General features: G+C 52.7%; 16 protein-coding genes and 1 long non-coding RNA gene across 45 annotated transcripts; 5 read left to right on the plus strand and 12 right to left on the minus strand.

Moving 5' to 3' along the window:
• Positions 1–15,847: 15,847 nt before the first annotated feature.
• LOC310693034 (uncharacterized protein) lies at positions 15,848–28,459 on the minus strand. The gene is made up of 7 exons (XM_083474634.1): positions 28,306–28,459; positions 22,088–22,111; positions 21,726–21,760; positions 21,302–21,487; positions 21,069–21,197; positions 19,565–19,804; positions 15,848–16,276 (listed from the first exon to the last, which is right to left on the minus strand). The coding sequence occupies exons 1-7, from the start codon at positions 28,335–28,337 to the stop codon at positions 16,107–16,109; spliced, it is 816 nt and encodes a 271-aa protein (XP_083330760.1). The 5' UTR covers positions 28,338–28,459; the 3' UTR covers positions 15,848–16,106.
• A 10,588-nt stretch (positions 28,460–39,047) lies between these two features.
• Positions 39,048–102,612, plus strand: CREBBP (CREB binding lysine acetyltransferase). Of its 4 annotated transcripts, none has more exons than XM_083474614.1 (31): positions 39,048–39,275; positions 42,186–42,901; positions 51,877–52,056; positions 57,089–57,338; positions 61,714–61,827; positions 62,624–62,866; positions 63,576–63,672; positions 63,967–64,089; positions 64,490–64,607; positions 65,172–65,364; positions 66,894–66,947; positions 68,636–68,760; positions 69,982–70,170; positions 72,417–72,845; positions 77,008–77,187; positions 77,611–77,785; positions 78,326–78,444; positions 79,371–79,610; positions 81,178–81,266; positions 84,129–84,209; positions 85,825–85,881; positions 87,221–87,298; positions 88,278–88,345; positions 89,528–89,678; positions 91,157–91,303; positions 94,094–94,207; positions 95,316–95,481; positions 96,099–96,266; positions 96,806–96,967; positions 97,133–97,414; positions 98,419–102,612. In XM_083474614.1, the coding sequence occupies exons 1-31, from the start codon at positions 39,191–39,193 to the stop codon at positions 100,642–100,644; spliced, it is 7,419 nt and encodes a 2,472-aa protein (XP_083330740.1). In that variant the 5' UTR covers positions 39,048–39,190; the 3' UTR covers positions 100,645–102,612. The 4 variants fall into 4 exon arrangements, with proteins under 4 accessions (XP_083330740.1, XP_083330742.1, XP_083330741.1 ...); XM_083474615.1 differs by having other exon boundaries at positions 39,049–39,275; positions 68,666–68,760; XM_083474616.1 differs by lacking the exon at positions 51,877–52,056.
• Positions 102,613–103,963: 1,351 nt separating this feature from the next.
• Positions 103,964–116,526, minus strand: SLX4 (SLX4 structure-specific endonuclease subunit; the record flags this gene model as incomplete). Of its 3 annotated transcripts, none has more annotated exons than XM_083474620.1 (14): positions 103,964–104,707; positions 105,687–106,142; positions 106,241–106,346; positions 106,522–108,044; positions 108,184–108,353; positions 108,893–109,039; positions 109,318–109,406; positions 109,565–109,781; positions 111,962–112,260; positions 112,866–113,071; positions 114,528–114,749; positions 115,369–115,510; positions 115,873–116,079; positions 116,262–116,526. In XM_083474620.1, the coding sequence occupies 14 exons, from the start codon at positions 116,524–116,526 to the stop codon at positions 104,386–104,388; spliced, it is 4,371 nt and encodes a 1,456-aa protein (XP_083330746.1). In that variant the 3' UTR covers positions 103,964–104,385. The 3 variants fall into 3 exon arrangements, with proteins under 3 accessions (XP_083330746.1, XP_083330744.1, XP_083330745.1); XM_083474618.1 differs by having other exon boundaries at positions 108,893–109,108; positions 116,262–116,493; XM_083474619.1 differs by having other exon boundaries at positions 108,893–109,108; positions 109,565–109,777; positions 111,958–112,260; positions 116,262–116,493.
• Positions 116,527–118,100: 1,574 nt separating this feature from the next.
• TRAP1 (TNF receptor associated protein 1) lies at positions 118,101–129,628 on the minus strand. Of its 4 annotated transcripts, none has more exons than XR_014518968.1 (19): positions 129,465–129,623; positions 127,945–128,100; positions 127,740–127,822; positions 126,437–126,577; positions 125,938–126,009; positions 125,567–125,727; positions 125,095–125,204; positions 124,504–124,577; positions 123,659–123,814; positions 123,341–123,461; positions 123,155–123,224; positions 121,070–121,217; positions 120,676–120,861; positions 120,367–120,505; positions 120,022–120,104; positions 119,297–119,442; positions 118,967–119,039; positions 118,198–118,482; positions 118,101–118,147 (listed from the first exon to the last, which is right to left on the minus strand). XR_014518968.1 is itself a non-coding variant. In XM_083474628.1 (18 exons), exons 1-18 carry the CDS (start codon positions 129,547–129,549, stop codon positions 118,381–118,383), a joined length of 2,106 nt encoding a protein of 701 aa, XP_083330754.1. In that variant the 5' UTR covers positions 129,550–129,628; the 3' UTR covers positions 118,101–118,380. The 4 variants fall into 4 exon arrangements, 2 of the variants coding, with proteins under 2 accessions (XP_083330754.1, XP_083330753.1); XR_014518969.1 differs by having other exon boundaries at positions 120,022–120,107; positions 129,465–129,608; XM_083474628.1 differs by having other exon boundaries at positions 118,101–118,482; positions 129,465–129,628.
• On the plus strand, positions 129,608–141,223 carry FAM234A (family with sequence similarity 234 member A). Its single transcript, XM_083474629.1, has 12 exons — positions 129,608–129,749; positions 130,833–131,121; positions 131,216–131,335; positions 131,436–131,615; positions 134,408–134,538; positions 134,699–134,831; positions 134,976–135,117; positions 136,757–136,897; positions 137,608–137,683; positions 138,882–139,040; positions 139,517–139,622; positions 140,139–141,223. Exons 2-12 carry the CDS (start codon positions 130,866–130,868, stop codon positions 140,348–140,350), a joined length of 1,656 nt encoding a protein of 551 aa, XP_083330755.1. The 5' UTR covers positions 129,608–129,749; positions 130,833–130,865; the 3' UTR covers positions 140,351–141,223.
• Positions 141,224–144,355: 3,132 nt separating this feature from the next.
• Positions 144,356–155,719, minus strand: RGS11 (regulator of G protein signaling 11). Of its 2 annotated transcripts, none has more exons than XM_083474902.1 (17): positions 155,633–155,719; positions 155,391–155,487; positions 155,094–155,144; positions 154,854–154,960; positions 154,252–154,303; positions 154,063–154,121; positions 153,882–153,958; positions 153,697–153,778; positions 152,189–152,257; positions 150,089–150,112; positions 149,188–149,249; positions 147,760–147,873; positions 147,463–147,578; positions 146,792–146,879; positions 145,483–145,621; positions 145,310–145,392; positions 144,356–145,190 (listed from the first exon to the last, which is right to left on the minus strand). In XM_083474902.1, exons 1-17 carry the CDS (start codon positions 155,693–155,695, stop codon positions 145,037–145,039), a joined length of 1,437 nt encoding a protein of 478 aa, XP_083331028.1. In that variant the 5' UTR covers positions 155,696–155,719; the 3' UTR covers positions 144,356–145,036. The 2 variants fall into 2 exon arrangements, with proteins under 2 accessions (XP_083331028.1, XP_083331027.1); XM_083474901.1 differs by having other exon boundaries at positions 150,089–150,118.
• A 515-nt stretch (positions 155,720–156,234) lies between these two features.
• LOC310693164 (histone-lysine N-methyltransferase EHMT2-like) lies at positions 156,235–165,632 on the minus strand. 4 transcript variants are annotated; one of them, XR_014519027.1, is made up of 13 exons: positions 165,257–165,632; positions 164,076–164,119; positions 163,625–163,744; positions 163,322–163,426; positions 161,537–161,691; positions 159,673–159,822; positions 159,430–159,577; positions 158,765–158,842; positions 158,549–158,670; positions 157,453–157,539; positions 157,279–157,357; positions 156,891–157,181; positions 156,235–156,545 (listed from the first exon to the last, which is right to left on the minus strand). XR_014519027.1 is itself a non-coding variant. In XM_083474880.1 (13 exons), the coding sequence occupies exons 1-13, from the start codon at positions 165,558–165,560 to the stop codon at positions 156,290–156,292; spliced, it is 1,815 nt and encodes a 604-aa protein (XP_083331006.1). In that variant the 5' UTR covers positions 165,561–165,572; the 3' UTR covers positions 156,235–156,289. The 4 variants fall into 4 exon arrangements, 3 of the variants coding, with proteins under 3 accessions (XP_083331006.1, XP_083331008.1, XP_083331007.1); XM_083474880.1 differs by having other exon boundaries at positions 157,015–157,181; positions 165,257–165,572; XM_083474882.1 differs by lacking the exon at positions 165,257–165,632 and adding an exon at positions 164,502–164,578 and having other exon boundaries at positions 157,015–157,181.
• PDIA2 (protein disulfide isomerase family A member 2) lies at positions 164,641–177,152 on the plus strand. Of its 8 annotated transcripts, none has more exons than XM_083474869.1 (12): positions 164,641–164,754; positions 166,060–166,255; positions 167,698–167,904; positions 168,856–168,989; positions 169,351–169,491; positions 170,206–170,322; positions 172,224–172,349; positions 172,540–172,737; positions 175,000–175,120; positions 176,164–176,345; positions 176,509–176,598; positions 176,686–177,152. In XM_083474869.1, exons 1-12 carry the CDS (start codon positions 164,668–164,670, stop codon positions 176,761–176,763), a joined length of 1,677 nt encoding a protein of 558 aa, XP_083330995.1. In that variant the 5' UTR covers positions 164,641–164,667; the 3' UTR covers positions 176,764–177,152. The 8 variants fall into 8 exon arrangements, with proteins under 8 accessions (XP_083330995.1, XP_083330997.1, XP_083330996.1 ...); XM_083474870.1 differs by lacking the exon at positions 164,641–164,754 and adding an exon at positions 165,710–165,792; XM_083474871.1 differs by lacking the exon at positions 166,060–166,255 and having other exon boundaries at positions 164,653–164,692.
• Positions 177,153–178,068: 916 nt separating this feature from the next.
• On the minus strand, positions 178,069–199,855 carry AXIN1 (axin 1). 4 transcript variants are annotated; one of them, XM_083474621.1, is made up of 11 exons: positions 199,567–199,855; positions 197,599–198,579; positions 191,140–191,280; positions 188,242–188,338; positions 187,869–188,006; positions 186,819–187,354; positions 186,390–186,566; positions 185,186–185,431; positions 183,791–183,901; positions 180,270–180,437; positions 178,069–179,271 (listed from the first exon to the last, which is right to left on the minus strand). In XM_083474621.1, the coding sequence occupies exons 2-11, from the start codon at positions 198,477–198,479 to the stop codon at positions 179,145–179,147; spliced, it is 2,622 nt and encodes an 873-aa protein (XP_083330747.1). In that variant the 5' UTR covers positions 198,480–198,579; positions 199,567–199,855; the 3' UTR covers positions 178,069–179,144. The 4 variants fall into 4 exon arrangements, with proteins under 4 accessions (XP_083330747.1, XP_083330748.1, XP_083330749.1 ...); XM_083474622.1 differs by having other exon boundaries at positions 186,819–187,351; positions 199,567–199,854; XM_083474623.1 differs by lacking the exon at positions 183,791–183,901 and having other exon boundaries at positions 199,567–199,854.
• An 11,473-nt stretch (positions 199,856–211,328) lies between these two features.
• Positions 211,329–214,569, minus strand: MRPL28 (mitochondrial ribosomal protein L28). The gene is made up of 5 exons (XM_083474635.1): positions 214,120–214,569; positions 213,723–213,875; positions 213,299–213,433; positions 212,405–212,491; positions 211,329–211,894 (listed from the first exon to the last, which is right to left on the minus strand). Exons 1-5 carry the CDS (start codon positions 214,411–214,413, stop codon positions 211,799–211,801), a joined length of 765 nt encoding a protein of 254 aa, XP_083330761.1. The 5' UTR covers positions 214,414–214,569; the 3' UTR covers positions 211,329–211,798.
• A 1,868-nt stretch (positions 214,570–216,437) lies between these two features.
• PGAP6 (post-GPI attachment to proteins 6) lies at positions 216,438–224,637 on the minus strand. The gene is made up of 13 exons (XM_083474625.1): positions 224,355–224,637; positions 222,633–222,810; positions 222,308–222,515; positions 221,938–222,071; positions 221,558–221,817; positions 221,057–221,382; positions 220,864–220,957; positions 220,618–220,741; positions 220,259–220,392; positions 219,696–219,874; positions 219,197–219,343; positions 218,459–218,575; positions 216,438–218,131 (listed from the first exon to the last, which is right to left on the minus strand). Exons 1-13 carry the CDS (start codon positions 224,467–224,469, stop codon positions 217,835–217,837), a joined length of 2,313 nt encoding a protein of 770 aa, XP_083330751.1. The 5' UTR covers positions 224,470–224,637; the 3' UTR covers positions 216,438–217,834.
• A 385-nt stretch (positions 224,638–225,022) lies between these two features.
• On the plus strand, positions 225,023–233,918 carry LOC310693036 (cytoglobin-1-like). The gene is made up of 4 exons (XM_083474636.1): positions 225,023–225,189; positions 229,617–229,733; positions 231,629–231,851; positions 233,670–233,918. The coding sequence occupies exons 1-4, from the start codon at positions 225,032–225,034 to the stop codon at positions 233,811–233,813; spliced, it is 642 nt and encodes a 213-aa protein (XP_083330762.1). The 5' UTR covers positions 225,023–225,031; the 3' UTR covers positions 233,814–233,918.
• Positions 233,919–236,060: 2,142 nt separating this feature from the next.
• NPRL3 (NPR3 like, GATOR1 complex subunit) lies at positions 236,061–266,343 on the plus strand. 5 transcript variants are annotated; one of them, XM_083474915.1, is made up of 14 exons: positions 236,061–236,250; positions 251,322–251,391; positions 253,704–253,742; positions 256,888–257,017; positions 257,913–257,987; positions 259,749–259,902; positions 260,218–260,299; positions 261,846–261,983; positions 262,197–262,353; positions 263,138–263,244; positions 263,395–263,524; positions 263,609–263,798; positions 264,623–264,815; positions 265,398–265,875. In XM_083474915.1, exons 4-14 carry the CDS (start codon positions 256,934–256,936, stop codon positions 265,561–265,563), a joined length of 1,476 nt encoding a protein of 491 aa, XP_083331041.1. In that variant the 5' UTR covers positions 236,061–236,250; positions 251,322–251,391; positions 253,704–253,742; positions 256,888–256,933; the 3' UTR covers positions 265,564–265,875. The 5 variants fall into 5 exon arrangements, with proteins under 5 accessions (XP_083331041.1, XP_083331042.1, XP_083331045.1 ...); XM_083474918.1 differs by lacking the exon at positions 236,061–236,250 and adding an exon at positions 249,712–249,861; XM_083474916.1 differs by lacking the exon at positions 253,704–253,742.
• Positions 236,351–237,608, minus strand: LOC310693780 (hemoglobin subunit alpha-A-like). The gene is made up of 3 exons (XM_083476158.1): positions 237,145–237,608; positions 236,670–236,874; positions 236,351–236,567 (listed from the first exon to the last, which is right to left on the minus strand). The coding sequence occupies exons 1-3, from the start codon at positions 237,237–237,239 to the stop codon at positions 236,439–236,441; spliced, it is 429 nt and encodes a 142-aa protein (XP_083332284.1). The 5' UTR covers positions 237,240–237,608; the 3' UTR covers positions 236,351–236,438.
• Positions 238,368–241,250, minus strand: LOC310693781. The gene is made up of 2 exons (XR_014519382.1): positions 238,953–241,250; positions 238,368–238,862 (listed from the first exon to the last, which is right to left on the minus strand). It is a non-coding gene; the product is annotated as an uncharacterized lncRNA (long non-coding RNA).
• On the minus strand, positions 241,354–242,530 carry LOC310693779 (hemoglobin subunit alpha-D-like). Its single transcript, XM_083476157.1, has 3 exons — positions 241,986–242,530; positions 241,690–241,894; positions 241,354–241,584 (listed from the first exon to the last, which is right to left on the minus strand). The coding sequence occupies exons 1-3, from the start codon at positions 242,078–242,080 to the stop codon at positions 241,456–241,458; spliced, it is 429 nt and encodes a 142-aa protein (XP_083332283.1). The 5' UTR covers positions 242,081–242,530; the 3' UTR covers positions 241,354–241,455.
• On the minus strand, positions 266,289–270,178 carry MPG (N-methylpurine DNA glycosylase). 3 transcript variants are annotated; one of them, XM_083474920.1, is made up of 4 exons: positions 269,876–270,070; positions 268,257–268,461; positions 266,955–267,035; positions 266,289–266,805 (listed from the first exon to the last, which is right to left on the minus strand). In XM_083474920.1, the coding sequence occupies exons 1-4, from the start codon at positions 270,023–270,025 to the stop codon at positions 266,408–266,410; spliced, it is 834 nt and encodes a 277-aa protein (XP_083331046.1). In that variant the 5' UTR covers positions 270,026–270,070; the 3' UTR covers positions 266,289–266,407. The 3 variants fall into 3 exon arrangements, with proteins under 3 accessions (XP_083331046.1, XP_083331047.1, XP_083331048.1); XM_083474921.1 differs by lacking the exon at positions 266,955–267,035; XM_083474922.1 differs by lacking the exons at positions 266,289–266,805; positions 266,955–267,035 and adding an exon at positions 267,559–267,834 and having other exon boundaries at positions 269,876–270,178.
• Positions 270,179–271,502: the final 1,324 nt, after the last annotated feature.

Raw genomic sequence — 271,502 nt, forward strand, 5'->3', positions numbered from 1 at the left:
AGTCCGGAGCGCCGGTGGAAGTTGCATGCATGCATGCAGGGCGCCGCGTTTCCATTGCATTGCACTGCACTCCATGCAACGCCTGCACGCATGCATTGCCTTGCACGCCCGCCAAGGGGTCTCCCCGCGGTCCGATGCGTCCCCTCCGGCGCGGATGCAGCATTGCAAAAATAACCCACACCCCCCCGACGCAGCCCTACCTGGGGGGCAGCCTCCGCCTCCGCCGCTCCGCCTCCGCGGGGATCCCCGGGCTCCATCCTGCCGCCCAATCTCCGCGGGGGCGCAGGCAGGCTGCGCGGGGTCTGCGCGGAAGAGCCCCTGCCCGCCCGGCCGCCACCGCTGCGCTCATTCCATGGCCGGGAGAAGAGCGCTTCAAACAAAACGCCCAGCCCGCCAGGCCACGCTGGGAAACGTAGTTTGCGCACCCCGCGCGGGCGCGGAGCCCAAGGGCGAGGGGACTACGGATCCCGGCAGCCCCCGCGCCGGGGACGGAGGGGGAGAGGCCGGGTGCAGGGATGGAGGGACGGGTGGGCGAGCGAGTGAGTGGCAGCCGCCAAGCCTTGGCCGAGAGCCAGGAAGGGCCTCCCCGGAGGAGGAGGAGGAGGGAGGCGCAGAGCAGGAGGGAGGGAGGGAACCCCAGGGGTCATCTAGTGACGGCGCCCCAATCGAAAATTTGACTTAAAAAAAAAAAATCTTTCGAATTTTTTCATTTTTCCCACGGCACACCAGGCAACATCTCGCGGCACACTAGTGTGCCGCGGAACAGTGGTTGGGAAACACTGAACTAGAGCCACAACTTTAACCTTGACAAAGTAGACCTGTGGAAATTGGCATGTTCTCTGCCTGCTCCCCACCTGTCACAGCTTGTGTAGTCAGGGCAGACTTGCCTAACCCTCCATCCCCATAGTTTTAGGGGTGAGAGCCAGAAACACAAAATCAAATTCTGCTGCTCCAAGATATCATAGCGGGCTTCTCACTTTTCAGAAGAGACTACAGTTTGTTCTTTCAATGGCACCATATTAACAGTCTATATTAATATGACTATATTAACAGTCGTCAGTATGTTGCATCTGAGATTCCTGGTGATTTGATTGATACCACCTATATGGTTTATGAAGAAAAACTACCCGTTGCATTTTACTGGTTTTCACTTATCTCTAATTCTTGTTTCCAAATAATTAATGGCTTAGAATTGTGTGTTAGGAGCAGAAGCAATATTTCTTTCAAAGGAAAATTGAAAGGCCTTTGGAGATGGAGGAATCCATTTCATTACAAAGAATGAAACATGTCAGGAGAAAAAGGTTGCCTTGTTTGTTGGAATTCATATATCATTCATTTGATTTTTTTTAGATGCGGATTATTGTTTCAAATGCCAAGAAGGTCAATTTCCAAACCACAACAGAGATCACTGCATTCCCAAGAGCCAACATTTCCTTTCCTACGCCGAGCCTTTGGGATTCACATTAGCTGCCTTAGCTCTGCTCTTTGCTCTGGTCACAGCCTTGGTCCTTGGCGTCTTCTCTAAGAACGGGGACACTCCCATTGTCAAAGCCAACAACCGGGACCTCACCTACACTCTGCTCCTTGCCCTCTTGCTCTGCTTCCTCTGCTCCTTGCTCTTCATTGGCCAGCCTCACCCAGTGAGCTGCTCTTTACGACAAACGGCCTTTGGCATCATCTTCTCCATTGCGGTGTCTTGTGTCTTGGCCAAAACCATCACGGTGGTTCTGGCCTTCATGGCCACCAAACCAGGATCCAGGGTGAGGAAATGGGTGGGGAAATCTCTGGCCAACTCTGTTCTTCTGGGTTGCTGCTCCCTTCAAGCCAGTATTTGTGCTGTTTGGCTCTGTACGGCTCCTCCCTTCCCAGATGTGGACATGAACTCTCTGGCAGAGGAAATCATCCTGGAATGCAACGAAGGCTCTGCCCCCATGTTTTATTGTGTCCTGGGGTACCTGGGATTCCTGGCCCTTGTCAGCTTCACCATGGCTTTCCTGGCCAGGAAGTTGCCAGACAGTTTCAACGAAGCCAAGTTCATCACTTTCAGCATGCTGGTATTCTGCAGCGTTTGGCTGTCCTTTGTTCCCTCTTATCTGAGCACCAAAGGAAAGCAGATGGTGGCTGTGGAGATCTTCTGCATCTTGGCCTCCAGTGCAGGCCTGCTTGCTTGCATCTTCTTCCCCAAACTGTACATAATCCTTCTGAGGCCCGACTTGAACAGCAAAGACCACTTGATTCTGAGGAGCAAATAAGAGTCAACCTTCGTTGATGCCTTTGATTGTTGTATTATTAGAACAAGCAGACATTTGTTGGAATAAAACCAGCCAAGGAAATCCCTTGTGTGTCCCAATTCTTATCTTTTCCATACTTTGTAGATGTTTTGATTAGTCCGTGACGTGCTAATTGATTTATTATCCGCAATTAGCTCTTTATGGCAGCTTCGGCAGGTCCGGCACACTTCCTCTGCGCGATCTGCTCCTTCTTCTCCGTCACGCCCAGCAGAGTAAAACACAGCAGCAAACTGTCACTTAGTTTTCCACAAACACACAGAGCACAGTAATGTCCATTTACAGCTCTTTATTTCATCATTTTCTCAGAAATTTCCAGGACTCCTCGCAGCCATTATGAACTGCGTCTCTCTCTCTCAACGACCGGAGAGGAACAGACAGACTCCTCCCAAATCTCCTCCCAGCTTCCAAAGCTGACGTCAGAATGCTGAGGCATCATGGGAACAACTTAACCTCTTAAGTTCCAACTCCCATATACTTATCATACATACATTATTTCCATTCTTATCTTTTTCACCCCCTCTCGTCATTGTCTATTTATATACAGCATTTTTCACAATCTCTGTTGAAAGTGGTTGACACAAGATCTAAGACTAAACACAGTAATACATAAGAACATTGGGAGAACTTGCTGGATCCGGCACAACAAGATCAACTAGATGCAGCAATGGAAAACCCACAAGCCCTCTCCCCTCCTGTGGGTGCAAAGCAACTGGTGTTTTCAGGCATTGCTGCCCTCCAACACAGCAGAGACATCATTTTTTCAAATATTTATATTTTATTAAGGTGATTTCAGTTAAATGAAATAAAGTGATACAGAAAAAAAGAAGGAAAAGTGAGAGGGAGAGGAACAACAACAAAGATACGTATAAAAGCAAGAATTTGCAAAATAAAAATTAAAAATACGATATTCCCATATGTTCTTCTATAAATCGGTATAGTGTTATTATCCTAGTGCTTATGCCATTGTTAATTTAGAATCATAGAATCATAGAAGCATAGAGTTGGAAGAGACCACAATGGCCATCGAGTCCAACCCCCTGCCAAGCAGGAAACACCATCAGAGCACTCCTGACATATGGTTGTCAAGCCTCTGCTTAAAGACCTCCAAAGGAGGAGACTCCACCACACTCCTTGGCAGCAAATTCCACTGTCGAACAGCTCTTACTGTCAGGAAGTTCTTCCTAATGTTTAGGTGGAATCTTCTTTCTTGTAGTTTGGATCCATTGCTCCGTGTCCGCTTCTCTGGAGCAGCAGAAAACAACCTTTCTCCCTCCTCTATATGACATCCTTTTATATATTTGAACATGGCTATCATATCACCCCTTAACCTCCTCTTCTCCAGGCTAAACATGCCCAGCTCCCTTAGCCGTTCCTCATAAGTCATCGTTTCCAGGCCTTTGACCATTCTGGTTGCCCTCCTCTGGACACGTTCCAGTTTGTCAGTGTCCTTCTTGAACTGTGGTGCCCAGAACTGGACACAGTACTCCAGGTGAGGTCTGACCAGAGCAGAATACAGTGGCACTATTACTTCCCTTGATCTAGATGCTATACTCCTATTGATGCAGCCCAGAATTGCACTGGCTTTTTTAGCTGCCACGTCACACTTTTGGCTCATGTCAAGTTTGTGGTCAACCAAGACTCCTAGATCCTTTTCACATGTACTGCTCTCAAGCCAGGTGTCACCCATCTTGTATTTGTGCCTCTCTCTTTTTTCTTTTTTTTTTTTTGGAAATTTTTTTTTTATTAATTTTACAAAATTTTAAGAACAAACAAACACTTAAAAAGACATACAAACACGTATAGTTTCATAATGTTTTTCATAAGCCTCTTTTCTGAGACTCCCCCATACCCCCCCCTTTCTGCATCCCAATGTCCATAGTTTTATAGCAACTCCCAATTGTTACTTTCCAACCTCTGTCATCTTAATTATCTCTATGATCTAACCTTATGTCACTGTATCCCTTTGTTCCTGGAAACCATAACACTCTAACATTCATCAAGTTTATAATAGTCCTTAAGATAACTTTTAAATTTTCTCCATTCTTCTTCCACCGTCTCTTTTCCTTGGTCGCGGATTCTGCCTGTCATCTCAGCCAGTGTCATATAGTCCATCACTTTCATCTGCCATTCTTCCAGAGTGGGTAGATCTTGTGTCTTCCAATACTTTGCGATGAGTATTCTTGCTGCTGTTGTAGCATACATAAAAAAAGTTCTATCCCTCTTTGGCACCAATTGGCCGACAATGCCCAAGAGAAAGGCCTCTGGTTTTTTAAGAAAAGTACTCTTAAGTACCTTTTTCATTTCATTATAGATCATTTCCCAGAAAGCCTTAATCTTCGGGCATGTCCACCAAAGGTGATAGAAGGTACCTTCAGTCTCTTTACATTTCCAACATTTGTTATCGGGCAGATGATAAATTTTTGCCAGCTTGACTGGGGTCATGTACCACCTATAAACCATTTTCATAATGTTTTCCTTTAAGGCATTACATGCCGTGAATTTAATACCGGTGTTCCATAACCATTCCCAGTCAGCTGACATAATGTTATGGCCCACATCCTGTGCCCACTTAATCATAGCCGATTTGACTGTTTCATCCTGTGTATTCCATTTCAGCAACAAGTTATACATTCTTGATAAATTCTTAGTATTGGGTTCTAACAGTTCAGTCTCTAGTTTTGATTTTTCCACCTGAAAGCCAATTTTCCTGTCCTGTTTGAAAAACTCCATTATTTGATGATATTGAAACCAATTTTGTACTTTATGTTTCAGTTTCTCATGACTTTGTAATTTCAACTTATCTCCATCCTGTTCCAAAATTTCCCAATACTTCGGCCATCCGACCTCCATATTGAGTTTCTTCACTGCTTTAGCCTCCACTGGTGACACCCATCTAGGGGTTTTGTTTTCCAACAGATCTTTATATCTTATCCAAACATTAAACAATGCTTTTCTAACAATGTGATTTTTAAAGGCACTATGCAGCTTGATTTTGTCATACCATAGATATGCATGCCAGCCGAAAGCATTGTTAAAACCTTCCAGATCCAAAATGTCTGTGTTCTCGAGGAGCATCCATTCTTTCAGCCAGCAGAAAGCTGCTGCCTCATAATACAATTTTAAGTCCGGCAGGGCAAAACCCCCTCTTTCTTTAGTGTCTGTCAATATTTTAAATTTGATTCTGGGCTTTTTGCCCTGCCAGACAAATTTCGAAATATCTTTCTGCCACCTCTTAAAACATTCCATCTTGTCAAGAATCTGCAAGGTCTGAAACAAAAATAACATTCTAGGCAATACATTCATTTTAATCACTGCAATTCGGCCTAACATTGACAATTTCAAATTTGACCATATTTCTAGATCTTTTTTAATCTCTGACCAACATTTTTCATAATTATCCTTATACAAATTCGCATTTTTAGATGTCAAATAAACCCCTAGGTATTTCACCTTCTTGACCACCGTCAACCCTGTCTCCTCTTGGAATTTCTCCTTTTCCATATCTGTTAAATTTTTCCCTAAAACTTTGTTTTTTTGTTTATTCAACTTAAATCCAGCTACCTGGCCAAACTGTTGGATTATTTCTAGAACCTTTTTCGTACTAGTGTTTGGCTCTTGCAAAGTCAATACTAGGTCATCTGCAAATGCTCTTAGCTTATAATGTTTAGCTCCGACCTGCACTCCTTTAACCTGCTGGTCATTCCTAATCATATTCAGCAACACCTCCAGAACTGAAATGAAGAGTAATGGGGAAATTGGGCACCCCTGTCGTGTTCCTTTTTCTATCTTAAGTTCCTCAGTTATCACATTATTTACAATCAATTTAGCTTTTTGTTCAGAATATATTGCAGCCATACCATTCTCAAAACCTTGTCCTACCCCCATCCCATGAAGATTCTTTGTCATAAAGCTCCAAGAAATATTGTCAAAGGCTTTCTCCGCGTCCACAAAAATCAGTACTGCTTTAATATTTATATTCACCTCTAGCTTTTCCAAAATATCTATTATAGTCCTTACATTGTCTGCTAGGTGTCTTTTTGGGAGAAAGCCTGCTTGGTTCTTGTGAATCTTTTCCATCAGCACTTTTTTAAATCTTTTTGCCAAAATGTCTGCAAAAATTTTGTAATCCACATTAAGTAGTGATATTGGGCGGTAGTTCTTCAGTTGAGTCTTTTCAGTCTCTGTCTTTGGTATGAGTGAAATATATGCTTCTTTCCACGATTCAGGTGCCTTTTTTCCCTCAAGAATCTCATTACAGACTTCTTTTAGTGGTTGAGTCAACCATTCCTTCAACGATTTGTAGTATCTAGAAGTCAGTCCATCTGGTCCTGGAGATTTGCCCAATTGCATATTCTGAATGGCAGCCTCTATCTCTTGTTCTGTTATTCTCTGGTTCAAATCCATCTTACTATATCTTCTTCATTTTGCGGGCCTTGAGTATAAAGTTTTTTAAAATAACTCAAGAAGCAATTTCTAATTTCATTAGGTTTAGATATATTCTTTCCATCCACTTCTAGACTTGTAACTGTATTTAATTTCTGCCTTTTCTTCAATTGCCATGCCAGAAGTTTGCCACATTTATTTGCTGATTCAAATGTCTTTTGTTTCATTTGCTTTATCTTCCATTCAATCTCTTGGTTCATCAATTCCATATATTGTGTTTGATATAACTTAATCTCTCTTAAGATCTCCTGGGACTTTGGTTTTACTCTTAATTTTTTCTCTCCTTCCTTTATCTTTTCCAAAATCTTTTCTTTTTTCTCATTTTGTTTTTTCCTCTTTATTGAGTTTTGTTGAATCAAGAAACCTCGCATCACCGCTTTGCTTGCGTCCCAGATCACTCTTTTCTCCACATCAGCCCTCAAATTTATTTCAAAATAGTCTTTTAAAGTTTTTTGGGCCTTCATAAGAATCTCCTTATCTCGAAAGAGGGTGTCATTCATTCTCCATCTAAATTGACCAGTTGTTGTAAGTTTCATTTCCATCTTCACAGCGTTATGGTCGGAGCAAGTTTTTGGGCAGATTTCTACCTTCTTAATCTTTGGAGCCATGCCACTAGTAATCCAAATTTGATCAATTCTGGTCCAGGTCATCATTGCTTGGGAGAAAAAGGTTCCCTCTCTCTCCAGAGGGTTCCTTGTTCTCCATATATCTATCAAGTCCATGTTTTCCGTCATTTCAAAAAAGGTCTTAGGGAGTCTCCCTTCCTTGGTAACTGTTAGTCTTTGTGCCTTGTCCATGTTAGTGGAGACCACCCCGTTCATGTCTCCCATAATTATCATATTGTAATCCAAGTAGTCCGTCAGAGTTTCATGAAGTCTCTTGAAGAAGTCAGATTTACCTTCATTTGGTGCATAGATTCCAACAACCAAAAATTTTTCTCCTTGTACTTGTATCTCCACTGCCAAATATCTCCCTTGTTCATCTTTAAATATCATTTTTGGGGCCCATTTCTCTTTTGCATATATCACAACTCCTCTTTTTTTTACTTTGTCTGATGAGATAAATTCTTGTCCTAGTCTTTTGTTTGTAAGTAATCTCCTGTGAGCTCTAGTTATGTGGGTTTCTTGTAGACATATCAAGTCCAATTGTTCTCTGTTCAAGATGTGAAAAACTTGTCTTCTCTTCAAAGGCCCATTGAGCCCATTACAATTCCAACTAAGGAATTGCAGAGCCATTTTGTTATTTCTCTGACACTCCTCCAACAGCTCCAAGTTGTTGCTCTTCCTCTGATGGTGGTGGTTTGTGTCCAAGCGAGAGATTCAGAATGTCTAGTGCTCTCCTCTGTTCTGCAATTGGGTCCACAGTCCCCTTCTGTAGGTCCTCTTGATTTCTTCCCAAAAATTTATCTTTATCTTGAATAGTCTTTATTTTCACCTTCTTTCCCTTGTAATCAAAAGACAGTCCCTGTGGGAATTCCCACCTGAAGCGGATGGAGTTTTTCTTTAACAAAAGAGCCAAGTCCTTATAAAAGTTCCTCAAATCCAAGATATATTTTGGAATGTCTTTAAAGATCTGTGCAGCTGAGTTCCCAATTTGCAGGGCCTTTTCAAAGTGTAGTCCTAATATTTTGTCTCTTTCTTCCTTAGATCTGAGTGTAATCAGGCAGTCTCTCGGGGTCTTTCTGTCCTGCTTTTTGCCCAGTCTAAAGGCTGTTGTAATTTTAAATTCGTCTTCCTCCAGATCCCAGCAATCAGCAAACTCCTGTGTTAAAAACTCCGCAAGGTTGTCACTTTCATTCTCTGGAATCAGTCTCAATTTCAAATTTCTCTCTTTTCTCTGTAATTCCCACAGAGCCAAAGTTGCATCGTGCTCATGGACCTTCTTAGCAATCGGTTCTAAATTCTCTTGTGTCTCTCCAGCGATAGCTCTCGCTTCTTCAGCAATTTTACGTGTAGTAGAATTTTCTTCAACCAATTTGTTTATAGATTCTGTATTCTGGTCAAGTCTTGCTGATATTTCTGTTAATTTTTGTGTATTTTCTGAAGTCTGTTTTGTCAGAGACTCCAGAGATTGATTTATCTTGAGCAGGGCTTCTGTCACGGCTTCCATAGAGACAGCTGTCACTTTTTCTTGTCCTGTTGTTCCTGCAAGTCCGGCAGTTACGCCTGTGATTGAGCCTCTTTTCTTTAGTTGTTGTTGTTGCTGCAGCAGCTGGTGCTGTTGTTGTTGTTTGGTCTTGGCTCTTGTGACTATCTCTTCTTGTGAGCCACTCATGTCAAGGTCGTTTCCCACAGGAGCTGTCCCCCACTGGAAAATTCCACTGTCTTAGGCAGTGCCAACCTTTACCTTACCCTCTAGGGGGAGCAAATCAAAATGGCCAAATATAAAATGTCCAAATACAAAGGCAAAGAGAATATCCAAGTACGTAGGAAAGGGAGAAAGAGAGAAAATAAAGCGAGTGTAGCTGGAGGCTTGTAGCTGCAAATTGCCACAATTTCCCAGTAGATACTGTCTCAGCTTGCTCTGATGTACTGTATCCAAGCAATGCAGAAACTTTGTATCACAGTGTAACTTTCACAGGGAAAAGTCAGTTCAGTGTCCTATTGTCCTAAAAGACAGACCGTTTCATGCTCTTAAACAGCTGAGGCAGCAGAGGATTTTTCTTTTAAATAAATTATGCAGTTGCCAAAGTCTCTCTTGCCTCCCCTCTGCCCTGCTAGCTAGAGGGGAGATCTAAAGTCCAAATGTCAGGTTTGATTGAATACAAGCAAAGTCTTTAACGGATGCAGCTTTACAGTTCCGTTGCTTTCACTTTCATGCAGTCGGGGGGCGGCAGACTTCCTTAATTTTGACCTCCCCGCTTTCAACCAAATCTCCAAATTTTAGTTCCAAATAAAAGTTCCGTTTTACTCATGGGTTTTTTCTGTCCGTAATTTACAGGAAGGAATCGGCGCTCTCCACTAATAGCGACGCGGCTTCACCCTGCGGGCTGGGTAGCGATTCTCAGCACCGCGCTCCCCCGATGTCGTTCCAGAGCCTTTAAAAAGGCTCTTTCTGCGGTAAAGGGGGGGCGCTTTTGGTGCCCACCGAATCTCCTCGTTCACAGGCTTCCGCGCCTGTGATTTTAGGGGTCCCCGCTTGCCGTAGCGGGACAGACCCGAACTCGCAGGGCAGTCCTTCTCCGGAGCTCGGAAAAAGGACCGCCATTAGCGCTGGCGCCGACCGGAAGTTTTTTTTCCCAAGCGCAATACTTTACATTTCTCCCTGTTGAAGTTCATCTTGTTTGTTCTTGCTTTCAGGCGGGCGTTTGTCCACAGACAGCTTTCCGGGGTCATGTGGCCAGCATGACTAAACCGCTACTGGCACACAGTGACGAGTGCCAGAGTGCATGGAAACACTGTTTACCTTCCCGCCACTGCCGTACCTACCGTATTTTTCGCCCCATAGGACGCACCGCCCTATAGGACGCACCTAGTTTTTGGGGGGGAAATAAAGGGGGGGAAATTATTTTTCCCCCAGGCACAGGGCTGGCGCGGGTGAAGCCTGAGCTTCCCCCGACCCCAGCCCCCAGAACAGCCTGCTATCCGCAAGCCTAGGGAGCCGCGCCGGTCTCCCCAGGCTGGCGGACAGCTGCGCGAAGCCCGGGCACGCTGAAGAGGCTTTGTAATGCAGGCAGCTCTGCGTGACCCTCCGGAGCCCGGCGCAGCTTGGCGCCGGGCTCCGGAGGGTTGCGCAGAGTTTCCTGAAGCCTGGAGAGCGAGAGGGGTCGGTGCGCACTGACCCCTCTCGCTCTCCAGGTTTCAGTGAAAGCCTGTATTCGCCCCATAGGACGCACACACGTCCTCTTCATTTTTGGAGGGGGAAAAGTGTGTCCTATAGGGCGAAAAATACGGTATTTATCTACTTGCACTGGTGTGCTTTCGAACTGCTTGGTTGGCAGAAGCTGGGACAGAGCAATGGGAGTTCACCCCCAGGTTCAAACCACCGACCTTCTGATTGGCAAGCCCAAGAGGCTCAGTGGTTTAGACCACAGCAATAAAAAAGCTTTAAAAACCTAGAGTTAAACATTGGCTCCACGCCCCAAATAGATTTTGGAGCAGATCTGGGTCCAGTGTTCGCCGGAACAAATCCGTAGGCCTGCCACCCGTAGGCATTTCCTCCATAACACGCACAGACATTTCCCCTTACTTTTTAGGAGGAAAAAAGTGAGTGTTATGGTGCAAAAAATACAGTATTTATCTACTTGCACTTTGCCGTGCTTTTGAACCGCTAGGTGGGCAGGAGCAGGGACCGAACAACCAAGAGCCTCAGTGGTTTAGACCACAGCGCCACCTGTGTCCTGCCAACCAGAGAATATTGAGAAGCAAAGCTGCTAGTAAGCCTGATCTTTATTAAACTGTTGCAACAGGGTCCTCACTCACCCCACACAGGAGGGAGGGGAGGAACCCAGAACATTGGTGCACAAGCTCCTACATAGACCTTTGAAATTGCCCCCCCCCCCCGTAGCCCAAGACCACCCCCCAAAACATCATACATACATCGCAGAAGGGGGCATCTGCAGCAGAAATCCTGTTGGCCAGGATAAGTGATAACAGCCACTTTTAGAAGACATCTGAAGGCAGCCCTGTTTAGGGAAGTTTAAAATGTTTGATAGTTTATTGTGCTCATGTAAAAACATGTAAAAACATGCTGATTCCTGGACTCCTGGATTTAGAAGGCAATTGGGCTGTATCCAGCCCTCGGACCTTAGGTTGCCTACCCATGCATATGTATTTCTGAAATAGCACAGGAGAGCAATCCTGAACCCTTTTGACTCTTTCAGTCTTTCAGTGACCTCAAATATTTCTGTGCAGTAAGGGAGGCAAATGGGGAAAACCTCCCCATTGTCTCTTTGCACACAACTCCGAGTAGGGAAGCTTTTAATGTTTAATAGATTACTGTATTTTCATATTCTGTTGGAAGCCACCCAGAGTGGCCGGGGAAACCCAGTTAGATGGGCGGGGTATAAATAAATAATTATTATTATTATTATTATTATTATTATTATTATTATTATTATTACTACTACTACTACTACTACTACTACTACTATTACTATTTCGTGACAGCGGCCACGAAATTAAAAGACGCCTGCTTCTTGGGAGAAAAGCAATGACAGCATCTTAAAAAGTAGAGACATCACCTTGCCAACAAAGGTCCATATAGTAAAAGCCATGGTTTTCCCAGTAGTGATGTATGGAAGTGAGAGCTGGACCATAAAGAAGGCTGATCGCCGAAGAACTGATTGATGCTTTTGAATTATGGTGCTGGAGGAGACTCTTGAGAGTCCCATGGACTGCAAGAAGATCAAGCCTCTCCATTCTGAAGGAAATCAGCCCTGAGTGCTCACTGGAAGGACAGATCCTGAAGCTGAGGCTCCAAGACTTTGGCCACCTCATGAGAAGAGAAGACTCCCTGGAAAAGACCCTGATGTTGGGAAAGATGGAGGGCACAAGGAGAAGGGGAGGACTGAGGATGAGATGGTTGGACAGTGTTCTCGAAGCTACGAACATGAGTTTGACCAAACTGCGGGAGGCAGAGGAAAACAGATGTGCCTGGCGTGCTCTGGTCCAGGGGGTCACGAAGAGGCGGACACAACTAAACGACTAAACTACAACAACAACATTACTATAACACTTCCATCGGGAGGAGCTCCACATAAGAACCTCAGGCGAGCCCAGCAGGATCAGGCCACAGGGGGGCCCCCACTGAATACAGTCTCCTCTTCTCATGGGGGTGGGGGCCACCAGGCGACTCTTCTGTATGTAGGTTTTATTTTATTTGTGTTATATATATATATATATATATATGCTTTCGTAGATTTTCACGGGTACAGGAATGCAGGTTTTGGTGTCTTCGGGTGTCTTCCCGTGTAAGAGTTGGGGTGTCTAGGCGACGTTTCGACGAGGTCTCACTCGTCATCTTCAGGCTTAATGACCCACCTAAGTGGTACTCAGAATATCACTCAAGAAATCACTCAAGATATCCCTCAAGTAATTAAGGAACAAAAGAAGAAAAGGCACACTAACCTGGGAACTTCCTCTCTGCCCAGAACGTTGGAGGCTATACACCACACCCCCTCAACAGTATTTATAAGAACTCAAACACTGAGATCCTGCTCTGTTCCAGTAACAAGAAGCCGAAAGCACCAGCCTGAAGATGACGAGTGAGACCTCGTCGAAACGTCGCCTAGACACCCCAACTCTTACACGGGAAGACACCCGAAGACACCAAAACCTGCATATATATATATATATATATATATATATATATGAGTATATATATATGTTTTCGTAGATTTTCACGGGTACAGGAATGCAGGTTTTGGTGTCCTCGGGTGTCTTCCCGTGTAAAAGTTGGGGTGTCTAGGCGACGTTTCGACGAGGTCTCACTCGTCATCTTCAGGCTGGTGCTTTCGGCTTCTTGTTACTGGAACAGAGCGGGATCTCAGTGTTTGAGTTCCTATAAATACTGTAGAGGGGTGTGGTGTATTGCCTCAAAAGTTCTGGGCAGAGGGGAAGTTCCCAGGCTAGTGTTCTTTTCTTCTTTTGTTCCTTAATTACTTGAGGGATATCTTGAGTGATTACTTGAGTGATATTCTGAGTACCACTTAGGTGGGTCATTGGGTGTGGATTAGTTGCTAAAGCCTTCGTGTCTTGACCTCTTGAATTTGTGAAGAGTTTTTCTGGGAAGATGGCTGTACTGCACTTAGTTGTGCTTTGGCTTGGCTTCGTGTATAGGGGCGAGCTGTGGTTTTGTGCCCTGTGCCAGCCAGATCTGTGTAGGGATTGCAGGGGGGTGCAGCATCCGGAGGTGCCACTATGGTTTGGTTACTGGATGGTGTCTGTAATTTATCTGTGGAGAGGGTCTGGGTTTGGGTCTGGTGTGGTTGATTGGTGGTGGCGTTCTGTGTGCCTCTGGATCTGGTGTCGGTTTTTGTGGGGAGGGCTAATTTTGTGGGGAGGGCTAATTTCCAGATGTCTGGCAGGCGGGACGTGTCGTCACGCTTGTTCATGTTGTGAGGGTGTTTCTCTATCTCGATGGCTTCCATGATTATTCTCTTGTGGTGATGTTCCATGTTAAAGAGCAATTTGGAATCTGCAAAATTAATATATATTCTTTTCAAAAATGGGGGGGCCAAGAGAGAGGGGGACTAAGCTATAGCCTGTTTAGCTTATACGTAAATCCAGCACTGCATTATTGCCTTGGTCAGGCTTTGGTTTTGTGTATACAGTATTTTCTAGCAAAAGGACTTATTCATCAATCTGAAGCGGGTTTCTTTGCGTGCCCCTTTCCCCTCCCCATAAGGCAGGCCTAGGCAAACTCAGCCCTCCAGATGCTTTTTGGGACTACAACTCCCATGATCCCTAGCTAACAGGACCAGGCGTCAGGGATGATGGGAATTGTAGTCCGAAAACTACAACTCGGAGGGCCGAGTTGGCAGCTGGAGCCGTGAGCTGCAGCTCGCCTGCAGAGAAAAAGGGGTGGGAGACCCTCTGGGGTCTGATTTGGGGGTCCGCCATGCAGGAACCGAGCAGCCCCCCCTGCAGCCCTTCTCCCCTCTGGTACCCGGATCCCGGGACCTAGCTGTCAACGTTTCCCTTTTGTAAAGGGAAATTCCCTTATTCCGAATAGGATTCCTCGCAGGAAAAGGGAGAATTTGACAGCTGTGTCCCGGGAGGCGCCGCCCAGGCAGCACTTGCAGAGGAGAGAGAGCAAGGCCGCCCCGCCCTGGCAGAAAGGGGCGGGGAGGAGGGCGGGGCTTTGGCTCTGGAGGACCCGCCCCTCCCCGCCTTTCTTCCCCGTCCCCTCTAGGAGTCCAGCCCGGCTCATGTTAACCCTTGACAAGCCAGGCGCGCCCAGTTCACCCCCTCGGAGGCTCCCAAGCAGCCAGAGTCACGTGTCTCGCGCCCCCCAGAGAAGGTTGGGGGACGACCCTCCCTTGCCCAAAAACAGGAGTGGCAAAGGCAGCCCCGTCCTAGAATCCCAGCAGATGAGAGAGGGAAGGGTCCCCCCCGGGGCCATCTAGTCCAGCCCCCTCCTGGAAAGCATCGTAGGCAACCTTCCTCTGAGCATACGTAGAGCGTGCCTCGAGCCTCCTGGGCCGGAGGATGGCCGGCAGGCAGCCCGGCAGCCCTTCTCCCGCCCGGCCCCGCAGCCAGTCCCCCGCCCCAAGAGCGCGCTAGCGCGACTCCTCCGCTCGCCGAGATGCGCGTGCGCGGCGGGGATCGGCGCGCTCCCGACTCCGCCGCGGGCACAGCAGGAGCGCCCCTCGCCGCAGGCGGGGGAAGAGACGGTCGTTCCCACGCACGCCCCCGCCCCATGGGAATGGCGCCCCTTCGCCCCCAGGACGTGCCCGAGAGCCGGATTAGAACTCAGCGCCCGATCAGAACTCCGAAGGCATCCCGATGGCCCCTCGCCGGCTACTGCCTTCGCCTCGGCCAGGAATTGGTCTGCTGGGTCTGGCCAGCGGGGGCCCCTCGAGTCCAGCATGCTGGTCCCACAGGGGTCAGCAGCACACACACCTGCCTCACTAGTGGGGGGGAGCTGAAAAGAAGGCCCCTCTGTTTCACATCTGGCAACCCATGTGCCCCTTTGGCTTCACAAATGTTCACGGTCCTCTAGCGCAGGCGTGTCCAAAGTCCAAAAAAAGTGTCCAAAAAAAGCTGAACAATTTTTGGTCGGCCCCCATGGCCCTTCACTTCATCAAATCTGGCCCTCTTTGGACACCACTGCTCTAGCAGCTCTGGTGGCTCATTGACCACAAGGAATGTATTTAGCGATAACCCTGGAAGTGTGGACTCCATTCTGGCCACAGCCTCCTGGTGCATATTGTGCTCACAAGGGAGCCTGTTTCGGGCAGGAGCCAAAGAAAGTGCCTGGAGAAGCTGGGTCAGTGTGCACGGCTTGCGCTGGAGGCTCTACTGGGCGGGGGCGGCCTCTGGTTGTGGGAACAATCATAGAATGGTGGCGTTGGAAGGAACCCAAAGGCCATCTAGTCCGACCCCCTTGCAAGCCAGGAAGCTCAACTCAAGCATCCATGGCCATGTCTATGAATAAGTACACACATAATATTCTGATGTTTCCTTTATTGCGTGCTTATTTGAAAATTTAATTTAAAACATCCTTAAATAGTGCCTAAGAAAGCATTCAACAAAGGCCGTCCCACATTCAGTCATTAATCCTTGGTCTAAAATGTTGTCTGAAAAGATTAGTTACTTGTAATGGGTGCAAAAAGACAATAAACAGCAGATCCCTTGCCCAACATCTTCAGAGGGAGGGAGGGAATTTGGATGTTCTGAATTTGGATGTTTGGGGGCGCCTGCGAGGGGCTCATTCTTCCTCCTCCTCCTCTTGCTCTCCCACCTCCAGCTCCCTGGGGGGCACCTGGATGCCCAAGATGGCCTCCACCCGCCAGAGTCTGCTCCGCACTTTCTGCAGCTGCGCCCTCAGCTCCCGGAGGGACCTCAGGCACTCCTGGCATGTCCGAACGTCCCTTTTCCCTGCAGGGGGAAATGAAAAAAATTAAGGTCTTAGATATATAAGAAATGTTCATAAATGTACCAAGCAAACATGTACGTAAATATATAAACCACATGTCTGAAGCAGCACAGGAAAACAGCCCTGAAACCATTCTGACTCCCAAACTGACCAAGTGTTTTCTCTGCGAGGAGGGAGGGGGTCAGGGTGGCTTCCCATTGTCTCAGGAATTGGGAAAACACCATCTCAAAGGAATGGCCAGACTACCAGGAAAGGCAATCAGATAAGGCATTATCAGATAACCTGGCAGACAGGAAAAACAACAACGTTCAAATTTCTGTTGTAGACCACCATTTTCTGTGATGTAGGTATGATGTTTGGGGGGGGTCTTGGGTTACACCCCTTCTGTGATGTATGTATGATAGATGGAGGGGTGGTCTTGAGCTCCAGGGCAGGGAATTTAAAATGTCCATATAAGGGCAGGCACACCTTTGTTCTGGATCCTCCTCCTTTTCTGCCTGAGAGGGGGCCACCCTGTTGCAACAGAGCAATAAAGATCAGGCTTACCAGCTGCTTTGCTTCTCAATATTCTCTGGTTGGCCTCCGACCGATGGAGAACCTACAAAGGACTCTATAAGGGCTCTTGTGTCCCCCATAAGGGAATAAGGGCAGATTTTTCTTTATTACAAGGGGAAGAGAGAAGGTGATGGGCTGGTGGATGAGGGCCCCTCCTTGTCCCAGGTGCTCCTGGCCCCTTCCCAGGTTGGGTGGCCAGTTGCTGTGCCTTTGCAATTGCTGTGGGTCGCTGTGATTTCAGTGGGTTTTAGGGAATCCGTGGGCATTGAACTTTGAATAACGGAATGTCTGGGACGAGATGGATTTCTGGGGTCTGCACCTCTGGCTGAAGGGGTGTCTGCATGCTCGAGGGAGGAAATCAGGCAGTTTGGGGACTGGCTCTGGAAAAGACACAGAGGCTGGACTTGCTCTTTGTGCAAATCCAAAACGAATCGTTTTGGTGATGCACCTGGAACCCTAAAGGGAGGAAGGGGAATCTGTTGGAGCATGGGTAGGCAAACTAAGGCCCAGGGGCCAGATGAAGCCCAATCGCCTTCTCAATCCAGCCCGCGGACAAGTCCGGGAATCAGCGTGTTTTTACATGAGTAGAATGTGTCCTTTTATTTAAAATGCATCTCTGGGTTATTTGTGGGGCATAGGAATTCGTTCTTTTTTCCCAAACTATAGTCCGGCCCCCCACAAGATCTGAGGGACAGTGGAGCGGCCCCCTGCGGAAAAAGTTTGCTGACCCCTGCGGAGTGTTAATGCTGGGAGCCCCACCATCTTCTTCTCAGCCTGAATATACATGCAAAATAAGCCTTAGACCACAGAACACACTGCCAGTTTCTAGTAGAACTTCATCCCAAGCAGGGCAGGATTTAGGTTTGATGAGGCCCTAAGCTACAGAAGGTAATGTGGCCCTTTATATGTCCAACTGTCCTTGGTCAACAACAAATTGTCACTGTTTTTGTGTGTTGAATATATGCTATATGCTATATGGTAGTTTATGGTCCCATCACCTCCTGCCAAATAGAAGGGGAAGAAATGGAGGCAGTGAGAGATTTTGCTTTCCTAGGCTCCATGATCACTGCAGATGGTGACAGCAGTCACAAAATTAAAAGACGCCTGCTCCTTGGGAGAAAGGCGATGGCAAAGCTAGACAGCATCTTAAAAAGCAGAGACATCACCTTGCCAACAAAGGTCCGTATAGTTAAAGCCGTGGTTTTCCCAGTAGTGATGTATGGAAGTGAGAGCTGGACCATCAAGAAGGCTGATTGCCAAAGAATTGATGCTTTTAAATTATGGTGCTGGAGGAGACTCTTGAGAGTCTCGTGGACTGCAAGAAGATCAAACGTATCCATTCTTAAGGAGATCAGCCCTGAGTGCTCACTGGAAGGACAGATCGTGAAGCTGAGGCTCCAGTACTTTGGCCACCTCATGAGAAGAGAAGACTCCCTGGAAAAGACCCTGATGTTGGGAAAGATGGAGGGCACAAGGAGAAGGGGACGACAGAGGACGAGATGGTTGGACGGTGTTCTCAAAGCTACAAGCATGAGTCTGACCAAACTGTGGGAGGCAGTGGAAGACAGGAAGGCCTGGCGTGCTCTGGTCCAGGGGGTCACGAAGAGTCGGACACGACTAAACGACTGAACAATTTATGGACCTCATAGGTATCTAAAACCATTTGCACATAACAAAATATGTATATCATAGGAGCCTACACAACACAAAACACTGTTGTTGTATGTAGGTTTTATTTTATTTCTTTTTTTATCTTATATTTTGGAAATGTACAGTCAGGTTTTTTTCCTTTAAATGTTTTTAGGGCCCCCAGGAGAGTGGGGCCCTAAGCTATAGCTTGTTTATCTTATACATAAATCTGGCACTGATCCCAAGGAAGCCCAAGAAACGCCCTGCTCAGAGACTGGGGTATTGGCAGTGACAGGTTAGAAAAACGAGCTATGACAAAGCTATTAATGATAAATTAACATGTGCCATTAAGGTAAGGCGTGGAATATGCAGGAGAAATGATTTTCAGGCAATATGTAGGGTGTTTGTAGAATTTGTACTGTCAAAATGGAAAGGGGTCAAACCATCGCAAGAGGTGTTGAAATTTTGGGAGGTTGGATAGTTACAACGGAATGGTCTTGGCAGTGCGGTGCACATTTTTATTCTTATTTATGTATGATCATTACTTTGTCAAAGTAAAGAAAAAAGAAAAATGTGCTATAGGGACTATGAGTCTAGTGAGATAGCTTGCCAAGGAAGGTGTCAATGATCTGAAAGACCATCTCCATTACTAGAACCTCCTCGGGAGCAAAGTTCTGCAGAGGTGAGGCCGTCTTCCATGGTAGTTCCACTGGCCCTCAGAAGTATGGGGGACTGTGGCCCAGAGGGCAAGAGAGAGTGGGGAGGCAGGGCCTTCTCTGTGGCAGCCCCCACATTGTGGAGCTCCCTCCCTATGGAGATGCACCTGGCACCTTCGTTGTGGGAGGTTTAATCTCTTTCGCCTTGGCCTTTGCCATTTCTGTGGGACTCCTTTGGCTGAAATGTATGCTCTTCTCCACTGGGAACAGTTTTATCTGCATGGCAGGAGTTGGACTGGATGAGCCTCTGGGTTCCTTTCTGACTCTATACCTGTTTTTTTATAACTTTATATTATAGGACTGTCACCGACCCTGGGGCTTATTTATAAGGAATCTTCTACACAGGACCAAAAGGAAGAGCCACGGGGGGAGCTTCTGCCTGGTACTTACGCTCCTGCAGCTGGTGGGCCTCAATTTCGAGCAAGGTCTCCAACGCTTCTTGCAGGACCCTGAGATCTGGCTGGAGGAGGGGCGGGGAGGGGGGAGGCGGGGAAAGCGGGTGGGGCGGGAGGGAGAAGCTGGAGGTAGTGGGGGTGATGGAGACCACCTCCCCAGAGCTGGAGGTGGAAGTCGACTCCAGAGTGGGCTTCGAAGAAGACAGGCTTGGGCCTGGGGAGCTTTGGCAGACACCTGCAAGAAACGGGAGGGTGGGGGGTGGAAAGTATAAATTTGGCAGGCATGGAAGGCCAGCAGCCCCCAGCATCCACCCGCTTGACCCCCCCTCCCCTTTTTACCATTTTAAGCTGATTTCATACCACAAGAGGAACTTGGAGGCCAGCAAGACAGAAAGGAATGGGGGCATTTTGTCAGAGCCTGGCAACGGATGTGTTAAGTATTATTTAATTGTACACTGAAATGGAAAATGGCTCTGTATGTGTATTGCTAAAGGTTTAACATTGGAAAATTCCATTCGAGGTCAACTAGAGCTCTCAGAATGCGTAACAGGTTAATGGTTAGCTACTGATGTATCTCTGCTGCTCTGACATGAGGTGTTTAACATAGATCACCTGAGAAAGGTATTCAGTTACAAATCTCCATTTCAGGTGTGTGAGTTAGTCTTTGTTCTCAGGCCACCGGAGAAAAAGTGTGTGCTTCATTTCTCTCCAGGAACACAGCCTCCTGCTAAGGTAGTCCTTGTGTTGGAAACACAGCGTCGTTTTCAGTTCCAGGTGATTTCCTATTTCTAAGATGTTGTTCCTATGCTTGGACAAGCACATGATATTATGCAACTATCTGATGTAACATTATTTGCTTTTTTGTCTGTTTTGAACAAGTTCTGCTAGTAAAGCTTTGGAACCATATTTTTGGGACTGGACAGTTTTTATTTCAATGTCTGTTTTGTTCATCCTATTTATTTGAGGGACGCGGGTGGTGCTGTGGGTAAAACCTCAGCGCCTAGGACTTGCCGATCGCATGGTCGGCAGTTCGAATCCCCGCGGTGGGGTGCGCTTCCGTCGTTCAGTCCCAGCACCTGCCAACCTAGCAGTTCGAAAGCACCCCCGGGTGCAAGTAGATAAATAGGGACCGCTTACCAGCGGGAAGGTAAACAGCGTTTCGTGTGCTGCGCTGGCTCGCCGGATGCAGCTTGTCACGCTGGCCACGTGACCCGGAAGTGTCTGCGGACAGCACTGGCTCCCGGCCTATAGAGTGAGATGAGCGCACAACCCTAGAGTCTGACAAGACTGGCCTGTACAGGCAGGGGTACCTTTACCTTTACCTATTTATTTGAGTGTCGAAATGTGTGCACCACTTGGATTGTAATAAACCTTGTAAGTGATTTGCAAAAAAAAACAAAACCCAAAAATCAAGTTACAATGTTAACATTATAAATCAAGATGGTTAGAATCCATTTGGCAGAAAATTGAAACCCGGAGCAACTTCCGAAGAGGCGCACCAGGGCTGCTGGCTTGACGCTGCAGGCGGACCTCCGTGCGAATGAGCCTCCGCCGGGTGCGGCAGATCTGGAGGCTGGCGGCCCGCAGGGAGCGCGGGAACTGGTGGCAAGCGCTGCGGATCTTCACTTCTGAAATTGGGAAGCGGGAAGGAGAGGAAAGGGATCAGACCCCTGGCAAGAGGGTTCCCCGGCTGGAGGCTGGAGGCCAGGAGGTGCCCCTCTCCAAGACTTACCTGCCTGAAGGTACTGGCTCTGCATCTCCTTGAGGACCTGCAGATGCTTCTGCAGAAGCAACATGGAACCCCTGGTGGGGTCCAGGAGGGTCTCCGCAGGGGGGCTGGCCAGGAGCGGCTTGACCTCCTGCTCTTGGGGCTCTGGATCTGGGGCAGGAGGAGTCGCAGGAGCAGCAGGGAGGGTTTCTGCAGGAGGCAAGAAAGGTGACTGGCAAGAAAGAGCAGGTGACAGCTGGCCCAGTTGGCTCAGGCCCTGACCTGCAGCAGGGGTCAGGCTGGTGAGGGACAGGGAGCAGGTTTCCTTGGCAGCCCCCCGTGGGGCAAACATCCCCAAGCAGAGTCCAGCATGCTGTTGGTGGGGTGGGGTATGAATTTGGGTAGTGATCTGGGTTGCTGGACTAGACACCCCCAGATCCCCACTCACCCCCTTCCTGTGGCTCCTCTTTCGTCTTAGGCAGCCTGGAAAGAGAGAGACGCAAGGAATGCTCTTTGCAGCAGGAGGGCACTGGAAATGCCCCCCAGGATGCCAGGGGGAACGAGGCACCCCCTTCCCAATTCCTTGTGGCTGTGGGACACACACAGCACCCTCCCCAAACGACCCCGGCGGCCCTGGCTAGCTGAGGGTGCCTGTCAGTCTGCCCTTGACCTTCCAAGCGTGGGCAAGATGAGCAGGATCTCTCTGCTGAAGAAACATCCGCCGCTTCCGTCCGGGGTCAAACCCTCCTAAATTGGAAGCTGATCCTTTCTTATCAAAGGGACATTCAAGGGCACGAAAGAGCCACTCACTTTGTATTGTTTTCAGATCTGCTCCTGTGGAAGGAGAAAGAGGAGGAAAACATGGAGGAGAATTTCTTGGAAGTAACCGGAGGAAATTTAATGCCGGCAGGCTAGCCAAAATAGCCAAACTAACAGCAAAAATTCGACATCAGGGTGATGAAACATATCAAAAGGAATGGGGAAATTTTATGTTATATATACAGAAGACGGTGTGAAATAGGGAAACCAGTAGAACTAAAATAAATCTCATAACGAGAAAACACAAAAAAAAATTGGATAATAATATCAAAATGAATTAAAAATGTATATTAGGACTATTGTTGAACAATATTTGTAAATGAATATAGACAGACAATAAGAATTGTATATATAGAAAGATTTGTTTACAGACATTTTATGGGAAAAAATTGAAGAACAATTATATATAAAATGGACAAAGACAATGCAAAAAGTTAAAGAACAAATGTGAAATATAATGTATGTGTATGTATAGTATGTATAGTATGTAACTAAAAATTCAATAAAGATCATCTAAAAAAACAACAATGGAAATTTAGTGCAGACAAATGCACCTGTGCATTGGCGTCAGGGCCGGATTGAGGTTTGATGAGGCCCTCAGGTACCAAAGGTAAAGAGGCACTTTATATGTCCAGCTGTCCTTTGTCAGCAACAAATTGTCACTATTTTTTGTGTTGAATATATGCTTAATAATAATAATAATTTATTATTTATACCCTGCCGATCTGGCTGGCTATTCCCAGCCACTCTGGGTGGCTTCCAACAAAAGATTAAAAATACATCAAATCATCAATCATTAAAAACTTCCCTAAACAGGGCTGCCTTCAGATGTCTTCTAAACGTCAGATAGTTCATCTCTTTGACATCTGGTGGTAGGGTGTTCCACAGGGCAGACGCCACTATATATAGAAATGAGCAAACCAGGGATATTTTAGGGAGCAGGCTAGCAGGCGGGGCCAATGACTTACATCATGGGTAGGCAAACTAAGGCCCGGGGGCAGTATCCGGCCCAATCGCCTTCTCAATCCAGCCCACGGATGGTCCGGGAATCAGCATGTTTTTACATGAGTAGAATGTGTCCTTTTATTTAAAATGCATCTCTGGGTTATTTGTGGGGCATAGGAATTCGTTCATTATTTTTTTCAAAATATAGTCCGCCCGTCCGCCCCCACAAGGTCTGAGGGACAGTGGACCGGCCCACGGCTGAAAAAAAATGCTGTCCCCTGACTTACATCAAAGGAGCCTAGACAACACAAAACACTGTTGCTGTAAGTAGGTTTTATTTTATTTGCTTTTTATCTTGCATTTTGCAAATGCACATCCAGTTGTTGTTTTTCCTTTAATTTTGGGGGGCGCCCCAAGAGAGCGGGGCCCGAAGCTATAGCTAGTTTAGCTTATAGGTAAATCCAGCACGGGAGAACAACCGGAGTCTTTAAATCCTCGAGAAAGCTGCCGGGCTCCGCGTGGTCGTGATCCCGCATCTCTCCAGCAGGAGGAGGAAAAGGGTCTGTTTGCCTTTTCCAAGCAGTGCCATTTGTCTCTCGCTGAGCTCTGGAACCGAAGGGATGTCTGGCGGCTGCGGACGCACGCAAAGGACCTGCTAACACCTGTATTTGTTGCTCTAAGTCGATCTCCTGTGCCTCTGCCTAGATCCATACTGCACCGAAGGGCGCAAGTTCCCTGTAAGTAAACCTTTCCATTCTTACTCGAAAGGCTGGTCTGATTGTTGGGGAGCAAATCCCAAGCGCCCGGAGAAGATTCCCCAAAGAGGCTTCGCCGCCTGGTCCCTGCTGGATCGCTGGGCAAACGAGGAAACTCCGCGGCGAGAGGCTTTCAGGCGAGAGCCAAGTCTCGTGGATTTGAACGCAAGTCCCAGGGGTTGTTGCAAATGCACGTGGGAGCAGCCGAGGTAGATTTAGGGGAGTGTGAGGGGCTCGGTCCTACGGGGCGCGGAGCCGGGGAGGGGGCGCTGCTGGGCGCGCCCCAACTCTGCCTTAGAGAAGAAGGCAGCGCGAGAGGCGAAGGTGCTGAAATTGGAGACCCTGAGACCCGCCGCTGGTAGCAGGGATCACTAGGAAAGCTCTGTAACGTCGGTCCATTTGCCACGTTGAGGAAGGTCTGCCAGGCAGTGGGGAGAGCGTCTGCTTTGCGTGCAGAAGGTCCCAGGATCAGGCCCCCCGGGAAAGATGCCTCCTGGCCTGAGCCCCTGGACAGCGCCTGCCAGGCTGGCTTGAAAGGGCTGAGGAGCCCGGGTCAAATTTATCCTAGATCTTTCAACATTTTTATTAAGTGCAGTGGACACTCGGGTTGCGAACGTGAACCGTGCAGGAAGCGCAGGTTGCGATTTGGCGCTTCTGCGCATGCGCAAAGCGTGATGTAGTGTTTCTGCACATGCATGAGCGCCGAAACCCAAAAGTAACCCGTTCCGGTGCTTCTGGGTTTCGGTGCGTTCGTAACCCGAAAACGCGCAACCTGAAGCGTCTGTAACCCGAGGTATGACTGTACATTGTAATATTTATTTATATCTTGGAATACGTAGTTGAGGATCAATTTATTCTTGTTCTTTGTAAATTTTGAAAATGAAAGAAAGTAGAAGAAAGAAAGAAAGAAAGAAAGAAAGAAAGAAAGAAAGAAAGAAAGAAAGAAAGAAAGAAAGAGGAGGCTGAGCTAGAGTAGCCTGACTACCCCAGTAGGCACTGTCCTGTTTTCATCAGCCAGTACTCAGAACCATGGAGGGGGGGGAAGGAGGGAGGCCCCAACGAAAGAAGAATGGTAACTGAAGTTGACAGAATACCGTATGCACAGTTTGCAGACTTAACATATAGAATAAGAAAACAAGAAGAAGATATGTTGGGAAACGTTTCTGGAATATATGGGGAATAATTGTGTACAGCTGGAAACACTGGCTGCATTAAGGTAAATTCAACGGCGTAAATAAGCTTTGATGGATGCAATAATGGAATACGGAATGGTATAGTTTTTGTAAAATAAACTGGGACTTAGGAAAATGAACCATGGAAAGAGAAGCAGGGAGGGGAGGGCCTTCTCGGTGGTGGCGCCCGCCCTGTGCAATGCCCTCCCATCAGATGTCAAAGAAATAAACAACTATCTGACATTTAGAAGACATCTGAAGGCAGCCCTGTTTAGGAAAGTTTTTAATGACTGATGTTTTATTGTATTTATAAGCATTTGTTGGAAGCTGCCCAGAGTGGCTGGGGAAACCCAGCCAGATGGGCAGGGTGGAAAAATTATTGGTATTGGTATTGGTATCTTAAGGTTGTATAAATGAGCATTTCAAATTGTAAAACAGAAAATTTAATTTCAGAAGTTATATATAGAACCAGGGAGGGGGAGGGGGAGCAGAAAATAATTCCAACGCATTTCATGTCTGGCAACCAATGCGCCCCTTTGGTTTCGGATAGTACATGGGTAGACGAGGTGAAAAAGCCCAGGGCACAGATTTTCTGGGGGCTCATTTACCCAAAGTATTTAGCATGAACCCTGGAAGTGTCTACTCGACTCTGACAATATGCACCAGGATGCTTAGCTTGGCCAGAATCAAGTAGACATTTCCAGGGTTCGTGCCAAATCCGTTCCTTCTGGCCAGGGGCGTGGTGCTATTTGCCAGCGCCTGGGAAGGCTGCATGCCCACACGTACCAGGCAGGGGCAGAGCGTACTTGCCCAGCCCTCGCCACCCACATCTCCAGGTGGGTGCTCATGCGCCAGCGGCAGCGAGGACTGGGGGATGTGGAGGCAGTGAGGGCTGGCCAAACGCAGAGGGTGAAGATAATGTCCGCACTCACCCAGCCCTCACCACTGGAGCCTGGCAGGGTGGGCACAACAGCAATCTCTGAAGGGGGTGCCTGGTTCACGTCCCGATTGTGCGCCCAGGGACCCCCACGCTAGCCACTGCTTCTGGCAAATAAGCCACCCTACCCACAAGAGAGCTGTGAAAATTTGTGTCCTGGGCTTTTGAAGACTCATCTACGGTAGACAAGTGACAGATTTACGTATCAGCTAAACAAGGTATAGCTTAGGGCCCCACTCTCTTGGGGGCCCAAAAAAATTAGAGGGCAAAAAAACTGGATGTACATTTCCAAAATAGAAAACAAATAAAATAAAACCGACCTACAGCAACAGTGTTTTGTGTTGTGTAGGCTATGATGTACCTGTCGCCTGCTCCCTAAAATATCCCTGGTTTGCTCCTTTCTGTATATAGGGTGCCTACATTCTGCATGGACTGGTTGAAGGGCAACATGGGCAAATGGCTTGAGATACCTATTAGGTCCATAAATTACCGTATAGCATATATTCTCTTCCCATCTTGGATCAAATCTATGCTTCCAGGTGTCATAAGAAAGCTGCAGAGATAGTACAGTATAGTTACCTCCCCCCTCCCCGGAAATGATCTCTTTCAGCTTCTGCCTTCTGGAAGAAGGTACAGGGTTATAAGGACTAGGACTAGCCGCCTGAGAAACAGCTTTTATCCAAATGCGATTTTGGTTTTAAACGCAGTGTGGGGAGTCTCTGGGAGTATCTTGTATTTAATTATGGGGTATCAGAGTTTTTAGGGGGTTAACCGGCTTGTTGGTTTTTGAATGTGTGATGTAGATTTTTTTCAATTTCGTTGTTCTGTATGGGACAATGCAGTGGCGTAGCGTGGGTTGTCAGCACCCGGGGCAAGGCAAGTGATTTGCGCCCCCTAACCGTGGATTTGCGCCCCATAACCCGTGGATTTGCGCCCGCTAACCCTAACCCCCAGATGTTGCGCCCGGTGCTGCCGGCCCCCCCTGCACCCCCTACGCTACGCCACTGGGACAATGACAATAAAGATTATCGTATCGTATCATATATTCAACACAAAAACCAGCAACAATTTGTTGTTGACAAAGGACAGCTGGACATATAAAGGGCCCCATTACCTTCAGTAGCTGAGGGCCTCATAAAACCTAAATGCGGCCCTGTGTCTACCCATGTGCTATCTGAAAGCAAAGGGGGGCATTGGTTCACAGATGTGAATTCCCCCCCCCCCACCTCTCCACCCCACTACTGAGGTCAGGAATCTTTCTTTTGAGGGAAGGACCATGGCTCGGTTCAGAATGCCCCAGGCTGCGCCCAAGGCATTGATTGCCAGGTCGACTTGAGAAGGTCCTTCGCCTGACACTCCTGCCGCTCAGAATAATTGACAATACTGAACTTGACGGATCTGAAAGGCTTGACTCCCCATCAGGCAACTTCCAGGGAACCAGTCAGGAGGGGGTGAGCCAGAGAGCAGGCGGATGTCAAGAGCCAAAACCCAAACTGCCTGAGCCCCTGAGCCCAGAAAGAGGGGGCGTGGGCGGGGCTGACCCAGGTGCCATCTTGGAGGGAGGTGACAAATTATCAAGGAACAATTACTGCCCTACCAGGGCAGTTCATAAAAAAACTTTTTTTAAAAAAAATGCCTGCTCCAAAGGTCTTATCTTACAACACTAGGGATTATATAGCTACATATGAAATTTCACGCATATCAGTTAATATATTGACCCTCCTCCACGAAAATAGCTGTTTACTTGGCCGTTTTCCTATGTCGCGAAGGCTGAAATTTCAACAAAGCATGTGCCTTTGCTAGACTCTTTTCAGGCACCTGCTAGAAGCATTCTTCTTTAGGCAAGCATACCTAGATGCTTAGGAAATTGAAGTAATTTTAATCTTAATATTTTAGCATTTGTATGTTTTAAAGTAGGATTGTTAATTTTTCTTGACTTTACTGCTATGGTGTTTTTTGTTTTGTTTTTTTGTTGTTGTTTTGGTAAACCACTTTGCAGGTTTTTAAAATAAATTTTATTAAATAAATAAGCAGTCAATATAAATAAAATAACATAAACCAAAACACAATCCATCCTGTAGATTTAAGTATCTGTCCATAGTCGCCTACTTGTTATCAGAGGCTCAGAATCCATGTTCCTTTGTAAGAAAACCATTACGTAAAAGCATTTTTGCAGGCAAAAAAAAAAATCAATGTGGGGGGGGGGACAAGAAATTTTCTGCACCGGGTACTACCTGACCTTCCTACGCCTCTGCCAGGGGGTGGCAGGTTCAAGCCATCGATTTGGCATATTATTATTATTATTATTATTATTATTATTACCAAAGATTGTCTTTAAAATCTGGCCATGGGGGGGGGGGCAAGGCTTCAGGAAGTCTCCCCTCTCCCCCCTGACTTTACCTTCTGTGGCAGCAGGTGAAACAGCCGGCCATGGTGCCACCACAGGGGCACAGGGGAGGCAGAAACCCGTTCCCTCGGCTTTCAGTGGATCCAAAGAAGGCAGTTCTCCAAAGGAGACAGGTGTCTGCGATGTCAGCTGATCTAAGGCTCCTTTCAAGGAACCCTCCTGGTCTCCTGGGAAACAGGGTTCCACAGCCTATTGTAAGGTCAGAGCCTGGCCAGGGATTGGCCCCAAGGGACACTGGGCTCCTGGCCCAGGTCACCACTTGGTACCTTCAGGCCGGTGGACCTGGGCTCCCCTTTTAGCCACCCCCCCCAAACGCCCCCAGCCTTGTGTCCCTCTGGGGCATCAAAGGAAATAAATCAGACCTCAGCTGTTATCTACTTCCCAGCACCTCCTTCAAACTCACCTGTTCACCCAGGAGTTGCCCGACTCATCATTCTACCCAGACATTGAGGTCCAGCTCCGAGGGCCTTTCTGGTGGTTCCCTCCCTGTGAGGTTGCAGGGAGCCAGGCAGAGGGCCATCTCAGTAGTGGCGCCATCCCTGTGGAACACCCTCCCTTCAGATGTGAAGGAAATAAACAACTATCTGACTTTTAGAAGACATCTGAAGGCAGACCTGTTTGGGGAAGCTTTTAATGTTTGATGCATTACTGTATATTAATATTTTGTTGGAAGCCGCCCAGAGTGGTTGGGGAAACCCAGCCAGATGGGCAGGGTATAAATAACAAATTATTATTATTATTATTATTATTATTATTATTATTATTATTATTATTAGTGTGTCAAAAACATGCCTCCCTTCACTGAGGGCATTGCACAAAAGGAGCTGCTGCTGAAAATCCTTCCTGTTCCAGTGGCAGAGAGTGGGCTGACTAGTCTTATGGAGCCATCTTCTCTCTCCACCTGCAGTCACCACCTCACGGGAAAGCTTGTTTTTGCTGGACAGGTTGAGTCCCCAGGTGTTTTCTTTTTCTTTTTCCCCTGCCTGCAAATGGTTAATGTACGGCAGCCTCTGATTGGCCGAGGTTCCAGGAGGGGGACTTGAAAAGGAGAGGATTTGGAGAGACAGAGTTAGTTGAAGCAGTAGGGAGGGATTGAGGTTGGGAGGATAGGGTAGGCCAGGGGTCAGCAAACCTTTTCAGCAGGGGGCCGGTCCACTGTCCCTCCAACCTTGTGGGGGGCGGGACTGTATTTTGGAAACAAAAATAAATGAACAAATTCCTATGCCCCACAAATAACCCAGAGATGCATTTCCAATAAAAGCACACATTCTGCTCATGTAAAAACACACTGATTCCCAGACCATCCGCGGGCCGGAGTGAGAAGGCGATTGGGCCGGATCCGGCCCCCGGGCCTTAGTTTGCCTATCCATGAGCTACAGAAAGGAGTCTCTGAGCTTAATGTAAAGTGTGTGGTGTCCTGTGAGAGTAATCGGCCAGGAATTAACTGGGAGGCTGAGGCTGAGCCAGGAGAAGTAGAAGTTGTGAGAATAGAGTCTATTTAGGTCTCATTCCAGTCAGGAGGGGAGAGATTCTTCTACAAAAAGAGGAGACTCCCCAAACCAGTGATTCCTTGGGTCTGTTACTTGGAGTACCTCAGGAGCAGGGTTGTCTAAGGGGGTATAACTGACAGGAAGTACCATCTTGTTTAAGAACCAAAGTATTAAGTTAAGAACCAAAGTATTAAGCGGCAACAACTGTGCAACATCTGAGAAAGCACTGAAGTGAAATAACATTATAATCTGAAGTATCCTGTGTTTTACACTTAATATGCCAGCAAATTTGGAAAACTCAGCAGTGGCCAGAGGACTGGAGAAGAGCAGTCTACATCCCAATCCCAAAGAAGGGAAGTGCCAAAGAATGCCCCAACTACCGCACAATTGCACTCATTTCACACACTAGCAAGGTTATGCTTAAAATTCTACAAGGCAGGCTTAAGCAGTATGTGGACCGAGAACTCCCAGAAATGCAAGCTGGATTTAGAAGAGGCAGAGGAACCAGAGACCAAATTGCAAACATGCGCTGGATTATGGAGAAAGCTAGAGAGTTCCAGAAAGACATCTACTTCTGCTTCATTGACTATGCAAAAACCTTTGACTGTGTCAACCACAGCAAACTATGGCAAGTTCTTAAAGAAATGGGAGTGCCTGATCACCTCATCTGTCTCCTGAGAAATCTCTATGTGGGACAAGAAGCTACAGTTAGAACTGGATATGGAACAACTGATTGGTTCCAAATTGGGAAAGGAGTACGGCAAGGCTGTATATTGTCTCCCTGCTTATTTAACTTATATGCAGAATTCATCATGCGAAAGGCTGGGCTGGAATTAAGACTGCCGGAAGAAATAACAACAACCTCAGATATGCAGATGACACAACCTTGATGGCAGAAAGTGAAGAGGAATTAAAGAACCTTTTAATGAGGGTGAAAGAGGAGAGCGCAAAATATGGTCTGAAGCTCAACATCAAGAAAACAAAGATCATGGCCACTGGTCCCATCAACTCCTGGCAAATAGAAGGGGAAGAAATGAAGGCAGTGAGAGATTTTACTTTCTTGGGCTCCATGATCACTGCAGATGGTGACAGCAGTCACGAAATTAAAAGACGCCTGCTCCTTGGGAGAGAAGCAATGACAAACCTAGACAGCATCTTAAAAAGCAGAGACATCACCTTGCCAACAAAGGTCCGTATAGTTAAAGCCATGGTCTTCCCAGTAGTGATGTATGGAAGTGAGAGCTGGACCATCAAGAAGGCTGATCGCCGAAGAATTGAGTTATGGTGCTGGAGGAGACTCTTGAGAGTCCCATGGACTGCAAGAAGATCAAAACGTATCCATTCTTAAGGAAATCAGCCCTGAGTGCTCACTAGAAGGACAGATCGTGAATCTGAGGCTCCAATACTTTGGCCACCTCATGAGAAGAGAAGACTCCCTGGAAAAGACCCTGATGCTGGGAAAGATGGAGGGCACAAGGAGAAGGGGACGACAGAGGACGAGATGGTTGGACAGTGTTCTCGAAGTTACAAACATGAGTCTGACCAAACTGCGGGAGGCAATGGAAGACAGGAGTGCCTGGCGTGTTCTGGTCCAGGGGGTCACGAAGAGTTGGACACGACTAAACAACTAAAAAACAACAACGAATGTTGCACTAAGGCTCAAAGGAAAAGGAGTGTGTGTGTTTTTTAAACTGAAATTTGTTATTACATGTTATAAGCCGCATGATGGTAAGAGAGCTTCTAAACAGTTTACAAAAATATACAACAGAGCATTAAAAAGCAGGTATCTAAGGTGACAGTTAAAAGCAGGTATCTAAGGTGATTAAAGTCAGCAGTGGTTAAAAGGAAGTAAATCGCACGCAGCTTCTACCTGTTCAGATGGGCTGCCCTAATGAAAATGTTTTGAGCAGATGCCAGAAAGAGTACAATGAGAGCACCTGCCTGGGAGCTCCAAAGTGGGGGGTGCTAGAAGGCTGGGGGGTGGAAAAATTTGGGGGGCAGGATTTCCCCCCCTTTTTTTCCAAAGCCATTTTTATCAGGAAAATTGGGAGAGGGGAGTGTGTGGAATATTCAAACTATATCAAACTATTTTTTTCAATTTTTCTGGGGAAAAACGACTGTGGGGGAAAACCTGGTCCCCCCGCCCAATTTTTCCAGGTTTTCTCCAGGCCTTCCCATCTCTATTTGGGGGGTAAACTCCCATCCCTTGCGGGGGCTCAATTAGTGCCAGCACCTTCTGTCAAGAGTCTGGGTGTAACCCTTGACGCCTCCCTCTCTATGGAGGCGCAGGTTACAGCTACAGCAAAGGCGGCATTTTTCCATCTCCACCCTGTTAAGCAGTTGGTTCCTTATCTTTCTTGCCCTGATTTCGCCACTGTGATCCATGCAATCGTCACCTCCAGGCTCAATTTTTGTAATTTGCTCTATGCGGGGCTGCCCTTGAAGCTGACCCAGAAACTCCAGTGGGTGCAGAACGTTGCGGCAAGACTCCTTATGGGGTCATCGCTGCGGGATCACATTCATCCAATGCTATATGAGCTGCACTGGCTCCTGGTGAAGTACAGGGTCAGGTTTAAGGTGCTGGTTCTAACCTTTAAAGCCCTATACCAAGGGTAGGCAAACTAAGGCCCAAGGGCTGGATCCGACCCAATCACCTTCTCAATCCGGCCCGTGGACGGTCTGGGAATCAGCGTGTTTTTACATGAGGAGAATGTGTGCTTTTATTGGAAATGAATCTCTGGGTTATTTGTGGGGCATAGGAATTCATTCATTTCCCTCCTAAAATATAGTCTGGCCCCCCACAAGGTTTGAGGGACAGTGGACTGGCCCCCTGCTGAAAAAGTTTGCTGACCCCTGTCCTATACGACCTGGGACCCTCGTACCTACGGGACCACCTCTCCTGGTATGCCCTGCGGAGGACCTTATGGTCCGCAAACAATAACATATTGGAGGTCTGGGGCCTGAAGGTGGTTAAACTGGACGTGACCAGTGCCAGGGCCTTTTCGGCAGTGGCCCCAGCCTGGTGGAACGCTCTGTCGAAAGAGACTGGACTTGGCATCTTTCTGCAGGGCCTGCAAGACGGAGCTATTCCACCAGGTCTTTGGCCAAGGCAGAGTCTGACCCCTCTCCTGTTACAAGACCCTGCATATAAGGGGCCTCTCTAACTCTTCTCACCAGCTCATACAAATAGCTGAGCCTGGTGAGTACTTAAGCTTCCCAACATGGGTCTGTAACCTAAGGCCCATGGGCCCGAAGCAGCCCACTGAGGTTGTTTGACCGGCCCCCAAGCCGCCCCAAACTGAGACGCCCGCTCGCTCACTCGCTGCGCTAAACCGCCACAGCGCAGCGTGGTGGCTAGCTTCCGCGGTGCCGAAAATCACGGGCGTGTGTGCACGATCCGGCCAATGGAGGTGTTATGTACTGAAGTTCTCACCCTGGGCCAGCAGGGGGATACTGTAGATAGTTATGCAAATGAAGGATCGAAAAGTGACGTTCAGTGATTGGATAGTTTTAGAAAATGGCAACAGTTACATTGTTCTGGAGCTCTATATAAGCAGGCTGACTGAGCCCCTCAGTTTAGTTCTGTTCTGGCATCTGAATAAAGTAGAGCTGTTTGAAGAATCGCTGTGTCGTCTGATATGTTTGCCCACAACTTAACAGGAGGGATCTCCGCGGGACCAATCCGGCCCAGGCAACATAAACCTTGCTGACCCCTGCCCTATAGTTATAGTTATAATTTGCAGGTAGCCATCTGATCTTGTTTTGATTTAATCTGATTTTAAGCTGTATTTCAGTTGATTGCAGAATTTTATATTTTGATGTTAGCCACCCTGAGCCCGGTTCTGGCTGGAGAGGGCAGGATATAAATAAATTATTATTATTATTATTATTATTATTATTATTATTATTATTATTATTAAACCTCAAGGGTTTGGGGATCTTGGGGAGAGGCCATTCTCTCAGTCCTGCCACCCTTAAAGGCACACTGGGTGGGGAGGCAGGAGAAGGCCTTCTCGGTGGTGGCTCCTCCCAGACAACTTTGGAACTCCCTGCCTAGGAAAGCCAGACTGGCTCCCTCCTTGCTGTCCTTGCGATGGCAAAGACCTTCTTGTTCCAACAGGCTTTGGGGGACTGACTGCTTTTAATGGTCTCTTGGTCTCTTGATCCCTGGTCTCTTGAGACAGAGCGTTCCACCAGCCTGGGGCCACAGCCAAAAAGGCCCTGGCTTTGGTCGAGGCCAGCCTAACCTTTTAATGCTGCTTTTATTGTAATGATTGGTATGGGTTTAATAGATTTTAGATGTGTATATAGTTTTAATTCTATCAACGTTTAATTGCTTTATGTCAGTGCTGGCAGGGCTGCCACACACCCGGTACTTATCTCCACATGTGGTGGGAATGTACAAAAATCCAGCCTTTCTGGAATTCGATATTCCAATAAATTAATAAAATGAGAAAACTACCATTGGAAGTCAAACCAAATTTAGCTTTATGAAGTATATTTCAAGACAACAATCTGGATTTATATAATAAAGCATTAATAAGCTATTCATTGCAAGCAGCGAGAAATAACATAACTAGACTCTGGAAAGACGTTTCAGGGACAATGATAGACAATTGGTACAAAACAACTTGGGAAACAGCCCTTCTTGAGAGATTAGCAAATAGCCTATGATTGACACAAGGACAGATAAAGAAATATGGCTTTATTTTATTATTAAATTTCACAACATGCCAATATTCCAGAAAATGAACAATCCCCCTTCAGCCTTTGGTCAATCTAGTGAATCTAAATTTAAATGTCAACATAAATTATTATCTTCCCTTTGAACCCTGCTCCCACATTTATCAATATGCCTTCATATTGATTCATTGGTAGCTTAAGAGGAAAAATGACTATTACTCACACTTAATCTAAGCACAACCGCAAGGGTTCCTGACTAGGCATTTAGCTATGCAATGCTGCATGTTATCTGCTATTTCTGTTCTATCCTGTTTCCCCTTTGGTTTTGTTTAAACCAATTCACAAACCAAGAACTCACACATTGACCGCTAAAAATGAGCCCTGTGTTGCAGATGTTGCTGCAAATTTATCGCGCTGTTTTTGTGATACACAAACGACACAAGAAGACTTGGTCTATTAATTTGTGTCCTTTCTTATTCCTATGATCCTTGTTTATAAAACCCGACAAAAAGTTATTCAAAAAGGGGGGGGGGAACAAGAGGTCCTCAGAGCGACCCTTTTCCGTGTGGAATTCTCCATGTACCAGTTTGATTTTTTAATTCCCTGCTTCTCTTGAGGATGATGAGATTTGCTCCTTGGTTGTTCATTTCGCTGGAAATATTGCTCTGCAGAGCTTGGAGGGGCTGGGGGCAGAAAGAGATTGCTGAATGCCCCCCGAAATGTTGCGGTGAAGTGCGGCTCTTTCCGATGCCCTGTTTTGGAGAGGGGTTTGCAAAGAGAATGTTCGGCTCTTGGAATGTAGTTTATTTCTTATTTGCCGTATTTTTCGCTCCGTATGACGCACTTTTTCTCCTCCTAAAAAGTAAGGGGAAATGCCTGTGCATCTTATGGAGCGAATGCATGGTCCCTGGAGCTGAATTGCCCAGGGGCAAAAAACAGATCATGCTTTTCTTTCTTTGTTCCTTTTTAGAAAGAGGGAAGGGGGTGTTGAAAAAAAGCCGCTGAGCAGCTGATCGGCAAGCGATCGGGAGGGAGATAAGGGACACTAGCGATAAAGGAGGCTGCCTGGGAGGGGGGAGGTAAAGGCAGCGAACTTGCAAGGAGAGGAGACAGGAATACTAAAGCAAGCAACGAGGAGAGAAACTCACCGTCAAATCACATATCATATCTGTGGCAACAGCATGAACCACAAAAATCATACATCCACTGTTTTGTTCAGAATATTTTTTTTCTTATTTTTCTCCTCTAAAAACTAGGTGCGTCTTATGTTCAGGTGCGTCTTATGGGGTGGGAAATACAGGATATCCTTTTGTGTTGAAATAATAAGCAGAAGAGCCTGCCGGACAGTGGAGCAGCTTGCAGGACAGCCGGGGTACTGTGACCAAGAGTGGGGTAGAACTAGTAAGCATAAATGGCAGAGCAGTCATGGAGTGTGAGGTTAGGAGGTCAAGATCAAGGACCCCTGGACAGTTAAGTCCAGTCAAAGGTGACTATTTATCTACTTGCACTGGCGTGCTTTCGAACTGCTAGGTCGGCAGGTGCTGGGACAGCAACAGGAGCTCACCCCGTCGCAGGGATTCAAACAGACCTTTGGATTGGCTGTTATTGGAGGGGGGGCTTAGGGGTTTGGGCTCTACAAATGCACAAACTTTATCCCACCCTTCACCAATGGTCGGGTGAAAATAGCTGGAAGACATACAAAAGACAGTCCATAGCTGAACTAAGTGCCTAAACTATGACAGTCACACACTCCCATAAGAGCCACCAATTTGGATGGTTTCAGAAAAAGATTTGTCACATTCGTGGAGGATGAGGAAGCTGTCAGGGCTACCAGCCAGAGCCACGTTCTGCTTGGAGGCAGCAATGATTCTGAGTCCCAGTTGTCAGAAACCGAAGGAGGGGGAAATTTGGGTCTCAGGTAGGAACAAAATTGACCAGGGGCTTCTGCAGAACAGCGAGAGCTTCAAAGTGCAAATTCAGGTCACTGGCCTGATTCTCCTGCAAGTCCTTGAGCCATTTTTACACAGGGCCGTCTTTAGCATATGCATCACCAGGGTGCAAAGATCCGCCCAGAGCCCCCAAATTTGGGGGGGGGGGTTAACTCAAAGTTGTTGAGCTATTTTGGGGGGAGGAAAATTGCTCACCTCTAACAACGATGCAGCGGGAAAAAACTGCTTTTGTTTCCTGACTTGTTGGGAATATTTGACGCTACAGAGTAACGTAGGAGTGGGGACTTCTGCTCCATTGCTTTTCACTGCCGTCGATCGAGAGGGTATACAGTAGGTATACATTTTATGCCCCCCAGAATTCAGCGCCTGGGTGCCCTTGAACCCCTGGGTAAAGACGGCCCTGTTTGCACAAGGCTCAAGCCCACTGCTTCCCTTAAAAAAGCAAACACCTGCATTTTCTTCCGCCTACAGCTCACCCCCTTGTCTGCTGACCTTCGGCAGCCCACTGCATCAAAGCGCATCCAAGTGGTCCCTGCCGGCCACCTTGCCCAACAAAGTCACGGGGGGAGGGGGCCTTGCTGGCTACTTTCTGCTTCCCCTGGGAATCTGCTCAGCCACCAGGAGCTCAAGAGGCCTGGCCACATGGCAGACTCCCCTGTTGTTCTTAACCTCCATGCCTCTGGCCGCCCCACAGCTTCCACCCAATAACCACAACCATCATCTCTCTTTCCTCCTTCGAGGCCCCAGCCTTTGCCTGTTGCCTGGGTGGGCCTTGCGATGGATGGACTGACTCTCTCAAGGCAAATCTGAAAAAAATGTAGCATAAACACTGACAACTGGGAAACACTGGCCTGCGAGCGCTCCAGCTGGAGAACAGCCTTGACCAAAGGTGCCATGGACTTTGAAGATGCTCAAACTCAGGACGAAAGGGAAGGACGTGTGGATCCATAATTGGCCTCCTGTCACTTACGGTCTCACTGTTAAAACCGTGTTCATGGAAGACCATCTCACTCAGCTACAAGGGATCGCCAAAGAGAATTGATAATGGGGTGGAGGCAATGGGGGTCCTTTATATGTCCAGCTGTCCTTTGCCAACAACAAATTGTCACTGTTTTTTGTGTTGAATATATGCTATCCGGTAATTTATGGACCTAATAGGTATCTCAAGCCATTTGCCCATGTTGCCCTGCAACCAGTCCATGCAGAATGTAGGCACCCTATATATATATAGAAATGAGCAAACCAGGGATATTTGAGGGAGCAGGCTAGCAGGCAGGGCCCATGACTTACATCACAGGAGCCTACACAACACAACACAACACAACACAACACACTCCTGCCGTATGTAGGTTTTATTTTACATTGGTACCTTGGTTTACAACCATAATCTGTTCCAGAGGTCCAGTTGTAAACCAAAACAGGTTGTAACCGAAGGAGCGCTTTTGCCAATGGGGTCTCCCCCCCAAAATGGGTTGTAATCCAAAAAAAGTGACACACACTTTCAGGTTTGACATGGTTGTAATCCAAAGCGGTATTTGTTTTTTATTTTGCAAATGCACATCCAGGTTCCCCCCCCCCTTTAATGTTTTTTGGGGTCCCCCAAGAGCTAGAGCTTGTTTAGCTTATACGTAAATCCGGCCCTGGCTGCCCCTCCAGTGGCAGAGAGTTCCGCCAGACTGGGCCGCTGTCTCTTGTTGGCCAAGGAGCCTCGCCAACCATAGCTGTCAACTTTCCCCTTTTTTTAAGGGAAATTCCCTTATTCCGAATAGGATTCCTCGCAAGAAAAGGGAAAAGTTGACAGCTATGTCGCCGGCGGTGTGGCGATGGGGCCGGGCTCGATGTGCCAGGAGCGGGACCCGGCCAGCCGGGCAAGCAGCAGCGGCTGCTCCCCCGCGGGCTCTGCTTCTTCGTCTTCTTGCCCGTCTCCCTGCCGCCGCCGCTGCGCCTCCGCTCGCGCCTTTACGGCGGTCGGCGGGGCTGGGGGCGTGTCCTGGCGCGTTGACGCCACCGCGCACGCCCCGCCCCTCCGTCTCTGGAAAAGAGAAGAGAAAAAACTTTTCTCTTTTTTTTTTTAATTGAGGAATCAACAGCCGCCATCTTGTCGCGGAGCCGGAGCGCGTCGCGGGCGGGAGCCGGGCCGGGGCGCGAGCGAGCCAGCCAGCCAGGCGGGCCGACGGGCGCGGGCACGTCGACGCGGGAGACGCCGCCGCCGCCGCCGGACCCCGAGGCCGGCTCTCGCCGAGACCCCGCCGGGCCGGACGCCGCCGCGCCGGGAAGGCGGGCAGAGACGCCGCTGAGGAGACGCCGCCCGCCCGCTCGCCTGTCAGGGGCCTGGTGGGCCGCGCCGCCCGCCCGCCCGGCGCCCTCCGCCTGTGGGCCCGAGCCGAGGCCGCGCCGCTGGGAGGGGCGAGCGAGCGAGCGAGCGGGGGGGTCCGGCGTGCCGGGCGGAGGGAGCGCCCCGAGAGAGCGGGCGGCGGGTAGGGCGGGCGCCATCCGGGCACCTCCTGGGCCAGGGGGAGGGGCGCCGGGCCTGCCTGCCTGCCTGCCTGCCTCCTCCCCTCCGCCCGCCGGCCATGGGGGGGCAGCCGCGGTGGCGGCGGCGGGAGGCCCCTCCGCCCCCCGCGCCCGTCCAGCGCTGACCGCCGCCGCCGCCAAGAAGAGGAGGAGGACGACGACGACCAGGAGCCGCTGCCTCCGGGCAGCAGCAGCGCCAGCGCTACGGGGACGCCGAGGAGGAGCCGCCGCTGCTGCAGGCCATGGCGGAGAACTTGCTGGACGGGCCGCCCAACGCCAAGCGGGCCAAGCTCAACTCGCCCGGCTTCTCCGCCGCCGACACCGCAGGTGAGCCCGGCCCCGGCCCCTTACTCTCGGCTCCGCTGCTGCCGGTTCGCCCCTTCGTCTCCCGCCAGCTGCAGGCTTTCCTCGGCTTGGTCCGGGCGCAGAGCGGGGCCCCCCGGTCCCTCCGGAACGCGGGGCCGCCGCTGAGAAGCCTCCGCCGCCCGAGAGAAGCGGGCGGAAAGCCGGGTCCGGGTTGGGGTTGGGCCAGGAAGACCCGCTAGAGGCGAAGGGGGTGGGAGACACACTCCGCACCTCCCTGGCCCCCCACGGCCCGGCCCCCCAACAGCAGGTCCCACGCTGCAGTAGTAGCTCCGCGGAATCGGAGACGGATGCTGCCCGGCCTCTCCCCTCGGGGATCCTGCGCAGGTGCGCCTGGTAGCCGCGCACATGGACTCCTCGGGTTCAGGGATGAAAGGGAGGCGGAGTTTCAACGGGGGTCAGGAATGGATCGCCCTCGCTCCCCCGGGAAGGGCGGGCCGACAGCTCATTTTGTGGGGTTGCAGGTTCAGAGTGCCCCAGGGCCAATCCATAGTGGGGCTTTGGGATACTGGGGCACTTGGCCTCTTTTCCAGCATGTTGAGTCTTCCGCTGCCCATTGATGGGAAGTAACATTGTGGCCATGGGAAGATGCTGAACAACGCTGTATCCTTTTGCCACAGCCTGATCCCTCGTCCCTTGGAAGTTTTCTGTCTGCACAATGTTGCGCTAATGTCAATTCTGCTGTACAACTTCAAGGGTTGAGCGTTAAGCATTAGGTCTTACGGCCTGGGACAAAAGGTGGCTTGGTGTTGGAATACATTTTGTGCTTTCAGGCATTTGGATGAAATGTTGGATTGCCTCAGGCTCTCCAAATGTGTCCACAGGGTTATGGTAGAAGGAGCTTCAGTAGATGGTTTCTCTGATGATATGCAAGGTGCTACAGGTACTAAAACTGCCTGTTCTTGCAGTATTTAGCTTTCAAATTATTCAATGTTTCCACAATTTGGACTATATTCCAATAGCTTTTTAATTCAGTGGAACTCCTCCATCAGAAATGAACTTTGTCTCAATGAAGGAGAGAGCTTGCTTGGCAATGTGGAACCCCAGCTATGGAATGCCCTCCCTAGAGAGGTACACCTGATGCCAACTTGGTTGTCTTTTAAGTGCTGGACAAAATATTTTCTATTTATCCAGACGTTTAAAAGCATTTTCACTGTTGTGACTATTTTAAACTGTCTCATCAGGTGGTGGCTTTGTATCTTTATTTTTGGTTTACTTGTTTATTGCTTTTAAACTGTTTGAAATATCGGATAAAATGTTCCATATTAATATTTTAAATGGATAATTTGGGCTTGAAATTATGTAAAAATAAATATTTACCCAGTTAACGCCATATTGAAATAATGTGACATTTCTGAGACCGTAATACTAAAACTATATGCATGCATTGTATACCCCAAACTCAGTTAAGGAGTTGGTTCATATGTAGTGCTGCACCATGGTTTGGCCTGTACTCATGTAACAGTAAACTAAACTGTGGCTTATTGGGACTATGCAAAGGTGTTCGCTCCCTGAGTGGAGCTTGGACCCTTTTATAGTCCTGTGCAGCATTGGCAGCAAAGCCAAAGTATGCCTTAGCACGTTGTTTGAAAACAGGATCATAATTAAGCTTTCTCTTCCTTAAACACCTTCTGCAGCAAAGAAAAAACCTCAGCTATAAATCATGGTTAGGGAAGAGAGAGTTTAACTACGGTGCTGGGTCCAGACAACATGCTAAACCCTACCTTGGCTTGGTTGCCACTGCCATGCTGGGCTGAGCTGAAAGGACCAGGGAGGAGCAAAGTGACTGGGATCTCCTCTTTGGGAGCCTTGTGTTTGTGCTAAGCCATGGTCTGCCTTAGTGTTACATGTGAACTTGGCCACTTTTTTCAAACTGAGTTTGTGCAAGCCTTGGAACCTAGGCTTTGAAGTGGATCTTCAAACCAAAAGTGGTGCTGAGTATGGCTTGGTGAGATACTACTAATAGGCTTCTACATGGAAAGGGTGTTGCAGTATCTGTTTCTGACATACTTTCCCATTGGCGATGTACAGTATTGACATAAACATCAGTTTAGTTTTTCCTAAATTTGTGTGTGCTGCTTCATTCTTGATTGCTCTTTGTTTTGTTATGATGTGGAAGGTACATTAGTTCATTCCATGTTTAACTCACCCTTCCTTCTAGACACCAAGGTAGGCATCCCCAAACTTGGCCCTCCAGATGTTTTGGGACTACAATTCCCATCATCCCTGACCACTGTTCCTGTGAGCTAGGGATGGTGAGAGTTGTAGTTCCAAAATATCTGGAGGGCTGAGTTTGGGGATGCCTGCACTAAGGTGTTGACAGGTCCCCACTCTCCCTCTCTTTCAAGGCTAACATAAAATATTTGATTTAGATCTGAATACTATCTTGAAGCAGTTCTGCTGTGGAAAAAAAGTTCATAAACCTCATGGAAACTAGATTTAAAAAGAGAGGAAAAGGTTTGACAGATTGTTATTTGCTTAAAGTCTTTGCTTCCCAGTCATACTTGAGTAGAGATAGTTGAGAGGGCAACATTACATTTCAGCCCTTGTTCCGGCATGCACCTAATTTACTGGTATTTTGCTTCTTGCGTACAAGGTACTTTTGCGTTATGCTAAAGTTAAGCCATATGGTGCCTTATACAACAATTTAAAACATGTTGGGCTGCTCAGCAAAGTATCAGAATACAGAAGGGCTTCGCTTTTCTTTAGCAACTGCCTCTCAGTTATTTGAACGGGGAAGCTGTAACATGTAGGCATAGTTGCACACAGCAGAACTTGTCTTGAGCAGGGTTGCTGAGCAGCTGCATCAAGAAGCGAATCAACTGGGTGTGAATGTTCTGTCTCTTACATCAACCTCTTCTGTTCACCTTGCAGATTTTGAGCCCCTGTTTGACTTGGAAAATGATCTTCCGGATGAGCTGATCCCTAATGGAGAGTTGAGTCTCTTAAGCAGCAGTGGGAACCTTATTCAAGATGCAGCTTCCAAACACAAGCAACTTTCTGAACTCCTGAGGGGAGGCAGCGGCTCTTCTCTTAACCCGGGAATTGGGGCCGTGAACTCCAGCAGTGCCGCCACGCCAGGAGTGAATAACCAAGTCCAGGGGCAGCCGAGCGGCGTCACCATTAGCAGCCTGGGCGTCCTGGGCAAGAACCCCTTAAGCCAGGCAGACGCTGCTGCATCGAGTCTAGCCAAGCAGGCCGCCAGCACTTCTGGGCCTAGCACCCCAGCTGCTCCGGCCTTGAACTCCCAAGCCCAGAAACAAGTGGGGATGGTGGCCAGCAGCCCAGCAGCCTCCCAGGCAGGAGCTGCGATGTGCATGAACACTGGCTTCAACCAGGCTCACCCGGGTCTTCACAATAGTAACTCTGGCGGCCACACGTTAATGAACCAGGCCCAGCAAGGGCAAGGGCAGGTAATGAATGGATCCCTTGGAGCAGCTGGAAGAGGACGAGGTGCCGGGATGCAGTATTCTACCCCCGCCATGCAGGGAAATGCAAGCAGCGTGCTGGCAGAGACCTTGACACAGGTGTCTCCTCAAATGACGGGTCATACGGGCCTGAACACAGCCCAGGCAGGAGCCATGGCAAAAGTACGTGGCACTCACTTCAGTTGTTTTTGTTATAGTGTCTCTTGAACTGATCTTACGGATGCTAAAGTTGAAGGTGTTTGCTTCTGGCTTGGGTCTAACTGGTCTCTGTGTGCAGCTATCAGAATTCTTGTAGGAATAAATACGACAGAATTGTCATAGGCAGTCAAGGAATTAGCTGGGCCGGTTAAAGTATTGATTCTTTGTGTTTAGTGAGGAGGATAATGTTAAATCTTTCAAGTGTTCCTCTATAACCTTACTTTTAAATATGTGCCCTTGTGTTACTGTTTCTCAAACACTGTTTTTCACAAGCAACAATTGTTGACAACTGCCAGATAAGTCAGGTGCCGCTTTTGTGGTACAGTCAAACCTTGGTTGTCAAACATAATCCGTTCCAAGAGCCTGTTTGGCTTCCGAAATGTTCAACAAGCGAAGCACGGCTTCAGTTGGCTGCAGGAGCATCCTGCACTCAAGTGGAAGCTACGTCGGACGTTCGACTTCCAAAAAACGTTCCAATACCAGAACACTTCCGGGTTTTCGGCGTTCAGGAGCCGAAACGTACAGTAATGGAGGTGTTTGGGAGCCGAGGATTGGCTGTACCTGGTAAACTTCATTTTTCTTGGAACTGCACACTTAGGGTTGTATCCAACTAAGCTCTACTCAGCATAGACCTTTAAAAATTCATGGATCCAAGTTAATCATGTCCATTGTTTTAATGGGTCTTTCTTCTCTGAGTAGGACTAGCCTTGGATACAGCTCTTAATACTTTCAGGTATTACAGTGTTGTAAATATTCAGTGTTAAGGAGCCCTTTATTCTATTGCTGTTCAGGAAAGGATTTTTTTTTTTTGGACTTGAGCATCTCTACTAAATGCTGCCACCAGTTGCAGGGAAGAAGACAATTGAACAGAAAGCAAACTTGTATACCTGGGTGGAATAAAGGGGATTTTGTCAGGTACTCTAGACAAGCAAGAGCACCCCATTCCCAGAAATGTTCTGAAGGTCATATCATTACCTCAGCTTACTTTAAATTAACATTCAATGTTAAGGTCTCCTAATGTGGGATTGGGAAGCATCTGTGCGTATTCGTTGTCGTCATCATCTGGCTGTAGAGCAGGGATGGGGGAATCTTGTTCAACCTGAGGGCTGCAGTCCCCTGTAGAAGATCTGCTGTGGGGGTACATGCCAGTGGTAGATGAGGCCAGAGGCAAAAAAGTTGGCAGAGCAATGGCTATGCAGTCTTTTCACAGTAGAGTATATTTCACCCTCACAAAGAGGGTTTTATACACACACAGCAAAAGCACTTGAGGTAGATGTGGCCCAGCGCAGGAGAGGGATGGCCTGGGGAGATCCAGGGGCCAGGCAGAGAAGCCTGAAGGTCCCTGCTTCTGTTATGGATCACAGGTATTTTACTGTGTTGGATACTTTCTCTTCAGGGGAATTGAAAGATAGTTACATGTACATCTGCAACACTGATTTGTACTTAAAACCAGGAAGCCAAAATGAATCTCTTCTCTGCCTCAAAACTTCTGAGGGTCAAGTACTGAAAATGTAATAGGTATAAGTTTCTGTATTCTAATTCCAGGTGATCACAGCTCCTCCTTAGAGGGATTAGAATTGGAGGGTCTGCGGTGAATCACTGAAGTCTCACCTACCTTGAGGAGTTGCATGCTCTTCCGTCTGACCATGGCAAAGCAGACTTCACTGCCTTTTGCTTTTCATGCAAAATGTGAAGTTTTGACTTCAGGAGATAAAATTAGTATGGCAAAAGTGTGTGTGTGTGTAGATGTGATCTTTTCTCCCTTTGGACATGGAAGCTTGTAATAGCTATTGCCCAGTTGTGAAAACCTTCTTTTTGGATGAGGAGCTGTAGAAGGTGGCGGAGATTCACTCCAAGTGCCTTTGGACATAGTGGATGATCTGGGTCCATTTTCATCCAGGTTCAGTGCTAGGTTTGATCCTGAGACAGTCTTGCCATGATGAATGACCATTGTTGGGGGAGAAATGGGAGAAGTGTGACCCTGTTTATTCTCTCAGTGGCTTTGACCATGTTATCCTGCTGTGTCATCTCTGAGATGGGAGTCGGTGACATTTTTCCCCCACTGGTTTGCTTCTTTTAACAAATATGTATTCTGGGGGTGCTTCTGCATCCAACATTGTTACTTACAGATTCAGGTGGCCTTTTTCCATTTTGAGGTCGTTCATTGGCCAGGACTGTCCTAGGCAAGGATAGTCTGGGGTCACAGTGATCTGTGCTCTAGTATCCTCCTGACTGCATTGCTGTGATGTACTGCAGGGGTCAGCAAACTATGGGCCTCGGGCCAGATCAGGGCCCACCTGGGTCCGGCCCACACCACAAAGCTGGAACCCGCCACAAAGCCGAGGCTCCCGGCGATGGTGACAGGAGGAAGAGGCCGAGTGGCGGTGGCTCTGCCAATCAAACGCTGCACCTGGTTTACCTCAGTGGCGCTTGATTGGCAGAGACGTCCCTATGCCGCACTGAGGTAAACCAGACACGGCATTTGATTGGCAGAGCTGCCGCTGCTCGGCCTCTTCCTACCACCGATGCCCTGGTGCTCCTGTTTGTCAGGTTCTTGGGATCATCAAAAGAGGCTCCTCTCTGTATTCCACTGTTTGCAGAAGCTTGCTATGTGGTGATTTGGGATAAACCCTTCTCCTTGTTGGTGCCTTGCCTGGAATGACTGGACCAAACTTTGTTATAACTTAAGTGGCATGTTAAGACTGACACATTTCCCCAGGCATTTTAAGTTGGTGAACTTAAAATGTTTTTAAGTTACATACATTTGTTTCAATGGTTGCATTTTGTGTGTGTGCTGTATGTTACATTATTTGCTTTTTTATGTTCTGGTGTCTGTGTAGATGAAGAGTTGGTTATACAGTAAATAGTTTAAATTTAAAGAAGTAGCATTCATCAGCAGCTAGTTTTGCTGGCAGGCCACTGAAATTGCATGTGATAAAGGACAACAGACTTCCATAGGTATTGGAGAGAACTCCCATGGACTCCAGACTGTGTACTTGAGTCTCACGGACATTATCTATGTGGCAGAAAGCCAAGATATCAGTTGTCCTTTTTACTTGGGTTAAGGTTTTGCAGCTGTTGCCCCACCCAGAAAGGATTTTAGGTAATTTAGCTTGGTGTTCTTGTGAATGGAAGTCATATTGGCTCCAAATCCCTACCCGCAGTTAATGCAGGCTTCCTCAGCCTTGGCCCTCCAGATGTTTTGAAACTACAGTTCTCATCATCCCTGACCACTGGTCCTTCTAGCTAAGGATCATAGGAGTTGTTGGCCAAAAAACATCTGGGGGGCCAAGGTTGAGGAGTTAATGTCTCGGTGAAATCTTTCAATCACTAGTTTGTGGAGCTTGCCCCTTGGTGGCTGTATGTTTCCCTTGTTGCTGAAGAGGTACATCTAGCTTCTTCAGGGCCATAGAATTTTAAGTTGGAAGGGATACTGATGGTTCTTCTCTAGTCCACCTCCTGTAATGCAGGAATTTCAGCTAGGTCATAAATGACAAATGGCCACCCATCCTCTTCTCAAAAACCTCCAAGAAAGGAGAGTCCACAACCTTCCAAGGGAGACTGTTCCACTGTCGAACAGCTCTTACCCTCAGAAAGGTCTTCCTGATGTTGATTTGGAATCTCCTTTTTTGTCACTTGAAGCCATTTTATGACATTTTATTATGTTTTATATTTTGCTGGAAGCTGCCCAGAGTAGCTCCTCTTTTCCAGGCTAAACATACCCAGCTCCTTCAACCTTTCCAGGCACTTTATCATCTTGGTCTCTCTCCTCTGCACACATTTCAGCTTGTCAATATCCTCCTTAAATTGTGGTGCGCAGAACTGGACACAGTACTCCAGGTGTGGTTTGACCAAGGCACAATGGAGTGGTACTATTGCTTTCCTTGATCTGGACACTAGACTTCTGTTGATGCAGCCTAGAATAGCATGAGCTTTTTTGCTGCTGCATCACACTGTGGACTCATGTTCAGCTTGTGGTCTGCCTGGATCTTTTTCACATGTGCTACTGGCAAGCCAGGTGTCCCCCATCTTCGATTTGTGCAGCTGGTTATTCCTGTCTGTGTAGAATCTTACATTTGTCTCTGCTGAAATTAATTTTCTTAGGTTGGGCCCTAAGATTTTCCAATCTGTTACGGTCATATTGCATCCCAATTCTCTTTTCTGCTGCATGAGCTACCTTTCCGAGTTTGGTGTCAGTTGCAAATTGGATGAGCATCCCCTCAGTATCTTCACCCAGGTTTATAAAGACATTGAACAACAACAGGCCCAGGCCAGAGCCGTGCAGTCCCCCACTTGTCCATTTTCTCCAGGATGACAAGGAAGCGTTAGTGAACCCAACTCTTTGGGTTGGGTCAGTCAACCAATTACAAATCCACCTAACAGTTAATCGCATCCAGGCCACATTTTACCGTCTTGTCCGTAAGTATATCATGGGGGAATTTATCATAGGCCTTATTGAAATCAAGATACACTGCATCCACAGCATTCCCCTGATCCACCAAGCTTGTAACTCTATAAAAAATGAATTGGGCCTTAGTAACCACAGCTGCAAGGTCAGCTGCACTGGTTTTCCAACCTATGTTGTGGTCTTTATAGTCCTGCACTGTTTCCACCTCTTTCTTTGATTCACCTAGAATCCCAGTTATCCTACAACTTTGTTTTGGTCAAACTCATTTAGAAGCTCTTCCTTCACTTTAGGCTGACTTAAGTTTCCGCAAGCAGGTTTAACGTCGATACCTGTTTTCTATCATCCACATTCTGTATTTTTGCAACAGTTTTGTTGTCAGTGTTCTAGTTACAGCCGTCTTGCACCTTTAACTTTCCAAATCTTCAGCCTTCCCCCTTTTCCTTTCTGACCCTACTTTGCAGTCTGTCTTTTTCTATTATTTTCACCTTCTGTATTTCAATGCCAGTAATATGCAATAGCCATGGTTTTCTTAACATGGATGGCGCTTCTTGGAAGCATGATACAGATTTCTGTTATTAACTGACAAACTTTGCTTACAAAAAAACTGGACTCTCCTTCTACAAACATGGAATGGAAAATTCCAGGTTTCTTCCCCCCACTTTTCATTACATTCAGTGGGAATTACATTAAAGGATGTAATTTTAGACCTTTCCCAGTGTTGCTCCCAAACCGTTACCCACGTAGTTTCAGCACAAGGCCTTGTTACAAGCTGATCTGGCATTTAATGGCACCACCATGGCACTAGAGGGCTCAGCAGATAAGCTACCAGGAACTTCCAGAGAAGTGTGGGTTGAAACTGGGGATGGGGACCAAACGTCTGGGCCTCTGCCTGAGATGGTAGTCAGCCGCTCTGCTCAGACTGTACCTTCCGCTGTCCACCACCACTGAAATTGGGGTCATATCATTGTAAGCCCCTATGACACACACATCTGGGCAAATCATAACACCAGCACCGCTAAGCGCAGCACAGAGACGAGGGCCACAGATGATAAGCTAGCAACTAGCAGTAAGCACACCTTACATTGCCATTTGGAAGACTGAAATGCCTTCTCCACACTTCTTCCCTTACCTCCTGCTCCTCAGGAGGAACCCATAAAATGAAATCCTAACTGTCCTGTAAATCCCCCAAATGGCAATATCCTTTGGTGTCAGCCCCTTTGGGGATGACCTGACCACAGTCCAGCCCACTGCTGGTAAGAGAGTTCTTACTACTCTTGCTTTGTTCACTCAGCCAGCAGTGAAATCTGCCACACTTTGCAGTCGGCCAGAAGACGCCTCTAACCTGCAGGCAAATACTAAGTGGGACAAGGCAGCCAAGCAACTGATGCCGACAAATACACTCACTATTTCCCCGCCCTCCTCTTTCTCTGGCCGGGAGAGCAGGCAGGGGCCAGGATAGTGCCAACCAGCCCCTTCTCCTTCATCTTCCTGTGGGTCTGCTTCCAAGGAGAAGGGATGGGAAAGTCTCTTCTTATAGCCAAGGCCAGGTTCTGGAACATGCCCATACTCCAGCTAGTTTCATTCAGCCAGTGATCAAACAGTGCCACAGATAGCATCCTTGCAAGTATAAAAACAAGGAAAGCCATTCTAAATGGAGCAGAATGGTACAAATTCAGCAAAGCCACTCTTGAGGGCCAGGGCAAAGAGGTGTGTCTTCAGCATGCTATGGAAGCTGTACAGTGAAGGTGTTAGGAGCACCTCTGGGGGGAGGGAGTTCCACAGTTTAGAGGCTGCCACAAGGAAAGCCCCCCCCCCCCGGAGTGCCATTCCCCACACTTTTGAGCTTGGTGGAACTACCAAGAGACACAAACTGACCCACTCACTCAGAAAGAGATCTAAACACCCATGAAGGTCAGTAGGGATGGAGGTGGTCAGATATTTGGGGCACAAGTCATGTATTTTGTGTTTTTATCTTTTATCTTCATGTTATGAACCGCCCTGAGATTTTCAGATAAAGCATGCTATACAAATTGAAGAAATAAACAATTGAATAGATAAAATTTAGGGCTTTAAGCACTAATGTGAGTACCTTGAATTAGACAGTATAGGGTGTAGGGGACCACTGGCTCTCCAGATGTTGCTGAACTACAACTCCCATCACTGGCATTGGCTCATGTGTCCTAGGGCTGATGGGAGTTGTAGTTTGAAATTGTGGCTTTCCTCAGGGTGTTGAGGGTGGGGTTAGATGGAGGTACCTCTCTGCTCATAATGCATGATTGACTTTGAGAACTCTTTGCAACAAGTAGCTTAGATGGACTATAAGAAAACGATTGGACAAATTTGTGAGTGCTTCAGTTGCAGTGCTCCTCTGGTCAGTGCCCGGAACAAACAGCAGGCCTGGGAGTTAGCCTTGTGCCCTCCTTGTGAGCTGCTCAGAGGTGTCTGGTCAGCCCCAGAATGGGAAACAAGGCTGGTGTTAATGGCCTTTGATTAGATGAGATGCTGAGGTAGCTTTTGATGTGGCCCGATCCTCAACACTTACAGGAGGGTGCAGTAAGTCTGATGATGTAAGGGCATTGCAAATAAAATGACAAAAAGGAAGAGAGAACCTCAGATAGGTATGTCCCTTCCCACACCATATGGGGGTGCGCATTCCATGTTGCAGGCACGTGCTGCAACACACACACACCCCTTTCAGTAGATTGTAGCAGACAGTGCAATGAGGGCAAGGGCAGAGGCCAGCTTGGCTTTGTGGAACTGTGACCAGCATTTAAAGGCTTGTCTTAACCTACACTGAAGCAACCGGAAGCATGTTTTTAATAATTGCTATTTAATTCATGGCAAAAGTGCTGGGCTTTACATTGACCGAGTTAGAGGTTTGTCTAAGCTTTGCCCTTTGAATGTTGTCTTAAGGCAACTTTGTTCGAGAATTACACAGGGAAGGACTGCCACTCACTGGCAGAACATGCTCTTTGCATACAGAAGGTATCACAGGCTCAGTTCCTGGCAGCATTTCCAGTTTAAAAAGCAGGTGATGGGAAAGACCCTGGAGGGCTGCTGCTTGCCAGAGTAGACAGCATTGGTATTAGGTATAAGGCAGCTTCTCATGTAAATCATTCAGCAACATAAGAATATTGGAGCAGCCTTGCTTGTCCACACTTGAAGCTCTGCGTGAAGACCAAGAGTCCCGTTCCACTCCTGTCTCCAGCAGCTGCTTTCCAGAAGCATGCAGCCCCCTAATCCTGAAGGTGTGAGGTGTTGGGAGTGGAAAGTGAATATATAAACTCTAATGCAAGCACACCAGCAGGGCCTGAATACTGAAAAGGGGTAGAAAACTGACCACCTACATTTTCAGATGCACTGACAATTTGTTTCAGGGAACAGGGCTAAAAAGAATTGAAGCTCCAGAGTTGTTCTTTGGCACTGTCACTTTCCACAGTAGGATGCCTGGTAATGCCTAACACTTTGTAGTTCTGCATAGCATTGTGCTCCCTCAGGACACAACTGAATCATGGCTTTCCTTTGCTACCGTTTGCTCCACTGGTGTCACAAATGGCAGAGAGCCTCAACTGGAGGAAAAATATGCTGGTGTTAAAAATGTACATCCCATCTGATAATGAAAAAAATTGGTAGCTTGATTAGAGAGAGCCATAAATCAGGAAATACAAGTTTAAAATACTCCTAAATAGCATCACCTTTAGAGGAGAGAGGCAGCCACTGCAGCCTCCTGAAGCCTGGTTGGCTGGTCAACTCAAGGGTGCTACTGGAAGGGTTTTTTTTATTTTGACTATGGCAGACCAACACGGCTACCTATCTGTAATTGATTAGTAATTGAGGAACAATGTAACTTTCAAGGTTGTTAGTAGAGCATAAAGATGAAATAAGTCACTATGGTAGAAAAAGTTCATATCACTTAAAATGATGAAACTTACAAAGAGCAGTGGTCACTTGAAGCTCTGCTTGCGCGCAAAGTGCTTAGAAACTATGGAGGCCACAAAAGTGAGGCTTGAGGGGCAGGAGCTGGCCTGCTTAGTCGCAGGGGCTGGGGCTTGCCAGCTCAAGCATCAGAACTGCAAACTCTTAAGCATTGCCTGTCAGAGTAGACAGAGAAGCTGCCGTTTGCTCTTCTGCTTCCCACTTCCAGTATGTGATTGCAGCCCAAACTATTTGGGCAGAGCTTTTCGCTATCCTTGGGCCGTCACAAAGGATGCAGCCCTTACAATTAAGTGTTCTACGCAGGAATAAAAAGGTAACGGGCAAACAACTTCCTCTTTGTGGGTTGTGTGCTTAACACCATGTTGAGTAGTAAATCTCATTTCTTCAAAAGAAATATTTGCAGTTTGTGGCTGGGGTAAAGCAAAACCATACCTGTGGTTAGATCACTAACTCATAAGATAGGGGCAGGTTATTCATTCAGCCAGCTGTACTTTTGTACCTGAGACTCAGGAAAATAGATGGCTTTCCTTACTGTCTATACCCACATTTGGTTGAATTCAAGGCACTAATGGTAATCATGTTGCTTTCATTCCAGATGGGAATGGCCAGTAACCCAAATCCCTTCGGGCAGCCATTTAGTCAAGCTGGAGGGCAGCAGATGGGAGGAGCAGCAGGAGTCAACTCTCCATTACCAAATAAGCCAGGCATGGCAAATAGCTTGTCTCCTTTTCCTTCAGACATCAAGAGTGTTTCAGTTACCAGTGTGCCAAATATGGTGAGTTTTCTGCAGCTCACAATTTTTCTCCATAGTTCTTGTATGCCTTCCATTGACACAAACTTTCTAAGCTTGTAAAAATTGCCCTGAAAAAGGCAACTTCTTATATTCAGTAGAAATTGTGTTGGATCTGTCATATGACATGGGGAAATAGAGGCACCCTGAATAGCTTGGAGTCACAGCAGTCAGTGTGATATTTTGGACCGTTTTACCAGACTACCTGCTAAGATGCACGTGCACAGATACTGTTTCTTAGCTGGATATTTGGCATCCTTGTGCAGCATTCATTTCAGCAGTTTTCAGGAACAGCTCTGATGGGTCGTGCTGCTGGAATTTCATCTGTTAGCAACTTTTGTGAAAGTAAGGAAGCTAATGAGAAACATTAATTGTTATGCAACTTTTCTGCTTCAAAAAAAGTACAGTGGGAAACGTATCTATAAATGAAAGGGCTGTTTTTCAAACATATAGTGCATATAATCTCTTCAGTCTCTATATCAAGGAAGGAATATACTTCTGTAAATGAGTTAGAGGGTTTTATTTGCTCATGTTTGGCAACTCAAAACACTTTTTGCTTCTGAAAAAATTGAGGTAGGTGGCAGTGCAAGACCATTCAGGATTTGGAAACCTCAGATTTTTAACCATAAATATGAGTTGGAGTAAACTCTTGAAACAGTTTGCTATGATCTCTTCCTCTTCTAGCTGTTTCTTCTAATCTTTACTCCTGTCTGCCTTGCTTGATGAATTGACTATCCTGCTGTCCTCCTCTAAACTCTCCAGATGTGCCCACCTCATCCTGTCCTGTTTTCTGGGTTGCCATCTGTCCTTCCATTATTCTCCTTCACACAATCAGACCCTTTGCTCCTTTTCCCAGCCCGCCCCCCAGTCCCATTTTGAATGTGTCAGTACCTCCTCAAGAAACCATCTCTTTCTTGGTCCACCTTCCTCGTTTGGAGCATGCTCCACCTGCCATGACTTTTCCTCCTCCAGCTTCACTCTCAACCTCTAAATCTGGTGTCTGCCCCCACCCTCAACATTCCCCTGCCTTCACAAAGACCACTGGCCCCCCACGCTGCAAAATCTAAAACCTCCTTGATACTTCAAACACCTTTGATACTTGTTCACTCTTCCCTACTTGATTCCTTTTACGTGTTAGATTTCCACGATTCTCCTCTTACTTAAGCAATTCTTTCAGCTTTTTTGGTAAGCATAAGCTCTTCCACTGCTTTTCTCCTCTTTCTCTTGGGATCTCTGCACACACTGTCCCTGGGTGACCTTAGTAAACCCCATGGCCTTTACAAAAAAATAATAATTAAAAAATTGTCCAGTAGCACCTTAGAGACCAACTAAGTTTGTTCTTGGTATTAGTTTTCATGTGCATACACACTTCTTCAGGTGTATTTGGGCGCAGTTAGAGACCACAAAACAAACACTGATAATGCAGCCCTATAAAATTATTAATTAATTAATTAATTAATTAATTAATTAAATTTGTATACCGTCTTATACCTGCCAGTCTCAGGGCTGTTCACAACATTAGTGAGGAAATGGCTGAGTGGGCTGGGTGGGTCCCTGCATTAGTTTTATTGAAAAATAATTGGATTTAATGACTGCAGGGCTAAATTACATGCTGCCATTAAGAATTTAAGCAACATGGAAAATGAAGAATCAGCTGTGTTCATTTTTAGATTGATATCTGAATATTTCATCCAGGGATCAATTTTCACATGTATGTATGTGTGTGTTATTGAATGTGAGCGAGTGGGTAAAAGACTTACTGATAGTTTTTTTAAATTTCAAAAAATTTATATTTCTGTCAGAAGAAAAACGTGGTGGGGAAGGTACCTTATATTTTTCATTGGTCTTCCATTATCTAACCTTGGTCTCTTTGTGTCTGTTCAGCACTCTGCTGCCAAAATTATTCCTCGCCTCTCTGATCACCTGACACCCGTCCTAAAATCCCATTCCCAGATGCTGCTCCTCACGCTCCTTGTCTTGCCTTCAGAACCTTGCATGGACTTTCTCCAGCTCTGATCTTTGCTCGCCCTTCTCCCTTGCGGCCGCCGGTGCTTGGATTTCCTCACGTGTTGCCACCTCTCATCATTTAAACGCTTCTTCAAGACACATTTTCACCCCCTAGTTCCCATGCGCTGTGTGTAATCTTAAGCATGTGCAGCTGGAAGAACCACACATTGCTTCCCTCTTTTCTCGTGCCTCCCCTTCCCCTTCCCCTTCCCCTTCCTCTGCCTCTTTTTCTCAAATTTTAGAGGGTTTGCTCCTGAACACGGAATGGCCTGTCCTCCTGTACTCTCTGAAGCAGAGGTTCTCAACCTTTTTGAGTCAGTGTATCCCTTGACCAACTACCGTACATTCTTTTTGCAGCACCCCTGTGGGGCTTACGATAGGGTTGCCATATTTCAAAAAGTGGAAATCTGGACACAAAAGTTGTTGAGCACTTTTTTGGCAAAGTTGTTGAGCTTTTTTCTCCTTTTTTAGTTTTTGAGCTGCTGTTTTAAAGGAGTTTCGCCAAAATCTACACTTTCAACATGGGTTACCATACGTCCAGATTTTTCCCAGACATTTCAGCGATTTCCACCCTGACACTGTTTCTGACGGCAGTTTCCCGGCTATGTCTGGGAAATCCCAGGTGAATGGCAACCCTAGCTTGGGAGCCCAGTTATGTCACCCCAGAGCTGGCAGCCTCTTCTCCTCTCCCCTCTCCTTTGGAGTCCTCGAGTCATCTGCTGCTGCCCATGGTCTCTGAGCTGCCCCCCCCCCAAAAAAAGAGAGGGGCCTGGGAAGAGGATGCCCCCAGCCTTACTGGTCCAGAGGAGAACATGAGGCCCTCACCTTATCTGGGGAGGCAGCAGTGGGCGTTGCCAGGCCTACATGGCGGAAATGCTCCCCTTCAGCATTGGGCACTCAGCTCCCAGGCAGACTGGCCTTGCACACAGCAAACACAAGAAAGGCCAGCGCACTGCCTGCTTGCCTGCCTGACCTCCCACTAGTCTGTCCATTCCCAGCCCCAGGGGCTGGTGGACTGGCTGGGCTCCCTGGCCTGCTTGCTTGCTTGCTCGCTCTGAGGCTGCCTCAGCTCCTGGCGACCAGCACCCCCTAGCCAGCCCCAGAGGCAGCACTCGCCTGCAGAGCTTGTCGCTGGGGCTGCTGCAATAAACAACTGTACAAGCCTCTGGGAAGCAGAGATACAAGAGGGCATCAGAGGAAGGAGGGAAGGAAAGGGGGACAGCGGCCAGGGTTGCCCGTGGCACCCTTGACCATCATTCAAGGCACCCCAGGGTGCCACGACACACTAATTGAAAACCACTGCTCTGAAGCATTAGGCACACTGATGGTGCTATATATGAACATAAATGATATTTGATGTTAAATCCAGTGCTGCCATCCATGTCACAGAGCAGCTTTTGATTCAGCAGAAGGGCCTACTGTCGTAAGAGGAGGCAGTGTTCTTCATTTTCCCCTTCCTGATCCAGCCCCGTTTGCTTTCTCCTGCTGTTCTGCAGTGGCTCCCCATCTGTGGAATACTCCCCCCAGGGAGGTTCTCCTGGCGCCTTCATCGTACACCTTCAGGCACCAGGTGAAAAGGTTCCTCTTTAACCAGGCCTTGGGCTGATTGATGCCCAGTGCCCTTCCAAAATGTGTTGGAAAGGGCACAGGTTATTGGGTTGTGTTTGTTTTTATTATGTATCTTGTGCTTTTATATTGTGTTTTTACATTGTAACTGCCCTGAGATCTGCAGGCAAAGGGCGCGATACAAATTTAATAAATGATTTAGCAAGTAATAATAATAAAATAAAGGCCAAGGCCTGAGGTTTTCTGAGGCCTTATAAACGGTCCAAATTCTGGTTGCTTGCAGGAGCCACCAATCCTTAAAGCTTTTGAAGTTACTGGTGAGCATTTTCCAAACCAAGGAGGAACCAGGTGCTGCTTTTGTAGCGTGAAGGAGAAATGTTGGGGTTCCCTGCCTTGCTGTTCTTCCACTTGCTGAGAAGACAGGAGCTGGAGGCCTCTAGCAGAGAAGAGCAATCTGTCTCTCTGCACACTAGAGCCCCAGCATTGGTGGGGCTGCTGGGCTTGGCAGCTTCCCTGTTGGGTCATCCCCACCTTGGTCACGGGTTTTGGATGTGTCTTCAGAAGTGAAACGGATGCGCTCCTTTCAGAAACTGCCTTGTGCAAAAGAAGGCGACGTTGGGCCAGTCAGTACCTGCTGACCGGAGAGTGTACTGTTCTCTTTACCAGCAGAACATACTTAGCAAAGTTTGAGGAACAGTGCCTGCTTCTGTTAGGACACTTCTATGCCAGCTATTGTTGGCCCAGGAAAAGCACTGCAGTTTTTGTTTTATATCTCTAATTCTTTGGGATGGCAACTTTTTCTTTGCTGAATAAGTATGAATGGTTTGCCAAACTAAAAGTGAAAGCTTTTTAAAATACTGGTTTTAAACTGACAAATGTAATCTGGAGAAGTGTGAATTGACCTCCAAGTATTGTCTGAGAATTGTCTGAGGTGGTCCACATTGAACTGCTTGGAGTGCTAGTTATGATTTGGTGATGATTTAGAAAGAGAAGATACTGCCTGCTGAAATATTATTTAAAAGGAAAGCAACAAATGTGGAAGTAGACAACAACAGGTGCTTTTAGATGGAGGCAAAGTAGCTTAAACTGTCAGTCATTCTCATCTAATCTCATGTGGATGGCAACTGCATTGCAAGGAGCGAGACTTGCAAGCAACATGTTTAGAATCATGCATGCATCTGGTTCACAGCACACCTCAGGAGTTCCCATTGAATTTACTGGCACTTCTGAGTATTTATGTCCAGGGTAGAGTGCAAAGCTATAAGTTCTCCCACAAAGTAAATGCTAAAAATTGCATGGTGGAATCTTAGTGGCTGTTAGTTGTGGCAAATTAGTTTGAGATGGTGATCAAATGGATACTCTTTAATAAGATTGCATTGCAAGTTGTTCTGTCCTAAGTGAAGCTTCGTAAGGTGATACAAAAATGTTTTGTCTTTCTTTTTAGTCTCAAATGCAAACCCAGGTACAGCAGGTGGGAATTGTACCAACGCAGGCAATGGCAGCCGGGCCAACAGCTGACCCTGAGAAACGCAAACTTATTCAGCAACAGTTGGTTCTGCTACTTCATGCTCACAAGTGTCAGAGACGAGAGCAAGCCAACGGAGAGGTGCGGCCATGTGCCCTTCCCCACTGCCGAACCATGAAAAATGTCCTCAATCATATGACACATTGTCAAGCTGGAAAGGCCTGTCAAGGTAAGAGCAAGGGTTTAAAACCATGTCAGGAGGTCTGTGGTATATGGTTCTCCAGTTGTTTGTCTTCTGCACGATTGTGTCCCTCTTTCTGGTCAGTGAAACTGGGCCTCCTTAAGTTTGAGCGTCATGGCCAAGTTGACTTTATTGCAACAGGAGGCACTTCTCCAATTCCAGACCAGACCATATACGGAGTAGGTAGCTCTCCAGGGCTTCTGGCATTGGGGGTTAATTCCCTCCCTGTATTGTTTTTGTAACTCTCACCATGCCTCGGTTCACTTGGAAGCAGATGGGATAATAAGTATTGATTTGCAGATTGCCTCTAGAAGTGCACCTGTTGGCCTCATCAGAAGGTTCCAGGCTACTGCTGCTTTTCTCTGCAGTCCTCAAGGTCTTGCAACAAACCTGCAGCAGGAGACAGGCAGGACGCTCGGATCCTTTCAGAAGTACTTTGGCAGGCTGAGCAAGGCCCACCCTGACCATGTAGGCATCTAGCTTGACCCCCTGCTAACGTTGGAGATCCAGAGCTAGAGTACTCCCCTCCCTACACACGACAAAGAGATGACTGCCCACCCTCTGCTGGAGGCCCCCTTCCCAGAAAACTGCTTCCATTGCCAAGCTGTTCTTACTCTTCTAAAGTTAAGCTGAAATCTACCCCATTGATCTTGTGTATCTGAAGAAGTGTGCATGCACACGTAAGCTCATACCAAGAACTAACTTAGTTGGTCTTTAAGGTGCTACTGGAAGGAATTTTTTTATTTTGACTATGGCAGACCAACACGGCTACCTATCTGTAACTGGACCCATTGATCTTAATACTGTTAAACCTCTGTGTTCCCTCTTTGCTCTCTTTGGGACAACTCTTCATGGGTTGGAAGAGGGCTGCTATGCCTCCCCTCAGTCTTCAAACTTTCCTCATAAGACTTGTTTCTCATACTACCAACCAACTTCATTCCCCTTTTGAACCTATCCCAGTTTGCCTGCGTTCTTGGAAGTGTGCCACCCAGAGCTAGACTCAGGACTCCAGATGCAGAATAAAGTGGGCCTGTTAATTCTCACCACTTAGAAACACTGGTTGGCATCTGTTTGTCTCGGGAGACAGTGGGAAGAGTGTGCCTACAGGGGTGAAGTCAAACCATTGGAGAGTTACAGCACCTGCTGTGGTTGTAGAGGACGATATGGGGGGGGGTATGTTTTGTTGCAGCTGGGGCAAATGAAGGCATCTGGTTGTGCTGGTACATGTGTACCATGATGTTTCTTCTTAGAAACAGTGCTTCTGCTGAAGCAGCCTAAACTTGTATTAGCCTATTTTTGTAGCTGCAGCAAACTACTCATACTGGGAGTAGATTGCAGTCTCTTGGAAGGTGGACAGACCTGATCTAAGTCATTGATAAAAATGTAACAAGGCTGCTCCCAGGACAGCCTCCAGCACCTCCTTGGAACTTCCCCCCAACTTGATGCAGAGCGTTGATGGGCATGCATCCCTCTGGAGCACTCTTTTTACCAGCTGTGAACCCACCTGGTGGTTTTTATCATCTACCCTGCCTTTAATTAACCCAAATGTCATGGAGATTTTTGTCTAATGCTTTGCTGAAACCAAGGTGAATTTCACTGAGAGCGTTCTCACAATCCTTCAAAGGATACGAGAGCAAAAGGGGGAGAAGGCTGCTTTTCTGTTCCAGGAATGTGACTCTTGACTTCAAAAAGTTTGCCTACCAATAAGATGGTAGTCCGGTGTGAGGCCAGGGTCACCGTCCAAGGGGTGGGCAGGGCAGGCATTTCCCCCGTAGCTGACTAGTAACGAAAGTTTTGTAAGGCCCTCCTACAGTGGGGTGCTGCCCCAGCAGACCAGACCTACCACTGTCCTCCCTCATAGGTTCGTGGCAGCTAGAATTAGACCTCCCTCTGAATTCTGCTTTGGCACAGGTACCTGTTTGGTTGCCCATTAAGGTTATCCATTGTTAGTTAAGCCTAGTGACTTCAGTGTAATGAGTATAAATAAAAGAGCTCTGCAGGATCAGGCCAAAGACCCATGTAGTCCACCCCCCCCCCCCGCTGTAATAGTTGCCAACCAGATGCCTGTGGGAAGCCTGCAAGCAGGACATGAGTGCGAGAGCAACTCTCCCCCCTCCTGTGGTTTCCAGTGACTGGTATTCAGAGGCACATTGCCTCTCCCAGTGGAGGTCAAACAAAGTCATTGTGGCTGGTAGCTCTTGACAGCCCTCTCCTCCATGAATCTGCCTAATCCTCTTTTGAAGGCCTCCACTAGATTTCCTCACTGCCTCTTGTGGGAACAAATTCCATAGTCTTCCGTGTGCTGTGGGCAGAAGTCATTTCCTTTGTGGATCCTGAATCTTCCAACATTCAGCTTCATTAGTTGTCACTGAGCTCTAGTATTATGGGAGAGGAAGAAAAACGTCTCTATTCATTTTCTCCACACCGCAAAGTCCCCTCTCGCTGGCCTTTTCTCTTAACGAAAAGGTCCGTTCCTTGCAGGGGATCTGCTCCATTTCCTTCTTTGAACTGTTTCCAGTTCTACTGTCTCCTCCTTGAGATGAGGCAACCAAAACAGCACACAGTTCCAAGTTCCAATGAGAGCAGTAGGATACTGATAGTTTTATCCTTGGTTCCTTTCTTAATAGTGATCCCTTGTATGAAATTCACCTTTTTCACAGCTGCTGCTGTGGGTCTTCATTGAATGATCCACTTCTGGCCACAAAATCTCATTCCTGATCAGTTGCTGCCAGCTGAGATCCTATAAACATATATGCAGAGCTTGTGCATTACTTTGCATTTGCTTCCATCGAATCAACATTGAAATGGCAACTGCAATCCACACAGTTGGGAGAGATCCTTTTGGTGCTACTCACTGTCTCTTTGTTTTAACCACACTAAACAATTTTGGTATCATCAGCAAACTTGGCTACCTCACTGCTCACCCCTAACTCTAGATCATCCATGACAGGTTAAAAAGCACATCCCAGTACCAATCATTGGGGAACCCCATTTCTTACATCCCTCCATTGGGAGAGCTGTCTATTTATTCATATTCCATGCTTTCCGTTCCTTAACTAGTTACTGATCAATAAGAACAACTTTCCCTCTTATTCCTTGACTGCTGAGCTTATTCAGGAGTTTTTGGTGAGGTACTATATCAAAACGGTTTTGATTATGACTGCTGCATTGATTATGACAGTTGATAGGGCAATTGCAGGCTCCGCTCCATTTTGCAAGATAAGAAAGATGTGTTCTCTATGTGCAGTGTGCGTGTTGGAGCTGCACCCATTTTCTGAGACACTACACTCCCCCCAGAAGGAGAAGTCTGTCTGAAGAATTCCTCAGGTTCTTCTCAAAATGGAGAACGGTCTCTCCAAAAAAGTTGATGCTCCAACTTCTATACAGAAAGCCATTGTGGTACGCTTCAATTTTTCTGGAACCAGAGGAAGCTAAGCACCAGGCAGAAGGTGATAAGAAACGAGTACTAAGCAAGATGTCATTAGCAGCAGCATATCTTGCAAATGTCAATCTGTCATGGACTGGCTGGACACAGAGGAATGGTGGGAAGCAGCAACTGGGGAAACCCCAAGGGAGGAAGGCTCAGAGTCCGGGGATTGGTGGTGGGACAGCAGTGAGTGGTCAGAAGGAGAAGAGGGAGCAGAGACAAGCACATAAGCGTAGCCTCCGGTGGCTTGAGAAGGATCTGGGGGTGGGGAAAGCCCTATTGAGTGGATTTAAGCTCAGTTGGCATTCTCTTGCTAAGAATTCTGAGGTTTACTTTTTGTATTTCTGGTGGTGAAGCATCAGTGCTGAGTCCATATCTTTGGGATATCAGCTGTGCAGTGTGTACGAATTGCATTTCTTGTCCTTTCCCTCCATTATAATTGGGTGGCATGTTGAGGGTTATGTTATTACGGTCATGGAAGGTGGATTTAATGTTTAATAATCTTATTTAAGTTCGCCATTTATGCACATTTAGATATATCCTTTTACCTGCCAAAAACCTCTAAATAGCTTTAAATAGATGAAGCATCTTTCAAATATTTCATTTTTATAAGTTACTGTTGCTTACCTTTGGTAGGAGACCATTTAGTCATGACAGCCTTTTTAAAACGATAAAATAGAATAAGGAAATTATTTGTGTCCCCTTATCTTCATTAGTCTAGTAGGTGACACTGTCAGTGTTCAGTTTCTACACCAATGTAGAATGTTCTCCTGCCGCATTGTCTGCTGTGCTTTTTCCAGTAATGCTCCTTGTTCATAGATGTGAACTTTCAAATGCTCCTGCAGCATTTACTGGAGAAAACAGGTGACCTCAGAGTGGAACTGAGGTCCTTCAAACCTATAAAGATGTTGCATATGGTTTCTCTTCTTGTCCTAGTTGCCCACTGTGCATCGTCACGTCAGATCATATCCCACTGGAAGAATTGCACGCGGCACGATTGTCCTGTGTGTCTCCCGTTGAAAAATGCCAGTGACAAGAGAAACCAGCAACGTACGTATTCACCAGTGTTCAGAAAAGTCTGGTTTGGAATACATACTTAGGAGATTCTGCCCTGAAGAAGTCCAGTGTGAATGTAATGCCAGCCTAATTCCCCTTCTGATTATTTTTGTGATTTGCTAGTTCGCAAACTTGCGCTAGCAAGTTGAGATAATCATCCATAAAACTGTAAGGGTGCCTCTCATGCCGTCTCTACATGAGAAGGTGTGATGGGATCTCTCCCCCTGCCTTCAACACCCCCAGAACCCCTTTACAATCTGCTGTGGAGGGTTGAGGGACCCCACCCCCCAGAGATGGTTTTGGCATGCTTGTAAGACTGCAGGAGGGAGGGGAAAGGTGGGATCTCGTTGCACAAGTCCACTTCCACAATGTTGGATTCCACTCACAGCATCTGGAAGAATCCCTAGAAAGATCTCTCTTTGTTGCCAGGTGTCTTGGATGACAATTGTAGCAATCGAAACACAAACTGAGCAAGGGTCAGTTAATGCGGCTGCTCCTCAGTCGTATGTGGCAGTGGGGTGTGGTTCTTATCATTGGCCCAGGTCTCTCCAGTCTGTAAAAAGGCAGAGTTATTCCAAGAACCTTGCCATCTCATCCTAACCTACATCCCAGGGTTGTTGTGAGGATAAGGGGGGGTGGAGAACCATGTACACTGCCACAAGCTTCTTACAGGAAAGGCAGGGCATGAAGGCCATTCAGTCAAGGCTTTAAAAATCCAACAACATCTTGGCCAGGTTCCTCTGCTCTGTCCAACAGCATTTCATGCTTCTTTTGTCCTCCTCTTTTGCAGCACTCCTGGGATCCCCAGTTGGCGGCATCCAGAATTCTATTGCCTCTGGGACGGGACAGGCAACGACTCCTTCTTTGAGCAACCCGAACCCCATTGACCCCAGTTCCATGCAACGAGCCTACGCAGCTCTTGGCCTGCCCTATGGCAACCAGTCCCAGCAGGCGCCACTGCCGCCCCAAGTGCAAGGCCAGCCAGCTGCCCAGCCCCAGGCTCATCCGCAAATGAGAACCATGAATGCACTGGGTAGGTGGGGGTGCATGCAGGAGGGGGTGGGGTGGGTTTCAAACAAACGTTAACTGCTTTGGGGGGCATGGAGGGGAAGGGGGTACAAATCTGACTTGAAATACAACAGCAAATGTAACTACAGCCTCATTCACAAACTGCAAAAAAGTGGAGGCCCCCCCCCCCTTTTGTGTTTGGTCTCCCCCCCCCTTGTCCTCCTTGACACCCACGCTTGTGCCACAGATTCGTCCTTCCTGGTGTAGAATTTTTTTTTGGGGGGGGGGAATAGTGAATCTGTTAACCACAGTTAACAACAACAAGGTAAATATATGAGATGAAATGGTGTGGAAGAAAAGGATATGCAGCAGAATACTGTTTGAGTAGAATGCCAAGGAGTGATGGACTTGGGAAATCCTGAGAGAGGTGACTTGTAAGGGAAAAGGTGTAATGTATACACTAAAACTTTGGAAATGACCAAACTGCAGGAGGCAGTGGAAGACAGGAGTGCCTGGCGTTTCTGGTCCATGTGGTCATGAAGAGTCAGAAATGACTAAACGACTAAACAACAACAAAATATATTTAAAATAGTGAATGTGGTAGGACCGCTATTTATACAGTTAAAGATCTTGCTTGATTTATCCTACAGTACATATAAAAATGTTAGTGATTTAATTGTGTGAATTGACTGGTATTTCCTCTGAACTAAATGAGGGATAATCTTATTCCAAAGGAACTAATCAAATGAATCTGACTGCTGGAGGAATAACAGACCAGCAACCTAGCATGATCCCAGAAACTGCGCTTCCGACTTCACTTGGGGCAGCAAAGTAAGAAATGTTTTTAAAGGGTTGTTGAGTGTTTACACATGATTTCTATTTTCAGTTGTAGAAATAACTAGTCCTTAGTCACACTTTTTCTCACAGTTGTTTCATAGTCCCCTTTTCCAAGTAACTCCTCAGTTCTTTGTTTTCTATTTTCCCTTCAAAAGCAAAATTGCACTTGAATTTCATTACCTGCTCTGTTGTAGTCAGTTACTGGATAATTTCTTAGCCTTAAAAACAAGACTTTTCTGGAATGCAACAGAGAGCTTCAAGAGTTTCCCTCACTGCCTTTTCTTTTAGCTCCTTAATGAATGATGGCACAAATTCGATGCCCACAGCTGCACCACCTTCAAGCACCGGGGTGAGGAAAGCCTGGCACGAGCATGTCACTCAAGACCTGCGCAATCACTTAGTGCACAAACTGTAAGTGTGTCGCGTGGGTGGACCCGACTTGCTGCGGGACAGGACAAGAGTCTTGCCAGAGCTGCAGCCCTGCTCCTTGGCATTTGGGGGGTTTCATGGGTCTGAAGGCTTCAGGAGGGGTTGGAGGGTTACAGTCAGAACTGGTTTAAGAAGATTCTCCATTCTTTCCACTTACGTTTTTATTTTCAACAACCCAACCCTAGAGCCACATTTTCCCCCAGGGTGTAACTATCAGCAATTTCAGTTATGCCATCCTAGGGGAAGACTGAATCTCTCCCAATTACCTGAAAACTGGGCTTTTGAAATTGTTTTGCATGGTGTAGGCAGATAGGGGAATGTAAGGTTTACCCAGGTCTTCCAGCAGCATTCGTGATGGACTTTATGTCTCTTCTTTCTGCAGCGTGCAAGCCATCTTCCCAACTCCTGACCCAGCAGCACTGAAAGATCGCCGGATGGAGAATCTGGTGGCTTACGCTAGGAAAGTAGAAGGGGATATGTATGAATCAGCTAACAGTAGGGTAGGTTCTGTGCCAGACAAGAGCTTGGTCTTGTGAAGTCCTGTGTGGCTGAAAGTGGCTCCTTTTGACTGTGTTCCTCCACTGCAAGGCATGCCAATGCTTCCATTGCAGGTTGTGTTGCTTTCTAGCAAGCAGCTCTGAAACAGCCTGGGATTATTCTGTAATTCCTGAAATCTTGAGTGCTGCGCCTCCTTTGTTCAACAAACCAATGAGTGCCTAGAAGTCTTCCTGTCCATAGGCAGGAAGATCAACTGGTTAAGAAAATACTGTAATCTTACTAGGGATAGCCTTCATAAATTGACAGAAGCGGGACTGGCTCTGGCCTTGTTATTGCCAACTTAGCCATTGTTCCTTTTGTCGAAGAGTCTACTTTTTGGTCAAGTTCCAGGAAGTGTCTTGGTCTTCACAGCATAGCGCTCAGATTCCTAAAGCTCAAGTTATGAAGGAGAACTCTTCAGATCACTTTTCATGCAAAATAAAATTTAAGCCAGTGTTAATCAGTCATCCTTGCTGCTTTTTTCTAATATATTCTAAAACCTAATCCTAACATTTTCCCCCTTCTAGGATGAATATTACCATTTATTGGCAGAGAAAATATATAAAATACAAAAGGAGCTAGAAGAGAAGCGGAGGTCTCGTTTACATAAGCAAGGGATCTTGGGTAATCCGCCAGCCTTACAGGCTCCCGGGACTCAGCCTCCTGGCATTCCACAGGTGGCGGCAGCTGTGGGACAAGCCCAGCCTGTGAGACCTCCCAGTAAGTACTCCCAAAAGGAATGGACAAGTGGAGCAAGGAAGTCTGGGTCAGCTTCTATATCTGTGGTGCACCATTCAGCCTTTCACGAGGCACAGAAAGTGGGTTACCATAAGAACACACAAAGAAAAAGCAGTATTGAATAAAATCACCCCAGAAAGGAAAATACTATGTTTACAAAGCCACGTTGAGCAGCATCGTGCTTGCATCCCCTAGAGCCCAAAGGCCCTCTCAGGCAAAAGTACTTTCCTGCCTTCTAACAGTCTGAAAAGAAGGTGCCACAAATGAAAAGGCCCTGCTCCTTGCAGAGGTCCTTCTGTGAAGGATGATATCTGGAGAAGGTGCTCTTTGAGAGGACCTAAATTTAGGGTGGTTTGTTGTCAAGATCAAAAGCAGCATGTTGAATTGACCAAGATGCAAACTGTTAGCCGGTGAACTTCTTGCAGGACTGGCATTGTCTTCCATACTTGTAGATTCTCGCAATATGTTGGTTTTTTGCCATTCTGAGCTGTCATCAGCTACACTCCCCCCCCCCCCCCGGTGCATTACAGCAGTTCAGCTGAGACGCTGTGGAAGGTGTGGCAGTGACAGGTTCCCGTCCGCCAAGGAGAGAATGCCGTTGGTGCACCAGCCAAAAGCGTGAGAATTATATCTAGGTCTCCGGGGGGCAGCAGCCCCAGAGAGAGCATGGCCAAAATGAAGATGTCTCCCTTCAGAGGGCAGTGTGAGCAGAAGCAGCTCACTAGCTCAAACCCTGACCATCCCCTCTTACATGGATGGACCTGGTTTAGCATAAACCCCATTACTGTCTTCAGACATCATTCGGGAAACCCATCACTGAGGAAAAGGAGAATTAAATAGGTGCCATCAACATCCAGAAACTTCCCCCAGCAGTTTCATGTAGGTGTTCAGCAGTGCAGGAGACAGGACTGAACTCTGCAGCACCCCAGAGGTTACTTTCCTTGGAGGGGAGCAACTGTCTTCTCTCACATCCTTCAGGAACCACACACACAGACACACACCCCAGCTAGTAAGCCCAGGGCTGCTGTAAAACAGCGGCCCCACTCCACACCAGGCAGGTAAGGAGGACACCCTGGTTGGTGGCCTCGGAAGACAGTTACAACCCCAAAGCTCACTTGGAGTCCCGTTGTAGGGCTGTTTGTTGATTAAAGACCCCTGAGTTGATTGCCCAGTGAGATTTAATCATTTCAATTGGCATATGTGTCTGTTGCACCATCTTGGAAGAGGCATTAGAATAAAAGGGGAAGGCCTGTTCTCAGATTGGACCTGTCAGCTGTAGTTTTGATAGGCTCTGATATTAAAAATAGTGTTTGTTTTTTTAAAAAAAAAAACTTTATGCCTAATTAACCAGGGTGGCTTTCTATTTAATTGAGGTTTTAATCTACACATTATTTGAAGTTTGCAGCCCTGTCAGTTTGATTTCTAGCATTTTGATTTGTCTGCTAAGTGAAGATTGTGCTGAATGAAGCCGCGAAGGAAGAACTGACCGCGCTGCTTTTGTCCTCTTTCAGATGGGCCTCTGTCCATGCCGAATGTGCCTCTGAGCCGAATGCAGGGGTCTCAAGGTATTCAACTTGCACTAACCTGCTCCATTCCTTAGCCTCACTCTTGCGAGTCTCCTATTGGGGGTGGGGTGGGGGGTTGTATCCTGCCTCCTCTGTGCCACACTTTCACCTGAGCCTTTGTTCCAAGGGAATAGACTGAGAGCATGCCACGGGGGGGGGGGGCATAGCCGTTGAGGCGGATACGAAAAGCTTGGCTTTCTTGAGCTCTACTTCCCCCAACCCAGAGCGAACCAGGGGGTCCCTGAGTGCAACTTGGTAGCAGTCCCGGGGAGAATGCACCTATTCCCGGATGCCCCTCACTAATCTGTTGTGTGCGTTACCCTCGCCACTCAAAGCCCATAGTAAAGCCAGCCAGCTTTCCTGACATAGCCACAGGGTGCTCCAGACGCCACGTAGAGAGGGGGTAAGGTACCTTTTCAGTGACTTTGGCTCCCTCTCAGCTCCACTTCCTTTTATCCAAAGGGAATGGTGCAGGTACCGTATTTTTCGCTCCATAAGACGCACTTTTCCCCTCCTAAAAAGTAAGGGGAAATGTGTGCTCGTCTTATGGAGCGAATGCAGGCGGGAGGCTCCTCCCAGCGCTCCCTTTAAAGAGCTGCATGGAGCGTGTGTCTCTTGAGGACTTTTCCGCGAGGTGGGGAAAGGGACTGACGGGCTGCCCTCTGTCCCTTCCCACACATCCTGGAAAAGCCAGCAAGAGCCGCTGCCAGGCTCTGCTCTGCGCTCCCTTGTAAGGGCTCCCTTTCGTCCCTCATCCCGCTTTGCTGGGAAGCCAGCAGAAGAGGCACTGTGCAGCTATCGCTCTTGCTCTGCTGGCTCCAGTGAGAGCTGCGCAGCTTGTTCTGCCGGCTTCTCAGCGAAGCGGGAGGAGGGACGGATGGGTTTAAAGCAAGGAAAGCGAGAACTGCTTACATGCTCTGCACAGAATATTTTTTTTCTTGCTTTCCGCCTCAAAAACTAGGTGCATCTTATGGAGCGAAAGATTTTTTTTTATTTATTTATTTGTATTGTATTTTTCACAACCCTTAGCTTTCCATTTTCCTTTCCCCAAACTTCAACATGGTTCCATTCAGTTGCATTTTTTCAACACAGATCCTGTCTCCGCATTGCACTTCTGGATAACCCAGCTGCTGGGAGTGGTAGAAGGGGTGGAGGAACAGGAAGCCCCTGGTGCCAGCTGTTAGTGGGGGGGGGGATGGCTTGTGCTCTGAGGGCTGGGAATGTCTGTGGCTAGACTTGCGCAGGACAGATCCCATGTGGGGAAGACCACTAAGACTTGCGTGGAGAACAGTGTCTGCTGACAGTAGCAGCTCCTTCCCTCAGTGCCCAGGCATCGCTCAATAACAAGACAATGGGACGGCAAATGTCCCTGTGCTGCCCTTTAAACAGAATCAGAAAAGGTGTGCTGGAGAATTAGGGGGCTGTTGGAAAGAGAGCTCTCCACATTTAGAGCTCTCTGTCTTTAGTCCCTCTGCTAAGTGTCTTCTGGCTGCGTCTTGACTTCTGTGGGTTTCCTTCACTGTCACTGCCAAGAGGGGTTAGGTCTCCTCTGCCCAGCTGCCCTGCAGGCCAGGCTTGCCTGTTCCTCAGGCTGGAATGGTGGCAGGAACATGGTGGGCTGAGCTGTGTGTCGATCCGCGCTTGGGGGACTCGCTCCTAATGGGCTCTTCTGGGGGTGCATTTTGCAGGAGTGAATCAGTTTAACCCCATGTCCATAGGGAATGTCCAAATGTCCCAGGCATCGATAGGACCCCGCACCACCCCTCCAATGAACCATCCTGTCCAGATGAACAACATGGGATCCATTTCCACGGTTTGTAGCTCTCTCTTTCTTCCTTTTCTTCCTGGCTATTTAAAGCTTGGGATACGTTAAGAGAAATAAACTCATATGCTGGTTACCTCAGGTCCTTTCCGGTATTGCATCATTCAGTTTTGGATTAATTCAGTCACTTTATTTTATTTCATAAAATGTATGCACAGCAGGCCTGCAACTTACATGGGGGTTGTGTTCCAGGGATCTGCACGCAAATTCAGGAAGGCCCCCCCGGAACCAGCTCTCCATGTGACCCCTCCTTTACTGAGCTTTCAGAAGGCTTTGTGAGGCCTCTGGAAGGCTGTGGGTGGATCCTGCAATATCTTTTGGGCGCCCTTCCAACTCCCCCCCCCCCCCAATTCTCCATTTACTTACTTATTTCCCCACCACCTCTGCAAATCTGTAAGTTGTGGGTCTACTGTACCACTTGATTGTTTTTTTAAAAAACAACAACCCTCAAAGCAATTCACAAAAAGAATAAAACAATGGTGTGGCGTTTTTAAGGTAAAAACAACTATTTAGAACGTTTAAAAAATAATTGGGACGCGGGTGGCACTGTGGTTAAACCACAGAGCCTAGGATTTGCCAATCAGAAGGTCAGTGGTTTGAATGCCCACAACGGGGTGAGCTCCCGTTGCTCGGCCCCTGCTCCTGCCAACCTAGCAGTTCGAAAGCACGTCAAAGTGCAAGTAGATAAATAGGTACCGCTCCAGCGGGAAGGTAAACAGCATTTCCATGCGCTGTTCTGCTTCGCCAGAAGCGGTTTAGTCATGCTGGCCACATGACCCGGAAGCTGTACACCAGCTCCCTCGGCCAATAAAGCAAGATGAGCGTCGCAACCCCAGAGTCGGTCACTACTGGACCTAATGTTCAGGAGTCCCTTTACCTTTACCTTAAAAAATAATTAAAATCAATGATAAGCTGAAAACCAGGTTAAAATACATGTCAGCCTTCTAAATTAGACATTAGGGCAATTTTCTGTTTCAGTTAGAAATAGAAATCAAATAAATACATTGGATGATTCAGTGTAGTGAAGATGTTAGAGGGCAGCCTGGCGGGAGGGAAGAAGAGACTGCAACTGGCAAGCACATTCAGCTCAGAGAGACGGGGGGGGGGGAGCTGCCTGGTGCCTGTTTTCCCTCTCTTCTGAAACGGATTCAGTGAGCACCTAACTCTCTTGTGGGCCAGACCCTTAATGCTCAGGGCCTGCTTTGTTTGCAGATGGCGCTGTCTCCCTCCCGGATGCCTCAGTCCCAGAACCTGATAGCAGCTCATTCCAACAGTCTGATGGGTCAGGCTTCCACCCCAAGCCCCTTCCTGCCACAGAACCAGTTTTCTGCTTCCAGTGGAGCTTTGAATGTCAACAGCGTTGCTTTGGGGCCAGCAGCGGCACAGGCAGGAGTGGCACAGGTACGGCTCATGGCTTGCTTCATTTTACTCGCCTTGGCATAATGTGGAATTCCAGGTTTTCATCAAAACGGTGCGGACCATTCTCTCGCTTCAGATATTTGTGTCTGCACCTTGGTATTTCTGTGGCTTCCACCATTTCCCTAGATGTCAGAGTCAAGGCACTGTGTCGCTGTGGGCCTGCTGTGAACATTTGTATGCAAGAGAACCTCAGCAATGCCATCTTGTGACAGTGGCGTAGGAGCTCAGCTCTCAAGCCCAGCCATGACTCTGACATGGATCACAAGCCACTTGCTTCCCAGACCTCATGATTAAATTCTAACCTAGGTCATCTCAGGAGTTGTCTACTGAGCTTACCTAATGCACACCTCTTCCCTCAGCCTGTTCTCCTGGCAGATATAGTGAGCCAGCCCCTGTGCACCATGTCATATCCTGTTCACCCAGCCACTGGCGGAGGAAGGGGGTGCAGTGGGTGCAGTCCCTCCTGGGTGTCATCCCTGAGGGGGGTGACATCACTGCGCCACCCCCCAGGACGCTTGCTGCAGGCGGCGCATCCCCCCCCCCCGGACGCTTGCCCTGCCCCTGCAGGCAGCTAACCCCACCCCCAGCTAGCTCCGCCTCTGCACCCAGCCAGCTGGAAACTCCTGGCTAATCTGCATATCCACTTGCTCTGTGCCTTTGCAGACCTCTCCTTTCCTCCTCAGTCCTGCTTGTGCTGAGGTGTAGCAGTATCTTTCTTGCTCTCTTCTTTGGTTCTTTCCTTGCCTTGTCTTTGTTGTCCTCCCATCTCCTGGGGGCACACACCACTTTTGCATCTCCCCCCCCCCCACCTTTCCTCCTCTCCCCCAAACTCACCATGGCTCCAAGGCGGAAAAGCAAGGCAGCAGAATCAAAAGCAGCCTCTTTCATGGCCCCCATGCAGAAGGGGCAGTGGCCGCCACTCAGGCAGCTTCTCATGCAAAGCACACAGGCAACATGGCTCAGACTTCAGCTGCAGCATGCAGGGAGCAGCACGCCTTGCCTCCCTCCCTGGCCCAGCTGGGAAGGGTCCTCAGATTCGATGGCCAGCTCCATGACTTGGGCAGCGATGCCTCCAGCCACATCTGGGTGGGGGGAAGAACTCCCGAGCAAGGAGAGGATGAAAATGTACCAGAAATGGCCTCAGCACACATCCACAAATTAGACAGCTCCTGAGAGGAGCCGCTCTCCTCAGTCTGCCAACCATCCACAGATTCGCAGCAATGGAAGATGCAGTCCTTAAAGCACTAGCACAGACTCCCTTGAACCTCTTAGATCTGTTTCTTTATACTCCAAGGCTGTGCTTCCTTCTGGTCATCACAGCCAGGCGAGTTTTACAGTTTCCGTGAGAAAGGAACTATGTTTCTTCCGCAAGCCCAGCATGACATTTGCATAGAGACCCTTCCGAAAGGGAAGAGGGAATCCTGCCGTTCCCACCCTTCCCAGCCTATAGAGAGGACTAGGGAATCCCCTAGACGTTAGAAGGGCCCTTAGGAGTTCCATAAAGAGCACTGAAACAAACAGTGGCAGAAGGTGTCTATTTCTTCAGCCAATGGGCCCCAGCACCTGGACACATCACAAGAGTGGCAGCTGCCGCCTCTGCTTCAGCCACCACCATGGGAGATTTCTAGAGCCACTACCTGGACCTCCACTTCTGGCTTCACCTGCCACTATTAATGGGACCTTCTTGCCTTGGCAGGGGCAGCACTGGGCAGGAGCGTCTTAGCAGGTGTGTTATCTCCACAGGAGCAGCCTCTTGTCGCACCTCCACAGCACAAAGAGGCTTGGGGAGGTGCCACAGTGTCTGGCTCACTCTCTTACCACAAAGGGGCATTCTCTGGTAGGCAAGGGACCTGGCCACCACCCAGCCCTGCACAGCAGCTGCTCACCACAAGTCTAGCCAGGCCTCAGGATCCGTCCTTCTGCCACAGCTCTCTGTGTCCATCCACTGTGTCCATCCATCTGTCAGCTCAGGAACTGGTCTGACCAAGCTTAGTCACAGGTGGAAACTTGAAGGAGAGGCAGGAGGAGGAATTCGGTGCAAAACATATGATGTAACTCACAGTGGCTGGCTCACCTGCCTACCCAAAAAGCGTACTTTGTGCCCCATGTGATATTGGGGAAACGGTGTGGGAGAGGGACGCAGCCAGACTGGCGCTTGGTCTGCTTGTGATGCCCACTTTTACACAGGGGTTTTTGAATGCAGCACTAACAGTGTCTCCCTCTGGCAGGGGCAAGTTCCTGGAGCTGCTCTTCCCAACTCCGTGGATATGCTGGGACCACAAAGCAGCCAGCAGCTCTCGTGTCCTCCCGTGACCCAGCCACCCCTTCACCAGCCTGCGGCTCCTCTCTTGTCCAGCGTGGCAGCTGGCATGCCGCCGGTCCAGCACCAGACCCCACCAGGGATGACGCCTCCACAGCCTGCAGTGCCTGCCCAGCCGTCCACACCAGTCTCCACGGCGGGACAGGCACCCACTCCAGCAGCCGGCTCCGTCCCCAATGCTACGCAGGTGCAGAGCACGCCTTCGGGGCAAGCCGCAGCCCAGTCGCAGATCCCACCGCAGCCTCAGACCCCAGTGCAGCCCCCACCCGTGCCAACCCCGCAGCTTCCGCAGCAGCAGCAGCAGCAGCCAATGTCTGCCCAGGCCCCTGGCACTCCGGTGAGTATGCCCAGCATTTGCAGCAGGGAGCAAGTACTCTGTCATGAATGACAGTGGTGCTCTCGCAGCCACTGTGCAGCACCCCAGAGTACAGGGCACAACGTTTCCTCACCTTCGTTGCATGTCGTCCAGCAGGAGCAGCATAGGAGGTTGCCTTACCCCAAGACAGGCACCTGGTCCACCTCACTCAGTACTGCAACAAGCAGAATCTCTCAGTCAGGGGCGGAACCGGGAGTCTATTGTCTCTCCCACTGAACTAGGATTTCTCTAGAAGCTCTGCCTTCTCTAGAAGCATTGTGCATAGTTTCAGAAGCAAAACAAAAAACCCGAAGGAGATCAGGGCTCCTGTTCCCAAGTTGCTTGCAATCCAGATTCCATCTAAGAGGATCAGGAGAAGAGCAAAAAGAAGAGAAGATCCTAGGATGGGCTGGAGAACCTGTGGCCCTACAGATGTGCAGGCCAAATGGTCAGGGAGAACAGGGGTTGTAGCCTAACAACATCTGGAGAGATGCAGGTTCTCACCAGGTGCTGGTTCGCAGCCCAGATGTTTCAATAGCACATGGTCTGGCAGCCAGCCAGCCAAGCTGCTCCTAATGCTTAGAGTGACGGTTGAAGAGCAGAAGTGTCTCTCCCACCTGGGAAGGTAAGCCTGCCTGCCTGCTCAGGAGACTGCTCAAGTCTTTTAAGCCTTCCGACGTTGAAGATGGGCGGAAGAGCATGTCTTGTTCACATGTTCCGCTCAGGCTGCTCTTCCTTTGACGCTGGCAGAGTGCAGCTCTTACTGTGACACAACCATTTCCCAGCCTTTCACCAGTTGGTGTGCTCTCAGCAAAGGGCAGCCCCGTATTTTTGTACCTTCAGGAGATGTTGATGTTGGTGTTGATGTAATAATTGTGTTTGTATAAGGGGAAAGGCCACAGCACCTCAGCAGGCAGCACTGGGTGAAGAGGTAAAGCAAGCTCTGAGGAGGAGGCCAAGACTAGTTGTGTTCATGTAGGTCAGCAGTGAGGAACCTCAGGCCTGAGGGCCTCAGGAGGCCCCACAAGGCCATTGTGGCCAAGAAGACATGAGCCCACCCGCCTACAAGGGGGGACAGGTAAAGCTGTGGCTGACTAGAGAGCGGGGTGGGAGGGGGCATTGTAGGCAAAGTATCAGCTGAGCAGGGGCAGCTGCAGAGCCCCGTATTGAGCGCTTTGCAAGTTCCATCTCGCCTGATGGGCTTCCCCAGCCAGCCTTAATCTTGGGCCAAAATGGGTCACCCGCCGTCATTGTGACATCAGGAGGCCCTTAGGAAACTGAGCCAGCCTGACTAGGGGGAGGCCGGAAGGGACTTCAGAATGAGCCCAAAGATAGCGGAGACAACTCCTGGGAGGAAAAGACTCCGCTTAGGAGGAACTGGATGTGTGCGCTTAGAGAGCACAATGTTAGGGCTGGCTGGGGAAGCTGCCTGCGCCAGTAGAGTCTGGCGGAGGGGAGCTGAGAATTGCAAGAAGCAGCCTTGGGACATGGGGGGACCACTTCTGTTGGGCATTTTCAAGGAAGGGTTGCTTGGGTGAGCTTGAAGAAGGGATGGTGTTCTGTTAGGGCAGGAGCGTTGGCATGGAGGCAGCCGCAGAACATGCAGCGTTCCGCTATTGCTTCCGTGCTTGTAACTCTGGGAAGCACTTGCCAGAAGGCAAAGATGGCCGAGATTGGAAGGCAAGCCAAATTCTAGTGCTGAAATAGAAATTGCCCGCAAGTTTTGAGTTTATTCATTAAGGACTCAATCAAGCCCAAGGTGCTTTTTCCCACTCCAGGTGTTACATTAGCCCAGGCATCCCCAAACTCGGCCCTCCAGACTACAACTCCCATTATCCCTGACCACTGGTTCTGTTAGCTAGGGATGATGGGAGTTGGGGATGCCTGCATTAGCCTATCAAAGCTAGGAGGAGGAGGGTATGGAAAGGGTTGCAGCACTTGAGGAGGGTCCCTGCTGCTCTTGTGTGCAGAGCAGAGGAATGTCAGAATCCCACCTCTGGCCCTGAGCTTCCCTTTCCTGACCAGTAAGCGCATAGATCTGCCAGCTGAGGATGCTCTTCATGCCTCTGACCAAGTGGGCTCCAGGCAGTGAAAGCTTTTGCCACAATAAATGTTAATATTTAAGAAGTTAATATTTAATACCAGTATCCTGTCCTCTGAAAACCTTTCCCAGGGCAGCTCACAGACTGCTGGGTGTGTTGAGAAGTTGTTTGTTTGCTGTGCATTTGGATCCCTCTTAAGATATCGCAGCCAAACTTTGAGGGGCGGTTGCTGAGGTCAAGGAGCAGGTTTTTGATTGTTTGGACGCAGTTGGGTGCCATTCCAAATTAAAACAGCAGACTCAGCCCTTTAAAATCACTGGCTTTCTTTGTTTGTTTCTTAAAATTCCCGAGCAAAGCTAGGCTTGAGATGGCTATTGGAATATAAAGCAAAGTGGTGAGGGGGGGAAGGAACAATCCAAAATACAACTAAAAATCACCACCGATTATAATATCAGATAGCAAACAAAGAGCAAATGGAAAACCATACACTAGAGCAGCTTCCTCAAACTCAGCCCTCCAGATGTTTTTGGCCTACAACTCCCATGATCCATAGCTAGTAGGACCAGTGGTCAGGGATGATGGGGATTGTAGTCTCAAAGCATCTCGAGGGCCGAGTTTGAGGAAGCCTGGACTAGAGCATGAAAAATAAAAGCCAGGCACCAGAATGATGTTAATGTCAGGGAAGCTATCTTTGTGAGAAGTATTTCATATTTAGAACACCACCTTTTAAAATATCATTTTCCTGCTTGCTACTGACTATCTCTGACGAATGGAGTCCCCAGAGAGTAGCCTCTCCACCTGACTTTTAAGTCGCAGGAACGCTCAGGTGGGAAAAGGCAACCAACAGGCATCCTGATCCTAAGCTGTGCAGGGTTGATCCAGCAAAATCATTGTGCTCCCAAAATTATCTGCACAGCAGAGGTCCCAACCCCTGCACCCCACTGAATCTGCTCCAGAGGGCTTGGGGTACCTCCAGAGCAGATATGGGGGTGGCAGGGGCAGAGAGAGAGGAAGTTGTGTTCCCTGAGCACAGCAAATGCACAACCCTTTTTGAACTGAGCTTGGAAATGGATCAGGAGCCAGACATTTTGGCAAATGTTCCCAGCTCTTGGTCTCTGCGCTCTCACAGCTTGTTCTATCCGCAGAATTGTTTTCCAGGGCAGCCTCAGGTATAATGCATTGCAATACTCCAGCATGGAGGCTTCCAGAACATGCATAATTGATCCTAGAATATTTTTCAAGGCTTTCTCTGGTTAAGAACTTAATTCGTTCTGGAGGTCCGTTCTTAACCTGAAACTGTTCTTAATCTGAGGTACCACTTTAGCTAATGGGGCCTCCCGCTGCCGTCACACGATTTCTATTCACACCATGAAGCAAAGTTCTTAACCCAAGGTACTATTTCTGGGTTAGCAGAGTCTGTAACCTGAAGCGTCTGTAACCCGAGGTACCACTGTATTTGCAAACATGCTGTGGGAGACGATTCTTGAGTATTCCCCATTTTAGACTATTAACAGTTATTTACTGTTTAGATTTCTACACCACCCCTCAAATAAATTATCAGGGCAGCTTACAATAAGAAGCTTAGGAGGTGGATGATTCCCTGACGGTTATGCTGTAACATCCTGTTAGGCCTCTTGTTATCAGATGTGAATTCTAGGCAGGGGTAAACTAAATGGGTTACTCATAGAATTATAGACGGGACCCCTGGGGTCATCTAGTCCAACCCCCTGTGATGCAGGAATCTCAACTTCAGCCTCCATGATTGATGGCCATCCAACCTTTGCTTAAGAACCTCCAAGGAAGGTGATCCCACTGTCTCTTCCACTGTCAAATGGCTCTTCCTGTCAGAAAGGTCTTCCTGGTGTTTAGTCACAATCTCCTTCCTTGTAATTTGAATCAGTCTGTTCGGATCTTGCCCTCTGGAGCAGCAGAAAACAAGCTGGATCCATCTTCCATGAAAGGATAGCCTTTCAGGTGACATGCTGGGTGCCGTTGGTGATGTCCCTGTCATCTGACCTGACCTCTTTTTTTGGAGTTCTGCACCGGGGCACAAGGCTGGTTTCCGTGTGTTCAGTGTCTTTTCCCCCTCCTCCCCACCCCAGCTATCCCAAGCAGCAGCAAGCATCGACAACAGGGTGCCCACGCCAGGCTCTGCCGCCAGTACCGACGTGAATGCTCAGCAGCTGGGGCCGGAGACCCAAACGCAAGAGATTAAGCAAGAAGGGAAGGTGGAAAAAGCAGAGTCAGAATGTGGTGAAGCTCAACTAGATCCAAAATTGGAGGTAAGCAATGGGCCAAGGGGTAGTCGTGGTCAGTCTGTGCTGTTCAGGGACACAGGGAGGAGGAGTTTGGTGCCCACCAGATATTGTTGGGCTTCTTAACTCCAGTATAACCTGTAGTTTATGAGAATTCTAGCCCAGAAACATCTGGTGGTTCCCCATTCCGGGATTAGACAGCAATTTCTAGCTTTCAGGAGGGAGCCGTAGGGAAATAAAGCCTGCCCTTTGTGGGGTAGAGCAGAGAACACCCACTGCCTGGTAAACTAGAAGGAGAATTCACAGGGAAGGGAAATCATCCAGAATATTGGATGGGTGGATGGATGGATATTAACATGTTAAATATTCCATTCTCTCTTGCTTTGCTGGGGAAGCTGACCTGCGTGGCTGTGGAGGTTGTGACTCTTCACTGTGCCATGTGCTTTTCAGGTGGAGGAGGACGTTCCAGGCCCCACGCAAACCAAAGAAGAAACAAATGGGGTGGAGATCAAGCAGGAGCCCATGGAGATAGAAGGGAAGAAGCCTGAGATAAAAGAGGAGGATGACGGGGGCAGTAACGGTGCCGCCTCCCAGTCCACGTCACCATCTCAGCCACGGAAAAAGAGTAAGTCTACATCTGTGTAGCCCTCAAGTACGTCTGTCTGCCACTAGCTGGTGCTCCATGTTAATGTTGTCCCCGTCTTCTTAAATTAAAGCAGGAAGATAAGAAGCATCTTGCTCAGTTGGGCTTCCCCAGGTTGTCTCCTGCAGTGGCCAGGCAGCTTCACAAGCAGGGGGTGATGGGTAGCGACGGCGACTTGCTGTCCCTCAGCCTCTCCTGAACAAAGGCATTCTGTCTCTGAACAGGGAGAGCCTTCTTTTTTACCTGTCACAGTTAAAGCCACTTCTTTTTCCCCTGTGAAGTGGCCCAAGTCTTCTAGTTGTTCTTTAAATTTGTATACCTCCCTTCGTCCATCGATCCCAGAGCGACTCCCTGCATAAAAACACAGCGTCCTGAGCAGCCGTTGCCACATCTTATAGACTGAATTCCACCAGCTATTTACGATTTGATGACGAAATACTGCTTATTTCATGAATGAGATGACTGTAGATAGAATTGACCTGTGGTTTTATTTACGTTACCTCATTTGGATATTTTCCACAGTCTTTAAGCCTGAAGAGCTGCGCCAGGCCCTCATGCCCACCCTGGAAGCTTTGTATCGCCAGGACCCAGAGTCCTTGCCCTTCCGGCAGCCCGTGGACCCTCAACTCCTGGGGATTCCGGTAAGTGAGAAGGTGGGCCGGGTGTCCCTGGGCCTTCCCAGGAACCAGCGGGTCAGTCTTGGCACCGTAGCTAAGAAACAATCTCAGGCAGATTGGATTGAAGCCAGTTGAGCAGCAGAGTGTTTTGCAAGCAAGTCACAGCTGTCTCTCGCAGGGTGTGGGCTTGTCAGGTAGGCAGTTGTGGGTAATTTTCACCGTTGGGCAGTCCTTTGACTGGTGGCAATTCTTTTGGATTTAGGTTCTAAAGTAGTCCCTGTGGCCTTGCTGCCCAGGAACTCCTGTAGCTCCCAGAGCCAAGCGCATAGTTTATTAGTCTGCCATACAGCCAAAGTCTTCTTCCAGGTCTGTCTCTGAGTAGACAAATATAGGAAATTTGAAGGCAAGACAAGATTTTCCACCGTTAAGCATTTCTTTCAAGTGAGGACTGTTTTCAAGGTTCACTGTACCTTTCTGTCTAAGTCATTATTTTGTGTAGCACTGCTCAGAGATTGGGACAGTTGGCTTCAGTATGTGCGACGTCTTGAGCTGCTTAATGGCTGCTGTTGCTAACGGAGCTTTGGGCATCCGTTTATTCAGAGCTGTAGGAATCCAGAGGGTGGTGTTGTCATCCCACCCAGATGGCAGTTCAGCCCAATTCTCTCTAAACCCTGACAATGTGTGATTTTTGCAAGCAACATCCACCTGTGACAGCACCCTAATTTCAGGTGCATCAGACTGGTCAAGACGCAGGGTCCCTAAGAGCAAGATCTGTCTGGGTGGGGATTTCAACCCAAGTCTCCCAGGCACTCTAACCATTACGCGACACAGTCTCCTGAGGTTGCTGTTATGATGGGCTGATCTCCCATCAATGAAAATTACTATTTTTGGGAAACTTTGGATTTGAATGCCCAGCTGACACTGTGTTACTTCTTTTTTCTAATTTGCAGGACTATTTTGACATAGTGAAGAATCCCATGGATCTTTCCACCATTAAGCGCAAGTTGGACACAGGGCAGTATCAAGAGCCCTGGCAGTACGTGGATGATGTCTGGCTAATGTTCAATAATGCCTGGCTTTATAATCGCAAGACGTCACGAGTCTATAAATTTTGCACTAAGCTGGCCGAGGTCTTTGAACAAGAAATCGACCCTGTTATGCAGTCCTTGGGATACTGTTGTGGACGCAAGGTATTCATGGTTTCTTCACAGCTATGGTCTTTGAACATTCAAAACCTGTGTGTTTCATATTCACAGTGTGAATATGTGCATTTATCAGAACTTTCTCTTTGAGAAGCTGATTTTATGAGATTTACTTTAAATGTCATTTAAAAGAAGTTGTATCCATTTTCAGGCATAATTACCCCCTGAAATTAGTGGACCCAAGTTAATCATATTGATTTCAGTGGATCTGCTCTGAGTGGGACCAGCAGGTCTTTATTTTCAAAATATCTGTGTTGAATTTTGACAGATTCTTATACTTAAAAACGTTGACTCAGATACATGCGCAGGTGCGTGTTCCACTTGCTACAATTTGATGAGAACTAGAGTGACTTCATATGCGCAGCACATCATGCTCTACAACTAGTAAAATTGTGCAAGTGAGGGCTTCTTTTGTGGCTCCTCGCAACAGGGGCTGCAGGTTTCCCTCAGAATGAGGCAGCAAAAGCTGCTGAGTATCAGTTGGGGCTGAGCAGCAGCAGAAGGAAGGGCTTGTGATCACATGCTCTGCTTGCAGACTTCCCAGCTGTGCCTCGTTGGTCACTGTGAGAAATGGGGTGTGAGACCAGAGGGACCCACTTTGGTCTGATCTAGTGGTAGCCAGGCTTTTTAAATTCTTCCTAAAAAGTGCTCTTGAATTTTTAAAAAGATGAGCCACTGTTATGTTTTTGGCACACATGGGTCCTTCTCAGGGAGATCCGTGTGTGAACCTTCCTGCCCTGAGCATTTGGTTATTAAATTTGGGGTGCAAATCTTGAGAACAAATGTTTTAAGGCATTGTGCTCTGCAAATATGATGAAGAATGTTGCAATTGTCTGCTATCTGTAATAAAGTGAGCCAGCAGCTAACACTAAGTATTTTTAATTCATACATAAAGGTCAGAACACAGAACATTCTGCTTAAAATATCTATTACTTTTTTAAAGTGTCTATGGCTTGCATGCTGTTTTACAGTTTCTAAATTCTGCCTGCGCAGCGTTTCAAAGAGCTGCTCTGCAGATGTTGGCTAACTGACTAAATAATCCCAAGATCATTGTGGTTCTTCCTACAAAGAAGAATAATGCTCCGTTAGGGCTTGGTTTTTTTAATACTACAGATTTTAGTTAGACAGTGCATTATGCTCAATCTCTTACTGTTTTCTGTGAATTTCTAACTTTCTGGATTTATCTCTTTTAATGAGTGCAGCCCAGTGTGGCTGTGTCTCCTTTCTGCTCTTCCCAGATGCAGTCCAGCCGTGCTCTTCAGCCGCCCGTCAGTTCTAGGGGCTCAAACAGGCACACACCCATTTTTATTTTCCAATTGGCACATAATATTCAGTGGTTGCTGGCTATGCTCCTTACAGGACTGTTTTTTTGAGGGGAAGGGGGTTGTCCTCTTGGAAAGAACAACAGTGAACAGTGAATTAAAACAATAAACTGCTGAAGCTAAAAAAAAAAAAAGCGCTGTCTCTGCTGTAGAAGAAATTTGTGCCACACAAACGTGTGCCTGTAGTTGTTGCATATAGTCATCTTTTCTCTCTGTCTTGTCTTCTTTTTCAGTACGAATTTTCTCCCCAGACCTTGTGCTGTTATGGGAAGCAGCTGTGTACTATTCCCCGGGATGCCGCCTACTACAGTTACCAGAACAGGTAAGTCTGGGCCTTCTCAGGACTCAGAGTGGGGCAGTATTTTCTTAGAGCAGGACCTGAGCTTAGAGGTGGCTCCTCGCCCCACAAGAACACGGACGAGGAGTCCCTGGAGAGTTCGCAGCAAGACTGACTAGCCCTCAAGGGGCTACAAGTGGCATATATTTATGTTTTCAGAAAAGCTCCCCACCCCACTTGGGGCTTGGACTAGTGCGGTGATTTAGTGACGGTATCCCCTGGCAAGCTCCTTGGCTGGTGGGCTGCATGCCGCTTGGAAGCTCATGAGTCAAAATAAAAGAGAGAGAGCGAAAATCAAGAGAAGGGGAAGGAAGGAGAGGTGGCAATTTCACGTTGGCTTATTTACAACACAGTGGTACCTTTGTTTAAGAACAGCTTAGTTTATGAACAACTTGGATTAAGAACGCTGCAAACCCAGAAGTAGGTGTTTTGGTTTGTGAACTTTGCCTTGGAAGCAGAACACGCTCTGCTCATAGCTGTCAACCTTCTCTTTTTTTGCGGGAAATTCCCTTATTCCAGCGCCGCTTCCCGCTGCTATCCCGGATTGCTACATATCCCATAGACTGTCCCCGGGACAGGTGAGGCTGCTGATCCTTTATTTTCAAAGCTGCTGATCCCTTATTTTCAAATCTGAAAGTTGACAGCTATGGTTCTGCTTCCTGTTCAGTGTGTTCCATTTGTAAATTCTGCTATGGGATAGCATTCCTTGGTTTAAGAACACTTTGGTTTAAGAACGGACTTCCGGAATGGATTAATGGATTAACCACTGTACCATATTGGGACTAGCAGGTTGTTCCAAAAACTTCCTGGAAAGGTGGGTTTTTAGGTTGCAATCCTATAAATGCGTAAAGGTAAAGGTACCCCTGCCCGTACGGGCCAGTCTTGACAGACTCTGGGGTTGTGCGCTCATCTCACTCTATAGGCCGGGAGCCAGCACTGTCCGCAGACACTTCCGGGTCACGTGGCCAGCGTGACGAAGCTGCTCTGGCAAGCCAGAGCCGCACACAGAAACGCCGTTTACCTTCCTGCTAGTAAGCGGTCCCTATTTTATCTACTTGCACCCGGGGGTGCTTTCGAATTGCTAGGTTGGCAGGCGCTGGGACCGAGCAACGGGAGCGCACCCCGCCGCGGGGATTCGAACCGCCGACCATGCGATCGGCAAGTCCTAGGCGCTGAGGTTTAACCCACAGCGCCACCCGCTTACCTGGGAGCAAATCAGCTGAACTCAACGTGGATTACTTCTGAGCAGAATGCACTCTTATATTGCCCAGGAATCCTGGAGTTTTAAATTTTTTGTAGTTATTCAGTGATTGCACACATAGTCATAATTTTAAAATCGTGAACTAGTGAATGGAGGCCTTAGGCAAAGTCCTTGTTTTAATAATTCCTCCCTCTGGTTGCTGTCAGTTGTGCACCCTGCTGTCGAGGCCACCCACCCCTTCTCTCTTGCTCACGGGGTCCCCTATGGAGGAGTGGGTGCCCTTTCTGTTGCTGCTTTCTCCCTGGGGAGGCACTTCTGGTGCCTGAAAATCATCACCGGCCCCTGGTTTTCTGAATAGCTCTTGGTTGCTAGCTTGTCTTCCGGGAACAGACTTGCTCCGTAGGTTTCGATAAGAGCCTCTCTCCCCTTGAACGAGATAGTCCCAGGAGACTCTCAGCCTGTGGACATTTGTGTGTGTGTGTATGTAAGGACCTCCCAGGAAACGGCGTTCTCATCTCCCCTTGGTTGGTTCATTGTGGTGACCAGAGTGGAGAGCTGTGGTGTTCAGACGGCTGACGCTGCCCTGACTGCTCCCACCTGTTTCCTCTGTTTGTCTCAAGGCATCCCGGTGTGTCTCTGTCCCACCCACCCACCCCCACCCCCGGATTGCCCTAGCCTGTGTTTCTTACCTTCCTTGGTGTTTCAGTTCATACCCTTTCCAAACATTTAGTCAAGATTGCCTTAGGCTAAGAGGATAGTTTTGCTTCCAGTTTACCCAGAGCAAAACAAGAAATATGGACTTGGGCCTTATTCGAATGTAGGTTTGTGTCTGAAAGAGACCTTTGCTTTTAACCTTCTTGGATTACTTAAAAGCAGCAAGGGATGTGGAAGACTGACCAGTTCAGTTTGGTTCACAAAACTTTTCACAAGTTCCTGTTTCAGTTTGCAAAGCCTTGATCTATTTTTGTGTGTGTCTATATTGTATTTAATTACAATATAAACGATGTAGTTTATAAAGTTTACACACGTGACTGGAAACCCTGAGCGATAGAAATGCATTTCTGTTAAATGTTTGTCTGGAGTATGAATTGGGTGTCATTTGTGTTCTACTACATTTTAATTGAGCAGCTGGTCACATTTAACGCAAGGTTTTCAATCTTGAATGCTTTAATGCATTTGGCAATGTTGAAATTGTTCCTGCTTCTGTGGCTTTAATAAAATAATGGCAGTCTCATGATTCTTGCTACTGTGAGACTGCTTGCTTCTTAAAAGCTGACCTGAGAATTGGATCCAAATTCTGAAACGGATGCCCTTGGAAGTCTGCTCCAGAGCCTCTCCTGGTCACCAGCGGTGGCCTGTGGCGGCTGAAATGCGACCGAATGCTCCCCTGCGCTCTTGGCCGTGCCTTTCTGCTCTGCCGTGTCCTGGTGTCTGTCTCTTACTACTTCTGTCTGTGCTGTTTGTCCCTTTCCCTCCCCTCTGCTCCTCCTCATTGGCCACACTGACCCATCAATCGACCAACCAACGACGCTCCCCCTCCTCTCGCCTTGGTGATCTCTGCCCTGCTCTGATTGGTGGCTCCCTTGCTTGGGTTGCTCTGTGTTTTGATGGACCAGTTCACCCAAATATGGCCTTCTTGCTGACAGGTATCACTTCTGTGAGAGATGTTTCACTGAAATCCAGGGGGAAAACGTTACCCTTGGTGATGACCCTGCCCAGCCACAAACGTAAGTAATTTCTTTTCTTTTCTTTAAATGCCGGGTAAAAGTAATGAGAGGACAGGTTCCGTCATGCCTCAGGTGCAGCAGGAAGAGATGCGCTTCTCATTCAGGGTGCAGCCCCCCCAGGTGCAACTTCTGCTTGGCTTTGGAGTCTCGTTCGCTCCCAAGAAAGCTGCATCTCCCAGCCTTTGCCGGGAGAACAAAGGAGCATAGCAAGCTGGCGTTGCATTGCACTTAGACGTTCAACGGTGTTCCCACGGAAGGGCCCCAGTTCACACACTTAGCGGCCTTGGGTAAACCCTTGTGCCTCAGCCTTCAGCCCCGTGTTCTGCAATTTGTGGTTAACAATCTAGGCTGGTTGAAAAGATTTCGAAAAGTGAATTAAGAGCAGATTTTCAATGCCCAGGCAAGATGCCCAAAACTTAACTCCTCTGAATGTTGTTCGTTCTCCGTAGGTGTGGGGCTTGCTTAGGTGACCCTCTGACCTGCAAGCCCCTTCGCTGCCATGTCCCTTGGCAGCTTTCTGTATTGTCATTAACCTACATGATAGCCTAAGTGTTTTCTCAAATTGGCTTCAAGAATAGAGTTGACTTGGGATCTGTTCTTACTAGCTGATAGTTAGCCTGTCATAGCTGGTGTGGATAACTGGGCTGGCAATTCTTTAGTTCAAAGGTTTGCTTGTTTAAAAGGTTTATGGCCCTCTCTTCCTTCAAATAATCCCAGAGCAAGGTACAATATAAAATATAGACTCTAAATTATACACAGCAATAAATTGCACAACTTGTGCAATTGACATATTGAATATGTCAATAGCACAAGTCCCGTGGATCCAATGGGAAGGCATGCTGTCTCTACCCATAAAGTCCAAAAGCCAAGTCCAAAAGCTTGAGCGAATAAATGCTACAAACCCTCCAGGGTCAGCCATCCCTGAGAGAGGAGAGCGCTCTATAATGGGGACACCAGCCCTGAGAATGCCTCTCCCAGGTTGCATCCTAACAGAGACTGCAAACACAGAGTCATAACAAATGAGCAGGTCCAACTGGGAGCAAGTGAATCGTCAAATATCTAGGTCCTGAGCCGTGATGGGCTTTGTGTGTTGGAACAAGCACCTTGAGCTTGGTTTGGGAGCCATCCAGCCGCCTGTGCAGCTCCTTCGGAATGGTGTCCTGATTTCTTGGCAGGCTGCTGCTGAGGCTTCTGGACCTGGTTCAAGGGATGCCCCACATGGAGCACCTTGCAGTATTCCAGACACGTGGCACCAGTGTGTGGATTGCCATAGCCAATTGCCATAGCCAACTATCCCTGCCCAGGAATGTCAGCCAGAGCTGGTAACAGGCACTCCTTGCCTTGGAGCCCCCTTTACCTTCCTCAGACACCCTGGCTACGACCCTCTTCCTCCAGGGGGAGTGCGACCCCATCCCAAAGCGGCAAACTGCACCCTTCCCAGACCTGGGAGCTGCCTTCTCCCCACATCCTCCTTATTAGGGTTAAAACTTGCTCTTGGGAGTGTCCTGAAGGAGTCCCTGCCTCTGCAGATGCCTTTTTCGGAAGAGGTGCTCCCTGGCTAGGATGAAGCGGAGCAGAGTGCAAGACTTAACTTACTCTGTGTCTCTTCCTGCAGAACAATATCAAAAGATCAGTTTGAGAAGAAGAAAAATGATACACTAGACCCAGAGCCGTAAGTATCAAGACATCTCAGCATGGAGCCCTTTTTCATACTTTATAAAAGTCCTTGGCTAGAAGTAGCATGAGCCAGGCTTTGCCTTGTCGAGTCAAAGGAATTGCAGAGGCAGGCAGGCAGTTTATTGTACCACATTAGCCTTTATGTCGTAAAGACACATTAGCGCATGTGACTCCGTGGAGTGAACTATTTAGATTCCAGCAGCAGTTGCTGTTCAGCTGCAGATCCTTCGCTTGCGGCTGTTTCTGCTTAAACCAAAATGAACTAATTCAATATAATTTTGCCTTTTGTGCTGCTGTTTCCCTATTGCATCCTCCCTGATTACTAGCCACACACAACTCAGTATTTCCTCTTATGGTCTGAGTTATGTCTCAGGTGTGGATGCTCATTACCCAGCCCAAACAGAGCTGCCGGAGGCCTGATTCTGGTTCATTTGGGAAAGATTAGGACCTCATCATTGTTTGTGGAGATCCCCGCCTGCGTCATGTGTGCTTTTTGCCTGGTTAGCAAGCCCACGGCACCTGCACACAGCCTCTCTTGCCATCTCCCTAAGCGGGAGCTGCTTCTGTTTCCGTTTGCCTCGTGGTGGCGCTTTGTTCTGACGTAGCAGAGCTGCTCTGCGCTCTTTGTGCCAAATCTGTTGTCTTGGTACCATCTACTGATGGGTGCAAGTATTGCAGCTCCACTCCCAATGTTTCTGCAAGAGCCCGTTTCTAATTCGACTGCTCCAACAGTTTCCCAGGGAGTCAGTAAGAAATGATGCTCTTATGTTGCAAACAATGGAAAGATTTAATGGTGTTTCCATGAAATGCCCGTTCCGGCCTTCCATCTTTGAACTTTTTCTTCATGGTTTTACGTATAAATTGCAAAGCATAAGCTGGACATGATAGGACTTCACACTCAGCGCTATAAAAATGCTTTTTATTACTAATGCCAAACATGAGTTTCCCAGAGAATATCTGGTATGTTTAACAAGATTGCCCACTGTCGTCGTCTTTCATATTTATTGTCCACTGAGGTTCCTCAACCTTTTAAAAATCCAAATTCCAAGAAAACTATATTTTTTTAAAAAAAAATACTGGCAATATAAAATATTACACATTGCTCAAATCACCCTTTCTTATTCTTGGTTGTAAAGCCAAGTGAAAGGTTTTGCAAACTTCAGGGGGGAAGTGAGTTAATAATCTCCTTATAACACTCAGATATTTAAAATATTATTTATGTTATTATTTAAAGTTTTGTGACTAGGGAAGTATTCTCTGGCTCCTCTTTGTGCTTCCACATTTTCGCTTTAAGAAAACCAAGGCTCGTTCTCTTGCCTGCTTTCCTCCCTCAGCTTTGTGGACTGCAAGGAATGTGGCCGGAAGATGCACCAGATCTGTGTGTTGCATTATGACATTATTTGGCCTTCAGGGTAAGTAGCTTCGGAAGGTGTCGGGGTTTGGGCTGGTGAAGCTTTGGCAAACTTCCTAGGTTCTGTTTCAGCTCAAATGATTTGAAACAATAATGCCTTCACTCTGGCAAAGATGCAAAGTTTTGATTGGGAGCTCAGCATTTGCCCAAGCGCCTTGGGGTCTTGAGCCAGAGGCCTCCCTCTCTGCTGATGCCCCTGAAAGACCCAGCGAGTGGCATCTTCTGCTTTCCCATGGGGTGCCCAGTGCCAGCCCTCTCAGCAGTTTCTCCCTGTCATTCACTCTCTGTCTTGTTTTGGGGCACCTCGCTGCCAACAAGTTTCTCAAGGCCTCGGCTTTTGTACGCACTTTGTCCATTGCCAGAAGGGTGATAGATGAATGGGTCAGAGGAAAACAGAAGGAAGGGGGCTCCAGTCCGTGTTGGTGATGCCACACAGGCCCCAGGGCATTCACACAAGATCAGTTCAAGCACAAAGTCTTTTGAAATTGCAGTTTCAGCCATGTGAACTCTAAAGGAGGGTAGGGGAGAGAGGGTCTTTGGCCCACCTGGTTTCTCAGCACTCAGGTGCTGTGGCCTCTTGGGGTGGCATCTCCCCTCCAGCAGAACTGCCCTGCCAGGTGTTGGATGTGCCCATTTTGGAGATCCTGCCAAAGCTGCCACCAGGTTGGGTTGAGGTTTGGTGTTGCCCAGCGGTCAATAGACAACATGGCAATCTTGCCCATGGGCTGCCGGGCAGCACCAAAACTAAGCCCAATCTGGTGGCAGCATGACCTGGCAAAACGCCACCCTGAAAGCCAGAAGGGCTGGAGATTGAGCCCCCCGAAAGTGGGCTGGCGTGGGATGGAGCCCCACCTTGATGATAGGCCCAGGCACAGGAAGAAGCGGCTAAAACACCGAGAGGTTTTTGGCTGCCACTGTGTTCACTGTGTTTGCGTCTATATTAACTTTCATAACTTACTAGCTCTCTGTTGTGGTTTTAGCTTTGTGTGTGACAACTGCTTGAAGAAAACTGGTCGAACACGCAAAGAAAACAAATTCAGTGCCAAAAGTAAGTCTGTGGCCTCCTTAGTTGTATATGGAGATGCTTTTAATACAGTGTCTTTATGCACCTTTCTAAGGTCTCTATTTTTGGAAAGTAACCTTGCGAGGAAAGGGGTGCTGTTGGGCTAGATCCTGCAGGGAAGCTTCAGTCGAAATGGAAAATCAAGGGTGCAGATTTAAAACTATAGTAAAAGCATGTAATCTGTTATAAATAAACAGAATATGCCCAGCACTGGTATGTGGATAACATCAAATAAGTCGTAAGTTGACTGTTGTGATGTACAATTAATCATGTTGACACTCTCCAAAGGCCACTGAGCAGATGCAGCAGTCACAGAATCAGAGGGCAGGACTCTTCTTCTGGGCAGGGAGCTGGTTAAAGAACAGGAAGCAGGAAAGACAGAAGGGAACAGACTTTCTCACAAATAAGGGAAATAGGAAGTTGAGTCCCCGAGAATCTGTTCTGGGACTGGTGGTATTTCACATGTTCACAAATGATTTTGTCAGGGATGAGCAGTGAAGTGGCAGTTTGCAGATATCACCAAAGTATTTCGAATTGAGTTGGGATCTTTTAGGATTTACCTTGAGTGTCTAAGTAAGCAAGTTAGTACCAGATTGTTGTGGGATAGTAACTTATTTTGGAGGCTGTGGTAAGGTTAAGGGAAATTGCTGAAATAAGAGGGAAAGTTGGCTAAAAAAGGAGAATGCATAGTTTGTGGAGAGGAGTATAAACATGTTAAGGGTTCAGAAGGTGGTAGATCTTGAAAAGGGAAATGTGAAAAGAATGGCCCTTGATGCTGCCAGGAGTCTCCACAGCTGAGAGGGCAAGATTCACTATTTATGCATTGTGCCACTTCAGAAAGTAGGCAGGACTCAACATGCCTTTGCTAGCCAGATAAATGTTCTTGTTCCACGGAGCCTTCAGACACAAACACTTCCCTGCCTTCCCCTTGGCTTCCTGCTCAGTTCTTCTCAGCTCGCCTTTGAAAACAGACATCGTTTTTCAAAGCTGGCTTTGAGCCCGACCCAGACTATCTTTCCCCATTGGTTTCAAAGGGAGCCCAGCAAGGGGACCAAGCCTTACATTTTTCTAAGTCTGACCTGAACGTGGTGGGAATCTGGATGCTCTCTCTCTGCCTCCCAAGGGTGACTTCCTCCCACAGCTTTTTCCTTGCACTTTCCCTTGTAGGGTTGCAGACCACCCGCCTAGGAAACCATTTGGAAGAGAGAGTCAATAAATTTTTGCGACGGCAGAATCACCCAGAAGCTGGCGAAGTGTTTGTGAGAGTGGTGGCCAGCTCAGATAAAACGGTGGAAGTGAAACCGGGGATGAAATCCAGGTGAGTTCTGGCCTTCCTCAGCAGGCGCACATGGTTACCAAACTATTGAAACAGTTGTCATCTGCACCGTTTCATTTATTCTGACTACAGAAATATTAATTCTTAATTATACTATACTATTAGTATTTTCAAGGTCACGGGTGGCACTGTGGGTTAAACCACAGAGCCTAGGGCTTGCCGATCAGAAGGTCAGCGGTTCGAATCCCCGTGACAGGGTGAGCTCCCGTTGCTCGGTCCCAGCTCCTGCCAACCTAGCAGTTCGAAAGCACGTCAAAGTGCAAGTAGATAAATAGGTACCGCTCTGGTGGGAAGGTAAACAGTGTTTCCATGCACTGCTCTGGTTCACCAGAAGTGGCTTAGTCCTGCTGGCCACATGACCCGGAAGCTGTTCGTCGGCTCCCTTGGCCAGTAAAGCGAGATGAGCACCACAACCCCAGAGTCGTCCGTGACTGGACCTCATGGTCAGGGGTCCCTTTACCTTTTTATTAGCATTTTGTCTCCATAGAATCTTTTTTTTAATGTGCTTTATAGGCAGGTGAGGAGAAGACCTGGTTGAGTGCATAGCAGCAGCACATAGAGCTGGAATCAGCTTGGGGGAAATTCCCCAAATATGGTCATTTTCAGCTGTTTTCATGCAAGATCCTAGCCAGTGGGCTGTCTTGAGCCCAGTATCATAGAATGGTAGAATTGGAAGGGACCCTGAGAATCATCTGGGACAAGCCCCTGCAATGCAGGAATCTCATGTAAAACTTCCATGAGAGATGGCCGTCCAACCTCTGCTTAAAAACCTCCAAGGATGGAGTCTGTTCCACAGTTGAACAGTTCTTACAGTCAGAAAGGTCTCCCTGATGTTGAGTCGCCATCTGCTTTCTTGTAACTGGAATCCTTTGGTTTGTGCCCTGCCCTGTGTAGCAGCAGAAAACACGCTCACTCCATCTTCCATGTGACAGCCCTTGAAGGTGGCTATCGTACAGTGGGGGGGGGAGTATTTGATCCCCTGCTATATTTGCCCTCTGACAAAGAAATGACCAGTCCATAATTTTAATTGTAGGTTTGTTGTAGCTGTGAGAGACAGAATAACAACAGGAAAAACCCCAGAAACCCAGAAGGAAAAAAGTCAGAGATTGATGTGCATTATAATGAGTGAAATAAGTTTTTGATCCCTTTGCAAAAGATGACTTAGTACTTGGTGGCAAAACCCTTGTTAGCAATTACAGAGGTCAGACGTTTCTTGTAGGTGGCCACCCCCTCCTTTCCAGGCGAAACATTCCCAGTTCCCTCGGTACAAAGCCTAACTGGCCTGTTCCAAAGATAGTTGCCTGTTTCCAGTCTAGCTTTCGCTCATAACCTAATCGTATAGGAAGGTTTCCTTGAGAGTAGCAGGGGCTCGGTTGCCATTGATAATCAGCCCATCCTAGTAGTCCCCGAGGAGTATGTTTGCAATGAAGTGGCTGGTGACGGCATTCTCTTTCCTTCAGATTTGTAGACTCTCGTGAGATGGCCGAGTCCTTCCCCTATCGCACAAAGGCTCTCTTTGCTTTTGAAGAGATAGACGGCGTGGACGTCTGTTTCTTTGGCATGCATGTGCAGGAATACGGTTGGGATTGCCCGCCCCCAAACACCAGGTACGTGGCATTGCTTCCGGTGGGGCTCCAGGAAAGGAAGGGCTGTGGTTCTACTTGCCTTGCCAATAAGACACATTTTCCTGAATTTTGCCTTGGTTCCATTTTTGTCTCTTTCACCCCTTCTCGTCTGTCTTGTTCCCAGATGCCAAAATTTCTAAATTTCTTTTTATCCCAAGCCACACTTTTTCATAATTATCTTTGTAAATATTTATATTTTTTGCAGTTAACCATATCCCTAAATATTTTACTTTTTTATGGACTTCTATCTCAATGCTTTGCTCCAACTCTTTTTTCTCTTCTTCCTTCAAATCTTTTACTTATAACTTAGTTTTATTTCTATTTAATTTAAATCCTGCAACTTCCCCAAATTTTTGAATCTTTTCTATAACTCTATGGAGAGAGTTTTTTGGATCTTCTACTGTAATCACTAAATCATCAGCATATGCTTTCAATTTGAACTCACTTTTCCCAGTTTTTATCCCACTGATCTCTTTGTCTGCTCTTATATTTCTAGCAAGTACTTCCAGGACCAGGATGAACAAAAGCGGTGATAATGGACAACCTTGTCTAGTTCCTTTTTGTATCTTACAATCAGCCGTTATCACCTGATTTACAATTAATTTAGCTTTTTGTTCTGAATATATTGCTTGTATTCCTTTTAAAAAATTGGGTCCGCAATTAATTTCTTCAAGTAATTTTGTCATAAAATTTCAAGAGACATTGTCAAAAGCTTTTTCGGCATCTATAAACATCATTGCTGCTTTCTTTTCATTTTTGACCTCCAGGTATTCTATTACATTCAGAATATTTCTTATATTCTCTTTCATCTTTCTACCTGGGAGGAATCCTGCCTGATCTTGATGTATATACTCATTTAATATTTTTTTCATTCCATTAGCTAAAATATTTGCAAATAATTTATAATCATTATTTAACAATGAGATAGGCCTATAATTTTTAATTTGCAGTAAATCTGAATCTTCTTTTGGAATTACTGTAATATAAGCCTCTTTCCATGTTTCTGGAATTTCACCTGTATTTAAAATCTCGTTCATAACATCTTTCAATGGGTTTACCAGTTGTTCAGTTAATTTTTTATAGTACTTTGCCGTTAATCCATCTGGACCAGGAGACTTGCCATTTTTTGTCCACTTTATTGCCTCTAACACTTCTTGAACTGTTACTGGAGTGTTTAAGATCACCATTTGTTCCTCTTTTATGTTTGGTAGATTACTGCTTTTAATATATTCCTCTATTTTTTTTAAAAAAAAAATCCTTCCCTTTCCTGTATAAATCTGAAAAATATTTTACAAATGCTGCTCTTATTTCCTTCAGCTTATCTGTGATCATTCCATTTATATTAATTTTATTTATGGAGATCCTTTGTTCACTTTTCTTCAACTGCCACGCTAGCAGTTTTCCTGATTTATTGGCATGCTCAAAATATTTTTGTTTCATTCTTTTTATTTTCCAGCTAATTTCCTCATTAACTATCATAGAATATTGTGTTTGTAATATTCTAATTGCCTATTTGACAGGCTCTTTATTTGCTTTCTTTGACAATTGTTTCTCCTTATTCACAATTTCATCTAAAATCTCTCTTTCCCTTTTTTCTTTCAATTTCTTTTTAAATGAGTTTTGTTGTATAAATAGTCCCCTCCTTACCGCCTTACTTGCATCCCAGATCATCTGCAATTTTGTCTGTCCTTGAGTGTTTGTTTCAAAATGCAGTGGTGCCCCACAAGACGAATGCCTCGCAAGACGGAAAACCCGCTAGACGAAAGGGTTTTCCCTTTTTGAGCTGCTTCGCAAGACGAATTTCCCTATGGGCTTGCTTTGCAAGATGAAAACGTCTTGCGAGTGTTCCGATTTTTTTTTGCTTCCCCCCCTTTTTCTAAGCCGCTAATAGCCTTTTAGCCGCTAAGCCTTTAATAGCCGCTAAACCGCTAATAGCGCTAATCTGCTAAGCCGCTAATAGGGTTGCTTCGCAAGACAAAAAAACCGCTAGACGAAGAGACTCGCGGAACCGATTATTTTCGTCTTGCGAGGCACCACTGTAATCACTCAAGGCCTTTTTAGCTTTTTCCATAAATTTTTGATCATCTAATAAATCTTCATTCAGTCTCCATCTGAATGAAATTTGGCTTTCTTTTTGTATTTCCATTGTCAAGGAATTATGATCTGAAAATGTCCTGGGATTGATCTCAATTTTTTAAACTCGAGGTTCCAACACTTTGGATATCCAGAAAGAGTCTATTCTTGAACTACTATCATGAACATGGCTATAATAAGTGAACTCTTTGTCAAACAGATATCTTGTTCTCCATATATCTATCAAATTCAAAGTTTGAGCCAAATAAAAAAAAGTCTTTGGTAATCTGCCTTCTTTTGTTTCTTTTTTCCTAGCTGATCTATCTTTTTCTAATGATGGGACTCCATTTAAATCTCCCATTAAAATCATCTTTTGATCTGCAAATTCAAGTAATTCTGTTTCCAGTTTTTTGAAAAAGACTGCTTTTTTCTCGTTGGGTGCATAAATTCCTACCAAGATTACCGGAAGTCTCCTTCTCTTCTCTCTTGTTCCCAGATGTCAAAAATTTTGTTGCTTAGGTCTGCATGCGATTTAGCTCTGTCCACACGTTAAAAACACACAGCCTGAAATTGTAGGTCATTTGAATTATGATGACGATGGGGCCCAGTAGGCAACCCTCCTTCCAACTCTGTCATTTGGGGACAACCACATAGCTGTCAAGCACAACTCCACAAACTCTCTCTTCCCTTTTGTCACAGGCGTGTTTACATCTCCTACTTAGATAGCATTCATTTCTTCCGCCCAAGATGCCTGCGAACTGCAGTCTATCATGAAATCCTTATTGGCTATCTGGAATACGTCAAGAAACTGGGGTGAGTGTTTTGTTGTGGCGTCTTTGCATCGGCACATCGGGGGGGGGGGGCTCTGCCTCATTACATGCTGCTTGCTCCTGCGTTGTGAAGTGGGGTCGTCTTGTATCTACGGGACCGCCTCTCCTGGTCTGCCCCGCAAAGGACCTTAAGGTCCATGAATAACCATAGTTTAGAAGTCCCGGACCCTAAGGAAGTCAGACTATCCTCCACCAGGGCCAGGGCCTTCTCAGTGATGGCTCCGACCTGGTGGAATGCTCTGTCCCATGAGACTAGGGCCCTGCAGAATTTAACCTCCTTCCACAGGGCCTGTAAGACAGAGCTATTCCGCCTGGCTTTCAATTTGAACTTAGCCTGATCTTTTATTCCCCTTCCTTCCCCTGCTCCCCTTTTTATGAAGATTACTCACTCTGGGATCCCATAGCTAATTCTCCCCTGGTCTCCTCGCTGGCCCAAATAGGACTAATTTAGCCAGCTAGCCCTGGTGATCATCTAATTGAATGGATTTTCGCTCTAAATTGATTTTTGGATTCTGAATTGATTGTTATCCACATTTTATACTGTATTTTAGGCTGTTTTTTGTTGCATCAATTAAGTGTTTTAAATTTGTTGTTAGCTGCCCTGAGCCCAGGTTTTTTGAACTGGGAAGGGCAGGGTATAAATAAAAAATTATTATTATTATGAAGGCTTTTCAGTGCAAGAAAGTGTGTTGTCTGGTGCTCTGGCCGCTAGGTCCCATGCACTAGTTCTGGAAACATTGCTGGGCTGCTTCAACTTCAACATTGCTTCAACTCTGAGCCACAGCAGAAACAGCTGCAGAAGCGGCCATATGTTGGAGCCTCCCCCAGGTTGCGGTGGCTGATGCAGGACACACTGGGAGAGGGAAGGCGGGGCAAATGCGCTTTCCAAGCCCCCCTCTGGTCCTTGGATGTTCCCATTCGTGGGTGGTAAAATACCTTCAGGTGTGGGCCCAAGGCATCCCTGGGCAGTAAGTCTGAGAAAGCACAGCCTTGTGACATTGCAACTGAGCAGTTTCCCAGCAGAAGCCATCCTGAGATCCTGGGTGGGACAGTCCTTAACTGGGATGCTTTTGCTTTTGTGCGGCATCCAGGTACGTGACGGGCCACATCTGGGCCTGCCCCCCAAGTGAGGGGGATGATTACATCTTCCACTGCCACCCTCCTGACCAGAAAATCCCCAAGCCCAAGCGCCTGCAGGAATGGTACAAGAAGATGCTGGACAAGGCCTTTGCGGAGAGGATCATTCATGACTACAAGGTGAGGGGGAAGGGGGGCTGGGGGCTGGTGCAGCTGGGAGACAGGCTGGCCAGGCCTCTCTGAGATTAAGGGTCAGTTCCTTCAGGCTAAGAAGGGGGTGGTTGTTTTTAAGCATCTATATTAGAAATTTTAAAAACGGCTAATTTGGCATCTTGGTATTTTAGGGAATTCCCTGTTTAGGGAATTTTTAAATGTTTGATCATGTTTTTAAAATTTTGTTGGGAGCCGCCCAGAGTGGCTGGGGAAACCCACCCAGATGGGCAGGGTATAAATAAATTATCATCATCATCTATTTATTATTATTTTAAATGAAAAGGAGTATTTATTTTATGACCTTCAGCACAGTGGCATGTATTTTTTTCACAAATGCCTGGTGTGCGATAGGCTCTGGCTGCAATCCTAAACCCGCCTGCTGGGGAATAAGGCCCATTTAGCAGAGCAGACATTCAGAAGATAGCAAACAAGCCGGAATGAGACATAGGAAAGAGCCTACAAGTACTAGGAACCAGATTGTGCTAAAGGAGCCTCACCCTGTAGGATCCTGGGCCTCTGCTGCATCTGCTGGGGGTGTCATCCTGTCCTCCATAGTAACGAAGCCTCTCGTGGTGTTTTTGCAGGACATCTTCAAGCAAGCGACAGAGGACCGGCTGACAAGTGCCAAGGAACTGCCTTACTTTGAGGGTGACTTTTGGCCCAACGTGCTGGAAGAGAGCATTAAGGAGCTGGAACAAGAGGAGGAGGAGAGGAAGAAGGAGGAAAGCACGGCAGCCTGCGAAACAACGGAGGTGACTGGAGTCCTGAGCGCTGTGGGAGGCTGGGAGGTTTCTGCTGGTCTGCTTTGAAATCAGGCCGCCTTGGCTTCTTGGGGCGGGCAGAAATTCCGTGAGTGAGAATGATAACAGGCGCATGTCATTCTCCCAGCTCCAGAGCTGATCAGAGAATCCAGGGCAAGTTCTAGACTGGGGCAGCCCTTTCCTGGGAGGAGCCAATGGGATGTGCGGGGGCGGGACAGCCTGAAGCCTGAACAAATCAGAATGCCACCCTGCAAAAAGGGTGATTAAGAAATTCTTTTTACCTGGCTTTCCAGGGTGTGAGTTCCTCCTAAAATTTGATTAAATGGGAAACGGCATTCTTCAGGCAGTTACTCCTGCTCCTGCCCCTATTCATTCAGATCTCTGTCCCTCTTGATTGCGCACCCTCCTGTTTCTCTATGAGCGTGAGATGCGCTGTGTCGTTCCCCCTCCTCCCCACGCCATCAGGCGAAGGCTCCTTTGCCTGCCTTGGCGGGAGGAGCTGCTGAGCCCTTTCTGCGTCCGCCTTGCAGGGGAGTCAGGGGGACAGCAAGAACGCCAAGAAGAAGAACAACAAGAAGACCAACAAGAACAAGAGCAGCATCAGCAGAGCCAACAAGAAGAAGCCCACCCTGCCCAGCGTCTCCAATGACCTCTCCCAGAAGCTGTATGCCACCATGGAGAAGCATAAGGAGGTACCTGCAGGCGCCCTTCCCTCTCCCTCCCTCCCTCCCTCTGCACTGGCTTGGGGCATTCATGGGAAGGCAGGCGGGGGGCTGCGAGGGGCAGGGAGCCCCTTCCCCAGGCCCCGCCTCGGAGGTGTCTTGGGCTCACCTGTCCCTTGGCCTGCGCACCTGCAGGTCTTTTTTGTCATCCACCTGCACGCCGGGCCCGTCGTCAACACCTTGCCCCCCATCGTGGATCCGGACCCGATGCTCAGCTGCGACCTGATGGACGGCCGGGACGCCTTCCTGACCTTGGCCAGAGACAAGCACTGGGAGTTCTCTTCGCTGCGCCGCTCCAAGTGGTCCACGCTCTGCATGCTGGTGGAGCTGCACACGCAGGGCCAGGACCGCTTCGTCTACACCTGCAACGAGTGCAAGCACCACGTGGAGACCAGGTGGCACTGCACCGTCTGCGAGGTGAGCCCCTGCCGGCTGCTGGGGGGGGGGGGCTCCTGGGGCTATTGGCCTCCGTGGCACCTGCTGGCCAGAGGGCTCCGGGCTCCAGGGATGGCATCACATCCATGTTTGGAGAGCGCAGTCGAGGGCATGGAGAGGAGGTGTGTTCTGCCTTCTGCCGTGCTGTGGAGAGACTCTTCTGCGAGGCAAGGCAGCCTCTTTCTCCCAGTCGAGTAGGGAGGGGGCAGAGGCTTCCCAGAGAGCCTCTGGACGTTTTCATTCTTGTTTTCCCAATAGCATTGCTTAGTATGAATCACTTTGATCCTTTCTTCTGTCCTGCGCCTTGGGGCATCTCCCTCAGGCCAGACAGCCTTCTGCACTGCGGAGAGGCTCATGGGCCTTCGCTTCCCCTTCCAGTGTCCTTGGCAATTAACTGGGGGGCTCCTATGACCAGGACAGACAATCTGCTTTCTCAAGTAGCAAGTGTGGAATGCTGTCTGTGTCAGGGGGACAGATTTTGTTTTCATGTTTTAAAAACTGACCACGAGCAACTACATGTCACAGTTGTATTTGGCTCTGAAGTCCACAAAGTTGGCTCCCTTGGGAAGTTGTGGACTCTCCTTCCTGGGAGGTTTTTAAGCAGAGCTTGGATGGCCATCTGTGATGATTTAGCTGAGATTCCTGCTTGCAGGGGGCCCCCGGCAATGGCCGTCAGGGTCCCCTCCAGCTCTACAACGCTATGATTCTATGAAACGGCATAATTCCATGAAATAAATGTGCCTCCTTGTCTAAAGGATGTGCATCTTGGTTGCTTTCAGTTGCAGGGCTGACTTTGGAACTCTCTTGGGGGGTTGGGATGCGTGTCAACATGGCTACAAGGCCAAGCCGGGAGTGGCCCAGCCTGAGACACCACGTTTGTGAGGGACGGGGTTTGAGGACCCCCAGGTCCCCTCCGGGGCCTGGTCTCCCTCGTGGGTGTGCCCTGTTTGAGCTCTGACCTTTGCCTCCCTCCCCTCCGCTTCCAGGATTACGACCTCTGCATCAACTGCTACAACACCAAGAGCCACGAGCACAAGATGGTCAAGTGGGGCCTGGGCCTGGACGACGACAGCAACAGCCAGGGGGAGCAGCAGTCCAAGAGCCCCCAGGAGTCTCGCCGCCTCAGCATCCAGCGCTGCATCCAGTCCCTGGTGCACGCCTGCCAGTGCCGCAACGCCAACTGCTCGCTGCCCTCCTGCCAGAAGATGAAGCGGGTGGTGCAGCACACCAAGGGCTGCAAGCGCAAGACCAACGGCGGCTGCCCCGTCTGCAAGCAGCTGATTGCCCTGTGCTGCTACCACGCCAAGCACTGCCAAGAGAACAAGTGCCCCGTGCCCTTCTGCATCAACATCAAACACAAGCTCCGCCAGCAGCAGATCCAGCACCGGCTGCAGCAGGCGCAGCTCATCCGCCGCAGGATGGCCACCATGACCACCCGCAATGTGCCTCAGCAAAGTTTGCCTTCTCCTACCTCAGCCACGCCGGGGACCCCCACGCAGCAGCCAAGCACCCCGCAGACGCCCCAGCCCCCGCCCCAGCCCTCGCCCGTCAACATGTCGCCAGCCGGCTTCCCTCCCGGGCCAAGGACTCAGCCTCCGCCCCCCATCTCCGCCGGCAAGGCTGCTCCCCAGGCCCAGGCCCCCCCGCCGCCCGCCCAGCCACCCCCCGGAGCCGTGGAAGCGGCGCGGCAGATCGAGATCGAGGCGGCTCAGCAGCAGCAGCAGCAGCAGCAGCTCTACCGGGTGAGCAGCAACGGCTTGCCTCCTGCCCGCGCAGGAATGGGGAGCCCGGCTGTGGGCGCCGTGAACCCCCTGCAGGCGGCTGGCATGAGCGTGCCCCGGCCCAGCTCTGTGAGCGGCCCCCTCATGCCCAGCATGCCCGCCGGGCAGTGGCAGGCAGCCCCCCTGGCCCCGCAGCAGCCCCTGCAGCCCGGCATGCCCCGGCCATCCCTGCCCCTCGCCACGCAGCAGGCAGGGCCCGGCCCCCACATGCCGGGCGTCCAGCAGCCCCCTCGCAGCATCCCCCCCAACGCCGCTCTGCAGGAGCTGCTGCGGACTCTGAAGTCTCCCAGCTCCCCACAGCAGCAGCAGCAGGTGCTCAACATCCTGAAGTCCAACCCGCAGCTCATGGCGGCTTTCATCAAGCAGAGAACAGCCAAGTACGTAGCAAACCAGCCTGGCATCCAGCCCCAGCCCCAGCCGGCGCTGCAGCAGCAGCAGCAGCAGCCTCCCCCGCCGCCCCCACCCCCGCACCCTCAGACCGGCTTGCAGAACCTGAGCGCCCTGCAGGCAGGCGTCCAGCGGCCAGGCGTCCCGCTGCAGCAGCCGGGAATGGGGGGCTTGAGCCCCCAGGGCCAGCCCATCAGCATCATGAACCCGGCCCATGGCGCTGGCATGGCCAACATGAGCCCGCAGTACCGGGAGATGATCCGCAGGCAGTTGCTGCAGCAGCAACAACAGCAGCAGCAGCAACAGCAGCAAGGAGGGGCTGGGCTGGCTGCGCACGGCCAGTTCCCACAGCCGCAGGGCCCGGGCGGAGGCTACTCGCAAGCCATGCAGCAGCAGCAGCGGATGCAGCAGCAGCAGCAGCACCTCTCCATCCAGGCGGGGGGCCTGGGCCAAATGGCCCCGTTGGGACAGCTGAACCAAATGGGGGCGCAGCCCGGCCTTGGCGGGGCTGAGGGCAGCGCCAACATCCAGCAGGCCCTGCAGCAGCGGATCCTCCAGCAGCAGCAGATGAAGCAGCAGATGGGCTCCCCGGGGCAGCCCAACCCCATGAGCCCCCAGCAGCAGCAGCAGCAGCAGCAGCAGCAGCACCTGCTCTCAGGACAGACGCAGCCAGCCCCCCACCTCCCTGGGCAGCAGCAGCAGCAGCAGCTCAGCGCCTCCCTCAGCAGCCAGGTGCGGTCGCCCGCCCCGGTCCAGTCCCCGCGGCCCCAGTCGCAGCCGCCACATTCCAGCCCGTCCCCCCGGATCCAGCCCTCACCGCACCACGCCTCCCCGCAGACTGGCTCCCCGCACCCGGGGCTGGGGGCCGTGGCGGCCCTGGCCGGCCCCCTGGACCAGCAGGGGCACCTGGGCACCCCCGAGCAGCAGAGCGCCATGCTGCCCCAGCTCAACCCGCCCAACAGGAACGTGCTGCCCAACGAGCTGTCCCTGGTGGGCGACACTACAGGGGGGGACACGCTGGAGAAGTTTGTGGAGGGCTTGTAGCGGCCGTCCTCCCAGGCCTGGACCTTCTGCTCCCGAAACACGGACCTCTCCGAGCTCGAGGGCAACCGGCATGGGGCTGGTCTGTCCTGGACCCAGCGGAGGATGAATTGCTGTTAAAAAAACAAACAAAGAATATATAAATATATATATTTTTTGTTAAAGCCAGCCAGGTGTGGTTAAAATATCTGGTCTCTCTTTGTTGTTCTTGTTGTGGGGGGGGGGTGTTTTTTTTTTTTAGTTGTTAACTGTTTGTTGACTTTGCTTTTTTAAAGGGGGAGAACAAGTCCATTATAGTCATATTTTTATTTGTACTTTCAAGACTAAGCATTTGTGTTTTAACAGAGAAGAACAATAATCTTCAGAAACGGATTCCTCAAATAATGCCACATTCTAATGTATCCTGCTCACTTTCTGGCATTTGGCAGAAAGGGTTTTTTAAAATTCTATACTGAACTCTGCAGGTATTTGAAGTATTATCGCCCCTGGAAAAGATGAGAACGGACTCTCGTGCTCACACACACACACAGACATACCTGTGTTGCAATGTAGAAATCGTTGCTTCGTTTCTCGGATAAAAACTGGTTTTAGATTTACAAAGAAATGAAATAAAATAGGGATGATCACTTCTTAGGCCATGCTAATTTTAATACAGAAGAAGCATATTCTTTTCTTTAATTCATCGATGTGAAACTTGAAATGAGGAAAAGCAATTATAGTGTAAATCATGCAAGTTCTAGAATTACTATAAATATGAAAAATGCAAGAAGATTCAATCACTGTATAGAATGGGAGGGGGGAACAAAACTCATTTCTTACTTCTATAGCATATTGTTAAATAAACTGCAACAGACAAAAGGGTGGTCCTTCTTGAATTCATGTACATGGTATTAACTTAGTGTTTGGATTTTTTTGTTATGAAAAATGCTGTTTTCAACATTGTATTTGGACTATGCATGTCTTTTTCCATTGTATATAAAGTATTGCTTAAAAGTGATATAAATTACTGAAGTTTTTAACATGTATTCTGTTCTTCAAAACCCATGTAAGAATGTTTAAGGTTTTTATTTATTTATATATATATTTTGGATCATGTTCTTTGTAAGACATGGCTAATTATTCACTCATCACATAGACCCAGCCAGCGGTACCTTGCAAACAGCATATCTGGTCTACAGAGCCCATCTGTGTGTGCCTACGAAAGGGATAGAGAAGGGCAGCCATAGGTTTCACAGTGGTTTAGTATTTGGAGATGTTCATTCGTAAGTGTTAAGTGGAATAAAAGAATTATCTTTGCTTTTTCTAAAAATCGAAAATATTAATTTTGACAGAGACCACCAATTGGGAGTTAAACATTAATTTTAGGATCCAGGAAATTCACCCAATACAAATTCCTGATTTGAAAACCAAGGGCAAAATTCAGGGCTTTCTGTGCAGTAACTGATGCAAGCAGCCCTCTTCCATCTCCTCTTCGATGTTGGACAAGCCAGTATCACGGGAGGCTGCTGCTGCTGCAAGCCTCTTGCCTCATCTGTAGAATCCAATTTTTTTGGCCAGGAAATGGTTAAAAACAAGTTGCCTTTTTCATGTGTTGAACATCTGACTTGCTTGGTTTTGAACGTGAAATACGTGCTTCCTTCTATCTTTGTGTTGGAATAGGAACCCAAACACACAAGTGTTTCCCAATGCTAACTGCAGTCGTGTCGTCTCTGATTTTCTAAACTGGACATCTGCACACCAGACAGCTGGCGCTTTGGGTTCCTCTCCCTTGTAACAATCTTCTTCAGCAAGCAAGATGTCCAGTCTGAGCTGTGGTCGGTGGGTACAACCCAAGACATGTTTAAAAGGATGGAAAGCCCTAATGCTGTGTCATATTGTATACGTAAAAAGAAAAGCAAAAACCTATATTTGTGATCAAAAAGGAAGAAACTTGAAATGTGCTGGTGTTTCTAATAAAGCTGGTAAAAAATGCTTAAAGGGTGGTTCCAAGTGGCTCAGTGCCCTATTGGGCCAAGTGGAAATTTGCAGGCAACTCACTCTTCCGATAGCTGTTTCTGCCCGGCTTCTGATGTTGAAGCGGGAAAGATAGGAAGCAGCAGCCACCTATTGCATGCAAGCTACCATTTCCCTCTGAGTAGCACATCTCCAGCCTTTGTAGATGGAAGCAGCCAAAGGATGGACCATCACAAAGTTTTAGTCCTATGGAGTTTTTAGTTACTTTTCGGGGTTGCGGCAACAGACACCCAAGCGCATTTGATGCGAGTCAGACCTCTTGCATGCATCGGGGCATGTTTCTGCCTAAAAAGGTTTGAAGTGCTAGTGTGAAAAAGAAAGGGTAGATTCCTCATCAACTCCCGTGCCCCCCCCAAAAAAACACCTCATAAACTTACTGGTTAAAAGGCTGCTTGTGTGTTCTATATAGAATCCCTGCTAGAGCTAGTTAAAAGTCCAAGAACAAGTGACAATTTGCAGTGCTCTTGGCTGGAGAGATGTCCCAGCTTTACAATAAACAACTTGCACTGAATGCTAGTCCTGTGAAGGGCATATTAGACAGTCCACCAAAGTTCTTAAGGACAAGTGATTCTCAGAAGAGGCGGCCAGTTTTGTGCTAGAAAGAGTACAAGGCCAAAATGGCAATTCATTCGATTCTGAGCTTCCAGCACTCTTCCCTTTGGGAGATGCCTGTGCAGGCAAAAGGGCCTGTTGCAGAAGCACAGCCACTGGGAACAACGGCATGTGCATCATTTGAAAACAAATCCAGGCTCCAGTATAGACTAAATGGCAGAAACAATATAAAGCCTCTCTCCTACTCTAGAGTAAGCTTAAGAGCGCCAACCCGTCCTCAACTCCATCCTTATAGAGTCAAACCTCAAACGGCTCCGTTATCGAACATTTTGGCTCCCAAACGCTGAAAACCCGGAAGTAAATGCTCCCATTTTCAAACATTTTTCAGAACCCAAACGTCTGACACGGCTTCCATTTTGAGTTTCCCTATTGACACGGCTAAACAACAACAACATTGAATTGAGGCTTCCACTTTCAGTTTTTGAATGTTTCAGAAGTCTTCTGGAACAGATTATGTTCGAAAACCGAGGTTCTGCTGTATATGAGCAGCTAGAAATGCAAGCCCCAATTCTCCCCCCTTGGGACTAGCCCCTAGCACCAGGCCACCGTCCAAAAGATGTGGGGTGCACAGCACTTGCTGGAGCTGACAGCAGTTGTTCAGATGATGGGGAAAACAGAACGTTGGGGGCAGCCTGAGGAAACCTCTCGCTGTTCATCCCCATCGCTTTTAGTGAAACATATTTATTACACAGGCATGTTACACCCACATGTTTAATGGTTGGCACAGATCAACGGGTACAGAGGGATGCTCAAGGTGAGCCACACCTAACAACCCATAATCTTGGCCAGCGAACACAGGCTGAGACGCGGCAGCAGCTGCACCTGCAATGAGGAGGCCCTGAAGCACCTGCAGTGTGTTTCAGCGTCTCTCTTCGCTCCCCCTCAGGCTGCTCCAGGGACCTGCTCAGTACAGATTTGAGCTGACGGCCACCAAAGAAGCTGTTTTCTCCCCTGGTGGAGCACAGTTCAGTCCGAGTGCATCATCTAAGCGGAAGGCTTAGTCATGTCTTTGCCACAGCTCTTCCAGTCAAAGAAAAATCACACACACAGGGAAGTGATAAGCGGCAGCTGAGTGGGCAAAGCACCAGCGGTTCCGCCATCAAGGCCCATAGAAACTCCTCAGAACCGCCGTCTCCGCTTTTTGGAGTGTCGTTGCTTCTCCCTCCGGGCTTCTGCAGTCGTGAAGGTGATGCAGTGCGCGTCGAGGAAGTCCATCAGCTTGCCCATCGCAATCTTGACGCCGCTTTCCTTCAGTTCTGCCTGCAGCCCAGCCAACTCAATGGGCTGGTACAGGAGGATTTGGCGGCAAAGAGCCGGCTTGGAGGTGAGGTGGCGCCGCAAGGCTTCTACTTTGTGTGCCTCGCGGGCTGCAGCCTGAGAAGCCGGGACGTGCTCCTCCTCTTCCTCCTCGACCAGCGAGCCGAACTCCATTGAAGAAGAGCTGAGAGAGAGAGAGAGAGAGAGGGTCAGAAGCTCTTCCCTTCACTGGCCCTTTGCGAGGAGTCAGGGACACCACTGCTCTGGCCAGAGGACCAGGCGCCACACAAGGAGAAAACATAGGAGGCAGATTGTTGGCAATTTAGCAGACTGGGAAGCAGGTTTTGCGTTATTTACTCGTTTCATAAAATGTATACATCACTAGACTGTAAACCACTTTGATGTTTAAAAAATTTTTTAAACAAAATAAAACAATAAAATTACCAGTAAACGGTAAACAAAACAATAACATTACCAGTAAAACATTCAATAAACTAAAACCAAATTTAAACACACACCCCTATTCTGCGTGTCCAGACAGGCTCATCTAAAGAGGAACGTTTTTAGCAGGTGCCAAAAAGAGGACCGTGAAGGCGCTTGCCTTGTGTCCAGTGGCAGGGAGTTCCAAAGTGTAGGTGGAGCCACGCTAAAGGATTGGAGTTCTTAAGAAGACAGAACAAGATGCAAAGGACTGAATGTGGGGCCTTCTGCATGCAAAGAAGGTGTTCTGCCCTGCCCTTCCCAAACCTTGTTGCAGCAAAAGTAACGGCCTGCCTAAGCACCATTGGAAAACCACTCCAACCTGGCTCTGGGCACACAAATCCGCTTCCTAAGTCTCTCTGCTCTTGTTGTGTTTCTAAAGAAGCCCTGATTCCACCTGGGACAGCGATGTTAGACAGGCAGTGGGCCAAGGCTGCTATGAAAACTCAAGAGGGCAGAAGAGCAGAGGGATAGGACGGGGGGGGGGGGTTTCAGCTCCTGAGCAAATTCCCACTGAGCAGATTATGTGGAGACAGAGGGACAGGACACAGTTTCAAGGGGTGAGAAAGGCTGGGTTTGGGTTTTGGCAGCCTGGCCATTGACTGGGCAGCTGTGTTCAGCGGCCTTTTCTGGCCAGAGGGAAGCAGCAGGAAGGAGCATGCCACCCCCAGCCAGCCTCCTACCTCTTGGTTGCTACGGACACATCACTGCCAGTCCCTGAAGACGCAGTCGATTCCTGGGAGGCCGTGGGAGCAGAGTCCTTGGTGCTTCCTCCAGGGGGAAATCCTGTTGGAAGCGAGGCTGTCCCCTGCAGCGGCCCTGCAGCGGGGGGCTCAAGCACCTGCCCAAGCCCCTCACGGCCTCCGCCAGAAGGATCCCTGAAGCCGCCAACAGCCTGGCTTCCCCCAGTGCCCTGGCGAGGCTCAGCAGATCCGGGCAGCCGCTTGCCAACGGGGCTGGAGGCGACAGCCAGCCTTCGCGTCCTCGGGACTGGCTGGGCTGGGCTGTGGGGCAAGGCCAGCTGGGAGGCCACAGCTGCCTTTTCCAGGGGGTTGGCTCTGGCCCCTTGGTGAGTGTACTGAAATATCTCCTTCAGCTTCAAGATCATCTTCCGCTTTGGGAGAGCACGGACTCCAAACCTGAGAAGAAACAAGAGACAGGCGGTCACAGGGGCAAACGCTGCAGCCTTTTTCTCCCTGCCAGAGGAGCCTGCCCCCCGCCGCCTGACAGCACCCACCTGTGCAGCTCCTTCTTCAGCTTTGGGGTCTCCATGATGGAGTAAGATGGAATTGGGGTGGGCGGAGCTGCCCTCGGCGTCTCGCTCCCGGCCTCAAAGGCAAGATCTGGAACAGAGCAAGGTGGGCGCAGCCCTCAGGAGGTTTAGCTGGGCTGCCCGGCGAGGGGAAGGTGACCAGCAGGGCCAAAGGGGCTTTGCCAATGCCAGACAGCACAAGCCCAGAGCCCCATGCCAAGTGCTCCCCACCCTCTGCTTCCCCCAGGCCCAGAGCGGCCACTTACCAGGCGTTCTTTGGGTCAGAGGAAAGACCTCGCTGCTATCGGAGTCTTCTCCTGTCGAAGCACCCCTCTCTCCGAAGTGGGGGGCAGCTGCTCCCCCAGCCATGGGACTCCTAGCTGGCGGAGTCCCCAGTGGGGTTGGGGCATTTGCTGTCAGAAAAAGAAGGCTGTCCCCTTCCTCCGAGCGACACAGGGAGTCCTCCCCAGGCACAAGGGGGCTGCTCTGGGGCCAAGGGGCTGCTGAATCGAGCTCCTCTTTGCTGTCGCCCACGACCACCACGGGGCTGCTGGCAGGCTTCTTCCAGGCAGGCGGGGGTCCCAGCAGAGGCAGCCTGGTAGCGGAGCTGCTGGTGGGTGGGCTCTCTCCAGCCCCTTTAGACCCCTGCTCCTCAGTCCCGGGGGCCAAGGTGGGCTTGGCCGGCTCTCGGCGGCTGGAGCTGCACCCGCCCAGCAGAGGAGTGTCTGGCACTCTCCAACTGGAGGCCTCTTCCCAGCTGTCTTCTCCATTGCTGGCCAGCCTCAGAAGCAGAGGACTTCCTCCACCAGCGTCCCAAAGCTCCCCAGGACCCACCTCACGGGCGGGTGGAAGGGATAGGCTCTGCCCACCAGAAACGTCTGCCCCCCCTTGGCTCGACTGACACTGCAAGGCCCCCATGTGTGGCCCAGAGAGGGCCGCTCCGGCAAGCTCTGCCTCTTCATCAGAATCCAAGAGCACAATGGGGCTGCCCTCCGAGGCCCCACGGCCGCCCGGGCTGCAGCCAGGACCTGGGGTCTTGTTCCGCGCAGGCCGCTCCAACTCGCTGTTTGGAGGGGTAGAGAGCAGGCCCCGAGTGTTCAGAGAGAGGAGTGCCAAGGGGCTGGTGGGTGATGCCGGCCTCCGTTTGGGAGAGGAGGATCCCAGGGGCAAGAGGTCCCTCGGTGGCCCCTGGAGGAGGCCGGGAAATCCCTGAGACGCAGGGCCTGGGCTGGCTGCACTGCCCCTCTGCTCCTTGGCACAACGGCTCTGCTGAGAGAGCCCAGAGCAGTCACCCTGGGTGGCAGGAAACAGGACTGCCGAGTGCTCGTGCTGCTCTGAATTCTCCTCCTCCATCTGGGGCACTCTTCTGGAGGCAGCTCTGAGGGGGGGCCCTGGGCCTCTGGCAGCAGCAGCTGGCAACTGGGACTGTTCCAGGCAGAGGCTTCCTGTCCACTCTGCTGTAGCTGCCCTGCCCTCTGCAGGTTCCTGTGGCACCTTCCTGGGGTCAGCGGCTCCCTTGCGGACGACGGGCCCATCGTGGGCAGCTCTGCGCTGGGTGGCAGCAAACTCATAGATCTGCTCCAGCTCCTGCTCACCCACTTCCTCGCTGTCGGCTTCCTCCGGCTGTCCGCCCTGCAGCAAGGCTTCCTCCTCTTCATCCAGCCACATGGACTTCAGGAGCCCCTCAAAGGTCTCGGCTCTGTCCTCTCCTGCCTCCTCTTCAGCTCCAGCAGCCCCCTGGCCAGGCTGGCAGCCAAGGCAGACGCCAGCCAGTTCCATCACTCCAAACCTGAAACGAAAGAGGTGCGTGCAAATGCGCTTCCAAGAGAGGGGGGGGAGTGTCTCCATCAGGCGTCAAAGTGGAAGTCAGCCTGGGGGGGGGGGCAGGGGGCAGGGAGCAGGGCCCAATCCAGCAGGAGCCCACCAACCTCCTGGCCAAAGCAGCCACTTCCGACAGCACATGGCGAGGGACGGAGACGTCGGCTGTGTAAAGGTAGCTCAGGAACACGCCCAGGGCCTCCTTCGACACATCGCTCAGCAGCACCCGGCGGGTCCCTGCTCCCCCTTCTTCAGCCACGAGGAAACCTTCGCAGCCAGCCTGGCAAGAGACGGAGGACTCTGGAGCAGCCAGCGGATTGGGGCACCTGCTTTGAGCATTATTCCCTCTTGCCAAAGTGCCCCTAAGCAGCCTGGCTGCAGGCCTGCAGGGAGAGCTTTCTCTTCCTCCTTGGACGAAAGGCAAGCTCCAATTCCTCCCCCTCGCCCTTTTTGGCACCTGCTTCTCTTGGTCCTCCTTGCCTCCTCTCTCCCCTCAGCCACACGCCCTCCTTCACAAGGAGCTCTTGCCTGCAACAGCACATGGCTGCTGGGTTCTCTGCGGAGCAGACCCTCCTCTCCTGTGGCTCCTGCGTTGGAGAGGCAAGACCCAAAGGCTGCAGCGGATTCCATCGCCCTCTCCCAGGCAGGCAACGCGGCTGGGCTTCCTCCTCAAATCTCAGGTGGCTTTGGGGAGCCAACATGAAGAGAAAATGGCAAGGGCAAAGTCTCGCTCCTTGCCTGATACCCACAGACACAGACCCCAGGCCAGGAACAAGGAGACCCCTGGGGGTGATGTGCCCCCCAGCCGCTCCTCCTTACCATTTCCATCAGCTGTGGGCACCGTGCATAAAGCACAAACAGGTGCGCATAGAGGAGCTCCCCAGTGTCTAGCTGAAACTGGACGTCACTCAGGTGAGGGTTGTTCACCATCCCTCTGAAGGCTTCAGCCAAGGAGCCCAGTGGGAGCTGAGAGAGAGGAGAGAGAGAGGGAGAGGGAGAGAATGGCCACATTCCACCTCCTGCTCCAGCTCCTTCCTGGAAAACAGCAGGGGCCAAATGGATCTTGAGGAAGGACCACAGTGGGGCTCAAACCCCCCTCACCCCCCACCTGCAGAGGCACCCAGATTTCCCTTGCGCATCCACAAGGGGCTCAGGGGGGCTTCCTCCCACGGGGTTTCGGGATCCTCTGCTTCCCAGCTAACACAGTGCCCCCCTTCCAAGCAAACATGGGGGTCTAACCTTACCATTTGAGGACAGCTCCTTTGGGGCAGCTGCTTCTCCAGTGGTTGGAGAAAACTGCTCTGCAGAACGTCACCAGAAAGCCAACCTTGACCTGGAGCAAAGGGAGAAAAACACAGGCCCACAATAAGTAACCCGACGACCGGCTCTGGGTCCAGGCAGGTCTCTGCCCCCATCCACAGCCCAGACTCCTCTTTGCAGGCTCAGTTCTGCGCTGCCCGGCCCCTTTTCCCCAAGGAAGTCCTTGCTCACCCGGCCCCTCCTGCTGCCACTGGGTGAGGGTCAGCCCTTCTCCCGCCAGCTCCACCAGGTCCTGCAGCGCCTCTGCAGCGCCCGGTCGGCCAGGCAGCCTCTCCCTCGAATCTCCAGAGGCGCTTCCTGGGAGAAGCACAGCACCAGCCGGCCCCTGCTCCCTCTCGGCCGGTCTGGTGGTCCCCGAGGATGGCAAAGCCACGCCTGGCACGGCTCCCTGGAAAGGAAGGTTTGGGGTGCAGACATGAAGTTTAGCCTCAACACGCCAGAAGCCAGCCCAAATGGCAACACCCACCATCTCTCAGCCCATATATATATATATACACACACACACACACACAGTGGACGCTCGGGATGCAAATGTGTTCAATGCGGGATGCACATTCACAACTCGCAGTGGCGCATCGGTGCACGTGCGGATTGCGATTCAGCACTTCTGCGCATGCGCAAAGCACGATTTAGTGCTTCTGCGCATGCGTGACCGCCAAAACCCAGAAGTAACCCGTTCCAGTACTTCCAGGTTTCGGAGGTCCATAAACCGAAAAAACGCAACCTGAAGCATCTGTAACCTGAGGTACGACTGTGTGTGTGTATACACACACACACACACACTCTTTGTGTGTGTGTAATTTTTATTAAATTTCCTGTTTTACAATTTAAAGTACTCATTTTTACATTTTTAAGATATCAATGACTTCCCTTCTTCTCTTTCCATGGTTCATTTTGCATATCACAAATCCCTGCATATTTTACAGAAACTATACCATTCAGTATTTCATTATCACAACCATAACTTATTTACACTGTTGAATTTATCTAAATGCTGCCAGTGTTTTCAGCTGTACACAGGTATTTCCCGTACATTCAATAAATGTTTTCCAATCTCTTTAAACCTATGTTCTTCTTGTTCTCTTATTCTACGTGTTGAGTCTGCAAGCTGCGCATATTCCACCAGTTTAAGTTGGCATTCTCCTTTAGCTGGGACCTCGCTCCTTTTCCATTTCTGGACGGCATCTCTCAACCCTTGTCCAGTCTCCTAGGACGGAGGTGTCTGATCTCAGGCCAAGGAGGGGCTTCTTCCTATCTGCCAGTGGGCAGCCAGCCCCAGAGCACCCAGGGGAAAAGCGAGGCTGGCCCCAAAACAAGGGGGCCATTTCATGTCCAAAACACCCCACCCGCCTCCCCTCCCCATTCTGCCTGGAAACTAGAGCCAGCAGAGGAGGGGGCTGGGGGTCACCTGCTCCTCCCCACCTCAGGGCAGAGCATCCTGGGCCTGCTGAGACCCCTTCCATCGTCCAAGGCCCCCCCTCATGCCCCAGAGGCAGCAGCAGGAAGAGACTGGGAACCAGGAGAACAGTCAGAAGGAAAGAGAAACAGAATGAAGCACTCCTCTTATACAAAAATCTCCAATTGGGTCCAAACTTCAATGTCTGAAACTCCTAGTAGAGGACAAGGATCTAGAGATTACGCTAAGGGTGGCCAAATTCTGTGCAACTGCCATAAAACTTAGGGATCAAGCTATATAACCAAAAGGATTAAGGTTTTAAACGATAATTTTAGGTTATATTTTAGTAACCAAGATTTAATATTTTTTTTTAACTGCCGCTATATCTGAATTGTCTATGTTATACCCAATACCTGACAGTAAGATACCTGACAGTAAGAGCTGTTTGACAGTGGAATTTGCTGCCAAGGAGTGTGGTGGAGTCTCCTTCCTTGGAGGTCTTTAAGCAGAGGCTTGACAACCATATGTCAGGAGTGCTCTGATGGTGTTTCCTGCTTGGCAGGGGGTTGGACTCGATGGCCCTTGTGGTCTCTTCCAACTCTATGATTTATGAATTGCAATTCAATGTATCCCTGATTTTCCTGATATTGTAAGTGACCTGGAAATGGTCTGTGACCATAATAAAAAAATTCTATTCTATTCCAGAATGAAGCAAAAGTGGAGGCCGCGGCGAATGATGGACACAGATCTGGCCTCAACGGGGCAAGTTGAAGCCACCAGTGGCACTTCTGAGAAGCTCCTTGGCTGGGCCAGGGTGCCAGAACCCGGGAGTCCTGGGCTCCGTTGCTCCCTGGCTAGACAGGGATCCTGTGACTCTCCCCTCCTCCTCTTGAAAGAGCTGCTGTGCACACACTGCACTGGGCTCAGCGGCACTTTTCTGTGGGGCGGGTGGAGAGGCCCTTGCTCAGGGCTCTGCAGGGAGGGCAGCCCCAGGATCAACCGCCCAGAAGGAGCTCCCGTTTCAAAAGGGCTCTCCAAGACTGGATCCTCAGCAGGCAGTCCCAGGAACGCCAATGTGCGGATGAGACCCCCTGCACCTTGCCAGCCTGATTACTGAGCACCTAATAAGCAGGCAAGAGTTGGAGCCCCGCCCCCCCGACACAGACACCCACCTCCTCGGGCGTCTGCAACAAAACAGAGCGGGCGAAGTCCTTGGCCTGAAAGCTGCCCGGGGGACACAGTCTTGCCAAGGAGCTGGCTTCCCACAAAGAGCCGTGGGCCCCCCCTGCTCCCCGAAACAGCTCAGCACCCATGAGGCGGCTGGGGGGGAGCTGGGGGGTGCTGGGGAACTCCTCCTCCGCTTCGGAGAGCAGCTGCGCCACACGAGCCTCCATCCGCCGGCGGGCCTCCTGGGGGTCCTGGGGCAGCAGCAGAGGCAGAGGCAGACCCAGCTTCGCGCGGTTCTTCTTCTCTAGGAAGCAACACACAGGGAGCGTGTCTGAGAGCCATGGAGGAAGCTCCTGCCTGCCCCACAGCAAACGCTGCCCAGGCCTCCGAAGGGCAAGGAGGAGAAGCAGGGGGAGGAAGCAGCCCCAGTGCAGCAGGGGCCACAGCCGTTCCCCACATCACCCTCTGGGAACAAGGGCATTTCGTATGAGAAGCTTCTGTTGAAGGATCCTGGCAGGAGAGGGTCAGAGAGGCGGAAGGGACCCCAGGGGTCATCCAGACTAACCCCCCCCCCCCCGCAGTGAAGAAATCGCAACCAGACATAAATGCAGGAAATGGACATGCTAAAGATCTGGCCTAGGGTGAAGGGCACCCAAGAGCTGCAGAGGCCTACTCCCGCCAGCAGCTTCCTGGCACAGCAGGCTGAGAGCAGCCCATCTCAGGGCTGGGCTCTCCCTGGCATCTCAACAGGATAAGATACACTAAGGAAAAGGTTCTCAAGAGAGCTGCAGAATAAGCACATTTCCAGAGGACATAGAAAGAACCTGCGAGTTGCCTTGAGCCCAGAAGCCAGAGGCAGCCGCCAGAGACCTCCCCCCGGGGGCCGGTTGCCTTCCGCCAGGAGCTCACCTGCTTTTCGGGGCTTCCTGCTTTGCAAAGCGGTGTCCTGCCTGCTCCCGGCCAGCCGTTTGGTCTTCCCCTCCTCCTCCTCCAAGAGAGAGCGGGACATGGCCATGGCAACCAGCAGATCCTCCGTCGCTCCATCCACCTCGGCCACCGCCTTGCGTTTCTTCGGCAAGCGTTGCACGGAAGAGGCACCTTTTCGCTTGGACCCGCTGGACGGGGCAGGAGAGGTCGGTTAACCCAGCTCAGGAGCTGCAGTGGGCAATAGCTGCCCCCCTCCAATCTGAGTGGACCACCCTAAGCATCCTGCAACGCTCCTGTCTATGGACCAGGCTGCCTTTCAGAGGGGAGGTGCTCCTATCTCTGCAGACCAGGAAGCTCCCTCCCTCTAGGGCCGCTCCATCTCTAAGCCCAGATCTAGCACCTGAACCACCTCTTCTGATTCAAGCAGAGCTGGGCAGGTGGCAATCACCTACTGGCAAGATCTCACTCCTGACGATGACAGCTCCCAGCTGCTTCAGGCAGACATGAAATAGGGCAAGGAACAAGAGGGTAGCAGGAGGCCACAGGAACTGCACCGTGGTACCAAGCAATGACCTCCCCAAGAAGCACTTTCAAAAAATGGTCTTGGATGCAGCAGCAAAACCGCTGGCCTCTGATGTCCCCAGTGCCCACCTCCCTGGGCCGCTCCAGAAGAACAGCAAGGTCCACAGCGCCAAAAGACCAAGGAAAAGGAGAAGAGGGACCCTTCCCATGACAAGCGTGATGTCACCAGCCAGGGTGACCAAGCCACTTCAGCACCACTGTAGACCAGTATGAAGTAAGCAGCACATAAGCGGCACACAAAACACCACCCAACCATTCTACGTTCTAAATCTTATATGAATAATCCAAAAATTGAGAGAACAAGGTACAAGATCTACAACAAAAGCCACTAACAGAAAACTCATTCAAATTGTGTCTAAAAGGAAGATTCAGTCTTGAAAGTTCCTTTAGCCAGGCTCCTGTAGATATCAACGAAGATAAGTTTGATCAAACGAAGCGTCAGCGATGTTACGCTCAAGGGTTAGATATCAACAAATATAAGTTTGATCAAACGAAGAGTCAGCAATGTTACGCACCAGAGTTAGACGGGGTGCCGCGTTTGTCACCTGTTTCGCCCATGAAGAGTCTCGGGCTTCTTCAATTTTCTATTTGTGGCTTTTGTAGTACATCTTGTACCTTGTTCTCTCAATTTTAGGATTATTAATATAAGATTTAGAACATAGAATGGTTTGGTAGTGTTTCGTGTGCCGCTTATGTGCTGCTTGCTTCATGCTGGTCTATAGCGAGAATTGGCAGCCCAGGTTCATTTCTTCAGTACTTCAGCACCACTGAGCAATCCTGAAGGCAGGTCAGCGGTTTTCTCCAAATATGCTGCCCTCTCAAGTCCCAAGAGGAGGAGGGCTGCTCAGAACTTGGGGGTCTTCTCAAGAAGGGGAATGGGCGCAGCACCCCTCCTCCCTCTGCCCAAGTGAAGCATTAATTGCACCCCAGGCCCACCCTGTGAACCCCCCCCCCCGGCTCACTCAAGAGGCCAAGAAGAGGAAGAGCTTCGCTGAGCAAGACTCCACATCCAAGGGAGCCTGGGCCCTGAAGGGCTCTTGCTGGAGGGGACTCTGGACTCACCTCTGGGCGGCTGGGGGGCCAAGGAGCAAGGTCTGCTGTTGCTGCTGCCGTACCGCCTGAAGGAGCAGCGTGGGGGGGACCTCCATCCTGGCAGCGCAGCGCTTCAGGTGGCTGCCCCGGCTCCGGAGGGAGCTGAAGCCCTTTCCGCAGATGGGGCACTCGGGAACAACCGGGCCCCTGGCAGCGGGGGCAGAAAGGGGGCCCTCCAGCTCATCCAGGCACCTGGAGGAAAAGCAGAGTCTCTTCAGGCAGGAAGCCCTCAGAGGAGAGGAGGACCCCCGCCCAGCCGCTAAAGAACCCTTTCATTTTTTATTGAGGTTTTATTCATATTTGATTGAACTCTTTAGTAGATTAAATAGAAAAAGGAAAAAGGAAAAAAACATGGAAACGTAGTTCATTACAAACTATTGTTTGTATACTATAATGTATATAATAACAATAATAATTTTTATTTATACCCTGCCCTCCCCAGACCAGGCTCAGGGCGGCTAACACCAGGTATAAAAACAATTGATTAAAATACAACTTAAAAACGAGATTAAGTAAATATGTCAACAGGCTTGTTTTTTCTCTCACATATACATCAGTTCATGTGTCACTATGGTTTTGATAAATGCTTTTCAGCCTTTCCCGAAGAAATGAAAACAAGGCATGGAGCCACCACTGTTTAAGGTGAGGCCCAGGAGAAAATGCAACAGGAGAGCCAGGAGACACGGAGGCAGCCACTCCAGAGCAACAGGGGTCGCCTGGCCAGCTGCCCCCCTGGCTGAGCCAGGCCTGGCCTGAGTCTCCCAGCAGCGCCCCCTCCCTCCAGCCGCCTGCCCAAACCAAGGAGCCCCACCTGTTGACATGCTGCTCCCTCCGGACCGAGTTCATGGCAGAGAGGTCCTTCTGGCAGATCTGGCAGAACACCCAGCCGGCCTCCTCCAGGCTTCCCGGCTGCAGCTCCGGGTGAGCAGCCCCAGGGCATCCCCAGCACTGGACTAGGGGGGAAGAAGAGAGTCAGTCCCAGGCCCCCTGGCTCCCTCAGAGCAGCCTCACCCCCGGGACACCCTGGGCGGAGGGGGGGGGCCTGTGGTCTGGCGCCTGGGACAGGGACAGTGCCTCTGTGGCGCAGGAGGAGCCTGGAAAGCATTTTCCAAGCCTCAGCTGTGACGTTTGGACAGCGACTTGCCTTGGGACCCAGACCTTCAATCCAGCAAGCAGGTTTGGGCAGGATCCTGTTTTCCTTGGATGCAAACGCTGCATCTGAGCTGGGGGGTGAAGGATCTGCCCATTGCCAACACCCACCCCCAACACGTCAATACTGAGCCATGGCAGGAAACGGGGCAGTCCTGACACTGACCGTCCTCGCAAGCGGGCGGCCTCCTGGCACGGTCCTCCTCCTCCTCCTCCTTCCTGGCTGAGGCGCCTGGCAGCACCAGGGGCTCCGGGGTCACCTGCACGGATCCCTGCTCCTCCTCCGGCTGCCCCTGCCAGGGGCGGCTGCATCTTCCTCCGCCGCCGCTTCCTCCTTCCTCTGCTGCTGCGTCTCCCGCTCCTGGAGGGGCTCCTGCCGGGGAAAAACCAGGCGGGCTCCATTTGCTGCTGCAAAGAGAGGAGCTGCCCCCTGTGTGTCCCCCCCCCAGGCCCCCCAACCCACCAGAACCCCCAGAAACAGGCTGACACACGCCTCCCCCCGCAGCGCTTATTGGTACGACCCGCCTGAGCGAAGACAAAGGAAGCGGGTCATACCAATATGCGAAGCGGGGGGGAGTCCAGACGCCCCTGAAGGGGCTCCTCCGCCTCCTTCTCCGCCATGCTGGGTCTTCCCGGGGGCCTCCGCCTCGTCCCCGCGGGCAGGAGCAGGGGGAGGCGCGCGGCGGCGGCGACCCCCCTGGGGACCCCCCGCCAATTTGAGGCGCCCGCGGCGGGACTCCCGGAACTCGTCCTCGGAGTCGCCCATGGGCGGCGGAGTGCTTACCGCGCATGCGCTGCTCGCGGCCGGAGGACTCGCCATAGAGACGCAGAGCGGAGAGCGGCCGGGCTGGGAAGCGGAAGCGCCTCCCCGCTCCCAGAAGGGGTTCCGGAGGCGCCGGGTGGGGCGGCGCGGAGCATGCCGGGACCCGGCCTGGGAGCCGATGGGCGGATCCACCGCTGCCCCGGATGATGGCGCCACCGAGCCGAGACGCTGTAGTTTTTGGACTCCAATTCCCATCATCTTTAGCTAGTAAGACCAGTGGTCAGGGAAGATGGGAATTGTAGTCCGAAAACTGCTGGAGACCCAAGATTGGACAACACTGGACTAGATGACCCTGGGATCCCCCACTCCTAGCATTCTGCGGGTGCATCCCTCCCCATGGACTCGGCCTCGTCTCCCCTTCCAGACCCCCGGCTGGTTCTTGCCCAGGTCCAAGGGCGGCCGAGGCTTCCCTCTGGGCAGAAGTCTGGCTGCTCGACTTGCCCCTCAACAAGGCAGCTGCCTGGTGTAGCCAAGGGCCAAGCGAGCTCTGCAAAGCCCCTTCTTCACCCGGACTGGAGCGCTGCCCCTTTTGCAATGCACAGCGACTGAGAAAACTGGAAGGGGGAGAGACCCCCGACACACACACCATGAGGAGTCTCCCCTGCACGTCACCAAACCATTCACTCACATACATTTCCCTGCCTTTCACCTGTCAAAGCAAATCCTCAAGAGAAAATAACAGCAAGAGAAAATAACAGTGACATCTCTGCAAAGGCATTGATTGCATCAGCAAAGGGAGCTCAGCTCAGGAGCCTGAGACTCCAACAAAGGAAAACAGGGAAAGTGTCAATACCAAATGTAGCAATTCGATGATAACTGTATCCATGTAGTGGATCAATGAGAGAATGAAATTCATAGGAAATCACTCATATCAATCTTCTCAGTTCCAATGGCATTTAGGATCCAGGGAAGTGAGGTGTAAGGGTGATATCCTGCCCCGAGAGTGTCAGACAGATCGCCATCTCAATCACAATGCCTACTACCCACCCCTTAGTGGGATGGTCAAGACAAAGAGGTGTATTTGACTTGACTCCGGGACCTGGAAACTGTAAATGCTTTCCTTTGTACTGTGATGGAGTAAGTGTAAGAGACTACATTTGAGTGACAGGGGCATGCCTGGATCTCAGGTTCTACCCGAGACCACACCTTTTCTGACATATCTATGATGTCTTGATGATGCATTCTGAGATGTATTATGGAAAACTTTGAAATACAGATGTAACCCATTGATCTGGGCTTATTTCTGCTTCTGTGTTGTAGCTGGGAGCCTTGTTGCAACAATAAAGATCAGGCCTCTTGGCTGCTGCTTTGCTTCAATTTCTTGGCTGTACTCTTGTTTGACCTTCCAACCTAAGTCTGCGGAACTCACTGCTGCAGGAAAAGATCGGCTCCTTGAATCTGCCATGGGGGGGGGGGAGCTCTGAGCATGCTTAGAAGCACTTGGCCTTAATTGCCAGTACGTTTTGTGAACATTGCAGAGCCACTCTTCCCATGCGCATTGTAGAAGGGATCCAAGAACCACCCACTCGAAGACAGGCTCAGAATAAAAGCAGGGCGATACATTTCAGAACTGGGGGTTAAAAAGTCTTTACTTAGAGGTACTGCCAACACACGCAGCCTGCAGGCAAGTCCAGAAACACACACCCTGACAGCCGGCTGCGCAAACACATGTTTTGAAATAAAGGACAGTGGCTCCAGGTGGCTCAACTCTGGCCCCTCTGCTCTTTCCAATGGGCCAAGATCCGGATGTGGGAGCCCAGGCCAAGAGCCTGCCAAAAGAGCAGGCAAGCCAGGCCAAGAACCTCTCTGAAGACAGGCAGGACTGCCCCAGCTCTGCTCCAGGCAGGACTCTCAGTGCTTCTCCAGGGCTTTGGCAAGGAGCTCGTTCAGCCGGTTCACCATCGGCCGGGGGTCATCATTCAGGCCTGCTGCTATCATGGCGTTGTCGTAGATCTGTCAGTGAAGGAAGGAACAATGAAGCTGGTCAGGGTAGAGGGGGGCTACCTTGGCTTACTGTGTCCCAGGGTATAGCAGGAGCACCAATGGACAGAGGTGGGATTCTGCTCTGAATGCCAGCCAGGAGTGGGCAAGGAAAACACAACAGGAGGGGCGCATTTCCCTCAGTAGCTGCTCTCCTAGGGGGTTGGACTACATGATCCGCTTGGCCCCTTCCAACTATAATTCTATGATTCTTCTGCCCACCCCTCAAATGCTCTCAGAGAGGCCCCAAGAAATCCATGTGGGGCTGGCAGGGGGTTACACTATTCCCTGCTTGTGCAGGTGCCAGTTATTTCAGCTCCAGACATTGCAAAGGCACTGGATGCCTCCCCCACCCCTTTCCACTGCTCTCCTGAGGGCACGACGAGATGCTGGCAGTCCATGTGCCCCTCTGTGTGCCTAGGCTTCTCCCCTAAGGAGAAAGCAGAAGCCAGCTCACCTGGTCAAGCAGCATAAGGGCCAGATCTGGCTGGCTGGAACGGAGCTGGTTGAGCTTCTTGATCAGAGCGTGCCTAGCAAAGGAAGACGAAGGAGCAGCTTGAGCGCTGCAGCAGGCAGAGCGCATGGGCTTCCTTCCCCGAAGCCCCCTCTCCACCTGTGCCCAGCCCCTCTGCCCTCCTCAAGGAGAGCCCTTGCAGAGGTCCCAAAGGGAGGCATCGAAAGCAGGATGTGAGGGCGACAATGCAGTCCCCAGTGCATCACGTCCAGGGATTCCCCCTCCCCCAGGTCCAGCTCTGCCTGTCCCCCTGCCCACCCCCAAATCCAATACCCAGTATTGATCTCCAGCGTGGGCTGAAGGATCTGAGCTCGCTCCTCGGTGGTCTTGGCCAGCTGCTGCATCCGTAGGAAGTGGCGGGCAGCACCCATCTCCAGCACGGTGATCATGGCCGGGTGCATCTCCAGGCGGGGAGTCACCTGTACGGCAGCAGAAAGGAGGGGGGTGAGGTCAAGGCTAGCAGCCCCTCCTGCCTCCCCACCAGGCCCCAGGAAGCAAGCCAACCCCCCGGCTGCTGAGAGGAAATGGCAGGCCGGTACATGGGTTTGCCCAGAACAACAGCCCTTTCCAGTCATTTATGCTCTCAGCCCTTCACACAAACAGGCATCACCATCCTGACAGGTCACACTGTGGCTGCAGAAGGAGCGTCTCCACCCCCATCATTCACTGAGGTCTAGCTCCGAGGGCCTTCTGGCGGTTCCCTCCCTGCGAGAAGTGAGGTTACAGGGAACCAGGAAGAGGGCCTTCTCAGTGGTGGCACCTGCCCTGTGGAACACCCTCCCACCAGATGTCAAGGAATTAAACAACTATCTGACTTTTAGGAGACATCTGAAGGCAGCCCTGTATCGAGAAATGTTTTGTGTCTGATGTTTTACAATGTTTCATGTGCTGTAAGCCACCCAGGGTGGCTGGAGAAACCGAACAAGATGGGCAGGGTATAAAAACTGAAATTATAATTATTACTTGCCCACCTGCCCCCCCCCGCCCTGGACCCTCACCTTGATGGCAGCAACCCGTGGGCCAAGTGCATTCCTCATCCAGGCCAGGAGCTCCTCTGCAACCGAGGCACTCAGAGACTCTTCTGCTGCAGGAGGAGGAGGAGGAGGAGGAGGAACACAGTGGGATGGATCAGGGCAGGGGAATAGGAGAGAAACCCCTCAGCCACAGCCACAAAGTCCTTCCTGAGAGGGTGGGGAGTGCTGACAAGAGGTCAGCCTCTGGGACGCCTCCTGGGGTATTCCCACCCCTCCAAGATGAGTGATTCCCCACCTCCTCCAAGCTAGGAAGCCAACTCTGCTTGAAAAGGGCTCACACCCTCTTCCCGCCACAGAGCAGAAGCCCACCTGGGTGCTTCTCCTCAAACTTCTCCTCCTTGTAGTGGTCGACGACGATATCCGTCTCCACAGACATCAGCTTCTTCTTGTCAAACTCCCGGAGGTGCAGGAGGGTCAGTTCATCAAACTGCTCGTAGCAGAAGAGCACCTGCGGGGCCCAAATGGGGGGGGGGGTCCTCAGTTCCAAGGAAGGGAGGAATGACCACCACCACCACGGGCACAGGGCTTCCTCCTCTGCTCCCGGTGCCCAACCCCAAAGCACTTGCTGGGAAAGCGGCTCCCACAGGCCCCGGCTGGGGCTTTGCTTCTCCTGCTCACCTCCACGTCCTTCTTCTTCATGGCTTCGTAGTAGGGCGAGTGCTCGGCCAGGTGGCGGTTGGGAGAGCACAGGTAGTAGATGTTCCGGCTGCCAGCCTGCATGCGGCCGGCGTAGTCCGAGAGGCTGGTCAGCTGGCCAGCGGGCAGCGCCGAGGACTCATAGCGAAGCAGCTTTGCTATGTCTTCCTGCGAAGGAGAGTCCAGTCAGTCAGAGGGCAAAGGAGGCAGACACCTCACCCTTCACCAGGGCGTCCGCTGCCCAAGTAAACTGCTTCGAGGGTGTGTTTTACAATCAAATTTTATGAAATAAATGAAGTAGGTGGCATCACACCCGGTTTCCCACCTCCCTCTGGATACCTGGCAAGAATAAACCTCGCCCACCATCTCAACACACCTTGACATCCTGCTCGGCGATGGTGACAATCCCCTCGCGCATGAAGAGCCCGTAGTCCTCGAAGAACTTGGCGTACTTCTCGGGGTCCTTCTTGCTCTGCTCAATGAAGAACTTGATCAGCCTCTGCTGCAAGACTCCCCGGAGCTTCCTGCAGGACAACACCCAACATCAGAGAGACTGGGGGGGGGAGAGATAAGTGCCAGGAAGCCCCAAAGATTAAAGGAGGGGCAGGAGAGGCAGCAGAGGAAAGACTGCAGACAGTGATGGGCTGAAGCACCTCTGGCTGGGAGGAGGGTTTCTATTCTTTCCCCCCTTCACCAAAAGATTTGCCTAGGTGCCATGTGCAATCTAAGTGAAGTTGGCATTGCTCTGAAGAAATTCCGATGAAAGAACAACGGCAGGCAAAATTAATGGACTATGCAGAATTGGACAAAATGACAGGAAGGATTCAAAACCTGCAGGACCAGAGATTTACAGAAGATTGGAAGAACCATATGGACTATTTGAAGAGCAATTGTAACCAAAAAATCAGGCTAGTAGGACTACAAGAAGTTTTGTAAGGAGAAATATACGAAGTATTACAAAGCAGAAAAAGATAGAGATATTGGTTATGAGTTTGAAATGTAATAAGAAATGCATACTATGAGATTAGATTGGAAAATTTTCAGACAGGACTGATGGAAGTAAAAAAAATTGAATAAGATGTAAAAGTATGTTTAATTACTGTTGAAAATGATATGTTTAAAAACTAATAAAAATTTATATTTATTAAAAAAGAAGAAGTTGGCATTGCTCTGTGACCAAGAAGCCTCCCAAAAGCATTCGACCAATCACAGCTCTGCCTGCTGGGATCCCAATTCCTGGCATTAGCCACAACAGGTGCCCGGGCTAATGGGAGCAGGAGTCACAGCAACACTGGGAGGGCCCCAATCCCTGCCCTCTGGTGACCAAGAAGGGAGCAGGCCTGCAGGAGAAGGTTGCCAGGACCCAGCCCAAAGGAGCAGGCAGGAAAGGGGGACTCATTTTTTCTGGCAAAGGGTGTCTAAGGAGGTAACGGAAATCCCTGGGTTAAAGCTGACCGAAAGTCCAGAAGTAGCCCTGTTATCAATTTACGATGGGGGTGGAAGGATTGCAGGCAATGAAGGACTTGCTCACAAATTTATTGACAGCTGCGCAAGTTATTACAGCTAGGAAGTGGAAGGGGCAAACAGAATATAAAATAGAAGAATGGTATAAAGAGGTGTGGGATATAGCTATTAATGATACACTACCATGTGCCATTAAGGTAAGATAGGGAATGCTCAGGAGAAATGACTCTGAGGAGATATGGAGGGTGTTTGTATAATTTGTACTGTTAGAACGGAAAGTCAAACCATCGCAAGAGGTGTTGAAATTTTGGGAGGTTGGATAGTTACAATAGAATGGTCTCAGTGGTGGGGTGCACATGTTTATTCTTATTTTTTATTATTACTTTGTCCAAAAAAAAAGGAAAGGGGTGTCGTGAATTCTCCGTGGTGCTTTAGCAGAAATGCTCAGAGTTCCAGGTTCTTCGGTGCAGTATATTTATTGTGAGCTATATATACAAATATCTACAGGCTATAATACACAAGCAGTTCATATAGTCAGAGTACCTGGCTGCACCTTAAGACAAACAGGAAGACCTTTCTATCTATCTCTCTCTCTGACCACACTCCTCTGCACCACCACCTTTACTGCTGGACAGGTTTCCCTTTTAAACCAATGACAGCCAATCAACTGACAGCACACTACTGCCAAGTCATTCTGACCCAGCACTTGCATAGAAAGTATTGCAGGCTGATTGCATCACCCAGCTGCATCAGCTAGCAAACTCAAGCCTGCAGACTTGCACACAGCATTCTGTGAATCGCAACAAGGGGAACCTTGGAGGGCCACTGCCAGTCAGAGCAGCCGACACTGGGCAGGGCAGACCAACAGCCTGCCTTGGGGGAAGGTGGATCAGTGAGCGGAGCCTCACGTGCCCCCTTGGAGGCCACGGCAGAATCGCTTCCAGGAAAGCCCCAGGGCTGGAGGGACACACACGGGCACGGCCCGCAGGTAGCTCACCTGACGAGTGCGCTCTCCTGGAGCAGCTCCCGGCTGAGGTTCAGAGGGAGATCTTCGCTGTCCACGACTCCTGCACCAAACAGAGGGAGGGGCAGCGTCAGGGGGAGGAGGGGGCAAGGGGGAGCTGTTGCCCAGAAGCAACCCCCCTGCCCGCCCCAGGGCACCTGCGAAGGGGAGGGTGGCTACCTTTCAGGAAGCGGAGCCATTTCGGCAAGATGTCTGTGGCTTTGGTCAGGATAAGGACCTTGCGGCTGTAGAGAGCGACGCTGGAGCCCAGCTCCCGGCTGACGTCAAACATGGAGGGCTTCTAGAGGCACAGGAAGTCATAATAATGGTGATACTCTTTCTACCCCACCCATCTGACTGGGTTGCCCAGGTTGAAACTGGCTGTTCTGCCAGGGAGGAGGGACCCGGCTCAACCTCTCCTGGGGTGGGGCTGCCCCCCTCCTGCAGACCACCCCTCAGTGCCTCTGGAAGGCAGGGGGGTACCCCCAGGGCCCTTACCGCCTCTGGGACATAGAAGATGCTGCGGATATTGAGAGGCGCGTCTGTCTTGTAATGCAGGATGTAGCGTGGCTCGTCGTAGGCCTGAGCAATGAAGCGGTAGAACTCTTTGTGCTGCCAGTCCCCAATGTCCTTTGGGTCCAGGGTCCAGAGGGCCTGCGCAGAGGGAGGGGGAACAGGGGGGCAGAGGCTGCTGAGGCATTCAGAGGGCACAAGGACAGAGGACAGCCAATGCCATTGCTGCCAGAAGGAGTTTGGTCCAGAGGCAAGCCCAAAACACCCTCAGGCTCCAGGCAGAATAGCAAAGAGGAGCCCAGAATAATTCTCCTGCCCCCAAAGCGGACCAAGCGTGGGACTAGGAGGGCATTGGCAACCTTCTCCAAGCCACTACCCCACCCTGAAATTAAAAGGCCATGGGAAGAGGACCCAGCATTGAGAAGCATCCTCCGCTGTCCTTCTGGCAACTCACAGGAGAGAGCAAATGTTGCCCCTGTGCTCCAGAGGGGGGGGGGGCTGCTCCTCAGAGCCACTTGCACAGGACCCCCACAAAGCCCAGGGCGAAGGCAAAATCCCAGGCAGGGCTTCCGGGCCCAGAGCCTTTCCTAAGAGCCGGCTCCTCCTGACCAACACCTTGTTCTGAGCAGGGCGGAAGAGGACCGTGAGGCTTCATTTTAATGTTGTACTTTAATCTTGCTTTTAAGTTGTATTTTAATCAATTGCTTTTATACCTGGTGTTAGCTGCCCTGAGCCCGGTCTTGGCTGGGGAGGGCGGGGTATAAATAAAAATTATTATTATTATTCTGCATGTTTGGGGCCCAAGAAGCGCAAGTCTGCAGCCGCCTTACCTGCATAGCGTTGACACGTCGACCGTTGAGGAAGAGGGGGTAGCCAACAAAGTTGCTGTACTTTGTGATGACCTCTAGTGGAAGGAAGAAAGGGGTTTGATGATAAACCTTAGTCAACAGCTCTAAGACACCCGAACTCCAGAGGTGCCCACTGGCCCACCCACCCAAGGGGAGCCCAGAAACACGGTGGACCAGCCCACAAGGAAAGGAAAGGCAGCGCTGGGTGCTGTGGAGATCCTGGAATGCAGAACCGTGAGCACATTGAGGTCCACCACAGGTATGTTACACATGGAGGGCTGGAAGGGGTCAGAAAGTCCCCCCCCCAGCCCCCGCTTCTCAACCTGGCACTTAACAAGCCCAGAAGCCAGTGACAGCGAATCCATGCCATGCCAATGGTCCAACTTCAGCCAATAACTGCCCGCTTTGGGTGGCAGCTCTTTGGAGTCCTGGTCTTCACAGGAGATGCTGCCAGAGACCGAAACTGGGAGCTTGTAGGTGCAAAACCTTTCTCCCCGCTCACAGACACACACTCCCCAAGCCAACCCCCACAAGGCCACCCTGGGGAACCCCACCCAGGCGCAGGGCGATCACCTTTGACACGCTCCTCGTTGGCGAACTCCTTGCAGTCTTCCTTGAGGTGGAGAATTATTTTCGTCCCTGTTTGAACTCCAGAGGCTTCCGAGATCTCAAATGTCCCAGAACTAGGATTAGAAAACCATTTCCTTAATAACAATTTGAACAACTTATTTAACTAAAACAATAACGTTACAGTATACATATCCATGTTTGTTAACTGATGTGGTTAAACAATTTTTTTAAAGAAAAAAACAACACTAGACTGAGTTTTAGCACACATGAAATACTGATGAGTAGCCTTTGGACTATAATGCAACTTAAATAGAATACTATCTTTAGAAAGATTTTTTCTTCCAAAAGCATTTTATTTTAAAAATCCAATTTAAATTGAAAAAATCTGATTTAAATTTTTAAAAATCCAAGATTTCTGCCCGCACCATACACTTCCTCCTGCCTGCTGCCCAGGTCCCTCGGGAGCACCACTTACCCATCCGAGTGCCAGCAGTACCCAGGGCTGCCTGGCTCTGCTGACTGTGAGAAAACTTCCACCCGATCCGCCACCATGAAGGCCGAGTAGAAGCCCACTCCAAACTGGCCAATGATCCTGCTGCCGGCTTCCGCCTGGTTCCGCAACGTGTCCAGGAAGGCCTGTGAACACAAAGCCCCTTGCTTGCAGCCAGGCTGCCCTGACAGATGTCTAGCCACTTCCCAACAACTCAAAGGGGGGTCACAAACATGCCAGGTGCCAGTGCCCCCTCTCCTTGTAGCCTCAGGGACTGCTCCGCCCTGGAACTGTGGCAAGCCTAGCTGCACCCCCAGAGCCTGCGCCCGCTGCCCAAAACCCTCCTGCCCCATTACCTTGGAGCCAGACCTGGCGATGGTCCCAAGATTAGAGATTAGCTCCTCCTGGGTCATCCCGATGCCTGTGTCCTGCAGGGAAGAGAATGGCAAAGACATCTGTGTCATGTCCTGGCCCCTACTTTGGGATAGGGAGGGCAATGCTCCCCCATCTGCACAGACTCGGGCAAGAGAGACATTCCGCATCCGTGTTGTTTCTATCTGTTTATGAAAGATCGGCTCTGATCTGAGCAAAGCACCAGAAGGTTGGTCTATGGGGTCCAGCCCAAGGTCAGAAGTTAAGTCAGGGCCAAATCCCACCAGACACCAAGCTCATTGGGTAGCTGTGGCCAAGGCCACGTCTCAAGCTAGGCAGAATCCCCACACCAGTCCCCCTTGGGCCAGAGGCAGCAAAATATCTCCGGTCCAGAGACCTTCCTTGGCAGCCCTGGCCAAGGAGTAGGAACAAATAGAGAAGTCTGGGGAGTTCTAGCGCAAGTCATCCACTTGGCAGCAGTACCTGGATGGTGATGGTTCCTTGTTTGGAGTCTGTCTCAAGGTGGATTTCCAGTTCTGGCAGGATCTCCCCTTTGGACATCAGCTTGTGGCGCAATTTTTCTAAAGCATCACTGCAGTTGGAGATCAGCTCTCGGATAAAGACCTGCAGGGAGAGGCCACACTGATGCAAATGGGCACCACAGAGACAGCAGGGGAGTGGCTCTCGAGTGTGGAGCAGCGCCCCATCCCAGATGGAAGCGGGTCATGCCTTCCACCCCCACTAGCCAAAGGCAGGGGAGACTCCACACACTGTAGCCGCAGGCATCGCCTAGAGCAGAGCTTTCCAAACAGTGTGTCGTGAAACGTTAGTGTGTCAGCTGCAGTAATGCTGGTGGTCAACAAAAGAGGTTTAAAGACTGTCTCAAGGCAAATCTTTAAAAATGTAGTATAAACACCCACGATTGGGAAACCCTTGCCTGCGAGTGCTTCAACAGGAGAACAGCCTTTATCAAAGGTGTCATGGGCTTTGAAGACACTCGAACTCAAGACACAAGGGAGAAATGAGCTAAGAGGAAGGCATGCTTGGCAAATCCACTCCGTGATCAACTCCCACCCAGAATCCAATGTCCCCACTGTGGAAGGACGTAAGGATCCAGCATTGGCCTCCACAGTCCCTTACGGACTCATTGTTAAAACCGTGTTTATGGAAGACAAGCTACGAGGGATCGCCAAAGAAAAAGAAGAAGATATGTCACGTGAATGCTTCCTACACTCATCCCAGAGCTGGAAAGGGGTTAGTTTAACCTCCGGTTTGCTAGTAAAACTGAATTGCTCTGTCGTGAAATGATGCACATCTAAAAAGTGTGTCACCAACATGAAATATTTGTTGGAGCTACCCTGGATTTGCAAGCACACTGCACTGCCTGATCTGACTCCTCAAGCCTTTCAACTCACTCCCTTTCCTGGGAGCCTGTTCTGGTCCTTGCAGTTTCCAGGAGTTGGAGGGCTTCAGGGAAACTCCACGGACTATGGAGTATGCAGCTTTGAGGAAAGACATGTTGGGCAAGGCGCTACACCAGCCATATTCCCTAAGAGGTACAAGGACGGCTGCAGAACCCACTGCAGAAGGGGTGCAGCGATGCCCTCCAAATGTTTGCATTTGGGAAGTTGCTTCAAATTAAGGTGGCAGCCACTACCAGGGCTCAGAATCCCCCAACGAGTAGTTAGAGTCAAGCCAGCTCAGAAGGCATGGCCAGTGGCAGGCGCTGGCTGCAGCCCTGCAAAAGGACCCTTGGGATGCACCAGGGCAGGAGCAGCCAGCCTACCTCCTTCTCCGAGTAGAGAGAGCGGGCGACGATATCCAGCAGCTCCTTGGTCTCTGCTTGAAACTCGTGCCTGGAGGCAGAACCTGCAAGACGGAGAGGAAAGTGCTGCTGCTGCTGCTGTTCTCGGCAAAGGGTTGCCCCCTTGCCCCCCACAGCAGGGCCCAGGACAGGGCGTGGCTTGCCTCCAAGGGAGAGGGAGCCTGACCTGGGACTGCCTCGGGGTTGCTGGTCAGTCGATGCAGCGGAGGGGCCTCCTCGTCACTCTGGGCAGCTTGCGAGCTGTAACTCTTCCTGGACGCCCAGCTCAGCCCTGGAGGCAGCAGCGGAGGGGCCGGTCGGGGCAGGAGTACGGCCCTTGGACCTGAAACGGAAGAAGCATTGGGTGGTGGGCCAGGGACCCTTCTGAACGCAGAGCTTTAGAGGATGCTACCTGCTGTTATAAGAATTCTAAGGTCTCCAATATAGAATAAATGTTCATAAATGTACAAGGCAAATGCACATACTTAAGTATATACTCCACATGTCTGAAATGGTACTGGAGAGCAATCCTGAAGCCATTTTGACTCTCCCAAATTGACCTCAAATATTTCTCTGTAAGGAGGAAGGAAATGGGAGCGGCTTTCCAATGGTCTTTGGACTGTAGGGGCTGCTTACACCTCCCTGCAAATACAGTCTGGCAAGTATTTGTTAAGCTGAGCACACTATCAATACGTGTAGGGGATTCAGGAACTGAGTATTTACCATCACAAAAGAATGGACAGACTGTCCAGAAAAAGCAATCAAGTAAGACATTATCAGGTATCCTGGCAGACAGGAGAGAAGCAATACTCTCAAATTTCTGCTGCAGACCGCCTCCTTCTGTGATGTATGTATGATGTTTTCGGGGGTGATCTTGGACTACAGGGTGGGCTATTTCAAAAGTCTTTATAGAGTCCTGTGCGCCATTGTTCTGGGTCTCTCTTGTCTCCTTGCAAGGAGGGAGGGAACTCTGTTGCAACAGTTTATTCTCTGTTAACGAAGATCAGGCTTACTAGCTGCTTTGATTCTCAATATACACTGGTTGGCCTCTGCTTTCTCTAGACGTACCCCATAAGAGAATTCGAACTGTGGTTCCCAACGTGGGGTACACACCCCATGGGAGATAATTGATTTTTAAGGGTAGCAATTCAAGAAAGAGTTACAGTGGTACCTTGGGTTAAGAACTTAATTCGTTCTGGAGGTCTGTTCCTAACGTGAAACTGTTCTTAATCTGAGGTACCACTTTAGCTAATGTGGCGTCCCGCTGCCACCAAGCAATTTCTGTTCTCATCCTGAGGCAAAGTTGTTCAGCCGAGGTACTATTTTTGGGTTAGCAGAGTCTGTAACCTGAAACATCTGTAACCCGAGGTACCACTGTATTAACAGTGAATGGCCTTTTAGGCTTCCTCCGCGTGAACAGGAATTCACTTTTTGAATAATAATGAGGAGAAGAATAATTAAACGGGGATCAGGATTTGAGAGATGCTTAGGTGGGGCACGGCCAAAAAAGCGTTGGCATCCCCTGAATTAGACGTCTTTTTCTTGTGACGCCGCCCCCGGGGCTCCCCGGACCAGATCCGCGGCGGGGACGGGCATGGCGCGGCCTGCGGGGTCAGAGGGGGCGGGGGTCGCGAGGTCACGCGGCGCCCAGGGAGGCAGCTGCCGCCGCCGCCTCCTGGGGCCTCGCCAGGGCCCGGCCTCCCTCACCTGCTCCCGCCGCCGCCGCGGCTCCCGGGCGGACCAGGAGGCGGAGGAGGCATCGCCCGCCGCGCAGCACCTCCAACCTCGCCATCGCGATTCCCCTCACGCTGACCCGACTTCCGGCGCGGAAATAGCGTCACGCGAGACGTAGCCGGCGCTCTCGTGACGTCAGTGCGCCTCAGCCCCGCCCCCCTCGCCAGGCGCCGGAGCGAGGCGCATGCGCTCTTCCGGCGCTCGCCAGGCCCCGCCCCTCGGCCGGACCGGTCGGAAGGAGCGCCTGCGCCCCCCGAGGTAAGCCGTGACGGCGCCCCTGGGCATGTGCAAAGCGCCACCAGGAGCGGGGCAGGGGGCGCTGGAAGGAACCCCGGGCGTGGAGGCGGAGGGAGGGCGCCGTCGAGGCTGCCGAGGGGCTCCGGGCCCGGCTCCGCCTGGGCGCCCCTTTCGCCTTCCGGGCTCCGGACTACAGCTCCCAGCAGCCCCGGCAGGCCGGCCCCACAGGGGGATCATGGGAGTCGTAGTCCGAAGGCCTGCAGGGCCCGGGGGGGCGGAGGCGGAAGAATTCCCCCCCCCCGCCGCAAGGAGCCCGCCTCCTCCGGGCGCGACACTCCCAGCCCGGGACGCCCCCCGGTGCCTCCGCGGTCCCGATCCGGGGGCTCCGTCGGCGGCAGAGGATTGGGCCCGTTCCTGGAGGAGGAGGACGCTGCTGGGGGCGGCTAGGCATGACTGAGCCGCCTCGAGCAGCAGAGACCATATTATCATTTCACCACTATTGCCGCGATGACTGTTATTAACTATTTCAACCCATATGACGACTATAATTATTAATTATTTTATTAATTATATTAAATATAAATATATTATTTGTAGGCACAGCTCATGCTCTAGAATAAAATAGCTTACTAGGGAAATGCCGAAGTTGCCCTTTGGGGTGCCTCAGGGTCAATTTCTATGGTAGCCCATATGGTTGTACGGGTGTATGTATGTATCTCAATTTCAACTCATGAGCTTTTGCTGCAATCTGCTCTGATTGTATATTTTATCTTTATGAACGCTGTTTTTATTTGTGTTGTGCAAGCTGGTCTTTGACCGTAATAAATTATCTATCTAATATAATTGTATTAATTATGTATTATAATTATTAATTATATTAATTATAATTATTAATTAATTAAAAAACAACTGTGCACAAATGAATTCTGTGCGAACCCCACAAACTGTAGCAATGAAAGCACCGCTCTGAACGCTGTTTGCTGGGCAAGGCAAGAGGGCTGTTGTCCTGCTTGCAGGTTCCCCGCAGGCGTTGGGTTGGCCGCTGTGGGTCTGGGCCAGGGCAGCATTTGTTTGGCCTGATCCAGGCCCCCTTGTGTGCAGCAGGATCCGAGCTCCTTCCCCAAAGAGCCAGCTAGGATGGAGAACAAAGACCTGGAAGCCGAGATCCACCCGCTGAAGAACGAGGAGGGCAAGGGTCCCGAGGGCCTGGCCAACTGCACCCAGAAGGAAGCAGCCCCCAAGAAGCTGAAGCGGCTCTCGCGATGGCGCACAGCAGCCTTCTTCCTCTCCCTCTTCCTGTGCCTCACGGTGGTGTTTGCCTTCTCCTTTATCATCCCGTGCCCAGTGAGGCCCATTTCCCAAAGGATGTGGAGCAGAACTTACGAGGACGCAGGTGAGTGCGTGGGCGCAGGGGCCGCAGCCGCTCCTGGGGGCCCATGGGTGCTTGCGGCCCATCGCTGAAGCCCCCCATTCTGGCCTCTTTGCAGCAACCTACGCGTTCCTGGCCTTGCAGGACGTCAACAAGGACCGGGTCCAGGATGTCCTCTTTGCCTTCAAGGCTGCCAGTGCCGGCAGCAACAGCACAAACAGCTCTTGCGCCAGCCAAGGTGAGGGTTCCTGGGCTTGGGCGGCTCTGCAGAGGCTGCTCCTTGGGGGAGAGAGGGGAGGAGGCCGCAGGGGCTGAATGGGCTGCTCCTCTTCCTCCAGGCTTGGCCTCCCCCTGTGCCTTCCTGGCCGCTCATTCGGGCACCAACGGCAGCACGCTCTGGCAGAGGCCTGTCGCCCAAGAGCTCCTGCTGATGGACTGCTCCGGGGAGCAGGATCACACCCCAGCCTGCCTCATTGTAGGGGAGCCGGACATCCTGGCAGCCATCGACCTGGAGACAGGTAGGCAGGTGTCCAGCAGCCCCTTGCCCAGAGCGTCACGGCAAGAGGCATGCAGGCAACCTTCCTGGCGCGATGAGGGGGTTGGGGGTGGTCTTGCCAAAGGCAAGGTGGTTTCTTTCAAATGAGATTCATGAGCAATACAAAATACGCAAGCGAGTGAGAAGATTTTAAAAAATTGTTCTAAAACAGCAAGCAATATAGTGGTAAAAGGTAAAGGTACCCCTGCCCGTACGGGCCAGTCTTGCCAGACTCTAGGGTTGTGCGCTCATCTCACTCTAGAGGCCGGGAGCCAGTGCTGTCCGCAGACACTTCCGGGTCACGTGGCCAGCGTGACAAGCTGCATCTGGCGAGCCAGCGCAGCACACGGAACGCCGTTTACCTTCCCGCTGGTAAGCGGGCCCTATTTATCTACTTGCACCCAGGGGTGCTTTCGAACTGCTAGGTTGGCAGGCGCTGGGACCGAACGACGGGAGCACACCTCGCCGCGGGGATTCGAACCGCCGACCATGCGATCGGCAAGTCCTAGGCGCTGAGGTTTTACCCACAGCGCTACCCGCGTCCCTAATACAGTGGTACCTCGGGTTAAATACTTCATTCGCTCCGGAGGTCCGTTCTTAACCTGAAACTGTTCTTAACCTGAGATACCACTTTAGCTAATGGGGCCTCCTGCTGCTGCCATGCCACCAGAGCACGATTTCTGTTCTCATCCTGAAGCAAAGTTCTTAACCTGAAGCACTATTTCTGGGTTAGCGGAGTCTGTAACCTGAAGCGTATGTATCCCGAGGTACCACTGTATATAAATAGCAAGCATGCACTTCAATCTGCCACTTGGAAACCCTCAAGAAGCGGCGAAGCGACTCCCCCAGGTAGCCTCAGTTTGCAGGGCCCTGCAGCCGATCAGTCCGTGCACGAGCTTCAGAAAAACTGCCCAAACTCTCCCATTTATAGATAGCCACCCCCTCCCAATGCCTCACTTTCTCAAAACAATGTCCAACAGCAAAGAAGGTACCCAGCATTATTTTGGGATGCGTCCAAGGGAACGGGGGCAATTGGCAGGCCCCCAGCTGGCTCCAGCCCACCGGCCGGCAGCCGAGCGAACTCTGGTCCTTGGATCAGCATGTAACTGCGACCCGAGCTTCAGAAGCTGGCCATGCAAGCCAGCAGAGATAAGAACTCTTCGCAACGGAAGGGCAGAGAGAGGCTGTGTAAAGCGTATTTACAGGCATTTTATTCAGCATCAGGACAGAGAAAAAACATGTCTGCTCCCCTTCATGTCCAAGCAAACAGCATAAGCAAAAGCTAAACACACAACGGAAGTTCCCAGCAGGCTGTGCTGGAATGTAAACAGGCATGTGACACACAACAGTCATGCCTGTTCCTCTTAAGGTGGAATGGAATATCGTAACCCGTCCTCCACAGCTGATTAAGGGAGCTGCATGTGGGGCTTCTCCCAATGTTCCCAGGACATTAAAGACTGTTCTCACACCATCAAAAAACTGAACAAGAGCGAGGGAGGGGGATGGAACAGAGGAGGCAGGAAGGGCTCTGTGTCACTAGCTCCTCAATACCTTTTGTCTTCCGGGTGCATTTCCCATATGGGGGGGGGGTGTCCATTCTCATGAAGGTGTGAAGAGCACCCTGTCAGGAAATCTTGCCTCTCAGGAGAAACTGGCCACTCTCCAGGCACCCGGCTTGATCTCCTGTTGACCTCCCTGTCTGCATTCCCGAGCAGGATCCAGGCTAGGTCACGATCGGCGAGCCTCCTCAAGCGTGACAAGAACACACCACTCTTCCCTGCCCCCCCCCCCAGCAGGGGAAAGAGATAGACAGAAATGTATTTACATGCCTTTATTTCTGTCTTTGCAGCATTACAGAGAAACACGTCTGCTCTCTTCAAACTCCATCAGCGGAGAAACAAACTCCACCTCCTGTACTTCCTGTACAGGTCAAATTACACTCTGAGCTAAATCCGCTGCTCAGCACTGTGAATAGACTGTCCCTCTGTTCCCACGGAACAGTCCCAACATTCCCATCATGTTTTGCTTTCCAGCTAGCTGCAGCTCGCTGCTGCATTGCATCCATATCGTAACACACCCATCCCACTGATTGGGCACCTTTGCATCCTGCAAGTGGGCTGGCGCTAAGTTAACTGGACACAGCTTTGTTCTGGGCAGCAACAGTGAGATTCCGTTCTGCTCAGACAGACGAGAGCTGCCTGCTGGATCAGCCCCAGGAGGGATCAGCGACTGAGTGGCCACTTGAGTCTAATTCCGTGAGCTCCGCTCTGCGATTGGGTGCCAGAGGCTGCTCCGCTGCCGTCCACCTTTACGCCAAAGCCAGGAGAGCATTGGAGCTCCTGTCTTCTCCTCCCTGGCCCAAATAGGACTAATTTAGCCAGCTAGCCCTGGTGATCATCTAATGTTTATTGGATGGGTTTTCCCCTTAAATTGATTTTTGGATTTCTGAATTTATTGCTATCCACGTTTTATACTGTCTTTTATGCTGTTTTTTGTTGCATCAATTGTTTTAAATTTGTTGTTGGCCACTCTGAGCCCGGTTTTCTGAACCGGGAAGGGCGGGGCATAAATAAAAAATTATTATTATCATTTCTATTCTAGCCCATATTCTGTGTTCCAAACAGAAAGTGGGCAAGAGGGAAGGAAAGGCAGAGTTGTGGCCGGGAGTGTGAATTGGCTGCCATGGCCAAGGCCCCCAAAATGCTGGGAACTGTGGTTCTTTGTCCCCTTCCTCCCCTCACCCCACGAGGCCCTTGCTTCCTTCTTATTCCTCAGGCCAGACTCTCTGGAATGAGGCTGCCGACCTCGGGCCTAATTCGACAGTGCTGAGTCCATTGCTGAAGATCCCAGATGTCGACGGAGACAGCACTTCTGACCTTTTGGTCTTCACTGAGACGGGAGAGGAGGTGAGCTTAAATAACTATAGATAACTATAGCGAGGAAACTTGGCATTTCTTCAGCATTGCCATGCAAGCCTCTTTAAGACTGGGCTGGCAGTGGCGGCGGCAGGATAGCTCAGCTTCCTCCCCAGGCGTGAGAATCCCATGGCCTTCGTTTGCTCTGCAGATTCAAGCCCACTTCTATTCAGGGAAACATGGCACCCACATTGGATCCGTTGGGACCTTGCATCTTCCGGGAAGAGTCGGCCACCTCATGCAAGTCACTCCGAAGGGCTCCCACTACGTGCTGCTGTACACAGGTGAGTCCTTCCCCCTCCGGAGTCTTGGCCCAGGGGTCCCTCCCGAGGGCGGGGTCCTCTATGGAGAAGGGCTGTCCTGAGACAATCTTTGGAGTCTGGCGAAGACGCTGCTGCTTGGCTCACCCAACTCCCTTCCTCCCTCAGCAAAGGCCCTTTACGCCTACTCTCTGAAAGCGCTGTGCCAGATGGCGTTCATCTCTCCTGCCCACAGCAGCTCTGGTCTGACGGAAGATCCACTCTGGGAGATGGCGATCGACAGCGCCACGCGCCAAATCACCTTGCTCAGGTACCGCTTGTAGGACTTCCAGCAGCGGCGGGAGGCAGGGTTGACCATTGGGAGGCCTGGGGAGAATACGTAGCTGTCAGAGCTGCTCCCAGATCCTAGCTCACACAGGATCACGCTAGCCAGCGTTCACTTTATAAAAGTCTTTATTGAGTTACAGTTTCCATTCTCAAGCTGCCGCGTGCAGCTCTACGTCTTATAAGCTAGACCGGCGAAGCTCCGTCTGAGTCTCCGCCCCTTGTACACCAACTTAATACCCTAGCCTTACTCCACCTTTTCCGCCTGACCGTTCTTCTCTGGGGCCCTCTGCCCCCCGTGGTCTCTTCCTTCCTGGACTCTTCTGACGCTGACCCCCCGGGGCCCTTCTGTCTCCTTGCGTCGGGCTTTAGGACCTGGCTCCCTTTCCGGGCTGCTTACTGCGCCGCCTTCCTGTGCATTTGAACTTGGCGCGCGTGCCCAACCTTCCACTTTCCGCTTGACCGTTTCTTCGCTCCCCGATGGAGGTGTGGCCACTCCTGACTCATGCCCTCCCCCCTGCTGCGAGCTGCCAGAGCTCGATACTTGGCGCCCTTCCTCTCCACTGCGCTCTGTTGGGGACGCTGGCCCCGATTTCCAACTGCTGCTCTCTGAACCCCCTCTGGACCCTTCTTCCTGGGGTGTCCCCCTAGGCTCCCCCCTTGCTCTGGCCACTGGCGCTCCTTTCTGTGAATCTTCTGATTCACTGGAAAGACTCGGAGATCTCGGATCGTCGTCATCACTCATCTTTTCTTCGGACTCCTCCCCCTCGCTCTCTGTTTCCTCCCTTTCCCTCGCCTCTGCTCCTGAACCCCTGACAGTAGCGTTCAGAGCAAGCCGGGTGGGAACTTGGGAAGAACTCAGTTCATAGGAAGGGCCACGTCTGAGAGCAGCAAGTGGGGTTGAGAGAGAGAGGTGGTGTTGCTGTGAGCCAAAAAGTTGCCAGTTCAGTTGGTGACCTTGTATTAGGAAGCCCCAGTGCTTTGTTTCTTTAAAAATGTTTATGGGTACTCTCATTTTGACTCAAGAAAACCACCATTTTATAGTTCAAACTGGGAAAAATAAATACAGTAAAGGGACAAAAGTAAGGTGGTACCTCTGGTTGCAAACGGGATCCGTTCCGGAGGCCCGTTCACAACATGAGCAGAACGCAACCCGTGTCTGTGCATTCGCGAATCGCAATTTGCCACTTCTGCGCATGCTTGTGACGTCACTCGCTTCCGTCTGAGACTCAGGAAATGCCATGACAGGAAACAAGGTTGCCATCGGAGGGAGCAACGGAACTGATGATGCACCGTGCTAGAGGAGAAACTAATTTTTTAAGTATCTTCTTATGTTAGATTCACAAAATGTTTAGGGGTATGCGTACCCCCAGAAAAAAAGCACTGGGAAGCCCCCACCTGTAATACAGAAATACTGGCCCACCTCGCATGGTTGTTGTAAGTTCTACAGAGAAGAAGGTGCTTCTTTCCCTTTGTCAGAAGAGCCCGTCTTCTGGGGGGTCAGGAGAGCAATGGGAGTCTCCCCCCGCCAGCCTCCTCTTGCCCTCATTGGTGTCAGCTGGCACAAGTGCCCCCTGCAGGCCCAGCTGAGCAATGACCAGCGCTCTTGGTCCCTCCCTGTTTAGCACGGGAGAAATCCACTACCTGACAAAGATGCCTGTGTCTTCGAGCGCCGATTTTCTGGTTTCAAGATCGAACATGATTGAGCTGGTGGACGGGCAGCACTTGGGCTCGATGTGGGTCACAGAGACACCCCACATCCTAAGGTAAGGGGTGCCAGCTTCTGCCAACAACCATGACCTGCGAGGTCCGACTCTGGCTTGTGCCTCGTCCTCCGTGGCGCAGGGAGAGAGGCCTGAGCTGTGACTTTGCACGGGAGGGAGAGGGAAAAGGAGGGCAGACCAGCCGGTAGTTTTGCCATGTGTGAGGCTCTGAGCAATTACCGTATTTTTTGCTCTATAAGACTCACTTTTTCCCTCCTAAAAAGTAAGGGGAAATGTGTGTGCGTCTTATGGAGCGAATGCAGGCTGCGCAGCTATCCCAGAAGCCAGAACAGCAAGAGGGAGCGCTGCTTTCACTGCACAGCAATCCCTCTTGCTGTTCTGGCTTCTGAGATTCAGAATATTTTTTTTCTTGTTTTCCTCCTCCAAAAACTAGGTGTGTCTTGTGGTCTGTTGCGTCTTATAGAGTGAAAAATACGGTAATTACAGGTGGACTTCGTAGCCCAGAGGAATTTGCCAAGAGTGCTCCTGAGCGCAGGCAGAATGCCCAAGGGAAGAGAAGGGCTTATGCAACTGGGAAGGGAGCGGGGGCTTCCCCACAGCTTTCTGGAGATAAATCCCTTTCTCCGCTTCCCTCTTTAACCAACGATTTCTTCCCCCTTTTCTGGAAGGGTGGGGTGGAGGAGGGAGAGGTCCAGTGTGCCGGTCAGGGCTGCTGGGAACGGCTCATTCAGCTCCTCATCTCCCTCTTGCAGCGAACCTGTGCTTGGAGCCTACAGGCCAGACGAGGTCGACGTTATCGTTATGAGCAGAGACTCTTCCAGGAAGAAGGTTTGTTTAAAGGCCCACAGCCACATGGAGTCCCTTGCAGCAAAGGAAGAGTTTTATGATTCGTTTCTTTTATCAATTAAATTCAAATGCCGCCTTCACCTGAGGGTCACAGGGTGGTTTACCGGGGGAAAAAGAACAGCCCTGATCAGGAAAGTTTTTAATGTCTGGCATTTTATTATTATTTTTTATTTTGCTGGAAGCTGCCCAGAGTGGCTGGGGAAACCAGCCAGGTGGGCAGGGCATAAACAAGAAAATCATCTTCATAAAAATGCACAGCACAGTAGCAAGCAAGAATAATGCCTTCTGCCCCCCCTGGGGCCCTGCCCCCCCCCCAATTAAAAAGGCCATAGAGGAATGTTTTTGCCTGGTGCCGAAAGACACATGAAGCAGGCGCCAGGCAAGCCTTTCTGGCGAGAACATCCCACAAACGGAAGACACCGCGAAAAAGGACTGTCCTTGTGTTGCCACCCTCCAGACCTCTTGTGAAGTAGGGGCGTGGGGCACAGAAAGAAGGGCCTGGGGTGACAGTCGCAGGGTCGCTTGGGGCATTGAAGGCTTTTAAACCAGTCCTTTGAATTGGGCCCCAAAACTGATTGGCAGCCAGTGCAGTTGGGCCAGAGTTGGCAATACATGCTCAGACCGCCTTGCCCTGCTGAGCATCGTGGCCACTGAATTCTGCACCAGCTGAAGTTTCCAAAGCTGCTTCAGAGGCAGTCGCAGGTCTGCCGCATTGCAGTAACCTAACCTGGAGGTTACAGGAGGACAGATGACAGAGTTTAGGCTGTCCCAGTGCCAAAGCTGAAGGAGGCCCCAAGTGACAGCAGTGCACCCAGGAGGACCCCAAGTCGCGTACCTGCTCCTTCAGAGAGAGAGTCACCCCCTCAAAAGTGCCACCTCCCACCCTCAGGACTTTGGTGGCTCCTTAAAGATGAGCAAATCTGGTGAAGGAGGGTCCGCTTAATCAGATCCGAAGTTATAGACAGGTGTGCATTTTATAGGTGTGATGGTTAGGCTTGGTCCTGGCCTGCCCTGGAGCAGCTTCTGGGTGCTGAGAGCCTTTGCCTCGCCCATCACCCCGTGGCAGAAGCACCCGGAGCAGGGGCTGCAGAGGGCAGCCTGCTTGGGGGCAGGGGCTGCAGAGAAGAGCGCTGAGGACCTGAGAAGGCAGCACCCTCTAAGGCGGGCCTCTTCCCCGCAGGTCATGGTCATGGAAGGCACCTCCGGCGACATCGAGTGGGAGGCCGGCCTGCAGCTGCTCTCAGGCGCCGACAGCCCCCGGCCGGCCACCCCGTCCACCCTCGACCGCAGATCGGTCTTCCTCTTCTGGGGCCAGTACCAGAGGGACGCAAACGGAACGGTGAGTGGAGGGTGGCATGCTGTAGCAGGAAGGGAATGCAAAGAAACTGTTCCTTCTGCCAGCTGGCTTTGGACGGGGGGGGGGGTAGCAGAATGGAATTTGCCTTTAGGAATCTCTAGCTCAATTGGTAAAGCCTGAGACTCCTAATCACACGGTCATCGGTTTGAGCCCCACGTTGGGCAAAAGAGTGGACTTTGCATGCAGTTGGAGAACGCCAGCCTCCCCACAGATCTGGCTTTGTGTGCCTGGGGCAACGGTCACACTGGCACAGGGTTGCCCCGGTGCCCCTGCCCCTCTCCTCTGCCACCGCATAACAGAATCGCCTTCCCTAATTGCCACAACCTCGCCAGCACACATTTCATGCAGGGAATGTGCTGCCTCCGTGTGTTATGGGGGGCCTTGCTGGCGGGGCCTGCTCTGCGCAGTTTGCCCTTGCCTGGTGCCTGGGCTGCAGCTCTCTTCTCTCTTGGCACCAGGGGTCCTGGGACGGCGCCCAGCAGCAACTGTACCTGTTCCACCCCGCCTTGCCCAATGTCCTCCTGGAGACGAGCAACGTCACGGAGCACATCGTGGCCTTTGAGGGTAAGTCGGTGTCACAGTCCGGTTCACGGGCGATCGAAGTCCCGGCAGGGGATGTCAGGACCGGGGGCAAGATGGCGGGATGGGAGCAGGAATGGGTGTCCAGAAGCCAGGATTCAGGAAGTCAAGGGTCTGAGGGTCAGGAAGCCAGGAGTCAGGAAGCCAATGGTCCCAGGATCCGGAAGCAAGGAGTCAAGAAGCCAAACGCAGCAAGGCAGTAAGCGTGTTGCTGTGGCAAAAAACCGAAGGGAAATGCTGACCTTATATCCCTTCCCGGCTTTTGCCACCAGGTGCTGTGAGTTACCAGTCGGCCTCACCTGTGTGGTCGCGCCTTGCCTCTTCCGAACAAACTTAGGAAGGCCCCAGTCCTGCAGAGTCCTATTGGTCACAGGGCCTGGCTCCTGCACACACTCCTGACAGTCAGGGGCCTCCTCATGCTGGCGGGGCGGCTTCGAGGAGGAGGAGGCTGCCGCTGCCGCTGCTGCCTACCCCCAATCCTTCACCCTCTTTCACTTCCAGGGGTGCTCTTTGAGCGGAGCCGCCACGCCTGCTACGTGCTCCTGACGGGGCCCCAGGTAGGGCAGGCCCCCGGGCAAGTGATGCTCTCGAAGTGGAAGCTGAAGGAGGCCATCGCCGGCAGCCGCGTGATCTGGCTCAACCAGGTGGTGCAGAACAGCGAGCAGAGCGTCCGGGAGCGCTTCCTCAGGATGAGGTACCGCAGCCCCCAGTGAGCACCGGCAAGGCTGGGGTGCAGGGAGAGGACGACCCCGGAGGACCCGAGGCCGGCAGAAGGCCGAGAAGAGCCACCGCGAGGCTGACGATGGGCAGGGCTGGCATGGCAGGAGGGGGCAGAGGCGGCCTTCCCAGCGCTGCTCCTCGCCCGCATCCAGGGCCCTTTCCCTTGGGGATCCTGCTGCAAAGGCCACCTCTCTCTGTCTTTGTGGAGGCCTGGATTGGGGGGCAAGCAAGCAGGTGGCCCCTTGACTGGCACTGGAAGGCTCCCCCACCAATGGACTCTCCTGGGGGGGGCTCAGCAGCCCACACTTCACTGGGGTTGATGTCTGCAGCCCCCCCCTCCCTTGGCTGCCCAGCTCCTCCTTCCTCCCTCTCGCTGCTGCCTCCACCGGCTGGGAGCCAGCAGGGAACCAGGGAGTCGTTTGGGGGTGGGGGCCTTGGGAGCTCAGTGGGACCCTGGCCTGCAGCGCTCAGGGGCAGCAGCCTGGGGGGAGGCGGTGGGGCTCTCCCTCACTGCCCCTTCCCCAGGCACCTGCCTTGCCACCCTGCTGGCCTTGGCTTCAGGCCCCACTTGGCGCAGGGAGGAGGAAGGGGGTTGGCTGCTTTGCACGGGGAAGGGCCCGAAACCCGCCCCCCACAGCATCCTTTGCCCAGGCGGCCCACCCCCCACCGCCAGGACTGGAGCCGACGGGGCTGCTTTTCCGCCTTTGGGGATTTCTCAGAAGGTTTTTCCTTTGGGCTTTGGTGGTGGTGGTTTCGCACACAGGGCCACCTCCTGCCCCTGAGGAGGTGGGGACTTGGCCAGCTCGCTGCTGCTGCTGCTGTTGCTGCTACTGTGGTTTCAATAAATCCTGGTTCCTTGTCCACAACCTCCGTTTCCCGTCTGTCTCAGGGCTCCTGCATCTGGTCGCCAGAATGAGCTGGGCCCCCAAACCTGTGGCATTCACTTGGGGGGGGGGAGGAAGTAGGCGCAATGGGCAGAGGCCCCTCCTCTCAACATGCTCTCCCCCTGCACATGCACTCTTGGGGATGAAGAGGCCGTGGCTCGCTTGCACCCCAGGCCCAAATTCAAATCCTCCGGACTGGCAAGGAGAATCCAGTGACCTGGTTCTATGCCAAATAAATCCTGCTTGGGGGGTGGGGGTTTCAAAGAGAGACCTCTGTGTGGCAGGCAGCCCCCTCCTTCGCTCCAATAAGCCCTTAGGTACCTGAAAGCGACTCTTGACACAAGAGGGGAGCGTTTGCATTCTTGCCAAGTCCTGGGTTGGCCGTGCCCTTGCCTCCTCCTGGGCTCAGGCAAGCAAGAGGACCTCTGTGCTTCAGCAGACTTTTCCCTGTGCAGGTTTTCAGTGAGGAATCGGTTTGCTTTCTGCCAAGAAAGGGCGTTGGTCCCTACGGCCTGCTGCTGCCTACGCTGCCAGGCAGGAGTCGTCCAAGGAGCCAGAGCTTGGCTGGGAGAGGCTGACGGGAAAGGGCTTCTGCATGTCAAGCAGCCGCTCTGCTCCTGCACTTAGTTCCACGCTGCACCCCCTGGGAGCAGGAGCTGGAGGAGTCCCTCCGTCAAGGCTGCTGCAATTAATCCAGAATGCAGCATCCAGACTGGTGACTGGGAGCAGCCGCCGGGACCACATAACACCGGTCCTGAGAGATCTGCATTGGCTCCCAGGACGTTTCCGAGCACAATTCAAAGTGTTGGTGCTGACCTTGAAAGCCCTAAACAGCCTCAGCCCAGTAGACCTGAAAGAGCGTCTCCACCCCCATCGTCCAGCCCAGACACTGAGGTCCAGTGCCGAGGGTCTTCTGGCAGTTCCCTCATTGCGAGAAGCGAAGCTATAGGGAAGCAGGCAGAGGGCCTTCTCGGTGGTGGCGCCTGCCCTGTTGAACGCCCTCCCACCAGATGTGAAGGAAATACCGTATTTTTCACCCCATAGGACGCACCGGCCCATAGGACGCACCTAGTTTTTTTGGGGGGGGATTATTTTTTCCCCCAGGTGCACTGTGCTAAGCCCGAAGCTTGGGGCGTGCGGAGCACAGCGCGCCCCAAACTTCTGGGTGCCGGCAAGGTCTCCACTAGCCGTGGGAGAGCCGTGCGGCTCTCCCAGGGCTAGCGGAGCGCTGCGCTAATGCCGAAGCTTGGGGCATGCGGAGCTCAGCGCGCCCCAAGCTTCTGGGTGCCGGCAGGGTCTCCGCTAGCCCTGGGAGAGCTGGGTCTTCCACGGCTAGCGGATAGCTTCCTGAAGCCCGGAGAGCGAGAGGGGTCGGTGCGCACTGACCCCCCTCGCTCTCCAGGCTTCAGCGAAAGCCTGCATTCGCCCCATAGGACGCACACACATTTCCCCTTCATTTTTGGAGGGGAAAAGGTGCGTCTTATAGGGCGAAAAATACAGTAAGCCGCTCTCTTCTCTTTAAAAGACATCTGAAGGCAGCCCTGTTTAGGGAAGTTTTTAAGATTTAGTGCTGTATTGTTTTTAACACTCGATTCGGAGCTGCCCCAGAGTGGCTGGGGAAACAGCCAAATGGGTGGGGTATAAATAAATAATTATTATTATTATTATTATTATTATTATTATTATTATTAGCACAGCAGCACCAGAAAAAGAGCCACAGCTGGAACTGCAGAAGCAGGTCTTGGCCCTGGCACCAAGGGCTTGGCTTGCGCCCTCCCAGCTGTGCATGTGCACACACACACACACACAACCCCCCACGTCCCTGTTGTGCAGGCCAGAGGGGTCCCGGCAGAGCAGCTCCTGGCTGACGTCCAGCCCTCGGCCCCCATCTGTTCCGAAAGTGCTTTTCTGGCATCTGTTCAGCGGTGGCGGCAGCATGCCACGCTGGGATTAGCGAGAGGGAAACGGCAGCAGTGCCAGGCTAAGAGGATGCCCTGCCCCAGTTTCCCCCAGGCATGAGGACCGGTGGGCCAGGCAGAAATGTTGGGGGCAAAGCGGCCCTCTTGCAGCGCAGGCCTGCCAGGGGAATGAGAGAGACTCGGCTGCAACCCCCTGCTCAAGAGATGGGGCCAAGTGGGGTTTTAAGGCTCTCCAGGATCTGCTGGGGAAATGCAATGGGAGAGCGGAGCTTTGCAGCCCCTACTAATCTCCTTACTGGGCAGATGGCAAATACCTCCCAAGCCCCAGAAATGCGGAAAGATCCTTGCAGGGGATTTGGGGCTGGGGGGGGGGGCATGGAGCAAATCGACACGGCCGGTCCCTGAGCTCTTGATTATCTTCCCCAAGGGCTACACGGGTGTTAGAATTGTAGAGTTGGTAACCTCAAGGCTGGGGTACTGCAACACGTTCTGTGTAGGGCTGCCTCTGAAGACGGTTTGGAAACTTCAGCTGGTGCAGAATTCAGCGGACAGGTTGCTCACTGCAGCAAGACGGCTTGAGCATCTTACACTGATCCTGGTCTGGCTACCGATTAGTTTCCGGGTCCAATTCCAAGTGCTGGTTTTGTCCTATAAAGCCTTAAACGGCTCAGGACGGCAATACCTCAAGAACCACCTCTTTCCATATGAACCTACCTGGACCCTGAGATCATCTTCTGAGGCCCTCCCTATCTTGATTTTATTCTGTGAACCACCCTGAGACCCCCGGGTATAGGGCAGTATATAAACTCAATGAAGAAGAAGAGATGGAATGGACCCCCCACACACACCCACAAGGGTCATTCAGCCCAGCCCCCGCAACGCAGGAATGGCACTGTGGGGGTCTCATCCGCTGCTCCCCCCCCATTGCAGGCAGTCTAGGCAGGCCACCCCACTCCTTGCAGCTGCCTGAAACCAGGCATCTTCCCTGCCCCACACATGGCTGCCCCCCTCCCTCTGCTCAAACCCCCGCCACCCCCTTTGGGGAAGGAAAGACACCCCGGAGGCTCCAGAATGAGAAGCTTTTGCTCCCCTGGCCCCCACCCCTTTCTCAGTGTTGACTGCAATTGCCCCACCCCACCCACCCCCAGTTCTTTGGGTGGAGAAAGGAAATAAAACTGACCAGCCCCGAGACAGCTCTGCTGTTCCTACGGGTTTTTATTGGATTCCATCTTTGCAGAACAGATCTTGCAGCAGCTGCAACCTCCTTCACACACCGGACAGGTGCTGGAAGACATCTGGAGGGCCAAGTGGGTGCGGGGGGGGGGGTGCAGAGCAGAAGAAAGCCCGGCCCTTCTGGCCTTGCACTGCCCCCTCCCCTCGGGCAGCTGCAGGAGCAAAGGACACCCCCACCCTGCTCTGGGACCCATCTGGAGGCCTGGCCAGGGGTGGCGTCCCTCACAAACCACCAGAGGACCCCTGGGGGGGGCACACACAAGGCCTTCCACCTCTGAGGTTTTCTGGACAGCCTGAGTCAGTTGTGCGTGGGAAGGAGGGGGCCAGGAACGCTGCTCAGCTGAAGGAGGGGGGCTGGGAGCAAGTGGGCGCTCTAGGCAGGGAGGGGGGCAATTCCTGAGGCAAGACAGTGTCGGGGGGGGGCTGTGCTCCAAGAAGCAGATAAGGCAGAGGAGGTGATGCGTCTGTGCTGGGCTTCTGCATCATATGGCTTCGTTCCAGTGGGGGGGGGGGATACAGGAAGGTCAGTTATGAGCATCAGTTGAGGGACGTCCAGGTGAGTCAGCAGTGCTTGTCTGGGGGGGGGCAAAGGCAGGCCCTTCTCCTGCCTGTGTGTGGATGGCAAGGGGAATTGGGGGGGGTCCTAGGTGCCGCCGTCCTCTTCGCCCCCCTCCTCCACCGGGGCAGGTGGCCCCGCTTTGCTCTTGTCTTCGGCCTTTGCCTCGTGGTCCCCCTGGGGGGGCGGCAGGGCGGGGCTGGGGCTGGAGTGGCGCTGCTTCCGCATGAAGGGAAAGACCCTGCGGGGGGAGAGGAAGGGTCCGGTCTGACACTGCAGAGAGGCAATCTCCCCCAGCCCCACCACTAGCACCCTCCCTGAAGTGGGGGGCACTTGCGGGCCCCCTCCCCATCCGCTCACCGCTTCTTCGTCTCCGGGGGGATGACAGCCTCCGCCAGCAGGTTCTTGTAGAGATCAGACTTCAGGAAGCGAGGGTAGGAGTCCTAGCGGGGAAGGGGGAGAGCTCTGGGGTGACGATGGCCAAGGCAGCCCCAGCCCAGCCCTGAGCCCCCACCCCCAGGATTGCTCCGCACCTTCTTCATCAGCATGTAGATGTGCATTTGGGCATCATCCATGACGTAGCGGTGGGGGGTCTTAATGCCTTCCAGAGTCCTCTCCATCGTCTTGCTGTCGATGTTCACCCAGCGGGTGGCCCCGGGGGCCAGGAACTGCCTGGAGGGAGCAAGAGCTGCCTTGGCATGGGCGGGGGGCAGAGAGTTCCTGGCATGGGTGGGTGTAAGAGTGCAAATACCCAGAGTGTGGGGGGTCAGGTGGGATTGCTATGAGGAATCATGAAAAATGAAGCAAGCCATTGTGTCCGCGATGAAAACGTTGACTGGGTTTGATTCATTGACAATAGTTTCTGATCGAATTCCACCTCTGCCATTTCCTTTCTCTACACCTGACAGGCACGTATAAGCATTCTAAACACACAGGCCAGTTGCTTCATCAGGCATCCTCAGTACATAAAGTTAATAGGTTACTTTGATGTAGTTTGTTAACCTTTAGATAGATCTTAAGGGCCAGGAAGAGAGTTCACAAGGAGATGCTAAATCCTGCCTCTCCTGTTTATTACCACCGGGGTTTTGCTGAATGCATTCCTCCTTTTATTCCTATTTTATTTACTCTGGACTACTATGCATGCTCAAGTAGGAAATAGTTTCTTTGTAGTTTTAACTTTTAACTTTGTCCCCACATGGGGTTTTGTTTTTTTTAATGCTCAGAGGAAATCTGATTGGTTCTTACGAACACTGCGCAAAAAGTTCTTTTGTGAATAAAACGACCTGGGCCGAGGGGTGGAGAGGATTGTTATTATTGGCACCCCTCCCAGAGTCTGGCTGGTCAAGCCTCGTGTGTATTTTATTAATCAGAGTCCAATCCTTCCTTGCTTTGGGAATGCTACAGGTGGGCACCGAGTAGAAGCGCCTGTGTGGGGTGTGGGAAACCCAGCCTGGCTTGGAGGTCCCGGTTCCTCTGGGGCTGGGAGGAAGGGAGAGGCGAAGCCCCATTGGAGCCCCCTAGAGGTGAGAGGCCACCCAGGGCCGGCCCTACCATGAGGCAGCTACCTCGGGCGGCCAAGATTGAAGACCAGCAAGCACAGGGAGCTCTGGGTGGGCGAGTGCTTTGCAACCCATCCTGCACCCACTAAACTCAGCCGCTGCCTTTTGGGGTGCAGCAGATAAAGCAGAAACAAGATCCGAGGGTCCGCGGAGATTTCACGCATGGAACGGGACGGGGAGGAGACTACTTCTCGCCCTCGGCTTCGGGCAGCAAAACGCCTTGGGCTGACCATGCAGGCCAGGCCTGCAGGAGCCAGCAAGGGGAGGAGAGCAAGGCGCTTACTGGTAGATGGAGTCCACGATCTCCTCAATCCGGGCCTGCTCTCCGTAGCGCAGCTCTTCGCAGGCCTCCCAGAAGCTCAGGTTCTCGGCTGGAGAAGCAGGAGAGGAAGAGGGGAGAGGTAAGAGAAGCTGAAGGGGCGGCAGCACGGAGGGACCCAGGGGGAAAGGACAGTGCGGGGCAAGTTGGTCTTGCACACCCCAGAGGCAAAAGTACAATTTCGAGCACAAATCAATGTGTTGGTGTTGATCTTGAAAGCCCTAAACGGCCTCGGCCCAGTAGACCTGAAGGAGCATCTCCACCCCCATCGTTCTGCCTGGACACTGAGGTCCAGTGCCAAGGGCCTTCTGGCAGTTCCCTCGCTGCAAGAAGCCAAGTTACAGGGAACCAGGCAGAGGGCCTTCTCGGTGGTGGCGCCTGCCCATCAGATGTCAAAGAAATAACTATCTGACTCTTAGAAGACATCTGAACGCAGTCCTGTTTAGGGAAGTTTTTAATGTCTGGTGTTTTATTGCATTTTTAATATTTTGTTGGAAGCCGTCCAGAGTGGCTGGGGAAACCCATCCAGATGGGTGGGGTATAAATAAATCTTTTATTATTATTATTATTATTATTATTATTATTATTATTATTATTATTATTAATATTATTATTATTATTAAAGCTGGACCTACCACTGAACTCCTTCTTGAGGAACTCCAGGAGCTGCACCCGGCCCAGGCTGTCTCCGATCAGCTCACTGAAGCCAAAGCTCCAGCGCTCCACTCGCAGCTTGGTGGGGGCTGTCACCCTGCAGGCAGGCGGGGGGGGCAGGGTGTAATGCAAGCCCTGAGGGACCCCTGAAAGCCAAGGGGCCTTTCCCCAAAGAGAGGGGGGGAAGGCAGGCAAGGGGGGCCCAGTGCAGACGTAGGCAGGGAGGGGGCCAGGCAGGCATCTGGGGCGCCTCCACCAATTGGGGGCGATGCACTTACGTGGGGGCATTCATGGCCCAGTAGGTGGTGTCGTCTGTGATCCAGGGATTACTGGGGAGGCAGCCGGACATGATGGGATCGTGCGGCACATATTGCTCGTTGAACTTGAGGTACCTGCAGAGGCAGCAGGAGGTGGGGGTGAGGAGTCGGTGGGGGCCTTCTCTGCTGCCAGGTACAGCAAAGGGGCTAAGCCCACCCTGGGAGTAACAGGCAGAAAGAAGCAAGGACCCCCCCCCCTAGAAGAAACACGTATGAAATAGGCACCTCACATCACCCAGTAAGGCTGTGGAACCAAGGAATGGGCAGAACCCTGCTCCCCGTCCCTCGCCCCCCGCCTCTCAATCATTATCAGTGTGGGATTTACATATAAGCTAAACAAGCTAGAGCTAGAGCCTCACTCTCTTGGGGGCCCCAAAAAATTTTAAAGGGGGAAAAACTGGATGTACTATTCCAAAATATAAGATAAAAACAAATAAAATAAAACCTACATACAGCAAGAGTGTTTTGTGTTGTGTAGGCTCCTCTGATGTAAGTCATGGGCTAGCCTGCTCCCTAAAATATCACTGCTTTTCTCCTTTCTATATATAGGGTGCCTACATTCTGCATGTGCAAATGGCTTTAGATACCTAGGTAAAGGTAAAGGGACCCCTGACCATTAGGTCCAGTCATGGCCGACTCTGGGGTTGCAGCGCTCATCTCGCTTTATTGGCCGAGGGAGCCGGCGTACAGCTTCCAGGTCATGTGGCCAGCATGACTAAGCCGCTTCTGGCGACCCAGAGCAGCGCACGGAAATGCCGTTTACCTTCCTGCCAGAGCGATACCTATTTATCTCCTTGCACTTTGACTTGCTTTTGAACTGCTAGGTTGGCAGGAGCAGGGACCGAGCAACGGGAGCTCACCCCATCACGGGGATTTGAACCGCCGACCTTCTGATCAGCAAGTCCTAGGCTCTGTGGTTTAACCCACAGTGCCACCCGTGTCCCTATTTTAGATATCTATGAGGTCCATAAATTGCCATATAGCATTATATTCAACACAGCGACAAATTGTTGTTGACAAAGGACAGCTGGACATATAAAGGGCCCCATTACTAGGGCCTCATCAAACCTCAATCTGGCCCTGGTCATTGTCCTCACCACCACCACCCTTGCCCCCTGCTTTTGAGATTGTAAGCCTGAGGACTGGAACTGCAGCTGGCAAAACGTGGGCTGGCCGAGGCAACTCTGAGGTGGATTTGTAGCTGGTTCACTGAAGGAACCCAAAGATTGCTCCTTCATGGTTCCTCGTGCTCCTGGGGGAAAGTGACCCGTGGGTACCACCACCTGGGCCTGTTTTGTTCTACCTGCAGAGCCCCAGGTGAGCCCAAGGTGAGCCCCACCTGCCCCTGGAAGCCCCTGGCCAGCTGGCAGCCCTGGCGCTGCCACTCACCCTTCCAGGCAGACGGAAGACTTGACCCTTGTCCTGCCCATGGCGGCGCGGCAGTAGCGGATCTGCGTCCAAGAGAGCGGGGGGTGTCAAGGAGCTGCCTACAACCCCCACCCACCCACCCACCCACTCCAGTTGACCCAAGGCATCTCAGCAGCAGCCTCAAGGGCACCTCCTGATCTTTGACCTGCGTTGCTCTTGGCCCACCAAGAACTTGGCCCACCTGCCTCCCACATTAAACCTTCAAGAGGTAAGGAGGGTCTCCCCCTGACCCTGTCTCCACCCCCATCATTCAGCCCAGACACTGAGGTCCAGATCCGAGGGTCTTCTGGCAGTTCCCTCCCTGCGAGAAATGAGGTTACAAGGAACCAGGCAGAGGGCCTTCTCGGTGGTGGCGCCCTCCCTGTGGAACGCCTTCCCAACAGATGTCAAGCAAATAAACAACTATCTGACTTTCAGAAGACATCTGAAGGCAGCCCTGTTTAGGGAAGATTTTAATGTTTGATTCTATTTTGAATATTCTGTTGGGATCCGCCCAACGTGGCTGTGGAAACCCAGCCAGATGGGCAGGGTTAAAGAATAAATTTATCATCATCATCACCACCACCACCACCACCACCACCACTGTTCTCTGAAAGATAGAGCCAGCTTGTTTTCTCCTGCTCTGGAGGGTAGGCCCCAAAAGAATGGCTTCAAGTTGTAAGAAAGGAGATTCTGAAGGTGTTTGACTCCCCTTCCTTGGTGGTTTTTAAGCAGAGGTTGAATGGCCGTCTGTCAGGGATGCTTTAGCTGAGATTCCCCCATTGCAGGGGGTGGGACAAGGAGACCCTGGGGGTCCCTTCCAACTCTACAATTCTGTGATTCCTGTATCCCTTCAGCCCCCTCCCCCCCCCAATAAACTCACCTCCCGTTTGTAATAATCCGTGTTCTTTTCCTGGAAAGGGGAGAGAAAGAGGTGAGCAAATCTCAGGGGCTGCCTTTGCCTCGCTGCCCCCCTCATCTTCTCAGAGAGGGTCAGACTCCAGGGTTGCTACTTCCCCCCCCCACTGGCTTTTCCCTCTCCTTCCCCCCAACTCCCTTTAACCAGAGATTCCCAGAGTTGAAGCAAGAGGGCAAAGCGCCAGGCTCAGACCTCTCCCGATGGGGGGGGGGCCTCCTCCCACCCACTCAAAAGGAAGCATGGGGCTAAGGGACCCTTCCCACCCACCAACAAGCAGAGCCCCCCCCCCATCCCAGCAGCAAACAGTGAGTTAGTTACATGGCCGTGTTAGTGACTTACGTGGACGGACAGACGGACAAAGCGGCAGACAGAAGAGAAGAAAACAGACCCCAGTGATCAGTAGGGGGGGAGGGAGGGGGGAGCACAGGCAGACAGAGCAATGTGAGACAGAGAGATGGACGCAGCCCGACACCCCCCCCTCCCAGCACAGGGACGAGGGGAGCAGTCCGCACACATAGGGGGAGGCCTTTCCCTCAGTCGTCGTCCCCGCCTTCGCAGCCCTTCTTGGTGGAGATGCAAGGAGGGCCTTCTCGGTGGTGGCTCCTCCCAGGCAACTTTGGAACTCCCTGCCTAGGGAAGCCCGGCTGGCTCCCTCCTCACTGTCCTCCTTGCTCCCTCAGGTTTGGGGGGAAGTGACCGCTTTTGAGGAACAGGCTGGTGCTGGCTGCTGCTATTGACATTATTTGCATGGTTTCTGTATCGGCCCGAATTATTATTTTTTTAGTGTTTATTTTTTTTATTTTTTACCAACAACCAAAACACAAACAGTGAAACCCCCCCAGGCGTTTGGTACATTGGGTATACATAATCAATAATAACATATTAAAATCAACCATATGTACAATTTTATATACGTTAACCCTCCTCCATCCACAAGGTTTATCTAACTTTTAACATTTTAATTGCCCCAAATTGTTCAAACCTACCCAAATAATCTTCTCAAACCAATCCTCCTCTTTCTCACTGACCGTAAACCCTTTCATTCTGTGTATCTTCACAGTTAGATATTCTAAAATTACATATTATTCAGTTTTTTCCTCCATTGGTTCACCCCTAACTCTTGTGCATTTTTCCAATTACTCGCTATAACCTGTCTGGCTGCAGTTACCATCAATTTTACCCATTTACAGTCTGCACTTTTTTCCCCCAAATTCCGACCGCAAAGTTAAGTGCAGCTTAAATTCATGGCCATACAAAAACTGGCTTTTATGTGAGATCGCTGCTGAGACAGACAAACAGTAAAAGGGAGCAGGTGTGAGCGCCTGTGGAATTTTAAGGGAGCGGCATTTTTCTTTTTCCCCCTTGAATTTTAAAGGCGTGGCTTATATTCAGGTGTGACTTATATTCGAGCTGTACAGTATACTGTTTTACTTCTATCAATGTTTAATTGTTTTTTAACAATTCCTGCCCACCCCCTGCCCCCCAGCCAGGTTTATAGCAGTTCTTATTTATATCTGTGAACCGCCTTGAGTCCCATCAGGGGAAAAGGTGAAGTATGAATAATAATATTAATATTATAATCTGCAAAGCCCGGGCAGGGGGGCCTGCCGAGGGGGCGAAGGGAGCCAGGGCGACAGGCACCTTCCAGAAAGAGAAAGGTCAACACAGAGGCATGTCCTCGCCAAAGGGGAACCCGCAGTGGGGCCAGGCACAGGAGGTTTTTGCCAGCCCCACCCTGGGCCGGGCAACTCACCCACTGCAATGGAGGAGCAGGAAACAGAGAGAGCCCCTTGCAAGGAAGCCAAAGGCAGGCATCGCTCTACCACCAAGCGAAAGCAGGCGGAAAGGCTGGCACAGAGGGTGCCCCCCACCATTGGTGAACAAGAGGCAGGTGCTGGGGGCATTGCTGGGAGCCGGCAAGCCATGACAAAGGCTCTTATGCAGCTGCAGCAGCTGCCCAGGGAGGTCTGGGGCACAGAGCCCAGGGCAAGGGTGGCCCAGCAATGTGCCCATCACTCCCCACTGCCCCCCTAGATCCGCCACCCCCCCACCCCCCGCACTCACCAGCTGGACTCGGGTGCTCTGGCAGTTCCTCCTCTCCGGCCCTTCCTCCATCACATTCAGGCTGCCAGGCTGCAAGCAGGAGAGAGAGGCTGGATTTTACCCTTCCCTCCCGAGCAAGCAGGGCTCCAAGTTCCCACTCTGCTGCCAACCTGGAGGTGCCCTGTGGGTGCAGGATAAACTCTTGGCCTGCCTCCCAGGGCCAGAGGGGTCAAGGAGGGACCTCAGGGGCCTCCTCTGCTCTGGACCCAGCTGCCCGTGGGCAAGGGAGGCCAGTGCAGGAGGAGGAGGAGCAGCTCACGCCCAGGAGATGCCCATACCATCCCCTCTGCAATGCCACTCTGGCTGGACGAACAGGGCAGTGGGAGGCGGCAGCTGAGATGGCTGGGAAAGCTCGTGTGATACCTATTAGCAATAACAGCCATATAGTTCAAGGACCCCTGGATGGTTAGGTCCAGTGAAAGGCGACTCTGGGGTGCAGGGCTCATCTTGCTTTCAGGCCGAGGGAGCCAGCGTTTGTCCACAGACAGCTTTCCGGGTCATGTGGCCAGCATGACTAAACCGCTTCTGGCGCAACGGGACACCGTGACGGAAACCAGAGCGCACAGAAATGCTGTTTACCTTCCCACCACAGCGGTACCTATTTATCTCCTTGCACTAGTGTGCTTTCAAACTGCTAGGTTGGCAGGAGCTGGGACAGAGCAATGGGAGCTCACCCAGTCATGGGGATTCGAACTGCCAACCAGCAAGCCCAAGAGGCTCAGTGGTTTAGACCACTGTGCCACCTGCATCCCAAAAAGCCATACACACCCTCCCTCTTCATGGGCAGTCTGCCCCTAAACACCAATTGCTAGGTGTCGCGCTGTTCAGCTCATGCCCCACTTGTGCAGGGCCATCTTTAGCAGATGAGGCGCCGGGGTGCAAATATCTGCCCAGCATCCCCAAATTACCATGGATAGTGTTGGGGTGGCCGTAGCTGCGCACTGCCAGCCATTGGGGGGGGGCAGAACTCTCCCCCATGCTGCTGTAGGAGAGCAATCCCCACAGAGGCTTGGGAGGGAAGCTGCGCGCCCGCCGGCCATGTGGTTGCAGCTGGCGGGCATGCAGGGAAAGAGGAGGCTGCCAGCAAAGCCGCGCAGCTCCCCCACTCGCTGGGGCGCCCCTGAGAGGCCGGCGCCCTGGCGCGATGCACCACTAAGCCCTATGGGAAAGAGGGCTCTGCACTTGTGAGCTTCTTAAGAGGCATCTGCCTCGCCTAGAAGGGCCTTTGGTCCAATCCGGCTACAGGCCTCTTCTGATGTCCTTCTGAGAGATGGACTGGTAGTGGAGGGATGCGAGTTCAAATCCCGGCTCAGCCATGAAGCTGGGGCTAGTGGGCGTGGCTGGCTGACAGCAGCACACAGCCCCTGCCCCTCATGTGGCCCTGCAAGTTAGGAGAACAGTGGGGCTGGCAGCCTCCTGCAAGGGCAGCAGCCTCTCTCCGGCTGGGCTGCCTCCCTTCCCCGCCTCACCGGGGGCCTGTTGACGAGCCAGTAGGCCTGTTCCTGGCAATCGATGACGATCCGGTCGCCTTTCCGCCGCTGCTTGGCTGCCCTGGGGGGTTGAGAGGAGGGAGGGATGGAACTTCAGGGCCTCTGGCTTTCCCAGCTCCACACCCCACATGGCTGCCACCTCCTCCTGCCCCCCACAAACTCACCGGAGCTGCTCTCTGGCCTGCATGACGACAAAGTCCCAGGTGTGGTTGATCCTTTTGTGCAGCTGGTTGTAATCTTCCTGCAGGGGATACGTCATTCCAGAAGAGGGGAGCCAGGAAGCATGAAGAGGGGGCTGCACTTCCCCCTCCCCACCTGCCCCCACCCACCATGCCCCCCCTTTACCTTCTCATGCTCAATGAGCTCTCCCTGCTTACGGATGTTCTTCTTGGCCAGGTAGATGGCTGGAAAAGGGAGGGTCTGTTGTTGGCCATGGAACCGGGTTGGGGGTTCCCCCACTGCCTGGGGTCAAGCTGCCCAGAGGTCTCCTGGGACTCCCTTGGCTCTTGGGGGGGGCAGAGAAGTGGCTCTCACCATAATCCAGGTCTGTGGCTGGCCACTTGGTGCTCATCCAGAAATAGGGGGTCTGTGAAGCACAGAGAGAGAGAGAGGCCGGATTAACTATGAACCGAAAGCAGCACCTGCTAAGGGCATCATCGAAAGAGGGCGCCACAGACATCTCCCACTGCCGGATTTACCATGGACTTTGCAGTTAGAAAAAGTATGGGATTCCCTCCCCCCCCCCAAAAAAAAGTATATAAAGTATATAAAAATAAATATTATTCTCCATCTGACTGTAGGTTTTGTTTCATTTTGAAAAACAAAATTCTATTCTGCAGTTTATTATAGTTTATATTTTGAATTAGATATCTATGGGGGCACCCAAATCTTCCAATCGCTTAGGGCCTCTAGAGGTCTTAACCCGGCCCTGCCTGACTGGGGAGAGTGGGGCAAGAGCCAGCCAAGACCCTTTGGCCCGCAGAGGCCGCGCTGCTCCGCCCCCAGCTGCGCTTCAAGGCCCTCCGGGCAGGGGGCTGCCCGATGCAGACGGAGACTCTGCGCCCCCAGGCTTCCTGGAGCCTGAGAGAAGGACCGCCCTCCTCCTCCTCCCGCCCCAGAGATGCTGGCCGACCCACCTGGAAGCGGTAGGGCGTCTCGTCGACGCGCAGGGCGAGGCTGCGGGGCTCCTTCAGCGGGTAGATGTAGCCGTGCTTCACGATCAGCTTACCCAGGTGCAAGGACTCTGCGGGAAGGATGAGGGTCGTGAGCAGCCCCCCGCCCAGCCGCCCGCCCTCCGGCACATCAGCCCCCCGCCCAGCCGCGCCCTCGAGCAGCTCCGCGGGGCTCGGCAGAGGCTTTGCGCAGCGCCGACTCACCCTCTTCCGAAAGGCCGTATTTCTGCAGGAGCCACTCCACGATGTCGTATCCTGCGGGGAGAGGGAGCCCCCAGGTCAGCAGGGAGCCCGGCGCCGCCCGCCCCCACCGGCCCCGTCATTGCTGGGGCGCCTCCGCGGGGCTCAGACCGGCCCTCCCGTGTCCATCCATCCATCCAGAGGCAGCTTTGCGCAGCCGCCGAGATCCCCGCGGGAGGCGCCGCTGCAGGGAAGGCGAAGCGGCGCCGGAGGGGCGGCGGGGCGCGCTGTGGGGCGCCCCCTCGGGGGAGACTCACTCACCGGTCATGGCGTGCGGGATGACCGTGAGCAGGAGGCGTTGACTGCGCAGCTTGATGCCCATGTCCGGGTCTTGCATGCCCAGCACCACTCGCTCCATCTGCGGGGCGGCAGCCGCTCAGACCCAGACCCCCTGGCTCCCGGCGGGGCAGCGGGGGGACCCGGGGCACCCCACCCCACCGCCTACGGGGCTGGCGGAGACCCAAGGCAACCTCCGACGCCCCCCCCCCCCCGCCCCCACCCACCTTGGCCAGGCAGGGCAGCTGCAGGCGCGGGCTGCCCCCCGGGCGGAGCGCGCTGATGGTCATGGCGGCGGCCCCGGAGCGGCCGGGCTGCTGCAGGCGGGCGGCGGCGGCGGCGCCAAGTGGCCGCTTCTGCGGCGGGGCACCGTCGTGGGGCCGGAGGCCGGGCGGCTCTCGGCTGCCCCCTGCTGGCCTGCACCGCCAGCCTTCCACCTGGCGCCCGGTGCCTCTGCGCGCGTGCAGAGCGCGGCAGCGGGTTCCGGCCAACCCGGAGAAGCGCCCGGTCCGGCTCCTTCAGTTTTGCACGGGGCTGGTGCGGGGCGAGAAGCAGCAGCTCGGCGGGCGAGTCCCTTCCCTCCTTTTGGCCCAGGCGGGGGCTCCCTCGGCCGGACCGCTGAGTGGACCAGACGGTGCGGACAAGAGCAGAGGGGGGTCCCGCCTTGGGTTGTCGCCGCCATTCTTCCCGGCCCCTCATTTGCACTTCGGGGCCACTTCTGCAGAAAGCTGGTTCCAAGAGTCTTCCGTTCGAAGGAGCCTCCGCTCCCTCGCCCACTTCTCCCTGCGGAACCCGGCCCCCGACGCAGCAATCAGGCCCGAGACAGGCGGCTGGCTTCGGCTCTTTATTGGGAGGGATCAAGACAGGGGCTGGGGTCCGCGCGGCTAGCGCAGGGGGCGCCGTCGGGGCCGCGCAGAGCGGCGCGGGGCCGTCTTCAGCGGGCTGCTCCGCGCGGACTTGCGCGAGAAGCCGCGGAGCGGGTAGGACGTGGAGGTGCCCAGGCCGGGGTCTCCTGCGGCGGCGGCGGCGGCGTCTGCCGTTGGCCCTTCCCTCGACGGCCGGTATCTGCAGCCGGGCGACTTGCACAAGCAAGCCCAGCGGCGGCCCTTCGCCTCCCAGAAGCGCTCGCCGTAATCGAACCTGCGAGGAGCAGAAACGCCGCCGAGTGAAGACGGGGCGCCCGCTCCCCTCGTCGCCGGGGGTAAACTGGGCCCCTCCCGCCGCCCCCATTCCGGCAGGAGATCAGAGGACGCTTCGAGACCGGCTCTCGCCACCCCAGCTGCTGCAGCCAAAGTGCTGCTCTGTTCAAGGGCGGGGGATAGCAGGAGCGGAGCCACGTCTCCGGCGGTTGCCAGGCGCCCATTCGGGAGTGGCTGAAGCCCCCGGGAGGCCACCAACAGGTGGCGCCAGAGCCAATGACGGGCAGAGCCAAGAGGCTTGGCTCCAAGCAGCGCCTCCTCCCGGCTGAGTCTTGCAAGGGCAAACCTGAGACTGAAGTCCGAGAAGCCCCGCCCCCCTCCTGGCTGGTTGCAAGTCCGGGGGGCAGGCATGGAGGTGGGGGCCCCTTCACCCCACGGCAGCCCCCTTTCTCTCCGGCAGCACCACCTACGCCAGCTCTTCGCCCGCCTGGATGGCCCGGGCGCTGAAGAAGGCGATGCCGGGGATCTCGTGCCCCACGACCACCGGCAGAGCCACCAGGTTGGGCTGGCACGAATGGTTCAGGAAGCGACCCACGCTGCCGTAGAAGCGCCCGTCCAGGCAGCACTCGGGGCCCGCCTGCGGGGAGAGGGGGGCAACGCTGAGCTCCAGTGCCCCACCCCCAGGAAGGGGGCACAAACCCCTCCCACCCCCCAAGTGGAGGCGGAAATGTCACCTGCATGTCCACCACAAAGGAATAGGCGGCGTCCTCTCGCTGGGCAGCCTCGGCGCTGGAAATCAGCTCCCCAAAGTACCTAGCGGGGCGGAAAGGGTCATGAGGGTTTTTTTTGGGGGGGGAATTGCCTAGACCCAGCCTCTCTCTTTCCTTTCCCCCCCCTCTGGGACTTACTGGCAAAGGAAGGCTCCTCGGGGCACCTCCTGCATCGTGCGCACTGCCCAGCCCTTGCCTGGCACCCGGTACAGCTGCAGCTGCGTCCTGCGGATGAGAGGGTGCTGGGGCCCACCTCGGGCAGCGGAAAGCGGGACCCCCACCGGGCACCAGAGGGGCGAGGGGGGTTGTGGGGCGAGAAGAGAAGCAGACAAGCAAGAGTCCCAAGGGCGGGGTGGCAAGCGGGGTTGTTTTTCTAAGGGGGCGACTTGGGTGGGCTGGCACGGCGTGAGAGCCACGTGGCGAGGGGGGTGGGCTTCGATTCGCCCCTTTGCTTCTCTCGCAGGGCTGCGGCAAGTATTTCTGCCCCTATGAAAATGGCAGCGTTTGAACGCGCAAAGCGCCGTCTCCTTAATGGAAAAGAACAAAGGGTCCCCTCACGGAAGCAGGAATCTGGAAAAGGGCTGCTCATAGAATCACAGAATGGCAAGGTTGGGGGGACACCAGGGGTCATCTAGTCCAACCCCCTGCCATGCGGGAGTCCAAAAACCAACCCACCCCTGATGCTTAAGAACGTCCTTGGAAGGAGAGGCCGCTGCCACCACCGTGTGCCATTTGGGCAAAGCAAGAGGGTGCCAAGGCATCTGAACCAGGCCGGTGGGTGCTACTGCCCAGTGGCAGAAATTAGTCAGGCACCAAACACATTTTGCGACTAGCGCGGGTGCCACTTGCGACCACATGGAGATCTCTGGGCGCCAGGTTGGTGACAGACATGCCCACCTGGCTGGCCCCTCCAGGTTTCTTAAGCAAGGCAGCAGAAGAGCTTATCCACTGCATTTGTCTCCCACCTTTTCTCCAAGGAGTCCATGGTTCATTCCCCCCCCCCAGATGATTCCTACAACGACCCTGTGAGGTCGGCTAAGAGGCTGTGACTGACGCAGTGAGCTTCATGACAGAGTGGGGATTCGAACCCTCATCTCCCAGGTCCGTCTGACACTCTCACCACTACACCCCACTGCCTTCCTGAAGTACTTCTGCTGTGGGGCAGCTCTATATATTAAGTAGGTAAACTTACCGGGGAGCCCGCAGGCCCCTGGCCCAGGGAAAGGGGGCTCACCTGAGGCCCCTCTGCGCCACCCGGTTGGGGCAGGAGCTGGCGCAGGAGCAAAGCATGTGGCACTCGTAGATGGGGCCCGCCTCGGCTGTGCTGCCGGCCGCGTCTGGCGCCAGCCGGCCATCCTGGACCACAAGAGGAGAGAAAGGGCCGGCTGGCCCTCAGTGGCTCCGACTGACCTCCCCGCCTGACCCCAGGAAGGGCGGGAGCGGCTCTCACCGGAGTGTACCAGGAGCGCAGACTGCGCTCGACACACGGGCAGGTGGGCGCAGAGCAGGAACTGGCGCACTCGCAGTGCTGAAAAGAAGGCAAGGCGGTCAGGCGATTCGGGGGTCACGCTCAGGCCCCTACAAGGCCCCCAGAGGGCACTCTGCAGCCACAGCTTGGCAGACGCCTAATTAATTATTATTATTCCTTTTTATTACTATTTTGCTTTGGCGGTCCTCTACAGGGAGCCAGCCCTGGCAGAGGCCCGCCAGACCCTCCCTCTCAAGCCACCTGGTTAGGGTCTCCTCAAGGCTCCCGGTGCCGGAAACAACGTCAACAGGAGCAGCATCACTTCTCTGCACCATTCGACAACCTGGCGCCCTCCAGGGGATTCTGAGGACAGACCCTGGTCAGCCCCGGGTCGTCCAAAACATGCTATTTGTTGGGTTTGGGAGGGCGCCAGGTTGGCAGAGGATGCCTTCAAAGAGCACAAGGAGGCCTGAATGGTCGAAACGCAGCCCTGTGAAATGTCTCTGGTTTGGAGGGCTGCTCGGAAGACGCCCCAGAGTTGTGGGGCGTCTGGATGGATGGTGGGGCTTCCCTGCCCACCCAGCAACTTCAGCCCCTCCGACTCACCCTGGAGCCCGGAAGAGGAGCGGGTGGACAATGCCCCTCACCTGACTTCTGCCCCAGCCCGTCGCGGGGAGCACCGCAGAGTCCGACACAAAGTTCTGCGTGACGTAGAGGAAGGCTCCGGGGGCCGGCTCCTCGTCCACCCCGTTGACGCAAGGGATGGGGACTTGCTCAAAGCCCCGGGAGATGTCTCTGGGGACGACAGGAGCGGCCGTTGAGCCACAGCTGCAGCCCGGTCGGAGGGAGGGGGTCCCGCCTTAGCCCAGCCGCCCCCGGGTGCCGCTCACCTGCAGAGGAGCCTCTCCGTCGGGTGGGGGGGCCACGCAGAGGCGGCCTCCAGGGCCCGCCAGGAAGGGGAGCTGAGCTTGCAGCACTGCAGAGCCACTCGGCCGGCTTTGTTCTTCAGGGAGACTTTGGCGCCGTGAGCAAGAAGCAAGCTGTGGGACGCAAAGAGGGGCAGCTGAGCACCCTTGGGGGGGGGAGCCCCCAGGTCCTCCAGTCAGAAGCTGGAGCACCAAGGAAGGACTAAGAAGGGCTGTGGCAGCCCCACCTACCCAGACAGGAGCCCCGGGGAGAACCTGGGGGGGGCGGTTTCCTTTGCTCTCCATCCACACAACGCCCCCTCCCAGTGGAAGCTTCCTGCTGCCTTCTCCTCTAGCCAGGCTTCCCCCCAGACCTCCCTCCTCTCCCGTTGCAACTCCTGACTCCCTGGGGGTCGGCTAGGTTGACCCCCACATCCTTCCCATCTGGCTCAGAGTGGCTAGGAGACCGCCTGCCGGCCTCTGTGCTCCTCCACTGCTCTCTGTTGGGGTGAGAATAGATGCTGGGAGAGGATATACAGTATTGGCCTGAGCTGCACTTTCTTTTTGCCAAATTCCGACCGTGAAAAGTTAAAAGTGCAGCTTAAATTCGCGACCTAACAAAAATTGACTTTTACTATATCGCTGCTGAAACACACATACGGTCAAAATGTTTTCTTGCTGATTTACAAGGTTGAGACTGTTGTGCAATCAATTCTAATGTCATTCATAGCTTTCCCCATATTTTACAGTGCAGTATTGGTTTTTTATTTGCATTTACAGTGCTATGAACAGGTGTTTAACCCACTTGGGGGTCCTCTCTAGCACCCACAGGATTTTATTCTACATTTGCCATTTATGGGTGTGAATGCCTGTGGAATTTTAAGGGAGCGGCTTATATTCAGATATTGTCTTTTTATCTCTCCCCCCCCCTTTGAATTTTAGATGTGCGGCTTATATTCGGGTCAATATGGTATTTGCTAGATATTATCCTTCCTTCCTCAGGTTTGTGAGTTAACTGCAGAGTCCCCTCTAGCAGACTAGAGCTTCAGCGCCTCTCATGTGCCAGCCTAGCAAAGAGTGAGCGTCTGGCCTGTACTGCTCTTTGACTATCCCACCCTGCACAGCCAGGCCAAGAGAGAGGCGGGTGCTGACCTCCCATCTCATTGCTAAGGGCACAAAGGAGCTTCTGGGCAATGGCTGCTTTGCAGCCAAGCTCTGGGCCTGGCTGGGGCCACTGGGCTGTGGGATGTAGCAGTCAAATACACTTCCGGTTTGACCAGAGTGGACATGCAAGGGGGTGTTACTCCAGTGGCAGGACTTCCTGCCACACCTGTCTGGAGCAGCCTTACCCTGCGTGTGACCAGGTAGGTGAGTGTGACCCCGGGAGACCCCATAAAAGAGCTGGTCATGCAGCCATCTTTCTCTTGACGCTTCTCTTGATGCTGCTCTCTTGATGTCCTTTGCTGTCTGCTGGCTCTCAGCCAGCAGCGTATGGGCTCAATCCCCATATAGGATAAACTCACACTCTCTTCTGTAACTACAAGCTAATGGCTGCCTTCAGGATCATACTGTGAACTGAATGTAAGTAAACTCCTTGTTACTTTTAAGAGAAGACTGTTGTGTCTTTATTCTTTTTAAGAGGGAATTAAAGGGGAATTTAGCAAGAACAAACCCAATCTGGACAAGCCAGACTGGATTGCTTAACTCAAGAGATTCTAATGAATCTACAAACTTCCTGCACTATTCAGGGGAATGTACTAGCATGAGTGAGGAAGGATAATATTTAATCTATATATCCTCTCCTACCGTCCACAACATTCCCACATGGGCAGGGGAGACCCTCACTCACACGAGACATTCGTAGCGCCTCTCCTGGGCTGCCAGGTGCAGTGGAGAGTCGCCTTGGCCATTCAGCACATCCACATCGGAGCCGGCATCCAGCAGCATTCTGGCGATGGAGGGGCTGCCGACATACACCGCCCAGTGCAGACAGAGGTTCCCTTCCTAAGAAGGGAAGGGGGGTGGGCAGCAGAGAGAATGGGGTGAGCTGAGCTGGGGGGCCCTCAGCCAAGCACCTCCCAGGCCACCCTCGAGGGGTTGTGTGACTCTGCAAGGTTTGCTGCCTCTCTCCACAGGGGAGCAGTCTGTGGACCCCAGGGCCCCCACGGCCTGCTGCCCCCAGGATCCTTGAGACCTAGGCAGGAGGACCTGCGCCTGGCACAAGTGAGCAGCAGCCCTCCCTTGCAGCCTCCCTGCCTGCCTCTGGTTACAACACACAGTCACACACAGCCTCTCCTTGGTCAGCCCCACAAGGTGCCCCCAGCTTCTTTGCTGGCTGGCAGAACCCACCCCCTCCAGTGCCCAGGGGCAGAGCAAGCCGATCAGGTGACTGGGGTGGTGCGTGTGCCATGCGCCCAGGGGTGGGGCCAGCTGCCCGTGGGGAGGGGCCAGCCGGGGCAGTACACTCCGTGGGGCCTCTGAGGAGTCTGCCTGCCTCCTCCCACTTAGCTGCCCTACAGCTGAGGGAGAGGCGGCGGCCAGACCATTTGGGTGAATGCCACCCGGCCTTTTGTCACCCCCCTCAGTGGTGACACCAGGGGCGGCCCACCCCCACCCCTTCCTCCACCCCTGCCAGTGCCGTGGCATCGCGTGGCAGTATGCCAGCAGGGAACGTGTGCCTGGGAGAGCTGCTTGTCCCCACTGGCAGCCCAGCCCACTTTGGAGATTCCCCGCTCAGCTCTGCCCTCTTCCTACCAACCGGGGCAAATCTACTGAGAAAGGAATGAAGCTTCAGCTTCTGGGCCGGAGGGGACCCAGAAGCCACTTTAGTCCACATGGCTTAATTTGGAGCACCCCATTTGAGCCACATGATGGAGACCAATTGCTTTGACTCAAATTGATTAATTTTTTGTTGTGTATATATCAACCAGCACAAAGTTTCATAGTAAGTAGCACAGTTCCGAAGAAAGAAGAATGGCAAACAAAATTAATGGACTATGCAGAATTGGACAAAATGACAGGCAGGATTCAAAACCTGCGGGACCAGAGATTTACAGCAGATGGGAAGAAATATATGATTTATTTGAAGAGCAACTGTAATCAACAAAGTACGCTAGTAGATCCACAAGAAGTTTTGTAAGGAGAAATGTATGAAGCATTGCAAATTAGAGAAAGAATAGTGATGTTAGTTAAAAGCAATTGTAGAAGTGAGAAATGTATATTTAGTGATTAGATTGGAAAATTTTCAGATGAGATTGATTGAAGTCCAAAAAAAATAAAATGTATAAGATGTTCAAAATATGTTTAATTATTGTTGAAAATAATATGTTGAAAATTAATAATATTTATATATATAAAAAAGAGAGTAAGTATCACAGATGTTGTAAGGAAGGAAGGCAGGGAAAAGTTGGCTGCTCTGCTGTGCCCCCCCCCCTTTCTAACAGACCTTCTGGTTGCAAAGGGGCCTCCATAACAGTTTAAGCTTCAGGGTCCCCAAATTGTAGGTCCATCACTGCTCCCAACTGGTCTTCTGTCTGGGTGGGCAATAGGGAGTGAATACCCCCACCCCAATTCATTCCTCCCCCCCCCCCCCGGGATCCAGCCTCGCAGCGCAATCGGAGGGCGAATTCCTCACGTGATCCCGCACAGCTGGGTCTGCTCCGTGGGCCAGCAGGAGCTCCACCAGGCTCTCGTGTCTGTACTCCGTGGCCCAGAAAAGGGGCGTCCGGCCACTGGCGTCCTGGAGAGTGAGGGGGAAGCCAAGAGAACAGCTGTGGGGTGGGCCTTGTCCAGGCGAGGGGCCTTGGAGGGGGGCAAGGAGTCATCTCCCCCCATCGCAGGCACATCCCAGCCCTCCCACCAAGGGAAGGGGGTCCACCACAGCCTGTGGGGCAAGGGGGCCCTCCAACTCATCCTCTGCAGCCGCTGGCTGGCCTACCTGGCTGTTGAGGGCCTCTGGGTCCTGGGCAAGGAGCTGGCGGGCTGTGTCACAGTGGCCCTTCCTGGCCTCCATGTGCAAAAGGGGGTCTGCGGCCACCGCCTCATCCTCCTCATCCACCTGCAGGCAGGAAGCAACTGGCCTCCAAGAAGCCTCTGCCCCCCTGCCCTGGCCCTCCCCACAAACGGGTCATCCTGGCTGAGAGTGGCCCAGCCCAAGGGAGTCTGCGGGACCCCCTTCTCCTCCTCACAGAGGGTCAAGGCCAGAGACCTGGAGAATCTGCTTTGCTGGGCAATGGAGCAGACGGCCAAGGGTCAGGGAGATGGAGGCTCTCCTCTTGCTCAGCAATGTGGAAAGGGAGGGAGGGAGGGAGGGAGGAAAGAAGCCACCCCCCCCATCAGGGACGTCAGCAAGCACCCCAAGGGGGTCTCTGCCCAGAAGCATTCCTTACCTGTCTTTCAGAGGGGGCTTCGCCAGGCCCCAAACCTCTACTCTCTGTGGGGGAAAGGTTAATACAACATGCAGTTAGCTTGATGCTGGCTGGGGTGCAAAGATGAATAAAATATGGGGGTGGGGATAAGCCCCATCCCATATAATCAATCACAAGAAGCAGTGCATGTGCACTATTTGAATGGCAATCAACTTTGGGGAGGGGTCTGGCCCCCTCAAATATGTTATTGGGGAGGCCAAAGGGACTTCAGCCAATAGGAGTTGGCTCCTACATTGGGGGGCGAGCACTTGAGAAGCACACACTTCTTGGAGGGCACTCACTATGTTCCTCAGTTTCCTTTGCTCCCCCCGCCCAGAGAATAAGCCCCCCACTCTGTGCCAAGATTCCCATTTCCAACACACACACCCCCCACCAAGCCTGCCTCACCGCTGAGCCCCATGGCAGTACCACTCTGCGTGGGCAGCAGCCGTTGGGGTGGAATTCAAACAATGGCTGGAGGAGGGCGGGCATTCCATGGAATGGCGCTGCGTCCGGCCAGGACCAAGTGAGGACGAGCAAGGGGAAGCTGGGCAGGACCTCACACAAGACCCCCATGTGCGGCCGCTGCTCCTGCTTGGGTCTGGCCAACACCCCCTGGGAGCCCCCCTCTGGGTTGCTGAGCACAGCCGCAGGCCAGGAGGTCTGGCCAGGGAGAGACATTCTCTAGATGGCCTGCTATTTCTTACTATTGTTGTATTATTATTCCCCCCCCCCCCTTCACTCTAAAGTCCCAGGGATTGTGTGTGTGTGTGGGGGGTGTTACAGCAATTAAAAAACATCATTAATAATGTGATTTGGGTCAGTCTGCAGGGTGCCTGGAGCCCCTTCTGACACTTGGAGTCCTGAGCCCAGGAAGGGTTAATGGCTGATGGAAGAAGCCATGGCTAACTGGGCAGTTGCAAGTGAATGGCCTGCCATTTAAGCACCTCATCAGCATCTCTTTGCCCAGCCAATGGGTCAAAATAAATAAATAAAAATTGCCCAGTAGCACCTTAGAGACCAACTAAATAGGTGTTGGCCAAGGGACTAGGGCTGCCAGATTTCAAAACGTGAAAATCCTGAAACAAAAGTTGTTCAGCTTTTCTTTTCTTTTTGCCCAAAGCTGTTTATATTTTTGGGCAAAATCATGGCTTGCCACACACCTGGATTTTCCTGGACATTTTCCTGAATGCTGCTTCCCACTGCAGTATTCTGGGTATGTCGGGGAAATTCACACCAGCTTCCAAAATTAAGGAGCTGGATTGCCAGGGAAATGACCAACTGCGGGTGCCTCGCCTGGCTGGGATGTGGAAGGACGATGGCCAGCCTGGCTGGGTGAGATCTGAGCTGAGTGGAGACTGCAGGCTGAGAAGCCAGAGAGACAGCGCCATGCTTGATTGATGGGCGATTCCAAGGCTGTGACAGAAGAAAGGCCTTTTGGGGTGTCAATGCTATGAGATCCTCCATCTTTGGTTCAGGCTGTAGATGTGTAAATAAACCATAGATCCTAAAAACACCACAGTCTCTGCTGCCCCTCATTCCAGGGGAACCCAGTCCTGGAACCCCTGCAATCTCGCCCTGCTTGGAGATTGGGTGCCAGGCAAGCCGTGCTTTTCTACCAGTGCTGTGTCCCCTTGAATACCCCCAGAAAAAAGCACTGATGCAGTCAAAGTCGGCCAATTAGCTCACATCAAAGCAAGTGAGTATAAATGCATTCATTGCTACTATTAATTGTGGGGTTATCTTGATTTCTAAGATGGTGTTTGCAGAGCTTCCAGAGCCGTTTGCCTTTGGTTCAGCACCCCCTCCCCAGCAGCTCTTATCGGGCAGCCAGTGGGGAAGGGCCACGTGGGGCAAACTCTGGCTCCACGTCACGGAAAGCCTTGCCCCCCCCGGGAGCTTTATCTGCCCCCTTCCCTGCCTGGCATCTCCTGGCTCCGGCACTCTGCCTCTCTCTCTCCTCCAGGCCACTATGGGCTGCCTCCCGAGACTCCTGCTGGCACTGGGGCTGGCAGTGGCCTTAGTGCAGCGTTTGGGGGCCCAGGAGAGCAGGAACCAGGCAGAGGAAGAGGAGGAAGAGGAGGACCAGGGAGTCTTGGTGCTCAACCAGAGCAACTTTGCCCAAGCCCTGCGGAAGCACAAGCTGCTCCTGGTGGAGTTCTGTGAGTAGCAGCTGCTGCAGGGGGGAGCGCTTGAACGGGGCACCACCAGGGACTCCCCTTGCTTGCACCCCCAGGCAAAAAGCAGCAGGCGCTGGGAGGGGCAGGTGGGGCAAACTAGGGCGGCTGCTTGGTTGCTTAGCGGAGTGGGCACAGCGGACCCTGTTAAGGGACATCCCCTCCAGCAAGGGTACCCTCTCAACTAGGGCCAGGGCCTTTTCAGCACTGGCCCCGACTTGATGGAACGCTCTGTCCCAAGAGACCAGGGCCCTGTGGGATCTGACATCTTTCCGCAGGGCCTGCAAGACGGAGCTGTTCCGCCTGGCCTTCGGGCTTAGACTCACTCTGACCCCTTATATGGGATTTGGTATATACCGTATTTTTCGCTATATAAGATGCACCAGACCACAAGACGCACCTAGTTTTTGGAGAAGGAAAACAAAAAAAAATTCTGAATCTCAGAAGCCAGAACAGCAAGAGGGATCGCTGCGCAGTGAAAGCAGCGCTCCCTCTTGCTGTTCTGGCTTCTGGGATAGCTGCGCAGCCTGCATTCGCTCCATAAGACGCATACACATTTCCCCTTACTTTTTAGGAGGGAAAAAGTGAGTCTTATAGAGCAAAAAATACAGTAATTTCCCCCTTGGCTTTTTTGCTTGCCCATGTAGGACCAGCATGGTTGAATATCTGATGTTTCCTCCCTTTATGGTCTTGATTTATGGGCTGCTACTAAGATGAGGCTGCATTTTAAGCAGTATTTTAATTAACTTTCCCCCCATTATGTTTGTTGTAATTTATATTTGGTGTTAGCCATCCTGAGCCTGGCCCTAGCTGGGGAGGGCAGGGTATAACATTTTTTTATCATTATATTATTATTACCCTTCTTGTAGCTCCCGCCTCACCTTCCAGCCCCCCACCCCACCCCAGCCGTGTCCTCCTGTGGCATCACAGAGCTGCTTCTGTTGGAGCAAACCTGTTCTATGCACTGGAAGGCGAAAAAGAGATGAAGGAGATGAGATTAAGCAAACACGGCTATCAGCAGCCTATTGGGAGAGCAAACATGGCATGCCAGGCCCACAAAGCCTGGCCCACGGGGAAGAAGGGAGGGCAGCCTACAGAACCACACCCTCCTGCTGTGCCTGTGGCTCCTGAGACCCACTGGTGTGCATGTAACCCCCCCATCACCACCACAATGGGGTTGCTCTGGCCCCACACTCAGAGGCAGCAAATGCTTCCCAAGGCCAGTTGCTGGAAAGCGCAGGAGGGAAGAGTAGCTCTCACGCCCAGGTCTTGCTTGTGGGCTTCCCTGTGGGGCTTCTGGCTGGCCACTGTGAGAACAGGGTGCGGGACCCGATCCAGCAGGCTCCTCAGATGTCCTTACACACCTCCGCACTGCTATTGGTTGCCTGTGGGGTTGACGCTTCACCCCTCCTCCTTTTCCCTCCCAGATGCCCCCTGGAGCAGTCACTGCCAGGCCCTGGCCCCGGAGTACGCCAAGGCTGCCGCCCTGCTGAAGGAGGAGGGCTCTGCGCTGCGCCTGGCCAAGGTGGACGGGGAGCAGGAGAAGGAGCTGAGCGCAGAGTTCGGAGTCAGCGGGTTCCCCGTCCTCAAGTTGTTCAGAGACGGCAACCGCACTCACCCAGCGGACTTCACAGGTCAGAAGAGGCTGTGGTTTTGCGGGGCGTTCTCAGCCGCCCTGGACCTCCCCTGTCGGAGGCAGGGTGGCTCTGAATAACCATTGGTGCGGCCCTTGGGTCCCTTTGGGGGCATCCAGCTGGCCCCTTTGAGAACAAGATGCTGGACTAGATGGGCCTGATCCAGCAGCAGCCGGAGTCTCCCTTGGTTCTTATCCTGTGGCTCTTTGGGCATGAGTGTCAAGCGAGGGAGTTCCCCGCTCCCTCCAGTAGCTCACAGATAAGAATTAATGAGCAGCTGATAGATTTATAGTCCTTTATTACAACATTGTGTTGCACACACAGCAACCCTCTGCAAGGAGATCAGTTGCATATTCTGAATCTGACTTCCAACTTCCGCAGCAAGGTGTGCGCCAACGGGAAGTCCCTCCCCCTCTCAGTCTCCTTTGTTCTCCGATAGGTTCAGACCTCTGAGTCCAAGGGGAGGGGGGTCTCTCCCCCACTTTCAACTGATGTATCTTCCAGCTGCCCGCTCCCTTCTGGATCGCTTGTCATTGTCTCATAGCTGGGTAACTCCTCCCTAACCTGTTCAGCTTCTACGTTTGTTTCTGCCTCTCTCTCTCTGCTTCTGGAAATGCTGGAGGTTTGGTGGTGGGGGGAATATTCCCCTTCCTCTTGAGAGGAGCTGATCTGCCTGCGACTGCATTCTCCAATCTTCAGATCCAGATCATTCCCTGACATGAGGGCTTCACCTCATATGGAGCAAGAAGAGCTCTTCTCTTGCAGCTCCTCGCCTAGATTTCCCGGGATTGCATTTGCATCACATCAGGGGCTTATTCTCACCTGAACCTCAGCCGCCATGAGCCCCTGCGAGAGGAGTGGTGCCATTTGCCACTCTCCCTTCTTAACGCAGTGCCTGGTCAAGCAGGTGGTGCTGCCCCACAACTCACACTTTTGCCGCCCGTTTGCCAGGCCAGCGAGACGCAGAGGGAATCGTGAAGTGGCTGAAACGGAAAGCTGGGCCCAGTGCGGTGCTGCTGGAGAATGCCAGCCAGGCGGCTGCTTTCCTGGATGCCAACGTGGTGGCAGTGGTCGGATTCTTCTCTGTGAGTGCCCCGCTTGCGCCTCTGCACTCCTGCAGCCAAGCCAAGCTGCTACCCCTGAGCTGCTGTTTCCTGGTGGTGCAGTCTGCTGCCCGTTCCCTGCAGCTGGGAAAGGGAGGAAATGTGAGGGTCAGCCTCTGGCACATTCCAGGGGACATTTGGGCCCCAACTGACAGGCTGGGGAGCCCCCAGGGAGTTGCTGTCTTAGGGCAGCTTCCCCGCACCCAAGGCCCTGCCGGGGGAAGCAGGTCTCCCAGAACGAGACTCTCTTTCCTCTCCACAAACGGAGCGCAGGCCTCAGATATCCTTTGCGTGCTGCTCCTGGCATCCTGTGCCCGGCTCAGCCGCCACGCATTCCTTGCAGGACCTGCAGGATGAAGACGTGCGCCTCTTCTACAATGTGGCCAGCGATGCTCCGGACGTTGCCTTCGCACTCACCAACTGCTCGGAGCTCTTTGAGAAGTTCAACGTGACCCACCCTGGCACCGTCTCTCTCTTCCGGAAGGTGAGAGCTGGGCCAGGCGGGCACTTCCAGGAGCTTAGCAGGGTTGGTTAAAAGACGGGGGGGGGCATTTAGAGGGGAGGCATTTCTTTCTGTGACTGGTGCAGCTGCTGAGATTTAGATGGTGCTCCCTGGATCTGCCCAGATAACCGTTTCTTGAGTGGAATTTTTTGGAAACATCCCTCAAGTACAGCTGAAGTCAGTATATTCAATCTTGCAAGAGTATAAGTGTGTCTATATTTTGGAATTATTAAGTTATGCAAACAGGGTGCCAGAGAGTCAAGACAACTGGGTGGAAAATAGTCATACCATGCCCAAAATTTCCTTATTGTGGCCAGATTGTTCTGTTGCTCGATATGATTTTAAGCACTGCCTAATTAAGTTGTTCACTTTTCTAAAACCCAGTGTGAGTAGCTGGGCTATCACCCTTCTATTATTGTCCATTCTGGGTTGCCCAACCACTGCTACAGTGTCCTTTCTCTTGGCAGATCAAGATGAACAGGTGACAGCAAAGGTTGCAAGGTTTTCCGCCGGGGCAATTAGAATAAGATCCCTTATTTGACCATTGACCCAAACCCCCAAAATGTTTTTTACATAACTGACTTTTTACCTTTATCCTCTGTATACCACAATTTTGTTTGCTTTATTGTTATGGCTGGTGGCTGATGCAAAGAAAGATTCATTCATTCATGAATCCATTCATTCATTCTTTTGCAGCACGATGAGTCCCGGGAAGACTTCCTGGTGGATGAAGAGCTGGGCCTGGATGGGGCGGAGCTGGCACAATTCATCCTGGTGCAGAGCCTGGAGCTGGTGATGGAGTATACGAGCCAGGTGAGAGGAAGCTCTGCGGTTCCTCAGACCCTTCTTCCTCCTGGCTGCCAGCCAGAGCCCAGCTCCTTTTGGCTCTTTCTTGCCAGGGTTGCTTGTCCCTTTTAGGGATTTTCCAGCATTGCAGGGGGTTGGCCCAGATGACGGGGGGGGGGGGCTTCCAACTCGTGACCTCCCCTTCTAGCAAGCAAAGCCCTGCCACAGCTCAGCACCTCCAGAGGGAGAGGAGCCACTGCATGTCAGGCTCCAGGGAATCTGGAATAGAGGGAATAGAGCACAAGGGCCAACCAAAATGGTCAAAGGCCTGGAAACGATGCCTTATGAGGAACGGCTAAGGGAGCTGGGCATGTTTAGCCTGGAGAAGAGGAGGTTAAGGGGTGATATGATAGCCATGTTCAAATATATAAAAGGATGTCACATAGAGGAGGGAGAAAGGTTGTTTTCTGCTGCTCCAGAGAAGCAGACACAGAGCAATGGATCCAAACTACAAGAAAGAAGATTCCACCTAAACATTAGGAAGAACTTCCTGACAGTAAGAGCTGTTTGACAGTGGAATTTGCTGCCAAGGAGTGTGGTGGAGTCTCCTTATTTGGAGGTCTTTAAGCAGAGGCTTGACAACCATATGTCAGGAGTGCTCTGATGGTGTTTCCTGCTTGGCAGGGGGTTGGACTCGATGGCCCTTGTGCTCTATTCCAACTCTATGATTCTATGATCCCTCCCACAGTGGCAGCCAAGAAGCAGCTAAAAAAAAGAAGAGTTCTTACCAAGTCTTTTATTCAATATTTACAGAGAGAGAACACAGAAATTGTGGGAATGTTCAGGGAGGCAGGAGAGGATATATTGTTTATTAAAATCCTTCCCAAGTTGCCCTAGCAAGTTCTATAACTTAGCAGAGTTTTAACATATCCAAGCAGCAGAAGGACGAGAAATATGAGCTACATTGCTAAGACAGACAGACAGAAAAGAATATACATCCCCTCTCTCTGAAAGCAGAGAGGCAACTGGAACAAAGGAACAGGAAACCAGTAATATCAACATCCGTCTCCCGTGAGACTTCCAACAGTCTGGAACGTCTGGAACGTAAACAGAGTCTTGTGACTCCAAGCACTGCACAGTGGCAAAACAGAAACCTAACATTCTTCCCTTTTCTGTGAACACCACTGGGCAGTGTGTCAAAACAGAAACCTAACACTCACACCCCTCCACCCCTGGGGGGTCCCCACTCTGGCATTCCCAAAGCAAAGGAAGGATTAGACTCTGATTAATAGAAGACACACAGAGGCTTGACCAGCAAGACTCTGGGAGGGGTGCGTATAATAATAATGCCTGTCCACCCTCCGGCCCAGGTCGTTTTATTCACAAAAGAACTTTTTACACAGTGTACTTAAGAACCAATCAGATTTCCTCTGAGCATTTCAAAAAACCCACGTGGGACAAAGTTAAACTACAAAAACTAATTAAGCATGCATACTTCTGGGGTAAATAAAACAGAACAAAAAAGGAGGGATGCATTCAGCAACCCCGGAGGTCATAAACAGCAATAAACATGATAGGAAGGATGGCAAGGATGATGGGGATCTTTATCACCTTCATGTGAAAAACTATTTCTTGGTCCTGAGATGAACGGAATCAAGGAAGGGCACATCAAATAACTGCCTACTATCTTTCATGGCCTAGGATGCCTGGCGAAGCAACTGGTAACTGGGCTGTGTACGTGACTTGTCAAGCAAGAGAAATAGGACAGGGATGCAGAGGCGTGGATTGATCAAAAATCATATCAAAATGGCTTAAACCCAGTCAACGCAATGCTTTCATTGCTGACACAGATGGCTTGCTCCATATTTGGTATAATTCCTCCTAGCAATCCCACCTGATCACTACACCCGCCTGTGTCTTTCCCTTAGAACTCCTCCAGGATATTTGGGGCAAAGATCCCAAACCACCTGCTGCTCTTCATCAACAAGACGCAGGACGCTCAGCTGGAGCTCCTCAGCAGCTACCGAGATGCTGCCCCTGCCTTCCGGGGAAAGGTGAGCCCCCCGTGGCCAGCCAGCACATTTGCCCTGGGGCTTTGTGGGGTGGTCCCCTGCAGGGAGGGGGTGGGGTTTGTGTGGGTGCCGTGTTTTCTGCTTCTGGGAGGCGAGTCCCAGGGAGCATATTCCTGCCCTGCCAGGGGTTGGACTAGACTCATCTCTGCCCCTCTACACATCCCCTGGGCAGGTGCTTTTCGTGCTGGCCGACGTCAACGGGGAAGGAGCCCAGATCCTGCACTTCTTTGGCCTCAAGAGCCACGAGGCTCCCGCCATCCGCTTCATCAACATCGAGAGCAACAGGAAATACCTCTTGGTCGCAGACGGATCCCTCACGGCTCCTGCCATCCATGCCTTCTGCCAGGAGGTGATGGAGGGCAAAGTCCAGGTGGGCAGCCGCATGGTCAGGCTGGGTGTGTGGGGGGGGGGGGGAGAAAGGGATGAGGACTCTTTTTTATATTCCTTTTTATTAGTTTTTTTTTTAATGTACTTCACATACAATTTATCATTCACTTACATGTTTCTTTTTGTCTTTCCCACCCACCCCGCGCTGATGTTTTTTATCCTTAATTGCTGCATTTATTGTTGTAGTTGTTGTTTAGTCGTTTAGTCGTGTCCGACTCTTTGTGACCCCATGGACCAGAGCACGCCAGGCACTCCTGTCTTCCTCTGCCTCCCACAGTTTGGTCAGACTCATGTTCGTAGCTTCGAGAACACTGTCCCACCATCTCGTCCTCTGTCGTCCCCTTCTCCTTGTGCCCTCCATCTTTCCCAGCATCAGGGTCTTTTCCAGGGAGTCTTCTCTTCTCATGAGGTGGCCAAAGTATTGGAGCCTCAGCTTCACGATCTGTCCTTCCAGGGAGCACTCAAGGCTGATTTCCTTCAGAATGGAGAGGTTTGATCTTCTTGCAGTCCGTGGGACTCTCAAGTCTCCTCCAGCACCAGAATTTGTTCTTATTACTAAACCCCCCAATTCCATCTGACCATTCTTTTTTTCTCCCGCACATATTTCAAATCCACTCCTACCATTCCTGGAACATTTATTTGATTCTTATTAGTTTGTGACCCCATGCACATATTGTATGTCTTCTGTTTATGAATTTTGAAAAAATAGTCAGTATATTATTAGCTGGCATGTTGCTTGTTGTTGTTCATATTTCAAATCCTGCACGCAATTTCCTATTGCTAAAATATTTTGGCAGGTAGTCTAAAAAAAAGGCCTCCCATTTTCCATAAACAGTTCATCGCTGCGTCCTCTGAGTTTTACCATCAGTTTTGCCATTTCAGCATAATCCATTCATTTTATAAGCCATTCTTCTCTGGTTGGAGTCTCTTTGAAGGCTCTTCAGGGATGCCACTGTCAGGAGCTCACCCTACACTCGAGTAGGACCCTGGCAGAGACACATGCCTGACTGGCATGTTCTCTCCCTCCTGGTCGATCATTCGGGAGCATCATAAGCTTTCTTCAGCCCGAACATCACAGCGACCGATGCCAACTGACACCAGCACACTTAGGGATCCGCAGAGGTTGCGCAACTTGCGTGACAGACCTCAGCAACTCAGCATTTTGGCTAATCTACTTTATTTACATATAAACACACACGGAACACTGCAAAATGGCTCCCTCTCTCTCTAGCATCAGATACAGCAAAGAGAAAAAAACGAAGGACAATAGTCCCAGTTCACGGAACACAGTAACACAAACATCCTGTCTCCCTCACTTCCCACACTGTGGAGTCAAAACATATACCGTCATGTGATACACAAAAATCCCATGACTGCAATCACGGAGCAGGAATTCTAACAGCTACCATCCCTCACCCCAGATGGGAAGGAGCTCTGCCCTACAGGTGAGCTGCTGGTGGGGCAGTGGCCGCAGCCTCTGCCAGGTCCCCTCTCCCCCCAGCAGTAGGGAAGGGGCCAAAACTGCAGAGTGGAGGAGGCTGCCTTCCTTGCAGTGGGGGGGGGGGGGAGACCCATAGGCCTGAAGTCTCTCACCACTCCTGGTCTCATAGTAAGGTTAAAGCTTACTGGGAAATGATATATAATGAATTGGAAAAGATGTTTAAAATAATGTTTGTAAAAGCAAACCCAGAAGCTTTCCTTTAGGGAATTATAGGGAGAGAACTACTCAAACTGTACAGAAATTTATTCATGTATGCGATTACAGTAGCAAGAATGTTACTTGCCCCAAAATGAAAAGAAGCAGAAGTCCCAGCAAAAGAAGAATGGATATAAAAACTTGTGGAATATGCAGAAATGGCGAAACTTACCGGAAAAATAAGAAATCAAGATAGCAAACTTTTTATAAAAGAATGGAAACGGTTTATTGGATATTTACAAACAAACTGTAAACAGATAAGAACATTGGCAGGATTATTGTCATAACCTGAAGTTTTATAAGAGCATGAATTTAAAGTAGATGGATAAATGAGCAAATTAATTTGGATGTGCAGAGAATATTAAAAATAAATTTAAGGAACTACACAAAGAGGGGGAAGAAAGTCAAGTTTTGAAATGTTAAAATGATTGTAAAATTATTGAAATGTATAGAACTGAAAATCATAAATAAAATAAAATAAAAATAAAAAAAACAAGTCTATCACCACTCCACCGACCCACAGCACTAAGCGTTGCTTCATCTTTCCAGCCGTACCTGATGAGCGAGGAGATTGCAGAGGACTGGGATAAGGCGCCAGTCAAGACCCTGGTTGGCAGAAACTTTGATCAAGTGGCGTTTGACGAGACCAAGAGCGTCTTTGTGAAGTTCTGTAAGTGGCACTTTGGGACTGGGGAGGAGGAACCTCAAAGCTGCCTCTGGGGCTCGTCCGCGTTCCCTCCTGGCATCCTCTGGAAACTTACTGGGAGGGCAGCCCTCCTTGGGGGTTTCCCCCTCTCATCCCCAGTTGGCAGAAACAGGCTTGACCCAGACTTTTCAGGTACATATACAGAGCTCAATGATATATACATATACAGAACTGCAGGAATCTTTTTGCCCAGTGTGGGACTCAAACCCAGGAGCCTGAGATTCAAAGTCTCGCGCTCTACTGACTGAGCTATCGCCAGGAAAATTGCTGCTGAGAGAACTTGCTTGCTTTGCAGACTTTCAGAGCCCAGCCCTTTCCAAGCGGTTCAGAAAACATTTATTACAAAAACTGCATAGAAATAATTTACCAGTGTGATAACAAATGTGTATCAGCCAAACAGTCTAGAATTTATAAAGTCTTCAGGATACTTTGAAATGGGGCCAGAATGCTCAATGGGGCCAGAATTCCCTGAGGAGGAAATCCCGAAAGGCTGGGCCCACCACTGAGAAGGTCCTGTTTCCCATTTTTAACACTCGATTGCGAGCTGCTCAGAGTGGCTGGGGAAACTCAGCCAGATGGACGGGGTATAAATAAATTATTAATATTATTATTATTATTACCCATCAATCCAATAGGCCATAACAGGCCACAATGGAGTGGGGGCTTTGAAGCTGAACTTAAAGTCCCGGCAGGCTTACAGTGGGGAAAGGGGTCTCAAACTATGTAGGGCTTTAACAGTTAAAACCAGGGCCTGAAAATGGGAGCAGAAAGCAACCAGCAGCCAGTGCAGTTGGTACCAGATCAGTGCAAACACCCATTAGATCCTCTGTGCCAGTTGTGGGGTCATTTTTAAAGGCAGCCCCACAGCGAGGTGTTAAGAGGGACGCAGCCTGCACAACTGAAACCACGTCAGCTTTCTCCAGAGAGGGATGCAGTTGGTGAACTGGCCTGACGAGAAAACAGACTAACGTCTTCCTAACTCCATCCCTTCTCTTCCACTTCCACAGATGCCCCCTGGTGTCCCCACTCCAAGGCGATGGCGCCCGCCTGGGCAGAGCTGGGCGAGAAATATAAAGACCGCGAGGACATCCTCATCGCCGAGATGGACGCCACGGCCAACGAAGTAGCAGGGCTCCCCATCCGAGCCTACCCAACGCTCTACTACTTCCCTGCAGGGCAGGACAAGAAGGTAATGCAGGTGCCCCGTGGTGTGTGTGGGGGGGGGACTGTGGCCGCAGGATGTGCCCAGGTCCTTCGGGACAGTAGAGCAAGGAGGCTCCCCCAGGAGGTAGAAGGGAGGCAGCAGCTGCTTGTGGGGCAAAGCCAGGCCAACACCCCGTTTTCCACTCCAGATGATCGAGTACCGGAGTGCCAGAGACCTGGAATCCTTCTCGGCGTTCTTGGAGAACGGGGGTGAGGTCCCTCCCCAGGACGACACCAAGGTGAGTTTCAGCGGCAACCCCTCGGGCCCACTCCGAACATTGAGTTTGTCCCTGTTCCCACGGTGACGCTGGCCTCTGGCTTTCCAGGCTGCCCAGACCCCCGAGGAACCCCAGGAGAATCGAACGAGCCCACCAGGCTCCCCAGAACCAAGAGACGAGCTGTAGACCTGGCCGTGGCCTCCGAGGGCATCGCTTCCTTCGTGGCTCCGCTGCACATTTGCCGGTGGCCAAAAACCTGAAGATCTGGGACAGTCGCCACGTGTGAGAGTTGTGCAATGTAGGGGACAACAGCTCCCGCCTCCCCCCCCCCCCCCGGATCAGACTCCCACTCCTGCCTAAATGCTGCCCTGGGAAGAGGCCAGCAGCCCCTTCCTCCTCCTCCTCCTCGTTTTTATATATTTATTTATATCCTGCCTTCTCCCTGAAAGGGACTCAAAGGTGGCTCACAGACGAAAACACCGGAAGGAAGCAACAATTGAAAAGCAATGAAGCACTAGCAGAAATCTATCATCTATCAATCATGATGATCTATTAAAAACATGCAGATAATTGCAGCACCAGCCCTTTCATTGACAGCAGCCCCCGTGTCCCACCCTCCCCAGCGGCGGCCTCCATCCCAGGGAGAAAGCTGCAAATCTCTGCAGCTTAGTTAGAAGGTGGCAGTGCTAGTTTAGAAGTCACACAGGACTCTTCCTCAGGGAGAAGGGAAAGGCAGCAAGCACAGACCATTTGTGGATGGGGATGAGGGCTGACCCAAGGCCTATCCTCTAAATCAGGGGTAGGCAAACTAAGGCCCGGGGGCCAGATCCAGCCCAATCGCCTTCTAAATCTGGCCTGCGGACGGTCCCAGAATCAGTGTGTTTTTACATGAGTAGAATGTGTGCTTTTATTTAAAATGCATCTCTGGGTTATTTGTGGGGCATAGGAATTCGTTCATTCCCCCCCCCCCAAAAAAAATAGTCTGGCCCGCCACAAGGTCTGAGGGACAGCTGAAAGAGTTTGCTGACCCCTGCTCTAAATTAAGAGTGTGCTTCACCCAAGCAATGTCCCACCGTCTGGCTGAGGTCCTGGCCCCCAAAGCAAGCCAAGCAGCACCTTGCTATCAGCCACACAGCCCTGCAGATGGGGCACACAGGGGTCTGAGAGTGAGTGATTGGGGGGCGGCGGTTGATACGACATCCTTGTGCAAAGAATCCCCCCCCCCCCGAGGGTCTGTTGCTGCATCTGCGCAGATTGCAAGAGCAACGTTGCTTCTGCTGCTGTTCCCCACATGGAAAAAGGGTCCCAGAGCATGTCCAGAGTCTTCCAGGGCTGCCTGTTGCCACATCTGAGTGAGCTCAGTTCCTGAGGGGTCTCAGTGAAGGGTGAGCTGATCGGTGCCCCAAATAGTCCATGTCGGAGCAGGCCTCGCCCCCCCCCCCCAACGCAAGCAGAGGACGGCAACCCACACAACTCACAAACACGCAGAGCTGCCATCTGAACATGGGCTTTTATTCCATTATTATCCAAGTACCTTTTAAAAGATAAATTGTACAAGTCAACATGTGAAAAAAACGTTCGGGAGATGCCAGCCGCTGGCCCAACCGCTGGTGGCTGATGCCGTCTTTAGAAAATGTACATATTTACAAGGGAACCCTTCAGGAAAAAAGGGAAATGAAAAACCCGCAACGGGTCCGAGGCCTTCGGGGTCCCCGCCGGCACAGAGGGCAAGCGGGACCCGGGGAGGAGGCCGTCCGGGGCAGTGGGTGGCAAACAGAACAGGCGTTTGAAGGCACTCGGTGACGTACGCAAGAAGGTGCAGGGCTCTGGCGAGGGCAGGCGGCCCCCACAGCCCAGGGGTACCTGGAGAGCAGCAGGGGCGGGGATCAGGCAACTGGGGAGGCGAAGGCTGCCCCCGGCAGGGAGGCAGAGCAGGGGCAGCCACCATCCAGGGTGAGGGGCACTGAATACACCCAGATCTATGGGGCGCAAGGAGGAGGCTCAAAGGGGCAGCCCAGAGGTCCCGTCCCACCTCCCAGCAAACACCAGGCTGCCCCTTCTCTAGACGATGAAATCTGCTCTCTCCTCAAGACTCCCCCCTCCCCAACCCCTCTGACCTGGCAAGGTGGGCAGCAAGGCGTGGAAAGGCCGCGGGCTGAGATGGAGGGGCCAGTCGCCAGCCGTAGAGCAGCAAGGTGCAAAGTATCAAGTGGCAGCTCGTTCCACAGGTGAACAAGCACCCTTTGGAACTTCCCCACCTGTGGGGCTGCTGCCGCCCTCCCCGTCCCAGAGGAGCATGTGCACTTTTTTGGGGGGGTGGCTGGACCGCCCCGTTCCTGATGATATCAAAACGGGCGGCTTCGGTGAACGGCCCCCTAATGCGCAAAGCATCGGCGTTATGTTGAGGGGGCTGGTGGCGCCCCACAGGCAGACAGGGGGAAGGCAGAGCCATTCTGGGCAGCGGGTGTGGAAGGATGCCAGTGCTGCCGGTGCCCCCCCTGGCCCCCTCCCTGGCCGGCGCTTCCGCCCATCTCTGGCTGCTTCCATCTCGCTCGGCCTCCTCTGGGCTAGTCAATCTTCTCCACCTTCCCAATGATCTTCTCCTCAAAAATGGGCAGGACGGCCTCATCCTCCCGCACCTCTTCGAACACCACGCCGCAGTCGAACTCATCACTTACTTTCTTGAAGTAATACCTGCAAGACAGAGCGTGTGGGGGATCCAGAGCCTGCAACCCCTCGGAGGCTCAGTGGGGCGCTCGGGGGCCCTTCCAGCACAAACCCAAGGCAGAAGGCAAAGGGGGCAGCAAGGAGGACCCCAGGCCAACCCCCCCCTTCCCCGCAGCTGGGCCCTGTCCTCCGAGACCCAACTCTACAGATTCACTGGAAACCACCGACAGCATTTTAGCACAAGTGACGAGGACAGAGGAAACGCGCAAACTTTTGCAGGGCTTCCGCGGAGCAGGCTGATGAGCCAAACCCTCTGCGGATCCTGATGCAGAATGACCGGCAGGCCAGCGCACTTTTTAAACTGGGGTAGAGAAATCTGTGTCGCTCCAGGACTGCAGCTCCCATCATTCCTGACCGCTGGCCATGCTGCTGGGAGCTGAAATCTGGCGACACCAGGGGGGTCCCCACAGCTCCCCCTGCTTTAAAGCAAGTTTCTAGTCCTCATCAGAATACAAGAAGGGTCATGTGGTGCATGGCTGCGCTGACAGAGGGCTCCCCTCACAGCTCAGGTGCCCCTGACTCCTGCCACCCCCACCTCTAAAATGGGCCCATTCTGCTCTCTGCCAATAAACTAAAGGAGAGGTTCGGGGGGGGGGGAGGAAATTGTCAGTTTAGAAGAAAGCATGCAACTCTGAACATGACGTGCCATTTAGTGTGTTTGGGGTTTCCCTTGGCACAGGCTTCCTCAGCTCTGATGCAAACAAAATCGGGTTTTGACTTGAGTTTCCTTCTCCAAATACCTCTTGGCTTGGTTCTGCAGAGGTGAGATTTGCACAGCGATCCGTCTCCCAGGCGCCCTCCCCCTGCCTCTTTCCTGCTTCTGTGCCAACCGACAGAGTTGGGGCCCACACATTTGTGGGACTTGTCATCCCCAGGGGCAGAGGCTGGAGGCCACGAGACAAAGAGGGGAAGCACCAGAGGCAAGGCTTCTTGCCCAGGGACCCGAGGCATCCCTCCCTGCTCACCTGTAGTTCCCTTTCTTGGTGAGCAGCTCCTTGAAGTGGCCCAGGGTGACGACGCGGCCTTTGACCAGCGTGCGGTAGGGGATGGGTTCTCCGCAGAAGTAGTAGGCCACCACAATGTTCTCGCAGGGCTGAGCAGAGCTGGCCCCCGGCCTCTTCTGCACCTTCGCCCTGCAAGGCAAACACAGCACAAGCCCTTTACACGGCAGGAAGCCGATACACCACCTGCTGAACTTCCTTGGAGGAGGGAGGGAACCAGCTCCCTTGCAAACCGGGGGCAAGAACGGCACAGGCCCCCACTACCGGGACCCAGGAAGCTCTGGGGGAGAAAAGCTTCCTCTCCAGTCCCAGAAGCCCAAAGGAGAAGGGCGGCAGGTGACTGGAACTTCCCATAGCCAAAGGGCAGGAACACAGAGAGAGGAAAAAGCCACAGCTCAGAGAGGGGTGCCCAGGACGGGGTGGGTGGGTGCTGCAGCCATCCCAGCATTGCTACGTGGGGAAGAGGGGGACAGACACCCCCAACGCTTACTAGGCAGGGAGCTGAGCAAAAGACCTTTCCAAAAGAGGGGGGGTGTTGGTTGCCTCAAAGACCGAAGGATTTGTTCAGACAAAGGGACGCCACCTCTTTCTCTGGGAACGACTCAGCCCCAAGATGTCCCTGCTAAGGGAAAAGCCCTCGCTTGCCAAGGAACCTCCTTCAAGGAGCTTCGCCAAGAGCCCTGGACCAGCACACAGATCAGCTCCTGCACAATGCAGCTCCCTTCTGTAGGAAAGGGGGCAGGAGGGGCTCAAAGCAAGAAGTCGTCCCAGCCCACTGATCCAGCGCAAGCAATGGGGGGCCGTTGGTACCCGGCTGCACCCCTCCACTCGCCAGCCTGTCCCTTCACTTCGCCAGCCCACCCTGGCTCTCTGCACACCGGCCGGGTGCTCAGACCAGACACAAAACCTTCTAGTGCGGCAAGAGCTGGAATAAAATTCACATCTGGCAAACAAGGGCCCCTTTGGTCTCAGATAGTGCAGGGGTAAAGGTAAAGGTAAAGGGACCCCTGACCATTAGGTCCAGTCACAGACGACTCTGCGTTTGCGGCGCTCATCTCGCTTTATTGGCCGAGGGAGCCAGCGTACAGCTTCCGGGTCATGTGGCCGGCATGACTAAGCCGCTTCTGGCGAACCAGAGCAGCGCATGGAAACGGCGTTTACCTTCCTGCCGGAGCGGTACCTATTTATCTACTTGCACTTTGACGTGCTTTCGAACTGCTAGGTGGGCAGGAGCAGGGACCGAGCAACGGGAGCTCACCCCGTCGCAGGGATTCGAACTGCTGACCTTCCGATCGGCAAGCCCTAGGCTCTGTGGTTTAACCCACAGCGCCACCCGTGTCCCTTAGGGGTAGATGAGACTAAAAAGCCCAGAACACAAATATTCATGGCCCTCTAGTGGCTATGATGGCTCACTTACTAGAAGTAATGTATTCAGGGATGCCATACTTCTGGATTTTCCCAGACATAACTGAGATTTCAAAGGCGGAATTGACATCTGGGAGGAATTTCTGAAACGCAACACTTTTTTTGGCTCAACAACTTTTGGGGCATCCTGCTTTTGACTTTTTGAAATATGGCAACTTGATTCTGACCAAAAGAAGCCTCCTAGGCCTAGATCATAATACAGTTGTACCTTGGAAGTCAAACAGAATCCGTTCTGGAAGTCCGTTCAACATCCAAAACGTTCGAAAACCAAATCGTGGTTTCTGATTGGCTGCAGGAAGCTCCTGAAGCCCCATCGGACGCTCGGGTTCCAAAAGTAAGTTCGCAAACCAGAACACTCAATTCCAGGTTTGCAGCATTTGGGAGCCAAAACATCCGAGTTCCAGGGCGTTTGGGATCCAAGGTATGACTGTATACACCAAGAGGCTTAACTTAGTCAGAATCAAGTCTGCACTTCCAGAGTTAACACTAAATACATTCCTTCTGGAGGATCTGTGAAAATGTGTGTCCTGGGTTTTTTGGACTCATGTTCTATCCATGTACCATCTGAAACCAAAGGGGCATGTTGGTTGCCACGTGCAAAAAATATTGGCATTCTTTTCAGCTCTCCAACCCCAAAAGGCAAGCCACAGAACCAGCCCCACAGGCCCCACGGCAACAACAGTTGAGAAGAACGTCGGAGGAGCTCTGCTGCCACCAAGGCCCCCCGGCCCAGCACCCTCTCCCCGTGGCCAAAAGCAGCTGGAGGCCAGCAGTCATCTCCTGCTGCTGCCCCCCAACGAGAAGCAGGCGGCCTTCCACTGGCACCAGGGGGCATCAGCCCTAGACGGCACAGACCCTCCTCCTCCTCCTCCAACTTGTCTAATCCCATTTTAAAGCTGCCCGAGACTACCTGCCGCTAACACCTGAGCTGCACTGGGCACCAGGGGCAGGCGGGAGGCTGAGGCCAGGCAACCAGAGGAGCCAGGAAAACAAGGACTCCCTGAGCAGCGAAGGAGGGAGGGAGGCTCTCCACCTGCCTAGTGGTGGCTGCCTGCCAGATCAGAGGCTTCCCAGCAGCGCGTGAACGGGCACTTTGGGGGCAAAGAGGCTCCAGGGGGGTCCCTGCAGCCTCCCTGCTGTGCCCTACAGGACCGCCTCTCCTGGTATGCCCCGCAGAGGACCTTAAGGTCCACAAATAACAACACTTTGGAGGTCCTGAGCCTCAAGGTGGTTAGATTGGTTTCAACCAGAGCCAGGGCCTTTTCAGTACTGGCCCCAACTTGGTGGAACACTCTGTCACAAGAGACTAGGGCCCTGCGGGACTTGACATCTTGCATTTTAAATTGCATTTTAACCTGTATTCCTTTGGTGGAATGCTCTGTCCCAAGAGACCAGGGCCCTGCGGGACTTGACATCTTTCCGCAGGGCCTGCAAGACGGAGCTGTTCCGCCTGGCCTTTGGTTTGGACTCAGCCTGACCCTTATGTTTCCCTCCCCTTATGGTTTTGATCTATAGGCTACTTTTAAAATGAGGCTGCATTTTAAATTGCATTTTAACCTATATTCCTTTGATGAAACGCTCTGTCCCAAGAGACCAGGGCCCTGCGGGAATTGACATCTTTCCGCAGGGGCTGCAAGGCAGAGCTGTTCCGCCTGGCCTTTGGTTTGGACTCAGTCTGACCCGTATGTTTCCCTCCCCTTATGGTCTTGATTTATCGGCTACTTTTAAAATGAGGCTGCATTTTAAATTGCATTTTTACCTGTATTTTAAACTGGTTCCCCACCTCTCTTTTTCCCGTATTATGTTTTTACTGTGATTTTATTGGTGTTAGCCGCCCTGGGCTCTGGCCAGAGAGGGCGGAGTATAAATAAATTATTATTATTATTACTACTACTACTACCATTATTAGGGTTCCCTGGTCCAGCCGCCCCGTGGCTGAGGCGGTCCTGGCAAGGCGGCAGAGCGAAGCCCCCTGGCAGGGCGGGGGGTGGGGAGGGTTCTAGAGCCGCTATGGGACGGGTGGGTGGGAGGGAGGAGACAGGAAGAGCTGGGGCACCTACTCAGACTCGGAGAGATCCAGGTCGGAGACGGCGGGCACCACACTCAGCAGCGGCATGCAAGCCGGCCTGACAGAGGAGGAGCGACCTCGCTGGATCACCTCTTGGGCATACCTGGGGAACAATCTCAGACATTAGACAAGCCTTCCTGCCGCCGGGGAGCCCCGTGGGGTGCAGGCCCCAAAGGCCGGGGGACTGGGGCCTCCTCTCTCTGCCCCTCTCCCGGGGGCCTGCCCAGGGAGCTCAGAGAGCAGGAGGGAAGCTCTGCCACCTGGGGAAGGAGGGGGGCCCGGGAGAGGCGCTGGCAAGAGACCCCGGCCAGGGCCCAAAGCACAGCTCTGCTCGGGGCCAGAAACACAACAGGAGCCGACCTGGTGGCCCTTCGGGCAGGAGGATGGAGGGGTTTAAAAAGGGATCCGACAACTTTGCGGAGGAGGAGAGGGCTCTCAATGGCCAACAGCCCCCCTGGCTAGGCGCTGAGGCAGCGATGCTTCTGATCGACAGCAGCTGAGAGTCTTCCTGGGATCAGGCCCCGCATCCAGGTTCCCTTTGGGGCTTTGGGGGCCTCCTCTGAGAACAGGATGCCGGGTTAGAGGGGCCAGGGGCCAGATCCAGGGGGCTCTCCTTATGAAGGGGGCGGCACACCCCAAAGGCCACCAGCAGCGGAGGCGTCTCCCCCCCCCCCATGACAAAGGGGGTTGAGAGCTAGTCACCTGGGCCCAAAATGCACACACACACCCCACCCCTCTGGAGCAAACAAGCCCCCTCAGCTCCCTCACAGTCGCCTGTGTCTTTGGGGGGGGGGGTCCTCACAGAGCCGGCAAGTCTCACACCGCAGCCTCCCAACTGCAGCACAGAGCAGAGGGCGCCCCCCCAAGCATCTCTGTCTGTTCCTCCAGTCGAAGAAGAAATAAGCGCCAAGAGGCAAGAAGCAAGGGGAGCTGCTCTGCCCGTTGCAGCTGAGATACCCCCACCAGCCACCACCCCAAAGTCCCAGAGGAGAAGTGCTGCTCTGCTTAGCAGGTAAAAGTGCAAAGGGGAGGGCTGTGCAGAACACCCACCAGCCAGCAGCAAGCTCTGGACTCCAGTTTCTCTCAGGAGTGGAGGGACCAGACCAGCCCCTGGAGGGCAGCAGACCCCCTGCAAGGCACACCAACCTCCCCCAGGTTTTGCTACAGGCCCTTTTTGTCTTTTGGCCCCCATCTCCAGCTGTTCAAGGCCCTTCTGCCTGCCGGGGAGCCAAACCCAGCAGCCCCCTCCTCACTCTGAAAGGCAGTGCGCCAGGTGCAAGGCCAGGGGGTCTGGGGGGAGGCAACCACCCACCCACTCCTGGTCAACCCAGTGGCCAGGACAAGGCCACACCCCCTCCCCCTAAAAGCGCGCCCCCCCCGGTCGTACCGCTGCTTGGCCGGCGGCTTCCCCGTCCTCTTCTCCTCCTCCTCCAGGCGCCGCCGGGCTTCCTCCAGCTGCGTCAGCGGGTTGGGGGCCGGGTTGGGGGGCATGGTGGGGTCCTGGATGAAGGGGTGCGAAGGCTGGACGACGTTGCGCAGCTGGGCGCTGACCCACGGGTGGACGGCCATGGGGCGCTCCACGGAGACTGGCCGGGGCAACTCATGGGGCAGTTGCTTCTTGGCCCCGGAAGAGCTGGGGGGGGGAGGGAGAGACAAAGCAGAAAAGGTTTTGGGATAGTACAACTAGTGCAGCTGCTGTAGAAGGGAGCGAAAGAGGCATTTTAGCATCACACAGACTGCCACTGGAATTAGAGAGCCCAATGTCCCCCTCCTTGTGGAATTGGGGGGGGGAAACCTGTCAAAGGTCTGGCCAGTTCTCTCCCTCTCCTATGTGCCCCCCACAAGAACCGCCCCCCTCCAACAGATCAGTGCAGAGCAACAGATAAGGGGCCCTCTGCCTCCTGCCCCTTCCCCAAGGAACTGGAAAGTTGGGGGGGGGCATCTTCTTCTGAAGGTCTGGAGGGGGGGAAGAGGGGGCAGCCAAACATAATATATAACAATAATAATAAAATTTTGTTTATATCCCGCCCTCCCCAGCCGAAGCCAGGCTCAGAGTGGCTAACAACAACAAAAATAACACAGTTTACATAAAATGATAATCAATTAATTGAAATACATTCCAAAATCAATTCATGCAGAGAGAAGCTGCGAGGGGCTAAGGGGAAGCGCCAGGAACAGAAGCAGCACCAGCCGATCTGCAAGGAAGGAATGTAAGGAGCTGCCTCACACAGAGTCAGGCTCTCGATCCATCTAGCTCAGTATTGCCCACACTGACTGGCAGCAGCGGCTCTCTGGGATTCAGGCAGCCTCTGCCAGCCCCACCTGGAGACGCCAGCAAGGATGGAGCCAGGACCTTCTGCCGGCCAGAAAAGGAGGCCTGTGAAGGGAGGGGGTGCTCTGGCTTGGGGCATGAGGGATGCCCACCGGCAGTTGCTCCCAAGGCTGCCAACTGGGAGCAATGAGAGGATCAGGCCAATGCTGATGCTGAAGAAGGCAAGCCCCCTTGGGCTCCCCCCTGCAGCCAGGCAGCCTTGCTTTCCGGCAGTGGAGCTTTTGCACCCGTGGCCGCCCGCTCCCCCTGCCCCTCTCACCCGTGGCCTGTCTTCTTGTGCCTGCTGATCTCCTTCTCGCCTTCGATGATCCACTGCATGATCTTCTGGTTCTTCTCCACGTCCTCCGAGGAGCCTGGAGCGTCATAGCCACTGCCGTCGCTCTTCCCCAAATCGGCTTTCTTGACGCTCCTCTTGGAGAGCAGGCTGGCTTTCCCGCTACGAGGAAGAAGGAAGCAAGCCTCAGTCATGAGTTGCTCCCAAGAGTGGAATTGGGGGGGGGGTGATCTGCTGCACTGCAGGCCCTCCATCCTGCCCCAGCCCTCCATCCTGCCACTGGCTTGCACCAGAAATCCTCCTCGCCGGGAAGGAAGCTCCCCCCCCCAAGCATTTCTGCCTGGCTGCCCCTGCCCACCTGCGGCTCACAGGGGCCAACGCCCGTCCCAATGGGCCCCCTCCGCCGCCACTCACCCATAAGCCGAGGGCTCCGGGGGGCCCAGGCTCTCCCCAAAGGCCCGCGACTTGGCAGCGTAGCTGTGCACGTCCACGTTCCAGGCGAAGGGTCCTGGCGCGCCCTGGCCGGCCTCCGCCTCGGGTGGCTCCTTGGGCTTGAGCGCCCCGTGGTGGTGGACCAGGTGGTGGTGGTAGACGTGCTTGTGGTGGTGGAGGCCGGCCGTGTCCGCCTTGAGGGCCGCCTTGGCCCCGTGCTTGCCGTGCCCGAGGGGCACCGTCCCCAGGAAGCCGTGCAGCTTGCCGGCCAGGCCGCCCTCGGGGGAGCGGGGCTTGGGCGAGTGGCGCCCGGGGCCCGGGGACTGGCAGCCCGGCGTCTTCATGACCCGCTGCACGTGCTCGTCCAGGATGCTTTCGGGGTTCTCCTCGTGGGCGTCCCGGAGCTGCATCTCGGCAAAGCGGGGGGCAAAGTGGGGCAAGGCCTGCGGCAGGGGGAGCTTGTGGCCCGCCAGGGGGGCCCCCAAGGAGATGTCGGCTTCCTCGCCTTCCTCCTCCTGCTGGGAAACACAAGGCGGGTCAAGGGAGGGTGGGGGAAGACAGATCTTAGGGAACAGCGGCAGGGGAGAACAAGTGAGGGGGCTGGAGTGGGGGCAAGATGTCAGGGGCTAGCTGGACGAAGAGGAGAGGTGGGAGGCACCAGCCGGGGAACCCCCAAGGGAAGACGGCTCAGAGCCAGGGTGGTGGGACACAAGGGAGACGTCAGAGGGAGAAGACTGGGAGGTGCTGGATGCTGAAGGGGCAACAAGGTTTAGGGAGTAGGTGACAGGGAGCAGTTCAGACTCAGAGGCTGAAGCGGGGGGGGGGGTCAAGAGACCGCAGAAGACTCTAGGGAGTCTCCCTCTCCGTCTGTGACAAGCCCCGCTCCCCCCCGGTCTCTGAGAACGTGCAGAGTAATGAGGAGAGCAGAACAGAGGTGCACGGACACCATCGGATACTGCTTGGGAAACATCCAGGCGAGGCTGGGGCAGGGATCTCCACGTAAGCCACAGCTGCTCCCGCCGCCCTACTGACCGCTCGGACACGCTTCAGGCGCTCCTCCAGCTTGGCCTCCGCCTCCCGGTCCCTGAGGACTTCCTCCAGGCGGTTGATCAGCTCGGCAGCAAATTTCTGTGGTTCAACGTGGATATCCTTTGGCATTCGGTAAGTACGCTGTGGGAACAACACGCAGCCCTGGTTGGCAAAGGGGCCGGCCACACCCCACACCCCAGCCACGCAGCGCACAAGGCCCCGGCCACCCTCGCTTGCCCACCAGCCCTCCCGACTCTGAGTGGCAGCTGCAGAGGGAGAAAGGCCTTTCCCAGGGGCTGGTCCTGCTGGGCCTCATCCCATAAGCAGAGCGGATGCTCTCCCTCTGGAAGACAGGAGGAGGCTTGGCATGACTCACGGGAATGTGAGGTAGTGACACACGTCCATTTGCTTTGGCACTTTCCTGCATCTCTCGACGATGCTGCTTCCGGAGTCGGTACGGCGGGATCCCGTCTCTGGCAAGAGGAAACAGTGACAGTTTGCGCAGGGCAAGGCAAGCTCCAGGCGGAAAGGGGTGCAGTGGGGACAGCGCAGACGGCCAGGGGTCATGGACCGGCTGGAGGCAGAGTAGAGGGGGAGGCAGCAGCCGGGGAACCCCCAGGGCAAGGAGGCTCAGGGCCAGAGGACTTCTCCCTCTGACCACCCCTGGTCGCCCAGTCACCAGTCCTCTTCTGGAAGGTGTCGGAAGCGGAAGAGGCAACAGGGTTTAGTGAGTGGGAAGAGAGCAGTGCAGACTCGGAGGCAGAGTGCAGGCAGGCTGTGGAAGAAGACAGGGAGACTCCCCTCCTGCTGTGAGCAGCTGCCCTCCCCGCTGGTCTCCCAGAATGTGCAGAGAAATTACGACAGCGGAGCCACGAGAGGCAAGAAGACAAAGGCTTGGGCCACTGGGGAAGGAGCCTTAGAGAGCGAAGGGAACTCCTTCAATGGCACCCTTTAAATGGCACCTTTTTGACCTTTAAAGCCCTATGCGGCCTAGGATCCAGGCACCTACGGGACCGCCTCTCCTGGTATGCCCCGCGGAGGACCTTAAGGACCACAAATGACAACACTTTGGAGGTCCCAAGTCGCAAGGTGGTTAGATTGGTCTCAGCTAGGGCTAGGGCCTTTTCAGTACTGGCCCCAACTTGGTAGAATGCTCTGTCCCAAGAGACTAGGGCCCTGCGGCACTTGACATCTTTCCGCAGGGCCTGCAAGACAGAGCTGTTCTGCCTGGCCTTTGGTTTGGACTCAGTCTGACCCTTATGTTTCCCTCCCCTTATGGTTTTGATCTATGGGCTACTATTAAAATGAGGCTGCATTTTAAATTGTATTTTAACCTCTATTTTAAATTGGGTTTTTTTCCTATTATGTTTTTATTTTAATTTTACTGGTGTTAGCCTCCCTGAGCTCGGCTCTGGCCGGGGAGGGCGGGGTATAAATAACATGTAGTATTATTATTATTATTATTATTATTATTATTATTATTGGGAGCAAGACCTCCTGGAAAGAGTTCCCGAGACCACTTGGATTTTTCAGGGGGTACTCAAGGCCACGCAGCACCGTCACCTCTTTTTGTTGTTGTCAAAAAGTGTGGCACATACTGTAACGACTTCATGGCGAGAACTGGCACTTATTTTTCTAGGGGAAAAGCCCTGCTTACGCCTGACACCAGGTGCTGCTGCCTCCCTGGATGCCAGGCCCACACCTTGAAGCAGGATAGCAAGGTCCACAGGGAAGGGTGTGAGGGCCACATTGCAAGGCATCTCACAAGAAGGGATCTTGCCCCCACCCCCCGCTCAAGTCCTGCCAGCTTCCTCCTCGGACGCAGGCTGCCTGCCACCACTGCATGCCCACAGCGGCCTCCGCGGTCAACGGCTCAGACTTCTCCCTCCCCCCCCTCCATCGCAGGTGCCCACCTGCCCAGGACAACCTGTAGATGGCTAAATATTCTGCCCCCCCCCCTTATTTATAAGAAGAGGCTGGCAAATGTGTCCTCTGTGGCAGGCATGCCAGGATTAGGGTGCCTCAGGCGTGGAACTGTAATTGCTGCAAATATTCAGGATTTATTAGGTGTTATTTTTAGAAATAGGCTGCCTGTGGGGATCATTCTTAAGGGAGCACCACAACCCGCCTTCGACCAGCGTCTCTGCAATGGGGAAGGGGCTTCATCCCCCACTGCAGCTCCAACGGCAGTTTCCTGACCTTCGGCACAGAAAAAACCCTTGTAAACCCAACATTTGTTCTTCATTAGAGCCTTCCCTGGGCTGCTGCTAGCTCTCGTTACAGCTTGTGTGGATTTACTCAGGCTAAATAAATCCGGAGTTTCAAAAACGAATTTCTGCAGGAAGAGAAGGTCGAGGCCTGCAGAGACAGAGACCTTTGCGATGCTGCAAGGGTGGCGACCGTGTATCTGCCCTCAGCGCAAGGCAAATGGCTCTGACCACAAGCAGGTGCACGCTTTCCAAACGCACAAGTCCTCCGGGGCCAGGGAAAGTCACATCCGACCACTACTACGAAGGAGGCCTGGCATGGAGAGCCCTCACCCACAGTGCAACGTGAAGCTTCTCCCAGAAGCCAGGGGGCGGGTGTGTGTGTGTGGAGCTATTAGCCCCACAGCTGGGAAAGCCCAGGGGGTCTGCAGAAGAAGCCGGAGCAGGCAATGGGAGGCAGGCTACAAGGACAAGACTCCCACCAGCCACTTGCTGGAGCCAGGCCTACCTGCCTGCAGCAATGGGAAGGGCGAGGCAAGCTGCCATTTTGCTAATATTGTTTTACAGATTATAACTGCTTTACTGATGACTTGTTAATCATATAACATGACTTATGCTGTAACTGTGATGCTTAGCTTATTTTTTAGTTGCTGGTTTGTTAACTGAAAAAGTTTTACTGACTATTTGTTAATTATTACATGTATTATATGTAATCATATTATATTCCAGGCTGTTCTTGCGGTGCTCTGTTCTGCTGTTGCTGTTTATTGTTTGTAAGCCACTTTGGGATTCGCTGGAATGGAAGGCAGTGTAGAAATACAGTAAACCGAATCAAATCAAGGCAGCAATAAGCAGGCTCCCCCTGGCTCCCTGCGCCCTCCAGATGTTGCTGGCCTTCCTCCTCCCTGGCTCCCATGGGGCCAAGCTGGCTGCTGGGGCTGCTGGGATTTGGAGTCCAGCCGCGCCTGGAGAGGACTCCTGTGCAGGCCACGCCCCCTCTGCTCCCTGCTCCGCCCCCTTGTCCTGGCAGCCCAGTCCCAGGTGTCTCTCTCGGGGCAGGTACTCACACACTGCTGTCTGTCAGCGACATGGTGTCGGCGTCACTGGACATGCTGTGCTGCTCGCTGTCGTTGGCGCTGGTGGCGGGTGCCAAGGCGTAGCCCGTGTTGACGTAGTAAGGGTTGACTGGCTCTCTCCAAGGCCCATGCCTGCAAAGGAGCAGAAAGAGAGAAGGGGGTCCAGGTCACCCTCCAGACTCCAGTCCCTCGAGGACCCCTCCCATCCAGCCTTCGAAATTCCCCAGGCACCAAGCGCATTTCACAACTGGCGTGGATGCCAACTGTGACCACACAGAGATCTCTGGGCGCCAGGTTGGTGATAGACATGCCCACCTGGCTGGCCCCTCCAGCTTCCTTAAGCAGGTCAGCAGAAGAGTTTATCTGTTCCATTTGTCTCCCCCCTTTTTCTCCAAGGAGTCCATGGTTCATCCCCCCCCCCTCAGCTGATCCCTACAACGACCCTGTGAGGTCGGCTAAGAGGCTGTGACTGACCCAGTGAGCTTCATGACAGAGGGCGGATTCGAACTCTGATCTCCCAGGTCTTTGTCTGACACTCTCACCACTACACCCCACTGCCTTCCTAAAGTACTTCTGCTATGGATGGTTGATTTTGAGGTTTTAATGTGTTGCAAACCACTTTGAGATCTTCTTTCTTTAAAATATAAAGCGGTAGAGACATGAACGGTGGCGATGAAGAATAATCCCCACTGGCGGGAAATGGCGCCTCTGACATTCAGTTGTGGCAACCATAATAACCAAGGTTTAAGGTGCCATTTGGCAACTGGCTTATATATCTGAGCCACCACAGAAACATGGAGCCAACGTGAGTGGACTATGGCACTTAGAGGACGCTTAACTCACCACCGGAGGGTGATAAGAGGAATAATAAAGAAAAGTGGGCTTGACTCTGCAGGGTCTCAATTTATAACCTTGATGAACAACAGCACAGCCATCTCCCTTCCATCTCAGTCATAGCAGCCGCTTTAGACTGACGTGTACCCTGAGGATGGCAGCTTAATCTTTAATGTAGAAGATTTTCCAAGTCGGTTTTTTTTGCCTTACAACTGTATACAAGACAATAATACATGTCTTGTATTTTGTCCTGGAAAGCAACACTTCATCCTTGGTAACTGTTTGTAAAGGTCCCAATATAGTCCGTATTGGGGGTGGGGGTGGTACAATTTGCCTTTGGCACCTTCTGGGTCCCACCAATGGGGACTGCAAAGGGGGCAGAAGCAACTTGGAAGCTCCTGCAGAGAAGCAGCCCCACAACTAGGAAGTGCCAAAGGCGTCTGGTCACACGTACAAAAGCCCCCCAGCACAGACCTCCACCATTTCCCAAACTAGATGGCACTGAGCGGCCAGCAGAGGGAGAACACCAGCCTCACAAGGCACAACCACGTTGCACTGGGTCAAGGACCAAGGAACCCAAAACTGCGCTCCCAAGAAGGCAGCCAAGGCATGGAAGGGGCTGAGCTCAGGCTTGCTGGCAGAAGGTGCCGATTCATTCCCTGACAGTTGTGGCGGAAAGCACTGGGGAAAACCCTTGGAAAGCCGTGGTCAACCAGAGAAGATGGCAGCCAACCAGAGAGGACCCAAGGCTGCTTCACATGTGCCTCTGGAGAGGGTCTTCCATCTGCCCAAAGGCTTCCTGGGCAGAAGTCTCCCAAAGAGAGCAAAGGAGCAAGGACCCCGTATCACCCACCCCCAGGGCTGGGCTATTGCAGGTGCTATAAATGGGTAAAGGTAAGGGACCCCTGGACGGTTAAGTCCAGTCAAAGGCAACTATGGGGTTGCGGCACTCATCTCGCTTTCAGGCCAAGGGAGCCGGCGTTTGTCCACAGACAGCTTTCCGAGTCATGTGGCCAGCAGGATTAAACCGCTTCTGGCACAACAGGACACTGTGATGTAAGCCAAAGTGAACGAAAACACTGTTTACCTTCTCACCACAGAGGTACCTATTTATCTACTTGCGCTGGTGTGCTTTCGAACTGCTAGGTTGGCAGGAGCTGGGACAGAGCAATGGGAGCTCACCCCGAAGGGGAGATTTGAACCACCGACCTTCTGATCGGCAAGCCCAAGAGGCTCAGTGGTTTGGACCACAGCGCCACCTGCATCCCTGCTATAAATGAAAGTGGGAAGGAGACCTGGGGTTTTTCACTTGAGGCTGGAGTTAAAAAATGCTTCCCTGTGGACGTGGAATGCCCAAAGGGAGACCCAGCCAGCCATGATCAGGGGCAGCACAGTTTAAAACACCACATAAGGCTGATTAATATTCTACAGACTTTTAAATATGCTTGGGGGATTATTGTGTTTTCCTTGTTTTGCTTTAACTATTTACTTGTGCTTTTACCTTGCATTTTTACCCTGTGACTCACCCCCTGAGATCTTGTAAGAAAGGGCTGAATATACCATATTTTTTGCACCATAACACTCACTTTTTTCCTCCTAAAAAGTAAGGGGAAATGTCTGTGCGTGTTATGGAGGGAATGCCTACGGGTGGCATGCCTACGGATTTTCCTCCTCTAAAAACTACGTGCGTGTTATGGTCGGGTGTGTGTTATAGAGCGAAAAATACGGTAAATCTAATACACAACAACAACAATAACATGACCAGGTGTGGGGCAAACAGAAAGGGATTCTGGAAGAAGCACCTGCGTCCTTCACCCACCCGCATACTGCCCCCCTGGGGTGTGGATCTGGAGATCAGGCTGATCCACGTTTAGGGCCCTCGGAGGTGGCAGCACGAGGCTTCCTCCGACCCAAGGCAGCGGAGCGCTCCCCAAAGGCACCAGCGTCCCTGCCTTGCTGGCTGTGCAAGAAGCGGCCCCTGAGCTTCTCCAGGTGGCCCTTCCCAGAAAGGCCCAGGCTCTCTCCGCATCCAGCAGGCCCAGCTCAGGGCAGGCAGCCATGAACGTTTCCCTTTATTAACAGAAATTCCAGGGAGCTTTTCATCTGGAATGCATTACTATGAGCAGAAGGAAGGAATGAAAGAAACGCCACCGTCCGCACACAGACGGGGGCAAACTGTTCCAGATCCCTTCCTGCCCTGTTTACAAGAGCGGCTTCGGCTAGGGAAGCAGGCCTCCTGTTTCGGGAACGCCAGCCATTGTTCCCGCAGGGTGCAGGCAGCCTCCGGGGCCAGCTTCACCTCCAAGGAGCAGGACCCAGGTCCCAGCATGGGCAAAAGCAAAGGCCCACGCCAGCCCTTGCCACCTTCACGTGGCTCAGGACGCCCAGCTGGGCCAAGAGCAGCCCACAGTGGCCAAAGCAAGAGGGGCAGCAGGATTGGGGGGGCACACACTCCACCAGCACATGCTAGCAGGAGGCCTGACCTAAGGGACTGGCGGAAATGCTCAGCACTGGTGATGGAAGGGAAAGATGGAGCAAGCTAGGCTGCTGAGATGCCAGGAAGAGGAGCTTCAGGCGAGGGGAAGGGGAGAGTCAGGGCCTGGGAGGAGCAGGAGAACTGGCCGGAGGTGGCAGGGGGCTGGAAGGAAACAAGGCATGCAGAGGAGGCTGAGGCTGAGCAAAGGCAGGCAGTTCTGGCTGTGTGACGCAGGATCTGGGCAAGAGTCTGAGAGGTGGACAGACCCAAGGGGGAGTGGAAGGGTCAGGCCGTGGCCATGTTCCCTCCTGGGCAGAAGACCAAGGGAAGGAGACAGGCCCCGACCCAACGGAAACAGACCCATGTCCCCAAGCTGCAGGTTTCCATATTAAAAGCACAGAGGAGTCGTCCAAGGATGCCCATCCACAGGGCAGGCCACAAACGAGGTGGGCTCAGGGGCCCAGTCTGCATCCAGCAGCATACCAGCCTAGCTTCACCTAGTGGCACAGGCCGGCCTTGAGCGTGAGCAAGTTGGGGGCTTTCAGCTCTGGTGGCTGAAACGTCTCTCTTTGCAGAGCTCAGAAGGAATCTCAACAATTTAAACAACAAGAGCCTCCCCCGCCCCCTCCCAGGCCGCCAGATTCGGAGCCACTTTTTCCATTTCAGCCAAATCCCATCTGCAAATCTTCTGGGGTTGTTTTTTTTAAAACACCTGTGCTACTTCGGATGCGGTGCAAGAGGGGCAAAATGTCCCCCGAAAAGCGTTTTTACAGAGTCGCATCCATTCCTCACCCTTCCATTCTGCGGTCTATTTTTACCCCAAACATTTGGTGCACAATTGAGGAGCAGCAGCAACAGGTGATGCCGTGATGCCTGCAAGGCGGGACGTGTGTTCGGATCACACTCACCAATCCAATTAGCTGTCGAAAAGGGGATGGAGGCAGGCCCCTCTGCAGAAATAAATTCCCTCAGCTAGCAAAAGCCTGCGTGCTTGGAGCTCCCTTTATTTGTAGGAAGTGCCGCAGGTGCCTATTGCACCCACAAAGGGCATTTCCAACTTGAGCTTTATGGTCTGGAGGCACCTGGCACAGCTACCCTGCTGAAGGCGGGCAGGTCTGGGGGGCGGGGGGAGCCTCCTGGGAAGAACTCAGGTGCTGCCTTGCGTTCCACGACTGTGGAAAGGCAGGCAGGACATCATGGTGGAAATGGTTAAAAAGAAAACAGCAAAATCGGCAAGATATTCATGCAGAAATGGGACTTATGTTCCAAGAGGCAGTCAAGATTTTTAAATGGATCCTGTAACGCAGAGGACGTGTGGCAAATTGTGTTTTGATCCAGTCAAAAAGTCTACCTGCCTTCGATGGATTGTGCAAGTGTATAGCTAGGAGGGCTCATTTGGGTGACTCCAAGGGAGAGAAAATCAACCGCCCGAGTGCGCAGGCAAAACTGCCAAGACCCTTCCTGGGTCGGGAACTCCCACATGGAATTGTGCGAGGAGGAAAATGTGCTTTTTCACATTATGTGCCATGACAAACACTTTCCTGAAGCTGACAGAGTTCTTCTCTCTTGGAAACACACCAAGGTGCAATCTGAAGTTTAACTCCAAACTGATTCAGGTGCATCAACTTCAAACACGAAGCAAACACCCAATGAGACTGTGATTTTGGGGGAACTGGGGTTAAAACGGCCTTGAAGCTTGTCACTTCCACTGCCAGTATCCGGGCCCAAAGACGACGATCCCATTGATCCCTTACGCAGGGCAGCAGCAACTTTTAAACCAGTGAAGTAAGAAAACCAGGTGGCTGTGGGCTCTGCTTAATAATAAGAATAATAATTTTATTATTTAGACCCTGCCCACCTGGCTGGGTTTCCCCAGCCACTCTAGGTGGTTCTGATTGCCCTCTCTTGCTAGCTCTGGAAACTGGGGAGAAGGAGCAGAAGGAGAAGGTTTCTCTTCACACAGACCCTGAAATAGGGTTTCCTTAGGAGTCTGAAAGCAGCCCCTAAGAAACAAGGACCACAGGTGTACTTTGCAAAGAAAACACACCACCACCTGCAGCCATGAACAAAAACAGGGCGTTTAGGCAAAGCATCCCCACCTGATGCATTTTAAATAAAAGCACACATTCTACTCATGTAAAAACACGCCAATTCCCAGACCGTCCACGGGCCGGATTGAGAAGGTGATTGGGCCGCATCCAGCCCCCGGACCTTAGGTTGCCTACCCCGGACTTGGAGGTTCAAACTCTACAAGGAAGGCCCAGGTAGCTGGGATCGTTTTCCAGCCTCCTGAGTAAACTAGCAAGAGATCAGAGGAGCGCCTCCTTCTCTTGCAGTTTCGCATGCAACATTCCTGTCTCAAAACCCAGATGAAAACAGTACTCAAAACGGAAGGCTCCCAGCATCTGCAACAAGGGGCGGAATTTGCTTGGGGGACGATGAGATCCAGCTGTTGCCCTCCAGACTGCTAAGACAGTAAATGCAATAGGCAAAGGGGGTGGAAGAGCTTATCTCCAGAGCCTAGCAAGAGGGAGGGTGGACCAGCAAAAGCACTTCTTGGAGCTCCCCTGCTGTTTCTAGAAGCTATTGATGCTGGGATTGGGGTTGGGTGGGGGGCAAAGAGAGACAAATAAAATAAAATGCAATTTGAGCCTAGAAGTAGATCGTGGGATATCTGGATTGAGTGGATCTTTTTAAAAAAATCTTACTAGTTTGTGTGCTATGTTCTTCTAACAAGTTTAGAGCTTATTCTAGGTTATAACAAAGTTGTTGGGGTGGGGTGGGGTGGGGTGTGAGACTCAGAGGCCAATTCTGGAGAAATTCCCAGCAATGCATCTATCAATAACTTCACCAAAATTGTTGCGAGAGCAGTTAGGCAGGACAGCAAAACTGCCAGGAGCTTCAGGCAGGGGCTGCAGCCAAGCCTTGCACACGGCAGGGGATGAGCTTCGCTCAAATCTCTGCCGCTGAAAGTAGGAAGTGCTGGGCCTGTAACCCCTTTCAGCTCTTCCCCAGCCGCCAGGGGGCGCCTCCACATCCTGCCCTGCTACCCGGTGGAAGCAGACTTCTGCCCCACGAGGTGGTGGTACGTGGTGGGGCAAGCGAGTGTCGCTCACGCTGAGACAACCTGCAGCTCTCACCTGTACTCTCTCCCCTCGCTGTATCTCCTGGACGAGGTGGCTCGCTGCGTGGCCGTCTCCAGGAGGAGCTTCTGGGTGAGCCGGCTGGAGGGAGCAGACTCCCGGCCGGCCATCTCCTCCTCCACCTCTTTGTCGCACTTCCATTCCTCGTCCTCATTAAGGGTAGGCAAATAGCCGGGGAGACACTTCCCTGTCCCCGACCCTGAGCTCTGGTCACTGTACACCTTCGGACTCTCCCCACCCGTCCTTGTATACTCCAAATAAATATCCGACTTAAGGAAGAGGGGGTACGTGTTCTCCTCAATCATGGACTGGATCTCCGTCTGGGCCTGGTCAAACATGGCCGGATCGATCAGCTGCTTCATCACGCAATCTTTTATAAAGCTCTTCGTGGCCGGCTTGATCTGCCGCGACACAATCCCGTTATTGTCCAGAATGTACTTTTTGTAAATGGCCTTGGCCAGCTTGAGCCTCTTCTCCTCGTTGGAGTCACACGGCTCCAGCTTCCGGAAGCCGCTGCAGGCAAACCAGAAGTCCAGCAAGTCCGCGCAGTCCTCCTGTTTCAGGAAGGTCCGGAAGAGGTTTATCCCATCTTGGTCGTCCAGCAGAGAGTGCAGAGACTCTGCCCATCTCAGGTAGGGAGGGGTGGGAGAAGCGCTCCCCTCTGGCTCATAGCCCAGGTCCAGGTCGGGGCGCCTCGGAGTGGCCGTGGAAGTCTCGGTTTTGATGGCATCGCACTTCCCAGAGTAGAACCCGTGGCCGCTTAGCCGCAGGTCCGTGGAAACGAGTTCCCCTTCCTCTCCCGGCACCGGGGGCCTCGGAGCATCCTCGGTGAAGCTCCCCCCAAGGTCCAGAGGGAAACCTTGGCCCTGCACACTCATCTTGACGGCATCCGCGGGCGCAGCAGCAGCAGCAGCAGAACGGCGGCCCACGCCTCAGCGGCCCAGCAGCCCCTGCCCCAGGGGGAAGACACACGGCCGGCTGCAAGGTTGGAGAAGGACGGTTAGAAAGCAGCGCAACGCTCGCAGGCTCACCCTTCCCAAGGCCCTGCAGCCCGCTCCTCCGAGGAAAAGAAGGCAAGACTTTGTCGGGCAAAGAGGGAAGAAGCTGAGCATCTTCTCCCCCAAATTAAGAGAGCCAAGGGCCCCGAATGAGCCACGCAAAAGGACCTGAACGCAGCACACGCGCCTTTCCCCATCCTCAGACGGGCGATGGCCCCCCGAACCCCTAAGAACTTCCTGTCAATTCATGCACTGCAAAGATAAGATGACAAAGTTCCCTTTCTGGTCCTGATCCTGGAAAGGGCCAAAGGGGGGGGAATCAACACCGAGTGTAGCTTTCTTTGACAGCACACCGGGATGCAAAATGATGCAGCGGGGGCTTTGAAGAAACCTCCCGAAAATATTATTTGTGCAAAGTATCCTGGAGGGCTCTTAAGAGAGGAATGGGCAATCCTTTGCAGATCCTCACAAGAACTGGCCAGCAAGAAGAGCTCTCTCTAGCACAGGAGAGTCATTTTATATTCCATTGTATGACAGAAAGCCCTTCTCTGAGCCTTTTGGGGCCCAAGAAGCCCAGCAACTCCACTCCCCCGGCTCTGGGGGCTAAGGGGCCGCCCGTCCCCCGTCCCCCATTCCCAGCTGCCCTGGGAAAATCCAGCCCCCGGCTCCCTCGGGAGGGAAGGAGCCTCTGGGTCTCAGGCTGGGTGCAAGAGACTCCTGCCTGGCAGGGGGTGGACTGGATGACCCCGGGGGTCCCTCCGGAGGGAGCCACCCCTTCGCGGGAACCCGGCCCGCCGAGAGGGGCGCCCGGGGGGTGGGCCGCGGAAAGGGGTCCGACGGGGCACTTCCTGAGGGGGGACCCTCCTCTCTCCCTCCGCCCGGCCCGACACGCGACAGGCACGTGTGAAGGCGGCTGCCCGACCCCGCAGGAGGCGCAGGCCCGTCTCCCTCCGTCTGTCTCCCTCACCGGGACAAGGAGGCGAGCCACGGCCGCGGCCCCGGACGGGAAGCCGCCGCGCAAGGCCGGCGGCCCCGGGACTCCGCCGCCGCCGCCATCATCCGCGCTGCCGCCGCCGCCGCCCCGAGCGAGGGCTCCGCTGCGCCGCCGCCGCTTCTCCCGGTGGTGGGCCTCGTCGTCCTCCTCCTCGTCTCCGCCTTCTCCGCCTCCTGGCCTGGGCCTCCTCTCCGGCCTCCCTCGCGCTCCCTTCCGCCGCCGCCGCCGGAGACGGACGAGGCTCGCCAGCGCCCCCGCAGGCCGCGCCGGGGAAACCGGAGGCCGAGCGAGGGAGGGGAGGAGGGAGGGAAGGGGCTGCGCGCGCACGCGGGCCGCGGGGGAGGTCGCCTAGCAACGCCAGGGGAGGGCTCGGCCCGGCGCGGACCACTAGGCGGCGCTGCTGCCGGCCAGGGGCGGGGAGAGAGCGAACCGGAAGCGAGGAAGGCTTTCGCCGGGGCACCGGCGCGGCGCGGGGTCGGACTAGATGACCCCTCGTGCCCCTCCGGGCCCCGGGAATTAAATGATCCTAAAGGATGGCGCGGGGTCCTAGAAGAGGCCTTGGGACGATTAATATTCCACAGCTTTTTAAATACGTTCATTGGGGGGGGGGGGTTACTGTTTTGTTGCTTCTGTCAGGGCTATCTGTGCATCTTTGATCTAGGTTTTAAAAAAAATCGTGGCAAATCTTTATTGATTTAAAATACAAACGTACAGCAAAGATAACTATAGAAGAGTTAAATACAAAAGAAGAAAACATGAAGACAAAAGGGTCAGGAAAGGAATTAAAAAGACAAAAAAAAACCCCAACAATTTATACAAAATCATATCCATCAAATAAAAATTTCTGCATAAATTTCTTTCGGAGCTATTTGTTTGTGCATCTTTGATCTAGGTTTTTTTTTTAAAAAAATCTTGCTAAGTACCCTGAGATATTTTTTGACGAACTGCGGTATAAATCAAATAAATAGAAGGCAGCAGCCAAGCGCAGGGAGGCTGGAGGCAGCCGCTTCTGCTTTTTTCCCCTTTTCTTTTCACAGTCTGACTTATTTATGTTAATTCGGTTTTTTTAACAACTTTTTTCGTTTTATTTATTAAACCAGCTCGACCACCTTTTAAAAAACTCAATGCTTCCGATTTCAAACTCGGGGGAGCAAATAGGAGAGGAAACAGGCTCCCAGTCTCCCTCCCCCCGCCCCCCTAAATAGAAGAGGGAAGAGGAGAGACACACGTTCATATTTATATACGGTATATTTACACTCCAAACCTCAGAGCTGCTTCCCCCTCGGATCAAAGAGCCTAGAAAAATAAACTCAGGTGAAACCAAAGGAAATAAACAACTCCTTTTCTGTTTGCCCCTTGGAAGACACTTAGTGGGTGTAATAATAATAATAATAATAATAATAATAATAATAATAATTTATACCCCACCCATCTGGCTGAGTTTCCCCAGCCACTCTGGGCGGCTTCCAACAGAACACTAAAATACAATAACCTATTAAACATTAAAAACTTCCCTAAACAGGGCTGCCTTCAGAAGTCTTCTAAAATTCAGATAATTGTTTATTTCCTTGACATCTGAAGGGAGTGTGTTCCACAGGACGAGTGCCACCACCGAGAAGGCCCTCTGCCTGGTTCCCTGTAACCTCACTTCTCGCAGGGAGGGAACCGCCAGAAGGCCCTTGGAGCTGGACCTCAGTGTCCGGGCTGGATGATGGGGGTGGAGACGCTCCTTCAGGTATAATAGACCGAAGCCGTTTAGGGCTTTAAAGTTCAGCACCAACACTTTGAATTGTGCTCAGAAACGTACTGGGAACCAATGCAGGTCTCTCAGAACCGGTGTTATGTGGTCCCGGCAGCCGCTCCCAGTCACCAGTCTAGCTGCCACATTCTGGATTAATTGCAGTTTCCGAATCGCCTTCAAAGGTAGCTCCACGTAGAGCGCATGGCAGTAGTCCAAGCGGGAGATAACTAGAGCATGCACCACTCTGGTGAGACAGTCTGCGGGCAGGGAGGGTCTCATCCTGCATACCAGATGGAGCTGATAAACAGCTGCCCTGAACACAGAATTGACCTGTGTCTCCATGGACTGTGAGTCCAAATTGACTCCCAGGCTGCGCACCTGGTCCTTCAGGGGCACAGTTACCCCACTCAGGACCAGGGAATCCTCCACACCTGCCCACCCCCTGTCCCCCCAAAACGGTACTTCTGTCTTGTCAGGATTCAACCTCAATCTGTTAGCCGCCATTCAGCAGAGTTCAAAAAACTGGTGAGCTGAAACTCTGCTTGTTCACACAAGCCAAGGAACAAGCCAGCCCCATCCACACTGCGGCACGGAGGCCCACGTGGCCAGGCTGACACACACACGACTTCATCATGGGAGAATCATGGAGTTGGGAGGGTCATCGGGCCCAACTCAATCAGCTTCTGCAAGCTTGTCCAGCAAACACAGGAAGCACCTGAAGACTCTCCCCATCTCCCCCTGAGGGATTTCTGGGCCTACGTTACACAAGTGAAGTGCCCTGAGACCTCTGGGTGGTATATAAATTCAATAAGTAAATAAAGTGACATCTCGGACTGTGCTCAGGATGGAAGACCACCTTGCAGGAGAAGCCAAGTGTGGGAACCTTTCGTTTTCGGCTTCCCCTTCTATGATTTTGCTGTCAGGTTTAAAATTGTTGTAAAAAATAAAAATAAAATAAAATTGTTGTAAACCGCTATGGCATATTTCTATGATACAGCAGTACATTACACACACACACACACACACACACACACACACACACACAGCTGCATTCTACACACGATTACAGGCCAGCACAAATAATTGGGAGTGTAAATTTGCTAGTACAGTTCTGCTGTGCTAGCACAATCCTCTGCCTGAGAATCCCCCAGCTGTGGGACTGTAGCACCCAGCAAAAGCCCCACTTGCCTATGAAAATGGCAGACAGGCCATGGCTATATACTGCACTTCCCACCTTTTTCTCCAAGGAGCTCCAGGTTGCATGCAAGTTGTTCTTCCTGTTTCACCCTCACAAGAACCCTGTGAGGTAAGCTGGGCTGAGAGGCAGGCACTGGCCCCCAAGGTCACCCCCTGCGCCCAATGGCCAAGCTTTTCTCTGGCCAAATAGGTGCCAGTACTCGCCAGGAAGTTGTTACAGCGGGTGCCACTCTTATTAACAACAAAGAGGTGCCACTACTGCGTGCTCTTGAGTACCCCCCGGGGGGAAAGCACTGGCCGAGTGGGGAATCTGAACCCGGGTCTCCCAGGTCCGCTGCCTCTCGCGTGATGGTAGATGCCTGCTGGCAGGAGGCAGCATCTGAAGTGGGTGGGGGGCACCTGCACCCCTCAAGTCCAGCAGGAGGCACTGCCTGCTTCCTTTGAGATCTAAAAACTGTGCTGTTAACACAGACCGTCGGAATGTGAGCTTTCTCTGTACAGTGGTACCTTGGTACTCAAACGGCTTGGCTCCCAAACACCGCAAACCCGTAAGTGTTCCAGTTTGCAAACATTTTTCGGAAGCCAAACATCCGACGCAGCTTCCGCTGAAGCTCCTGCAGCCAATAGGAAGCCATGCCTCGTTTTCGAATGGTTTCAGGAGTCGAAGGAACTCCCGGAACGGATTAAGTTTAACGAAAGAAGAATGGAAGATGAAATTGATGGACTATGCAGAACTTGATAAATTAACTGGAGGGATTCAAAACCTGGGGGATCAGAGATTCTTAGAAGACTGGAGTAAATACACGAACTATTTGGAAAGTAATTGTACTGAACAGATTACGCTAGTAGGACTGCAAGAAGTTTTGTAAGGAGGAATATTCAAAATATTGCAAGGAAGACTATGAGAATTATTAGTTAATGACAATTAAGAGTAATAGTGAAATTAAGAAATGCATAATATGCGATAAAGAACGAAAAATCATCAGAAGTGTTAATGGAAGTCTGAAACATTGTATAAGATGAAATGTTATGTTATATGACTGTTGGAAATGATTTGTTAAAAAAGCCTATAAAAATGTATTAAAAAAAAAAAGTTTGAGAACCAAGGTGCCACTGTACCAATCCGTTCCTTGAAATGCTAGTGACGTTTTTACTGGTTTTATTGCGTTGACCAGCTCACATTCATCATGAAAGAGCAGCTTACAAATAATTAAATACAAAGGTTGCTATTACCTTAAAAGAAGCTGTCCTCTTGCATACCTGCAGCAAAGGGTTGCGGGGGGGGAGGGGGGGTCATGCCTCTGAAAACAGTCGGCCTCCTTCAGCCGGGGGGAAGGACCCCATGACCGCAACCCATCACAGGCTGCAGGTTCTTTTGTGGGCTCCACTCCAGGTGATGAGTTTTGCCTACAGAGAAAATCCTAAACGGTGTGTGGCTTCTCTTTCTCCAGTTGCCCATGCAGACATGAAGATCTGCTGCAGAGGCCCTCCAAGGGCCCATTTGCCCCAAGGTGCAAAGAGGGGCAAGGTGGGGGGTGGGACCAACAGTGATGCCACAGCGACGGCGGCCAGACACTTTCCTCTTCTCCCAGGACATTTAAAAGCATTTTTTAAGCATCTCCCTTCCACCCAGCAGCTTCAGCAGATCCCCTTTCTCGGGATGCTGCAGCACACAGCAGAGACAGATGGAGAGGTCACACGGAGACTGTGCGCTATAGCAGTGTGTTGGACCAGGACCTGGGAGACCAGGGTTCGGATTTCCCACCCAGCTATCAAAGCACAGTGGGGGACTCTGGCCTGGTCACTGCCTCCCTCTGCCTGACTTACCTTTCAGGGTTGTTGTGAGGTTAAAACGTTGCAGCGGGGCCCACGTGCACCACCTTTAGCTGCTCAGAGGAAACGTGATAGAAATCCAAGCAATAAACAATAAAAGTCTGTTTAAATAACAGATCGCCTCAGTTACTCTTTATTAGTCTCCAAAACACCTCTGAACGCCTTGACCGGGAGACTTGCAATGTCTGTCTCCGTGGGCCACAGATCCCCGGCGAGTGTGGCGGCTGGACTGCCTTGCTGCCCTTCTACATCATCATTTGTGGCATCACCCGTCACAAGCCCTGCCAGCCCTTTGGGAACATCTTGGAAATACACTAGATCTGTTCCCAGCCCCTTTCTGCACAGCATTAACCCACCCGTCTCCCCTCCCCAAACACTGAAAAGAGCAAGAAGCCACTGTGCCCTTCAGTGGCTCCCCTACCCCATAAATCAGTGCCCCTTGGCATCAGCAGCAGTGCAAGAGATTTGGGCTATACAAGGATACCCGTGCAAGGTCAAAGGAGCGGGGAGACAGAAGGTTCACGGGACTTTCCTCACCAACCTGTGCTGGTGGGGAGCATGCAGGCACACAGAGCTGGACACAGCGAAATGTGGGAGCAAAACCAAGCAGCGTTCTACAGAATCGGGGTGGGGGCAGCTTCAAAAGAAGGCCAGGGTGGGCAGGCCTCATCCTAAGGCACCTTCTCACCTCTTAGCTATTTAGAGATACTTCGTACTCATGCATTTAAAATTGCAGAGATCCTAGTGTAAGCAAAACAAGTCAGCCCACTAGCCCAAATCTTGCACACAGGCAGGGGGGCACTTTGCACAGCAGCAGCACCCCCACAGTTAGGGGGTGTCTGTGGGCGGCCCCCCACCTCCAAATAATGTCTTTGTCACTGGCCCTGAAAGGGCTGCTGGGACAAATTCTAAGTCCTCTTCCTAGCATCCAAAGCCCTAAATCAGACAGCTCCAAAGTCTTGTTTCGGAGGCCTAATCTGGCCCCTATGGCAGTTTATTTCCTGGGGTAAAATTCTAAAAGAAGTTCAACAACTTCAATCCTAAAAAAAAGGATGCGTGGTCGGCCCTCAGGCATGTTCAAATCTGGCCCTCTTTGAAAAAAGTTTGGACACCCCTGCCCTAAATCACCTGGAAAATCCCCTCTGCCAGTGCCAACCACCTCAGACCCTCCTGTGAGTGGGTGAAGCCACAGCTGGGGCTGCCCATTTGGTCCTGACCCCCGGCAGGGCCTTTGCAGCGACCGCTTCCCATTTGTGGAATGACCACCTGGTCGCGTGCATCAGCCTCCCTCTTCCAAGAGAGATGCGTTTGATGGCTGAGAGATACTGCTCCTGGCAACCCTGAAATCATTGGTGGGGAGAAAAGTGAACGTTCTGAAGCCGTTTTTAGGAGGTTTCCAGTTCTATGTTGGCTGCCCTGGATTCCTTTGGGAGCAATGGTGGGGTGTGAATCGAATATTGATATTCATCATGTTTACCTGCCATTGAGAGTAACACTTTGTGCCTAAGAACAGAAGGCGAGCCTGCAGCTGGATCAGGCCCATAGCTCACCTCGCCCGCATCCTGTTCTCAACCAGAAGTCCCAGCGCAGGACCTGAGCCCAGCTCCCCTCTCCCTCCCAGCGCTTTCCAGCCGCTGCGATTCAGGAGGATTGCTGCTCCCGGCTGGGGAGGCGCAGCAGAGCCCTCCTGGCTGGGAGCCATCCACATCTGCATGTATTTTTAATCTATGTCATTTTAAGTTGTTATTGATATTAATGTTGCATTTTTAGTTTTGGATTTTATGATTTATGTGGAAATGTTTTCCATTTAGTTGTGTACCTTTGAATGTGTTTTATTTATTGCTTATGACTTTTGTTATGTTGGTCATTATGTAAATCTCGCCATGTTGTAAGCCGCCTTGAGCATTGTTTTAACTGTGAGAAGGCGACATACAAAGAAAATGATGGTGATGATGATATTCCTCTGGTGAAATGGACCTCCAAAAGCCTCTTGCTGCAGCCTTTCTCGCCCTGTGGGTCCCCAGATGTTGTTCAACCACAACTCCCATCACTCCTAGTTAGCAAGGCCAGAGATCAGGGATGATGGGAATTGTAGTCCAACAACATCTGGGGACCCACAGGTTGAGAACAGCTGCGTCCGCTGTAATAAAATCTGGTAGCATTTAAGGTACAGCAAACATAGTGAAAGCACCCTTGGTACCAAGAAGCTCCCTCTGCTGCTCAGCTGAGCTCTCCAGCCTTCCTTCTGCCCCTCATACCTCTTCTCAGCCTTGGTGGGGGGGGTGCAGGCTCTCCCTCTTCCCACCCCCTTTTCACATTTCTTCCCAGGACCATCTTCCCTGCCCTCTCCCTTGCCAGGGAAGATGCAGCTGCCCCTTTCCTTTGGAAGGACGGACTGTGCTGCCCTATTCCTGCCCACTCTGAAGCCGCACACAGCCCTTGGCGCTTCCTCGTGGCTTAAGGGGGGCAGGGGGACCCAAGTGACCAGGAGGGGCAGGTCGCAGGCTGTGAACACCCCCACCCTGCTTAATCCGATCAGCAGCCCCCTCAACTATCACCTGCCCCCACCCTGCCCAAAATGTGCTTGCTGTGTGTCCTGAATCCTTTTGCTGCTGCCACCTGAAGGCCTGTGGTGCTGTGCTTGGCAGGGAATGGGCAGCCTCCTCCTCCGGTGACGGCAAGGAAGGGGCTGCTGGACTTTTGACGGCCCCAGTGGCAAGATCCCAGGGTCCCTTTTGGGCAAAGCCCCCTGGCTCCTCTCCCAGCTGTTGGCGGCTCCTGCAAAAGGCAATGTGGGCCCCACTCTGCCCACCCTCGAGCGCTCCAGCCAAGCCCAGCGGGAGAGAGGATTCCGCTTTAAGCGAGGTGCCGATTCCCCCTGCGTCCTTCATTTCCTTGCACACCAAGCAAAGCTCTTTGGAACGAGAGATGAAAACTTGATAAAAGTTTGGCGGCGCCTCTGTCCCAGCCCCAGGGGGCGGTGGAGCGGGGGGGGGGGAGCCTGTCAATCTGCCGCTGCGACAGCAGAGCAGCCGGGTTACAAATGCATTATGTATGCCGGTGTCGACCCTGAAGCACCTTTTGTTGGGGCTGAATGTGTCATGGCCAACAAAAGTAGACTGGATTAGCCACAGTGGATTAAAAGATTTTCTTCTTTGAGTTCACCTAATAATGCAACAATCGCCCTAGAATGTCCCTTTGAAGGGGATGCAACGGCGTTCCCTTTGCCATCTGTGAGATTCCTCCCCATCCAAGATACATGGCGGGCGGCTTTCACGTCCGGCAGAAGGAAAGAAATCGCTGGGCACTATTTCCATCAGGTGGGAAAGAGTTTGTGCCCACCTCCTCCTAAGCCCACAGCCACATGGTTTGGGGAGGAAAAATGACAGCCTGTCGTCTCCACCAGACTGGCAAAGAAAGCCTCTGTGAGCTTCAGACAAGGACAGGAGCCGCTGGACTGTTCACAAGGTGCTCAGAGCCTCCTGCTGGGAGCAGCTGACTGACACAAGCAGATCTCAGATTCCAGCAATTCTGCTTTTCACACACACACACCCCACCACCCTGTGTTAGTTTGGAGAAGTTTGGAGCCCCTTCCTCTCCCCACCAGGCTTCGTTCCCTGCCGTGTCCATCGTGCAAGGCGGGTCATCTGTTAGTGCCAAGACATTCACAAGCGGGGTGGTGGCAGTGGGGACAGGGGTGAGCTCCCTCCGCGCCCCCCGCCCTCCTGACGCTGTCACCCAGCGCCCCCTCCCCCCTCCATCACAATAGCAAACACGCAACCCTGCTACAACCCTTGGGGGCTTTGATCTCCAAGCAGGCCTTTGGACATTACCTCCAGGCAAGGGGCTGGGGAGGGCGGTGAATTTGGGCACAGCACTCCCCCCACCCACCCCGCCGAGAAAGGCGCCTCCCGAGCCGGAGTGGCTTTGCGGCAAATGGTGGCCCTGCGGGGGGGAGGGGCCAGTGGGTGGCAGCCGTGGGGCGTTAACCTCGCTCTGCAGGAGCCCAGCTGGGGGCTTCTAATGAGCTGGCTTTGCGAAATGCGATCTGAAAGGCCCACAAAGGCAACCCAGAGAGAGGAGCTCCATATTTCCCCATCCCGGTTTCCTTTGTCCGCCGTTTATTCTTGTTTCGTGGGGCAGGGCGGGGTGGCGGCTTGCGGTGGCCCAGGGCGGGACGGGGCGGCCGAGGGGCGATGGCGAAAGAAGGAGCCGTCAATGGCGGCCGAGGAAGGGCCTCCATTGTCTCACCTGCTGTCTGCGCAGCGCCGGCCTCCTGCTGGTTCTTCCGCCGTCCGCCATGACAGGACCCATCCGGAACACTTCCCAGCACTCTGGGAGCCTCTTTGCCTTTCATGGCCACGGACTGGCTGGAAGACGATGGCAATCTTTACTTTATACTGCAGCTTTGGCTCCTCACCCTGATTGGCTGAGGCCAGGACCAAATGATGGTCCTTCAAATCCTATTGTAACTATGGCAACCAGCCCCCGTAGGCACCACTGATGTACTTATAATTGCCGGATAAACAGTCGAGACAGGCCACTTTCATCCCGCCTAGGACCGCTTCCCCCCTCGGCTTTTAGGGCGAGGCCAGAAGAGGCAGCAAACTCCCGCGACGCCGTGGGAAGAAGGTGCCACCTCACTTTCCCCATCTGGGCACCTTCCGCTCCTCGCGGCAACTGAGCGCACAGCGTCTCGCGGTCATGGGACTCCTCTGTGCATGGGCGGCCCTACCCTGCGCCAAACTGAGGAATCTTTGGGCGGAAAACGAAGGCTGAAGGCAGAGAGAGAGAGAGAGAGGACAGCGAAAAGCATCGAGCTGCGGCCGGGGCGGTGGGGGAGAGGATATTGTGTCAGTCCCATTGAATGGAAATTATTCTTGCATCAGCTGCTTTTGCCTTTCATGGAAATTTACTGCAGGCTGAATAGGACCTTCCTTCCCACTGTACCAACGGGGAAGCTGGCACCTGTCTATTGTGGAAGAGCCACATCACCAAACGCCACCTTCTCCAAGGAGTCAGGTGAAGACAAGGCCAGTAAAAGGCACGACTCTCTCTCCATGGGGGCTCTACTGTCATATGGACCTCTGCAGCGACATCTTCGGGACATATCGTGGGCACCTGCATCACTCTGGACTCGCCCCAAAGCCCACAGGTGTCTGGTGGCCCCACACCCCTGTAGTCCCAAGGATAGGGATCTTCCAGCCCTGAAGTGCCCTTGGCTGGCAAACACTATGAGACGAAGGGCGACCTGGAACCCTAACAGCCAACAACTGACATTGAAGGAAGTTCCTGCAAAGTGAGAGGAGGCAAAGGCCAAAGGATGGAACCTGCTGCACCAAGAAAAGGAGAAAAGGAGGAGAAGAAGGGAGCCTCCTCCATAGCACTAGCAGCTCTCCAAGGAGGCTTCCCACCCATAGAAGCCACGCCACAGAAAGGTACGTTCCAGAGAGCATCTAGAGAACCTGGAGCAGGCAATGGCAACAGAGATAGAGTGAGTCTCAAAATGGATAGACTGGCATTGGAAAAGGACAGCTGAGGCCATCAGGGAATTTGAGGATGGTAGAACTAGAGACTGGAGCTGTTATTTCTCAGACAGCCCCCAAAGCACACAAAAACATCCCAGACGTCATCAGAGGCAACAGCAGGCAGCAGGCTCCAAACGAAAAGACAGGATTCCTCCACCTGTGTCAACTATGTTGTAATGACCAAATGACTTCAGAAACACTTATATCAAGGTATCTTGTCATTCATTACCAGCTAGACAAGACAGCAAAGTCTGATCCACGATGAAGGCCCTGTTTCTGTGCCTCCCAGAGGCATCTGGCAGAAGCCACTCAGAGGCAGCAAGCAGAAGCTACCATACTCCACAAGCTCTCCTATCCGCCCTGCTCACATCAGCACATCTGAAGAGCCTGGCTGCAAAGGCTTATCTAGTCCAGCATCCTGTACTCACAAGCAGGTGCCTGATCACAACAGCACTCTTTACTGGTATCCCCAAGCAACTGCTGCTCAAGAGCCAGGGTGGGGCAGCGGTTGGAGTGGCCAGGGTTCCATTTCCCTTTCAGCCACAAAGATTGCTCAGTGACCTTAGGCCAGTGACTCTCTCACAGGGTTGTTGTGAGGATAAAGGGGAAAGTGGGGAGAAGAACAAGTGTAACAAACAGGTGAAGAGGCAAACAACCTCCAATACTGGAGGTGGTACAGAGCCATGACAAGCAGCCAATGACCACCTTTTTGTGGCAAGCTATACTATCCTCACGTGGCACATATGTGTGTGTGTGTGTGTGTGTGAGAGAGAGAGAGAGCACATTCTGCAAGGCAGGATTTGGAGTAGGAACTTTCAGGCCCACATGCTATTTAAATTCTTCAGATTTTAAATTTAAGCATTTTAAATTTTGTAGTTTATTGCTGTAAGCGACTTTGCACCCTAAAAAATGGTGAAAAGTGGGATGTATAATTTTAAACTAAATATGAGTCATTACACTGCAGCCAGACCCATCAAGGTGGCTCTTTCATTTAAAACTAAGGAGCCATAGGATACTTGGCAACTGAAGCTTACCTCAGATGACTTCAGGACAAGAACAGATGTTTGCATACAGTAATTCTTGCTGCTCTTGTAAACAAAGCCGCCGTGCCGCCCCCCACCCCCGATGATGCCCAGGCTGCCCACACTGGTTCTCCCAGTGGCTGCTGCTGCCACTTTCCTGGTCCATGCCTGGGAGGGCCAATGGGATTGTATTCCTTCTACGCATCAAAGCAGCCACACCATGTCCTGGTAGGCATGTGCCTTAACTGGGCTTGAGGGACATTCCAGAAAGCAAGGACACAGGGGCTCAGAGGTCTGCCACACAGCAACAGTCCTCCAAGCTGGGGAGACAGCAAGCCAGTTCCTAACGCTCCAGCTTTTGTCCCTTTGGTTTCTTACTCCAGCTAAAAAGAACAAGAGACTACACCGTTTCAATAATAATAATTCAGAAGCCGTTTATTCTTTTCTTTCCTGCTGTGCTTTGGATCTTAATTAAGGTTACAGGATGTGGCTTGTTCCTCAAGAGAGGTCAGCCGGCAGCTTTTGTATTCTGCTGCAAATGTTGTTATCTGGCTCTCATGACGACCAGCCTCAAAGTTGGGGATCACGGACCACATGGTGGCTGCAGGTGTAGAGGCTGAGCAGCAACATGCAGGAGAAGCTGGGAAGCCATGAGCTGAAAGCCTCCTCCTTTTCTTTACGGCAAAAGCATCCTGAATGGAACGTGAGGAGGTAGCTCAAGGCAGCTAGTCCCCTCCCAAGTCCAGGGGGCAGAGCAGCCTTTACATGACAAGTATCAGTCAGCGAGCACATACTTAACCATTCTGGATCCAGCTCTCTCAGTTCCATCCCTTGGTCTGTTTAACATAAGCCCAAAGAGAAGTTCACAGTGCTTGATTCTCCTGTTAGACCTTCTGCACTTCAGCCGATTCAGAAAGTTTCTGTGCTTCAAGCTGCTGCACCAGCTCTTCTGCATAGACTTTGAACAAGGGAACAGGGTCCTGAGAGAAAGATTGGGGGCAGGGAGGAAGACACAACGAGGAAGAGACCCGATTATACAAAGGCTAGGTTTGCACATTAAAACAAAGCCATGGTCAATGTTAACCACAGGTTATAACCCAAGAATAAACCCTGATTTACTAACGTGAAGCCTCTGGGCTGGGCTCGGACAATCCAAGTAACACACGCCTTAGTGTTATGTGTGAGCCAATCCAAAGCATCACAGCAGCCCTCGAGAGAAATCAACAGCATTTTGGATACAAGTGATTACAGGAGCCAGTCTAGCATCTGCAGAGTCCGACTAAGATGCCTCCCATCCCTCCATAACTAAGCAAAGGGAGCATATTCCATGTAGTCCCATAGACAGCAAACCTTAGCAATGGAATGTATTGCACCTCGGCATAAAAGCAAAAAGCACACTTATTTTACACAGCTTTGAGGGTCATAGGTAGATGTTCCACAGACAATACTTTACTGGGATTGGGCCACAAACACAAAGGGTGAAAACACACCTTCTTCTCCAGGAGTCGCTGCTTTTCCACAGCTTCTTCTAAACTCAGCCCAACCCATTCTGCCTCTTCCTCTGGGATCACAAACTCCTGCATGCAAAGGTAACACGCATTAGCTCTCAGCACAGAGACTCACTGGGAAGCAGCAAAGACAGCAAGATTGAAGACTACCTTGTACCATGTCAGACCACTAGCCCACCATATTGTTCACTGACTGGCAGCTTTTCAGGGGTTCCCAACCCTATCCTGGGCTCTATTATACTTGTCACTACAGCCTTTCTGAAGATGCCACTGGATTCTGCATTACCAGGGGTGGAAAGACAGTAACAGCAGCCATTATATATGTAGGCATATCAACAGTTATACTGGCCTTTCTACACCCTCTAACTATGCAACTTCCACCAGTGCCATGTGTCCCTCTAGCCAAGTTCTAGGAAGTGGGAAATACAGAGCACAGCTGGGACTCTTAGCCCTTACGCATTGGCGCAAGCACAGAAAAGCTTTCATAACCAATCTACAGCCCTTAGTGTTGCTACAAGAATGATGATTGGTGTTCACAGCAATTGCAGATTATGATGGATGCTGGCTCAAAAGCAAAAAATTAGCTGCTACAATCTTCCAACCAATGTGGACATCTTGGGGTGGGGAAATAATATTTACTATTATGTATTTAAAGCATTCTACAGATGTTACCCTATTTGTAACCCTTAAAGCAACACTGCAAGATCTGAACTGGGGATTCCTGATTCGTAGGTCTGCCTCTTCACCCACTACAATAGCTCCCTGAACCAAACCAAACTGAGAGGGAACTGAAATGGTCCTACAACATTCCCACAGGAATGCCACCGGACCACTTATGGGCCCCTCCAGACCCTTGAAGAAAAAGAAGACACCCACCTTGTATTTGTCGTAAATAGCCTCCCTCTTTGCTGGGTCATCTGGATGGAGGGAAGGGTCCCGGCGGGCAAGTCGTAAAAGCATTGTGCGTTTCAGGTCCATTCCCAGTTTAGAACACAGCTCAGCTTTTGGGGTCTGTGAGGTCAGAGAAAGATGCAACGGCTTGTCACCAGTTTCCGCCGATATGCTCAGGGCAAAGAGGGGCTTTCAATGGCAAGCAGACTACAGTCCTTATGACTTCTGTCAAATAGTTCAGGAAGGACCTGCATCACTCAAAGGAGAGCTCTGGGACGTGGCCCACAAAGGCTGATTCACACCACACCGTTCAAGGCCATCATGAAGTATTCATCTGATAGCTCTCATATTGGCTTTCCCACGCTTGCAGACAGAACAACAGCCTGTCAAGCTATCACCACAAACCTACCTTTAAGATATAATAATCAAAGCCGTAGACAGCGTCAATCTGGTCCATCGTCCGCATGGTGACTGTAATCGTCAACTTCTTATCCAGGATCTCACTGTAGAGATCTCGATAGAAGAGCTGCGGCTTCCAGATCTTCTTCACCCTGGCGGCAAGCTGAGGACACAAGGAAGAGCAGATGCAGCCAAGATCCTGGCGGCTGGGAGGGGAAAGCTCAGACCAAACGGGAGGCCCCGCTGCCCGGCGGCTCCACCTCGCGGGGCGTCGCTTCCACGGACCGGCAGCAGCGGCTCCCCGGGTCCTGGAGCCAGGCGCCTCCTCCTCCGCGCGAGGCCCGCGCCCCCCGGCCTTCCCCCGAGCCGGGGTCCGCCCGCCCAGCCCCCTCGGCCCGGCAGCGCACCTTGTCTCCCCGGGCGTAGCGCCAGCCGCGCACCAGGCCCTCTCCGCCCCACAGGCCCTGCTGGCTCTCGGGAGGGAAGTAGACGGGCACGGGCACGTCCTGCACGCGCTCCCGCTCGCCGGTCCTGCGGTTCCGCACGTGCTGGGCGCCGCGGGGCCTCCAGTGGACGGCGAGGGGCGGCGCCGCGGCCTCCTCCCGAAGCGCGCGGAGGTAGTGGGCCGGCAGCCGCGCGTAGATGCCCTGCTGCAGCTTCAGCGCGTCCCACAGCCGCGGGGGGATCTTGTGCAGAGGCATCCCGCCGCCGGAAGAGCCGAGAGGGCGAAGAAGGGCGGTCGGGCGTCCCCTAGGCCTCTGTCTGCGCCCGCCGAGCCACTGCGCAGGCTCCTTCCGCCAAAGCGAGGGCGAAGGTCAAGAGGCGGCCTCGCGCAGGCGCAGGGCACCGCCGACCCGGAAGCAAAGCGCGGCCGCCAGACGGGGAGGGAAGAAGGCCGTCCTTCCTGCTTGTTTCTCATTGGAGCAGAGCGCCGCGTTTCCGAGAGTCCCGCCCCTACGCCGTTACCATGGCAGCGGGCCTGCGAGGATCCGAGGGGCTTCGCTCCACAAGGCCGCGCGCGGGAGTCGGCGGCGTCCGGTCCTCCTCGTCGCTCCGCCGCACCCCGCTTTCCCCGGGGGCTCGAGGCGGGAACGGGAGCTGCGCTTCTCCCCCGCCCCCGCCCTCCACCTCGTCCTCGCACAACAACCCCGCGAGGCGGGCCGAGAGTGACGAGTGTTGGTTTCGTCATCAGCTCGTTTTCAAGGACTGAAGCAGGAAAGGGGGTCACAAACCCTCTTATCGTTATGGTGTATTAATCTATGGTTATTATTAAATCTATGTGCTGCGTCAGGAAAATTGGGCATCACATGGCAGGACAGATGTGCTCTCCCAAGCCCACATTCCTAGCATGTCCCCACTCCTCTCCCAGCAACATCTACCTGGCTTGGTCACGTCTGCAGAATGGAAGACGGCAGGATCCCCAAGGATGCGCTCTGTCGGGAGCTGGCTTCAGGCACCAGGCCAACGCTGCGTTACAAAGATGTCTGCAAATGGGACATGAAGGCTGGCACCAGCAACGCTGCCATGTGGGAATTCCTTGCAGGCAACCACAGTAAAAAGGGTGACGGACCCTGGGCGGTTAAGTCCAGTCAAAGGCGACTATGGGGTTGCAACGCTCATCTCACTTTTCAGGCCGAGGGAGCCGGCGTTTGTCTACGGACAGTTTTCCGGGTCATGTGGCCGCCATGACCAAACCACTTCTGGTGCAATGGAGGACTGTGATGAGTGTCAGAGCACATGGAAACACCGTTTAGCTTCCTGCCGCAGTGGTACCTATTTATCTACTTGCACTGGTGTGCTTTCAAACTGCTAGGTTGGCAGAAGCTGGGACAGAACAACGGGAGCTCACCCCCAGATTCAAACCACCGACCCTCCGATTGGGAGCCCAAGCGGCTCAGTGGTTTAGACCACAGCACCACCCGCTCCCTACTACAACCACAGTGCCTGGAGACAGTCAGTCAGATTGTGCATCCATAGCAGTGACCAGAGGAGGAATAACCGCTGAGAGGAGCACAGAGAGAAGAAACACCGTGGTGCAGCACAACCAGATGTCTTCATCTGCTGCAATAAAACATGTCTCTCCTGTATCAGTCTCTACAGCCACAGCAGGCACTGCAACCTTCCAGGAGTTTGCCTTCACCTCCAAGGGCGCATTCCTCCATTGTCCCCAGAGACAGATGGACCAACCCAGCCATACACTGCCTTTCATCAAAAGACCACAGGACAGGTTACAGCATAAAACACAAAATGCATAATATAATAATGGGAAAAGGAAAAAACAATCCCCCCCACACCTTAGAAAGCCATAAATTGTCAAATGTCTGGCTGAAGAACACTTTCACCTGGTGCCTAAATATATGCAATAAAAGGTGCCATGAGAGGCTCCCCAAGGAGAGCATCCTAAAGCAGGCAGGCCCTGCAGAAAAGGCCCCGTTATGGTGTTGCCACCCTCCGGACCGCCTGTGAAGTGGGGCACACACAGAAGGGAAGCAAGAAGTCACCTCATCTCCAAGCAAACTTTGTGTGGCTGGCCAGCGATCACCCCACCCAGCAGAAGGCACCTTTTCCAAGGTCCAAGGTGGCGGTAAGAGTCCCAAAATGGAGGCTGCCCAGTCTGCTGTGGGGCAGGGTGGGGGGTGCCTCCTGCTTCTGCTCAAAGGGTTGTCAGACACACTCCCTGCACTTCTAATTAGATTGCTAGAAATAAGCACCAAAGGCAAAGGAGCACAGTGTGCATGACTTTTAATTGAACGAAATGACAGCTTAAATCAATTTAAACAGCTTCGAAAAGGCAAAGTATAACATAAAGTTAACAAGGTACTAACAGAACTTTCTGAACTGCAGTTGCTGAAGTTCTTCCTGAGGTAATCAACAAAATAACCATTTACACATTTAAGATTAGTGTCCCTTCCATGCCCTGCAGTGACTGAGGGGAAGAAAAAAAATAAACACCCCAAATTAAGGACCTTTAAACAGGAGTGTGTGTTATTGCGCTAAAAGAACTCTCTGGAGTCCCTGGCTCTTCCGCCTGTGTGCATTTGCAAAAGGTTTTTTCATGGTCTTATCCTGGCCTAGCAGAGCCAGCTGCGAGAGCCAGAAGACAGGTGAACAAACAGTGCTGGGCTCTTGCCTGGCCACGAGGACTTAAGAGCTCTGGGACTGCAAAGAGCTCAGTCATTTGGCTGAGGGCTTTTACATTCATTGTGGCTCCCCCAAAACAGGGGGAATAGCCCCAAAGTGGTGGAGAGAAAGATGCAAGAACAGGATCTCCCTGCTTGCATCCAAGTCCAAAGCCCACCAGCAGTTGAAGAATCTTGAACAACCTGGCTGGTGGATGCACACCGCTGAATGGCAACAGTGCCACAAAGTTTTCATTCAGCAGTATCACGTGACCAAGTCAGTCTCAGGCCTGGCAAAGAGTGGCAGAGCTCGCTTGGCACCCACAGGCAGAGGAACAGAACTGGGCTGCTCCAGCTCAGCTTTTTAGTTGAGGACACAGAAACTTGGCACCTCCCTGAGCAATACATGGTTTCTCCAACCACGGCCAGCAAGGACACCTCTCCTCCCTGCCCAGCCCAGGTGTGTCCCTTGCACTCTTATCATTCACACACCCCTCCCGGGTTTGAGCAGCCCTGTTTCTTCTTCCCACATTAACAGGAGTGAGGGTGTCAAGAGCTGCACACCAGCCTCCTGTCTTATGATCGCCCACCACACTACAAGCCCCACAAGGAACACTTGACTCTAGTTGTCACTCCACCCCCACTCCCAGGATTGCAGAACTGCCTGGTTTCCAGTTCCCAGCCATGCAGATTCAATAAAAGCAGGCTGTGGCGATGCACCGGAAGGCTCCAGAAAGCCCTGCTGTTTCCACTGGAGGAGAGACCTGCTTCATGAGTGGGTGACCTCTCAGGTTCGGGTGAAGACTAGTGAGCCGTTTGTCTTGTGGACCCTCGCAGCTCCCTGTTCTTCACCCGGCCAGCATGATGGTCTCTCCTGCAGGATGGATGGCCTTCTCCCTGCATGCCCAAGTGGCCCCAGAAAGCGGCTGGCAGGCCGACCCAGAAGCGTAGAGGGAGGCACTTGGGGCCAGAGCCTCACAAGAGTCCGCCCCCTCTCAGTCTGTCACGTCACCGCGTAGAGCTCCTCGCGGTCGTTCTTGCAAATCTGGTAGCGGCAGAGCAGCTTGCGGGACCAGTCCCACGGATTCTGGAGCTTGTCTCCAGGTGGGAGGAGGAAGGCCACGCTGGAGGCCACCAGGATGTGCCAGATGCTGTGCGTGTAGAAGTAGTTCTCTTTGGTCTGAATGAAGGCATACACCATAATGGCCACCACAGCCAGGGTGATCCCAGGGCAGAGGAAGAAAGCCCAGCGCTTCCAAGAGGGCGGGTAGCAGTCGCGCCGGGTCACACCACGGTGAACCTGCAAAAGGAAGGCGGGGGTTATGGGCCATCCCAGGTGGGGCAGAGGGCAACCACAGAGGGTCTCTAGATGTGGGCTCTGCCCATCCACCGAGACCAGATGCACCCACCCACCCCAAGGCTCTGGGAGAAGTCAGCTGGGTCTTTCTTCAGCTGGCTACACTCCAAAAGCGCATGATGGGTGATGAAGTTAAAGGCAGGGGAAGCCTACACCTTAAAGGTAAAATACCTGCTGCAGGTTCTGCCCAGCCCACTGCTAAGAGCTGCAACCTGAGCCAGGAGATGCTCAAGTCTTGATCTGTAAGGGGTGAGAGCAGGAGCCACCTACCCAAGCTGCAATCATGATGAGGAGGGCAACGAGGCAGGGCCCCATCATGTTCCAAACCCCTCGGCGGTCCAGCTGCAGTGACATGGCGATGAACAGGGTCCCCAGCACACAGAGGACCTGCAAGGGAAGAGAGGAGAAGTCAGAGCTGCCCTTGGAACCTCCTTGGGAGTCTGTGGCTGGTGGATGAGGAAGGCAGCCCGGGCCACTCCAACTCACCTTCTGGCATCACTTCAAGATGCCAAGGACAAAGACAGGAGCTCCCAGCCACAAAGCCCTGCTGGGATTGTTCATTTCTGAACTCTGCATTCTGCCTTTTGGCCAAATGGGGCCTCAAGTCCTCATGCAGCCCCTGCCGCCTTTGGGACATTTGGCCATACTGCTGGCATCTTTACATTTTCTAACGCCCACTGACACCTTTGCTTTTCAGTGAGAAACTGCAGCGGACACCCAGGAAGACTGGAAGCCTGCCTGTCCGCCTCTCTGGCCCAACTCTGGCTCTCAGTCCACCTGGCAACACCAGGATGGGAAACCCGCAAGATACACAGGGCAAATGCACAGCGTTCATTTTCTTGCATCGTTTTGTTTATTATTCAGAGCCTCCTGCCCCAGGGGAAGTCTTGCTGGCGGCATTCAAGGTGCGAGCTCAGGACTGGGCCTGCCCTGGCTTTAGAGGGGCTCGCTGCAAACAACAGCCCCCTCCCATGCAGTACCCCGCTTGCTGGCTTGTCCCCAACATACATATTTCAAGGTCTTCTCCAGTCGAGCCATGCACAGGACTGTCACCCAGATGGAGACCACAGAGCCAAAGAAGTCGCAGAACTGCAGCGTGTCGTAATCCATGATGCACATCACTGCAACACCGGGCTGGTCACAGGCATGGTAGAACTGCAGCCGCAGAGGGGAGAGAAGGTGCCAGTCAGAAGGCACCACTCCCACTGTGCAGCTCTTTGTCACCTGAGCCCAAAGTCTGGAGGTGCCAGGGCCCCACTGGGCACACAACCACAACAGCAGCCTGAGGATGCCACAGGGCAGTGCAAGGGGCACCGAACCAGGATCAAGGAGCCCTCCGCTTTTCCCCAGCCGCCCCACTACCAGAAAGAGGCAGGCAGAGAAAGTGGACAGTTGGGCTGGCTTGCTTGCCCTGCTCCCCAAGGCCTGCTTGGGCCTTGCCCCACCCCAACGGGTGGCTGGGATCCCGTTCAGCACCCATCCCGCTGAGGGGGAAGCCTGGACCTACGGTGGAGAAGAACATGTTGAAGGTGTAAACGGAGGCTTCCACCAGGTGGTAGTGGTAAAGTGCAACAGCAATTGCCGGCAGGAAGAAGAGGTTGCTGAGTGTCAGCAGGAGCGTGGCCAAGATCTGCGTGCCGACGGGCTGGGCCTTGGTGTCTTCCGTGCAGCTCCAGCCGCTCCAGCCTGCCAGGGGAGGAAGGGGAGGCAGGGTTACCTGTCGGGAGCATCACATCAAAAGAACAAAGCCCATCGTGCCAACGCAGCCTCTGCCAGGTGGGAAGTGGAGTGCCCACCCTTAAGGCTGCCACCTTGCGCAGCATCCCCCAGAGCCCCCAGGATGGGCCCCCTCCAGCTAGGCTCACTCTCTAAGGGGCTGACTGGTGTGCAGGATAACACACCGTCGCCTTTTCACTCTGGGCTTGGGGCATGTGAGGCATAAGGAGAACAGGTGCTGCTTATGGTCAGGCTAGCCCTGCCCAGGGAAGGAAGCCAAAGGGGAGGAAAGGAGGGTAGAGGAGGGACAGGCCCTGGTGGCCTCGGCCCCAGGCATTCCAAAGAAGCTCTTACCCGCTTTGCAGCTGCACCCGGCATAAGGGTAACTGCGGCCCAGGAGGCTGCACTGCCCATACGTCCCGCAGTTATCGAAGCAGGGGCTGAGCAAGGTCACAACGGACACCTGGGCTTTGGCTTGGTCACATTCCCTGCAGAGAGAGAGAGAGACAGAGCCCATGTGCCACCAAGGACACTGAGCCCACCTGGCACCAACACGCAAAGGCAGAGAGGCCCAAGGCAAGGTGAGGACCAGGTGGCAGAAACCCCAGCCTGAGAGGTGCTCAGGAACCCTGGGCCCCAGAGGCCTTGCTGCCACCGCTACTGCAGCAAAGGCCCAGCCCTGGCCATACGGCTGGCAGCACCAGAGTGCTCACCCCACACCCTCCGGGCAGAGGAGCTGCAGGGACAGGAACCAGTTGGCCGTTTCTGGGTACGGGATGATGAGTGTAGCGTCTGGAGAAGAGGTGGATACGTTCAGCAGATAGCCTTGGGAGAAAGCTGTGGGGCAGGGAAGAGAGACAGGCCTTCCGTTAGTGCCCACACTCCGTCAGCAACCAGCGCCCAGCCTGCCAGTTTCAGTGCCCTCCCAGGGCTCGGGTGCAACAAGCAGAGAACCATACCTGTGTGGCAGCCCCTCGTGGCGTTCACAGAGAGCACGGGGGAGCTGGCACTCAAGCAGGCCCACACCGAGGCATTCCCAAGGCTCCAGCCGGTCTGCAAGGACAAAGCAGGAAAGAGACTCAGTTGGCGCCTCTCCCCTAGCAGTCCGGCTTCAGTGCCCCAAGAGGGGCAGTGCCAGGTCAACCCTCTTACCTGGTTAAGGGCCAGATTCAGCACCAGGGTCCCCCCGCTGTCCATGCCTGAGTTCAGGTTGAAGAGGAGCAACGCCGGGGGCTCGGCCTGCACAGGCACACCAACGTCTCCAAGGACACGAAAATGCAGAGACACCACGTCCAGGTCTTCGCGGATGACAGGCTGGTTGCGCAGGCAGCGGCTGCTTTGGCCAAGGGGGTTGTGCGCTGCCCTGGCTCCCGTGAGCAGGGTGGCGTTGGGGCTTCCTCCCGGCAAAGGTGCCTCCTGGCTCCGGTTCAGGCTGTGATAGAAGCTGAGGAAGGAGCTGGCCCTGTCAGGCTTGCACACTGCAAAGGACACGGCGCAAGGTCAGCGAGGGCCTCAGGACGAGAAGGCTGCAAGGCAGGGCAACCCACCCCCTGACCCACAGCTAGGGCATCCGCAGCAGAGACTCAGGAACTGGCGAGCTGACACAGCTTGGCACCCTGCCCTTGCCCCTCCCCTCTCGCAGCTGGCACATACCTGTGAAGGAGGCCTTCAGCTGAAAGAAGACACTGGTCCCAGGGCCACTGAGGCTTTCCACTGTGATGGGCAGCCACTTCTCCCACGGCGGTGAAGCAAGGACGCCGCTGCAGTCCCCGGAGCAGTTGAGCACCTTCTGGGAGCGCAAAGGCAGTGTGGCAGAGCCCAGTGTGACACGGAGGGCGCAGGGGCTTGAAGTGTTCACCTTGCAGCCGCCCAGCTCAAAGTGCAGCGCAGCACTGTAGCCGGGGACAAAGATCCTGCAGGAGAGAAGAGAGGGAGGAGCAGCTGACTCCAGCTGGCCAGCACATGGCAGGCCTTGGTGCCCAGGGAGATGGGGGGCACTCACCGAACCCACCCTCTCGCCTGTTTTAACTCACTTGGCATGAAGGGGCCTGGCGGGCTGGGCAATGGTCTGCTGCGCAGGAGTGTCGGGCTCAAGAATCAGCGAGTCGATGACGCGCAGCACAAACATGTCCGGCTGGAAGCTGTAGGTGCATGGCGTTGAGATGCCCTGCAGGGAGGGAGGAGGAACGCATCACTGCCAGCCTCCTGGACCACTGTGGCTGGCAGGAGGAGGCCACACTTGGCACAAGAGGACATTCAGGGGCCTCCGTCTGCAGCTCTGGGCACAGCAGAAGATCCTCCAGAAAGTGCCAGGTCGGGCACAGCCAAGTCCCAATGCAGCAGCTGCAGGATCCTCCCCCCCTCCCACCACAGACTCCAGCCAAGGAGGCGGCCTGCTCTCACCTTCACCTCAATCTTCCCTGCGGCCTTGGGCAGGTGGGCCACCATGAACCAGTCGCCTGCGGCAGGTCCTGTGACGTTGACGAAAGTGGTGTTCTGCACCAGAGTGGCCAGAGTCGTGGTCAGATTGTAGGCGAGGCGGACGCTTGTGTTGGCCGGGAACTGCGTGCCCAGGGGGTTGATGACAGGAGGGGCACCATGGCGGAAGTGGCTGGAAGGCAGCAGGAGACACGTGGGTCAGCGGGGCAGAAGGAGGGGAGAGGGCCACCCTCTTTCCAGGAGGAAGCCGGCAGACTGAGCTCCCCAGGGAGAAGGGGTAGGTACGCACACGGTGACGTTTGTGCTGCCGCAGTCGGGACCCCTTCCCTGGGACGCCTGAAGGAGCCAGCGCAGCTGGACGGTATCCTCTGGCACGCGGAAGCGGAAGAGCCGGGCGTTGGCATACCAGCTGTAGAAGGAGAGCTTCTGGGCACCCTGGACGAAATACTCCGCCACAAAGGACCGGTCTGCGGGGGTAGTAGGGGGCAAGGCGTCAGGAAATGTGCAGGGGAAAGAATTCAGGTCCAGCCAGCCTTCTCACCACAGGGGGATCAGCAGCCAGCCCCCCCAAGTCTCTGCCAAGTGCAGCAGCATGAAGGGGCGGGCAGTGCCCCCCTCAATGTCTCTGGCTTCCCACAAGGAGCTCCCAGGGGGCTTGTCCAGAGCCACAGGATCCTCTGGGCTGCTGCCTGCCCCTTCCCACTGAAGACCAGGAAGGTCTTGCCCAGCCTTGCCCTGCAGCAAGGTCAAGGGGAGGTCAGGAGAGGCAGCTCTGCCAAGAGAGAGCTGTGGACTTTGGCACACAGCCTGCCACAAGGACTGGCATTTCCTGAAAGGGCTGAGCCGGCAAGCCCAGGGGATTGGCCTGCGGGGACCAGGGTGCCAGGCACCTGCCTGTTTGCTGAGCGCACAGCGCAGTGACTGACAAACAAAGGTGCGATGGGCAGGGGTGGGGAAGGGGCAGGATGTGCCGTGCCAACCCCCTGCACCCCACGCTCAGCACAGAGGCAGCCAGGAGCTCAGCCCCTCACACAACAAGATCAAGTCTAAGATGGGCAAGAAGTGGAGGTTCAGTTGACCGACCCTAAAAGGAAAGGAATCCGCGGGGGGGGGAATCTCACAGGGGCGCGGAGGGGGCGCCCCCAAGGTAGAGGAAGCAGTGGGCGCTGAGTCAAGGCGCACACGCGAGAGAATGCGGACAAGCCGGCTGGCCGCCGGGCGGGAGGGAGGGAGCCTGCCTGACCGGTCCAGCCACCCGACGCTCATCCGGCGAGGAGAGAGACCCCCTCCGCCGCTTTTCCACGCGCACAAGTGATGCTCAACCAACGTCCCGCCCCGCCGCCCGCGCCATTCGCTGGAAAGGCAAAGGCTGCCCGGCGGGTAACTGGGAACCGGGCGTTGCGCCATCGGCCTCCCCGGGCGAAGCAAGGACTCCGTGACCCGGGCGCCGCCCCAGCCTGGCAGCGGCGCTTTTCCATCGCGGCACCGCCCCAAGCCAGAACCGGACGAACCTTCCGTTTCCCCAAGTGGGAGACGAAAACACGGCGGCCCACCGGCAAACCGAGGAACGGGGGCCACCGCCAACAGGGGCTGGACGGGAGGGGGCCCTTTTGCCAAATGACTGCTGGGGACCCCACAAGCGCCTTCTCTCTGGCTCCGGGGCTAAAAGGGGCAAACGCTGGAAGGGTGAAGACGGGGCCGCCCGCGGGCCTCTCCCCGAGGTCACTCCAGGCCACTTGCGCCCAGCCTGAACGGGACCTCCTCGGGCTCAAACTGGAGCGCGCATCCAAAACTGGGGGGGCGGCCCCTGTAGAAAGCGGGAACCCCTCTCTCTCTCCAGTACTGCCGGGTCGGGAAGAGGGAAACGGTCCCCACACATCCCCAATCCGCCGGGCAGGAGCCGCGGTCCTCTAGGCGTGCGCAGAGTGCCACTCCGTCCCGCTCCTCCGCAGTGCGGCTCCGGGAAGTCGGTCGCCGCCGGGCAGTGGCGCTGCCTCCGTCCGTTACTTACCGTCGGGACCTCCGCCTCCGCCGTTGCTGCTCCGCGCCTCCTTGGCGGGCGGCGGCGAGGGGGCGGCGGGGGCCAGGAGCACCAGCAGCGCCAGCACCAGCGGGCCGGGCGCCATGGCAGCCGCGGCGGCCCCCGGGGCCAGGGAAAGCCGGCGGCGGCAGCAGCAGCAGCAGCAGGCGCGCCTCAGCCCGGAGCGCCTTCCTCCTCGCCCTCCTGCGTCGCCATCGTCCGCGGAGGCCCCGGGCCGGCCCTGGCGGGGCGCTGACGTCACGGGGACACCCGCGGGGGAGGGAGGGAGGCGGGTGCGGGCGCGCGCCTCGGCCACTGCTGCTGCTGCTGCTGGCTGCGCCCCGCCCTCCTCCCGGACACGGGCACGAGCCACCGGCCGCCGCCGAGCCTGGCACCGCCGCACCGCCCGGGGACGGGGAGCTCCTTGGCGGAGCGCAGAAGCCGCCGTCTTCCTCCTCGGGACCGAGGGATGCGCGGCGCCCCCGACCCTCCTCTCCGCCCCGGGCCCCCAGCCGAGGGGCCCATCCCCGGGGCCTCGCCGGGAAGCCGCCTCGCCGGCGCGCCTCTTGCGCGGAGCCCCCTGGCGCACGGCTCCGGCCTCGACGTGGCCCTTTGGGGTGTAGCCCCCCGCGACCGTGGGCCCTAAGGGGCCTCGCCCCCCACCCCCCATGGCCAGCGGCAGCGTCTCCCCTGCGCGCCTGGCGAAGCGCCCCCCAACCGCCCCCCGCGGCCGTTGCCGGTCGAAAGTTCGGTGGTGGGCGAGCGAGGCCGGGCCCGGCAGAGGCATGGCTTCCCCCGGGCGCTCCGGATCCAGGGCGCCCCCCGAGTGAGTGGGGTAGGGGCGGGAGCCGGAAGGGAGGGAGCCGAACAGGTGGACTGCGCCCGAGCAGGGAGGCTCCACTGAGACGCCTGCCTGGAGCTGCGGAGAGCGCTTCTCCGTGGATTTGACTCATCGCCTTTTAAGCCAAGGGAGCAGATAGATCGCACCAATGGCACATTGTGTAAAGAAGTCATAATAATAATAATAATAATAATAATAATAATAATAATAATAATAATAATAATATAGTATTTTTACACCGCCCATCTAGCTGGGTTTCCCCAACCACTCTGGGCAGCTTCCAGCAAAAGATTAAAAATACATTAAAACATCAGTCATAAAAAACTTCCTTAAACAGGGAAGAACTTCCCTAAAGAAGAACTTGCCTCTCTTCTGAATTTGCTGCTAATCAGTTTTATTGAGTAGCCCCAAGTTCTTCTTTATTACAGAAGAGAGGGGGGAACATGTCCATGTCACTTGCCTTTCTTCTAAACAGACTCTAAAGTTGCCAACTGGGTGCCATTTTCTACCCAAACAATACATAACAATAACAGAAGTACAACAATGGAATGGAAATGGAAAATCGTCCGTAACATAATTATAATCTATGAAAGCACCATTTCAAACCAGCAACTAAAAAATAAGCTAAACGTCATAAATGCACCATAGGTCATGCGATTAACAGATCACCAAGTAGACATTTATAATCTATGAAGCAATATTAACAAGTTAGCAACTAAAAAATAAGCTAAACCCTACGAATGTACTATGTACTGTGACTCATAACCTTTTGTGCTATTCATTAAAATCCACATGGGTAACAAGCATCATACAAGAGGACCCTGATCTAACAGAAATACCTGCAGCAGGTATGCTTTATTAGTGATGTTCAAGCCCATGACGAGTGATGTTCAAGGCAGTTGCCAACAATAGCACAAACGCAGCAAGCTACTTTTCCCTCTCAAGCTGTTGGGCCGGTCTCACTCAGATAATTTGCCCCCACCTCACGGAACAACCCTTTACCTGAAGGTTTTTTCTCTCAAAATTCCAACCCAGATTATCCTGTGGGGGACCGTTGTGAGGGGATAACTAGTAAGTTGGAATCTCAGGTGGGTTTTCTTTAAATAAACAATAAAGATTTATTTTAGGTAAGATCGTATGTAACACAAGTGCAAAAAACTTAGGTTACTTCAGGAATACAATGCTATTTTACTTTAACTCGTCCTCAGTTGTTTTTGGTTGCATTATAAGTTGGTTCCTTTATAACAGGCATGGCCAAACTCGGCCCTCCAGATGTTTTGGGACTACAACTCCCATCATCCCTAGCTAACAGGACCAGTGGTCAGGGATGATGGGAATTGTGGCCCCAAACCTTCTGGAGGGCTGAGTCTGGCCATGCCTGCTTTATAAGGCGATACTTCCTTTCAGTTACCCACCCCCTTTAACAATCCAGCTCCAAAGTACTTTACGTAATAGACCCAAGGGCTCTCTCCTTTCACTGGGTTTGAGAATTTCTTCTTTTCCTTAGAAGATTCTCTCCCCTCCGGACTGGATTGAGTCCCAAGGAGGCTGTTCCTTTCCAGCTCCTACTTCTCCTGGCTCAATCTCTGCCTCCCAGTAAAATCCTGGTCTATTCCTCCTACAGGACACCACACACACTCCTTCACAATACGCTCAGAGAGGAAGTTCTTTTTTTCTTTTTCTTTCTCCCTTTCCCTCTTTTTATCTCCACCTGTCTCCCTACCTGTCTCCCAACCTCTCCACCCTCAATTCCAATCACACCTCCCTGTCTCTCTTCAGATCCTCTCCTTTTAAACTCTCCCTCCTGGAACCACAGCCAGTCAGATGCTGCTGTTTGTGAACCATTTGCTGGCAAGGAAAGAAAGAAAAAAGAAACGCTTGTTGAACCAACCTGTCCAGCAAAACCAAACTTTTCGTCACACCCGCTCCCCACCCCTGGCTTCTGTGACTGTAGCAGTGGTTCCTGTTGAGCTGTCTCAGCCTGATGGCAATCAAATTGTTCTCTTTCCTTTTGGGGAACTTGCTCCTCCAGCCACTGCCCTCTCCTTAAAATATTTTTTAGGTAACCAGAACTGTATGCACTACATCATGGGTAGACAAACTAAGGCCCAGGGGCCGGATCCAGCCCAGTCGCCTTCTAAATCTGGCCTCGGATGGTCCGGGAACCAGTGTGTTTTTACACAAGTAGAATGTGTGCTTTTCTTTAAAATGCATCTCTGGGTTATTTGTGGGGCACAGGAATCTGTTCATTTTTTTAAAAAAATGCAGTCCGGCCCCCCACAAGGTCTGAGGGACAGTGGACTGGCCTCCTGCTGAAAAAGTTTGCTGACCACTGCACTACATCCTGGAAAGTGGAATAAAAAGAACTTGATCTTGGCCGTGCCATATATGAGTACAATACAGCTCATAACACAATTTTAAGTTTTCACAATGCCCTCTTAAGTGCCATGAATCTGGAAGCACAAATATAAGGCCATCATAGTCCAGCCTCCTGTTCTCACAGTGGCCGACCAGTCCGGCAGCAGGACCCCAGTGCAAAACTGCTCTCGCCAACAATGAATTCAGAGACAAATGAGCTCCAGTTGTGGAAGTAGAACATAATGGCCGCTAGCTGCAATGGCGATCTTCCATTAATTTCCCCATCCCTCTTTTAAAGCTGTCCAAGCTGCTAGCCATTAATACATCTTGTGGGAGCAAATTCTACAGAGCAACCGTGCAGATTGTGTGTGTGAGAGTTCTTTTTAAAAGTCCCCACTTTTTAACTAATTTGTATTATTTCAACATATAACGACGTCATAGATAAATCATTAAATATCTCAGCCCAACCCTGAAGCTGGGGTTTAGACAGCACATGCAGAATAACAACCAAATAGCATAGTAAGTTCTTATTTAAAAAATTCTGTTTGTATAGCAGGCAAAAAAACTGTTTAAGGTAACCAAAAAGTTTTGTAATGTGAAGGGAGTTTATATTTAGCCATGTGCATAATAAAGCTGAGCCAATCAGCTGCAAGCGAATCTTTGTGCCTCGAGCCTTGTGGCAATTTTATTTTATTGCTTTATACGCCCACAAGTTCAGCTCGCCGTACTTAGTTGAACCAATTTGTCAGAGAAACCTCCGTGAAGTTCTTCCCGTATCTTGTTCTTATGAGCCTGGCTGCTCGAAAAAGATTTACTAAAGGGTTAAGCTGTAAGTTAATATTCCCTCCTGTAAAAAGATTGCGGAGAGCCAGCTCCAGACATTTAGAGGCATTTCTCAGGTAGTTGCTTTTATAGTGGTACCTCAGGTTAAGCACTTAATTCGTTCCGGAGGTCCGTACTTAACCTGAAACTGTTCTTAACCTGAAGCACCACTTTAGCTAATGGGGCCTCCTGCTGCCGCCACGCCACCGGAGCACGATTTCTGTTCTCACTCTGAAGCAAAGTTCTTAACCCGAGGTACTATTTCTGGGTTAGCGGAGTCTGTAACCTGAAGCGTATGTAACCTGAAGCATATGTAATCCGAGGTACCACTGTATTTGGACAAATGCTTCCTCCCCGAACTGAGCCACTTTCCCGCACATCCACCACATGGTTTGGTTAGAACCGGAGATACTCCAGCAGTTTGGCCATAGAATTAGAATTGAAAGGTGCAGCTCTTACTGTCAGGTCTTCCTGACGTTGAGTCAGAATCGCCTTCCTTGTAACTCGAAGCCATGGGTTCAAGTCCTGCCCTCCAGAGCAGGAGAAAACAAGTTTGCTTCCTCTTCCATGTGACAGGTCTTCAGATACTTGAAGGTGTCTCTAATATCTCCTTTTGGTCTCCTCCAGGCGAGTAGGAGGAGCGAGTAAGGGCTAGCTGTATAGGTGTGCAAGGTCATTTTCTTGTTGAGGCCAAGGCTGATTTAAAAGGAAATTCCCTCCTGCACATTGAGGTCCACACCTCTTTGTTGATAGTCATCTGCCAATCAGCTTCCCACATCTGCCTTAAGCCATCTGCTGTACCCATATCCACTAGGATTAGCATACTTTAGAGTATGGACTCCCCACCCTGTTCTGCCTTCGTAGCCAATCCCAACAGTAATTCAAAAGGAGTCGGAGCTCTCAGTGACTGTGCCTTGGTGTAGGTTTGGCGTATCAGTAATATTTCTACTGCTCTGCACAAACTCTGGATGAAAGTAGGATGAAAAAAGCGGGAGAATCTTAGGCACACAATCCCGCTGCCCTCCTTGTCGTAAAGGTCCTCCATCAGCACCAGCAAGGCCCGCCTGGAATTGCAGAAGGAACCAGGGCCTCTCTCTCCCTCGGGGTCCCTGGGGCTGCTGCTGGCTGGCCTCCAAGCCCAGGCTCTCAGGCAGAAAGGTCCATTTTGGTCTGTGGGTGAATCCAAGGTCCTGAGGCCCAGCTCACCTGTCTCCTCCTTGTCCCCTCCCCAGGCTGCCCATTCTGGAGCCCATGGTGCCTCTGACAGAGCTACAGCACCTGCACATTCAAACTTGCTGGCTAAAGGCTTTTGAGGACGCGGAAGCGAATGGCAGGCTCATTATCATCAGGTCTGGTGCTGCGGTCTGTTGGCCTGGGGCGATTTCTCCCAGCCTGGCCTTTCTCTTTTTCATATGTATATAGATATATCCTTTATTAAATTTGCTTATTAGTACTGTTATTTCCATTCATTACTCAAAAAACATTAACATACATCAGGCACCCCCAAACTCAGCCCTCCAGATGTTTTGGGACTACAGTTCCCATCATCCCTGACCACTGGTCCTGTTAGCTAGGGATGATGGGAGTTGTAGTCCCAAAACAGCTGGAGGGCCAAGTTTGGGGTGCCTGACATACATAAAGAAAAATAATAATCAACATAAAGTAAGACTTCTACATTCATACTTCAAAAATGACTTCCCTCCACCTCCCGGCGGGCCCTTAATTCTTTTTAGCTCATTGCTGTTACATGACGTACATTATCTGTCTGTTATCTAATTTGCAAAAGTTAACCAAGGCATGTTAAGGATTTTGTTTGGGAACAATGTTTTTTTCCCTAAACATACTCTGAAACACTCCCATTCAGTTTTGAACTTTTGGTTTGTTTGGTTGCCGATTGCCTCTGTCATCTTTTCTAGTTCTAAGTGTTCACATAATTTGATTTGCCGTTCTTCCTTCATTGGAATTTTATCTCCCTTCCAGTTTTTGGCATTCAATATTCTTGCTGCTGTCGTTGCGTGTAAGAAAACCCTCCTCTTGTCAACTGGAATATCAGTTGTCAGAATGCCTGGAGGAAAGGCTTCCGGTTTTTTCACAAATGTTTGTTTAAAGATTTCTTTTAGTTCCTCATATACAATATCCCAAAGGTTCTTAGTTTTTTCACAGCCCCACCACGTTGTTCCCTCCCCCTGTTTGCACCTCCAGCCTACATATATTTGAATTTGTTCTGTATACCAGCCTGGCCTTTTTCATACCTCTTTCACAGTCCATGCAGAAGGCAATGGGCCTCAACCCGCTGTGGCCCTTTGCTTCACTCCCTCACCAATTTAGGAGACCTGAGCACCTCCTGGAGCCAGATCAGAATGGCTTTTAGAAAGAGTTAGGAGATGGAGGGCACCATCCTCTCCTCCTCCTCTTCCACTCGCTCAGGGTCCTTTGGGTGTTACTTGGGTGTACATCAGAGACAAAAAGAGACAGAAGGCAGAGAAAGTGACAGGAGGCAGTTTCTCCACCTCTGTTCAGGGAGGAGCCCCCACTAGCAGCTGTGGGGAGGGCTGAGAGGCCTCTTTGATGCTGGGCTCCTCTTCAGAAACCTGGAATATGCAGACTGGCTGGGGAAGGGCGGCTTCCAGGTGAGCAGCTCTTGGAGGGAAGCAGGAGACCATTGTTAGGGGAGGTCTGGGGGTCCTGTGGGGACAGAATTTCTGCTGTAGAAGATATGCTTCAGCTCCCCAGGCCTCTTCTGCTTTCTGGAGGTCCCAGATGGGTGTGTGGTTGAAAGCCATCAACAAATTCCTTTCTGGAATTAAGTGGCGGAGGAACAGGGGCAAGGCAAGCAAGATCAGACTTCTGTGAATGCTATTTTGTCAAGGTTTGGAAGCAGAGATTTCTGTGGTCGAGGGGCCTCTTGACCAGTGAAATAAACAGGCCACTGGGCATCACTGCCGCCCACCAGACAGAGTTGAGTGAGTGCACCATCTGTCAAACCAAATCCACAGGGGATCAAGTGGGGCGGTCAGGGAGGGAGCAGCCGGCAGCAGACCCTTCCGAGAACAGAGCTCCTGAGCAAAGCAGACTCTACAGACCTGGAGGCCATGTTGTCCTCCTCAGCCAGCCCAGAGAAGGGGGGGGTTAAGAAGGGGGTCCAATGCTGCTCCCCACACAGCCTTTTGCAGCGATACTCAAAAGGGTCAGTACAAAATCCGAGCTCTGCACTCAAAGCGAACCTTCGCTGTTCCACACGCAGGTTCTTCACAGACTACCCTGACAGCAAGCAGTACTTCAAGAACATCCCAACGGAAGGCGACCTGCTGAAGGACCCTGAGGTGGGCTCCCACGGCCGGAAGGTCATGGTGGCTCTCAACCAGCTGGTTGAAAACCTGGACAACCGGAAGCAGGGCTGCCGGCTGCTGGAGCGCCTGGTGGATAACCACAAGAACGTCCACCAAGTGCCCTCAGGGATGTTCCAGGTATGTGTGTGGGGGGGGGTGAGCAAGCAGGGAGGACACAGGAGGCGCTGGGCTGGCAGCTTGCCCTCGGAGCAGCTGGGATCCTTCCAACAGGAGGGGGGGAAGGGGGTGTGGGAATGTTGAGGAAAGTAGGAGAGGATATATTGATTAAACATTATCCCTCCTCGCTCACTAGTGAGCAAGCACATTCCCTTGCGCATTGCCAAGTTGATGGATTCGTTGGAATCATTTAAGTTATGCAAGCCAGTCGGGATTGTTGCTTGTAAGTTTCCCCTTTTATTTCCTGCTTAAAATAATAATAACAACACAACAGTCTTGTTTAAAAGGGTAAAGTTTACTTACATTCAGTTCACCGTAGAATTCTGAAGGCAGGCTCTATCTTTTGGCTACAGTTACCGTATTTTTCGTCCCATAGGACGCTCCGTCCCATAGGACGCACCTAGTTTTTTTGGGGGGAAATAAAGGGGAAAAAAATTCCCTTTCTTCCCCCCCCCAAAAGCAGGTCGGGGAAACCGAACCAGGTCGAGGAACAGCGGGATGGCGGCGCTGCACCTCCCTGCTGTCCCCCGAGCTTGTGGGGCTGGCCGATGTCTGCCCGGCACGAGGGGCGCGCTGCTTCAGGGCGCCCCTCGCGCCAGGCGGCAGGCTGCTATCCGCAGCCTAGACATCCCTGCGGGATCTCCCGCAGGGCTGCCTAGGCTGCGGATGTGTTCCCGAAGCCTGGAGGGCGAGAGGGGTCGGTGCGCACCGACCCCTCTCGCTCTCCAAGCTTCAGCAAAAGCCTGCATTCGCCCCATAGGACGCACCCAGATTTCCCCTTCATTTTTGGAGGGGAAAAAGTGTGTCCTATAGGGTGAAAAATACGGTACCTTTGTAGAGAAAAGAAGTCTGAGCTGGGCCTCAGACTTTCCACCTTGCGGCTTCGTTCCTCTGTAAGGCTGAGCCATGTGCTGCTGGCTAAGAGCCATCAGAGAGCCAAAGAGGAAGATGCCTGCATGGCTAGCCCTTTTGTAGGGTCTGCTAAGGTCACGCCCATCTACCTGGTCACACACAGGGGGTGAGGCTCCAGAGCAGGTATGACAGGAAGTCCCCCCGGTCTGGAGCCACATTCCCCTGTGTGTCCACCGTTCTAGGCAACAGGAAATGTTGCACTTGACTGCATCATTGATGAGACATCCCACAGGGGGGAACCTGGGTCTGATCCTGGCATCCCCAGCAGGCCACCTCCTGCCACTCTCCTGGCATTGCCTTGAGGTCAGGGGGCCACATCAGTGGGGCTCACTGCAGAGCCTGTCTGGCTCAGGGGAGCTCTGAAGCCAAGCCAAGCAGGTCTCACTGAAGGCACCAGGGGGCTCCAGACAGGACCTTCCAGGTGAGGAACTCCCTGGCGCAGCCACCCCAGCTGACTGGAGCTGCCAGCCAGCTTCCCCTGCAAGGAGGCCCCATGAAAGTGTGCAAGCATCCCTTTGCCACCGTGTTCTTCCCTGGCCACACCTGCCGGCACAGGTGGCATCAGGTGTAGGGCAGGTGGGCACGGCATCGGGGGGGCGAATGGCTCAGGGACCAGACAGGGAGCCCAGGTGGGCTTCCTCAGCACTGCTCTTTGCCACAAGAGCAGCCACAGGCTTCCTCCGCTGCCCTTTCCCCCCTTCAGGCTTAATGCCTCTCCTGGGGCCGTCGCCTGCAGGCTGAGCCAGGCAGAGAATCTATGGGGCGCTCAAGCAGGGGCTTCTGGAAAGGGAGCCTAGTGGTTAGAGCCTTGGGGGTCACTGGGAATGCATCCTTAGCTACCCGCTGAATGGTGCCCTCCTTGCCCAGCTTCTGTTTCAGACCATTCTCTGCGTCTTCCAAGAACTCCTGGCAGATGAGTTCACCAAGGACATGAAGCTCTCTTGGGAAAAGTTCTTTGACGCCGTCTTTGCAGAAGTAGAAGCCGCCTACAGTCGCCCCCTTCCGCCCTAGAGAAAGGAGGGGCATCCCTCGGGTACCCTGCTCCCAGCTCTCTTCCCCCCTCCCCTTCTTACATTTGTATTGATGGAATAAAGAGGGCAGCATTTACTTTCTGGACCTCTGTCCTGGGTGCCTGGTCAATTCTGTGGTGCCACGGGTTCCTTGCAGGATTGGGGCCACTTCTCCGTAGGTGCAGAAGCGTGCCTAAGGCCATAGCAAGGGGTCAAGCAAGGGAGCAGGGATGTAGCTCAGGGGTTGAGCACCTGCCTTGTGTGCAGAAGGAATCGCCAGGCGCTGCTGGCAGAGAGACCCCCTGCATGGCCACCTGGAGATACGTAGGTCCGTCAAGGCAGTAATGAGCCAGTCTGGCCTGTCCCCTGGCAGGCTCCCATCTTCCTTTGGGACTCCATGGGCCAAGGCAAAAGTCAGAAGAAGCTGGCAGGATGGGGAGAGTCCAGGAAGATCCCCTGCAGAAGCAGGATGGTGGGAGATGACTGGCTGGTGGCGTCCCAGGGCAGCTTTGGCATGAAAGGGTGAGGCGGCCCAGGCCTGAGCTCTGCCGTGGGTGCTTGGGTGGCTGCCCACATGCCTGCCAGTCAGCAGCCACAGCTCTGCAACAGAGAAGCTGCTTGGCATGCAGAAATTCCCAGCTTCCTTCCCCACGTAGGCCTTTCTCCACACCAGGCAGCTTCCCAGCTGCGGTCTTTCCCTTGGACTGGCCTGGGGCAGGAGAGCAGGCAAGCGCCATTCCTTCCCATTGCCCTTCTGCAGCTCAGAGCAGCCTTCTCTGAAGAATCTCCGGAGCCCCACATTTCACACGGGCGAATGGCCACACGATACACACACCCTGCCCTGCCCTGCCCTGGAGTTCTGCTGGCTCAGGCAGCAGTAGCACCCCCCCCCAGCCTTGCTGCCAGCCCTTTAATCCCCCCACAGCACCCCATGCAGCCACCACCTGCCCTCCACGCTGGCAGGAAGCCTCTAGGGAACCCCCAAAGCCCTCCTTTGCCCAAAGGCTTTGGCCCAGCACTCCAGGGGAGGAGACAGGATGCTTAGGCAGCAGTAAAGGGGCCTTTCCACTTCATTGCGGTATTTTTAGGTAACGGCCCGGCTAGCCTGAGGACTCTGCAGCCCCTCCGTGGGGCGCATGAGCTGATGGGGGGCACCAGACCAAGGCCTCACTTCCCAAAGGGCTGGCCTTCCTGCCATTCCCACCCAGGAGCAGCAGGGGGCGCCTGCGCGCAGGGAATCCAGCGGCTGCCCCGAGGCCCCACATGGGGTTAACCCCTTGGGGCCCAGAGCCAACTCGGTTCTGCCGCAAAGGTGCGTAAAGTTTGCCTTCCTGACTAGCCAGCCCGGGAGCCGCCTCCTGGCCGAGCGGGACGTGGCGCGCTGAGGAAGGAGCTTGCCTGGGCAGCCCCTGTGATGACGGGATGCGGAGCTAGATGGGCATTTGGCCTGATCCAGCGGGCTCCGCTTGGTTTCTTAGAGCATCATCTCAGAAAGCAGCAGCGGGGAAGGGGAGGGGAGCAGGAAGCTGCCCTCTCTCTCTGCCGGGGCTGTGGGTATTTCTTAGAGGGTCTCTGGTTCCCCAGAGACAGGTAGACAAGTCTCCATCCAAAGCAACGAGCAGAGGAGGAACAAGCTCCGCGGGGAGCGCAGAGAGAAGAAATGCCTTGGTGCGTCTGCAGCAGCACAGCCGGACATCTTCCGCTGCCCCGGCCCCCAACTGCAGCAAAGCACGACCAGTCTCTCCCATATCGGCCTCTGCAGCCACAGCAGGCGCTGCAACCTTCCAACGGTTTGACTTGACCCCCAAAAGTGCACTCCTCCGTTGTAAGGGAGGGCGCCCGCCCGCCCGCCCGCCCTTGCCATTGCTCTGATGGGTCCTCGTGATCTCAGGAAATGGCGGTGGTTTCAGAGCCCGAGTCGCCCCCTCCCAGGCAGGGTTCCTGCTTGCGGGCCTCTTCCCGCGCCCTCTCAGTGCGGGTGTGTAGGGGACCCCTGGCACTGCCCCCCCCCCGGTCTTGGCTGTGGGGAGGGGGCTGCCCCTGCCCTCGAGCGCAGGATCCTAGGAAGCTGCCTTCTATTGCATCCAACCCGGGCCGTATTGCCTACACGGGCTGGCAACTGTGGCTCGCGAGGCTTTCGGGCTGGACGGAGCCGGGGGGAGCCCTTCTGCGAGCACAACCCCACGCCGAGACCGGCCCTTCCGAACAGTTCGTCTGCTTCCTCCCAGTCAGTCCAGCCAGGGGCGCAAAGGCCTGGGGAGCCCCACCCCGCAAGTCCCCCGAAGGAAACTGGAAGGAAGACCCCCAGGGAGAGGGAGCCCTTCTGGGGCTGACTGTGCGACCCTGTCCCGCAAAGGCCACGCGTGCCTGCGGCTCTTTCAGGTCCCCCACCGAGCAGGCGACTCGGTCCAAGTGCCCCGGGTTCAAGGAGCGCCAAGGTAGGGACTATCCCGCGGGACGGGGTCTCCCTCGCCAGAGCCCCCTCTCCCTTCCTCCCGCCCGCCCCCAGGTCAGCCCAAGAAGACGCGAGAGATCAGGGAGAGTCAAGAGCAGGTTTATTGTGGGGTTTGGGGGTCGCGGGGCGGCGTCGAGGGCTCCCCTGCGGCGGGCCTGGGCTTCGTGGGGCCTAGCGGTACTTGGAGGTCAGCACGGCGCCGACGCGGCCCAGGAACTTGTCCATGGAGACGAGGGTGCTGGCCTTGAGGAGCTCCGGGTGGTGGGCGGCGATGGACACCAGGAAGCAGTGGCCCAGCAGCTGCGGGAGAGGCGGAGGGGGAGCGTTAGACGGGGCTCCGGACGGAGCTAAGCAGGGATCCCGCCCGCCCCGGAGCCCCGACCGGGAGCGAGAGAGACTCACCGGGAAGTTGACGGGGTCCACGCGCAGTTTCTGGGCGTGCAGGTCGCTGAGCTTGTCGAGGGCGCCGGCGATGTTGTCGATGTGCGCCACGGCCTCGCCGATGGCGGCCGCGACCTTCTTGCCGTGCACCGTGATGTCGGCGGAGCCGGGGTTCACGTCTTTGTGCGCGAAGTAGGTCTTAGTGGTGGGGTGCGCCGCGAACATCCTGCGGGAAGAGGAGGCGGAGAGGAGCAGGAAGACGAGGGTCCGACTCCCGCCCGGCCCGCGGCCTCGTCCCCGGGAGCAGTGGCGTAGCGTGGGTTGTCAGCACCCGGGGCAAGGCAAGTAATTTGCGCCCCCTCTGCCCTAGGGGCAGAGAGCTGCGAGTGCGAGCGCCCCCCCCAGATGTTGCTCCCTGTGCGGCCGGGGCCCCCCCGCACCCCCCACGCTATGCCACTGCCCGGGAGAGGGTCCCTGCCCGACGGGGCGGACTTACCTGGTGATGGCATCGGCGCCAATGTCCCCGGCGTGGGACTGGATCACGCTCCAAACGTGCTTCACGTGGCTCTTGTCGTCGTCGGTCAACACCATCTTGGCAGCTCAAAGTCTCCGGTGCCGTCGGAGCGCGCGCGGCCTTTTTATCGGGGGCGCCCCGCCCCGCCTGGGGCTCTCCGCCCATCAGCGCCGCCTCTGGGCACCTCCTGGAGGGGAGGGATAGGGGCCACGCCCGCAGTCTGTTACAGGGAGGGGGCCCCATCAGCTGGCTGGGCGCCAGGCAAGCCCGGGAGCGCCGCTCCTATCCCGCCGCATCCCCGGCGTGCGGAGGCTGGCGAGGCTAACGCGGCTGCGTCTTTGCGACATGGAGGAGCCGCTTCAAAGCAGCCGGGCTCAGCCGCGAAGCTCCCCAGCGGCCTGGGGCCGGCCCCAATCTCCTCTATCCTAAGGTCTCTCCGTGGCTAAACTGAGCGTCCACGGTGAGGGGCAGTGTACCTCTGCAAACGAAATAAAAAAATTAAAAAAGCTTTCGTGTGCATGCACACTTCTTCAGATACTAAGAAGTGTGCATGCACACGAAAGCTTATACCTAGAACAAACTTAGTTGGTCTCTAAGGTGCTACTGGATTATTATTTTTTAAAAAATTATTTCATTTGTAGAGGTACTGCGTCAGACCAACAGGCTACCTCCCTGACTCTGCAAACGAATAACAGGCGCGCCCCGGGTGGCCCTGGGCCCCACTCTCAAAGCGTCCGCTGGCTTTCAAGAGCCTTTCGACAAAGTACCTCACCAACTACTCCCGTGTAAGATTAGCAGTGAAGGAATAAGAGGAGCGGCTTTCGCTGCGGTTCCCGCATCGCAGGGGGTTGAATCAATTCCATGATTCTAAGAGCAGAGAGGTCCTCTTCCGGATCAGGAGTTGGCCAAGTTTCTGGTAGCAGGGATAAATGGATCCGGCCGCCAATGGAGAGATGTAGAAAGTGGAGTCCCCCAAGGATCGGGACCTGTGCTTTCCAAACGACCCTAGAGTTATAGATGAGCGGCGAAGTGGCCACGTTTGCTGGAGGCCCTAAACTGTTCAGGGTCGTTGTAACCAAAGGGGATTGTGAATCTCTACAGAAAGACCTCTCCAAACGGAGCGAATGGGCGGCAAAATGACAAAGGCAATTCATTGTAGACAAGTGTCTACAATACACGGGGGCGAAAAATCTTTTTTTAAAAAAAAAATTAATTTTTATTAAATTTCCATTTAACAATCCAATCATGTCTCATTCATTAATCCAAATTATGCCAATACATATCATAAGGTCCAAATATTTTGCCGAATTTTTAAGTTTTTGTTGGGGGTACCCATGCTTCGAGCTCAGAAGGGTCCAATTCTCTCATATTTCTGCTGCTTTGATGTTCACAAGTCCCGTCTTCCAATCTTTTGGATTGGAAAAGTCTTAATGTCACATATGTTTATGGAGTCTGAACTGGCAGACTGGCCAGGATCGCGACGTTGCGGTCCTAGTGGAGATACGGATAAAGATGCGCCTTCTGCGCGCGGCAGCTGTGGAAAAGGCAACCTTCGCGCTAAGGATCATTATTGACAATAAAGCTGCCCGTATCATAATGCTATTATTCAACCCTATGGGGCGACCGCAGGATATTGTTTGTAGAGCTGGTAAATGTTCAGCAAAGGGCCACAAAATGGTCAAGGCGCTGGAGCGACGCCCCTATGGGGGAAAGTTGTGTGTTTGAGACTGTTTGGTTTATAGAAAAGGCAAATAAAACGAGACACGGGGAAAGTTTATAATATTACGCACGGCCTGGATAAAGTTTTTTCCTGCCTCTCTCACGAAACTCGAACGGGAGCCGAATGTTGGAAGATTCGGGACAGAAAGAAAGTCCTTCACGCTGCGCAAGAGTTAAACTATGGAACTCGCTGCCACAGGAGGCAGGCGAGGGGCACCAGCTTGGGCGGCTTGACAAAAAGATCATATAAATTCATGGAGGAGGAGGAGGAGGAGGAGCGGGCCTATCGAGGGCCACCAGCCACGAAGGCTCGTCTCTGCCCTCGCTCCTGGGCTCTGAAACTGCTTGCTGGTTTCCTCCGGGCACCTGGGAGGCCACTGTTGGCTTTCCTGATGTTCTTACATTCGTCTTTCCTCGCCGACGCCCCCAAGGACAGCTGCCTTCTCTCTCCGTTCCTCTACGCGCCTCACTCCATCCTCGGGGGTTCGGCGGAGCAGGCTCTCTCCCTCCCCAGTCGCTCAACTCTGCGAGTCCCTGCCTGGGCGAGGCTCGCTGGCCTCTTTGGCGTGGCCCGTGGCCGTCCAGCAGCGCCCATCCCCGTCACCGTTGTTGGGGATGCGCCCCCCGCGCAAGACCAGGGGAGGATTACAGCTGCCCCCCACATTCCTCTCGGCCCCCAAACAGGCACTCCAGAGTCTTTGAACTGTGCTCTGCCTGGGAGGGCCCATGCCTGCTCCGGATAGTCCTCACAACCCGCTTGCGGAGTAGCCCACTGTCCCCTAAATATATATTATTTTCACAATAATTCCTTTTGGGACAGCCGCTTTTTTACGGATCTTCTCAATAGGCTCACTGAAAATTACATTACAAAAACTTCATTCATTCATTCTGATTTTGGGAGGGTATTATTGGGTTGTTTTTATTTTGATTATATATATTGTGGTTTGTATGTTGATCTTTTCTGTGAACCGCCCTGAGACCTCTGGGTATAGGGCGGTATATAAATTCAATAAATAATCATTATCATCATCATCATCATCGTCGTTATTTTGCGTCCCCTCGGCTCGGTACCCTGTGCTGCTCTCCTTCGGTGTTTTGCGCCTGAGCTCCAGAAGAGGGTGTCTAAACTTGACGTTGCATAACGCCATTAAAGATGACACGTGTGTAAGGGTCCCTGGGACGTGAGAACTTGGCCCCGTCAAAGCACAAAAGCCGGAGACAGGCGCACTCCGCAACCTGCAACTCCCCGCCCCACAAGCGTCAGCCCCAGGGGAGGGGAGGGCCGTTCGTGCGGGCGGGCCCATGCGGAGCCAAGGCGGGAGTGCCTCTGAGCAGGGGCAGAGTGCCGTCCCCTCGGAGAGGGAGAGTTTTTCTAGACGGCGGTGGGGCGGGTGCACGTGAGCATGTGCAGAGTGGTCTGGAGCAGCTCTGGCGGGAAGGACGGGCGGCCCTCTCGCCCACCGAAGGAGTCATGCTGCTCCATGTCAAGGGCCCGGCGGGGGCGGGGGGGTTACGGGTGTTGTAGGGCGGCTGGCCGTTCCCTCCCCCACTTGGGGGGCGGAGTCCTGGCCCCACGGCTGGGAGGGCGGGCGCCTCCGCTCCGGGACAGGTGTGGGCTTCGGGCCCCACTTGAGCAGGCGGCGGTCGCCCCGACGACCTTTCTTAGTTCTTTCCTTATTTTATTCGTATTTTTAAAAACAACTTTTAACAGGCAGCGGCCAGGCGCTTCCCCGAGCGATAACTTCGTTGTGTTCACTCTGAAAGCATCCGATAATCCTTACCCCCCCCCCCATAAAAGGATGCTTATTCCCAGGTGCCTCAGGGCAGCAAAAAGCAGAAAATGTGCATAGATGACTTCGCTCTTTTAAACAGGGCCAAGGGTTGGCAAGCCTCACCCTCTGTAGTCTGCAATATCAGAACCGTAGAAGCCGCAGAGCAAGGAGCCTGGGGTCTCCTTCATGCCAGCCCCATCCCCGCCTTCCTCTTCTCCTGCCCTCCCCAGATGTTGCTCCTCGACGGGATCCCCGAGAGAGCCCTCTCCCCGCCGGGTCAGGCTGCCTCTGAGGGTGAAGGGACCGCAGCCCTCTCCGCCGAGTTTCTGCCCGGGCTCCGCTGCGTTGGTTTAGCGAAGAACGCGGAGGACTTGGTGGGGTGGCGGTGGGGAGAAAGGGGTCTCAGCGGGCACTGGACTCCGTCTTCCCTCCCCTCCCCCCCTCTCGGAGGTGCCTGCGGGACGGACGGGGCTACGGGGGAGTTGGGGAGGCGGTTGTGGCGTGCGCTCCCTCGGAAGTGGACGGGAGAACTGCCGAGGCGGCGGTGGCTGTCTCTTCTCGGTCTCCCCCACCCTCTTCCTTGCGATGCTCACTTGAGGCTTTTTGCCCCCTTGGCGTATCTGCTCCCCCTGAGACCCCTCCCCGCGTCTCCCACGCATGGGACCCCCTCCCCACGCCAGAAAAGTGAAGGACGCCGGAGCGAGGTTCACGCATTTTATTGCTCAGTGGCACAGCGGAGGCGGAGTGCCCGAGACGGGGGGCAAACGGCAGCTCCGAGGCGAGGGGGCGGGCAGCGGGGGGCTCATCTGTACTTCTCGGTCAGCACCTGGGCCACCAGGCAGAAGAACTTGTCAAAGGCCAGGTAGGCCAGGGCGTTGTATTCTCCGCGGAGGCTGGAAGCGATTGTCACATGGAGGCACCTGGTCAGAAACTGCAAAGGAGAGAAAGAGAGAGACGGGGGTCAGGTGGGGGAGGGTCGAGGGAAGACCCAAGGCGCGCCCCTCCTGGCCCTCGTCCGCCCCGTCGGCGCGCTTGCCTTGAAGTTGACGGGGTCCACGCGGAGGTTGTAGGCGTGCAGGTCGCTGAGGTCGGACAGGCAGGCGCGGATGTTGTCGATGTTCTTGATGGCGTTGTCGAGGGCCTTGATGATCTTCTGGCCTTGGTGGTGAATGTCGTTGGAGCCGGGGCACAGGTCGTAGTGCGGGAAGTAGATCTTGGACTGCATGTAGACCTGGAAAAGCCTAAGGGGAGGGAAGGGGGCCGTCAGGAAAAGGGACGGGGCGGGAGGAACCAGACTGGGCTTCTCTCCCTTGGCCGCCCCGTCGAGCCTACCTGGTCAGTGCTTCGCCGCCTATATCCTCGTGCTCGGGGGCCAGTTTGGCCCAGCAGCTCTTGATCAGCTTGCACTCGTCAGCAGTCAGCCCCATCTTGGCAGCAGGCAGGAGGTCGAGTTGCTCTGTAAGTCCCAGGAGGCGGCGGAGCTGGGAGCCCTGCAGAGGCCGCCGCTTTTATAGCGGCCCGCGCTGCCCTCCTCGGCCCGCCCCCGCTTATCTTATCGCCCCGGGACTGCCGGAGAGGTCGGCTGCGCGGCGGAGCAGCCAAGCCCACTAATGGCGCAAGGAGGGGCCTCGGCGACGGCGGACAGAGCTCAGCTCCCGCCTTGGCGGCCGAAAGAGCCGGTACTACGGGGGAAGAGCCGTCTCTGCTGAAGAAACGGCTGGATCCGTGCAGCCTCCTGTTTTCACGGTGGACACCCAGGTGCCTCTTGCAGGAAACGCGCAAGCGGCATCCGAGCACAAGAGCGCTTCCCGCTCCAAACAGCGGCTGCCCTTCAGAAGCCTTTATGCCTCCACCGTTAGCCCTCTCTTCCTCCCTGAATTTCTCGGCTCCTTGTTTAAAGCCATCCCACTTGGACCGAGGGAGCCTTCTGCTGGGGCACGTGGCAAGTGGGGAGAGGACACGGGACTTCAGGCGCTGCCAAAGTTCAGACGACCAAAGAACCCGGGAGGATGCCCCGAGTCTTTTCGCGACGCGGGAGAGGCCGGCGGCATATAAATCCACCCCCCCCCCCGATTCCATGGCCTCGCAGGTCCCCATCCCAAAATCAAACACGCAGGGGATTGACGGTACCCGTCTAAAAAAACTCTCGAGTCGCCCCAGTCGGTGGCATGAGGGCCACGCAGGAGACGAATTGGCGTCAGGCTGATGCGTAAAGCGCATAAGTTCAGCCGGGCAGGAAAAGGTGTTTTTCCGCTTTAGATCAAGCTGGAGAGAACTGCAGTACAGTGGTACCTCAGGTTACATACGCTTCAGGTTACACACTCCGCTAACCCAGAAATAGTGCTTCAGGTTAAGAACTTTGCTTCAGGATGAGAACAGAAATCGTGCTCCGGCGGCGCAGCGGCAGCAGCAGGAGGCCCCATTAGCTAAAGTGGTGCTTCAAGTTAAGAACAGTTTCAGGTTAAGTACGGACCTCCGGAAGGAATTAAGTGCTTAACCTGAGGTACCACTGTACGTGGCTTTTCCCTCCAACTCAGAAAAAGGGGTCGACAGATCCTTGAAAGGCAACCAGGAGACACATGCCGAGGCCGAGGATGTGTTTTCAGTCCCAGAAACGAGCTCCTCTTTCTCACGCGCAGACAGCAATTCCTGGTTCTCCCTCCCCACCAAAACCGGCCTTCATTTGTTCCTAGAGCCTTAATTTGACAGCTCTTGCTAAACAATTCGGGACCACAAAAAGCGCTGGTTTTGTTTTCTACAACCAAGCGGTATATCAATGTTATGAAACAAACAAAGACCTATCGGAGATCTGCCGCGAATCACTCAGTAGATCCCGATCTCCCCCTGCTTCCCCCTCCCATCCCCCCACGTGGTGCCAGGAGGTTCTCAGCCTAGCCCTCCTCACAGGGTTGTGGTGGGGATTAAATGGTGGAGAGGAGGAGGACCGTGTAGAGCACCTAGAGATCCTTGGGAGATATTCGTGAAATAAATAAATACACTGTAGCAAAAAGGAAAAAGAGCATAAAAATCTCTTTGGAATTAAACATTCTGAGGACCTAACTGCACATTACATTAAGTGAGTGATTTTGGGGTTGTTTTTTAAAGTTGATATGAGGAGGCAGTTTTGCAACAGGACTATAGTGCTTGAGGAAAGGAAGTTTCATCTTTTGTACCACAGTCCTGGAAGGACACAGAGAGCCCAGCAACAGGTGACCTGGGAACGTCAGGCAGCCCTAGCCAGAACCAAATGGACCTCTGGCACCTCCTGCCCTGCCGTGCTGTGTCTTGAGCCCTTGTCCAGCGCCGAGGGCCTTCTGGCGGTTCCCTCACTGCGAGAAGCCAAGTTACAGGGAACCAGGCAGAGGGCCTTCTCAGTGGTGGCGCCCGCCCTGTGGAACGCCCTCCCATCAGATGTCAAAGAGAACAACAACTACCAGACTTTTAGAAGACATCTGAAGGCAGCCCTGAAGCTTTTAATGTCTGATGTATTACGGTATTTTAATATTTTGTTGGAAGCCACCCAGAGTGGCTGGAGAAGCCCAGCCAGATGGGAGGGGTATAAATAAATTATTGTTATCATCATCATCATCATGTGGGCTCTCTAATAGTAGTAGTAGTTGTTGTAGTAGTAGTAGTAATAATAATAATAATAATAATAATAATAATAATAATAATAATTTATACCCCACCCATCTGACTGGGTTTCCCCAGCCACTGGGCGGCTCCCAACAGAATATTTAAAACACAATAAAACATCAAACATTAAAAACTTCCTTAAACAGGGCTGCCTTCAGATGTCTTCTAAAAGTCAGATAGTTGTTTATTTCCTTGACATCTGATGGGAGGGCGTTCCACAGGGCGGGCGTCACCACCGAGAAGGCCCTCTGCCTGCTTCCCTGTAGCTTTGCTTCTCGCAGGGAGGGAACCGCCAGAAGGCCCTCAGAGCTGGACCTCAGCATCCGGGCTGGATGATGGGGGTGGAGACGCTCCTTCAGGTCTACTGGGCCGAGGCCATTTAGGGCTTTCAAGGTCAGCACCAACACTTTGAATTGTGCTCGGAAACGTACTGGGAGCCAATGCAGGTCTTTCAGGACCAATGTATATGGTCTCGGTGGCCGCTCCCAGTCACCAGAAGTGGCACAAACATACCATGGACACATGCCAGGCCTGGCAACAGAGCTGCAATGGGGGCAGCAAGAGGGGAGGGAGCTGCTGGGGACCAGGTGAGCATGTTTACACAAGCACATTCCCGTTCTGTCTCTGCCTTAGGGGGAGGAAGAGTGGGAGGGAGGGCCAGGCAGCAGTAGTGTTCTGGGTTCTTTCACACCGGGGCAATGCCAACGGCAATACTCGTCAACTGGGGGTGGGTGGCCCCTCAAAATATTTTTTAGGGGGTCCAAGAGCCCTCAAACCCTAGGAGTTGGTGCCCATGTACTGTGTGAATAAGACTTTCTCTGTCCTGAATCTCAGGTGAAGAGGGAGCCGGGCACTGGCCAGCTCCAGACACTCTTGGCTGAAACTTATTTTCTCCATCCATTCAAGTCTATGTTCAGGTCTGATTCTGGAACAGTCACTGTCAGGGACAGCCCACCCCATTTCACCACCTGAGGCAAAAAGGGGAAGGTGTTGCAAGCTTGGTTGTGCAGTGACTTTTGGCGAGATCTCCCTGGAAGCAGCCGCCACAGCCGCAGGACCCTGGCAGTATGGCAGCAGGCCCCGTGGGATTCTTCCACCTGAGGCAGGCTGCTTCTTCACTTCTTCACTTTGCCCTGGTCACTGCCTGGCTGTCCTGCTGCCTCAGGTCTTTGCTGAGAGAAGGGCAGGGTGAGGGTGACCTCCCTTTGACACCTCTCCACAGCCTTCCATGCCATTTCCCCTGACATCCTATTCCTGGAGAGTCCTCATGAGTCGCTGTGCCGGAGGTCCTGGGCGGCTCCTCCTGGGTTGGCCAATGCCAGAAGGGAACTTAATATTTCATGGATTTATTGCCAGATGTTGTTCAGAAAAGCAGGCCTCCTGGGGAAGGGGGAGCTGCAATTCTGAGCAGAGAAGCAGGAGGGGGGGTGCTTAACCCTTTAGCCACCATATTTGTTCCAGAAAGGCCCTCTCCAAAGCTGCCTTTCCAGCTGTGAGGATTCACATGTCTGTGCTCACTCTCAAACTCATGGGCTTCTGGGACCAACCGGGCTCATTAAGGGCATCTGGGGGCCTGCTTCCCTGCTGCCAATTGCCGAAGAGGCCTGTGAGTGCATCCTCAGAACTCTCCATGCCAAAATGGCAAAATTAAATGGAAAGCTCAGAAAGCAAGAATACAATAACTTTTTAAAAGAATGGGAAAAGTTTATAATTTATATATGAGACCACTGCAAGCAGGTTAAAACACTGGAAGGATTTTAATTACACTTGTAAAGTAGCACAAACTGTGGATAAATCAGAAAGAAAATATTTGCATAAATATTGCTTTGCAGATGTATTTATTTTTACTAGGACCCATGGAAGGGATGGAGGGAAGTCAAGAGATTCAGAGTAATCTCAATATTTGGATGTTGAATTGATGTTTGTTGTATGTTTATATATTTTTAAAAATCAAATATATATTTTTTAAAGATATATGTATTTATTTATTCGTTCGGAGTCCTAAATCACAAACAACCACCACAACTCCCCTTGGTTTGCCAGTCACAATGCACACCTAGGGACGGGTGCTGCAAGTGTGCAAGTGATTAAGAGCTCCTTGTTTATTTTTGCGTGGCCGAGAGGGAATCTCGCAAGCCTGAGCTTGAAGTGTAGGTTGGAAAGTCCCCCTAAATCCTCCAAGCCCCCTGATCCCCCTCTGCACGACCCCTTTAGACAGCAGGCCTGGGGGCAAGGGAGGGCCCTTCCCTTTTCCCTTCTAGGGCAGCCCCTTTAGGAGTCCCTCATCCCCATCCATACTGCTGCTGCTGATTTCCTTCCCAGTGAAGAATTTTACTCTTTGGCTGGCAGAAAGATCCTGGAGGCCTGAAGGAGGGAGCTGCCCCCAAAGTCCCCTCCCCTCAGCTATCTCCTCAGAGACACAGCCTGCCTTATCCTCCAGCTTGCAGGGGGTGGCCAGGCTGATAGGAGGAGAAGGAGCCTGGGCTCTCAGATCACCCCATCTCTGCGCAGAAAGCCACCCTGGCCTCATCCTGAGGGATGCTCCTGCCTTCTCACCCAACTGGCAGGCACGGACTCTGCGCTCCCTGCTGCTTCGGGTGCAGAGAGATGTCTTTTCGTGGAGGCAGCGGAGCTCTGCTTCAGGGCAGAACCCAGGAGGGAAGGATCCCTTCCTCAATCTGTCCAGTGCTGCTCTGACTGCCTCTTAAGCAGACAGGAGAATACATCTCTGTGAAATAATTAATTTAAAATCCACCCAAGTCCATTTTTGCTGACTGTGCATTGCAGTTCCTTGTTTTTCTGACCACACAGGCATTGTCCTCCCAGACTTCCCTGAGGATCTCAGATGGGAACTTCTCTTCTGGTGGACTCTGCAGTTGGGGATTCCACCTCCCCATACCATCTCCTGTAATTATTCTAGTTTCTTTAGCCTGGCAATTGAGGGATAAAGGGTGGGGCTGGCGAACCTCCTCACACCCTCCCTGGGCCCTCTTGAGCTGCTACTCTTAATGAGAACTTCCCAGACCAGACCTGGTCCTCATTTGGCAGGAGCATCACACCGAGCAGAAACAGGATCTCCTTAGGAGTGTCAAGCCCAATGACCGCAGTGACTCCTCTCCAGTAGGCCTGGCCCCTCATGGATCACTTGCTGATACTAAAGGCCCCCACCTCCCCACATCTGACTATGTCTCCTCCTTTCCAGGGTTTTCTCCAAGCAATCTGAGACTAAGCCTATGTGAAGCTAACTTCTCTTCCGCCCTCTTCATGCCTCTCCTGGTTTTGGGAGACCAGCAGGAGTTGCAGCAGGAGAGGGAGACCCCTGTGCCTCTTCACCAGGTGGACTCATCTCTGCCTCTTGGCCTGCCTCCTCTCCTTGTTTCAGCTTCTGCTTCTGATTCTGGACTTCTTCTCTCTGCCACAGACTTTCCCAGTTCGCTAAACCCTGTTACCTCTTCCGCTTCTGATACCTCCTCTTCCAAGTCTCCTCCCTCTTACCAGTCATGTTGTCCCCCCACCAGTCCCTGGGCTCTGAGCCTTCTTCCCTTGATGGTTCCCCAGCTGGTTCCTGCCATCATTCCTCGGCATCCAACCAGTTCATGATATCATTCATCAGCCAGAAGATCACATTTGGGGTTTGGAGGAAAGAGGTGGAGCCCAGCGGGTCAGGCAAGTCTCCTGCCAGGGCCAGGCAGGGTGGGCACGGGATGATGAGTTGTGCCCCCTTCCTCTGTTAGGGGGTGGGGGGCAAACGCAGCAGGCGGCAAGAATGTTGAGAGAAGGGGGGGGCGTGCTTGTCTGCTGCAGAGAAAGCACCCAAGTCTCGTGGCGCCTCAGGTTCCCACAGATTTAATGTGACAGAACCTTTCGTGGACTTCCCCGGAAACATCAGATGCATTTCCAGCTGGCAGGGAATTTAATCATTTTACACTGTTTTGTATGATTTGTGGTATTTTATGTACTGTATTGTGATTTGCTCCTATTTTTATCGATTATAGATGAGTAATGATTGTAATCGATAAGTGTAAACTGTTTAATTATTACTTGCTGATGTTTAATTTTAGTGTTTACTATTGGATTCTAATGCATTATTCCATACTGCTTTGTTTGGTATAAGTTGTTTATTTTAATGTTATTGTGACTTTTAATACAGTGGTACCTTGGGTTACATATGCTTCAGGTTACATACGCTTCAGGTTACAGACTCCGCTAACCCAGAAATAGTACCTCGGGTTAAGAACTTTGCTTCAGGATGAGAACAGAAATCGTGCTCCGGCGGCGTGGCAGCAGCAAGAGTCCCCATTAGCTAAAGTGGTGCTTCAGGTTAAGAACAGCTTCAGGTTAAGAACGGACCTCCGGAACGAATTAAGTACTTAACCCGAGGTACCACTGTATAGGATCCGATCGTTACTATTAATGTTTATTATTATTATTATTATTATTATTATTATTATTATTATGTGTGTTGGAAGCTGCTCAACCCAGCCAGATGGGCAGGGTATGTACGTATGTATGTAAATAAATAAATAAATGTGGGTGCAAAGCCTCCTCTGCCATGGGGCCCAAAAAATGCCAAAGAGCAGCTCTGGGTGATGATGTCCCTAGCTTTGGGATGCTTTTTTCTTTTCTTTTTTAAAGATCTAATTTGTTGCTTTTTCACATGAAATAAATGTAATTTAAAATGCGATCAACTAACCTGCCATTCATTTCTTTACCTGCCTTCAGGCGCCAGGCGAAAACTCTTCTCCCGGGCCTTTGGCCTTTTCAACTGTGGGTGTCTGGGGAGGGGCTGGTCTTGTGCGTTCTTGCTTTGCGTGATGGTGCTTTGCATTTTGTGTTTCCATACTGCATACCAACCTGCGATCCTCGCCTGAAGGGTGGCATCTAAAATATTATTATTATTATTATTATTATTATTATTTAGAAGACATCTGAAGGGAATTTTTTAATGACTGATGTTTTAATATATTTTTAATCTTTTGTTGGAAGCCGCCCAGAGTGGCTGGGGAAACCCACCCAGATGGGCAGGGTAGAAAATAATAATAATAATAATAATAATAATAATAATAATAATAATAATAATAATAATTTGTGTTGGCAGCTGCCCAGAGTGGCAACCCAGCCAGATGGGCGGGGTAGAAATCATAAATTATTATTATTATTATTGAATAACCATGGGGAATTCTTGGGAAATCAGCTTCAAGCTGCCGCGTATGGGACGCTCGCTCAGTCCCAGCTGCTGAAGGCAAGGCGCCCGGCGGGCAGAGCGCCCTCTACCCTCTCTGGACTACTACTCCCGGCGTGCCTTGCCGCCAGCCGCGCCGGCCGGGGCCGATGGGAGCCGTAGTCCAGAGAGGCGGGGACCGCGCATGCTCTCCTCCTCCTCCTCCTTCGGCGAGCCACGTGACCCCGCCGGCGCATGCGTAGCGTCCTGTGTCCGCTCGGTGGGGCGCGAGGATGGGGGAGAGCTCGAGCCCCATCAGCGTCATCCTGGTCAGCTCCGGCAGCCGCGGGAACAAGTTGCTCTTCCGCTTCCCCTTCCAGAGGGGGCCCGGCAGCCCCGCCGCCCACACCGGTGAGGAGGAACGGCGCCCGCCGCAGCCGCTGCCCGCATTCACACGTGCACCACAAGCACACGCGACACCCTGACACGCGAGTGGGAAAACGGGGGGGGGGTGGAGGCGACGCGGGAGGGGAACCTGCTCCCTGAGAAGAGGTCTTGGGGGGTACACAGCATCTGCCAGGGAGGATTTAGCTGGGGTCAGACTAGATGACCCTGGGGGGGTCGCCTCCGACTGTACAGTTCTGTGATTCTGCGGAAAGGAGGGACCTTCCCACCCAGGGCAGAATGGTCACTCCGCTCCCACAAGGAGCGGCCATGGCCACCGGTTTGGGGGCGTTGCAACTGTGATTCAGAATGGGGCGCGAGAGGTGGGGGCATTATGTGGGGCACGGCTGAAATTCGAGACCCCCCAGGTCTCCTTTCTGCCCCACCTGCCTGCCTCTCCCCCCCCCCAGAGGGTGAGCCTGGCTGCCAACACGCTGCTCAGCTCCAGCAGCTCTGCCCTTGAACGCAGCAGGGCAGAGGGGGGCAAACCGAGAAGGAGCTGGCTGTGCCCTCCGGCAGCCTCCTTCCTGCCCCTCTGCCACTCCCAAAGGGCACCAGCCTCCCCTGGTCCTGCCCCCGCTGCCTGAGGCAGCCTCCTTCCCAATCCGGCTGCTGCGCTCAAGTCCTGCTCGCTGGAAGACCAGGAAGGGAAAGGGCTCTGGGGCCCAAGTCCTGCCCTGGGGGCTCCGCCTTGGGGCATCTGCCCCCCAGCAATACACACATGGCCGCTCTGTGTCCCGGCAGCTGGCCAGCTGGCCATTATTCTCTCTTCCCCTTTGGGAAAAGGATCTTGGGAAGGCAGTTCCCCAGCTGAGGAGCACCCAGGGACAAGAAGAGTGTAATAAAAGCCGGGGTTGCTGGATCAGGCCCAAAGGGGCCCCTCAGAGCCTGGCGTCCTTTTCTCCCCGCAGCCAACCAGATGTCTCCTTTTGGTCCTCGCATGCCTCCTGACATGCCCTTTCCCTTCTGGCTGAGCTCTGATAGGCATCTCAGGTGATTCTTGAGATCAACCATAAAGCCTTGGGGAGATGGCCGCCCTCGTAATACGTTGGGCTCAAGCCATGAGGTCAAAAGCGGCAACTTGAATTGTGCCACGGGCTCCCATTTCATATATAGCCCAGTCTGGATAGTTGGCCTAGGTGAAGATTTGACGTTTTCATCCCCAAAAAGTTTTTGATTTGCATTTCTACTGAAACGAGGCTGCATTTTAATGTTGTATTTTAATCTTGTTTTTAAGTTGTATTTCAATCAATTGTTTTTATACCCGGTGTTAGCCACCCTGAGCCTGGTCTTGGCTGGGGAGGGTGGGGGGGAGTTTAAATAAAATTTATTATTATTATTATTTGCTAAGAATTAGGTGGAAGAGGTTTCTGCTCTAACCCAAACCTCTCTGGCCTTCTGGACTTCCCCCCTTTTTCCTTTCCCAGGGAAACCGAGAAGCAGGTATGCCGTGAACAGTCTGGGCGACGGCGTCGAAGACCCCGATGGGGACTCCAGGTACGTAGGGCTCCTGTTCCCTTGAGTGCCAGCCCTCCTGCTGGTTGTCATGGGTTTGTGTAGAGAGCGTAAAAGACACCTTTGCACCTGGATCCTCCCCAGGTGGGATGTGCTGGAGTCCCAGAGCTCTGGCATGTAGGGCAAAAGGGGCGTTGGCTGGCTGGCTTGGGGCTGCTTGGATCCTGATCAAAGCGGACCCTGACCATCGCGGCTGGGGTGGGGGGTCACCTGTGGCTCCGCAGGTGTGGCAGGGAGGCGTGGCTTTTAATGCCGGGGTGTCTGTCTTGACTTAAAAAAGAGGTCTCTAGCAACCCAAGCATAAGACTCTTGCATGGGAAGTTCCTGCACAAGCATTGCTATATTATTTATTTATTCATTTATCCATTTGTATACCGCCCTTCACCCGAGGATCACAGAGTGGTTTACATTAAAAAACACAGAAATGCATAGCACAGTAACCAACAAAAACAATTACCCCCTCTCTCAGGTTTCAAAGGCCATAGATTGTTTAGTTGGCCCTGGGAAAAGAGGAATGTGTTGGTTGTTTGGTCCAAAAGAGAGCTGAGTTTCCTCTTTCCAGAAAACCAGAAAGTCATTGCAGTGGACAGGTCAGAAATGTTCCCCTGAACCCTGATGCTTCCAGATAAAATAACATGAAAAGGCAGTAAGGGCCTTCCTCTCTCACTTCCCCTTGAATTGGCAGCCAGGGAGTTTCCAGGTGAGCACCCGGTTGAGCCTCTCGTCTCCGCCTGGCCTGAATCAGGCCTCTGGGGCTTGTACTTGGTCACGTTTGTGATCGCAGTTCCCCAGTCATGACGGGGCTGTGCTCACCTTCAGCACGGGGCGGGGGGGCATATCTGAAGGAGGTATCTTGGGGAGAAGAGGAGCATTGGTGGCAGGAAAGGGGCAGGACGGGGTTGGGGGGCTCCTGGGGCCCCTGATGCAGCAGCTCCCCTGGCCCCACTGCTGGGGGATAGGGATAGGCTTGTGGGGGTTGCTGAATCCTGCTGCAGAGGCTGCCTCTTGCGCAGGACATAATAATAATAATAATAATAATAATAATAATAATAATAATAATAATTTATACCCCACCCTCCCCGGCCAGAGCCGGGCTCAGGGCAGCTAACACCAATAAAATTACAGTAAAAACACAATAAAGGTAAAGGTACCCCTGCCCGTATGGGCCAGTCTTGACATACTCTAGGGTTGTGCGCTCATCTCGCTTAAGAGGCCAGGAGCCAGCGCTGTCCGCAGACACTTCCAGGTCACGTGGCCAGCGTGACAAAGCTGCTCTGGCGAACCACCAGAGCAGCACACGGAAACGCCGCTTTCCTTCCCACTAGTAAGGAAAAACCAATTTAAAACCAATTTAAGATACAGGTTAAAATGCAATTTAAAATGCAGCCTCATTTTAAGAGTAGCCCATAAATCAAAACCGAAACCATAAGGGGAGGGAAACCTAAGGGTCAGACTGAGTCCAAACCAAAGGCCAGGCGGATCAGCTCCGTCTTGCAGGCCCTGCGGAAAGATAGGCATGAAGGTTGCTGCCGCTGTTCTGGGCTGGCACAGCCTGACAGTGTGGGGAGACAGTGCCCTTTGGGGGCCTTCATCTGCTGGGCAGTGATGCCCACCCATGGCATGGGCGGGGTTGCCTCCTGTGGCCCGAGGGTAAGGGGTGCCTAATAATAATAATAATAATAATAATAATAATAATTTATTATTTATTCCCCAGCCACTCTGGGCGCCTTCCAGCAGAATATTAAAATACAGTGATTCGTCAAACATTAAAAGCTTCCCTAAACAGGGTTGCTTTCAGATGTCTTTTAAAGATAAGATAGCTGCTTATTTCCTTGACATCTGGTGGGAGGGCGTTCCACAGGGCGGGTGCCACCACCGAGGAGGCCCTCTGCCTGGTTCCCTGTAACCTCACTTCTCACAGGGTGGGAATCCCCAGAAGGCCCTCGGAGCTGGACCTCAGGGCTTTAAAGTTCAGCAGCAGCACTTTGAATTGTGCCCAGAAACATACTGGGAGCCAATGCAAGTCTTTCCGGACGTGTGTTGTGGTCTCAGCAGCCGCTCCCAGTCCCCATTCTAACCCCAGCCAGGCTTTCAGGGTGTGTTACTCCCTTGAGGCGCTAGGCAAGGGCTTGTTCTCCAAGGAGCCTTTATTTATTTCAATATGTGGACAGTCCCCTAACCTCCAGGTGCCCAGTTTTGCAGCGTTGACGTTTTTGTGCCTTGCGTGACTTTGCCTGCTTGATTCTTGTGTTCTGTTTCCGCGTGGTGCTCATAGCCCCTGTTCCTGTTTTCAGAGAGCCCTGTCCGCTCACTGATGAGCAGGTGGTGTCGGGGTAAGACCAAACCTTCTCCGCCAGCAGCGCCTCTCTCTCTCTCTCGAATGGCTTCCCTGTCTCCACCATCTTCTCCTTCTCCTCGCACTTTGTTGCTCACTTCTCTTTCCCACCAAGCTGCAAATGTCACGGAACCACACGCTGGTGTGCAGGGAGGCCGGCAAAGGGCCTGAGAAACAGGCAGGTCAGCCAGGAAGGAAATTGCTGCTCAGGGGCAGAGCAAAAGGTCCCAGACCCCAAGGGCAGGGCTGGGGGGGGGGGAGAGACCCCCTGTGCCTGACACCCCAGTCAGTGCAGGCACCCCTGGGCTACACAGCCCATCAGTCTGACCCAGGAGAAGGCTGTTGCCTGCATTTCTGAAGGCCTTTCCGCCCCATAGCTGGAAGAAACAGCTACGCTGTGCTTTGCAGTGAGTGGGGAACTGATTTCTCCACGGAGACAAAAAGGTCATGTTTTCCCTTGAAGGCATTTGGGGGACACACTTGTCTGAAGACTGGCTGCTCTGCTCCAGTATCCAGGATGCAAGCTGACCAGCCTGCGGTGCAGACAGTGTGAGGCTCCTGTCGCCCTCCTTTTGCCTCTTCGTGACAAATGGTCCTGGCTCCCCCCCCCCCCGGGGGTCCTCAGTTCCAGCAGACTTGCTTAGGAGGCTTGCACAGGCCCCCAGCCCCTGTGATAGAAGTCCCTACCCAGGGGGAAGCTCAGAGGGACACACTGCAGGTTTGGCCCAGCCTCCCGTTTCAGAGACTCAGTGAGTGTTGCGGCTGTGGACCTCCGTCAGGGCAGGGTGGCTGGGACTTGACTGAGTGGCGCTCCTGCGTGTGCCCCACGGCTTTTGACCTGGGCCCCCAGAGGCTGCCCCCGGCCCCGTCTGCATTCCCTCTGCCTCTGGGGAGGCTGCCTCCCAGCGCTCAGAGCAATGGGGCGTCCTTCAGGGCTGTGGGGCTGGAGCAGCCCAGGAGGTTTTGCTCCCTTGCCCCCCGGCCGCCCTGTTCTGAACAGCTTCTCAAGAAGCTGACGGCTTGATGACTGCTGTCTCAGAGCACTGCCTGCCCTGAAGATGCTTGTTTAAAATAAAATACTTTGTGTGCCTTTAAAGCAGGTTTGCCTTTCTGTAGCTGCTCAAAGAGGCCGTCAAGTGGATTAAAACAAAGTCTCCAGCTCTGAATAAGCAGATGAGCTCTTAACAATAGTGGGAGGTGGGGAAGGGAGCCATATTCTCCTCTGCAACCCAAGAAACCTTTTTTTTTTAAGCTCAGTCGCTTTGGTTCTCTGCTTTCAGAGAAAGGTTGGGGGTAAGCACCCCCAATGCACAATTGCTACTCCTCTGAAAAGCCGCTCTAACTCATTTACAAAGTTTTTGGGCTTCCCGTTGCCAGAACAGAGGAGTGGAAGTGATCTGTGCGCCCCAGATTTCAAGTTTGGCTTCAAGTATTTTCTCAATTTCCAGAGGGGTCTCAGCAGCCGTGGGATTACAGTTGCAGCAAAAGCGGCAGGGAGTCTTTTCTGGGTGGTAGCATAGGAAAGGCACTGTGGTTCTCCAGCGGTTTGACTTTTCACCCCCACAGGCACACTCCATTGTCCCTCGAGACAGATGGAGGCCGGCAAGTGTTTGGAAAGCTGAATTTGCCCGTTTTCCAGATGTAACAAGACTTTGTTGAGTTTCTTGCTGTAGACACTTCTCCACTCATCCCCGGGTCATATTTCCATGCAGTCTTGTTCCCCCCACAGCAGGCCTGCTGTCTTCTCCAATGCCTCTGGTTTTGTGCGTGGCCTCCCTCGGCTGCGTTGTGCAGCCTCCTTGATCTCTTCTGCCGGGGCCGATAAGCTGGCAATCTCTCCCGGCCACGGCCCCTGCAGCTGCTGCCTGCACCCAGGGCAGGGCAATCTTTCTGGGTGAAGCTGAAGGGCAAAGAGGGCCGTAGGGCACAGCTTGTTCCGGGCCTCACTGTCTCCCTGGCGCCCGGAAGTTGGCCTCCTGTCAGCTGTGAGATGGGAAAGCAGCAGGCAAGACCCCCGTTGACCAGGCAGGTTTGCTGCTTCTGCCCGCAAAGCTAGTTTCTTTTTGAGTCATCCAGGCAGATGCTGACTGCCACGTTTACAGTTTCATGCCTTTTCCCCGAAGCTGAGCAAGCAGCAGCTTTGCAGAATATCCCCTTTGGTGGAGAGATGTGGGAAGGTTCATCGAGTCATAGAGTGGGAAGGGACCCCCCAGTGGCCATTTAGTCCACCCCCTGCAACGCAGGACTAAAGCATCCCTGACCACCTGGGACAGACAAAAGGAAGTCCTTCCCCACCCCACCCCTCCAAAAAACCTGCCCTTCTTCAGAGAGGATCCTTCCTTCTGGGGAACTTCAGGACTTTGCAGGCCACACATTTCCCCCCCCCCCTTTCCTGATGAACTTTGCCCATGCATAAATGCATCTTTTCCTCCACAGAAGGAAATCTGGGACACCGGCAGTGGGAGGAGAGACACAGGAAGGGCTTCTGAGTTTGGCCCTGGCCTGTGACTCCCAGCTGCAGACGGGTCCTTCTGGCCACCCCAAGACCTAAGGCTCTGGCGTCTCTGGGAGGGGGCCCTGGGGCTCAGCTGCTCCCTCCGCAGACACGCCTGAGGCAGGGAGCAGAGCTGGGCACACCTGTCCCTTTGGCCCAGGGAGCTCTTTTTCACAGGGATGGGCAGTCGGTGACCCCCCAGGTGGTGCTGGTACCCCTGACCATCGGAAGGCGCACAGCTGCCTCCTGGTCCCCAGCTCTGGAGCAAAGCCCCATCGCGCTGCCTGTCCTCAAGCGACCTGCCCGCCACACCTTCCTGCTTAGGGGAACTTCACCTGTCCTTCCAAACCGGCGCCTGCAAACTCTGCCTAATCTTTCCTCCTGAGAGCTTGTCATTAACGAAAGTTGCATGAGCCTCTGACGCTTTCCCTCTCGATATAATTCTGATGATTTGAAAGATGGTGATCTTTGCGGCATCTTAATTTCCCCCACCTGATGGACTCCAAGGTGCCCCAATGTCGTGTGTGTGTGTGTGTGGGTGTGTGTTTGTAGACTTAATGGTGACACAATGCATACCAATTCATCCCGCCTCCGGGACGGTGTGGGGCCTGCGCAAGTGCGTTTCTGATGCCCGTTTCTGCTCCTGAAGGTTCTCGGACGTCATCCTGGCAACGATCTTGGCTACCAAATCAGACATGTGTGGCAAGAAGTTTGAGCTGAAGATCGACAACGTCCGTTTCGTGGGACACCCCACCCTGGTGCAGCACGCCTTTGGGCAGGTAGGCCCCGCGGGCGCCAGGGCAGCCTGGGCACAGCCTGTGAGTCCCTCTGCTGCCCCGGCCCCTTTCCTGGTGGTTCAGCTGGCCAGTGGTGGGCTGGGAGGGGGAGCTCGGAGCAGCCCTGGAACAGGCCTGGGGGGCCAGCCCCAGTCGCCCAGTGCCGTCCAGCCAGATTGCCCCACAGGTGCCCCCTCTCACGCTCTGCTTTTGGGCCTGCTGGCCGGCCCCCAGGTGGCCCTTTCTCCCTCCATAATGTCATTCATTGCCGTGACGTCACCTCCTCTCCTCTCTGGGGAGCTGAACCCTTTCCAGCTCTCCTTCCAGGGGGGAGGTGTGTTTCCACACTTGCTTAGGGTGCACCAGTGGCGTAGCGTGGGTTGTCAGCACCTGGGGCAAGGCAAGATGGGAGGGGGGGTCTCCCCTCTCCCTGGCCACCCCTGTTCCTTTTCTTTGGCTTCTTCCTTGCCTCCAGGCTGCCTCCTCCACACAAGCCCAGGGAGGGGGCCACAGCCAGTGGGAAGGAAGATCAGGCTAGCAAGCTTTGTGGCTTGATTTGAATGATGGATTGACTCCATTTCTGCCTCGCCTTTTCCTCCAAGGAGGTGGCTTGTGTGGTTCTCTCCCCACCTGCTCATTTAATCCCCACAACGACCCTGTGAGGTAGGGGAGGCTGAGAAGCAGGGACTGCTGGGAGGGAGAGCCCACCTGAAGCCCGGCCACCTGGACCAGCCGCCTGATTCCCTAGCGTATGGCAGCTTACACCCACGTGAGGGTGAGGTAGTTCTGCAGCCCCACCACCCTCCCCAGCCCTCCCAAGACCCTCCTTGCCAGGGGCTGCCCCCTCCCCAGCTTCCCTCTCTTGGCTGCCCCCTTAAAAGTCCGGCTTGCTTTGCAGATCTCCAAGACAGACCCCTCCCCAAAGCGGGAGATGCCCACCATGATCCTCTTCAATGTTGTCTTCGCCTTGAGGGTAAGGACCCCCCCCCTGCCGTTTCCCGGGAGTCAGAGCCCAGGCGTGGGGGGCACCCCACATGTGCTGCAAGGTCCAGTGAGAATGTGGGGCTGGCTTGGGGGGTGCAGCAGGCTCTTCTGCACGGATGTGTGCCATCGAGGGTCTCCAGGCTGCTTGGGGGAGCCCGCTTGGGGGGGGGAGCCCCACCCCAGGAAAGGCTTCGGAGCCTTCCTTGCTTCTGCCACCCCCCAAGGGCCTGCCTGGGCTTTGGGTGGGGCAGGCGGGTGGGGCAGGCAGAGGCCCCAAACTGGTAATCAGCGGAGGAGCAGCTCTGTGACTCAGCAAAAGCTCCGAAAGCTGAGTCACGGTTTGCGGACCCGGGTAGCAAACATTATCGGCAGCCCGGCCCTCCTTAACTGGGGCTTGGCAGCCGCCTTCCAGCCCCCTCCGGCTTGCCTCTCTGGCCCCACCTTGCCAGCTGTGTGGGGCTGATAGCGGCCTCCACCTGTGGGTTAGAGGGAGGCCTGAGCAAGCAGCCTTCGTGGTCTCAGGGATGGGAGCTCTCAGGGTGGACAGCGATGGGGAGGCCCTTTGGCCGGTAGCCCAGACAGCGGCCTGTGGGTCAGGGACCCATCTCCAACCTCCCCGAGGCTGAGGGCAGGCAGGGGGGTTGCACAGCTGGTCTGCTCTGGTCTGCCCTCCCTCAGGACCGGGTCTCCTTGGGGGGGCTCAGAGAAATGGCTGGCCCACAGCAGGTGGGGCTAAGGGGCAGCCGCCATGATGTAGCAAAAGAGGAGCATCACTGGGAGCTTCAGGGCAGATCAAAGAAAGTCCTCCTTAAGGCAGGACAGAGTCAACTATGGAACTCACTGCCACAAGCTTTCAAAGAGGATTGGACAAATTCCTGGAGGGGGAGAGGGCTTCTCATGGCCCCTAGCTCTGCCATGTACCTGAATCCTGAAGAAGAGGGCTCTTGTGGCCTCATCCTGCTTGCTGGTTCCCCACAAGCGCCTGGTGCCACTGTGAGGGTAGAATCCTGGACCAGATGGGCCGTGGGCCTGATCCTGCAGTTTTAGTGGTTTTTGGCTTTTTTGCCAAATACAATTAAGCAAGTAAACATGCTTAATTAGATCTTGTTGTGGGGCATCTGAAAGCTTTTTTTAATTTTGACTATCTGTAAATTTATTTGTTATTTCAAATTAAAATTTTACAGGTATATATATCAAACATAAATCATGCAAACAAGATCCCAAGGAATCCCCTTGACTTCCATCCTCCCCTTTGTGGGTCCTAATTTAATCATTTCCTCCATCTTTTTTGATGATCCGAATCTTTTACTTCTCCACTGTGTCCAAAATTTGCCCTTAAACTACAAGTGATATTCCAGTCCTACTAATGATTTTAACTCTTTACAATGGTCTTTCCGCATTCCTCATTAAATATGTTGTCTTCCTGATTTCTGATTCTTCTGGTCATTTTGGCCATTGCAGCATAGTCCATCCACTTCACCTGCCATTCTACTCTCGTCTTCTTCCCATCTCTTGACTTCTTGAAGAGTACCAGGTAGATGGACTAATTTGCAGCTAAAAGGACCCAAAGGTTCTGATAGGCTTTTGCGCACATAAATGTGAAAACCCCAAAACAGAGCCAGTCCTGGGCTCCAGGCCACGGCTTCCCCCAAGTCCTCTGGCTGAGCTGGTTGGGCCCCTTCTGTCTGGCGGCCAGACTGCCCTGCCTGCCCCCTTCCCAGCCTCCTCTCTCCCCCCGTCTGCCCCTTAGGCCACCGCGGACCCCTCGGTCATCAGCTGCCTGCACAACCTCTCTCGCCGCATCGCCATTGTCCTCCAGCACGAGGAGCGCCGCTGCCAGTACCTCACGCGAGAGGCCAAGCTCATCCTGGCCATTCAGGACGAAGCCTCTGCCATCTCGGAAAGTGAGTCCGGCCGGATCCAGGGGCCGCAGGGAGCCCTTCTCCTGCTTTCCCCCCACCCTCAGGCCAGGCATCTGTCTGGCCCTCGTGGGCTCAGCTGGGCAGGGGCTTTATTATTATTGAGTTATTAGATTTGTATCCTGCCCTTCACCCAAAGATCACAGGGCGGTACGCCCTGCCTGCTGTTTGTGGCACTTCCAGCGGCCATGGGGGGGGGGGTTTGGCATGTCCATTTGGAGCTGGGGGGTGAGGAGGTTTCCTGGGGAAGCCCTTTGAAGATCCCGGAAGCCACACCTGGCTGTTGTTCCCCTCCTCCAGCGCCTGAAGGGCCCCAGTCGCCTTTCCTCCACATCCTCCCCAAGTGCAAGCTGGCCAGAGACCTGAAGGAGGCTTACGACAGGTAAGCATGGGCTGGGGGGCCGCCTGTCAGTTAGGATTAGCCGAGAGGGGTCCCTTCCGACTCTGCAATTCTACACTTCTATGATTCGAAGTCAGTCTTTGGGGTCTCAGCCCTGGGGTGGGTGTGGGGGGAGCTGAAGGTTGAAAGCCCAGGAGAGGCCTCTGCCCCAGATGTTGCTCTGGCCCCTGGGTAGTAGTAATAATAATAATAATAATAATAATAATAATAATAATAATAATAATAGAAAAATTATTATTATTATTATCAATAATAATAATAATATTAATAATGTATTTATATCCTGCCCTCCCCAGCCAAAGCTGGGCTCAGAGCGGCTAACAACACTAAAAGTAACACAGCATTCTAAATTCAGTTCAGAATAAATTCAGAATCAAATTAATGGCAACCATTGGGTTAGAGTTCTATGAGGATTACAGAAGGAGAGAGGGGGTCAGACTGAGCCTTGGCCAAAGGCCTGGTGGAACAGCTCTGTCTTGCAGGCCCTGCAGAAAGATGTCAAGTCCCGCAGGGCCCTAGTCTCTTGTGACAGAGCGTTCCACCAGATCGGGGCCACAGCTGAAAAAGCCCTGGCTCTGGCCGAGGCCAGCCTAACCTTCCTGTGGCCCAGGATCTCCAAGATGTTTTTATTTGCAGACCTTAAGGTTCTCCGTGGGACATACCAGGAGAGGCGGTCCCGTATGTACGAGGGTCCTAGGCCGTATAGGGCTTTAAAGGTTAAAACCAGCACCTTAAACCTGACCCTGTACTCTACTGGGAGCCAGTGCAGCTGGTATAGTACCGGGTGAATGTGGTCCCGTGGCGAAGACCCTGTAAGGAGTCTTGCCGCGGCATTCTGCACCCGCTGGAGTTTCTGGGTCAGTCTCAAGGGCTGCCTGCCTGGGCCTTTTTGCAGCTTTCCCAGCTCTGCAATACCCTTTTTGCGGTGAGGCAGCTAGAACGGCACTCAGGTGCCCTCCCGCCCTCCCTCCCTCCCTCTCTGCAGTTACGGCTGCTGCTATGAGCTTGGGTCAGGCTCCCAGTTGCCCAGCGCCACCTGGTGGCCATCGACGGGGCTGCAGAGGGAGCTGCAGCTGGTGGCTCCTGTTCTTTATTATAATAGAACAGCCAAACCTCGGTTGTCGAATGCAATCCATTCCAGAAGACGGTTCGACTTCTGAAACGTTCGACAACCGAGGTGCAGCATCTTATCAGTTGCCAGAGCTTCTTGCACTCAAGCGGAAGCTGCGTCGGGCGTTTGGGTTCCAAAAAACGTTCAAAAGCCCGGAGCATTTATTTCTGGGTTTCCTGGATGCGGGAGCCAAAACGTTTGAAAACGGAGCCGTTCAAGAACAGTTTTATTATTTGTACCCCTCCCACCCGATGGAGTTGCCCCAGCCACCCTTGGCTCAGCCAGTGTGAGAGAGGGGGGCTGTCCCTTTGAGTCGAGGGTCAAGCCCTTTGTCGAGGGGGCCTGCGGCTCAGTCCCTGCCAGGGCTGGGGGCTCTGGGCCACGCGGCCTCTTCCACCTGCTCTCTGTCCCCTGCAGCCTCTGCACGACAGGCGTGGTCCAGCTGCACATCAACAACTGGCTGGAAGTGAGCTTCTGCCTGCCCCACAAAATCCACTACGCTGCCTCTCGCTTCATCCCTCCGGAAGCCATCGAGCGGAGCCTCAAGGCCATTCGGTAAAGACCGGGTCGTAATAAAATGGGGGGAGGGGTTGTTGTGCTGCTTCCTGGTCCCAGAGTGCGTCTGGATCTGTGCTTTGGGGGGCAGTGGGGTCCCTCTGCAAGACCTGTGTTGCAGGAGGGTTGGCCTAGATGACCCTGGGGGCCCCTTTGCAGCCCTGCAGTGCTGCCAGTGTCTGTGTGCCCCCGTCTCTCCCCCCCCCCGCTCAGGCCGTACCACGCCTTGCTGCTGCTGAAGGACGAGAAGGCGCTTCTGAACGAGCTGCCGCTGGACTGCTCCCCCGCCCTGGTGCGCGTGGTCAGGACCACCTCGGCCGTCAAGAACCTCCAGCAGCTGGCCCAGGACGCCGACCTGGCGCTGCTGCAGGTGAGGGGGAAGGGGGGCTGGTGTCTGGGGGCTGCCGGCAGAAGCGCCACCCGCTCCTCCATTCTGGGCGGGCTCCAGCAAGGCCTCCAGCCTGCTCCCTGGCCAAAGGGACTCTCCGCTTTGACTGCCATTGTTCCTGCATTGCAACGCTGTGATTCTGTGAAGACCCCCCTCGCCGGATGCCCCAGTGGGAATCCCAGGGGCCTCGGAGGGCATTGAGGCAGCAGCTGCTCCTCCCCACCTCCTGCTCTGTGCCTCACTCAGGACTAGTAGCTCTGATGCCGCTGTTGCCCGGATAGGTTGGCACCTCGACTAGGGGGCTTCCCCCCCCCCGCCAAGCCCGGAGCAGTAGCTCCTCCTGTGACCCTGGTCGGCACCCACTGCTGCCCCTCCCTCGCTGCTGCTGTTTCTTCTGTGGGGCTGGGGGAGGCTCTGTTCTTGGCCTGGAGCTAGGTCTCTTATGTGGCTATCTGGGAGATGGGGAGGGACGGTGCTCAGTCCCCTCCTCACTCAGGGGGCCTCCTCAAAAGCGGAGCCGGTGTCCCCAAGTCGACAGGTGAGAAAAGCAGGTGGGACCCAGGAGATTCCCATGGGGGGGTAGGCACTTTTGTGGCTGGAGGAGAGGCCAGGCAGTTTCTGAGAAAAAGGGAGACTCCCTAGATGTGACCCCGATCCAGGCCTTTTCTCCCTGGCGAAGCAGCTTCCTCCTGCCGCTTGGGCCCAGGAACCTGGGGAGGTTCTGCTGGTGCTGAGTGCGAGTCTTCCCCTTCCCTCCCTGCGGCAGGTGTTCCAGCTGGCAGCGCACCTGGTCTACTGGGGCAAGGCCATCATCGTCTACCCGCTGTGCGAGAACAACGTCTACATGCTGTCTCCCAATGCCAGCATCTGCCTGTAAGTCTCTGGGCATCCAGCTCTGCCGAGTATGAAGCAAGACTCGCATCCTGTCCCGTCCCCCCCCGATGCTGGCCTCTGGGGAGGCTGGGGGGTTCATGCAGAGAGACCCCCCCCGACCTCCTGCCTGCTCTTCCTCTCCCCCCACAGCTACTCCCCTCTGGCGGACGACTTTGCCTGCCAGTTCCCCGGCCATGACCTGCCTTCCGTCCTCTCCAAGTTCTCCTTGCCAGTGTCCCTCTCTGAGTTCAAGGACCCCCTGGCTCCCCCCGTGCAGGAGGTAAGCTGCCCCTGGCACCCCTCACCCAGCTGGCCCCTGGGCAGCCCCACCCCACTGAGCCCCTCTTTGCCTCCCCCCCACCAGACTCAGCTCATCCAAATGGTCGTCTGGATGCTCCAACACCGACTGCTCATCCAGCTGCACACCTACGCCTGCCTGATGGTGCCCCCCAAGGAAGAGGACGTCCGGCCCCGGGCGGAGGAGATGCCCCTGGCGGCCAGAGTTGGGGGGCGCAGCCTCAGCACCCCCAACGCCCTCAGCTTTGGCTCCCCAAGTAGGTGGTGTGTGTGTGTCTTTTGGAGCCTTGCTGTGAAGGGGTCCTGGGTCGCTGAGTCTGTCTCCATCTTACCTTCTGCCAGATGCTCCAGATGTTTTCCCCATCATACTTCTGGGCGTAATAGGCTTTACTGTTTTTATTTAGTTTGTTACCTTTATACGCAATATAAAAACAGAAAATGAGAACACAAAATGCATAACCTAATAACAAATACCCCGAAAAGCTGCACAGCCCCCTCTCCACAAACATAAGCCGTAGATTTTTTTATCAGTCCAAGGCCTGGTTAAAGAGGAACGCTTTTGCCTGGCCCCTAAAGCGAAGGAATGAAGGCGCCAGGCGAGAATCCCAGGGGAGAACATCCCACAGGCAGGGAGCCACTGCAGCCAAGGCCCCGTTTTGAGCTGCGGCTGTGGCTGAGTTGCCCCATTTGTAGGAAAGGCTCTCCTCTACTCCAGCGAAAGATGGGAAGAGGTTGTGGGGGATCCTGGGGCTTTTGCAAACGCCACGCGAGCTTCAGCCCCCATCCGTCTGCACAACAAATCTTGTATGGCCTCATCCTTCCACACCCTTCACAGAGCAAGGGGTGGCAGTGGCGGCTCTCCACACGAGCATTGCTCTCTCCACACGAGGCGCATGCATGCATGCTCTGCCCAGGCTGCTCTTTGCATCTCTCCCCCTTTGCTTTGGGGGCCCTCTCACGACAGGACAGGAGTCTGCCTCAGTTGGGTGTTTCTGAGAGGGTGCACATGAGCCCCATGGGCAAGGGGGAAGCCGAGGGGGGTGGCCTGCTCCACGCTCCCTTGCGTCTTTGTCCCCCCCAGCCAGCAGCGATGACATGACGCTCACCAGCCCCAGCATGGACAACTCCAGCGCAGAGCTGCTGCCCGGAGGAGACTCCCCCGTGAACAAGCGCATGACCGAGAACCTGCTGACCAGCCTCCCGGAGCACGAGCGAGAGGCCATCCTCAGCGTCCCAGCCGCCCACAACCCCGAGGACCTGCGCACCTTTGCCAGGTAGGCAGGCAGCTGCCTTCAAAGAACGAAAGGGCCGGGTGGGGCGATGGCTGGTTCTGGGAAGAGGGCAGAGTCCCTAGGGCGGCCACAGCCAGGATTTTTGTTAGGGGGGCAGAGCCAGTGTGATTTGTCAGTTAGTTAAGTATTTCTGTTGTTTTACTTGATCTGGCCCCCCCTCCTGGCTACACCCATGGCTTCTGTAATTTGAAGACCATTTCTGAAGGAGGCCCTAAAGCTCACAATGAGCAGCTGAGATGAGCAGCCCCTGCCCTGTTCCAGCCCCTTCAGACCCCCCCCTTCTGCCTTTCTGCCCACTGCACAGGGTGGGGGGAGCTGCCCTTCTCCCCCTGACTTCTGGCACCTGCAGCCGTTTCTTCCTTTGGGGGGAAAAAGGTTGCTCTGGGAGAGCGGAGAGATCAAGGGGGAGGTTTGGGGGCTGCCCTGCCCGTCCCTTGCAGCTCTCCTGGCTGAGCTGGGGGGTCCTGGGACCAGCGACCGCCCTGTCTTGGGTTTCCCGCTGGGGGCTCCTTGCCCAGGCTGCAGCTGCTACCCCCCAGCCCTGCCCTCCTTCCCCCCCCCCAGGCTTCTGCACTACTTCCGGGGGCGCCACCACCTGGAGGAGATCATGTACAACGAGAACATGCGCCGCTCGCACCTCCTGATGCTCTTTGACAAGTTCCGGGGCGTGCTGGTGGTGACCAACCATGAGGACCCCGTCATCTCCGTCTTCCAGTCCTTCCAGAAGTGAGGAGAGGCAGCCGCTGCCCAGGACTTTGAAGGAGGATTGCTGGCCCTCGGGATGGGGGAAGAAGGCACCCCCTTCTTGCAGCCACATGGGGGGCAAGGAGGGGACTTGGGGGCCTTGTGCACAGACACCTGATTTGGTCATGCTCCTGGCAGTGCCAGGCCTCAGGTGCTGCTTCTGGGCCTCTGCTGGACACTTCTCTGGGGTGTGGGGGTGTGGAGAGGGGGGACGACCTGTGTCTTGATAGTTGCAGGCAACCCTCAGACTGTTCACCCACCGTTGCACAATTACAACCACATGCTGGAAAATGTGAAATCTTTCTCCTCTTAAGTCAGGGAACAAGTCTGTTGTGAAAGTACCGGCTCTCTTCCTCCCTGCCGTGACCCACAGACCTACCTTCCTCACTTCTGAAGGGCAGGTGACCACTGGCCTGGCCTCCTCTCTCAGGCCACCTGAACTGGCCGCATCCTGCTTGCTCAATCAGGTGGCTCCTCTCTCTTCCACAAGGGGCAGGAGCAGGTTTAACCAAGGGAATGGGGGGGGGGAGAATTTGTTGGGGTGGTTCTGGTACCTCTTCCTAGCAGTGGAGGAGCTCTTATCTCCCCACATCGTGGGGGGGGGGTGTCTTCCTCCTTCCAATTCTGCATTTTGCAGGCTTTTCCTTCCTTCAATATGCTGCAGGCAGGAAGGCTTTTCCGCAGCCACAACCACCAGCAAAACAATCAAAGCAAAACAATCTATTTTATTTTGGAAATAAATAAATAAATGCACAAGGCTGAAAAAGTCCCAGCCTTCCCTGTTATTCTCCTCATCCTGGGAAGCCTCCTGACCCCCCAGTTCCTGGGCATCAGCAGCAGGGAGAGGCCTCCGCTGGCAGCCGGCTGCCTCTGGCCCCCTCGGCCGCCTTGTCCGTCACGCTCACACACGGGTTGCCCCAGACGTAGAAGCGCAGGGGCTGCTGTGCCCACTCGCCGCTGATGCCAATGCGGGGAGCGGAGATGACGTCTTCCTCCCTGGGCACGTCCAGGCCGGGCTCCAGCCACACGGCCGGATGGCAGGCCAGGTCCTGCTGGTCAAAGGTCTTGTCCACAGCCAGGGCCTGGCAGAGCTTGGAAGGCCCGTTGCACAGGTGCCGGTCCTTGAGGGAGCGGGTGGCCCCTTTCCGCTGAGCCAGGCGCAGCTCTCTCATCGCCTCCAGGCCCTGCAGGGGCTCCAAGGAGCGCAGCAGGACGGCCGCCCCCTCCCCTGGCGAGAGAGAAGGGAGGGGGCAAAGGTCAGGGCAGGCCAATCCCAGCTCAAGGGGTCTTTCGGAAGGGGCTCGCAAGAAAACCTCCCGTATTCTAATGCTCTTCTACCAATCTATGGGGAGATCATGTGCCGTTCTGTCATCTCACCTTGAAAGGTGAAGAAGGGACAGAAAGGGGCAACCAAGAGGATCTGGAAGTTGCCTGGACCAGCTCTCTGAGGAGGAAGCGCTGGAGCATTTAGGAAACAAGTGAGTACGGAGGGGGATTAGAGAGGGGTACAAAATTAGGCATGGTGGGCAGAAAATGAAGAGAGGGGCGTTTTCCTCCATCTCCTGCCAAGTACTAGTACGAGAGGGAGGAAAATTATTCTTATTGTTCTGGAAGTGTCAGAACAGACAAAAGAGGCGACTTCTCACCTCAATAAACCATCGAATTTGATGGCCTCCAACTTGGAGGGCTTTCAAAGGGCATCAAATGCCTGTGAATATGAGATGCTGGGAATCCCAAGGAGGCCGGTTGCTATAGCCCTTGGCTCCCGCTTGTGGGCTTTCCTTGAGGGGCCCTGGCTGGCTGCTGCGAGGGCCGGAGGCAGGACTGGGATGCGGCCCTGGGGCATGTACTGTCAGCCCCCTGCCCCTTCCCGGAAGGGATGCCCTTGCCCAGTGCCACAGGCAAGGACACGGCAGCCGCAGCCGACCAGGGACACTTGTCTGGGGGAGAGGGGCAGAAATGGAGGCCACACCATATTCCCCTGGTTCAAAGAAGACGGGGGGGGGGGGCTTTCAAGCAACAACCACGGCTGGACCCCCCACCTTGAAGAAAGGACTAGGCTGCCTGTGGAGCAGAAAGTCAGCCCAAGTGCTTTGATCTAAGCCTCACTCCTGTATATCTGAAGGAGCATCTCCACCCCCATCCTTCTGCCCGGACACTGAGGTCCAGCTCCAAGGGCCTTCTGGCGGTCTCCTCCCTGCGAGAAGCGAGGTTACAGGGGACCAGGCAGAGGGCCTTCTCCATAGTGGCACCTGCCCTGGGGAATGCCCTCTTGTCAGATGTCAAGGCAATAAACAACTATTTTACTTTTAAAAGACATGTGAAGGCAGCCCTGTTTAGGGAAGTTTTTAATGTTTAATTGTATTTTAATATTCTGTTGAAAGCCGCCCAGAGTGGCTGGGGAAACCCAGCCAGATGGGCGGGGTATAAATAATAAATAATTACTATTATTATTCCCTTGAGTTTCTGGATGGACACAGAGAATGTTGGCTTTGATGGGCCCTTTGGCCAGATCCATCAATTTGGCTCTCTTCTGATGATGCTCAGAACAAAGCACAGACCCCTCGCTTCCCCCCCCCAGGGCCTGTGTGCCTGCCGGATGAGGGTTGGGGGCAGGAGAGGCCCCCCAAACTCCCCCAGAGGGCTCAGAGCTTTCCTGCAGGACGGCCACCTGCTTACCTCGGCTGGAGATGTTCATGCAGAAGTAGATCCCGTAGATCTGGTACACGTACAGAGTGCCCGGCGCCATGAACATGGCCGTGTTCCTGGCAGTCTGCCGCTCGCCCCTGGAGTGGGACGCGGTGTCCTCTCCTCCCAGGTAGGCCTCCGTTTCCACAATGCGCCCCCGGAGCGCTCTCCCATCTGGAAGCCTCCGGACCAGGATCTGGGAAGCAGAGGGAAGGTTGAGCCCCACAAGCCCCCAGACCAGAGCCGCCTGGGGGGCTGCAGGAGAGAGGGCATGCCAGCGCCTCTTCCACATTTCAGAAAGCCAACTCTTGCAGCCACTGCCACGGTTGGCCCCAAAACACTTGCGGGCAGCGCACAGAGACTCCCCATGTGGTTGCAAAGATGGAAGGTACAGCTCTGGGGGCGAGTGATGGGTTCGGAAGAGGTGGCTGTGGCTCAGCCCTGGCAGCAGAGGTCCCACCACCAGGGAGGCTCCCACCCTGACCTCCGAGATCTGACAGAGTCCTGGCCACACAGCAAGAAGACGCTCCGTAGAGGAAGCCAGAAGCTGTGCAAAAAAAAGCAGGAGTCCAACCCTGGCATCGCCCCAACAGCTGCAGGGCCTCTGGCATCCTAGATGGGCGGAGGAACACCTGCCTGGCATGCAGAAGGTCTCAGGTGCCCCCCCCATTGGAAGCAGCATCACCAGGTGGGAAGAGTGGGCAGGAGCACTGAGGCACAAGGGGGCTGCATGGCTAAATATTAAATAATAATAATAATAATGTTTCTATCCCGCCTTCCCCAACCGAAGCCGGGCTCAGAGCGGCTAACAACAAGAAAAGTAACCCAGCATTCCAAAATCAATTCATTCTAAAATCAATTCAAAATCAAATTAATGGCAATCATTGGGCTAGAGTTCTATGAAGATTACAGAAGGAGAGGGGGTCAGACTGAGCCTTGGTGGAACAGCTCCGTCTTGCAGGCCCTGTGGAAAGATGTCAAGTCCTGCAGGGCCCTGATCTCCTCCACCAGGTGGGAGCCATCACTGAGAAGGCCCTGGCCCTGGTGGAGGCCAGCCTAACCTCCCTGTGGCCTGGGACCTCCAAGATGTTTTTATTTGAAGACCATAAGGTCCTCCGTGGGACATACCAGGAGAGGGTCCCGTAGGTATGAGGGTCCTAGGCCGCATAGGGCTTTAAAGGTCAAAACCAGCACCTTAAACCTGATCCTGTACTCCACCGGGAGCCAGTGCAGCTGGTATAGAACTGGGTGAATGTGATTGCGTGGCGAGGACCCCGTATTAATAATAATTATTATCATCATAAAATTTATATACAGTACTGCCTTTTCTCCACACGGGGAGCCAAGGCGTCTTACAGATAAAACAGAAGCAGCTAAAATAATCGGGGGGGGGGGGACACAATTGTGACACAATGAAACATGAGTACAATTCAGGCATGCGCTTCTCTGCATGCGTAATTGCGCTTTCGCTCCTGCCCTGGCCAGGCCCCGCTCGGAGCCGAAGGGTCTCGGCTCGGCCCCGCCGTCGAAGGCGCTTCCTCGGCGAAGGAAGCCGTGCCCGCCCGGCCCGGGCGCTTCCTCCGAGGAGCGGCGGGGTCCCCGTCCCTCACCTGCCCGAGCAGCGCCCTGGCCAGGCGGACGCACGGCTGGTCGAAGAAGGCGGCGCCCAGGCGGGGCGGGGAGGGCGCCTTGGCCAGGGTCCCGTCCGCCGCTGCCTCCGCCTCCTGCTCGCGAGGAAGCCGCTTCCGCGGCCCCGGCATGGCTGCGCCAGAGGGAGGGGATTCTGGCAGTCCCGCCCCCTCGAGGTCTCCGCCCCCTCGAGTCCGTTGGGGCGCCCCCTGCCGGAGGGAGCCGGGGCAACCCCGAAGGCTGCGCGGAATCCCGGCCCCTCTCGGCATCCGCGCATCCAGGCACCGTCCTCAGCTTTACTGACCCTGGTTTTGTTTCGTGTCTGCATTTGCTCAACAGTGAACCGTAATTGTATCATCAGATCCTGTTTGAGAGAATGAATTCTTTCCGAAAATTAATAAAAAGTATTAAACATAAACACCCAATAACTGCTCCGTCAAATAAGGAATTTTATCTCTTTGCCCTGACTTGGGCACACAAGTACCCAGTGACTGAAACGCCGCCTTTACTGCCTCAGTTCCTCCTTCGGATGCTTCCTGGATTTCATTCTTCATCTTTAGATCACGGCCTCGGTCCAGTATACCTGAAGGAGCGTCTCCACCCCCATCGTTCAGCCCGGACACTGAGGTCCAGCTCCGAGGGCCTTCTGGCAGTTCCCTCACTGCAAGAAGCCAAGTTACAGGGAACCAGGCAGAGGGCCTTCTCGGTGGTGGCACCCTCCCTGTGGAATGCCCTCCCATCAGATGTCAAAGAGAACAACTACTGTACCAGACATTTAAAAGACATCTGAAGGCAGCCCTGTTTAGGGATGCTTTCAATGTTTAACAGACCACTGTATTTTAATAATTGGTTGGAAGCCACGGCATCAATTCTTCTTCTTCTTCTTCTTCTTCTTCTTCTTCTTCTTCTTCCCCTCCTCAGTGCCTGTCGGTTTCCCTGGCCCTATCAAGAATGCTTTACCCAATAAATGCATCCATTTGGTAGAAGCAGTGGTCTGCCCTGAGCCTAGGAGACTGCAGACACAGAGCCCACTGCCCAGCCCCCCCTTCCCCAGCAGAGCGTCCTTATTTCCGGAGGAGGGCAAAAGCTACGGAGTCCTATGGGTCGCTTCTGTCTCTTGGCTGGCAGGCAAGGCCTTCCAGAGAGGAAGATGAGCTCCTTTGCAGGGGGGGGGGGGTCCAGGAGGCTGGGCAAGTGCCCCTTCTCCATAGGGCAAGCCCTTCCATGGGGCAGGGGCTCCTGGGGTTTGCTGAAGCAGGGCCTGGGGGCTGAGGGGCTCCGCTGAGTCTCGGCATGCAGCCCAGCCGGCCAAGCCCACCGCCATGGCGGATCCTGTTGCCTGACAAATGCCCAAAGATAAAAATGTCCCCCCAGCCAGCTGTGGATGCAGAGTCTCCCACTGCAGTTAATAGCATGGGATGCCAGCCAGCCAGCCCCTCCCTCCTCCCGGGCAGCCAGAGAATTCGGGCAGAGCAGGAGGATGGACTCTGACTTTGCAGCCTGCCTTGGGTGACTGGCAGGCGGCTTGCTGGCACTCCCTCACCCTGCAGAAGCTGGCACTGCCCAGAGGAATTCCTGAGAACTGGAATTTTGGTGTAACCACTGTTT

This window comes from Podarcis liolepis, assembly GCF_965112155.1.
Source record: "Podarcis liolepis genome assembly, chromosome: 14".
NCBI lineage: Eukaryota > Metazoa > Chordata > Lepidosauria > Squamata > Lacertidae > Podarcis > Podarcis liolepis.

What these genes read in the sequence shown, in the direction of transcription:
- LOC310693034 (XM_083474634.1), bottom strand. Translation starts at nt 28,337, where the DNA reads ATGGCCGGCTGTTTCACCTGCTGCCACAGAAG. An exon ending in GCGTCAAGCCAGCAGCCCTG is followed by an intron (nt 19,805 to 21,068) that starts GTGCGCCTCTTC and finishes CGTTTCTTGCAG; the next exon opens with GTGTCTGCCAAAGCTCCCCA. An exon ending in GGCCCACCAGCTGCAGGAGC is followed by an intron (nt 16,277 to 19,564) that starts GTAAGTACCAGG and finishes TTCCCCCTGCAG; the next exon opens with GGAAAAGGGACGTTCGGACA.
- CREBBP (XM_083474614.1), top strand. Translation starts at nt 39,191, where the DNA reads ATGGCGGAGAACTTGCTGGACGGGCCGCCCAACGCCAAGCGGGCCAAG. An exon ending in CCGAATGCAGGGGTCTCAAG is followed by an intron (nt 66,948 to 68,635) that starts GTATTCAACTTG and finishes TGCATTTTGCAG; the next exon opens with GAGTGAATCAGTTTAACCCC. An exon ending in GGCACTGCACCGTCTGCGAG is followed by an intron (nt 97,415 to 98,418) that starts GTGAGCCCCTGC and finishes CTCCGCTTCCAG; the next exon opens with GATTACGACCTCTGCATCAA.
- TRAP1 (XM_083474627.1), bottom strand. Translation starts at nt 129,549, where the DNA reads ATGGCGAGGTTGGAGGTGCTGCGCGGCGGGCGATGCCTCCTCCGCCTC. An exon ending in AAGGAACCATCACCATCCAG is followed by an intron (nt 126,010 to 126,436) that starts GTACTGCTGCCA and finishes TCTTCCCTGCAG; the next exon opens with GACACAGGCATCGGGATGAC. An exon ending in TCTTCTATGTCCCAGAGGCG is followed by an intron (nt 123,462 to 123,658) that starts GTAAGGGCCCTG and finishes CTGTGCCTCTAG; the next exon opens with AAGCCCTCCATGTTTGACGT.
- FAM234A (XM_083474629.1), top strand. Translation starts at nt 130,866, where the DNA reads ATGGAGAACAAAGACCTGGAAGCCGAGATCCACCCGCTGAAGAACGAG. An exon ending in CTACGTGCTGCTGTACACAG is followed by an intron (nt 134,832 to 134,975) that starts GTGAGTCCTTCC and finishes TTCCTCCCTCAG; the next exon opens with CAAAGGCCCTTTACGCCTAC. An exon ending in AGAGGGACGCAAACGGAACG is followed by an intron (nt 139,041 to 139,516) that starts GTGAGTGGAGGG and finishes TCTTGGCACCAG; the next exon opens with GGGTCCTGGGACGGCGCCCA.
- RGS11 (XM_083474901.1), bottom strand. Translation starts at nt 155,695, where the DNA reads ATGACCATCAGCGCGCTCCGCCCGGGGGGCAGCCCGCGCCTGCAGCTG. An exon ending in AGACGCCCTACCGCTTCCAG is followed by an intron (nt 154,304 to 154,853) that starts GTGGGTCGGCCA and finishes TGTGCTTCACAG; the next exon opens with ACCCCCTATTTCTGGATGAG. An exon ending in AGAGCACCCGAGTCCAGCTG is followed by an intron (nt 150,119 to 152,188) that starts GTGAGTGCGGGG and finishes TCCCCTTTCCAG; the next exon opens with GAAAAGAACACGGATTATTA.
- LOC310693164 (XM_083474880.1), bottom strand. Translation starts at nt 165,560, where the DNA reads ATGGAGGATCTCATAGCATTGACACCCCAAAAGGCCTTTCTTCTGTCA. An exon ending in AAGCCCCCTCTGAAAGACAG is followed by an intron (nt 163,745 to 164,075) that starts GTAAGGAATGCT and finishes TCCTGCCTGCAG; the next exon opens with GTGGATGAGGAGGATGAGGC. An exon ending in ACGGAGAGGCTCCTCTGCAG is followed by an intron (nt 159,578 to 159,672) that starts GTGAGCGGCACC and finishes TGTCGTCCCCAG; the next exon opens with AGACATCTCCCGGGGCTTTG.
- PDIA2 (XM_083474864.1), top strand. Translation starts at nt 167,253, where the DNA reads ATGAAGGAGATGAGATTAAGCAAACACGGCTATCAGCAGCCTATTGGG. An exon ending in CCCCTGCCTTCCGGGGAAAG is followed by an intron (nt 172,350 to 172,539) that starts GTGAGCCCCCCG and finishes TCCCCTGGGCAG; the next exon opens with GTGCTTTTCGTGCTGGCCGA. An exon ending in GAGCGTCTTTGTGAAGTTCT is followed by an intron (nt 175,121 to 176,163) that starts GTAAGTGGCACT and finishes CCACTTCCACAG; the next exon opens with ATGCCCCCTGGTGTCCCCAC.
- AXIN1 (XM_083474621.1), bottom strand. Translation starts at nt 198,479, where the DNA reads ATGAGTGTGCAGGGCCAAGGTTTCCCTCTGGACCTTGGGGGGAGCTTC. An exon ending in CACAAGAAGACAGGCCACGG is followed by an intron (nt 185,432 to 186,389) that starts GTGAGAGGGGCA and finishes TCCCCCCCCCAG; the next exon opens with CTCTTCCGGGGCCAAGAAGC. An exon ending in CTGGATCTCTCCGAGTCTGA is followed by an intron (nt 180,438 to 183,790) that starts GTAGGTGCCCCA and finishes TTTGCCTTGCAG; the next exon opens with GGCGAAGGTGCAGAAGAGGC.
- MRPL28 (XM_083474635.1), bottom strand. Translation starts at nt 214,413, where the DNA reads ATGCCTCTGCACAAGATCCCCCCGCGGCTGTGGGACGCGCTGAAGCTG. An exon ending in CTATTTACGACAAATACAAG is followed by an intron (nt 212,492 to 213,298) that starts GTGGGTGTCTTC and finishes CTTTGCATGCAG; the next exon opens with GAGTTTGTGATCCCAGAGGA. An exon ending in AGCGACTCCTGGAGAAGAAG is followed by an intron (nt 211,895 to 212,404) that starts GTGTGTTTTCAC and finishes TCTTTCTCTCAG; the next exon opens with GACCCTGTTCCCTTGTTCAA.
- PGAP6 (XM_083474625.1), bottom strand. Translation starts at nt 224,469, where the DNA reads ATGGCGCCCGGCCCGCTGGTGCTGGCGCTGCTGGTGCTCCTGGCCCCC. An exon ending in GGCAGCACAAACGTCACCGT is followed by an intron (nt 222,516 to 222,632) that starts GTGCGTACCTAC and finishes GCTGCCTTCCAG; the next exon opens with CCACTTCCGCCATGGTGCCC. An exon ending in CAGGGAAGATTGAGGTGAAG is followed by an intron (nt 222,072 to 222,307) that starts GTGAGAGCAGGC and finishes CCCTCCCTGCAG; the next exon opens with GGCATCTCAACGCCATGCAC.
- LOC310693036 (XM_083474636.1), top strand. Translation starts at nt 225,032, where the DNA reads ATGGCCAGCGGCAGCGTCTCCCCTGCGCGCCTGGCGAAGCGCCCCCCA. An exon ending in GGCAGGCTCATTATCATCAG is followed by an intron (nt 229,734 to 231,628) that starts GTCTGGTGCTGC and finishes TTCCACACGCAG; the next exon opens with GTTCTTCACAGACTACCCTG. An exon ending in TGCCCTCAGGGATGTTCCAG is followed by an intron (nt 231,852 to 233,669) that starts GTATGTGTGTGG and finishes CTCCTTGCCCAG; the next exon opens with CTTCTGTTTCAGACCATTCT.
- LOC310693780 (XM_083476158.1), bottom strand. Translation starts at nt 237,239, where the DNA reads ATGGTGTTGACCGACGACGACAAGAGCCACGTGAAGCACGTTTGGAGC. An exon ending in GGCGCCGATGCCATCACCAG is followed by an intron (nt 236,875 to 237,144) that starts GTAAGTCCGCCC and finishes CTCTTCCCGCAG; the next exon opens with GATGTTCGCGGCGCACCCCA. An exon ending in TGGACCCCGTCAACTTCCCG is followed by an intron (nt 236,568 to 236,669) that starts GTGAGTCTCTCT and finishes CCTCTCCCGCAG; the next exon opens with CTGCTGGGCCACTGCTTCCT.
- LOC310693779 (XM_083476157.1), bottom strand. Translation starts at nt 242,080, where the DNA reads ATGGGGCTGACTGCTGACGAGTGCAAGCTGATCAAGAGCTGCTGGGCC. An exon ending in GGCGGCGAAGCACTGACCAG is followed by an intron (nt 241,895 to 241,985) that starts GTAGGCTCGACG and finishes CCCTCCCCTTAG; the next exon opens with GCTTTTCCAGGTCTACATGC. An exon ending in TGGACCCCGTCAACTTCAAG is followed by an intron (nt 241,585 to 241,689) that starts GCAAGCGCGCCG and finishes TCTCCTTTGCAG; the next exon opens with TTTCTGACCAGGTGCCTCCA.
- NPRL3 (XM_083474917.1), top strand. Translation starts at nt 249,744, where the DNA reads ATGGGGGAGAGCTCGAGCCCCATCAGCGTCATCCTGGTCAGCTCCGGC. An exon ending in GATGAGCAGGTGGTGTCGGG is followed by an intron (nt 253,743 to 256,887) that starts GTAAGACCAAAC and finishes CTGCTCCTGAAG; the next exon opens with GTTCTCGGACGTCATCCTGG. An exon ending in CCTCAGCTTTGGCTCCCCAA is followed by an intron (nt 263,799 to 264,622) that starts GTAGGTGGTGTG and finishes TGTCCCCCCCAG; the next exon opens with CCAGCAGCGATGACATGACG.
- MPG (XM_083474920.1), bottom strand. Translation starts at nt 270,025, where the DNA reads ATGCCGGGGCCGCGGAAGCGGCTTCCTCGCGAGCAGGAGGCGGAGGCA. An exon ending in CCAGGGCGCTGCTCGGGCAG is followed by an intron (nt 268,462 to 269,875) that starts GTGAGGGACGGG and finishes TCTGCTTCCCAG; the next exon opens with ATCCTGGTCCGGAGGCTTCC. An exon ending in CATGAACATCTCCAGCCGAG is followed by an intron (nt 267,036 to 268,256) that starts GTAAGCAGGTGG and finishes TAAATGCTCCAG; the next exon opens with CGCTTCCTCCTCAGAGAGCT.